Source organism: Littorina saxatilis, linkage group LG12 (genome assembly GCF_037325665.1).
Source record: "Littorina saxatilis isolate snail1 linkage group LG12, US_GU_Lsax_2.0, whole genome shotgun sequence".
Lineage (NCBI taxonomy): Eukaryota > Metazoa > Mollusca > Gastropoda > Littorinimorpha > Littorinidae > Littorina > Littorina saxatilis.
The window spans coordinates 20,289,095-20,568,016 of record NC_090256.1 but is presented as its reverse complement, the minus strand read 5'-3'; the positions used below and the strand labels follow the sequence as shown (position 1 = coordinate 20,568,016).

The 278,922-nt window shown below is 41.6% G+C and overlaps 12 protein-coding genes and 1 long non-coding RNA gene across 25 annotated transcripts in view; 6 read left to right on the top strand and 7 right to left on the bottom strand.

Annotated features, from left to right (window-relative positions):
• LOC138981481 (glucocorticoid-induced transcript 1 protein-like) overlaps nt 1-31,898 on the bottom strand; it is a 45,242-nt gene extending 13,344 nt beyond the window's left edge. Inside the window, exons 1-5 of the mRNA XM_070354414.1 lie at nt 31,556-31,898; nt 19,691-19,863; nt 18,391-18,483; nt 17,246-17,467; nt 2,373-2,453 (exon numbers count right to left, since the gene is read on the bottom strand). Of these exons, the coding sequence (XP_070210515.1) occupies nt 2,373-2,453; nt 17,246-17,467; nt 18,391-18,483; nt 19,691-19,863; nt 31,556-31,766 (780 nt within the window). The 5' untranslated portion in view covers nt 31,767-31,898. The remainder of the gene's footprint in view (nt 1-2,372; nt 2,454-17,245; nt 17,468-18,390; nt 18,484-19,690; nt 19,864-31,555) is intronic.
• A 3,707-nt stretch (nt 31,899-35,605) lies between these two features.
• On the bottom strand, nt 35,606-45,691 carry LOC138981477 (uncharacterized). Its single transcript, XM_070354407.1, has 3 exons — nt 45,553-45,691; nt 40,725-40,953; nt 35,606-39,552 (listed from the first exon to the last, which is right to left on the bottom strand). The coding sequence occupies exons 2-3, from the start codon at nt 40,935-40,937 to the stop codon at nt 39,193-39,195; spliced, it is 573 nt and encodes a 190-aa protein (XP_070210508.1). The 5' UTR covers nt 40,938-40,953; nt 45,553-45,691; the 3' UTR covers nt 35,606-39,192.
• A 6-nt stretch (nt 45,692-45,697) lies between these two features.
• On the top strand, nt 45,698-49,689 carry LOC138981478 (replication protein A 14 kDa subunit-like). The gene is made up of 4 exons (XM_070354408.1): nt 45,698-45,853; nt 48,388-48,462; nt 48,763-48,871; nt 49,532-49,689. The coding sequence occupies exons 1-4, from the start codon at nt 45,761-45,763 to the stop codon at nt 49,609-49,611; spliced, it is 357 nt and encodes a 118-aa protein (XP_070210509.1). The 5' UTR covers nt 45,698-45,760; the 3' UTR covers nt 49,612-49,689.
• A 174-nt stretch (nt 49,690-49,863) lies between these two features.
• LOC138981476 (GATOR2 complex protein MIOS-like) lies at nt 49,864-104,202 on the bottom strand. The gene is made up of 28 exons (XM_070354406.1): nt 104,084-104,202; nt 95,999-96,162; nt 95,322-95,386; nt 94,863-94,942; nt 92,306-92,349; nt 91,808-91,866; nt 91,371-91,518; nt 90,822-90,917; nt 90,365-90,459; nt 89,877-89,918; nt 87,301-87,356; nt 79,829-79,902; nt 78,872-78,916; nt 76,498-76,616; nt 74,884-75,018; nt 74,519-74,594; nt 73,048-73,243; nt 71,937-72,005; nt 71,554-71,660; nt 69,424-69,593; nt 68,899-68,964; nt 61,198-61,270; nt 60,803-60,941; nt 59,749-59,790; nt 59,141-59,321; nt 58,579-58,690; nt 55,257-55,353; nt 49,864-53,770 (listed from the first exon to the last, which is right to left on the bottom strand). Exons 2-28 carry the CDS (start codon nt 96,126-96,128, stop codon nt 53,686-53,688), a joined length of 2,601 nt encoding a protein of 866 aa, XP_070210507.1. The 5' UTR covers nt 96,129-96,162; nt 104,084-104,202; the 3' UTR covers nt 49,864-53,685.
• A 179-nt stretch (nt 104,203-104,381) lies between these two features.
• Nucleotides 104,382-110,610, top strand: LOC138981473 (coiled-coil domain-containing protein 89-like). The gene is made up of 7 exons (XM_070354394.1): nt 104,382-104,575; nt 105,357-105,829; nt 106,176-106,306; nt 107,223-107,359; nt 107,601-107,683; nt 108,430-108,523; nt 108,683-110,610. Exons 1-7 carry the CDS (start codon nt 104,519-104,521, stop codon nt 108,767-108,769), a joined length of 1,062 nt encoding a protein of 353 aa, XP_070210495.1. The 5' UTR covers nt 104,382-104,518; the 3' UTR covers nt 108,770-110,610.
• Nucleotides 110,611-112,442: 1,832 nt separating this feature from the next.
• Nucleotides 112,443-124,409, bottom strand: LOC138981474 (serine/arginine-rich splicing factor 12-like). 10 transcript variants are annotated; one of them, XM_070354395.1, is made up of 10 exons: nt 124,252-124,409; nt 122,347-122,451; nt 119,062-119,165; nt 118,513-118,579; nt 118,249-118,302; nt 115,420-115,452; nt 115,113-115,154; nt 114,802-114,834; nt 113,204-113,260; nt 112,443-112,700 (listed from the first exon to the last, which is right to left on the bottom strand). In XM_070354395.1, exons 1-10 carry the CDS (start codon nt 124,314-124,316, stop codon nt 112,640-112,642), a joined length of 621 nt encoding a protein of 206 aa, XP_070210496.1. In that variant the 5' UTR covers nt 124,317-124,409; the 3' UTR covers nt 112,443-112,639. The 10 variants fall into 10 exon arrangements, with proteins under 10 accessions (XP_070210496.1, XP_070210497.1, XP_070210499.1 ...); XM_070354396.1 differs by lacking the exon at nt 122,347-122,451 and adding an exon at nt 123,447-123,551 and having other exon boundaries at nt 124,252-124,408; XM_070354398.1 differs by lacking the exon at nt 114,802-114,834.
• Nucleotides 124,410-138,020: 13,611 nt separating this feature from the next.
• Nucleotides 138,021-152,448, top strand: LOC138981472 (DENN domain-containing protein 10-like). Its single transcript, XM_070354393.1, has 8 exons — nt 138,021-138,227; nt 141,595-141,800; nt 142,523-142,751; nt 144,124-144,241; nt 145,517-145,657; nt 145,980-146,047; nt 146,942-147,036; nt 147,979-152,448. Exons 1-8 carry the CDS (start codon nt 138,188-138,190, stop codon nt 148,150-148,152), a joined length of 1,071 nt encoding a protein of 356 aa, XP_070210494.1. The 5' UTR covers nt 138,021-138,187; the 3' UTR covers nt 148,153-152,448.
• LOC138981471 (bromodomain-containing protein 8-like) lies at nt 150,873-206,206 on the bottom strand. Of its 2 annotated transcripts, none has more exons than XM_070354391.1 (20): nt 206,173-206,206; nt 201,485-201,578; nt 201,022-201,091; nt 199,918-199,967; nt 197,413-197,532; nt 176,163-176,243; nt 174,845-174,921; nt 167,197-167,306; nt 164,146-164,328; nt 162,931-163,099; nt 162,369-162,449; nt 161,864-162,030; nt 161,174-161,318; nt 160,509-160,561; nt 160,000-160,157; nt 158,078-158,158; nt 156,858-156,926; nt 155,225-155,402; nt 153,108-153,191; nt 150,873-152,073 (listed from the first exon to the last, which is right to left on the bottom strand). In XM_070354391.1, exons 1-20 carry the CDS (start codon nt 206,192-206,194, stop codon nt 151,984-151,986), a joined length of 2,082 nt encoding a protein of 693 aa, XP_070210492.1. In that variant the 5' UTR covers nt 206,195-206,206; the 3' UTR covers nt 150,873-151,983. The 2 variants fall into 2 exon arrangements, with proteins under 2 accessions (XP_070210492.1, XP_070210493.1); XM_070354392.1 differs by having other exon boundaries at nt 161,864-162,018.
• Nucleotides 206,207-206,401: 195 nt separating this feature from the next.
• Nucleotides 206,402-232,615, top strand: LOC138981469 (clarin-3-like). Its single transcript, XM_070354390.1, has 4 exons — nt 206,402-206,796; nt 209,428-209,547; nt 223,224-223,406; nt 226,166-232,615. Exons 1-4 carry the CDS (start codon nt 206,565-206,567, stop codon nt 226,429-226,431), a joined length of 801 nt encoding a protein of 266 aa, XP_070210491.1. The 5' UTR covers nt 206,402-206,564; the 3' UTR covers nt 226,432-232,615.
• An 883-nt stretch (nt 232,616-233,498) lies between these two features.
• Nucleotides 233,499-244,721, bottom strand: LOC138981468 (M-phase inducer phosphatase 1-A-like). The gene is made up of 10 exons (XM_070354389.1): nt 244,422-244,721; nt 243,461-243,748; nt 242,598-242,729; nt 242,107-242,193; nt 241,432-241,794; nt 240,812-240,874; nt 240,315-240,413; nt 236,326-236,465; nt 235,059-235,176; nt 233,499-234,347 (listed from the first exon to the last, which is right to left on the bottom strand). The coding sequence occupies exons 2-10, from the start codon at nt 243,728-243,730 to the stop codon at nt 234,210-234,212; spliced, it is 1,410 nt and encodes a 469-aa protein (XP_070210490.1). The 5' UTR covers nt 243,731-243,748; nt 244,422-244,721; the 3' UTR covers nt 233,499-234,209.
• Nucleotides 244,722-244,796: 75 nt separating this feature from the next.
• On the top strand, nt 244,797-261,072 carry LOC138981467 (histone acetyltransferase KAT7-like). Its single transcript, XM_070354388.1, has 13 exons — nt 244,797-244,875; nt 246,898-247,024; nt 249,408-249,689; nt 252,869-252,951; nt 253,428-253,514; nt 254,058-254,267; nt 254,724-254,921; nt 256,180-256,269; nt 257,493-257,633; nt 258,028-258,121; nt 259,169-259,315; nt 259,842-259,948; nt 260,676-261,072. The coding sequence occupies exons 1-13, from the start codon at nt 244,861-244,863 to the stop codon at nt 260,796-260,798; spliced, it is 1,704 nt and encodes a 567-aa protein (XP_070210489.1). The 5' UTR covers nt 244,797-244,860; the 3' UTR covers nt 260,799-261,072.
• Nucleotides 261,073-263,948: 2,876 nt separating this feature from the next.
• On the bottom strand, nt 263,949-274,250 carry LOC138981466 (uncharacterized). 3 transcript variants are annotated; one of them, XR_011460645.1, is made up of 5 exons: nt 274,109-274,234; nt 265,580-265,669; nt 265,262-265,387; nt 264,811-264,945; nt 263,952-264,652 (listed from the first exon to the last, which is right to left on the bottom strand). It is a non-coding gene; the product is annotated as an uncharacterized lncRNA (long non-coding RNA). The 3 variants fall into 3 exon arrangements; XR_011460646.1 differs by having other exon boundaries at nt 263,949-264,945; nt 274,128-274,250; XR_011460643.1 differs by having other exon boundaries at nt 263,950-264,945; nt 274,109-274,246.
• Nucleotides 273,583-278,922, top strand: part of LOC138981465 (aldo-keto reductase family 1 member B7-like) — a 20,116-nt gene continuing 14,776 nt past the window's right edge. Inside the window, exon 1 of the mRNA XM_070354387.1 lies at nt 273,583-273,872. Coding sequence (XP_070210488.1) covers nt 273,795-273,872 — 78 coding nt within the window. The 5' untranslated portion in view covers nt 273,583-273,794. The remainder of the gene's footprint in view (nt 273,873-278,922) is intronic.

Sequence of the window (278,922 nt, the reverse complement as noted above, 5' to 3'; positions counted from 1 at the left end):
CCCCCCCCCCCCCCCCCCCCCCAAAGACGATTGAGCAACTAAATTATGCCATAGTCCGTATCGGCACGTTACTTCTTCTGACTTGCCTTCCGCCTTCGGAACGAAATCCAGCCATTCCCACTTCCAGGAAGTCGTTATAAGTCCACTTATGGACGTATGTCGTACCAGAGAGGGGGACGTAATATGGAGGTGAGAAATACTAAAACAAAGAAGGAGAAAAAATCCGTCAGAGAAAAGTCGGTCGTAATATTGAGGGACCCGTAAAAGAGAGGGGTGGTAAAGGGAGTGTGATGATTTACTTTGTGCGTCAGTCAGCAAAGGCTAACCGAGACAGAGATTCTTCAGATAGTTAAGCCGAGACTGTATTCGTCATGGTGACGTCACATGGTAAATGACGATGACGTAATTCTTGTAACCCAGACAAAAGACTGGGAAACGAAGGTGTTTTGCAAGAAAGAGAAAAGATATTAGAATAGAATAGAATTATCGCTAGGTCTAGCGATAATGGCACGAAGCGATGCCAATGTTTAGGATTGCTTCAAGATTGTTAACATTCTCGTCCGTACGAGAGCAAAGTAACCAAGGTATTGCTTGACGACAGACAACAATCGTCGTAACGTAAACCAACGATCAGTTCCAGTTTGTTCGTCAAGGCCAGAGGAGGTCCTATGCGAAAGATTCTAGGCAAACACTGAATTCTCTACCTGGAGAATTGGACCAGCTGTATCATACCTATATCTACATTGAACGGAATTCGCTAACTTGTTCGTCGTTGAAGAATCACTACTTGATGTAACCCACCGTACCTGTTGTCTACGTCGACCTGTCGTCACTGGATAACGTCGTCCCAACATTTGCTGTCCGTCATCCTGTTTTCACGAGTTCGTCGACATTAAGCTAAGCGTCTTATACTACATCCCATCATCATCATATGTTCTAGATACTGTGTTTTCGCCAAGAAGAATGACGTTCTCCCATTGTGGGCATCTATTTATCAATTAACTTGTGATAAATAGAGGATGTTGTGAATTTTGAACAATGTATAGTTAGCCACTTATAAACAAAATTGTTCAAACTAATTAACGCTGTTGCGTATTCTTTGGCAAGAGAGTACAGTGTCAGCACAGAAAGAGAATGTGTGCATCTCGACCAAACGCTAAATACCCTAGACCAAGTGGTAAAATCGTCACAGGGAGGTACCACTGTACATTGTACTAGTTTCTATTTATTGTGGTTTAAGCCCTGTACACGTGAAATTGACCGAAATTGAAGGAAAAATTATCACATTTATACCCCAAAAGAGCCCCACGCTTTACTTCAAAGTCTAATATATTCTTTTGAACTCTCGTGTTTGTATTTTTTTTTAAATTTAACTGCCACACTCATAGGAATGCCATATTACAGAATTGGTGTGAAAAACGTGCTCACGCGGCACACCTAGCTGGCTTGTGAGGTCAGTGTTATGCGTCACTGAGGCTCATCCGGTATTTACCCATTTTTGGTCACATCGCTGAAAATGTTACCTGGGTACAACAAAAACTATTGACTGTAGTGCTTAACCCTTTCAAAACAAGATAGTAGTAATCGTCCTCAACAACTTTTATTCTTAGACACTATGCAAAAGTTGATTGGATTTTTTTTAAATAATTTAAAACGTCCTCTGCTGGACTATACCAGGACTCAAAAAAAAAAAGAAAATTGTTGCATGCTTGTGATTATTTGTTTCAGTGTAGAAATCTTTAGCTTGGATCAGCAATTGCTCTCAAAACGTAGCACAGCGTAGCAGTTGGCAGCTCTGACAGTCTGCATCAGCTACATATGTTTCACTGTGCAAGTCACCTCTTCTAAGTTTAATGCGCCAGACACCATGCATGCATGATGTGCCTTATATGTCTTCTCTACACCAATGACAAAATTACTGCCTCCCCCTCTTTTCCCCCTCCATGCCCCTTCCCTCACAGACATTCAGCACCTGGGATTTGACATCTCATAGTTTGCCCTGCCCTGGGATGTTATGAGTCACACTCAATACACCTCCTTACCTTTGCAAACCTAGCAAAGCTGAGAAGGCATTTTAAAGATGTTGTCCTTCAAAATTGAAGAATTTGATAATGTTCCATATTTTGACCCAAACATGGCTTCACTGTAACTTTGATATTTGATGAAGGTCACCCAGATTTGAATCATGTCTAGAAATCATCAAATCCAACAAGCATATAATTATAGTTTCAGATCTCTAGCTTCAAGTACATCCAAAAAAAACTCAACATTATTTCATCTACAAATAGCCAACCGACCTAACACTGCTCATTACAAAGACTCTGGTGAGTGAAGAACCCAGATGAACACCATACAGCAAATAAACAAGTTACCCTGAGAACTTCTGGTTCCTCTGGTTCCTGTCCAGCACTTGAGGTAGTTCCTGGTTTGGACAAAACCAACTTCTCTATTTCCTGAAATGACACAAATCACATTTCTCGTTACACGTTTGTTTGCTTGGTCAGTAAGTCAGTGTATTCATGAAGTAAATGATCCCTTCACACAGCCTTGACACTATGTTACACATTGTATAAATAGGTACATGAGGAAGCGCCTCTTACTTGTACAGCCCTAAAACTAAAAGTGGTGAGTATTTACATGTAACTGCAGGCGAGTAGAAATGGTCATCAACGCGCCAAATGCAAGTAAAGTTGCTGAAACAAATGGTTTGTTTGGCAAGTAAAATTTGCTCTCTAGCTAGTCAATTTTGAGAAGTACTAGCCAAAGGCTAGTGTACCATTTTGTAGACTTTCAGGCCTGTTGTATGTATCACAGTGGTACCTGCGACAGAAGGACACCCTTGGGACCATCAAAAGTGTTCATACATTGCCGGTGACATGTCATAACAGGTATGTTTTGGTAGAGATAAAGGCCAAAATGACATCTTCAGAGGGGCCTCACACTGCAGGTGACATGTCATAACAGGTATGTTTTGGTAGAGATAAAGGCCAAAATGACATCTTCAGAGGGGCCTCACACTGCAGGTATCGCTGTACTGAGCTATAGGAAACCAGCGTGGGTGGGCAGGCTTGTGAGTGGGTGGTTTGGAGTGAGGGGTGTGAATGGGTGAGAGCTTAAACCAGGGAGGAACCAGGGAAAAGTAGTGACATCAACAACAGCATGATCAAAAGATTACCTTAATTTGACACACTGAGAACATAAATGCAACAAATGAACGAAATAAAAGCCACACAATTTCCCATAAACCACACACAACCATTGCAAAATGTAGCTGGCACCTCACACAGAGGTCTCTACAAACAGAGGGGTGGAGCAAAGAATTTGACAAGCTGTGTGGGTTTGAGGAAAAAAACTCAAAGTCCCACATTTCCTGGTAATATAAACCCCAACGCTGCTTTGAAGCGAGACATTGTACACATCTGCACACCAGTCTATAACAAACACCCACGCATGCACGCACGCACATGCACACACACACTATTGCAAGTAGAAGCTTGCTTCTTAAAGTAAAAGGCATATGTGCAATGTTAATACAGCGGAACCCCTGTAAAGACCTTCAAAAATCTGAGAAAATCATGTCTGAAAAAGGAGAGTCTTAAAAATGACGGTAAATTTACAGAGGTTATGAACAGAAAATCTGATAAAACAGGGTCTTAAAAGGGAGGGAGTTTTTAAGGGTATGGGGGGAAGGGGGGGGGGGTTTAAAAGGGTGTTCAACTGTACACCAATATTATAAACCAGCTTTGATTCTTTGCACGCCAGTTTTCTTACTTCCGTTTAGCCATGTGTAGTCTGCAAGCAAGAGTTCAAATAAACACCACACTCTACAAGAACACAAAGGGCCTGTTTCACTTTCAAGGTGAAAGCAGGTGCATGCCTTATTGGTTTGTATCAGTGATTTCCCAAAGCTCAGGGGTAGACAGCAAGGCTAAGGGATTACTGCTGTGGTTTAAGACCCCCCAATTTAAGACTTCCGCCCTTTCAAGACCTAACTTTTTCAAGGCTCCCACCTTTATAAGACCCCATTTTGCTCAGTTCGTTGGTACAATGGTAGGTCCTAAAATGGGGGTTCCGCTGTACTGCATAGAAAAGCTTTTGCTGAGTTGCAGTTACACTGTTTTGAATTCAACCTCTCCTCACCCTTTCCTAGTATTACAGAAATGTTGCTACAGCTACTAATTAGACTTTGATACTTGCGAACACAGTGCAGTTACATCCACTCAGATTCTGAGCCAATTCTGCTTCATATGAAGGTCGAAACACCAACTATCCCTTTTTCTTCATTAATTAACTTTCAATGTGAATAATCAAGGATCAAAATGCAAACTGTGAATATGACCCTGAATGCTCTCTCTCTCTCTCTCACACTGCACACACACACACACAAACACACACACACAAACACACACTCTCTATATCCCCCCCTCTCTCTATATATCCCCCTCTCTCTATATATATATATCCCCCCCTCTCTCTCTCTCTCACACACACACACGCACACAAACACACTCTCTCTATATCCCACTCTCTATCTCTCTCTCCCCAGCAAAACACAGGGATATGTACATACACCCAGGGAAATACCCCACCCAGCCCTTCCAGGTGACAGCCAGCATGCAGTTAGCCTGGTACTTAACCTGCAACACTGACAGGCAAGAGGAAAGTCAGATTTTTGGGTGGGTCACACAGCTCCAACTAGAAAACCAACCAAGCATGGCCATTTCTCCCCTTGTTAAAGAACTTCAAAAATCTGAGAAAATCAGGTCTTAAAACAGGGAGTCTCAAAATAGAGGTACATTTACACAGGTTATGAACAGTTTGTTTATTTGGTGTTTAACGTCGTTTTTAACCACGAAGGTTATATCGCGACGGGAAAAGGGGGGAGATGGGATAGAGCCACTTGTCAATTGTTTCTTGTTCACAAAAGCACTAATCAAAAATTTGCTCCAGGGGCTTGCAACGTAGTACAATATATGACCCTACTGGGAGAATGCAAGTTTCCAGTACAAAGGACTTAACATTTCTTACATACTGCTTGACTAAAATCTGTACAAACATTGACTATATTCTTTCTATACAATAAACACTTAACAAGGGTAAAAGGAGAAACAGAATCGGTTAGTCGCCTCTTACGACATGCTGGGGAGCATCGGGTAAATTTTTCCCCCTAACCCGCGTTTTTTTTTTTTTAAGACCTTCAAAAATCTGAGAAAATCAATCAATCAATATGAGGCTTATATCGCGCGTATTCCGTGGGTACAGTTCTAAGCGCAGGGATTTATTTTTTAATTTTTTTAATTTTTATTTTATGCAATTTATATTGCGCACATATTCAAGGCGCAGGGATTTATTTATGCCGTGTGAGATGGAATTTTTTTTACACAATACATCACGCATTCACATCGGCCAGCAGATTGCAGCCATTTCGGCGCATACCCTACTTTTCACGGCCTATTATTCCTAGTCACACGGGTATTTTGGTGGACATTTTTATCTATGCCTGTACAATTTTGCCAGAAAAGACCCTTTTGTCAATCGTGGGATCTTTAACGTGCACACCCCAATGTAGTGTACACGAAAATCAGGTCTTAAAAAAGGGAGTCTGAAAAAAGAGGTACATTAACAGAGGTTATGAACAGAAAATGTGAGAAAACAAGAGGGTCTGTAAAATAAGGGGATCTTGAAATGGGTCTCAAAAGGGGGTTCCACTGTACAATTAACCAGAGGGCAGAATGGGGGAGGAGGGGGTAATGGAGACATGACAGCCATGCCACATCAAGTGTGGACACACATCAAGGGAATCCCTGGTTTGTTTCCTGACAAGAGAAGAGTGGGATGAACTGATTGAGAAGATTACTAACAGGATTTGAATACAGCAATTAGCAAGAGCCACAAATACACCAGGAAAGGTTTACTGTTATGAAACTGAGGGAGATAACTGGGAGAAAAAAAATAGTGGAAAAGAAGAGAGAGAGAGAGAGAGAGAGAGAGAGAGAGAGAGAGAGAGAGAGAGAGAGAGAGAGAGAGACAGAGACAGAGACAGAGGAAGAGAGAAGAGAGAGGAATGGTACCTAAAGATACCACTGTCATAAAGAAGAACAAACAATGCTAGAAAAAATACTTCTTACACAACTTTAATGATCAAGGGAATATTAGCAATACCAAGGCCACTGAAGTCTCAGTCTTATTTATCCAACAAGGCAAAGCAGATTTAACTTCATTCCAAAAGGTTCAAGCCAAAAACTTGTAACAGTGATTTTAGCCTGGAGCTGCACTCCCATGGGCACACAGCCACATAAAACTGCAGTTGAAGTGCCAAACTTGCAAACACAGGCAAAAGTGCACAGTAAGCATGTGCCTGGTGATGGTGGGGGAAGACTAGGGTGTAGAGGGGGGGGGGGGGGGAGGGGGGCAGTGACTGTGTGAGCAGTTCAGCCCTCCAGTTCTTTGTTCTCCCACTGCAGGAAGGAAACAAGAGATCTGGAAACTTCCCCTTTCTCTCACTGCCCGTGACTGTCATACCCCTAGCCTCATCCTTCTTCCTTTCAGCTTGGGATTTCAATGAAGCATTTGCTAGTGTCCCCTTCTAGTCCACATCTCTGCATCCATCTATTCCCCCCCCCCTCCCCCCCACCATCTGGAGGCGAACATTTCTGTACAGTTGGTGTGGGTGGGTTTTCTAATCATCAATGTGAAGTTTTGACACACAGCAAAGAGAATGAAATGTTACCCCTATCAGTACCAGTAGTAAGGGCCTTGAAAAATGGCATGGTGTGATGGAAAAGTGCAAGAGCGTGGGCTGCTGCTGCTACCGCTAAGCTTTCCAAGGCATGAACCTGTTTTTGCAAACTGCTCCGGTTAGGTACTGTTTTGATTGGCAAAGACCCCGAACAGCAAAACAACTTCACATGCAAGTGAATGCATAGTTGCATGAAACCAAAGGGCAGGGATAAACTTCTTCATCTGAACTGGTACAAAACTTTGCAAAAGATAACTACAGTAGAACCCGATTCAAAAGACCTTCACAAATGAGGTCTTTGGTAAAGTCTGAAATAGAAGTTAATGTACAGATGTAGAGACGTTGTTCACAGAAATTCTGGAAAACTAGGGTCTTAAAGGGGGCAGGTCTCAAAATCGGGAATCCTAAAGCTATGTTTCCATATAACGACGCAACGGCGGCACGATGGTTGCGGCAAGGTGGTGGCAGCGTCAAAACCGATCGCAACAGTAGTAACAAAGAACGAATGTTTCCATATGTGCGATGCGACGGTGGCGCGGCGGTGACGTGCTGTGCCGCGCAATGCATCAAGATTTTGTTTGCTCCTGCTGGCGCGCGATATTTGTGTCCAAAGTGGGCGTGGTCAAAGTCTTTCCAAATATTCGCGGACCCCCCACAACCAGGTTTATAGTCTATTTTGACTGGGTTTTTTATCCGTCAGATACATGTATCCCCTGAGCTGCACATAGTCCAGCAAGAATTTCTTCAAAGGTTGTCAAAGGCACTGTGTTTGTTCCGCTTTTTCAGCATTTTGTTGAAACAAAAGAGGGTTTTTTCTTACATTTCTCGTCTTTTCAATTTTCTAACCAAAATAATTTTAAGTAGCTTCAAATATATTTTCTCTTAATTACGGTATGGTTGTGTGAGTTTTTGACCGATTTATAAGAAGAAGTCAAGCCAGAAAGAACAAAAATCCGCCTGCCGCGCCGCTTTTTATGGAAACACTCACGGCAAAATTCGCTAGCGGCATAGCGTGTTTTTCGCCTTCGTGACGCTGCCGCATCGCTAAATGGAAATATAACGTAAAAGGCTGGTTCCAGTGTACACTGCAGGAGAGACTTGAGTTACTGATACAGTGGAACCCTCCTTTTAAGACCTAACAAAAAATCTGAAAAAATCAGGTCTTCAAAAGGAGGGAGTCTTAAAATGGGGGTAAATGTAAAGAGGTTATGAACACAGACCTGTTTACCCCCATAAATGTTTTGGAGTAATGCTCAGCCCCAAAAATAGTAATCCTGGCACAAAAATAGTAATCATCCAGCATTCGTCTCCAATTACAACTCACATGACAACTGTGTCTGCGAAACGCAATCATGCACATATATCCATCATTCACAAACAAAACACATCAGTCAGTTTTTGTAGTCATCACAATTTCAAAGAAGTTCACATCAAAAGCACATGCATCACCGATTCTTTTTCTTTTGCTCGTAGTAGGCCTTTTTCAGTGTGTCAAGCGCTTCTCTACTGTACTTGCGCTTGCCGAATGAGTGAGGGCGAGACTTCACCACTAGAAGGCTCTCCAGCGTATCATCAGACAGACATGATCTCTGGTCAGTCTTGTGCTTTTTCACCCCATTTTGCCATTGAAAAAAACAATGCCAATCATGTGAATTGATAAAAAATAAAAAAATAAATGTTTTATTATTTATGAAAATCGCAGTCTTGACACGGATAGCGGAACGGCATATTTTTTGCAGAAAATCGTAATAAATTACGCCAAAATCAGAAGGGTAAACAGGTCTGTGAACAAAAAATGATAAAACAGGGTCTTAAAGGGAAGCCAGTCTTAAATTGGGAGGGTCTTGAAGTTGAACAAGGAGGTTCCAGTGAACATGGTAACTGCTAGCTGTATGCACTCCCCACCCAGGCCGGCTATCAATAATTCGCCCCATTCACATGAGGAAGGAAGAAAGTGATAAGGGGTGATAGGGGCAGCAGAGCATAAAAACAACGATGAAAATAGCTACAAACTTTAGAAAGAGGAGGAAATTGCAGCTGGTATTCAGGAGAAAAAAACACACAAAAACGCGGAGGCATGATTAATCAATCAATCGAATGCACTGAAATACATCCTGTGCTCTTAAAAGTCTTTCATAAATAAATTATCTAGTCAGACTATGTGTAATATCCCCTCCCCAAAATAAGGGCTGCGCTGTTAAAAAAATATTTTTTTAAATAAAAAGTCGCGTAAGGCGAAAATACAACATTTAGTCAAGCTGTCGTACTCACAGAATGAAACTTAACGCACTGCATTTTTTTCACCAAGACCGTGTACTCATAGCATCGTCAGTCCACCGCTCGTGGCAAAGGCAGTGAAATTGACTAGCCAGAATAGCGCGGTAGTGGTTGCGCTGAGCTGAATGCATGCTTTTTTGTATCTCTGTTCTTTTTAACTTTCTGAGATTGTTTTTAATTCAAATATATCTATATGTTTTTTGAATCAGGATCCCACAAGGAATAAGATGAAATTGTTTTTAAATCGATTCTGTAAATTTATTTGTAATCATAATTTTCATATATTTAATTTTCAGAGCTGGTTTTTAATCCAAATATGACATATTTGAATGGTTTTGGAATCAGACAATGATGAAGAATAAGACGAAATTCCTTTTGGATCGTTTTTATAAAAAATATAATTTAATTACAATTATCAGATTTTTAATGACCAAACTCATCAATTAATTTTTAAAGCCTTCAAGCTGAAATGCATTACCAAAGTCCGGCCTTTGTCGAAGATTGCTTTACCAAAATTTCAATCACTTTCATTAACAAATGTGACAGTGCGGCCTCAACTTTCACAAAAAGCCGGATATGACGTCATCAAAGACATTTATTGAACAAATGAAAAACAAGTCGCGTAAGGCGAAAATACAATATTTAGTCAAGTAGCTGTCGAACTCACAGAATGAAACTGAACGCAATGCCATTTTTCAGCAAGACCGTATACTCGTAGCATCGTCAGTCCACCGCTCATGGCAAAGGCAGTGAAATTGACAAGAAGAGCGGGGTAGTAGTTGCGCTAAGAAGGATAGCACGCTTTTCTGTCCCTCTCTTTGTTTTAACTTTCTGAGCGTGTTTTTAATCCAAACATATCATATCTATATGTTTTTGGAATCAGGAACCGACAAGGAATAAGATGAAAGTGTTTTTAAATTGATTTGGACAATTTAATTTTGATAATAATTTTTATATATTTAATTTTCAGAGCTTGTTTTTAATCCGAATATAACATATTTATATGTTTTCGGAATCAGCAAATGATGGAGAATAAGATAAACGTAAATTTGGATCGTTTTATAAATTTTTATTTTTTTTTTACAATTTTCAGATTTTTAATGACCAAAGTCATTAAATTAATTTTTAAGCCACCAAGCTGAAATGCAATACCGAAGTCCGGGCTTCGTCGAAGATTACTTGACCAAAATTTCAACCAATTTGGTTGAAAAATGAGGGCGTGACAGTGCCGCCTCAACTTTCACGAAAAGCCGGATATGACGTCATCAAAGACATTTATCAAAAAAATAAAAAAAACGTTCGGGGATTTCATACCCAGGAACTCTCATGTCAAATTTCATAAAGATCGGTCCAGTAGTTTAGTCTGAATCGCTCTACACACACACACAGACACACACACACACGCACATACACCACGACCCTCGTTTCGATTCCCCCTCGATGTTAAAATATTTAGTCAAAACTTGACTAAATATAAAAACGTCCAGGGATATCATACCCAGGAACTCGCATGTGAAATTTCATGAAGATCGGTCCAGTAGTTTTCTCTGAATCGCTCTACACACACGCACATACATACATGCACACACACATACACACACACACACACAAACCACGACCCTCGTCTCGATTCCTCGTCTATGTTAAAACATTAAGTCAAAACTTGACTAAATGTAAAAAGTGACCAAAACAGTCATAGAATGACCAAGCTGAAAAGGGTGCAACCCACTTTCATTACACCCCCTGCTCCCCCATCCAAACCCTTCCATCCCCCAATACCCTCTACTTCCTTCAGAGGGAAGAACAACTGCCAAAACAAGAGATAAATTACCCTGGTCCTCCCTACCTGGCGTTCTTCCAATCAGCTAGCTGATCGGTGGGCCAGCATCCAGGCCTGCTGAGCCAATCAATAATCCTCTGAAAATGATATACAGATGCCTGCACTGCCACACTAGCCCTACACTAAAGGGGGGCCTGAAGAATCTAAGCCTTTCTCTCTTTTGAAAATAAACGAGTTTTGTGCATCTGATAGCTTAGCCTAAGGAGGAAAGGCAGGAGATGGAGAGGAGGGAGAGAGGAATGAGGGAATAGGTGGTTGGGAGGGACGAGAAAGGGGGACAGTGTGTGTGTGTGACAGTGTGTGTGTGTGGTGTGCGTGTGTGGTGTGTGTGCGTGCGCAGGCATGTGAGCATGCACACACACGCAAATGCATCAATGATCTGTGACAGTTTGTATACATGCAAGCATACCCCACATGCATGCATATATCTAATTTCATTTTTTTCCTTTACTGCTACCCCCCCCCCCCCCCCTTTGCAAACACCTGTTCAGTCAAAGGGTTAGAGACTGTGGTCTGTGTCATCTTGGCTCAACTACCTGAATGCAATGGAGAGGGGCAAGCAAGCCACTGCCCTTGAATTATAAGGGGGCTGTAAAAAGCACTATGACTACTTGGTGTGGCTCACTATGGTGTGAGCAGTCTGCACTCAAGAGGCTAACCTTTGCTTGGACAATGTGTGTGTGGGTGTGTGTGTGTGAATGTGTATATGTGCAAGTATGTACGTGTGTGTGTGTGCATGTGTGTTTGTGGGGGTGGCGGTTGGTGGGGGGTTAAGAGAAAGAGAAACACATGATTGATTCGCACAATTGCCTGCTTGTATCTTCTTGTGTTCAAGCCTGCATTATAACTCAGGATGAGGATCTAATGTGAGTTCAGCATGAAAGTGTATGTAGGTATATTTTTCAATATCAACAGCTGCGAGAAAAAAAGAAAAAAATTGGCAGCACCAATGACCATTTAACTGCTTTAACTGACACTCAAGCACACACATTTAAAATATCATCAAAGGAATGCAGTTCAAAAAGAAATAAAAATTCAAGCAGTTTATAGCAGGCAATAAAATGCAAGGAAATGAGTGGGTTCCCTGAGGGGTTAGTTTGCTCATGCTCCTAACATGCGCAAAATGTAAACAACTTTATCACCGGAGGAGTTTTTAAACTATCAATCTCAGTGTCATTACCCTGCTTGACATTTTTGTTTTAACTAAGGTGCTCTTAGTATGCCTGACCACGATGCTTGATCACACAAGACAAGAACACTTGATTCAAATCAAACCAGCTGAAGTTTTGTCAACTTTTTATTTTTCAATTGACAAGAGTGAGTTAGACAGGCATAAACACAACACTACCTTACAGCTCTCTGTCTCAAAATACTGCACAACTGAGCATTAGTGAATTCTCTGCTGTTTCTCAATTGATAAAAGTCAGACAGGCATTTATAAACACCATACTACTCTATAGCGGTCTCACACTACCAGGCATGAAAAGCAGTAAAGCCATTTATAAAGTAAATCTTGTTCGTTTTCTTATTGTCCATGTTTCTGGTGAGTACATTTTCATTGTTATCTTGTTCTCGTCACCGGCAGTCTCTTGTTCCTATTCATCAATTATGCGAAAGACTGATCTTGGTGCCTGTGTAGCAACTGTTGGTTTATCTCATCCACACAGAAGGGTACCATAGCTGAAGGCCAAAGCAAGCCACTGAACAAGACAGTGCAATTAGCACAATTAGCACCATGACCTATGACCCCCACCATGACCTATGCAGGGTTTCATTTACTAGTGCGTCTTGCACCAATGGCGCATTAGTTCTAAAAATGTCCCATCACAATTCCCTTTAGTGCTAAATGATGATGGGACCCCTGGGCCCTCCACCCTACCCACCCCCTGGGGCCAGCAACAGGTGTAAGGGGGGGGGGGGGGCAAATATAGAAGGAGATGTGTGCACTGAGCCTTGCCACCTCAAAGCAACAGGTGTAAGGTTGGGGGAATGCCAGGAGGGGGGGGAGATACGGTGCCAGACCTATGATAGATGTGTGCACTGAGCCTTGCCGCCTCAAAGCAACAGTGGAACCTCCTTGTTAAAACCTGATTTTCTTAGATTTGCAGTGGTCTTAATGAAATGGGAAGTAGTCGTACAATGGCGGTAAATTTGCAGATGTTATGAAGAGGAGTATATTGTTTGACCATTCCTCACATCCAAGGCCTTTTCCCTTTTAAGTCTGGTAGCAGTAGTTTCTTTTAGGGGTAAAAGTATTCTCTCTTTTATAAAACATATTGATGCTCTACATAAACACCCACACAAAATGTACATGTTGACTGGGAAAAAGATATCAAACACAGACCTGTTTACTTTAAACCCAAAGCAAGAGTACTTTCCCAAACAGTTGAGTGTATTTTTCAAAAGGTTGGTGTAGGCCTACTTTGCAAGCAAAGCCATATGGGCTAGGGAAAATGTGCGCGTGGGTGCAAATGTGTTTGTGTAAGAATAGCATGTCTTGTGAACACCTTCAGAATTTAACTCCTTCCAATACAACAGGGATAAAACAATTTTATTACCTGTCAGTTTGTAGCATTATAACCAGTGTCTTCCAGATTAATAATGAAAAGATGAACTTCGTGAAATAACATCTGCGGTTGACAGTGGCAAGTTCATTTTTACAATCATCTCAGAAAACATTGCTTCAGCACGGACTACAGCCTTTTCTTCTGGCGGGATTAGCTTTGCGGGAATGAACTTTATAATTTCTTGGCAGCTTTCAGCGGATTTCTTTGCAGCAACCTTGTCCAGGTGAGTTTTGGAACTGCAGTGTCGTTCGATGTCATATTTCCCGGTGTAACAAGAGAAAATTACTCCGGAGTAAAAATGTCGTACGAAAATTGTACTCCCTTCACGAAAAACTTTCTCCCCCATAACACGAGAAAATTACTCCCCACGACAGGTGTGTTCCAAGTCACATTTCGGTCGAAAATGTTACTCCCCTGACGAATAAATAACGAATAAATTATTCCACCCTAACACGAGCAATTTACTGCCCACGCCAGGTGTACGCAACTTTTACTCCCCTGTCCCCTGTTAGTCTTGGTGGTGAAGGTGTGGAAGGAGGGTAGCGCGACATTTGTTTGCGCGAGATCACGTATTGGCATTATCCCTTCGCCCGCATCTCATTTTCGCGTACGAGATTTTTACTGGAAGTAAAAAAAATTGGGGAGTCAAAATTTCGTGGAGGGAGTAATTTTTTCGTGCCTTGTGGAGTTCTTTTCTCGTACAAAAGGTGTACTCGGAGGAAGAATTTCGTACGAAATTTTTACTCCGGAGTACATATTTCGTGGAGTAAGAATTTCGTGTTACACCGGCATAGGCAACGGAGAAATCTGATTTACAATACTTGCAGTGTGCATGACTGTTTCCCACAGTAGACTCCACAATTCCTGGCTCTTTCTTATATTTCTCCAAGAAAATCTGCTGCTTCTGCTGTTTAGACCTGGTACAGTCATCCGAAACTGGCAAAATTTTCTGCTTCATTTTGCCACGATTGTCCAGACGATCGCACGTGCCAACAACTGAACGAGGTTTCCACAGCTGAAAACTCGCTGTCAGGGTTATCTCCCTTAGACCGAAACCGGTATCAGTTGTACCATCCCGTAATCAGCACACCAACACTGGAAAACGTATTCTAGACTTTTTCTTAGTCGTATTTTGTGCGTGTGTCGCGTACTGTCGTACCGATAATAATTTGGCGTACAAAATACGCCCAAATCGTACTGGTAAACAGGTCTGCAAACACGTAGATGTGACAAACATAACATCAAGACCCTGCAGGAAACCCTGGTCTGAAATAATGCACTGGGAAAGACTGTTGCATCAGTTGAACAAAATCGAAAAATGAGGAAGAAAATGAAGGAAGAGGACAAGAAAAATGTGTTCCTGAATATGTGAAAGTGATCGACACCTCCACATACAGAAAGCTCTGCAAATGTAAACCTGAACACATGCACTGTACAACAATAACTTAAGAATGCAGCTAACAATTGCAAAACAACTGTACAGATATGTACATAGGATGTGACACACTTTCTATTGATAAAAGCTCTCACTGTTCCCCAGTCTGCCTGCTGCTGTTTGCAGCTGTTGGTGTTCACACACACACACACACACACATCCACATCCTCTCTCTCAGTTTGGAATTCACTTCCATCATCCTTTAAGCACTTTCTTTCTTTATTTGGTGTTTAACGTTGTTTTCAACCACGAAGGTTATATCGCGACGGGGAAAGGGGGGAGATGGGATAGAGCCACTTGTCAATTGTTTCTTGTTCACAAAAGCACTAATGAAAAATTTGCTCCAGGGGCTTGCAACGTAGTACAATGTATTGCCTTACTGGGAGAATGCAAGTTTCCAGTACAAAGGACTTAACATTTCTTACATACTGCTTGACTAAAATCTTTACAAACATTGACTATATTCTATACAAGAAACACTTAACAAGGGTAAAAAGAGAAACAGAATCCGTTAGTCCCCTCTTACGACATGCTGGGGAGCATCGGGTAAATTCTTCCCCCTGACCCGCGGGGGGTCTTTTAAGCACTTAAAGTCATTAAAAAGCTTTAAAAAATTTGTTAAAAACCACTTAATGTCTGAGTAGTTTAATGATTTTGATTTACCACACTTAGTATTACGTCAAAGATATGCTGTGCATTGTATATTCTGAACATATTTTTGTTGTACTACAGCAGTCCCTGCAATATATGGCCCCCGCTCGGACACCTGACATGTACAGACACACAGTTTGCTTGGCACGGAGTGTTTTCCTTCTATATTTGACCCCCCTTAAACGGACACCTGCAAAACGTGGACGCGGACACTCATTTTCGGTCCCAACCTCCAATGTACGGACAGACCATCGTCAAATTTTCACCACAACAAAATCGATAACAGAGCAGTCCGGCTCTTGGTACAAAGATCACAGCCAAAATGGCGTGATGACAGTCACTGATAACTTGAGTGCACGTGTACCCATCAGGAGGGGGGGTAGTTTTGGTCAGGAGTGGAGAACATGCGAAGATGCCAACATGAAACTGCACTGTGCTCTTTAGTCGAAGGTCCTGAGCGAAAGAGGGTGAAAAACCGGCCACAGTTCTCAACATCGTGTGTCTGTGTGTAACCTCTTTCATTGACAAGATACTCTTGTTTCCCCTCAGCCTTGACCAGTGAGTCGGTTGCCTAATCTGTGAACCCTTCAGCGTCTTGCTTTGTCAAAAGTTATTTTGCTCTGAGTGAACAGTGCAGCTGGCCTCTCTGGCCACAGCCCAAAACAGTACATGGCTGGAGGGAGTGAGAGAGAGGGAAGGGGGGGGGGGGGTGGAGGGGTAGCTGGCTAAACTCTGTGGGGTGTCCGTTGTCACTGCATGTCAGCAGGAAGAGAATTGGAGAGAAATAGAGAGGTGTACTCTTCCACACAATTTCCAAGCATCAGTTGTCAAGGCTTGGGGTAGGCATTTGTGAGGGAGAGTGGGAGCTGTGTTATGTACAGTGTATTTCCGACTGAAGAGTGAAAAGTTACTGCCATGCCACATGATAGGCATGCAGTTAACATGGGTGCAACCTGGAAAATTCCAAAAACCTGCAAAAGTTGGGGTCCAGTGGCCGGCAGGCCCCTGGCGGGGTACAGGGGCAGTGCCCCGTTGGGGGGGTCTGGGGCCCCCCAGAAGCTGAAGCTTTTTTAATATTTAAAATGCCCAAAAAAACCTCTCCTGGAACAAAAACATACAAAGTAAACCATACTATTCATCCTTATTATGCTCGTCAACTTTTCAAAAACCGGCACCGGCCCAAGGGTGTCCGTTCATGAGAGGGACTGCTGTGTTGCTACATGTTCGATTGCTACCAGCTTGTATTCATAATTACCTGCATAGTATGCATTTGATTTTATGAATAACCACATATGTATGCTCTTCAGGCCTCATCTTCATCATCATCATCATCATCATCATCATCATCATCATCATCATCATCACAATGTCATGCTGAAGTTTTTCGACCTCCTTTTGTTGGTTAACTTTTTAACTGTTTAATTTTTTAAATTATATAATTGTGTGTCTATGCGTATTAAGGACAGATTGTAAGAAAAGGCGTAGCCTTAAATCTTAATCCTTGTTAAATAAAGTTCAATTCAATTCAATTCAATTCTCTCTCATACACACACACACAGCAATGAACAAGAAAAACAAATGCTGAAGGGACTCACCTTCCCCACCTCACATTTACTCACCATAACAAATGACACGGTACATGCAATACATCTGCAAAGAAACATCTACACACAAACAAATACATGCATGAACACACATGCAAACACACAAGCAAACAGAAAGGATGTGCAACTGACCACATTGAGTCCCTCCACACTGTTTCTCTGGAATCGATTCATGTTTTGACGAGTAGGAATGTGGGATGTGGTGGGAATGATGATGGTTTTCAGGAGAGCAGCGAAGACAGTCGGGGGCGCTGTATGCGATAGAGTGTGGACGCCTGCCACAGGACTTAATCGCTGCTTCCCTGAATCGTACCTGCTGCCTTCCTTTGTCTTTTGGAGTCGCTGTTTGATTACCTGTCATGAAAATATACAAATCTTGCTTTACTGAAAACAATGAAACTTTCCTTTACTGTGGAACCCCCACTTTAAGACCTTACAAACAATCTGAGAAAATCAGGTCTAGAAAACAAGGGAGTCTTGAAGTGGAGGTTAATTTGCAGAGGCTATGATAAACAAAAAATCTAAATAAGCAAGGTCTAAAAGGGGCAATTCTTAATGTGGGGGGTTTTACAAGGGGGTTCCACTGTATTGGCCAAGTAGCAGATCAGGGTGCTTTACAAATTGCACAAAAACAAAATTAGATAAAAAATGTTAACATTCTGCACATGAAAATACATGTACTGTAGATGACAAATGTACCAATCTTGGGGTCCTGATTTGGCCTATTATGGTCCGCTGGACCCAAAAAGCAACAGCTAACTAACTAACTAATCTTGTTTAACTGTTTTCTTCCTATTAGGTAAGTGCTGGTTTACAGAGTTGTCAGTTATCCTTCTTTTACAGGAAGGCACTGTGCCCGTTCACTTCCAATGACCTTATTAGGCTTATAAATCAAATCAGCGGTAAGTTTCAAACAAAATATTTCACACAAGCTTGAACCTGATCTTCATCGATACACTGCTCCCCACAAAATGACAAGAGAGTCAAGCTAAGATGATTTGTGTAGCACAGTACCTAGCAGGTCACTATAAGTATGAAGGAAATGGTTAAAAAGGAAATGATTAAAAAGCTAATCTCTTAAACTTTAAGTTGCAGGGAAAGTCCTAAAACCTGTGCTATAATCAATTTTGAAAAATCTTGATAATAGAAGTGTAGCCCCTCAAATAATATGAAGAAGTGTTCTCAAGCTTTAGCCCTTTTAGGTTTACTCATTCGAGTCATTGCTATGTAGAATCTGAATTGCAATCACTTAAGGTCAAATTCAGGCTGCGCCTCACCTCCTTAGACAGATCACCCTGGCCAAAAGATGCAGATCTCCTGTGTCCCTTGGACTTTTTCTTTTCTGGAATATGTTCCAAGTCATCTATTGTCTGCAAGAGATCAATAAGCAACACATAAGACAATGCTATCCCTCACTGATTTATACCCAACTATCACTTACCAACATGCCAACAAAATCACTGGTCGGTCATCTTGCAAAGAGACACCAAGTCCACACAAAAATTTAGATCAGAATAACATTTGGGGAAGTCCTGCGGTAAATGTGATAAAAAAAATCTACTCCCAAATAAGATGTAGTTACAATTCGATTACAGTATGTACTTCATTAAAGCACTACATATATATCAAAACAAGTTTATTGCCATGCTCATATGTATACATAATAAGATTTGTTGAAAATCACATTAGACAAAATGGTCAATCATGTTAAATTTTAGCCAAAGTACAATCCCTCCTTGAGTGGAAGTCCTTCCTTGCTGCCATACATGCCAACCGTCATAACGGGCAGTTGGCAGTAAGTCCAACAGTCATAACGGGCAGTAAGTAACTACAATCCCTCCTGAGATGGCATCTGGTGAGCTTACCTGTGTGGACTTATCGCACATAACGGGCAGTTGGCAGTAAGTCCAACAGTCATAACGGGCAGTGGGGGCGGGGATGTAGCTCAGTCGGTAGCGCGCTGGATTTGTATCCAGTTGGCCGCTGTCAGCGTGAGTTCGTCCCCACGTTCGGCGAGAGATTTATTTCTCAGAGTCAACTTTGTGTGCAGACTCTCCTCGGTGTCCGAACACCCCCGTGTGTACACGCAAGCACAAGACCAAGTGCGCACGAAAAAGATCCTGTAATCCATGTCAGAGTTCGGTGGGTTATAGAAACACGAAAATACCCAGCATGCTTCCTCCGAAAACGGCGTATGGCTGCCTAAATGGCGGGGTAAAAAACGGTCATACACGTAAAATTCCACTCGTGCAAAAAAAAAACACGAGTGTACGTGGGAGTTTCAGCCCACGACCGCAGAAGAAGAAGAAGATAACGGGCAGTAAGTAACTACAATCCCTCCTGGGATGGCATCTGGTGAGCTTACCTGTGTGGACTTATCGCACATAACGGGCAGTTGGCAGTAAGTCCAACAGTCATAACGGGCAGTAAGTAACTACAATCCCTCCTGGGATGGCATCTGGTGAGCTTACCTGTGTGGACTTATCGCACATAACGGGCAGTTGGCAGTAAGTCCAACAGTCATAACGGGCAGTAAGTAACTACAATCCCTCCTGAGATGGCATCTGGTGAGCTTACCTGTGTGGACTTATCGCACATAAAGACTCCACCACTGTGATAATGGTGGTAGGAGTTGATGTCCTTGGGCCACTGGCCGGTCAGGTAGGGAACCAGAGGGTCTGCAGAACTGGCGCGCCATGCTGAGGGGGACAGGTACTGGACGGGGCTGTGGCGGTGGGACTTACTCTTGTCTGAAACCATTGACAAATATATTCCATGTTCACTTGCACAAAGCCAGTCAATTCCATTTCTCGCAGTTTCCAGCAACTGCATGATATGCTTAAAACAGTAAAATGCAATTTTTCCATGGCCAGGTTTCTGAAGGCAAAGCTCAACTTCCTCTAAAACTGCCATTAAATCTGCAACTTGAATTTTTAACTGTTAAAAAAATAATACTGACACTACTGCAAGCCAGATTACTTCTGCTCTTCTCCAAACCTGTAAACAATACAACAACAAAAAATATCCCAATGCTATGCTATTGCAATTATGATTAAATGGATGTTTCAAACAGAAGTAATGTACACATAATCCAGAGAGACTCCTACGATCTCCAGTTTCTGTAAGCAGAGACTCCCTCGGGACTACTTTCACAAGTAAGCAGTGTACAATATTTCTGACCCAAAAGTATATTCAATTCTATTTCACAGCATATCAAAACTTTAAGTGGCAACTGACACAGCCGTTTGGTGCGCTATTAAAGGTTAAGTGTCTCTCCAGTTTTGAAGTGTACCTTGAAAAAGTTGAATGGTTTACTGAAGAAATGGTGTGTTGTGAGATACATGTAGTCCCTTTACTTCCAATGCAAGAGTGAAGATAAGACACCACAGTCACATGACCCGATGATAACCGGTTCAGAACAGAACCAAATGTTTCTCAAAATCTGATGTCCTTCAACTTCATTAGACAGATGGAGACATCCCCATGACACATGTAATGATTTCATTTGTCTGATCAGTGTCAGTTTCTTTCACCATCCGCTGACTGTATCAATTATTCAATGTATTGTAACAAATGTCACCAGCAAAATCTGACTCCACTGAAGTCGGTTTTGTGATAGCTTCAGAGGCTGTCACTATCAGATTGAAAAACAGACGTGTTAGGTCATGTCAGCGGAAGCCTGGCCCGCTATCCGCTAAACCCTATGTACAAAAGGGGGGGACCACACAACGAATGGTATTCCACACTGGCAAGGGAGAAAAGGCTTGGGCTAGCTTGAGATGGGATGTGTCAGAGTGAATCCCGGGGAAGAGACGATGAATGTTGTCTGGTGCAGGAGACCGACATCACACAGAGCAAACACTGGCCACCACGCTGGCTTCCGCTACCGGGGCCAGGGATCAATCAGCAGAAAGCTCTGTCCCAACACCGCCATCCCAAGACAACAATCCATCCACACCACTGGCACTATACACTGTCTCCCACACCGCAGTCAACTTTCTCTTTGTGGGCCCTCTGCTCTTTATCGACCCACGGAATCAGTCACTCTCACTCTCGGCCAGCTCAGGGAGGTCAAATCGGTGACAGTAAGCCGTCACATTGTGTGTCAGTGTAATGGAATAATCCGTATGTATAGCTGTTGCTGGTATCGTTTCTGTGGAGAAAGCGCTCCACGAGTCAATTCAGTCACTGCTTCACTGACTGACACTACTTCATGTCGCGAAGCACGTGCACAGAGACTGTAGAGTATACTCTATAGTCTCTGACGTGCATAAGATTATCTGGGTCACCCTGCGTGTTTCTGGAAACTGATCTGCTTGATCATTCATGAGTCAACTTTCTGACCGTCACAAACATACTAGCTTTGATCGACGTGATTTTACACATACTGTATGGAAGCTTTCGAGTCAGTCGGCGTTCCCCTGCACTGCACAAAGCTCCACCAGTCTGTGATGGCCGAGATCCAAATCAGCGACAAGAAAACAACATCGCACTAGCATGCGAAAGAAACCCTTGCTTCAAACACAGTAACACAATCCTCCTTGCCTTATCATCGTTCAACTCTTGACTAACGTCTTCCACAATCACTAATAACAACACAACTCTTGGCCGGGGTCTATTTCAAACCCCGGTCGACCGGAGAAGCTTCGTGTGGTGGGGCAACGTTCATAAATCCCCCCTTGATCTCTCATCACGAACATATAAACATGGCAGGGACGTATGTAGTGGTCCAAACACAGCGCGAAGCATCGCGGGCAGAGGGAAACTATTGATCGAATCACTTGGCATCCCTGGCACAGACCCAACACCGACACGAGCGAGCGATGCGACGAGGAATAAAGGCGGTGGGAGGTGGGAAGAAAAACAACACGCAACGTTGTAACCCAGCCTGTGCTTGTTGTCTACTAGTAGTGTTGCGCTGTAGTACTACACTACAAGCAGAAAGACTCCACTGAACAGGCTCAAAACACAAAATAGCAGAACTACTACTTCCCGCCGAACAAAATAACACAGCGCAACACGACCACAACACCGACAGTTGGTGTCAGTGACTTGTTAGTCCCGCCGTAGTCAGTAGGCTGTCGATGAATGAAATACCTTACGCTTCTTCACTCGCCAGTCTCAGTGAGTGTTTATACAGAACCGCAAAGCAGCCACCGCGTCAAAGATAAACAAACAAACAAGAAATGTGGGGTTGACAACAACAGCCCTCCCCCTCTGAATTCGGCATCGAACAGCCAGCGACAGAGAAGGGCGAACAACTTCACTGTCAAGACGAGGAAGACAGAAGAGCCTCAACAGCCAATCTGTGAAGCAGGCTTGGAGAATAGTGTTATTCGAGATCGGATGGCATGGTTCCAGACACCGTCCTGCTACTACTGTCAGTGTCGCTCCGCTCTGCTCCCCCGCGTTAGCTCGCGCAAAGCGAAAGTCTGGGATGCCGCAAAACGCATTGATTTTCCCTGATTACCATTCCTACAGAGCCCGTAGATTGTGCGAGGCCTATCACCTCGGTGACACTTCGACAACGAGGTCAACGGATTAGGAAAGGGGGTGGTGTCGGTGGGGGTGGGCGATGGGTAGTGGGGGTGGGGCTCTGTGTGTGTGTGTGTATGTGTGTGTGTGCGCGCGTGTGTGTATGTATGTATGTATGAGAGATTCATCTAAGTGTGTGTGGCGGTCAGTGTGTGTGTGTGTGTGTGGCGGTCAGTGTGTGTGTGTGTGTGCGCGCGTATGTATGTATATGAGAAAGATTCATTCACGTGTGTGTGTGTGTGTCAGTGTGTTTGTCAGTGTATGTGTGTGTGTGTGTGTGTGAGAGAGAGAGAGAGAGAGAGAGAGAGAGAGAGAGAGAGAGAGAGAGAGAGAGAGAGAGAGAGAGAGATTCATCATAAAGGTATACAGTATCGCGTTGTTCTATGGTTTCCCAAACACTTGAAGTAACATCAACAGTTCCCATCGGACATAATGCACGCACGCACAACTGAGAGAATGACATTTACGTTGTCTGTGATGGTCGAAAATATCAGTTTACAACACGCACACATAGTTCCAAAAGGACATGTTAAAAACAACATTTTGCACTATCTTCGAGATCACAATCAATAAATATGTGGATCACAATCAATAAATATGTGGACCACATCCCATACCTAAACTTTGTCTAATCAAATGACCCATAAAGCTGACGATAAGTCAAAAACGGCATCACAACAACTACGCAATAAGCAGACAGATCTACGTATTCCCGGGCACCTCCTTGCACAGTAAACGCAGAATTAACCCAAGAAGCAATTACCTTGTGAACACCACCAGGCAATAAATCACAGGGACTCAGCAATTATTTTCTCGGCATGGTGTAGTCGCGTTCCTGATGCACAGGAAAATAGGTTTCGGGGAAAACAGTGAGGGGAGCAGGCCCGCAAAATTATCAATGGAACCGACGGCGACCTTTCACCCTCACAGTTGTCGTCTGCTCATCATACATTCATTTTCTCTTCTTGCTTTCCTTGTCATACTACTTTTCATTTCATTCCTCTCCTTCCCCCCCCCCCCCCCCCCCCCTTCCTCCAACTGGCCTTCTTTTTACATTTAGTCAAGTTTTGACTAAATGTTTTAACATAGAGGGGAATCGAGACGAGGGTCATGGTGTATGTGTGTGTGTGTCTGTCTGTCTGTCTGTGTGTGTGGAGCGATTCAGACTAAACTACTGGACTGATCTTTATGAAATTTGACATGAGAGTTCCTGGGAATGATATCCCCGGAATTTTTTTCTTTTTTTCGATAAATGTCTTTGATGACGTCATATCCGGCTTTTTGTAAAAGTTAAGGCGGCACTGTCACACCACGGACCTACATTCCTCATTTTTCAATCAAATTGATTGAAATTTTGGCCAAGCAATCTTCGACGAAGGCCGGACTTCGGTGTTGCATTTCGTTTGGTGGCTTAAAAATTAATTAATGACTTTGGTCATTAAAAATCTGAAAATTGTAAAAAAATAAATAAATTATAAAACGATCCAAATTTACGTTCATCTTATTCTTCATCATTTTCTGATTCCAAAAACATATAAATATGTTATATTTGGATTAAAAACAAGCTCTGAAAATTAAAAATATCAAAATTATGATCAAAATTAAATTTTCAAAATCGTTTTAAAAACTATTTCATCTTATTCCTTGTCGGTTCCTGATTCCAAAAACATATAGATATGATATGTTTGGATTAAAAACACGCTCAGAAAGTTAAAACGAAGAGAGGTACAGTAAAGCGTGCTATGGAGCACAGCGCAACCGCGCCAAACAGGCTCGTCACTGTCACTGCCTTTTGCACTAGCGGCGGACTACGTTCAGTTTCATTCTGTGAGTTCCACAGCTTGACTAAATGTAGTAATTTCGCCTTACGCGACTTGTTTAGCTTACCTTCACCTTGTGAAATGTGGTTTGATCCAAATTCAAGATAACCACGTCAGTCGATTACAAACATTGCAAATACAATTCATGAATGAATTTTACACTTCAGTCACGGTCTTTGGGTATCGCGCGGACATGGCGGCAAGGAGCGAGAGAGAGAGAGAGAGAGAGTGTGTGTGGTAAAGCAAGATCATGATTCTAAACAACAAACATTGACTGTCTGGTATAGTACTTTATACACGTTCAAGACAAGCACCGTGTGAGGTTGGGGCAATGAGGGGGGCGGGGGAGGGGCATTCTGTCACAGCCGGAAGCGGCAAGTGCTTTACGCTCATTTCGCAGGGGAACGAGATCAGGGTGGTGTTACTGATACCTGTTTAGCACTCAATCTTCAAAGAAAGGGCTCGACGGACTGTGTCAACCCCGTTTCCTATTTCCTTTCAAGTTCGAGTCCTTCCAAGACCCCAAACCCACCGAGTCCTCCACAGTGAACCCTCCGTTTTACAACACCCACTGTGCCTAATAACCTTGCTTCATGAAATGTTCTTTTTATAAGGTCTTTCAAATTTACCTCTATTATATGACTCCCTTCTTTCTGATGGCTGATTTTCTCGGATTTGTCACCAAGGTCGTAAAACTGAGGTTTCACTTTCAGTGTACTGTGCTGAGAATCGCTTGCCAGAAGGGCAAAAACATTCTACTAGTGGCACCAGAGCTGCCCTGGGCCCGAGTATGTAAACTTTACAGTTTGCCACAAGCCACATAAAACACCGCACAGACTTTGGTTAGGATGGCCTTGAAAGCCAAATGGGCTTGAAATGAAAGGCCACGGGGGCAATGAAAGTGCCTCCACAGACACTACCCGTGTCAGGGCGCTCAGTCCTTTCTGCCCCATTAGAATGCAAACCAGCTGCCACCTTTAAACCAGCCCCCCTGCAGGTGAAAGACGTCTGTCCAATCCCGTTAGGTCTGCCTCTGGTATAAAGTACAGCCTAGGTTGACTGTGAAAGAATGTGTGTGTGTGTGCGTGTGTGTGTGTGTGTGTGTGTGAGGGTGAGAGAGAGAGAGAGAGAGAGGGAGAGAGAGAGAGAGAGAGAGAGAGAGAGAGAGAGAGAGAGAGAGAGAGAGAGAGAGAGAGAGAGAGAGAGAGATTACCTATAGAGAAAAATACCTGAAAAAAACAAGGTATCTCTCGGTTCTGAATGTATTTGTATTGCATGACAAATCTGCAACAGGTCGAATTGCTTGCTATGGGGGTCCATACACTAGTGCATAACCATAAGCAAGTAATCATATGGGGTTCTAATGAATAAGGGCAGCTTACTGTTCTTGCACAACCTCAATGATAAGTAATTAAGTCACTCTTGAACTCCAGTCCAACTAGCATTAACAATAGCTCAGTCAAAATTGAAGTACATTTTTAAGATGATATAATTGTGGTTTTTTAAACGCATAAACCACACACACACATAAACCACACACACACATAAACCACACACACACACACAAACAAACAAACAAAAACATATACACACACAAAATAAACACAAACTCAAAAACTCATAAAAGAATCAAAGCTGCTACTACTACTAGAGGGTGTGTGTGTGAGACAATAACTCCAAGTCCTATCATTACTGAAGTGAAGATGAATGTCAGTGAATTGAAACTGAAAGGGCTGTTTGAACACTGTAATAAAGTACTTGAGCTGCCAGCTGAATTCTGCTTTTCTATTATTACTCCGAATAACTGTGTTAAGTGCAAACGCAGGGCCTGCACAATATTGACAAAACCAAATGATCAGCCTGAAGTTTCTCCACTCGGTTTCATTGATCCCAGTGATAACACTATACATGAATGCCTTTATGGTCTGGCAATTCACACAGGGCAGCAAACCCTGAGCCCTATCTTTAGCCTGCGTTGTGTGAAAGAGTGGCCAGGAAAGCTGTGAACACTGAGACACGAGACTTAAGAGGATTTTATACTACATTTACTACGCATCTACAACTTGGACCTGAGCCAACATGAAGTGGCAGCTTGGTCCCACACCAAACAATAATCACCCCCCTTCCACTCCAATGGAGTGTTTTTGCCTATATATTATTGTGTGATACCGGTCCTTTCTTGGCCGCCGTGCCTCCTCTGCCCCTTAGACAATGTGCCAGAGAATGGAATTATATATTTACATTGGGGTAAACAGGAATTTTACGGTCAGTGGACCCCCGTCATTAGTTATTTTGGGGTATTTGGGTAACCCGAAAAACAAACTGCACTTACATGTTGTTTTGTCAGTGGTGAGCTACCCAAACATAGCAACCACAATAACAATAGTTTCCAGAACTTGGTATCAAAACGTTTCAACACCAGACAAATTTAAAGCAGCAACCTTGTTTGTCTGTGTCTGCTTTTGTGAGCTATTGTACTTAAGTGAAAACTAGCCTAGAATATGATCTGATTGGCGTGCAGTTCGGTACTTCAGCGCTGCCATTCACATGCTCTACTTCCCTTACATGCCCCACAACACACCAAAGTCTTTGTCCTGGCAATGCTTAATATTTGAATGTAAAGAAACATTGAATCTTTTAGTTTTACTCAATTTTTCAAAGTACATGTATATGTGCATTTTAGGTTAAACAATATGTCCCCCCTTTGGTAAATCAGTCTCAGAAAGCCAGGATGTCAATCAATATCAGGCCTCTGTTCACACCAAAGGATTGTGTTAGTACTGTTACTCCTCAGCAGATCCGTCAGGCTATCAAACACAATAAACAGTCGTCATCACAAAACTGAAGAAAGGTACTGCCAAGATACTTGTTTGTTATCTTTATCTGCTAAAGGAACTCAGACTCAGAGGTGATGAAAGACTATGACATTCCAAATTCATCACTGCTAAAGAAACTTTATTGTTTTATTTCTAGCTACTTCTTTCTTCACTCAACTCCTGTCCATATATATCTTCTGACACAAACAATGCCATTGATCTGCATTCCATTCTCTGCAGCTAAAAATCCAGCTACCTTGGCATCCTCTTCATCTGTGAAACTGCTAGTACATCACTCTGAGTGTGATTCTCACGGTACCCATCTATTACATTAGCAGCACTAACAGCAGCCTGTCAAAGTCTAAAACAACTACATTCACACAGTAACAACTGTTAACTTGAACCGACATAAACTTTCAGGAGGAATAATGCTTTAGTCAGCTTTTGATGGTGAACAATGCATCATTCTGACAAGTGACACTGACAAGCTGAATATAATATAATACACTATAAGTACACTTTTGCAATGAAGTTTCATCTTTCATTCATATGCACTGTCTTGATGGTTACAGGTAATGAGTAACTGTGTGTACAAAAAAGCAACCCATAAATGCATCAACCTAAGATAAACCCAACAGATGCTGCTGCCACACTGTTCATTCACAGGCTGCACACACCGCTTTGAAACTGACGAAAGCAAGAAAGTCTCCTCAAGCTCTCCCTCCCTTTCCAACTCATACAAGTATACTATACACAATCATGCAGGGCTGGCAATGTGACATGTTTCATGGCTGAATCCACCTTCCTGTTGTGTTCTCTCCTTTCTGCACTGTACTCTGTGGTGTCTGTGTGAGTGCCATATTGCTACTGACACTAAAACTAAAAGCATAGAGATCTACAGATAGATTGCTCATGATCAGGATGGGACTGCAAGGCTTTAAAACTAAGACAGTAAGAGGAAAAACATACAATCATACTGATAGTGGGTGATAGTTATACATGTACCCTGATAGTGGAAAGAACCTGAAAGGCACCAGCTTGGCATATAAACGTTGACAGCCACAGATAATTAAAGTTGGTCTTATTATTATTTTTCGGTGTTCTTTTAAAAAAGAATTGTTTTAGGATTCCTGCCTTCATTTTTTTTCTTTTTCTATTTTCTACCCAAGCAAATGTGGCTTTAAATTGGCCTGAACTTGCGCGAGCTGAGTTCTCTAGATGCCACTGTCAGAGAAAGGCAGCTTTCTTTGTAACGTCAACAAATTGATTTTCAGTTTGTTTTCTCTCTTATTTTTTTTAAATGTCAATTAAAGGTTCCAGGGTTGGAAGAACAAAAATAGGGTTGACCCGGGAACTCAGAAATGTGTTTGGAAATAGCTATGTTGGGTATGCATTAATTTATTATGTATAGGTTGTGAAAGAGTGAATACCCTTGATTTAAGCGAGACAAAAAATACACGCGTTTCAGACACACCTCACCAGTGTTTGGTCGGTGGATTGTTTGTCATACATGTACTATTGTAAAACTAGTTTTTTTGTTTTTTGTTTGTTCGTTCATGGGCTGAAACTCCCACGGCTTTTACGTGTATGACCGTTTTTCCCCCGCCATTTAGGCAGCCATACGCCGCTTTCGGAGGAAGCATGCTGGGTATTTTCGTGTTTTTATAACCCACCGAACTCTGACATGGATTACAGGATCTTTTTCGTGCGCACTTGGTCTAGTGCTTGCGTGTACACACAGGGGGTGTTCGGACACCGAGGAGAGTCTGCACACAAAGTTGACTCTGAGAAATAAATCTTTCGCCGAACGTGGGGACGAACTCACGCTGACAGCGGCCAACTGGATACAAATCCAGCGCGCTACCGACTGAGCTACATCCCCGCCCGTAAAACTAGTAAAAGCAAGGCCAAGGGTATTCAATCTTTTGCAACCCATACAAACCAGACAGTTATTTTGGGAGTTCCTCTATTACCATGTACTCAGGGCTCCCCACGGACGCCTGTCCTCGAAGGTCCTGGGACGCCCACTTTTAATGTTTATAGGGTCCATGGACCCCTTAGAGGGTCCCAAGAGTCCATGGTCCCCAACCCCCCTGTGTTCATATACGGCATTGTTATAATGAATAGTGTGACATGAAGTTCATCATGATGAAGTGTCTTTTTTCATCAGTATATTCGAAGAGGACACTTCAACTATACCTTGTTAAAAGGAAAACACATATCTTTTCCATAAGGTTCCGCATTGAAATTGGCATGTCTGCTTGCACGATAATTGACTGACGACTACAGTCTGAAAAGAGAACCTACAGTACGGACGATAGCGGAAATGTAGTGCGCCCTGGGACACGCTCTTTATATATAAGATGTTTAGTGCGTCCCGGGACCCCCTCAATGAATTTCTAGTATGTGATTTCTGCTTCTTGTGCGTATAGGACGCAGGGACGCGCACTTTAAAGAGCCCTGGTACTGCTATAGTCCTGTGTGGTTACCTGGTACTGCTATAGTCCTGTGTGGTTACCTGGTACTGCTATAGTCCTGTGTGGTTACCTGGTACTGCTATAGTCCTGTGTGGTTACCTGCGTGGAAATTGAGGTTGCTTTCTCCCTGGGGAAAGCAAGCTGCCATACCACATGGCATTTACCCAATTTTTACATTTAGCCAAGTTTTGACTAAATGTTTTAACACAGATGGGGAATCGAGACGAGGGTCGTGATGTATGTATGTGTGTATGTATGTGTGTGTGTATACATCGATTCAGAGAAAACTACTGGACCGATCTTCTTGAAATTTGACATGAGAGTCCTGGGTATAATATCACCCGGATGTTTTTTTCATTCTTTGGTGACGTCATATCCGGCTTTTTGTAAAAGTTGAGGCCGCATTGTCACGCCCTCATTTTTCTATCAAATGGATTGAAATTTTGGTCAAGCAATCTTTGACGAAAGCCGGACTATGGTATTGCATTTCAGCTTTGAGGGGTAAAAATGAATAAATGAGTTTGGTCATTAAAAATATGAAAATTGTAATTGAAATGGTTTTTTTTTTAAACATTCCAAAACTAATTTCATCTTATTCTCCATCATTTTCTGACTCCATCAGTTTTAGACTCAGAGAGACTTGTATTTCAGCAACAGCGCGATCACAGATGAGCGACTGTCAAACTGACCGTAGCAAGACTGAGATGCGGTTCGCAGGTATCCGAGATTCTGTCGAACTCGAAGCAGAGACATCTATATTTGCCATAACTGAAACATGTTTGTTGTTTTCATGTTAATGTTTCATGATCTGCATTTTGTTAACTAATGCTGCTTCTAGCGTGGGGACCAGTGATTCGCGGAAGAATTCTGTGGTCAATGCCGAATCCGGCAGTGACTGACGCTTGAGCTTTGTTGTTGCAATCTGTTCGAATAAAGAAGAATATAAAGGAGAATTAAGAGGGGGAAAAAAAAGTTAAGAAAAAAAGCAAAGGCAGGGCTTCAACCCACGACCTCACAAACACCAGCAGAGTTTGCTACCACCTGAGCTATGGACGACTTATAATCTGTCAGCTATGGTAAAACTAGGAATGACTATTTTGTAAGATACTGGTGACTGCCTGTTCTTGAACCTGGCTGCTCCGTAACCAGCTCACCGGTTCCCGAGCCACTCCTAAAAAGGTTGGATGCAGATCGATCAAGGTTTGAGTTTACACAGGAGAGAAGCTAGGTTAGGTACCTGAAATACTTATTAGATTAGATTAACTTTAACCATTGTCAACAAACGGAACATCATTTAAAACAAAAACTATATTGTTTATTTTTTGTCACAGTTTTGTGTCACTTCAGGTTGCTCAACTGTCCTTATGCATTGTTCCAGGTGTAAGGCACACTTTGAATAATTATTTCTATTTCTCAACAAGGTGTTAACATGTATTGACGACTGAACAGCAGTCATAGATCTATGTATGTATCATTTTTTTCGTATGCATGGTTCTGCCTGCAAATCAATCCCACAAAACTGACATTCTTTAAATCAGTTAAAAATTAATACGCACTTATTTTGCTATTTCAAAGACATACCATACAAAACGAGGTTCAAACTTGCCTTTGACTATATTTTCATGCATTTGCACGTCAGATATTTAATTCAAAGCACGTATACATTCACATCAAGCGACTGTCGCTTTAAATCGCCACGATGGCAAAGTATTCACTGTACAGTGTACTGTACCATAGACTCACACTCAGTCACAGACTTACAAACACACGCATGTTAAAATTAAAAATACCAACCTTTTTGACTGGGGGAGCCGGGGCTCCTTCTTTCGGGAGATGATCGCTGGTCTGGGGATTTTCTAGCACTCCAAAGTCTGTCGTTCCCTCGAGGGGATGAATTGGAACTTCTTGAAGCAGAAGCATTGTTTTTCAAAGAAAATGCTATCACAGCTTTTATTGGACCTTGCTTTGTTGTTGACGGCGACACATTCCGGCGCACTCTTGACATTCTGCTCTGCCAAGTGTGTGTTTTAGATACAAAGCTGCACTTTCCTGTGGAACAGTATGACCCACAACCAATACTACAAACTTCTGTTCTGTCACTTTCCTCTCATTCACTTGGTCTGTCTTTCACACTCGCTGCCTGCCCAAAAAATTTCGCACGAGTGCACGTGATCATATTAGCGACATTTGATTGGACGATCAAGAGCTTCGAAAGGCTCCCTTCTCCCCAAAGCTTTAGGAAAGTTTTCATGATTTGCGATGGTGTTACTGGTTTAATGTGGAGATATTTGTACAACAAGTGATTGCAATTTAAGCAGAAAAGGAATATGCAAAAAATCAGGTTTGCACAGAAAATACCGATGCTTTTCTCACCCATAAGGCATTGCTTGGCGATAGTGCTTATCTCCCTTCTCAAGTACATGCCGACTTGAAACGTAAACAATCGTGTACAACTGTGGCTAACAGTAACCGTGATAAGGAAATGTACACATAAGCTGTCTTAAGGGCTACTTATGATAATATTAAAAAGGTTTCTAACATATCAGCTAATATTTGTAGCTTTTACATGTAAATTAAGGAAATTAAAAGTGTTACTCAAAACTTTTTTCTTTACTTGGTTGTGTATCTTCAAATATCGCAATAAAAAATTTAAACAAAACTAATTTCCTGATCATACTAGACGTGTGTGGATTTCTTCAGTTAAATACCTATGATGCACTGCGTCCAAATGATATTGTTCGATGAAGTGTCGTTTGTGTTTTGATTTTATAACGACTCATTTCGTTGTTAGTACTGAGCTACTCGCGTGGGAGAGCGTCCTTAACGACTATAGGGAGAACTCATTGTTTTGTTTCAGCACAAAATGGGAAAACGAGAGCTTTGGTTACACAGAAACAGATTTCTCCCTTGGCGCCAAAACGGTGTTTTCTTAGAACAAAGGAATGGGAGATTCAGGCTAATATAATGTTAAATGAATAATAAGAATGTTGCGAAAAACAAAACCGAGCACTATAAATAACACGAACAAATATTTTTTTAAATGTCTAAACTAGGTTATGCTTTCAGATTGTTAAATGTTTCACTTTAAAGTTTACTGCTAACAAATAAAAACACACACAAGAAACAAAACAACCAGCAACAACTAAAGTCATACCTATCGTGTGTGATGTGCAGTAGAACTGTGGCAGCAGTATGTGTGGGTGGAAGAGGGGGCAAAAAAAATCAAAACAAGTACAAAAATGACAGTCTATCTCAGTATCAAGGTAAATTATAACCATGCATAAACGGATTTAGTCTTCTATAGTTCCCAGAATCATGTCTTTTCAAACATTTTCAAAATTCTCACTTCTAACAGTAAGTTGAGTAACATGTCCACACTGTGTCCCAGAATGTCTAATTTTTCATGTGCTTGTTTGAATAAGTGCTTTAAATTTTGTGTGTGTTTTTATGTAAATGCATGGTGTGTTGTATTGTCTTTCATTTCCTTATCGTATAACACTTTAATTCTACCCCACCAATGGTTTTTTTAGCCGAGACCATGCAGCTGTGCTGCAGCAGGTCACTCTTGATAGTAACTAGTAACTGTGTAGTAACTGTGTATCAACACGCTGGAATGCAGGCGTTAAATCGACGTTACAGGAAGCGACTGAAGCTATAACAGTCTGAGCGGATTTATCCGTCGTACCTGGTCAGATAGTCATATGAGTGGGTACGGGTATATCCGTACCTGGGAGACAATTAGTTAACCGCAAACCAGACAAACATATACAACTAATGACACACATGTGCATTGCATGCATAATCTATGCACGTTACAAAAAAATTAAGTATACATCTTTAGAATAGTGGTTAGGGTTAGGCATAGAAATTTGGGGACAAGCTAATAGGAGTTGAAGGGACCAAATGAACATTTATATCCTTAGCGGATTATGACTTTATTCATTTATTCTGCAGAAAAACAGAAATGCTCCAGAAAAGACAGTTTTTCTGCAGCATTTCTGAATAATGCCGAAGCATCGGTTTTTTTCTGCAGAAAAACATTTTACTGCTGTAAAATTGAAATAAAGAATGCTGCAGTAAAACGGTGCTGTTGTTTTTCTCCAGAAAAACTTCTTACATTTTTTCTGCAGCATTTTGTACTTGCTTATTATAATATTGGAGACGTGAAATCCCCCTCTGTTGAGAGCTAGATCTGGACTCATCTAAAATTACTGATAAAAAACTGAGCGCTATGACAATAAACTAACATGAGAAGATAATACGCACATCAAGTAAAGGTAATGAAGGTGTCTGATGTGTTGTTGGGTAAATGAGGGCAGCACTGAGATGTGTCAAAATCAGCACCCGCCACCCAGCTCTGCTTGACCGACCCGACATTCCTTTGTTCGCTGACCGCTTTAGTCAGTGGGGCGCAGGGCCGTGCTGTTTATGGCCGTGTTTGACTCACCAGTCGTTTGTCGTAGCTGGTCGGTTTTTGGAATATCAAAAGAATTTATAGTGTGCACGCGCATATCCCCCACACTTCACACACACACACCACTGCGCACACATATTCTGACACACACACATGCCGCACACACATACACAATGTCTTACACAGTGACAAACACATTGAAACACACACACACACATGTACTGTCAGAGGCCAGGAGAAATAACTGTCTGTATTGAAACTTTCACTTTGTGTTGTGTCATTTGCACCGGTAGCATATCACACAGAAGACATTCCGAATGAATGAATGGGAGTGAATGACCACTGACACGCCTTCTGACTGGTTCACTGTGGAGCAAGCTATTATATCCCGGGGGGAGACGGGCTACTTTACAAGATCGTTGGTTTTTCTCCAGAAAAACTGTTACAGATTATTCTGAAGAAAAAGTTAATCGCAATAATGCTGCAGAAAAACATGTTAACACTATGCTGCAGAAAAACTGTTTTGCTGCAGAAAAACGATGCTTCGGCGGATGATGACATTATGCCAAAATGCTGCAAACAAATATTTTTTTCTGCAGCATTTCTGTTTTTTTCTGCAGAATAACTGAATAGGATACATTTAGGCATAGACACCGAAAGTTTAACCAACGTGAAGAAACCCTTACTAAAGTGGAACATTCTTGGCTCCTCAATGCCAATGGTGAGATGATTGACCTCCTATGGGCATGAAAAGTCAGAGATGATTGATAAACCATTTCTAATTAAGATGTCTCAGATTTTACAGGGACCATAAAAAAACTTCAGAGGATGAGATTACAATGCCAAAACCTTAGCCAGGGACCTATATTTAGATAGGTCTATGCCTTAGCTCATTTTTGTTTGATCTTCTAAAGTTCTGTTCTTTTGTCTTTTGTCATGTGGATAATGAATTTATCTGTAGCATATATATATATATATATTTGATCTTGAAATTCTGTCTCTTCAATCTTGAATTTGAGTCGATCCTAATTCTGTTTCTATATGTATGTGTGTGCAGGTTACTGTGTAGCAACAGAAATTTAAAAAAACTGAATGTATATATATATATATATATATATATATATATATATATATATATGTGAAGGGATACTTATTTCTCTCTCTATCTCTGCTAAGAGATTTTAACAAATCTCGGAAGAAAGTCTCTGCTGACTTTCAATTGTTTCTTTCACAATTTCTGATGTTATATATATATATATATATATATATATATATATATATATATTTATTTTGATGACATATTAATGGTCATTTTGACAATTTCTTGTTCCACATGAAAATGAATGAAGAGACAATGAGGCAGTATGTCTAAATTTCCAATACAAAAAATGCACACACACATAAACATCAACACACTGTATTAAACAAGGTTTGTTGTAAATTCTTATATATATGTTTATTTTTTAATGTGCTCTTAAGACGGCTAGAAGCAAATCAACATGTAAAAATACAACTTTTTGAGTACCACAGGTATAATGAGCATCACATACAGTATCAGGCTACCATTTATTAGAAGTTAATCTAACAAACACGCAAAATCAAATGAAGCAGTAATCAAGACAAAAGTTAATACAAAATTACAATCTTTATGGTGAAAGAGCAATACTAACAAATCTCAAAAACTTTGTAGTTTTGAAACTTGGATATGAGGCCACCCCTAAAGTGAAACTCGTGTACAAGCCTTTAAGTAGTAAGATGTACACGTACATGCCTTCAAGTAGTAAGTTTAACAACTAGCTTCATCATTTGCAAAATGTTTTGTTAGCCATATAAAAATATTATTTATTTGTGTACATCATCTTTTTTCACCAAACATACCCAGTGACGCTAAATGTTCATCTTGATCACCCATTTCTTTTTTTCTTTATTTGGTGTTTAACGTCGTTTTCAACCACGAAGGTTATATCGCGACGGAAAAAGGGGGGAGATCGGATAGAGCCACTTGTCAATTGTTTCTTGTTCACAAAAGTACTAATCAAACATTTGCTCCAGGGGCTTACTGGGAGAATGCAAGTTTCCAGTACAAAGGACTTAACATTTCTTACATACTGCTTGACTAAAATCTTTACAAACATTGACTATATTCTATACAAGAAACACTTAACAAGGGTAAAAGGAGAAACAGAATCCGTTAGTCGCCTCTTACGACATGCTGGGGAGCATCGGGTAAATTCTTCCCCCTAACCCGCAGGGGGAATCACCCATTTCAAAAATCGATAAGATCAAGGTTCTGGTAAATGCTTCTTTTTTTCAAACAGTCCATAACTAACCTTTCTTTTGTTTTTTTCATTATTTAATCATGCATGTAGATTTTGAACATTGGAATTCTTCTAGCTCTTAACAAGAAGAGCAAACGCTCGATCGAGTCACTTTCGCAGTTCTGAATATTATATGAGGCATCAGATGGACAGGAAGAAATTGCTATTCACAACACAATGAGTCACGTTCACATAAAATTTGAGCCCGGTCACTTTTATAGTTTCCGAGAAAAGCCCAACGTTAAGTTGTGTGTTGCCGAACAGAAAAGGCTAGTTATCTCCCTTGTTTTTCTGATAACGTTCGTAAAAAGCTACAGATGTAAATACTTTGATGTAAAGAATAATCCTACAAAGTTTCAATCACATCCGATGAACTTTGTCAAAGATATAAAATGTCTAATTTTTCCTTTGACGCTGACCTGTGACCTTGAAAAAGGTCAAAGGTCAACGAAACCATCGTTAAAGTGTAGAGGTCATTGGAGGTCACGACTAAACAAAATATGAGCCCGATCGCTTTGATAGTTTCCGAGAAAAGTCCAACGTTAAGGTGGTGTCTACGGACGGCCGGCCGGACGGCCGGACGGCCGGACAGACTAACACTGACCGATTACATAGAGTCACTTTTTCTCAAGTGACTCAATAACTCGGCACTCCTAATATTCAGATGCTGCTTCAGGTGAGGCAACCCATACAAATACTTGTCATTCATTTTGGCAATGGGTTTCCTTTGGTTCAAGTGCACAATAAAGAAGCAAGGTGTATAACATCATTCCAGTATTAGTGAAAATATCTATCACTCCCTTGTTCAAACTGAGAAGAAAAAAATTCCATGTCAATGAGCATCCCGTCTGTCATTTTAGCTCACTCTAAAATGTGTTCCACACCAAATAAGCTTCCAGTCAAAGGGTAAACAGTGAATTTCTTCTTAAAGACCTTCCACTAAAGACCCCTTTTCTTCAACACTTTCCCCCCCAAGATTTCTCCTTCACAAGATCTGTAAATTTACCTCCATTTTAAGATTTCTGGGGTCTTAAACTACAATGCTTTTGTCATCATGGAAGCACAAACAAGCTTTCATGAAAAGTATCCCATAAACACACACACGCCCTTCCCCCACCCCACCCTACTTGTGAGAAAATCCAGCACAGCAGTAGGTAAATATGACAGTGATGGCACACAGTTCAACTGATAAAGATACAAGTGCTCTTGCGTATTGCCTGAAGCCAGAATTACACTAATTTGTGAAGCATAGCGGCAGAAAGATGCTTGATGAAAATAAGGGTTGAAGCAAGGAAATTTAACCATCATCACACAATACTGGTGGCTCTAAAAAAAATTTCATTTAGTTTTCATGCATGCATTACTAGTTCTCAACACAGGTAGTTTGATACAAGCTCCTGCATTTAACACGTACAATCAAGCATAAGATAACAAGAGCTGCTCTGGATATCTTCTTCTTCTTCTGCGTTCGTGGGCTGAAACTCCCACGTACACTCGTGTTTATGCACGAATGGAATTTTACGTGTATGACCGTTTTTACCCCGCCATACGCCGCTTTTGGAGGAAGCATGCTGGATATTTTCATGTTTCTATAACCCACCGAACTCTGACATGGATTACACTCAGGATCTTTTCCGTGCGCACTTGGTCTTGTGCTTGTGTGTACACACGAAGGGGGATAAGCCACTAGCAGGTCTGCACATAAGTTGACCTGGGAGATCGGAAAAATCTCCACACTTAACCCACCAGGCGGCCGCGGCCAGGATTCGAAGCCTCGACATTCCGATTAAGAGGCCGACGTCTTACCACCCCGCCACATCGCCCGTCGCTCTGGATATAAAACCGTATATTTATTAACAAAGTAGGATGCAAAAGAACCTGACTTATCTTTCTCATAGCACTACAACAGAGTGGCAGTGGCAAGCAAGAATCGGGAAGACATATCAGTTGCTGTCTTGGCTGCACATGTCAACCCAAGTCTTAGTAATTCTACAATTCACTCTAACTAATTGCATTCTGGCTACTTCTGGAAATAAAACAATATTGCACACACCTTCGACAATGCAAAGGACAGGAAGATATACTGCTCGGCAATAATACCTAGCAGATAATAAAGAGAAAGCCCTTTCAACATTCACATGTTTATCTTGGTTGCAAGATAAAACAACCATTTTGTTGAGTGTTGTTCAGACATTGCAAAGAAATCAGGTGTCTTCTTTCAAGGGTGTCTTTAGGCGTCGGCAGTTGTCAAAATGCCTTATCTTATTTCAAATCACCTAAAGATTAGCCATCAATTCAACAGAGCTGCCAATTTTTCATGGTGTGGGAAAAGTGCCTCGTCTTTCCAACAGGAATGAGCAATGTTGTAATACTTTCCTTTTCAACCAAATCTGACTCCAAAAATATAACAACCATGAATGCTGAGCTGGCTTGTCTCAACATTGGCTGAATCAAATAGGTGTGCAGACATAGTTCTTTAACACATCTTTAAAGCCATATCATGCTACATCTGAATGACACAACCCTGATACAATCACAAAAATTGACAACAAAAGTAAAAATTACTAACATGAGTAAATTGTCAACAAAAATGTAAAATACATAAGTTTAAGTAGACATGGCAACATGCAAGTGCAAGATCAGACACACACACACACACATTCTCTCTCTCTCCGGCATACTCTCACACACACACAGTCTTATCTATGCCACGATTGCAGAGAAGGTGTTAAATGAGAACATCCAGTTGGACTGCTGCTTTCACTCACTGCACAAAGTTCTCTCAAGGAGGACCGGTCAGAATCAAAATCATAATCGTATTTCTGCCAGTCCATGCGTTTCACTTCTAAATCTAGGTGCCCAAGCATGTATTGAGAGAGAGTCCCTGCCTCCAGTCTGGGATGCAGCTGAAATGGGACGCCAAAGAGAGCTGGGTGTAAAGCGATGCTGTGTGCTTCATTCTGCATTTCTGCTGAGGCTTCAGGGGTCAGGGGCACTGGGTTACAGGTAGCAAACATTGTGAATGCTTGGTCTGGCCTGCAAACATCTTCACTGTTGCCCTGCAAACAGAAAGAGTGAAAAGTTAAACAAATCTCTGAAAAATCATTGTTTCTGTACAAGCAATCCAACAACAAAGTAAAGTAAAAAAAAAATATAAAAAAATATGCAAGCACAATACATACTAAAACATATATAATGCAGTAATACTAATACACACACAATCCAAATATTGTACACTTTATAAGCTGTGTTTGTACAACCAGAAAATGTTTCACAAGCTTTCCTGACAGGTAATAAATACTTCTTACTTCTTCTGTATGTTTTTTTGCACGAGTAAGATTTTACGTGTATGAACATTTTTACCCTGCCGTTTAGGCAGCCATAAGTTGTTAGGGGGAATGGATGCTTGGTATTTTTGTGTTGCTATAAGTTATAACCCACCAAAGTCTGATATGTATTACATGATCTTTTCCATGTGCATTTGGAAAGGTAATACACATAATACCCCCCTCATCCTGTTATATTTTTATTTCTATTGTTTTTCATGGAGGAACAAAATTTGTTTTTTCAACCTTCCAATGGAAACATGCAAACTAACAATTAAGTAGAAGTGCAATACCAAGGCACTGCATTAACACCCCCCCCCCCCCCCCTCCCCCTGCGAAGGACAAATTGCCTAGAGAGCTCTCTCTCTCTCTCTTGCTTTTGTTTCTCTCTAACACACGTAACCCACACAGCATCACACACACACACACACACTGGCACGCATGTGCACGTACACACACTTTCTCGGACACGCACACATACACAATAACACATGTGCACACAAATATAAATGCAAACACACACACGCCATGCGCGCGAGAGAAAAGCCCCAGAAAGGGGATGACGTCATAATGCATTGACGTCAAAATATTTTGACGTCGTCTACTTGCGCGATCATTATGCTGTAGTCTCGGAAATTCCACCCAAACACGTTGGCCCTGGGTGGCGTTGGATCAAATATTGTAGAATTGGTTGACACCCACCATATTTAAGTTAGTATGTTCCCAATTTTTGGTGAACTTCCATCACCAACTGTAGCCCCAGTTAGGTCACTAAGAATCCTTCTTTATCATGTGTTTTCAGGAAGAACATTTCTCAAGTTGAAGTCAGTATGGGGTTCGTGGGATACCTCAAGCTTCTCTGGGATAACACAAACAACAACAAAAAGGCAGACGAGACTACTGACCAAGGAGGGTGCTTGTCCCAACGGGAGGACCCTTTGGGTGACTGCGTCTCGGCTAGGTTCACCTATCAAGAGGAATCCATCTTCTTCAGGCAGATCTGGGATGGCTGAACTGTCATTCTCCATGTGCTGTTGTTTCACAGAGGGCTGAGAACTGTCCCCTCCAGTCCAAAGTCCTCGTTTCATGCGACTGAACATGGAATTCAGTTGGTCCATTGCAGTCTTTATAGTCCTGTTGACAGCAAAGGAAGTAAACGTCCATACACTCAATGTCAAATGACTGATAGTGATACACTAACTAGTTTACTACTTATAATACTAATAGCCAGAAGAGGCTGTCTTGAAAGTGTGGTCATGATTTGGATAATATACAGATTTCACATAAGGTAAACCACCCAGTCCCCTCTGTACATTTACAGAACACATTTAGTACTCACCAAGTTACAATTGCACACACACACTCAAATTCTTTCTTTGCAGCAACCAATCAGTCTCTGGAACCATCAACATTTTCATTTATTCTCTCTTTGTCTCTGGCTGAAGTGAGCTTCACTGTCTTATGCTGAAATCAGGATCTTCAGGTAGACTAACAGTAACACGCAGGACTCACATTTTCTCGCGAATTTAATCGCGGATCACCGAGAAATGTAAAACTGTAAAAATGATATACCTCTAACTCTAAGTCTAAGCACAGGCGGAAGGTATCGTTCACTGGACCACAACTATATGATAGTGGTGCTCCACTCCAGTCGGTACCGAGACATGGCTACACGACGGAATAAATTCAGAGGAACTATTTCCAGCAAAATTAGGCTACAATCAATCAATCAATCAATGAGGCTTATATCGCGCATATTCCGTGGGTACAGTTCTAGGCGCTCAGCAGTGATGCCGTGTGAAATGAAATTTTATACGGCCAGTAATTGCAGCCATTTCGGCGCATATTTACCTTTCACGGCCTATTATTCCAAGTCACACGGGTATAGGTAGACAATTATTAACTGTGCCAAAGCAATTTTGCCAGGAAAGACCCTTTTGTCAATCGTGGGATCTTTAACGTGCACACCCAATGTAGTGTACACGGGGGGGGGAGTTCGGACACCGAAGAGAGTCTGCACACAAAGTTGACTCTGAAATAAATTTCCGCCGAACCTGGGATCGAACTCACGCTGACAGCGGCCAACTGAATACAAATCCAGCGCGCTACCGACTGAGCTATATCCCCGCCCCGGCTACAAAGTAGACAGAAGAGACCGGCCAACACAAGCTTATGGAGGAGTCCTAATAGCATCCAAAGTTGAATTAGAACTACACAACATCTACAAAGCAAAAGACGTAGAACTCATTACTGGAACTTTCAAGACCTGCGGCCGACACAAAAAAGTAACAGTGGCAGCGTATTACCGACCACCAAATAGAACAGACACTGAGTACATGAAATCAAGTGAAGACGAATTCAAAAAATTAAAGAAAGCTAACAAAAACAATGTCCTCCTCGTCGCCGGCGATTTCAACGCTCCTGATATTAACTGGTCCTCCAACACCATCGAAGGACACCGATATCCATCAAGAGTAAACAAGAGCATTCTTGACATTGCCGCAGACAATGATCTTGAACAAATAGTAAATTTTCCCACAAGAGAAAACAACACCCTGGATATACTGATGACATCACATCCCACATTTTCTATACGCTGCAAACCCCTACCACCAATAGGCAAAAGTGACCACGACATCGTACTGTACGACACCCTACTTCGTCCAACAAGAAAGAGACCCCCACGACGCAAGATCTACCAGTGGAAGAAGGCGAACGTTGACGCAATTAGAAAGGATCTACGCGAATATGCAGAGGAAGTAAAGGCCAACCCCACCTTCATCGCAACGATAGAAAGCTTCTGGGCCCATTTCAAACAAAAAATAGCCCAAGTTATTGAAAAACACGTTCCAACCAAACTCACGCCGCGCAAGCACACTCATCCTTGGATTGACACCCAGATTCGCCGAGCAATTCAAAGGAAGCAGAGAGCGCATAAGAAGGCTAGAAAATCCGGGAAGAAGAAAGATAAGGACAGATACAAACGATTGCAAGCCCAAGCTAGATATGAAATAAGAAGAGCAAGTAAGAGTTACCTTGAGGACATTGTACGCGAAGACTTCACTAAGGCACCCAAGAAATTCTGGTCGCATACATGTACGAAGCAAAGGTCAAGACTCATCGGGTATAGCCCCTCTGAAGAGCAAGGATGGCTTCTTAAAGAGCGACAGTGTGAGCAAGGCTGAAATCTTAAACTCTCAATTCCAGTCTGTCTTCACAAATGAGGACATACAAAATATTCCCAACAAAGGCGTGAGCAAGTACCCAGCCATGAAGAATATCCTCGTTGCTGAAGCCGGGGTACTTAAGCTGCTGAGAAACCTCAAACCCCACAAGGCGACTGGACCAGATGAAATACCTGCTTTTCTACTGAAGACAGCAGCTGAAGAAATAGCACCCATCTTAACAAGGATGTTCCAAATGTCGATTGATGGAGGAAAAACACCCCAGGACTGGAAGGAGGCCCTAGTCGTCCCTATATTTAAACAAGAAGAGCAAACGCTCGATCGAGTCACTTTCGCAGTTCTGAATATTATATGAGGCATCAGATGGACAGGAAGAAATTGCTATTCACAACACAATGAGTCACGTTCACATAAAATTTGAGCCCGGTCACTTTTATAGTTTCCGAGAAAAGCCCAACGTTAAGTTGTGTGTTGCCGAACAGAAAAGGCTAGTTATCTCCCTTGTTTTTCTGATAACGTTCGTAAAAGGCTACAGATGTAAATACTTTGATGTAAAGAATAATCCTACAAAGTTTCAATCACATCCGATGAACTTTGTCAAAGATATAAAATGTCTAATTTTTCCTTTGACGCTGACCTGTGACCTTGAAAAAGGTCAAAGGTCAACGAAACCATCGTTAAAGTGTAGAGGTCATTGGAGGTCACGACTAAACAAAATATGAGCCCGATCGCTTTGATAGTTTCCGAGAAAAGTCCAACGTTAAGGTGGTGTCTACGGACGGCCAGCCGGACGGCCGGCCGGACGGCCGGCCGGACGGCCGGCCGGACAGACTAACACTGACCGATTACATAGAGTCACTTTTTCTCAAGTGACTCAAAAAGGAGACAAACACCAACCCGCGAATTACCGTCCTGTATCACTCACATCAATCACATGCAAGATCCTCGAACATATAGTCCATAGCACCATAATGCAACATCTTCAAAAGAACAACATCCTTACTGACGTCCAGCACGGTTTTCGGAAGCAACGATCCTGTGAATCCCAGCTCATAGTGACAGTGCACGACATCGCACAAAACCTTGCCAAGAAAAATCAAGTGGACACTGTCCTGCTGGATTTTTCGAAAGCTTTCGACAAGGTTCCTCACCCGCGCCTTCAGCACAAACTCCACTACTACGGAGTTCGGGGTTCCACTCTAAACTGGATTCAATCTTTCCTGTCCGACAGAACACAAAGGGTGGCAATCGAGGGCGTCCAATCAACACCAGCACCAGTAACATCAGGCGTGCCCCAAGGCACAGTGCTAGGACCCCTCCTATTCCTGCTATATATTAACAACATGTTGTTATGTATGCCAGACGTCGTCAAAAATTCCAAAGTAAAACTGTTTGCTGACGACAGCCTCCTGTTTAGAAACATCTCAAATCAACAAGACCAGATGCTGCTCCAACAAGACCTGGAAGCACTAGAGAAATGGGAGCAAGAATGGCAAATGGAGTTCAATCCAAGCAAATGTGTGGTAATGAACATCATGCCAAACAAGAATAAGATACTTCTTCCATCCAATTATGACCTCCATGGACAGACTCTTGAAACAACAACAGAGAGCAAATATCTAGGTGTTACTATATTACAAGTAACCTTTCTTGGGGCAGGCACGTAGAAACAGCTGCAGCGAAGGTAAACAGGACAGTCGGCTTCCTCCGAAGGAACTTCAAGGAGTGCACCCCAAAAGTGAAAGCGGCAACCTACATCACAATGGTCCGCCCCACCCTTGAGTATGCCTCGACTGTCTGGAATCCGCACGAACAACAGCACAACAACCTGATCGAGTCAGTCCAAAAAAGAGCGGCCAGATATGTCCACAATAACTACAGGAAAAAAGAGCCTGGCACCGTCATCAACATGCTGACAAACTTAGGATGGAAGAGCCTCGAAGAACGAAGACATAACAGTCGGCTAGCGATGATGTTTAAAATTAAAAAAGACATGGTCGGCATTGATAAGACCGCGTTCCTCAAACCATCAGACACGAGAACGAGAGGGAATAGGATCCATCAAGAACAGGACTACCACCCTTCACTGTCCCACTCCTTTTTTCCGCGGACCACATCAATGATCAGAGTGGAACAAGCTCCCGATCTCCACCACATCCGCCCCCTCCCTTGAGTCGTTCATGTCATGACTCGGTGGCAGCAGAGCCCTGCAGCCATCCACCTCCCTCCCATAGCCGTTGATGGATTGTACAAAGTTTTAATAACCCCAAAACCTAGCCAAGCTCCTCTCCACTGCCCTCCTGCATCCCCCCTACCCCCCCCCCCTCCCCCAGCTTTGGCTTTTTTAACTTCCTTACACGACTGGCACAGACCGCAATGGGGGCCAACAGTGTATGGACATCACCGCGGGACCTTCAACATTCAAGAAATTGGATCCGGTCCCCCACGGGAAGAAGAAGAAGTCTAAAATTAATGTGATCTGATTTCCGTCAGATTGTATTTCTGTAGTGTTCCATTATGAAGTAGTCTTACTAACTTACACTCTTACCTGGTTAAACTGGATCAGAAGTCAATCCCTGATATGAATGAAAACTCCAACTTTAGTGATGACGATGCCTTTCCATCGCAAATAAATATCAAAACTGACGAAATAAAGTCTACGTAATACAGCGCTGATTCAGTCGCACACAACCGGAAGTTGGGCGCCTGACTTGTTCAGTCGTCAGAGTTACTCTCCTCAATTTCATACCGCCAAAATGGAAGGCGACAACTCCCGTCACAGAATCAATGGAGCTTTGATGCCAAATTATCAGGGGAAGCATGTGTGCGTGCTAGGAAAAGCCAAGGATGTGAGTGTGCTTATTTCATTTCTTAACTTTGCAAATAATACTGCAATATTATCTGAAACTTCCAATCTCCGTGAGTGTCGTAAAAGCTCGTGTCGGTTTTTGTAGTGAAGTAAATCCAAAAGACTTTGCTGCATTTAATTTTTGTGCTTCAAAATATCGTACCCCCATTAAGAAAATCAAACACCTTCATTAATTCAACAAAGATTCTTAGTCAGTAGTATCATATTCATAAACCAACCTTTCCCATTGTCTGTCGACTCTGTCTCTGAGTCTGAGGCAGTTCAACTAAGTCAGAGCTGTGCAGGAAAGTGTTCCCAAAACTTCATTAATAAACACCTGCGAGTGACGGTACTAAAAGTCTGTATGACAGGTGGCAATAACCCGATTAAGCCCCGTTTGAGGTTCTCTGTCCCACTGCAATGTTGTTCTCAGCCTTATGTTTCATAGGAATCAAGGCGCTTTTTCTCAGTCAAGTCGTTTCTTTGGTCTATGCAGGGATGGCCAAATCTCAAACATTTTACTAGCCAGCCGGGCTAGTAACTTCATGAAAGTTACTAGACCGCCAGAAATGTCACTAGCCCACAACACACCATTACAAAAGTAACACAGCATAGTATAATTTTCTGATGACAACTTTATTCAGAAAATTGTAATATGGAGGATAGAGCTGTGTTCCGCTACCTTGATCAGGCCCTATGTACTACAGTAGTCATCACAGTAAGAAACGCGATGGTTCTTTCGAAATTTGTTTCAAATTTGACCAGAATTTTCACTCGCCAGATGGTTTCTACTCGCCCGGTAGAATTTTCACTCGCCCCTGGCGACCGAGCAGGCGATTTGGCCATCCCTGGTATGCATCACATCTTATCGAGACAGAGTGCTTCAAGATGCCGATGAAAAAAAGAGACAGTGATGCGAGATGTGAAAGACAGTTTTCATACTTAAGTCTTTAGCTAACAGACGATTCGGTCCATGAAATTGTAAGAATGTCGTCATGTTGGGATTGTTAGGCAAAAAAAAAAAAAGTCTGTTTACGGTAACATAGGCAAAAGAAATAGGGTCGGTAGGTCGGGGTTTTTTTTCTCTCCCAAAAACCATATATTTTTGCCAAAAAACAAAGACTTTTTTTTTCTTCCCCCAAATGCCAAAAAAAAAGTCTAGGGTCGCGCGAAAAAATAGGGTCAGTCGGGATACCATAAACAGACTTTTTTTTCCCCCCCTTAGCTGGGGTGGTCACTAAACCTTGAAAAGCTGTGGGTCCCTCTGGTCACGTCGAAAACCACGCCGAGAAGACCGCTACACACCATCGCAGTTCAGACACTGGCGTCATATTGGAAAACGGTGCTCGCGGCAGGAGAGCATATTCCAAAGCCGCTTGCGGAGTGCTTCGCGCATGCTTTTCTGCACTGCCCCGATAAACGGGGTTACCAAAAGCGCATTGCGATTGCTTTGGTTTCGCTTTGGCCCAGGCAACATGTCTCAGGTCTCCATCTTCAGTCCTGATCTGACGCATTAGTCTGACCCATGCCATAGTTTTGACATGAAGGAGGTCTTCTGACAGAGCAATGTTTCTTTAGTGCATTTTGACCTATGTATACATACATCATTTCAATCCAGGAGGTCCAACTGAACAACAATGCCACAGACTCAGTGACTGACTGAGTGAATCGCAGACAGTCACTCTTCTTTCAGTATGTGACGACACTTCCAGGGGGTGAATTCGGGACTATGACTGAGTATGACATGTACAAATGTATTCACAGAAAGTATCTTCACGAATGTTTGAAAAAAATACATGTTGTATATACCTTCAAAACGGTTTAAAAATGCTGTGACTCGGGACAGTTACGGAGTCCTCAGGCTTAAGAACTGGCACTCATGACTATAGTTCTCAAAATAGAGACTTGATATTAGTTTTAGAATAAGTTGGGTCTCCTCAGCAACATGATGTATCATGAGTCATTGAGTGACTGACCAAAGTGAGATTGAGAGGTGGGCTTTCGGCACTGGATTAGGCGTCAGCAGAATCAAAACTATTTGATGCAAAGCTTTTTTGAGTTTTGTTTTGTCACAACTGAAAAGACTATTTCTTTGTTCCCATATTGTTAAGATTTGTACTCTGCAGTTTTTTTTAAAGTATGCTGTTTTTAGACGAGTAGTGATTCCAGGCTGCTTGGTTCGCGGACACATTCGATGATTACTGATTTGGAATTTGGCTCGATCATGAGCTTTCATTATTGTTGTGGCAATCTTCGATCTTTTATAAACGGCTTGAATGCTTTGGAATGAAGAAAATGAGAAGGCATTAAAGAAGGAAGGGTTACGTAAGAGAAAAGTAGGGTTACAAGATTATTTAATAAATAATGAAGGTTACATGTGTACCAAATATTGATTAATTTGGTCACCAGATATTATAAGCATTTTTGGGGGGTCACCCTGTACCAAAATGCTTACATCATGTAATTCTTGCGATTATCTTTTACAGAGACTGTATATTTTTATTGACCACATCGTTGTACTTTAATTTGTTGCAGGTTGATCCAAATGGAAAGTTCTTCACTCTGAGTACTAGTGATGAAAAGGACATTCGCGTCAACATGAGTAATCCTGTATGTACTTTATATAGTTATTTTCATATTTTCTTTTGTTGTTGTTGTGCAAGGCATGTTGACAATTTATTTTGTTTGTTTTCTCAATAAAGCCATTGAAGGGGGATGCAACATGTGGATAATTAATTAATATAATTGTGAACATAATTATGAAAGATGGAGAATACATTCAACCAAGTTACTTTAAATTTGTGTGTGTTTGTCACTTTTTTGTGCGTTACTTTTCTCTAACTGCATGATGTTCTGCTCACAGTCACATGTATCGTGTACAACTTATGGTTATTTTTGGTTGGTTTGCAGCTAAGCGAGTATGTGTCTGGACTGACAGAGGTGCATGGTCGTGTGCAAGGAAACATCCTTCAGTGTGAGAACTACGTGCTTTTCTCAGAAGATGCCGCAGGCAAGTTTGGTAAGCATCAGCCTTTTGTCTCCATACTTTGACCAGTTCTTTTGTTCCTCTGTGTGTGTCTGTCTGTGTAACACATGTGAAGGAAGTAAGCACTGTCTCGAGTTCAAAATGTGCAATAACAATTTTATTTTACTCTTCATCTTAGTGTTTGAAAACTGACTTCCGTTGTTTGATATGAAGTTGAGTCCAACACTACCAGCCCATCATTTGGCCTGTAATATATCTCATTAATTTCAGCAGTTATATACCACAGAGATGATCGACAGACTGCAGGTTAATTATGGAAGACATCTGCTTTTGATCCAAATTGTTAACAATTTACAAGGGTGCCTTTCTGGCGATTTATCTAAATAAAGTATGTGTGTGTCACGAGATGTCAGACTTTGGCAGAAGAAGTAAAGTAGAACTCCCCCTTTACAAAGTAGTTATAAATAGGATGTAAGAAGAATGCCCTGTTCCCAGACATTGCTGTTTTTCAGTTTCTGCTCATGGCCTGTCCATTTATTTCCATTTTAAGAATGATTCCCTCCCTTGTTTTGACTCAATTTGAGACCGATTTTGTTTGGATTGTCTTACAAGCGGAGATGAAATTCAGAAATACAATTTGAATATGACATACCTTTGGCAGTTTGCTACAATGTTACAACTGAATACTTGCAGATATGGGACTGTACAACCAAGCTGTGCAGCTGATGGAGGGGTGTCCAGAGCAATACGTTCAGGGGGTCACGGAATCTTGACAGCTTTGACTTTTTTCTTTTCTTGTATCCATGAACTTTAGCAATGTTGGGAAAATGGGGGGGGGGGGGGGGGGGGGTGGTGGTATGATATCTGCTGAATAATTATGACAGAGATGATACAAATTGCTACTGAAAAAGAAGGAATGTGAAACAAGTTGCCTGTATTATGTTTTTCATGTGTGTATGTCATGCGTGTTGTTTGTTTGAGATGATCGACACAGAAAAAAAGCATTAGCAAAGACATACCACAAATCATGTGCAGCAAAACATTTATTTTGCAATTTTTATTATTTTGCACATTCTTGTAACAGTTCATCCACAAGAATACAGTTTTTGAAATACCTTATCTTGATCGCAACTAATTTCTGGACCAATCTTCATCACACTTGCACATTCTCACCCTATATAACTATAAGACGGCTATTGTTTTACATAAGTAACTTTCACAAAACCTGCAAGCTTACAACAACAAGCCTGTTCTTACATTTTGGTCTGGATAGTACAGGGTCAGTGGAGACTGAACAAACAATTGCACACTTGGAATGTCATTCATATACTGTACTCATGTTTGCGGAAGGATACCCTAACCTACAAGCTGGCATACTGAAATCTCCAGGTTCATGATTTGTGTACTACACTTCTATAAAGACTTCATGTGATTTGTAAATTCAACAACACAAGAAATGAATTTAATGAAATCGGATAATTTGATTTAGTTTATTTTTGAATTCTAATTTATTCAAACTCTTCGTGTACTTTATCACAGCTTTAAAATCAAAAGCCAATGACTGCCAATATGTTTTGTTCAAATGACATGCATGCTAAGTTCAGCTGCAGACCAATTAATTTCAGAGCTGCATCATTTGCACTGAAATACTGTATTTTTTCTACTTACATGATGTACATTCATATCAGTGACACATACCTGGAAACCCAATCTGTTCTTTGCCAGAACCTACCATCTCATCACACTGCATTCAAGGAAACAAACCATTGCTACAACAAACTATCTGGTAGATTCTTCCAAAGCACAACATTCGTGAGATCTCTTTTACATAATCATAACCACATACACTCAGTCTGCTAATTCCAAAGCACAATATCGATGTTGCCGTGGAATTTTGCCGTAATTTGTTTTAAACAGGACAAAACTGATCATTTTAATTAGGAAATAGTGTTGATATTCATTTCTGGTATGGTCAGAAAGATAACAGAATGTTAAATCATGCATTGTCAATCGTATTTAAGAGCATATTTTTCATGGATAATGATTTACCTATTCTTAAGATAAAAATCGCAAAGAATTGAGTTACGCAAAAGATCAAAATTGCAAAGAATCTAGTTACGCCAAAATTCCACGATGACATCGACATTCAAGAGATCTTGTGTCCATACCCGGCTAGCTCCTGACACTGCAAACAAAGGCAATGAATGGTGTCTAAGGGGCCTGCATAAGCAGCATTCACTCACACACACACACACACACAGTGTAGTCTTTTGAACATGAGTAGTGGGAGAAAATTAACAATCATGTCACCTTCCATTGGAACTATCCGTTCAGTATGAGTTAAAAGGTAGGTACACCAGGGTTCGTACAGAGTCCTTGAACCCTGGAAAACTCCTTGAAAATTGGAAAACCATTTCCAGGCCTTGAAAAGTGCTTGAAAATAGAATTTTGTTAAATAATCATTGAAAAGTACTTGATTTTTCCAAATTGTTGCCTATACATTTCGTCAGCAGCTTGCAAAAAAAAATGCAACCCCTTTTTTTTCGTCAAATACAGTACACACATTTTTGGAGAATAAAAGCAGATGAACTAACTATTACTAGTCACCCGTAGTTGCTTCCCTTCCCGGAAGTTGGCAAGGGAAACAACTACGGAATGACTAATAGTTTGAAGGTAAAGCTTGGTGCTTTGCATTAATTTGGGGAAAATCATGTCCTTGAAAAGCATTTATTTGGTCCTGGAAATGTCCTTGAAAACTCATTGAATTGTATCAGCTCTGCCCTGCAGGAACCCTGGTACACTGTACTGTTACTTTGAGGCACGTCCTCTGCACTGTTGGAACTCTGAGACAGGTACTCTGTGCTGTTGGAATTCAGAATGATGTCCTCTGTACTTTTAGAATTCAAGAGGCATGTACTCTGTACTGTTAGAACTCAAGAGGCATGTCCTCTGTACTGTTAGAACTCAAGAGGCATGTACTCTGTACTGTTAGAACTCAAGAGGCATGTCCTCTGTACTGTTAGAACTCAAGAGGCATGTACTCTGTACTGTTAGAACTCAAGAGGCATGTCCTCTGTACTGTTAGAACTCAAGAGGCATGTCCTCTGTACTGTTAGAACTCGGAGGCAAGTACTCTGTACTGTTAGAACTCAAGAGGCATGTCCTCTGTACTGTTAGAACTCAAGGGGCATGTACTCTGTACTGTTATAACTCAAGAGGCATGTACTCTATACTGTTTGAATTCAGAGTTATGTCCTCTGTACTGTTAGAACCCGGAGGCATGTACTGATGTACTCTGCAGAACTCTGAGGTACCGTATTTGACGGATTACAAGACGCACCGTTTTATAAGCCGCACCCCCGACTTTTAACAAAAAAATTCGGACGAGCCATGTATAGGCAGCGTCACTATAAATTAGCCGCAGTCAAAAAAGTATAATCAGATCGTGTCAATAAATCACACAACAACCAGGCAAACGAAAGTACGGTATTTGGCGAAATCGGCTCCGACAATAAACAAGTGAAACAAAGAAGAAAAGTGAAAAAGTTTGAAGAAAAATATCACACACACAATTTGTAACCAACACACACATGTAGTCCCGCCCGGAATAAGCTTTTTTGTGATGATTTACGACTTTAGCGCACATTTCGAGCAGACGAAAACACAACATGGCGGCTCTCGCTCCTCCAACTATCGCGAGACACAAAAAAACGAAATCTCGCACGCGCGAGATCCTGATACATCAGGTGTTTCTCTGGAGGCAGGTACTATGTGCTGTTAGAGTTACGTCCTCTGTACTGTTAGAACTCAGGGGGCATGTACTCTGTACTGTACTGTTAGATCCCGGAGGCAGGTACTATGTGCTGTTAGAGTTACGTCCTCTGTACTGTTAGAACTCAGGGGGCATGTACTAAGTACTGTACTGTTAGAACTCGGAGGCATGTACTCTGTACTGTACTGTTAGAACTCAGAGGCAGGGACTATGTGCTGTTAGAGTTACGTCCTCTGTACTGTTAGAACTCAGGGGGCATGTACTCTGTACTGTACTGTTAGAACTCGGAGGCATGTACTCTGTACTGTACTGTTAGAACTCGGAGGCAGGGACTATGTGCTGTTAGTTACGTCCTCTGTACTGTTAGAACTCAAGGGGTCTGTACTGTACTATTAGAACTCGGAGGCATGTACATTGTACTCTGTGCTGTTAGAATTCAGAGTTATGTACTCTGTACTGTTAGAACTCAATAGGGCCATGTACTCTGTACTGTTAGAACTCAATAGGGCCATGTACTCTGTACTGTTATAGCTCGACGCATGTACTCTGTATGGTTATGAAACTCCTTATTTCTTGAGGTAAAGTACTCCGCTGAACCCACCCTCACATCCTAAGAGGAGGAGCAGACACATTATTGTGATCACTGATACAACTAAGCAACTGCAGCAAAATAACATGTCAAAACTGCAGCTGCACTGAATGTCACATGATTTTTTATCATACATCTTTCTCTGTGAAACAAAACTCCAGCGATGCACCACATCAGGAGACTGGTTCCTCATAACTCTCACTCACTGTCGTCTTTATTTGGAGCGTTTACTTCCCTTTACTTCTTAGATCTGGTCATGACCGTTCTGCCTCACTCAGTTATAGATGTTATCTATCCACTGATGGTTGTGTTGTGAAGACTTCAGCTATTTTCCCAGTGCAAAGAACTCGGGGATGTATGCACAACTAACACTGGTCTTGGGACGCAACAAAGCTCAGCATCTGTCTCGGCCAATGAGAAATCCTACAGGAACGTTTCTGTGTGTAGTGATTTCCACAACTCCAGGAGGTGAGTGTCATGATCCCGTCAGGAGGAGGCAGGATGAACGTCTGTGGAGTCGATGGTCATGCACTTGCACATACAGCCTGTCACTGGGCAGTCACAGTGGTCTCTGCAACCAAACATGGAATCTTAACATTGAAGTCAATAGATGCATTCCAAAATGGGTTGTTGCACAGTAAGCCTCCCGTAAACCATCACAGATACTGTCAGGCTTTTACACACAGTACAAACACCCTTCCATTTGAACGCTCACCGAACGGGAACATCCTAGGTGCCCTATGTAAAGAGCTAGCAATTTTTAAAGAATTAATTTTGCGGATTGTCTGTCAGACAATCGGACGGTGCTTTTTTGCGCTTCTGACTTAACTTTTGAAATCTAAATAATAAATTGACAGCTTGTTACACAAACATTCTTAAATCATAAAAGACATCTTATTTCATCAAGACAAAATCAGAACAATACGAAGTTTTGAAAGTTTAAAAAAAGATAGCCCGGAAGCAGGGTCACGCAAGGTAGTGGTTCTCGTAGCAGAAGACGCTGCCTTACGCCAGTTCCTCTGAACCGTTAACCGCCACTGCTCTAGTTCGCAGCCGTTTCAATGCTGCATTTCAGATTCAAAGGTACACAATAACGTGCTATTGCAGATAAGCTTACAGAGATTTGCATTGAAATGACAAACTGGCGGCTAAATTGTGAAAAAAAGGGAAACTGGATTACACGGGTTCACGATGGCTCAGAGGTAAGATAAACCACGCAAAAATAAATTCTTTGAAACTTGCTCGCTCTTTACGGAGGGCACCTAGAATGTTCTCAAACGGTGAGTGTTCAAATGAAATGGTGTTTGTACTGTGTGAAAAAGCCTGACAGTATCTGTGATGGTTTACGGGGCTTACTGTGCCTTTAAAGAGTGAATACCCTTGATGTTTACTCCGACAAACATTGGAGGGGCCAATCACTAGCGAGGGGTGCACCGGAAACACATGGACAGGAGCATGTGGGACTATCTGTCAGAGGAAAAGCAGAGGGTGTTCACTCTTTCAAAACCGATAGATACAAACCCGACGGAATTATGTCAAAAAAGCGTCTATTTACAGACGTTATGAAAACAGCTGTGAAAGCAAGATATAAGAAACAAACCTCTCTAAATGCAAGAGTAAATATGAGAGTAAGTGAGAGTTATGTGGAACCAATCGCCTGGGAGAATAACAAGCATTGAAATGAACAAGCAACTTTCACCCTCATCATTAAGATTCTGAAAAAGCAAGGTTTGATAAATTAGGAAGTATTAAATCAGGGCGTTATGAAACGAGTGTTCCACTGTAATAGCATGAGTTGCACCACTTACTAGTGACAGAGTATGTTCATATCTGAAGTGGATTAAAAAATGAACCAAGTACTTTTTTTAACGACAGTTTGCAAGATAACTGAAAGAATTTTGTTAATTCAATCTCGAACTTTTTCATTGATCATGTAATTACAATGATGGAAAAAACATTGTGTGTGACACAAATCTGAAAGACCTTTAGGCAAAGTCCAGACTTTTTAAAAATAAATTATGGGACATATACGGACATGTGCACAGCCCGAAGCTTACCTGAACCAGTCTGTAAGATGAGCTGCGTGACCGCCATGTCGACACGTTTGACACCAGGCAAACCAGTCTTGCAACAACGTTAACTTTTGCTGCCCACCTGCAATCATACCAAGATAAACATTTCAACAGCTGAGTCAAGAAGTTCATGTGATGTAAGTTCCCGGTACTTGAAGCATTGGGTACAAACTGCGTGCATGGGAAAACATTCAAATCATCATGATCCTCTGCTTGCGATTGAATCACAATGTGCATTGTCCTGAACATTCTACAGATGTACAAAAAAGTGCATACCTTAATCCTAATAATTCTAGTTACTTAGCACTGGGTACAAACTGCATGCATGAGAAAACATTCAAATCATCATCACATCTGCATACGATTAAATCACAATATAAGTTGTCCTGAGAATCCTACATGTGTAAATAAGTTGCATACCTTAAGTTAAAACTAATAATTAAGGTGTGAACAAAAATGTATGTTCAACTGCCTTTCACAGGAACTTCCTAAAGCCTTTTGAAGAGCTACTTCCCAAAAGGTTGATATGTCAGCGAAGGGTTAACAAAGCTAAAACTAATCAAGGTTTTCCTCTAAAAACAGAGTAAGGCTGCCTATGTGCCGGTAGATAAAAAATGGTTGCACTCGTAATATTTCCATTTGGATGACAGTGTCAACTTCTCTGTACCATTTCATTTCATTTACTCTATTATCCCAATGCTGGAAAATTGGGGTCGCTTCCTCCCAGTGGAAAGCTAGAAGCAACATAAGTCGCACTACCCAGGTGTGTGCGTGTTTAGGTGTAATCAGTCACCTGCATTTATGGCAGAATGATCAAGGTCTTTTATGTTTCACTTTGGTGACACAGGGGTAGGACATGGATACTGTCTCTGAGTCTGCACATAAAGTTGACCCATGTCCATCCATGCCTGGATTCGAACACGTGACCTTAGGATCACAAGTCCAGTGCTCTACCATCTGAGCTACCGGGCCCATTAAGTGGCCCGGTGAGTATTAACTCTTACCAGTTCGGGGGTTTTAGGGCATATTTTACAGTGCTGTTGGTGCCTACTTGACGAGTGGCTATCTGGGGGCATTTTCTAAATGAAACATAGAAAGTTATATATCAAATGAAAGGAAAATGAATAAGCTTTTCATATTTGCAAAGAGAATTGTGCTATCTTTAAAGGTAAAAAATGTTATGGGGGTGACAACATGATTTTTGTTGAAATTTGTACGCCCATTTTTTGGAACACGTGACAAACACAAAGAAGACATTTTTTTTGTGTTCAGTTTATTTTAGATATGCTGCTAACTAGTCTGTTTTGGCATTCATTTTACATAACATAGCAAAGTTTTAAGTTATTTTGCTGATAAACAAAAAAGTTATTGTCACCTGAATACCCCCACCCAAATTTCAAAGTTGGACGTTTCATGACATACGCATGCCTAAGGCACAAAAAAAAAAATACGGTTTACGGTATCCCGACCGACCTTATTTTTTCCCGCGTCCCTAGACTTTTTTTTGGCATTTGGGGGGGGAAAAAAAAAATTTGGCAAAATAACTTAAAAATATGTTTATTTGTTTGTTTGTTTATTTGTTGCTTAACGTCCAGCCGACTACGCAGAGCCATATCAGGACGAGGAAGGGGGGGATGAAGGGGGCCACTTGTCAAGCGATTCCTGTTTACAAATGCACTAACCCATTACTTGTGTCCCAGCAGGCTTTAGTAAAACTAAATTAATACCTACTGGAAGATTACCAGTTTCCAGTATGTTAAAATAGGCTTAACCTATCTACTGCTGGACTTACATCAGAACACTAACAGATTAAACTATACATGAATCACGAGACAAGCGGCAAGAGAAGAGATTTTTGGAAAAAATACAGGTGAATGAGCAAGAAGGCAGAAAAAAGAAAAGAATTCATGAAGAAAAAGAGAGCATGACAGGAAAGAGGAACCAAAAATCTACCTAACAGCAAACTAGAAAGCTCCTGCGGTTCCAAAAACAGGAGGGGCCTTTAATTTCATAACCGCAGTGCCCCACTGCGGGACTAAATAGGAATCATTTTTCATGTGCTGTCAAAGGTAAAACAAGAAGGGCAAAGCCCATACGACTCACATGCTTGACCTTGACCTTTACTAAACAACTAAATAAATACAAATAACTAAACCTAGCAATGACATCATACACTAAGAACTGCTTTACACATTTTTCCTACCAAAATACATGTGACCTTGACCCAAGGTCAAGGTCATCCAAAGCTGTTAATTCAAGACATAGGAAGTACAATGGTGCTTATTGGCCCTTTCTACCATGAGATATGGTCACTTTTAGTGGTTCACTACCTTATTTTGGTCACATTTCATAAGGGTCAAAGTGACCTTGACCTTGATCATATGTGACCAAATGTGTCTCATGATGAAAGCATAACATGTGCCCCACATAATTTTTAAGTTTGAAACAGTTATCTTCCATAGTTCAGGGTCAAGGTCACTTCAAAATATGTATACAATCCAACTTTGAAGAGCTCCTGTGACCTTGACCTTGAAGCAAGGTAAACCAAACTGGTATCAAAAGATGGGGCTTACTTTGCCCTATATATCATATATAGGTGAGGTATTGAATCTCAAAAACTTCAGAGAAAATGGGAAAAATGTAAAAAATAGCTGTTTTTTAGACAACATTTATGGCCCCTGCGACCTTGACCTTGAAGCAAGGTCAAGATGCTATGTATGTTTTTTGGGGCCTTGTCATCATACACCATCTTGCCAAATTTGGTACTGATAGACTGAATAGTGTCCAAGAAATATCCAACGTTAAAGTTTTCCGGCCGGCCGGACGGACGGACGGACGGACGGACGGACGACTCGGGTGAGTACATAGACTCACTTTTGCTTCGCATGTGAGTCAAAAAAGAAAAAAAAAAAGGTCTGTTTTTTGGCAAAATAACTTAAAAATATGTTTTTTTGGGGGAAAAAAAAAAGTCCCGATCTACCGACCCTATTTTATTGGCCTATGTTACCGTTAACAGACTTTTTTTTTTTTGTGTGCCTAATAATGCATTCCTATAACTAACTTATAACAAAAACCCAGCTTGTTTCTGTCATAAAGTGTGTCTAACACATCTCACTGTCCGACCCATCCAATGTAAAATAACAATTTTTTTTTCGATAATTAGATAATTGGTCAGTGGAAAACTACAGGGGGGGGGGGGGGGGCATCGTAAGCTTGCTTACGATGGGTAAGGGAGCGAACTGGTAAGAGTTAAGCACAGGTACACTCAACAACACTTTCATCCGGCTTATATAAGGTCCTAGCTTACTTTTGAGGGTTGGTTGTTCGACGTTGGCGCTAAATGCAGACGCTGTTCCCAAGGTTCCCAAACAAACAGCACAGCGTGGTAATGCCTTTCTGCAGCTGGGACAACATGTGATCTGCAACAACCATTTCATTTTCATGTCAGTTTAATCATGAAGTTTCATGTCAGTTTAATCATGACATTTGAGACCTACTTTTCTTATAACTGCACAGAAAAAGTAAGCCGTATTCAGGAGAAATGTACAAAGTTGTGTGTTAGATCACATCAGCAACAATGTTGTGCCTATCAAGTTATCAAACAAAGTTGAAAATCACTTGAAATGGCTGTCCTGTAGGGATGTAAGAGGAACCAGCCATATATGTCCTTTCATCACTGCAGTATTCAAAGCAAGAAACGTTCTGGCAACATCAAAGACAACAAAAAGAGGTGATTTTTAACTTGAGGTGCCGTCTTATCATGGATTCTCAACGCAAGTATTGCTCATCACTTTTGCCACAATTTTGATTCATGCACAAAAATTCAATTTATGCTGACGTTCTAACTTTTTTCCAAATTTTACGCCCACCTTCTGCCTTTGTTGCTGTGGCGACCGTGAGAAGGGGTTGAGCTGCATGAAGCGATCAGCGAGTCGGAAGCTGGTGCGGTTGGACGTGATGGATTTGCCGCAGAAGTTGCAGTTGATGTAGACCTGCGGGGGGTGGGGAACGCTAGGCTCACAGCTCTGGCTCACAATGTCAAACTTGCACCTGAATCAGTGAGGAATACATACAATGTACGGTTGACCCCCTCTTATATCTCCACCCTTATTAAGACCCTAGTTTATCAGACTTTCTGTTGACAACCTCTGTAAACTTACCTCGATTTTAAGTCTTCTTCCTTTAAAGTCTGATTTCATCGGATTTGGAGCCCCACTGTAATTATTCGACCAAAACATAAATGAACTCTTAACAAACAAGAATATTAAACAGCAAAGAATGCAATCCTTGATGTCATTCTGAACATCAAAGTTACAAAAAGAAAGAGAAAGAAGGAGTTGAATTGTTCACCCTTTAATAAAAGCTGATTTCGATTAACTTAACACTTCCTTGCCACACCAACAAGGACTTAAAGCTCTTCCAAACTATGTCTTTGAGCAAATAAGAAACTCAGTTGAAAAGAAAATGCCAAACAGACCTTTCATGCCATAGTGCCCACTGATCAAGAAGGGTTCTGTAACTGGAAAACAGAACGAGTGTCAGAGAAAAGGCTAGCAGCAATTGCGATGACACAAAGCAGATTTAATATGTGACAATTAGTGATTTACACCCTGAGCTTGAAATTCATCAGGTTATCTATGTGATCTTATGGCATAGCACAGCACATGCATTGGTATCCATCATATTTTCACAGAATTTGAATCAGCAAAACACCAAACTTCTTTTTAATCACCCCATATGGTTGCTGTCATTAGGGCAAATCTTCCAAACTTTTTTCTTGGTGGAGGAAAAGTGACGTCAAGGACCGCCATAACATTCAGAAAATTGCCAAAACTTCTGTAGCCATTTTGTGAAATTTGCCAAACAAAATAAACCATAGCAACATCCCTGACAATGCAAGTAGTTATGGAGGCATCAACCAGACTTTTGATCATTCTTTTTTAATTGGCTCAACATTTATCAAAAAGAAAAAAAAATCTTAAAAAATCACTGCTTCCTTCTACTCTCAAAAAAGTCTCATTTTTTTTAATCCAACCATCTGAAATGACCCAAGAACGTGAAATTTTGTATCTGAAAAAAAAAATAGTTGCCCCAAATGTCAAAACAATTAAAATTTAAAAAAAGAACAAGAAAAAAGTCTGCAAAGCTCTGTACAATACAATACAATACATGTACTTTATTATCTCAAAAGAGAAATGACATTGTGGGTGAACACATAATAACATTAAAACACATCAATATAAACAACAATTACACACAAACACACACACACACACAAGCATATAAAGTGCCATTTGAAGTTAGAACATGAAAAATGCCATTTAGATTAGAAGATTTAAAATGATGACAGGTTAATTGTTGCAGTAAATCACAGGGCTATACAACAGGATTATTTGTTTAAAAGTTGTACAGCGTTTGCCATAAACCTTGACCTCGCACGGAAAGTTTTACATTTTGGCATGCTAAATCTTTTTCCAGAAGGAAGCAGTCCAAACTGACGAGCTAAAATGCAGCAATCATTTCTGAGGTACCTGTTGATCCAGGTGGTGACCCGTTCATCACTCATGGTCTGAGCGGTGCCCGAGAACACCGCGGTCACTGCCGCCGTTTGAACGTCACTGGTTCTGTCCACGTAGCACTCCAACAGGTCTACACCTTCATTCGACATGCCTGGGCCATGAAATAGACACAAATATTAGTGTATAATGTGTCCTCAGTGGCTTGCCCAAACCTGAGTGAGAGTTCCTCCTGGGCAAGCAGAAAAATGCAAACACAAAGACACACGCGTATAACGTTATGCACACTTGTACCCAACACACACACACCCCAACACACACACACACACGCCCCAACACACACACACACACCCCAACACACACACACACTCACAGACACAGACACAGACACACACAGACACTCCGCTGACCTGTCAAGAGCATCCCATCCAGATCACCTTTGCAGACAAGGTCATCAGCCAGCCTATTGATACGGTCCCTCAACTGTAACAAGAAAATGTAAACATCTGAGATCATGCCGATGTTGTTGATTGTCAATGCTTACAAACACACACACTGATAAACAATCACAGACAACAGTTGTACACACTGTTTATGATCAAATCATCTTGTAGAAACAGCAACACACCAAATAAACAAACCGACAGAATAAAAATAAAATCAACCAAAAAATAAACTGAGACTTCCGGTATGACTACCGCGTGAAGCACACGCTTTCAAGCACTGCCTCAATAAAAAGCTGCGTTCAGCCAACCATGGGGCCTAAGAAGAGCAACCAGGTCAACCAAGCTAACATGGACAAGTTTATAGACAAGGAGGTAGGCGTGGGTGAGGTTGCCAATTTGCAGGAGCCCCCAGAGTGGGCGAAAACTCTGTTGTCAGAGGTTCGCGAGATTCGCACCGCCATTACAAATCTAAACACGCATGTGGAAGAGAAGATCACGATGGTTGAAGGGAAGCTTGAGTCTACCAAAAAGCAACTTGAAGACAAGATTGAGGAATTAGAGTTTAATTCTAGAAAGTACAACTTGCTTTTGTGGGGTCTGGGCAAAACTACTTCTGAAGATTGTCAAGACAGAGTCAATGCTTTCATGAAGTCTGAGCTAGGATTTGATCGCGATTTTGACATGGCGGCCTGTCACCCGGTCAGAGGCGACACGGTGATTATTCGTTTTGTTCGTATGTGTGACAGAGAGTCCGTGCTGAAAAGGGGCTCTAAGCTCAAGGGGAAAAAGTTCTCATTGAAAACGGACCTCCCCCCTCGCCTTCGCAGAATTCGTGCCGAACTGAGATCGGAAGCAAAGCAAAGGAGAGAAGACGGGAAAGTGGTGCGTGTTGTCGAAAGGGGGAAGGGGGTGTACTTGCAAGAAAAGCAAGGCAATATGTGGAAGACCTTATAATCTCACGAATATTCTTGTTTGTCACATTGAATTCAACCACAATGCGTAGCTTTCCTACGGATCTAAATCACGATAATCTAGTCTGATCGGTGAAATACAATCAGGGGAAAGAACTGTGATCGCTAAAACTTCATGCGCATACTCATGAGTTTCTCCCCCTTGACCTACTTTTGACGGTCCTCTTGTTTTGCTGATGAGTTGTTTGTTTGTTTCGGAATTATTATACAGTACTATGTGTTGAAATAGTGTGAGCATAAGAGGTCATGGCATTTTGTTTTATTTGTTTTTTTCTTCTTCGCTGCAACAGTACATGTTTTGTTTTATTGCTACATGTAAAGCCACAAGTAAAGCCTTTGTTTTTGTGACACAGAAAAATGTACATAATACAAGCAAACACACACACACACATGCAACACACACACACACACACACGCATGCACACACACACGCATGCACACACACACACACACACACATACAGAGAGAGAGAGAGAGAATGATAGGATATACAGTGAAATTGCAAATGTCTATTTTGAATCATATTTTCAGTCTACATTTTTATCATTGATTGGTGACTTTAAAGATACTTGGAATAAATAATATTTCTGGTAAATGAAGGTGAGATGGGTATGGGTTGAAATCTGCCCTTAGAAATTACATTACGTAGCACGTGTCTGCTGTATTACCATTCGTAAAAGAAAACGGTCTAAAATGTGAACCATTGTTCAGAAATTGGATATGTACCGCTTGTTTTTTTTGTGTGTTGTTATTCATTGACAGCTTGTCAAATGAGATGCGTGAGGGATTGATGATTGTGTTCCAAGTGCTGTTATATTCTGATAAAAGAAATTTGCTAAGAAAAATGCGAAGTATTACATGTAACTGACAACTGATGGTACTTCATTAGGGTGCACACACACACAGACACATACTCCCACACACATACATACACACATGTGAGTACATGTATTGAAACTACCCATGCCTACAGTGAGTATGTAATGCAAATGATAACCGACAACTGTACAAGAGAAATGAGTGTCGACTGTTGATGATGAATGTAAAAATGAAAACCTACAACTTTTATTGTGGACTCTGACTGTGCAAATGAAAAACTTTAACTGGACAATTGAAATCAGTGTTTATTGTGGACTGTGGCAGTGCAAATGAAAAACTTCAACTGGACAATTGAAATCAGTGTTTATTGTGGACTGTGGCTGTGCAAATGAAAAACTTCAACTGAAATCAGTGTTTATTGTGGACTGTGGCAGTGCAAATGAAAAACTTCAACTGAAATCAGTGTTTATTGTGGACTGTGGCAGTGCAAATGAAAAACTTCAACTGAAATCAGTGTTTTATTATGGACTGTGGCAGTGCAAATGAAAAACTTCAACTGGACAATTGAAAACAGTGTTTACATTTATTGTGGATTGTGGCAGTGCAAATGAAAAACTTTAACTGGACAATTGAAATCAGTGTGTATGGACTGGGACTGTGTAAATTTATGAAAATCTTCAACTGACAATTGAGTCTGAAATCAGTGCTTCTTGCGGACTGTAACGGTACAAATGAAAACCTTTTTATAACTGGAAAGTGAAATCAGTGATGGTTATGAATTATGATTGTGCAAATAAAAACCTATAACTGTTCAAGCGAAATCAGATTGACTATTGTCTAAGATCATACAAAAGGAAACCTATAATTGCATGTGAAATCGGTGTGGAATTTTGCAAATCTATATATATGTGACACCAGTGTATCCCCCTTGTTGCAAGTTGTGATTTGTGTACATGTAGTATATTGAGACTAAATAAAAATGAATGTGCCACACATACACACACTCTCTCTCTCACACACACACACACACACACACATATCACAGCCTATAAAGACACAGGCACCTACCTAAACCTCAAAGCCCAAGTCTGATTTAATGTTTCTGTGCTAAACAGTCACACATTTGTTAACCAGCGCTGTAAGATGCTGCCTGTCTTTTTGTTTTTCTGTTTGCCGACAGCTAGCGAAAGAAAATTGAAACTGATGTTTGGTTGATTGATTTGCCTCTGTACTTGGATAAATAATGTTAATTCAAAGAAACACTGAGGAGTGTTAATTGGTAACAAATGGCAATAAAACAAGGAATAAAGTTCTGTTTATAAATATTAACCTGTTTGCTAAACTGTAGTTTTAAGGTTTGAGTTAAAACTCTTCATAATTTATTCTATCTAAAAATGTTGTCTTTTTATTTGATTAGCAGTATTGTAATCTGAGTGTGCAGAGACACATTACAAACGATAACACGCTTTTCATTGTCTGATAACTGGTACATACATCATTACATGTAGTTTCTAATTCTAGTCTGTTTCAACATTGTCTTTGAAATCTATATTCTGTTTTTGAACCCTAGTTTTCTAGTTTTGTTATAGTTCTGATTAGCCCTTGTATAGATAAAGGCGGGTGCTTTTCATTTCATCGAGTTGTGCTGGAAGGAGTCTTGAGTGTTCTTATTGATTTGATATATTGTCTGTATGTATTTAGGATGTCAGGTAGACATTCCTTTTTGTTTTGTGCTATTTTGTGGTTTGTGTTGAAAAAAACAGGCATTATTGTTGAACATTTTGCGGCATTCAGGGTGCATCTGGAAAACAAGACTGAATTTACTCTATGTCTAACGTGAAAATTGCTTCATGTAATGTCCAGGGGTTGAATAATTTTCAAAAACGTAGAGATGTTTTCCAATTTTTGCGTCAGAAGAACTGTTGCATTTATCTTTTGCAGGATACGCATTTCGAAGAGAAATTTGAAAAACAGATTAGAGCTGAGTGGGGTTATGAGTGTTTTTTTGCATCATTTAGTTCACAATCTCGAGGTGTCGCAATTCTTTTTAATAATAATTTTGATTTTAAAGTTACAAAAGTAATAAAGGATATCCGAGGCAACTTTCTGATTTTGATGATCAAAACAATGAATATAGAATTCATTTTGGTAAATATTTATGGCCCCAATAATGATGATCCTGAATTCTATGATAATTTGAAAGAAAAAATTTTATCATTGCAAAACCCAAACATAATAATTTCTGGTGACTGGAATTTAGTTTTAAACCCAACATTAGATTACTGTAATTATAAACACATCAATAACCCGAAAGCACAAGAAAAAGTAATGGACATTGCTTCTGAATTAGATCTCATAGATGTGTGGAGAGAAATTAATTCAGAAATACTAAGGTATACTTGGAGAAGACCCAACCCTCCACAGCAAGCAAGATTAGATTATTTTCTTGTTGCAGAAAGCCTTGTGACACATGTTAAAGACAGTGACATTCTTTATGGCTACAGAACTGATCATTCTTTAATTACTTTAGAGTTGGAATTCAAAAAGGAAACTCGCTTTAAAAATTTCTGGAAGTTTAATTCATCGCTGCTGCGGGACAGAAAATTTGTAGATAAAATCAATGAAACTATTGCAAAAATACAAGAACAATATTCGGCGCTTGTTTACGACAGAGCAAATTTACAACATATTTCAGTAGAAGAGTTAGAATTTACTATATCAGACCAATTGTTTCTTGATACCTTACTCATGGAACTTCGCAAAGAAACAATGGAGTTCAGTGCAAAAAAGAAGAAGGAAAATAACAATAAAGAAGAAGAATTGGAAAAAGAAATATTAGATTTAGACAAAAAAAATACACAAAACGGATAATGAGCTACAGATGCTACAAGAAAAGAAAAATGAGTTATTAAATATTAGGAAGAGTAAGATTGAAGGTATTTTATTACGCTGTAAAGCAAATTGGGCCGCAGCAGGAGAAAAAACTTCTAAATATTATTGTAATTTAGAAAAAAGACACTTTGTCAGCAAACAAATGTTTAAATTAATAACAAAAAATGGTTCATGCATAGAAGATACTGAACAAATGTTAGAAGAAACAAAGCAGTTTTACCAAAATATTTATTCTGAAAAAGATGTAATTGATATTGACATAAATGACTATGCTCAATCCCTTCCAACATTATCAGAGGTTGCGTCAGACTCCCTGGAGGGTATGATTACGTTAGAGGAAGCCTCAAATGCATTAAAAAACATGAAAAACGGGAAGAGTCCTGGCACAGATGGCTTTACAGTGGAATTTTTTTAATTCTTCTGGAAACAGTTAGGTGGATTGGTGGTTAGATCTCTTAACGAGGGTTTCTTGAATGAGCAAATGTCAATAACTCAGAGGGAAGGTATTATTATCTGCATACCTAAAGGTGATAAACCCAGGGAATATATTAAAAATTGGCGACCGATATCACTGTTAAATGTTACGTACAAAATTGGTTCAACTTGTATCGCAAATAGGATCAAAAAGGTACTTCCTGAATTAATAAATTTAGATCAAACTGGTTTTGTGGCCGGAAGATATATTGGTGATAACCTAAGGTTAATCTACGACATGCTACACTATTTAAAAGAAGAGAATTTACCAGGTTTAATAGTCTCACTTGATTTTGAAAAGGCTTTTGATTCTGTTAACTGGAATTACATGCATAAGGTATTAAAGGCTTTCGGTTTTGGTGAAGATATTTGTAACTGGATTTTGGCTTTTTATTCAAATTTAAGTGCTTCTGTGATTGTCAATGGTAAATCATCAACTCGATTTCCTATAAAACGTGGTTGCAGGCAGGGTGACCCAATCTCACCTTATTTATTTATTTTGTGTGCTGAAGTGTTAGCCTGTAAAATTAGGGAAAATAATGATATAAAGGGCATTCAGGTTAATAACACAGAACATAAGATAAGTCAGTTTGCAGATGATACAACCACATTTCTTGAAGGCTCGAATCAATCTTTTGTGGAATTATTTAATACTCTTGATGAATTTGCTTGTATTTCAGGACTTAAACTTAATTATGATAAAACTTGTAATGTTTGGGCAGGCAGTGAACGAAATAACCCTACTCAGTTTCTTCCACATAGAAAAATGACTTGGAATCCAGAAAGGTTTAAGATCCTTGGACTGTGGTTTACAAATGATTTGACAAAAATGGCAGAAATGAACATGATGGATAAGTTCAATGAAGCCAAGAAATTATTCAATATTTGGATGAAACGTTCTAGTACACCGTTAGGCAGAGTTGCAATATTGAAATCATTAATACTGTCAAAACTGGTCTATTTGTGGATTCTGCTTCCAAATCCACCACACAATATGATTCAACAGTTGCAGAAGATGTGTTTTGATTTTGTTTGGGACAGAAAGAGATAAAGTGAAAAGAACTATTGCAGTACACTCCGTGCAAGAAGGAGGTATATCTATTCCAAATATAAAAACATACATTATGTCTTTAAAATTATTGTGGATGAGAAAAATTTTTCTTGGTCCCAAGTGGAGGGAAATTCTCTTGCGCAACTGTCCGGAGGTTGAATCAGTCCGAAATTTCGGACCCAAAATATTAGCAAGAACAAATGTCAATCCTTTTTGGAGAGATGTTTTTGAAGCATATTTGGAATATTATGGAACATTGGAAGTTACAACTAAAGATGAAGTTCTTGCAGAACCTCTGTTCTTCAACAACAAGTTTAAAATTGGTAATAATTCCTTTCATTATAAAAATTGGTCAGACAAAGGTGTTTTTTATGTGAAAGATTTGTTACAAGAAAATGGAGTGTTTTTGGATGTGGAAAGCTTTAACACAAAGTATTCACTTTCTGTCAATTTTTTGGAATACTATGGATGTATTAATAGTATAAAATCATACTTGCTCAAACATAACACTGTTGTGGAAGATAACCAATGTATGCCCTGCATAAAGGCTATTAACTGTATTACAAAGGATTCAAAAGGATCTAAGGTGTTCTATGACGTGTTGATAGGTAAAGCTTGTATTCCAAACGCATGTACAAACTGGGAAAAAATACTAACACAAACACCAGTTGAATGGCCAAAAATATTTAACGTTACTAGGAAAATTCAAGAAACAAAATTAAAGTGGTTTCAGATAAAAATAAATAACCGAATACTTGTAACAAACTCAGTCCTTAAGGAAATGAAAGTTGTTAATAGTAATTTATGTAATTTTTGCAAAGTTGAAAAAGATTCGATTTACCATTACTTATGCAAGTGCCAACATGTCAGAACCTTTTGGGCTGAGTTTGAACAATTTCTAAAAAGGAAATGTGACAACTGTATTAGACTAAACCTTACTGATAACTTGATACTTTTTGGTTTTGACAGTAACATAAAGACAGATCAAGGCTTTGATTTCATACTCTTGAACGCTAAATTTTTTGTTTATAAATGTAGAATCAATAACATCAGACCATGTTTACGTGTATTTTTGAAAGAATTATCTTATCTACATAAAATTGACCAATATGTTTACAGTATTCATATGAAACAATATCAGTTTACCCTTAAATGGGCTCCATATTATGCATTATTAGCTGCCATATAAATTATGTATTATGTTGTTTTGTCAAATATTTATGTACCTTGAATTGTTTGACAATTAATTCATGCATGCCTGAATAAAAAATGTTGAAGAGAAAAAAACCAAAAAATAAACTGAGCAAACGAATAATCAATAAATACAAAAATACAGTGTTGTTATTATAAACACAAAAGTTAACCATGCTTTGTTTTTGAATAAAAGTACTGGCAACAGAATCCAACTGCCCCACCCCCCCCTCCCCCCACTTTCTGTCGTGTTGGTTTGTGATTTACCTGGGTGTCTGGCAGGTAGGTCAATGCAAAGGCAACTCTATCTTCCACAGACAGTCCCTCTTCGTTCTGAAAGGACAAGAACAACTACATCATTTGTTTATCCAAGTGTTAGGATTACCTGATCAGTAAATCTGGATATCACTGGTATGATTCAGTATACAGTGAAACAAGTTGAGCAAATGCTCATACAACTCAACTTATTTATACGTAATATGAATCAGAAACAAATTATCCACTGCTCTAGCTAAACAATTTAAAAAAAAGGGTAACTTCCTTCCAATTGACCCTAACTCGATCACATTGTGACCTTAACATTTGACCTAAGCCAAGAGGTCATCCAACCCTGAAAGTTTCTTAATGAAATTTCAAAGATCTAGTAAAAGTAGGTATAAACTACAACTTTGCTCACTATTGTAGGTACCTATAGTATATACTATACAGTACCTCAACATTTTCTCAACAGCTTTACATGAAACTCGAGAATGTAAATTTGAGTAAAATTATTATGTCTGAGTAATCCCTCACCAAGACATCTTCATAATAATCGCTGTCAGAGGCCAAAAAGCCAAAGATAGCTCGCAGGTAGGGGTCTGCTAGCTGGCTGCGTTGGGAGGCGCATGTCTGGCGCCACAAGTGATTGGAGTTTTCGTTGTAGCCAGCCAAGGCCATGGCCACCGCATTCAGGTTCAATTTTCCTGGGAAAAAACAAAGCAAATAACAGAAAACAATGAAGCCATAGTAATAATCAATCAATTTTCCTGGGAAAAAGATTACAAATAACAGAATATAATGAAGCCATAGTACTAATTCATCTGATAAATAAGCATGATGTTTACAAAGTGATTGATTTGTGCTGTTTAGCTACTAATATTTTGTTTTGACAGAGATGTTTGTTTCTTCGTGTGTGTTTTTATTTTTACAGTGTTCAGTGTTATGTATCAAGTTTTTGACTACAGATTCAGACCCCCCAAATCTGAGAAAAGCAGATCTTAAAGGGAGGCAGTCTTAAAATGAAATTAAATTTACAGAGGTTACGAACAGAGCATCTGGGGGGGGGGGGGGGGGGGGGGTAAAGAGTAAAGCACCATCAATAGTATTTTAACTTTCACAACTTCACATTTTGACTGCTATGAGAGTCTTAGAAGGGGCATTCCACTGTACCTTTTTACATTTAGTCAAGTTTTGACTAAATGTTTTAACGTAGAGGGGGGAATCGAGACGAGGGTATGTGCGTGTGTGTCTGTGTGTGTAGAGCGATTCAGACTAAACTACTGGACCGATCTTTATGAAACTTGACATGAGAGTTTCTGGGTATGATATCCCCAGACTTTTTTTTCATTTTTTTGATAAATGTCTTTGATGACGTCATATCCGGCTTTTCGTGAAAGTTGAGGCGGCACTGTCACGCTCTCATTTTTCAATTAAATTGGTTGAACTTTTGGTCAAGTAATCTTCGGCGAAGCCCGGACTTCGGTATTGCATTTCAGCTTGGAGGCTTAAAAATTAATTAATGACTTTGGTCATTAAAAATCTGAAAATTGTAAAAAAAATAAAATAATTATAAAACGATCCAAATTTACGTTTATCCTATTCTCCATCATTTTCTGATTTGAAAAACATATAAATATGTTATATTTGGATTAAAAACAAGCTCTGAAAATTAAAAATATAAAAATTATTATCAAAATTAAATTTTTTAAATCAATTTTAAAAACACTTTCATCTTATTCCTTGTCGGTTCCTGATTCCAAAAACATATAGATATGATATTTTTGGATTAAAAACATGCTCACAAAGTTAAAACGAAGAGAGGTACAGAAAAGCGTGCTATCCTTCTCAGCGCAACTACTAAACCGCTCTTCTTGTCAATTTCACTGCCTTTGCCACGAGCATGAGCGGTGGACTGACGATGCTACGAGTATACGGTCTTGCTGAAAAATGGCATTGCGTTCAGTTTCATTCTGTGAGTTCGACAGCTACTTGACTAAATGTTGTATTTTCGCCTTACGCGACTTGTTTGTATATATAAAGGATGAAACCCTTAAAGGCTGCCATATTCGTAGCGTTCATTAATTAATTCATATTGTTTACATGTGCCAATAATGTTATAAAACTGTACCTAAGGGGATATAATAACGATTGGCTGTAGCTTTCGAACACAGAAAAAATTATTTCAGTATTGCAAAGTGGTGTTGATAGTGTCGAATGTAAACAGAACAGTCTCAAAGTGAAAGTGGATGTTTTCCAAGTTAACAAGAATACAGAAAAGCGCGCTTTCCTGCTTAGCACAATACGCTACCGCGCTAATCTGGCGTGCCAATATCACTACGTTTTGCACGTGGAAGGTGAGCGATTTCCTTCAGGCGGGGATTGACGAAGCTGTACTGTCTGTGTTGACGGTCTAAAAATAGCCCAAGTCCTGGAGAACTGTTGCTAAACATAGCAATAAAGAATTAATTATTTCTCGTAATTGGTAAGGACTTCAAACCTAAAACTTTGCAGGAAGCTTAATTTATACATCCCCGCAACGATGGGAAAAGCCCTGGAAGTAATTAAACTAATTAAATAGGACTATATGTCAGCCTTTAACAGTCACAAGGAAGGGGGGCAGTGGTGGAGAGCAGAAAAGAGTATGCAATTTACAATACCGCCTACCATTGTCAGTTGTAGCAGATGCTGACAGAATTTCCAATGCTTTCTTCATCTTGAGGAAGAATATTGCGATTGCAGCTGCCTTTTCCTCTTCACCATTGTCCACCAGGCTGTCAAAAACCACACAATTATAAACATGTTGTCAGCAGAAACATGGGCTAGGGTTAATTTATAAACATGTTGATAAAAGAAACATGAACTGAGGTTATGTCAAATGGCTATAAAAGAGTAAAGCACCATCAATAGTATTTTAACTTTCACAACTTCACATTTTGACTGCTATGAAAATCAAATAATTTTTCACCCCTCTAATCATAAGCAGGGGCAACAGGGGCAACAACAACAACAAAAACAAAAAAAGCCACAACACCAACAAGAGTACGTACGCATTGAGGTGGTTGTTGAAATCAGGATGTGTATCCTGCACCCATCCACACAGTGACAGAGCCAAGCTTCTGCAAGAATAAACACAGATGTTAGAGCAACTTCACTATCAATGTCTGCTTATGTTCTCTTCTCAGATAAAGATGCAAACTTATAAGAGTCTAACCTTAGCATAAAGGTGGTCGTCTACATTTTTGCTTTTTTTCAATAATCTTATGGTTAGATTTCGCTAAAAAGTTATGTCAGATGATGAATGAACCATGGGGAAAAAATATATGTAAAAAAAGATTTTATTTTTGGGTAGCGTGACTCACCAATATTTTGTTTTCTGTTTGCTGAGAACATGTGCTTTGCCTAAAAATACTGACCAATCAAATTCATGTCACTATGCTTATAGCCACGCCCAAACAAGTGCAGCAACAGTTTGACACTGGAGCGCTGTCCACGCTTTTTTTTAAACGCACGAAATGCACGGGATTTGAAAGGAGTTTTGCGCTTGGCATTTTCCAAATAAGGATATCCTACTATGAGTACTACGCTGGAATACTACAATGAATTTTCAAACGGCTACACTGGCTTTGTCTTTCCTGATCGAAAGGGGGTGTATTGTTGATATTTGTAGATAATAGACTACATTTTAATGGTCAAATGGCGATTTCGGTATAAAAATGTAGACAAGGACCTTTAATAATGCATTATCAATAACAGATCCACATATCTTAGCTAGTTAGTTGTTGCTTTTTGGGTCCAGCGGACCATATAGGCCAAATCAGGACTCCATCCACATATCTACAGATATTATCAACAAAACTAAACTCACCAAAACATGGGGAAAATGTCCTACAGCATACCAGAACAGGACAGAAGTAGCTAGGCAAATATGGAGGAAGGAGACTGGCAACGCTGATAAAAAAGCTGACCTTTTGCATTTTGATACTGTACTGATGTTCAATAGCACGATTTACTTCTGATTGCCTCTAATATAGCAGCAGCGGCTGCTTTATGGATTTTTCTCATGTTTGCATAAAAAGCGGGAGTTGCACCTTGTATAAGGATGCACCTTATAGTCCCAAAAAGACAGTAGCCACAACGAGAAGCCTAATGAAGCCTAACCTTTCTGCACTGCGGTACTGATGCTTGATGGCGAACGTGACGCCCTCAGTGGCCTGCCAGTTGACGTAGGCCAGCTCACTGACCATGGGGTTGCTCTGCTCGTTGTAGAACTTGAGGATCTGCTTGATGCCCATGTTGTACACTGCCCCGCGCTTCCCCTGCTGGTTGGGGCGCTGGAACTGCGGCTGTCGCACCACTAGGTCAGGGTCAAGGTCAACTGGATATTAAGTGGCTGGCGTATGGTGGTATTTCGACTGTTTGAAATGCATTTCTTGCTTGCTTACTATTCTTCGTCCTTAGCTTTTTATTTTTTAATTTAATTTTTTATTTTAGTGTGCACTGAAGAAGTAGTTATTGAAACCAGTCTGCGTTCTTCGATGTTTACATACAGTATGTGGTTAACAGTTCTATATCTTGGCAGATCATGTTCCATGCCTGCATTAGTTTGATGTATATCAAGGCTAAGTTAAAGTATTGTACTAAGTATTGTAATTAAGACCTAAGAAACAAAGGGACTTCCATTATTAGTTCTTAGATTTCTTATACCAAAAAAGTCAATCCCTTTGAAGGGCGGAAAGGGGGGGAGGGGTGGGGGCAGGTGTCAGAATACCTGAAGCTGCTTCAAGTGCACACAAATAGTTGTGATTGCTTTATTTCTCTTTCTTTTCAGATTCAAACAAAGCTATGTGGAATCTAATTAATTCAAGATTTTGATGAAATATGACATTGATTGAACAAACCAAGACGTCTCTTCTTGACCCTACCATCCACAGAAATCTCTGATATCAAAAGCAAAGTGAAGTTCAAGAAGACGTCGTAAATGTAAATAATCGTGTCGCGCAAAAGTTCTGTCACTTCTTAGGTAAGTCTCCCGAGGAAATGACAAAGAATGTTGAGAAAAAAAGTTTTTCTCAGTGACTTGGGTCATATCAGCAGTGGAAAAATACACACATCGCTTGTATTTCGCCTGCTGTAACTTGTTTCTTTCTTTACAAATTAGTCAACAATACATTGCTAACGGCATCCTAGAAGACTATACAGTTTTCATACGCAAGTTTAGCTGCCACTGGAAAGCGGTCTGCTCATGAGACCTATGTGTCTAAAATGATAACTACAGAGTTGTGTACAGAGAAGAGAGAGACGTTGGAAAGAAGAAACAATTAACGAATGCAAACAGAAAAATGTCACGCAGAACTTGATGCTTCAAAATATACAGACTGTGACAGACAAGCGATTAATTGAATCTGCCTAACAGCGTCAGACATATCTACGGATCTTGTGGGGAAGAAAATGCTGTCAAACGACAATTAAAAGACTGAATAGCTGGTACTCTACACCACTGACTTACCTCACAGACTGAATGGAAAAAAATAACACACTGTCACACCAGCAGACACCTCACTGCTCTTTAATTGCTAACTGCTGTTCATTAACAGAGAAGAGTATGAAACGTTTTGTGCATAAAGGATACAGGAAATCCATTTCCATAATGCTAATAAGTTGGGCTCATCTGCCACCACTATTGCGTTAGCTTGCATATCCTCACACTGAAAAAATGAAATGATTAAACAGTAACACATTCATAAGACACACATAATCACAAACACAATTGCACACTGTCATACTCAATTTTGTAATCTTCTTCACAGATTGGTTTTCTGTCTTAACACACACACACACACACACACACACACATAGGCAAGCATGGACAGACACACTTTAGGCTTGTGTGAACACACAACCAGACATGCCCTCACAACGACAACTGCTCGCAGACTTAAAAAGCAAACAGTGTCAGAACAGCCAAAACATGACTGTTCAATAAACTTGACAAACCTGCATGCCATATCCGCTGAGCGCACGGTGCCGCATGCGTGTTGAAATGTCCTGTGCGTTAAGCTGGCCTGAGTCCACACAGCTCATGGTTCGCTTCCCGTTGGCCCACGTCAAACTGGAGTTGGGGGACCAGGCCTGAAAAGAGAAACCTTTTTATCAACTGGAGTACGATCAATTTTGTGTCTAAGACTTGATGTTTAAGTATATGTTCATAAGTAAAATGCAGTATTGTATATTGTCGACACAGCTTACAAGGACCTCCACGTTAATGGGAGGGAGAGAGAGAGAGCGAGAAAGTGTGAGTGTTTGTGAGCGAGCATAAGTGTACATGTACAGTGGAGTCCGGGTACAACGAATCTCAAGGGAGATACATTTTAGTTCGTTATATCAGTAATTCGCTGTAGAGTTTTCAACCCTAAATGGCCTTAAGACAAGTTTTCCCACTCACCTTCAAATGATCGTCCCATCGATCTTTCCTTGGAGAGTACAATCTCGACATGTTTTCAACAGCTTCATAATATAATCCATAGAGGCATAGTTCACATGTTCACTTTACTGTCACCATTTTAGAAGTAAAATTTAAAAAGTCGTGTAAAAGCATGTACATGTACATTCTGATCAATCTCCGATTTCATGGTGTCCACCAGTTCTGGTGCATGTACTACCCTGGCCAAGTTTCCTCTCAAGACATCAATTTTTAGAGACCACCCCATAGGTTAAACTCCCCATAGGTTAAACTCGGTCACTGACCCGGGTGCAGGAAGTGTTTCCTCTCTCATATGAAAGGGGAACCACCTCTCATAGCTAAAACTGGGTCAATGACCCCTGGGAAGGAGGTCAGTGTCTCATAAACAAGGCCAGCTATCACAATGGACCTGCCTTTGATCTCGCCTCACACACAGATCATTGTAGCCTTGTGACTTTTTAGAGAACAGTCATAGCTTAGCAGCTGATTGGAATAGTGAAAACACAGCGGCGGTGGCTGTTCCGTGCACCTCCAGCTGTTTGTTCAGAGTTCGCTCATCACGCGATGTGCACTTGTGTTTGTGTATTTTTGTCTTTGGAGACAATTATTGACATCAGTTCGTTGTAGCCTTGTGACTTTTAGAGACAAAACGGCTCTGGGGCGATGAAAACGTGTTTGTTATAAGAGGGGTTCGTTATGCAAATGAGTTCAAAAGGTTCGCTGTAGGCGGAAAGTAACTAGTAAGAAATGGAAGGCTGTCTGCCGGGAAATCAATGGCAGTTCGTTAAAAGCGGGATTTCGTTATACCCAGGTTCGTTATAGCTGGACTCTACTGTATGTGAGTGTGTGCACGCTTTGATGTTGGCGTGCATGTGATTGTCGCCCATGTGCGTATGTGTATGTGTGTGTGTGTGTGTGTGTGCATGCGTGCGTGCGTGTGTGTGTGTGTGTGTGTGCATGTCGCCTAAGTTTCTGTGTGTGTGCATGCATGTGAGAGTGCAAGCATGTTTGCGTGCGTGCGTGTGTGTATGTGTATGTGTGTGAATGACCATCTATTTCTGCACCACTAGCCACAAGAACAGGCAAACGTTGAAAACACATCAAAATGATAATGACCATGTTGGCAGTACAACTAGTAGAGTACTCACCACTGGGATTCTCTCAAAGACAACGATATCTTTGATACAAGATGGCCCAGCTGCTGCCAGCAGTCGATTCTCGTCTTTGGGGTGCCACGCAAAGGATGACATAACATGCTCTCCGCACGCTGTAAAGGTACAATATCGTAAAACTATATTATTAACACAAATACTTGTCTTGCTGTTTGTCTTTCTCATGTCCATCTTGTCCTTTTTACATTTAGTCAAGTTATGACTAAATGTTTTAACATAGAGGGGGGAATCGAGACGAGGGTCGTGGTGTATGTGTGTGTGTGTGTGTATGTGTGTGTGTGTGTGTGCGTGCGTGCGTGTAGAGCGATTCAGACCAAACTACTGGACCGATCTTTATGAAATTTGACATGAGAGTTCCTGGGTATGATATCCCCAGATGTTTTTTTCATTTTTTTGATAAATGTCTTTGATGACGTCATATCCGGCTTTTCGTGAAAGTTGAGGCGGCACTGTCACGCCCTCATTTTTCAACCAAATTGGTTGAAATTTTGGTCAGGTAATGTTCGACGAAGCCCGGACTTCGGTATTGCATTTCAGCGTGGTGGCTTAAAAATTAATTAATGACTTTGGTCATTAAAAATCTGAAAATTGTAAAAAAAAATATGTTTTTTATAAAACGATCCAAATTTACGTTTATCTTATTCTCCATCATTTGCTGATTCCAAAAACATATAAATATGTTATATTCGGATTAAAAACAAGCTCTGAAAATTAAATATATAAAAATTATTATCAAAATTAAATTGTCGAAATCAATTTAAAAACACTTTCATCTTATTCCTTGTCGGTTCCTGATTCCAAAAACATATAGATATGATATGTTTGGATTAAAAACACGCTCAGAAAGTTAAAACGAAGAGAGGTACAGAAAAGCGTGCTATCCTTCCCAGCGCAACTACTACCCCGCTCTTCTTGTCAATTTCACTGCCTATGCCATGAGCGGTGGACTGACGATGCTACGAGTATACGGTCTTGCTGCGTTGCATTGCGTTCAGTTTCATTCTGTGAGTTCGACAGCTACTTGACTAAATGTTGTATTTTCGCCTTACGCGACTTGTTTTACATTTAGTCAAGTTATATATATAGACGGGGAATCGAGACGAGGGTTGTGGTGATGTGTGTGTGTGTGTGTGTGTGTGTGTGTGTGTGTGTGTGTGTGTGTGTGTGAGTGTGTGTGTGTTTGTGTCTGTGCATGTGTGTGTGTGTAGAGCGATTCAGATTAAACTACTGGACCGATCTTTATGAAATTTGACATGAGAGTTCCTGGGAATGATATCCCCGGACGTTTTTTTCTTTTTTTCAATAAATACCTTTGATGATGTCATATCCGGCTTTTTGTAAAAGTTGAGGCGGCACTGTCACACCCTCATTTTTCAATCAAATTGATTGAAATTTTGGCAAAGCAATCTTCGACGAAGGCCGGACTTTGGTATTGCATTTCAGCTTGGTAGCTTAAAAACTAATGAATGAGTTTGGTCATTAAAAATCGGAAACTTGTAATTAAAATTATTTTTTGATTAAACGATCCAAAAACAATTTTATCTTATTCTTTGTCATTTTCTGATTCCAAAAAAATATACATATGTTATATTTGGATTACAAACAAGCTCTAAAAATCAAAAATATAAAAATTATGATTAAAATTAATTTTCCGAAATCGATTTAAAAACAATTTCATCTTATTCCTTGTCGGTCCCTGATTCCAAAAACATATAGATATGATATGTTTGGATTAAAAACAAACTCAGTAAGCTAAAAAGAATAGACATACAGAAAAGTGTGTTATCCTGCTCAGCACGACCACTACCGCACTATTCTGCATGGCTTGTCGATTTCACTGTCTTTGCCACGAGCGGTGGACTGACGAAACTACAAGTATGTGGTCTTGGTGAAAAAAGCAGTGCGTTCAGTTTCATTCTGTGAGTTCGACAGCTTGACTAAATGTTGTTATTTCGCTTTACGCGACTTGTTCTTTTCTTTTTTTTAAGTTTTCAAACAGACTGAGTTATACTCCTCTACTATATGTACCACTTTATGCTTTTTAAACAAAATTCACCACAAGGAAATTAGTCAATTTTGCTTAGGCAGGATTGCATTGACATGACCATAGTATTACAAGAACATTGCTCTTGTAGTTGGTTAATTTATTCACAGACATACATCAGCACAACTGATTAACTTTGTTCACATGGTATTCCAAGCATGTTGATCATCAAGTTACAGAGAAACTTCTAGTGACAACAAAATTACAATCGAATATGTCATATATTGTATATCACAATACTTAAACTGAATAAAGGTTTGTTTCAACCAACAAAATCACAAAATGGATGGAACTTTTGGAACTCACGTTGGATGTTCCTGTCGATGATCACTGGTTCAATGTCATCACAGCCTGAAAGGAACAAAAAATATGCAAAATCTGAACATACATTAGACAACGTGATCATATGACCACATCCGACTCAACTGCATTTGCCAAGCTTCCTTACAAACCAAGCACCCAAAACAAAGAAAGAAGCAAAAGAAAAAAAGAAGAAAAAACCTCCTCAAACCTTCAACAGTAAATGTACAACAACAAATCACCATCCTGTATATCTGCTTTGAATGCAGCAGGACAGGTGAGTAGAGCCTCGCAGTGCTACAATAGGAGCAATGAAAAAATTCCCAGTAGAGTAACTTTTTAAATATCACAAAGATAATAAAAAGCGTTGTCAGCTAGATAAGAAGCGAGAGGTAGCAAGAGATCCCACAAGCATGACAATGACACAATTTGTTTGTTTGTTCGTTCATGGGCTGAAACTCCCACGGCTTTTACGTGTATGACCGTTTTTACCCCGCCATTTAGGCAGCAATACGCCGCTTTCGGAGGAAGCATGCTGGGTATTTTCGTGTTTCTATAACCCACCGAACTCTGACATGGATTACAGGATCTTTTTCGTGCGCACTTGGTCTTGTGCTTGCGTGTACACACAGGAGTGTTCGGACACTGAGGAGAGTCTGCACACAAAGTTGACTGAGAAATAAATCTCTCGCCGAACGTGGGGACGAACTCACGCTGACAGCGGCCAACTGGATACAAATCCAGCGCGCTACCGACTGAGCTACAGCCCCGCCCTATGTTAATAGACGATGTTCGAAAATAACTATCATGTTTGTATGGGTTGTGAAAGAGTTAGTAATTACACCTAAAAATTTACCACCACTTTTTTTGGTTTAATCAAGATCTGATTTTCTCAGATTTTGTTAAGTCTTTAAAGACGGGCCTTGTCCACTCTACTGAAAACATGTTAGCAAACAAACTAACCAATGACAGCATGCCTGATGTCATAGAGACGAAGGATGGGGCTGTCCTTGCACATCACCGTCAGCACTCCAGACCTGGTCATAAAGCTTACATTGTCAAGTTAGTACATCTGAATAAAGGTGAACAATAAACATGAAGATACAAACAAAGAATATTCAGTTGAGAGAAATAGCCTTGTTACTCACCACTTTTTATAAAGCTAATAACATGTCCAGACATGGGATTCAGAAAAAGTCATAATTAAGGAAAAAAAAAGTTGGGGGTCTGGGGGCCGCAGAAGGCCCCCAGTAGGGTCCAGGGGCTTCGCCCCCAGAAGCTGAAGGTTTTTAGTGTTTTAGACACACAAAAATGGCCCTGAAATGCATATTTCAGCTTAATCATAGCCCCCCCCCCCCCCCCCCCCTTTCTCTTCCTTCCCATGTTTCTCAAATTAATTTTACGCTAAGACTCAAAATAAGGAGGAGAAAAAGAGAGAGAGAGAGAGAGAGAGAGAGAGAGAGAGAGAGAGAGAGAGAGAGAGAGAGAGAGAGAACGCAGGAACGCAGGAAATTTAATGCGAGGCCACCGGCATATACGCATGGGGGTTTACAAAAGACACAGGAAAAAATAGGAATAAAAATCAACAACAAAATTTCATGGTTGTACAGAAACAACAACAAAAATATATATCGTGGCACGAAAATTTACAAATTTTGTCTCAAAGTATCAGTCATAGCAACAATTGCCTGTTTGAAATTTCTTCATCACGTGTTTTCATGGCATAATAACAATACATGGCTACAGCTCTATTAATGTATATACTCTCATTTTGTAGCAGAAAAATCAAGGGTGGTACATGTACATTGTCAGTGAAATATTTCAAAATATATTTTACACGTAGATCCTGGTATTTTGGGCAATGTAGCAGAAAATGTATTTCGTTTTCCACAGCAGGACAAAACGGGCACGTGTTTGGTACAGCACTATAGCGTTTGTTTCCATTCAGGTCAATAATACCTAGGCGTAGTTTGACAAAAATGTTTCTAAATTTAGTAAGTGTGATATCTGTTAGGTATTTTTCCGGCTGCAATAAAGACTTGAACGAACTATACGTTGAAAATCTATCACTTTCCATTATCTTACCAAACCATTCCTGCTTATAGCAGTCAATCAAACGCTGTCTAAACGCACGCAAAAAAGCTTTTTCATGAACAACACCACCATTCAACCATACAAAGGAAAACCCACACATATCCAAACAACGCTTTACCGAGCAAGCCCAATTTTGCAAATCGACCTCATTTCCGGGTAACCTTGAAAATCTTTTTTTATCCATCTCGTACGCTTGTCTAGGTAATCTAACCAAAAACATGTTCTGCAGCTTTAGCCAGTACCTGATAACACTGACAGTACTGTCAATGAATAAAGGGAAACGACCGAGTTCTCCATATGCCATCGCGTTTGGAGTTCTTGGTAAAACATTCAAAAATCTTTTACAAGCAAACAAATGCGGAGATTCAACAGAACGAAAGCGTGTGATACCCCATATTTCAGAGGCGTACAAAAGCATAGGTTTTACTAGCGCATCAAACAATTTAAAAAATACACTAACATCCATGCTACCTAAGCTCCACATTGTTTTCATGATTTCTACCACTTTTCCCTTGGCTCTGCCTGCAAATTCTTCTAAAGCAATGTCAAATGATAATTTTGTTGTCAATGTGACACCCAAATATTTATAACTGTTTACAACATCCATAGGTTTACCTTGATAAAACCATTTTTCTGACTTAGATAGATGACCGCCTTTCCGAAAAACCATTACTTTTGTTTTCTTTAAATTTACACTGAGGCCAAGGGCAGAGGAGGCTTGTTCAAGATTGTTCAATTGGTTTTGTAGTCCAGCAGGTGTTGTAGAAATCAAACAAATATCGTCAGCAAAAAGAAGCAAAAAAATTTCTTGTAATCCAGACAAAAACTGAACACCATGCCTTCCATTTGAGGTTACTATATCGGCTACTTCAGTAATTAACAGGGAAAAAATCAGGGGAGACAACATGCAGCCTTGTTTCACCCCGGCAGGGCAATCAAAAAAGTCAGACACTTCAGGGCCCCATCTTACACATGACTGGACAGAATCATAAATCCCTTGTAGCATACGGAGCATTTTCGTCGAAGTTTTTATTTTTTGAAGAACGACCCACAAACTATCCCTGTCTACAGAATCGAAAGCTTTCAAATAATCAATAAAAGCAACGTACAGTTTACTTCTCCTTTGTCCATACAGACATTTCTTAATCATAGTCACAAGTGTAAAAAGATGATCAATAGTTGAATAGTTTTTTCGAAAACCAGCTTGTTCTTCACATATCTTGTGTTCACTCTCTGCCCATTTATACAGACGCCTATTTAGGATGGAAGTAAAAACTTTACTAATAGTACTCAGGAGGGAAATGCCCCTATAATTTCCAGGATTATTTACATCACCCTTTTTCAGTAAAGGAACTATCACGGACTGACTCCATTGTTTAGGAAACACACCAGTGTCATAAACACGGTTAAAGAACTTAGTGAGAAAAGGGGCAACAATATCCTCAGCTGCTTTTAGAAATTCTGCTGGTATTTCATCAATACCAGAAGCTTTCCCTGCTTTTAATTTTCGAATGGCTTGTTTTACCTCAGCTAACGAAATTTGTTCATCCAATTCATAAATATGTACATCTTCCTCACTTTCTTCATTTATTACATTTTCGTTTTGTTCAGGCGTTGAAGCTGTGTGCTGTCCCAAAATGTTTTCAAAGTGATCTTTCCAGACATCGATATTTATAGTAGCACGGTTTCTCTCCCTTGGGCGAGACCGCTTTACCGTTGACCAGAACATGGAAGGATTTTTTCTGTTTTCTAGTAAAGAATCTTGTACTGATTTTCTATATGCTTTCTTTTTCTCTTTTATCATATTTTGATATTCAGATCTTTTTTGCAAATACTGTAGTTTATCCTCAACCTTTCTAGTGCGAGAGTACCGACTAAGTAATCTATTAACTTCACGTTTTCCCTCCCTACACTCTGTGTCAAACCATCGGCTCGTACGACGCTGACGGCCTCCAAAAAACACCGTGCGTCGCATGCACCGACCCGCTTCTAAAAGCGTGTTTACAAACATTGTCAAGGCAGCGTCAGAGTTATCATCAATACATGCAGCAGCGTCATCGATGGCAGTTTGACCTTCACGTGAAGAAAGAAAATCTAAAAATACACTAGCTTTGGAGGAATCCCAAGTCAGTTTCTCTGAACTAGTCTTATTCTCACTGTCTACATCAGCGTCAATTTTTAGGGCAGCACACACATCTAGCCGAACAGGCATATGATGAGACTCAATGCGGTTGACAACAGAAAACATATTTACATATTCAACAAAATCAACTGAAGACAAAAAGTGATCAATAGTACTATTTCCTCTTTCAGACACAAAAGTGAATTTATCATCGAAACCTGGTTGTACTAATCCATGCAGAGGTACAAGGTGAAACATGCAGCAAAACTGAATCAGTATTTTGACGGGCGCTGTGGCGTGGTGGTAGGACGTCGGCCTCTTAATCGGAAGGTCGAGGGTTCGAATCCCGGCTGCGGCCACCTGGTGGGTTAAGTGTGGAGATTTTTCCAATCTCCCAGGTCAACTTATGTGCAGACCTGCTAGTGGCTTATCCCCCTTCGTGTGTACACGCAAGCACAAGACCAAGTGCGCACGGAAAAGATCCTGTAATCCATGTCAGAGTTCGGTGGGTTATAGAAACACGAAAATACCCAGCATGCTTCCTCCGAAAGCGGCGTATGGCTGCCTAAATGGCGGGGTAAAAACGGTCATACACGTAAAATTCCACTCGTGCAAAAAACACGAGTGTACGTGGGAGTTTCAGCCCACGAACGTAGAAGAAGTAGAAGAAGAATCAGTATTTTACCAAAGTTATTTGTCAAAACATCTTGTGATTTTCTTTCAAAAACATTACCATCCTCATCATCATCTTCTTCATCAACACATTCAAGACACCAATCCCCTATTCGGGCGTTCAAATCACCTCCAAGTAAATAGTACACATCCCTGCCAGCTTCCATTAAAGACAAAATAAACTGTTCTAGCATTTCTAGAGTACAATCATAATCTTTTTTATCATAGTACACACTGCCCACTGGATGATTATACAGACCAATAAACATCATGTCTTTCTCACAACCAAACAATTCTTTTGAAAGTTTTACGCACAAAACATTTTCACTCTTGGTATCAATAGTCTCAACAAAATCCGACAGACATTTACGAATCAACATAACAGTTCCACCAGAAACATGGCCCATCTTGGTCAGTTTCACACCTGGTGAATGAAGAACAATGAAATCACTAAAATAGGTACTGAAGTCAAAGCTTGGCAAAGTAAAGGTTTCAGACAAAAAGCAAACATCAAAAGAAGTTATGTAATCAACAAAATCAGGGTCAGTTAGCTTGGCAATCAACCCATTTATATTCCAACAAAGAAATGAAAAAGAAGTATTCAATTTGTCCTTATTTGCTGTTGCAACATTATTTACATCAGGTGTGTTTTTGTCATGTGCTTGTGTGTCTTGTTTGTTTGCATTGTCATAGCCTTGGCCACGCCCCTATTCGCTGTTTCCTGCACGGGTGGGAGTTCCACGCACGTTGCGAATGTAGGCCGAGTACCCACCACCTCCACTATTGCCACCCAAAGTCATGTCTTTGTGGCCCTGCCGATTGGCTGAGCGGGTTACACGCTTATCTCTGGCGTCACTCTGCCCGGAATTCCGACCGGAATTTCCTTCAGTGTCACGGCTGTGACCCTGAGTGTCACTGACGTCACGCTCTATTTCTACTTCGCTGATTGGTTGACGCTGCTCGTGATCAGGGGGCGTCTCCGAGTCGGTGTTTGTCAACAAACCGGGGCCACCCGGCCGGCGGTTGTCAGCACGGCGATCATCGTTGTTTCTGGGGTTGTCATGGAAGCGTAGCTTGCCGTTTGTGTAGTAGGCCGTCTTCCCCTCCTCCCTCAGCTGTTTCAGCTTCTGGGTCTGCCGTCTGGTGAGATCTTGGGCCGCTCTCAGGTTGTCGTGCTCCATGTCGCTTCGTGCCTCACGGTCTTTCATGAGACGCATCGCATCGCCCCAACGTTGGAACTTGGCAATGATAGGGCGGGGGTTGGGATTCTTGGGGTTGGGTTTGCCGAGGCGATGCGCTCGCTCGATGACGTCAGGCTCCCACTGCTTCTGAGGAATGTAGGTGTCAAGAACGTTTTTCACTGCAACAACACAGTCAGCATCGGTGTCACCAACTTCTTCTGGTATTCCGAAAAACTTGACGTTGTTGCGACGGGAAAACCCCTCCAGCCTGTCAACCTCTGCCTCGAGGCTAGTCACCACACGATACAGATCGTCTTGTTGTGAGGAGAGGTTGGAGATCGACTGTTCGTTCTTCTTGAGGGACTTTTTCATTGTCTCTTGCTCATCCCCAAATTTCTTCATCAATGTCTCTTGTTTTCTAAGCATGTCTTCTTGTCGTTTGAGAATGTCCGCCTGTGTTTGCATGGTTGCCAGAATGACATCCAGCTTCTGCTGCAACGACTGCTCTAAGTGTTTGATGCTATCTGCCACTGCAGTTGACTCCGCACCACCACCACTACTTTCGCTACTGCCACTGACAGCAGGCCCAGGGTTTTCCTCTACGTCATTGCTCAATCTCAAGCGTCGTATCGCGAAGGCAATCACTGCCAGGCACAAAGATGGCGCGTGCTGTGCGTGCGGAAAGGTCACCGCCATCGGTGACAGGTGTACAAGGTCATCACTTGGCACTGACAAATGGCCAGTCACTGTTGACGAGTTATAAGTCACAGTTCCCAGGGGTGGGAATGGCGCACTAAAAGCACTTTCCGCAACATCTTTGAAGCAGCACACGATGTTCGCAAGAAAAACAAGGCATCCCCAAGTAATGCACACGTCGCTGACACTGATTTCAGAACTGTCACCATACACGGGCTGAGCACAAAGCCGGTTCAAGAGATGTTTTGCCACACAAGCCAGATGAAAACGACCAATACTGGCCCTCCAAAGTCCTACCTCGATCATTTTCAGTAGATTTCTGCACACAATCACTTTAGACTTTCACTTGTATAGTTCTGGAGACTCAAACTTTGATATAGCCACTTTGAACTTGAAAAATATCCATCTTGTCTGCACTGTGAAAATTTTTCCCTCCTGCGCCATTCGTGGTCGACCTTGACCCCCCGAGAGAGAGAGAGAGAGAGAGAGAGAGAGAGAGGGGGGGTGGGGGGGGGGTGGTGGCGTGTGACGGTGTGGTTTCAATGTTCTTACCTTGTCGGTGCCAAACGACCACAGTGACTGATTACACGACTGGGTTTTCAGGATAGTCAGGTGCTTGTTGCTTTTCAAGTGGCTTTTGAGGGCAGTCTTTCCATTGGAACCGTAGTTGATAACATTAACATCGTTGCACAAAGTGCACTGAGCTTTTCCCGGCAAGTTGATTTTAGCAAACGGCATCGCCAACTTTCAGTTTCACGTCTTGTGTCTTCTGGCCTTTCTCGTATCTCCAGCTCAATGATACAACTTCATCGAGCCAGTCGAATCTCCAGAGATTTTTCTTGTATTTCTGCTGGTCAATTTCCGGGATAGAACGGTTTCGTCTCGCTTTAGCTTCCTCATCATTTTGGCAGGTGGCTCGAAACGATGTAAAAATGGCGCCGAATCATTCTCATACGGTATGCTTATACTGAATCCCCGATAGCTACGTTGAAACGGTGACTGTAGGACTAGGAGACAAAGAGCGCGTTCCCATACGGATCGACCAGCAACAGTCTGACCGTTTTAGGAACCAACCGTTCAAGAATAGTATGGAATGGAGCGTCGCGATCAGCGGACCGGCCGAAAAACTTGGGTCTATACCTACATATACCCCAACATTTTCTCAGCGGATTTGCACGAATCTCAAGAATGATCCCTGGAGCCTAAAAATTTACGGAATTCCGTAAATTTACGGAAGAATCCCATGTCTGCATGTCACTCAGCACACCTGACAAGGTGAAAAATAAATATGACGTTATAAACAGTATAAGCTTTGTTACTCACCAGTTTTCATTACACTTATGACGCTTCAAATATTTCCTTTTTTGTCCATATAAATCTCATACCATCCCTTGCTAGTAGATAAATTCCACATATTTTGACTAACCAGTTTTTATTACACTTACAAAACTTTTTTTTAACATAAAATAAATCTAATACATCCCCCTCCCCCCCATGTAAGACAGTTGTTTTCCATACAGCTTATTCCTTTCTTTCTTGTCCTGCTTTCTGAGCACTTTCTTCCTTTATTCCCCTGTCTATTTCAACTAAGTTCGCTGACGTTGAATTATTCCTTGCCTGACTTGCATAAAAAATTGCAAATTAAATTTGAAACAGTCTATGTTCATTACCTTGTCAAGCACCAGCTGATTTTGGAGACAGGTTTTGCTTCTTGTAATGTAAAAACCTAAATTAGGGTCAAGGAATAATAAACACTGACACACAGTAACACGCCCGCAAAGTGTTAGTAACAGAGATGTGCAAACACACACGTTCTGTAAGTAGATTATTAGGTTTGCATACATGATGCTAATTTTGTGTGATATTCTGTTGTGTAAGTTTGTTCCATGTTAGTGAAAAAAGTCTATAAATAATGTGATTGCGAAGAAAAACAAGAAGGGCAAAGCCCATACGACTCACATGCTTGACCTTGACCTTTACATGACCTTGACCTTCAGCTAAACCTTGCAATGACATCATACACTAAGAACTGCTTTACACATTTTTCCTACCAAAATACATGTGACCTTGACCCAAGGTCAAGGTCATGCAACACAAAGCTGTTAATTCAAGACATAGGAAGTACAATGGTGCTTATTGGCTCTTTCTACCACGAGATATGGTCACTTTTAGTGGTTCACTACCTTATTTTGGTCACATTTCATAAGGGTCAAAGTGACCTTGACCATATGCAGGTCTGCCTACCCTCCAAGTGAAGCTTCAGGGACAAATATCTGTTGAAGATTAAAATAAGTCGATTTTGCGCGAAGCGCAACAGTTGAGGTTGCGCGAAGCGCAAGCGAGCTGGCTAGGGGGGTCCGGGGGCATGCCCCCCCGGAAAAAATGTTTGGCCAAAAGGACACAATTGGTGCAATCTGGTGTCATTTCACCCTAACATTGCCTTCAAATCATCTTGCCAAACTTGAACATTGTCACTGTAAATGTCACTGAAAAAATGAAATTCAAACTTAAAATATTTACATTTTGTACAAGGTTTGGTGGTGTCACTGCATTCATTTGGAGCTGGCCTGAAGGGACCTGTAATAGGCACTCTTCATGTCTTTGAGCTCCTTGTTGGTGTAAACTCTATCCAGAGCTTCACCGGGTCTCGACTTGGCGACAACAAGTGCTTCGAGAGTGTCTTTTGCCATGCTGCCTCTAAAATCTGTCATGTTCTTGCGGACCACCGAGAAAATCCTCTCGCAGTGATTTTACTAGTATTGGTGTTTGCCTTTTCGCGTGTTTCTTTATTCTTGATGTGATTCGGGCCTTCCACATGTCGTCGAATGTCATCAATGCCGCCAGATTTACAGCCGAATTCACTAACACAAATCGTGCACAAAACCTTCGTTTCGACACTTCCTGGCTTGATACACGGGTATGTCTCCGTATATTTCTCGATGTATTTCTGCGGACGCTTCATTTTTTTCGCAGGGTCATTATCGGTTTCACACACAGCGAGATTTTCTTTCCTTTTTGACGCCATCTTTTCTTCGACCTTTTCTTCTTGCAAGAAGTTGACGCGCATGCGTATTAGCTACAAAAAGCTGCTCGGCAATAGTCGGAACCCGCCTACGTCATTTCTTAGCTGTGACTTCGGCAATTTCCGGAAGTCATTCACCAGGCAATCTCTCTAGCTCACACTGTTGTGAGCGTGTTTGGAATTTTTTTGAGTTTCCGGGACGCATTTCGAACATCCGTATTTTCCGGAACACTTGATAAAATTTATTGATTTCCGGGACAAATACGGAAATTCCGTAACGGTAGGCAGACCTGCATATGTGACCAAATGTGTCTCATGATGAAAGCATAACATGTGCCCCACATAATTTTTAAGTTTGAAACAGTTATCTTCCATAGTTCAGGGTCAAGGTCACTTCAAAATATGTATACAATCCAACTTTGAAGAGCTCCTGTGACCTTGACCTTGAAGCAAGGTAAACCAAACTGGTATCAAAAGATGGGGCTTACTTTGCCCTATATATCATATATAGGTGAGGTATTAAATCTCAAAAACTTCAGAGAAAATGGGAAAAATGTGAAAAATAGCTGTTTTTTAGACAACATTTATGGCCCCTGCGACCTTGACCTTGAAGCAAGGTCAAGATGCTATGTATGTTTTTTGGGGCCTTGTCATCATACACCATCTTGCCAAATTTAGTACTGATAGACTGAATAGTGTCCAAGAAATATCCAACGTTAAAGTTTTCCGGACGGACGGACGACTCGGGTGAGTACATAGACTCACTTTTGCTTCGCATGTGAGTCAAAAATCGGGGGCCCGGGTAGCTCAGGTGGTAGAGCACTGGACTTGTGAGTGATCGAAAGGTCGCTGATTCGAATCCGGGCCGGGACGGACACAGGTCAACCTTATGTGCAGACCCAGAGACAGTATCCATCTCCCACCCCCGTCACCACAGTGACACGTAAAAAACCTCGGTCATTCTGCCAAAAGTGCAGATGGCTGATACCACCTAAACACGCATACACTTGTCTATCTCATCTAAAGTCGGGTTAAAACCCAGGAACATGCCCCTAATGGCTTTGCCGTGAGGGCGTAAAACTTGAATTTCTTGAGAAAAAAATCTGAAATTATGAGAGAAAAAAACAAGAATATGTTCAGTATAAGAAATAACGATTAACAAGGAAACATGTTGAACACCAGTTGACAAACGTTTGTGAGCAATACAATGGACCAAAAGGATACTGGTCTGTCAAAACTCCTTGTGTCCCAGACTGCAACTTGAGACTGAAAACAACAAACCATACAATTACCGCCTGTGGTGTGACTCTTTGACAACTGTCTTACATTGTGTCTTAAAAAACATATATATAAACATGTTCTATATATTGAAATCTATTGAACATCAGATCACCAAAACTGAAATCACAGAAAAACAAACTGCTACAGCGCAAATCAGCAGAATGTCAAAAATATATTAACTCGTACTTTCAACTAAAAAAACAAGTTCATCCTTATTCAGCTTGCTCTGAATACATAGTCCACAGCTAAATTGAAAACATACAATTATCAAATACTGAAAGGTGGTAAGGAAAGAGGTCAGAGTTGACCTAAAGAAAATTCCAGAATGTCCTAATTTTTCTGAAAGTAAAATAAGATATAAAAAGTGCAATAACCCCCCCCCCCCCCAAAAAAAAAAAAAACACACACACACACAAAAACACAATCCACACCTCTCCAAAGGATGCTAGCCTGTGTGAGTTCTGATTGTCCACACAGACGCCATACACTGTTCTGTGCTGTGTAGACAAGCGGGGCTTGGCAGGATCTGGACATAGACATTGCCATCCAGGTAACCAGTTGAGAACTATTAGCAGAACACGTTCATTTACTTTGTTGGTCTGGCTAAAAGACTCTTTCAATCCAGATTACTTTTCCAACACGCACACAAGCATGCATGCACACTTTTTCTCTCTCTCATATATGCATGCACATACACACACTCTCTCTCTTTCACACACACACACACACACACACACACACACACACACACACACACACACACACACAAACACACAAACACACACACACACACACACACACACACATACTACCTGAGCACTTGAACATACAAATATAAAAAAAAATGTAAAATAAATGCAAACAGTATTTACTTGTTGCTGCTCATACCTCGCAAGTCATAGAGACGCAGATAGCGATTGTTCATCCCACAGACAAAGTTGCGGCCATCAAACCAGGCAAATGAAGAACTTGTGTCTTGTGCACCTACACAAAGAAGTACATTCCAAACAAAAACTTTGAATGCAATTTCATGTGCAAAAAACATTGTATCTGGCAACAAAACCACCCTGCACATCAATAAAATTGAAGTCCACTAAAAAAAATGTTTCCACATACAGGTGATAATTATTTTATCTGAAGCTGACACAACTGTTCTCTGTCAAGGTCAAGTTTACAGGGATGAATTCTTCTTTAAAACTGAGTAATTGTATTCACAGAGTAATATAAAACATGGTCCCTCTCTACTACCAGGTTACAATTTTCTGTTTAATCGTATCCCAAGTAACTTGAGCAGACATTGCCTCACTTGCATTTTTTCACTGTACGTCCTTCACAAGACAACAACATCACTGACAATTTTCAATCAATGATGGTGGATAATAATTTAAGCAATGCAACTCTATTCACACACCAAATTACAGAAGTTTAGGCATTTACCTATCTCAGCATATGGGCGGGTGATGGAACCGTGTTCACTGGAGCTGTAGCGAGAGCGTTCAGATGTCTCACTGATGGAGTGCGACATGTTCACATCCCAAATGACAACACAGGAGTCGTTGCGGAACTTTTCCAAGCCCTCTGCCAGCTGTGAATATTTACATGAGCAGCATTTTGAATAGATATGGCTCTAACTTATATGTATGCATAAACAGAGAAGAAGAAAAATCATCTGACCTAGTCTGTCCTTCTATGCTTTTATGTGTGCATGCATGTGTGCACGCGAGCATGCGTGTGCATACAGGCATGCATGATTGTGTGTGTGTTTGTTTGTTTGTGTCTGTCTGTTGGCGGGTGAAAATAAACTCACAAAGGCATCAATATGTATTAAAATTCAGACAGGGTTGAAAAAAGAAAACTGCAAAAGTAATACTTACAAAATTTGACTCCACTGGATTCCATGCCAAATAGTTGCACTGTCTAGAATGTCTTGGCACTTTAGTAAAAGCAGAGATGACACAAAATCAAAACACTGATGAGGAAAATTGCATACAAATTTAAAGTTTTAAGTGTGTACATACAATTTGAAAGAACTAAAAACTTAAGTTCATTCTAAAAGCACCAGATTTAAAACGAAAGTGTGTATCTGTATGCTTGTGATTTGGTGTGTGTGTGCGTGTGTTGGCATACATGTGTGTAAATATGCATATGCAGTTGTACATTACTAAAAAAGCTAATGGCTAACACTTTCTTGCAAAATCATTTTGGATAGGTACTATGCAGAGAACAGTCACTGGAAATGTGCTCATTTCAACATTTTTTTCCTACGTTCTAAAAGATAACAATATATATTCCGAAGAACACACAGAAAATACCACTCTCAGCTGCCTGCATGCCGTTCAACAATGAGCAACAGTCTTTAACCTCCCACTCACCAAACTCTTTGCCAATCAGTTCATCATCTCCTGGGTCACCAAAACTGCAGCAAAACAGAAATTAACAAGAAACATTGAACATATTATCACAAGCAGATTTACTACGCTTATAGCACATATCACAAGAAGCACAATATTTTTGCGTTTAAAAAAAAGCCCAACAGATTCCCATGTGACAGCCAATTTTTTTTCATCTTGAGTTTTACCAATGACAAAGATGTGCCATTTCCTGGCAGTAAAATACAGTAATTATGACAAGAGACAAACCTAAAAACTGCTGACAAAAGATAGAGTTTAGAACTGATGACAAAAGACAAGCTAAACTGCTGCCAACAAACACAATCAACAAGAAGGGCAAAGCCCATACGACTCACATGCTTACATAGCAATGACATCATACACTAAGAACTGCTTTACACATTTTTCCTACCAAAATACATGTGACCTTGACCCAAGGTCAAGGTCATCCAAGGTCATGCAACACAAAGCTGTTAATTCAAGACATAGGAAGTACAATGGTGCTTATTGGCTCTTTCTACCATGAGATATGGTCACTTTTAGTGGTTCACTACCTTATTTTGGTCACATTTCATAAGGGTCAAAGTGACCTTGACCTTGATCATATGTGACCAAATGTGTCTCATGATGAAAGCATAACATGTGCCCCACATAATTTTTAAGTTTGAAACAGTTATCTTCCATAGTTCAGGGTCAAGGTCACTTCAAAATATGTATACAATCCAACTTTGAAGAGCTCCTGTGACCTTGACCTTGAAGCAAGGTAAACCAAACTGGTGTCCAAAGATGGGGCTTACTTTGCCCTATATATCATATATAGGTGAGGTATTGAATCTCAAAAACTTCAGAGAAAATGGGAAAAATGGGAAAAATAGCTGTTTTTTAGGCAACATTTATGGCCCCTGCGACCTTGACCTTGAAGCAAGGTCAAGATGCTATGTATGTTTTTGGGGGCCTTGTCATCATACACCATCTTGCCAAATTTGGTACTGATAGACTGAATAGCGTCCAAGAAATATCCAACGTTAAAGTTTTCCGGACGGACGTCCGGACGGACGGACGACTCGGGTGAGTACATAGACTCACTTTTGCTTCGCATGTGAGTCAAAAACTGACGATAAGAGAAGAAGTTGCTGATCCACAATCATGCACTGCAATGAAACCAGATTTTTTAGCCTGAAAATGAAATGAAACTGGAAACTGGAGGTGTACTTTGCAATACATGTAGGCTCTTTTGCTGGCTACAGTGGAGTCCGAGTACAACGAATCTCAAGGGAGATGCATTTTAGTTCGTTATATCAGTAATTCGCTGTAGAGTTTTCAACCTCACGAGAGGGGTGACCACACCACCCCCTCCCCCATACACTTACACAGAGACACACAAACAACAGGATTGAGTCTATGCTAACCACTTCTTGTGGCTACTAAACAATAACAACAAACTCCTAATATTTCTTTAAACGTTCTGTAAAAAATGATTTGTATGAATGGTGTTGAAAAGAAGAGATAAAATAAATCCTCAAGGCAGTGACCGCACTCACCATGCACTGACATACGAAAGCAGCCACACAAACACAGCACAGAGGCACATGTGCAGATGCTTTGCGAGAATAACCTTGAAAACCAGTTTGAATAAAAAGCAGCATAGAGCTGCATGTCATAATCAAGTTATTTATTTTCTTTTTGTCTGGCTATATTGACTGCATGCCGATCTTGTGGCAGTGACTTTTCACTCTTCAGTCGGAAATACACTAAACACAACACCGCTCTCACTCTCCCTCGCTGCCTACCCTAAAGCTGTGACAACTTATGCTTGGAAACTGTGTGGAAGAGTGCACCTCTCTATTTCTCTCCAATGATCTTCCTGCTGACAGTGACACCAGACACCCCACTGAGTTTAGCCAGCTACCCCCCTCTCTCTCTCTCCCCCCACCTCTCATAGCTAAAACTAGGTCAATGACCCCTGGGAAGAAGGTCGCTGAGTGTCTATAAACAAGGCCACCCAGCTGCCCTGTGATCTCGCCGCACACGCAGATCGTTGTAGCCTTGTGACTTTTATAGACAAAGCGGCTCTGGGGCGATGAAAACGTGTTTGTGCGCGATGTGTACTGGTGTGTACTGAGCACAGTCATAGCTTAGCAGCTGATTGGAATAGTGAAAACACAGTGGCTGTGGCTGTTCCGTGCACCTCCCGCGGTTTGTTAAGAGTTCGCTCATCACGCGATGTGCACTTGTGTTTGTGTATTTTTGTCTTTGGAGACAATTATTGACATCAGTTCGTTGTAGCCTTGTGACTTTTAGAGACAAAACGGCTCTGGGGCGATGAAAACGTGTTTGTTATAAGAGGGGTTCGTTATGCAAATGAGTTCAAAAGGTTCGTTGTAGTCGGAAGTAACAAGTAAGAAATAGAAGGCTGTCTGCCAGGTTCGTTATAGCTGGACTCCACTGTATATTACACAACAGTCCTGTAGCAAGCCTCGTCTCAAGAGTGAAACAAAAGATGAAGCTTGATTAAGCCCAATCAACCAGTATGCTTTACCTTGTTAGGACCACACGCCCATTCGCCTGTCCTACTGCCAAAAGGTTCTTGGGTTCTGGTTTAGGATACCAAGCAGCACACTGCAACAAAGCATCACAGCTACAATTCCATTACACTCTTCAGGGGTAAAGCCATCCTGATTGGACACAGAGAGAAATATATCAAAAACTTGTAAATGTTCAAGTAAGACAACTTTTTCTTGGAGAAATAAAACAAATATGCCCAAAATGGAATGCACCAACGTCTTCCTGCTTCTGTTAAATTCATGTAACTTACAAAGGATAATCCCTGAACAAAATTCCATAAAATCAATGTCCAGTGAAGTAACTGCAGAATGCACAAAATGTTATTTTTTCAATGTGGAGGAAAACTGCAGACATACAGCATACAGTGGCATTGCACTGTAAAAATATCAAATCATCCAGAGAAATCAACCATGGAATTAATTAATTTACTCACTTTTATGAAGTGAATTTCTGAGTTGGTTGCACAATGCACAGCATACTTCTGATCTGCTACTTTCACTGAAAAAAAGAAGAGAGAGAAATAATTTAGTTTCAAAGTTTCAAGCTGTATATTCTCACATGCAGACTGCAAATCTGCAAAATTACACTTGACCTGTATGGTTAAAAAGCTGCAGGCAACAGAAAACATTAAAAATCAAGGCACTAATCCCGAATATTGCTTGTTTTGAAAACAGCTTTGGTCAAACAACAAACTCTCACAAGAACCTAGCCTCTTTAAAAATGTAACAATATTTCAGTGCTGTTATTATTGTATTCACTGTGAAATAAATGTAATACATGATACATGTTTCACTACCAAGGAAGGGTGATTGTACTTAGTGAAACATGGATCTGGTGTTCGCAATCAAATTAACAATCTACTCACTCATCAAAGCAAACACAGAGAAATATGAGACCCATGATCCAAATAAACAACTGGGCAAAATAACAAAAATAAAGAGTTATAATTTAATACTGCTTTCTTGTCCTCTTACAGGCCTACCTTAACATAAGAAAAACATGACACTGACAGCACTCAGTGAACCAGCCAATCCATCACTTTGAAACTGAATTAAGAAAAGGATTAACCATTCAAATACAAAAATAAATGTTAAAAAAAGTAACACTAACAAGAGCTTTCAGGGTGTTTGGAGAAGTGTGAATTCTCAGGGCCATCGACCTGGTACAGGTTAATGGCTGATCCATAGGTGATGAAGGTGTTGTCCTCTGTAGGGGACCACAACACCTCCACCCTACTCATCCTCTCACGTCAGATGACACCTTACTCGTCTTTGCTGAAAAAAGATAGGTTTTAATTTATTTAATACACAATGACTTTTTATCACTTCACATTCTACCCCCAGAACTAACCAAAGATACACACTAAAAATATGGGTTATACAGTGCCATTGAAAATGTACGACCTTAGAAGATTACGACCTTATAAAATTAAAATCTGTTATACAATGTTTTGAAGATCCTTAAAAACTCACCAGCGTGAATCAACTGGCGTTTGTTAATTTGTTACCATTGGTGCCTTAAAACATGATGAATCGAGAGTGCTGACTTTATCGCTACGTAAATTCTCAAGAGGATGGGACATTCAAGTGAACTGTCTTCAGTTTGCCACTCCATTTAAGGTCTTAACCCCTCAGAATAGTGATGTCTGTTACTAACAGTGACAGTCGATATGATCAACAAGATACTAAATGTGATCCTACTGTGAACATTTTGAACAGTACATCATGAAATGACGAGTTACCAGCTCAAAATTCAAATACCGTTCTTTGTCTATATTGAGCTGACACAGGTCGGATCATACGTATGAGAGAAAATACGCCACTATACCATAGACATTACCTTAGCCTTCAGCCACATGTGTCATTGAGCAATACAATGCTAGCAGTTAAGTCAGTGCCGCAAGGACCTTCAGAGGCATCCTGAACTCAGGTCAAAATGAGTTACTTCCCTTTGGGTCTCATTTATGCCTGACAGGATGCCTTTGTTTTCCTTCTCTGGAGAGGAAATCGATTTTTTTTTTTTTTACATATTTAGAGATTTTTGTAATGTGTTATTAATGTAAGCAGATTCGCAATCGTCGATAATGATTTTTCATGGTGTTGTGTAATTTTTAAATTTAGAAAGGAATTGTTATGCAAGACACTTTCAAGCGAGCTATCTTTCGCGGATGTATTCACTGTGCAAACAACTCTAAATATGGCAAAAGTGTTACATGATAATCAACTTTGTCACGTGATCATAACAAAATGGCTATGGAGCGGACGACTTTTTCCGTAACCAGTTGGGAGTGATGCAACAATATCACGGTCTCCTTCCCACAGCAAAATTTCGACTCGTTTTGACCTTAGATAGATGTCTATCATAACTGTGAAGAACAGAACGGAGATCACTGTCGAAGTCAGCCATTCTACAATCACATTCGTCTTTCGTCCGTTATCAGAAACATTAGGGAAAAACATATGGGAGATAACTCTGTATTCTTGTTTCGATAGATTTCCCTTTAATGCGCGTAGTAATTATTTATCCTGTCAGAGAGACCTGAGCGATAGCGTGGACCGATGATTATCAGAATGCTTCAGAGGAGTACCAATAATAAGGTAAGTGCGCGGAGCAACATGTCTCTTTTTTGTGAAAAGTACTTGAATGAGAGCCGACTCCGCGAGGACGATAGTAGCCGTACCGGTGGTCTAGGGTTGCGCAACCAGGTCAGAGGTTACAGCCTTCTAGTTTCAATAGCGTTGCCACAGGCCATAAAACTGGGCAAGTTAATGGTCTGCAGGTAGTAAGCGTGTCCGAGTCGGCTGTCCAGTTAAGTACTTTTCACAAGTACATGACATGTAAATAAAAAGAAAACACACCAGTAACCAGGTCAGGTACATTTATATCTATAATCAATATTTCGGCACGTTCATGCCTTCTTCGGGATGGTAAGCTTATGGAAAGAATGGAATGACGGCACGTGACATACAGTGTGATGAATGTTACTGTACGTGTCATGTTTCAGGTCCGCGCACTTATCACATCGCTGTTACTCCTCCAGGGATGTTGTTACAAATTCACACCTATAGGACAAATGACCTGAGCTCTTCAGAATCAATAGGACATTTGACCGCTTTCAGAAATTCCAATAGGACATCATAATTTTGTGCAAAACATTGTCCTTGGAATGGCTCCAAAATCATGTGCACATACACATGCTTTAACACTCACACATATATATAGTATATATACACCAAACATTGTTGCATACATTGTTTTATTAATTTAGTTCCAAATAGGACACAGACAAAAAGAAACGAACATCTAAAAAGCAACCAATACCTTCGGCACTCTTTTTTTGATTGTCTCACAAACTGCATGATTTGACTAGAAAATGAAATACTAAGAAAAACAAGAAGGGCAAAGCCCATACGACTCACATGCTTTACACATTTTTCCTACCAAAATACATGTGACCTTGACCCAAGGTCAAGGTCATCCAAGGTCATGCAACACAAAGCTGTTAATTCAAGACATAGGAAGTACAATGGTGCTTATTGGCTCTTTCTACCATGAGATATGGTCACTTTTAGTGGTTCACTACCTTATTTTGGTCACATTTCATAAGGGTCAAAGTGACCTTGACCTTGATCATATGTGACCAAATTTGTCTCATGATGAAAGCATAACATGTGCCCCACATAATTTTTAAGTTTGAAACAGTTATCTTCCATAGTTCAGGGTCAAGGTCACTTCAAAATATGTATACAATCCAACTTTGAAGAGCTCCTGTGACCTTGACCTTGAAGCAAGGTAAACCAAACTGGTATCAAAAGATGGGGCTTACTTTGCCCTATATATCATATATAGGTGAGGTATTGAATCTGAAAAACTTCAGAGAAAATGTGAAAAATGTGAAAAATAGCTGTTTTTTAGGCAACATTTATGGCCCCTGCGACCTTGACCTTGAAGCAAGGTCAAGATGCTATGTATGTTTTTTGGGGCCTTGTCATCATACACCATCTTGCCAAATTTGGTACTGATAGACTGAATAGTGTCCAAGAAATATCCAACGTTAAAGTTTTCCGGACGGACGGACGGACGTCCGGACGGACGTCCGGACGGACGGACGGACGGACGACTCGGGTGAGTACATAGACTCACTTTTGCTTCGCATGTGAGTCAAAAAGAGTCTGTTTCTACACAGATTCGACAAAGCAGTGTGGTCTCTTCAGTCATGAATAGTTAAAAGACCATTTTTGCGAATTTCCTGCTGTGCCGACACCATGTCCTGTACTAAAGAAAAAATTTCTCTTTTCGTGGTTGTGTCAGTTTCAACTGCGACACTGTCATTGGCACTGTCATCTTCAAGAATGACGCTCGCCGCGTTTTCAGCTGTTTTTGACCCAAACGTAGCACAAGATGCCGTTGAAAAGCCAAAGATCTTCAGCGTTTTGTTGATCTTTGGCAGGCCTACATTTTATTTCGGTGACATAATTCAATGCGCTTCGTCAAAATGTCTCAAACTGAAACCAAAAGCAGACGCAAGACTTATAGTCAGTTGGAGTTGTCTCCCGTACTCCTAACTTCAGTGTGCTAGACGGGTGTATCCAAACGGCTCATATCGCAAACGGTTCGGAATTCTTCGAATTCTCCGGGAGTGCTCGGTCGCTTTTTGAAAATGTGTATCTTGAACAGAAAATATCGAATATCACGCTGTCCGAAGGAATGGAGTTCTTATCGGACAATGACAGCGATCAGTTCAAAACGATAGGACATCTGACCGCCATGCGGCTATATGATTATGAATCGGACATTTGAGCCTTTTAATCGGTCTTTGTCCGATGCCTAACGACATCCCTGCTCCTCTGAAGTCCCTTGATATTGCCAACTTTTTCCTTGTATTGCGCAATGCTACATGTGGCTTAAGGCTACGTTAACGTCTACGTAGTGGCTTATTTTTTCTATTAGTATTAGTCCAACGCACACTTTAGAGAACCTTAGAGAAAAGGACATTCAAAGGACGTCAAATAACAGGACGTAATTTGGAACGCACCAAATTACTATTAGCCATTACACCGAATCTTCCCAACCGCGAGAAATGGGTTCACGGCCTCAGGCAACCGGGAAAGCCAGTACAAGAAGAACGTCCGCGAACGCTGCGGCTAAAGCGAAAGGAAAAGTAACCACACTGGCCGCCTTCCAGTGCATCGTGTGCGATGTTCCATGCGACGACGAGGATGATGGAAATGCTATCGAGTGTTATGTGTGCAAAAATTGGGCACACCAGACTTGCACCGGCCTGAAAGATGACGTTTTCGGGAGTTTGTCGGATCCGCGTTTGCCGAATCTCCAGTGGGTTTGCATGCCGTGTCTTGACAAGAAGAGTCCCCCACAGTCACACTACGATAACAGGATGGACAAGCTCCTGGATTTGATCCCAATGATGCAGAACCTTGGCACCCGACTGGAACACTTGGAATCTGGACTGATGGGTAAGAAACTAGAGGAGAAGATAGAGGAGGTTGTGGATAGAAAGCTAGCAGCGATGATGGAGGAACAGAAAGAAGTAGAGAAGAGGAAAAACAACTTGATCCTAGTGAACGTGAAGGAAAGTACCAGAATAGAGATTGAAGAGAAGAAGAAGGATGATATAGAAGCTGCCAAATACATTTTTGGTATGCTGGTGGATATTGAAGAGGGAGATGTTGTTGAACCTGTCAGACTGGGGAAGGTGGGGGGCAACGCCCCCAGAATGCTCAGAGTCACAATCAGAAATGAGGAGAAAAAGAAGGAAATAATGAGAAAAGCTCCCACCCTGAATCGAGGAACAAATGACAGAAACAAAAAAGTGTACATTAACCATGACCAAACTCCCCTGCAGAGGCAGAAGTACAAGGACCTAAGGGTGGAGCTGGACCAAAGAGTGGCTGCAGGAGAGAAGAACCTGGTGATCAGACAGGGGAAGATTGTGGAGCGCAAGACATGGACCAAGACTGTTGACAACAACGAACAGACTGCCGTGAAGGACGACGCCACTGCTGCCAGCAAAGGCACGTCCAATGGCCGTCCCGAATGACTGAACAAAAGAAATGTAAATAGTGTACATAAAACTAAGGAAACAAAAAGAAAAAATCAGAAGGTAAATAGTGGTACAGATGCATGTAAAGTTGTTTACTCAAATGTTGATGGTTTCTTGAACAAGAAGGATGAGTTTATGACTCGCATTGACCAAATTAAGCCTAAGATTATTGCACTCACAGAAATTAAGGCAAAAAATTCACAAACTTTTAATGAGGGAGAGTTTATAATTCCCAACTATGATATGTTTATGAACAAGAATCACAAAAGAGGTGTAGCCTTGTATGTGGATAGTAAGTTGAACGCACGAGAGTGCGATGATGTTAACGTAAGTAACTTTGAGGAAAGCGTTTTTTGCACCTTTAACAGTGCAAACAAGGAAAGTGTTCTGTTGGGCTGTATTTATCGTAGTCCTAACACCAGCTCTGAGGAGAACGATAACAAACTATTCCAAATGATGAGGTCAAATGAAGTGGCACAGTACGACAAAGTATGTATTATGGGTGATTTTAATTTCCCAGGTGTTCGTTGGGATGGGGTGTGGACAGGTGAAAAGAACAACAACATAATAGAGCATATTCTTGACTCTTTTTTGATTCAGAAGGTTCAGGAACCTACCAGACGGAGAGTGGGCCAGAGGCCGACCCTGGACGATTGGGTTCTAGTTAATGAACAAAATTTAATTTCTGATGTTGATCACCTTGACCCTGTGGCCAAGAGTGACCATGATGTTTTAAGTTTTCAGTTGTACATTGCGCAACAAAAAGAAAATCAGGAGGCGAAATATAACTATAACCTTAAGAAAGGTGACTACAGTAAGTTTAGAAGAATAGATAAGGAGCAAGACTGGTCAAATCTGGCCGAACTCGGCGTGGAGGAGGCCTGGAGCTGCATAAAGACCGTGCTACATGATGGTATGGAAAAGTGTATTCCCAAGGTAAAGAAAACACATAAAAAAAATATGAAACCTAAGTGGTTGGATAATAAAGCCATGAGGCAGATAAAGAAAAAGCATAGCGCTTATAAGAGATATTTATGCACAAAGTCCGGACATGACTACCTAAGATACATTAAGATAAGAAATACTTGTACAAAAGACCTGAAAAAATCCCGTAAGGAATACGAAAAACAGATTGCAAAAGAAGGGAAGATAAACCCTAAGATGTTTTGGAAGTACGTCCAGGAGAGAATGAAGACTTCTACAGGTATAAGCACTTTGAAAAAGGTGGATGGATCTTTTGTGGTTGACGATATGGGTAAGGCAGAAACCTTAAATGAGTATTTTTCTAGCGTTTTTACACGCGAGGACGTGTCAGACATCCCGACTATGACGGAAGGCTGCTATTCAGATGGGGCATCCTTATCTGAAATAAGAGTGACACCCTTAGCAGTTAAAAAGAAACTGAAAGAGTTGGATGAAAATAAAGCCCAAGGGCCTGATCTAATCCCATCAAAGGTACTTAAGGAGTTGTGTGATGAACTATCTATCCCATTATGCTTGCTGTTCAACAAATCTTTGGAATCTGGAAATATACCAGGTGATTGGAAAACAGCGGAGGTAACCGCTATTTTCAAAAAGGGTACCAAGTCAGAACCAGGTAACTACAGACCAGTAAGCTTAACCTGTGTAACATGCAAGGTATTGGAGTCTCTTGTTCGGGATTCTATAGTGTCTTATCTCACAGACAATAATTTATATGCTGACTGTCAGCATGGTTTTAGAAAAAGACGTTCTTGTGTCACTCAACTCATAGAGGTCATGGAAGACCTCACAAAATTCGTTGATGAAGGTGAAGCCATAGATATAATTTACTGTGACTTTAAGAAGGCCTTCGATACTGTGCCGCATGAGAGATTACTCCTAAAGCTTGCATCGTATGGGCTTAGTTCCAGCGTCCTTCCCTGGATTCGGTCATTCCTGAGTGGCCGGTCCCAGAGGGTACGAGTTGGACAGGCAACGTCGAACCAAGCAGCAGTTCTCAGCGGAATTCCACAGGGCAGCGTTTTGGGGCCGGTTCTATTTACAGTGTTTATAAATGACCTACCAGATGTGGTTAGTGGTATAGTGAAGATTTTTGCGGATGATACAAAACTGTACAATAAAGCAACAAACAGTTCAGTCATGCAAAAAGACATACACTTACTTCAGGATTGGACAAATAAATGGAAATTATTTTTTAATGTTTCAAAGTGCAATGTTCTGCATTCTGGTAAAAAGAATCCCAAATATGACTATGTGATGACTGTCAATGATGCTATTGAAAAAATAAATGTATGTGATGAGGAAAAGGACATCGGTGTTGTTTTCGACAGCAATTTGTCATTCGACCCGCATATTCGAGGAGTTGTGTCAAAAGCTAATCAGAGGATTGGAATTATCAAACGAACGTTCTCATTTCTTGACAAGGACACCTTCTTAAAGCTATACAAAGCCTTTGTGAGACCACTGGTGGAATATGCAAATGTGGTGTGGAGCCCATTCCTCAAGAGACAGTCTCAGACAATTGAGAGGGTGCAGCGTCGAGCAACTAAAATTCTAAAGGAGTGCCGGGATAAGTCTTACGCGGACAGACTCAAATACCTAGACCTCCACTCTCTGAAGGGAAGGAGGACAAGGGGTGACCTAATACAAACATATAGAATTATAAATGGGGTGGATGACATTGACATGCACAAAATATTCACATTCAAGCAGACAGACAACACCAGAAACAGCCACGGAAAAATCTTTGTTCAACACTGTAAGACTAACAAGCGCAAGTTTTCGTTTTCTCAAAGAGTTGCTAACAATTGGAATGCACTACCCGCTAACATAAAATTCGCACCCACAGTAGACGCCTTCAAAAACTTCTTGGACAATTCTCCAAAATTTCTTAACCTTTTTTACGACTTTGATTGAAAGCATTGAAAGAATAGGGATTTAGGCATGCAAAGTATCTGACAAAGAAGGGGCACCAATAAGGCCTCGCGGCCTTCGGCTAACAAATATAGCCGCCCCTATACTACTACTACTACTACTAAATGCACTCCGTGTGCGCCAAACTTGAAGCGCTGCACCTCCAGTTCAGACTTACTAGTGCTTTGGGAACGTATAATAAATGTACTGAAAGTGTACCTTATGTTCTAGATACATACACAGATCTCTTTATGCACACGTAATACAGCTGTTGTTACATGTTTACTTTGGACTGCACCTCCTTTACAAGAGTTACGGACGTCGCCCCTTTTCCTAAAAAGCGGAAGTAGCATCAATGCGGATATCGTTGTGTGGCTTGTCGCAAAATCTTGTCAACAAAAATAGTTTTTCGATTCTGTAACAAGTAAAATTGTTGTCTTTTTGGTTTGTATGAGATTTTTAGGTGTGACAAAAAGTTCATTCACATTAGATTGCAAAATCAAGGCCATTGGTAGTCGCAAAAAGTCCTCTTCCGGAAGCGGATTGTTTTCATTCACGACCGCGAGAATACTGGAAAGAAGACTGGTGAACTCCACTTCAGCGACAAAAATGACGTTTGGTTTTCCGAAATAGGTCTAGTAGTGAACGGTTGCATTTAACGCCCAGACAAAAGAATGGCGTCGCATAGGACACCCCGAGATCTCCGCCAAATGGTAACGGAGAGCAAACAGGTGAGACGATAGAACGAAACTGTTAGCCTAAGCCAGCATCTTGCATGAACAAGACACAACGATGAGATAATATGCTTTGCAATGTCACACACACATCCATATTTGCATGCACACTAATCTTATTATAAAGTCATGCCCATACAGAAAGAGAGATCGAGAGATATGGAGGGAGAGTGAGGGGGGGGGGGGAGAGCGAGAGAGACTAGAGAGAGAGAGAGAGAGAGAGAGAGAGAGAGAGAGAGAGAGAGAGAGAGAACTCGAACTCGAACTCGAAATCTTTATTACCGAGGGATGCTAGCATTAGGTCCATATGGTCCTTACTTACAGCTAGTCCATACTATAATACACACATGAAACAAAGAACAAATATGAAGAATTTATATTAAAAAAAAATTAAAAAAATTAAAAAACAATGGGGAAAGGTATAACAAAATAAAAATTAAAAATTCAAAAGTGTGCTTGTTAATGGAAGCATACTATACTATATATATATATATATATATATATATATATAGAGAGAGAGAGAGAGAGAGAGAGAGAGAGAGAGAGAGAGAGAGAGAGAGAGAGAGAGAGGGGCTTTTCCTACAGACAAGTAAAATACAGGGAGAATAGCTTTTTTCTTTCTTTGCTGTAACGTAGAAGATGGACTCTACTGATTATGTATGGTTCAGCTGTCTGCCAGAAAACTGGTTTGTTTTCATTGTACAGATTCACAGAAAACTAGAAGTAGGTGTTAAAATTGGGTATACCTCTCACTCATCAGCAACTCTAAACTTTTCAGGACATGGACGAAATGCAGGAAAGTCTGGCCAAGCTGAAATCACTCAAGGCAGATGATAAAACGGAGAACGCATTGCTGAGATCCCGTATTGATGAACAGTCTAGACTGATCATGATCCTGAAGCAGAGGGCTGATGAAGAGATTGTGCGGGCACAGACATTGGACAGAATCAATAACGAACTGACAGACTTTAGAGAGCATGCTGATGATATGCTGAAAAATGAAGTTAGGAAGTTCACATTGTTAGAGAACAGGTTTTACAGCCTTGCTTCTAACCACGAAGAAATGATCAAGATTAAAGATGAATACAAGAGGGTCAACAAGGAGCTGAGAGAGGAAAATGCCAGGTTAAAAAGTGACAACGCTCGTCTGTTTTCCAAAGCAATACAAGAGAAAGATGCACAGATCCTTGAGCTGGAAAAGAAGTTCGTAATTGTAAAACAAGAAAACACCAACATGGAAGCAAAGTTCAGGTTTGTCAAGTTATGGTTCTTTGAAACAGGTTAAAAGAGATATTGAGAGAGAGTGTGTGTGTGTGTGTGTGTGTGTGTGTATGTGTACGTGTTGTTATTTGACTGTGTATTAAACATACATTAATGTAAATATGCAAAATTATCTGACAGTTTTTTCTGCTATCAATGGTTTGTTTGGGTCTTAAACTCAAACACTTGAATCCATGGTCACATAACAAACTCTGGACTAAGGTTATAATGACATGAATTTTATAACAACATTAATTTTTATCTTACCTCAGTCAGTAGTGGCTTAATTACTTTGTTAACTAATTGCTGTTTGTTTTGCATCTTCCTGTACCCGCAGAAAAATGCAGCAGGACTGGCGTGGGCGGGAAGAGGACCTGAAACAGCAGTTGCAGCAAATAACGGAAGGCAGCGCAGTACAGATCCGTGACCTGCAGCATCGGGCACATCAAGCAGAGGAGAGGCTGAAAGGTAAATACAGTGGAACCTGCCTATAATGACCAATCAAGGGACCGCCAAAAATGGGTCATTAAAGGCTGGTGGTTGCTATGGAAAGGTCAATCATAGAGAAACAAACTCGTCAGGATCCCTTGGTTTGGCCGTAATGGGCAGGTGGTCGTTATCGAGAGTAGGTCACCAGGGCAGGCTCGACTGTACTTCTATCATGTGGCCTAACATTATGGTGGTTTGCTGCTGTTGTTTACATTCCACAGCTGAACACCCTGAGGGACTAAGGTCCATGCATCAGAAATGTTGTTGCATTTGTGGGGAGGGGGGGGGGGGGGGGGGCGGTTGTGTGTCAGGTTTGGATTGTTTTGTCTTGTAGGCTGTCAGGCTCTGAATGATTTTTCCTGTTTCTAGGCCAGGAAGTTATGCCAGGAGCTGATCATTGCCAAAGATAATTCCTACATGACACCTAACATAAGAGAAAGTTGAGAAGTCTTAGTATTGTAGCTTCCATCAGCAAATATCACAAATGACAAGCGCCGAGGTAACAGGATAGTGACTATGCAGCACTTGAAATTATAATGGAAAATTACAGAAATTGCTAAAAATTTGGTTTATTGATGCTGAAACAGTCATGTATGTGGTCATCAGCCCCTTTGCAGTTTCTGTGTACATAAGTACATGTTTTCTGTGTTCTTTATCCTCAGTCTCTTATGTGTGTCTAAAGGCTGTCCTTAATTAAGCCTGAAGTTGACTACGTGTAAAAAAAAAAAAAAATCTTTCTACTGAAAATTCAGTGTCAAAGCTTCGTGCGATAAGCTTCGTGAAATAGACTCTGCGAAGTCGACTTCACCTAATTAATGACATGCTTTATGAAATTTGAGATATGAGCTTAATCTCCCTGACCATCAAGCACCCTAATTCATTTACTATGTCGCAGGCGCCGTCAACAAACTGCAGAACCAGGCTGACAGCCGACAAAACACAGAGCAAGAACTCGGCACCAAGCTCACCTCTCTCACCAAGGAGAGGGATGAGTTACTGGAACTGGCCATGCAAAGGGGAAAACTTGTACATGTATGTACTCAACCTGCTTTATCTGTTTCTTTGGTTTTTTTAAGTTGTTTTAAAATAGGGCAAGAACCGATGATGCTTTCAAGCATGTGTATAGGATCTGCTTCAGGTTAAACTGCGTGACAGTGTAATTGTATACTGCAAACAAGTGACTATCCCAGAGTGCTGCAGAGTTGTTAGAATAGCAGAGTTCCTCCATGTATATATTTTCACCATCATAACCTTGCATATTTTTTTTCCACAGAAAGAACAGAATGAAAACAAGAGGTTACTCAAGAAGGCGGAAGATACAGAAAAATCAATGAAAGCAATGCAGGACAAATTTGAGTAAGTTCAGTGGTGCATGGTTGATAAAATTTTCTTAAAGATAAACGACACCGATTAGAACAAACCGAGACGTCTCTTCTTGACCCCCTCTTTCAAAACTTCTGACGGCAAAAGCTGAACAAAGTTCAAGAAGATGTCATAATGTCATAATGATAGCATCATGTAAACATTCTGTTGTTTCTCAGTCCCGCATGTCTCCCAGAAACTGACATAGAATTTTGAGAATAAAGTAATGTCTCGGTGAATTTGTCATATCAGCAGGAGAAAATTACGCGTAAGGTCATTGCTTGGCTGTGCATGTATCGGTACCAGATATCATCAATGTGTTTATGACTATAACATTTATTGATAACAGAATCTATTTTTAACTGTTGCAAGTGAGCTCCGTAGTATCTGCTTCAAAGTCATTCATGTGTGTATACCTTCTTATAGGGAAAGGTAGCTGGAGAGGAAATAGTCATTCCTTACCAATTGTGAGATTTACCTCTTAATCTTTTTCGCTTTGAATAATTTACTTGTTCTATATCAAATGTTTGAACAACCAACCATACAGACACATATAATGCATACACACAGAAGTGGTCACAGAGTATTTGACAAAAATGTGCATGACTATTTTTTTCTCAATACAAATAAGTACTGTACAATGTTTAAACGCACAAGCACACACACACACACAAACACATGGATGTGCTCACAGGTCGTTTGGCAAAACTGTGCATGACAATTTGGCCATATCTTTGCAGTCGTGATGCGGCCATGGTAAATGCCAACCTTCAGGTGAAGAAACTGAGAGAGGAGCTGGCTGAGTCAGCCACTAACTGTGCCGAGATGGAGAAGGCAAGACATGATTTAATTGATTTCACACACATGCCCTCATGCACGCACACACACACACCACCATCACATCTTATACAACCACAAATGATCTTTGTTTTCCCCGCTCACTGTGGTGTGTTGATTTACCTGTATTTTCACTGTAGTTTTTTGTTTGTGCAGGAGTTCACTGCCTACAAGAAGCATTCCGGCAACCTCCTGAAGCAAGAGAAAGAGCTGAACGAGAGACTGAGACATTTGGTTGGTTAAGTTTGACAGTGATGATTAATGCCCAAGTGTAGTGCGTGATCTCTCATCTCAGCTAAAAAAAATAGACATGCTAGGTACAAATAAGATGGAACAGGTCACCAACTTCTTTAGCTCGAGACCATGCAAAAGCAAGCCAAGCAAGTTATTTGTACCCCCAACTGAAGTGTGTGGATCGATTTGTGATAAGAGCGAGGCTGCGCCATAAATGACTAGTGTGGCAGGGACTACCGTCACCTTTCACAGCAAGCCCTGCAGAGTTGTCTGCCGTTGAGGAGCTGTTTATGGCTCGACGCTTCTTCTCCGTCGCTGACACCTGTGAATTGTAGAGTTCTGTTTGTGATGGGGTCTGGCGGCTGCTGCCTCCTTGTATGATCTTGGGAACTTTTGCGTTACTCATTGCAGTTTTTGTAGGGCTAAAAAATTAGCTCTAAAATCTCAATCCTGTTTGAATGGCTTTGCCTCCAAAGGTGATTGTTGTGTTTCGGCACTTGGTTACACTAGTGTTTGTGATTACAGTCTATGGTATGCATGAACTGCTATGTATGCAAGACAATTCTATGCCACTGTTTTGTGTGCTTTTGCACCAGAAACAGCCGTCAGTGTCAATGAAGAGCATTCCTGGAATAGCAGTACAGCTAAGCCTTGATGTACATTGTAGTACAATGTTATTTCAAGATCGGTGCTGTGCATCTGTGCCTGCTGGTTTGACATTATACGGGATTTTCACCACAAAGAGGTGCATTCCAAGACCCCAAGCCACAATGTGACTCATCAGTTTTGAGACCTTCATTTTTGCAAATGTCTTTTTGTTTTAAATGATTTATATTTTGTTCAAAGTGTTTCTATGTTATAAGTGACATTATTTATTTATCAGCATACTGTACTGAGCATCACATGACTAGTTCAGATTATTATTCGTTTATATTCTGTACCTTTCAGCATTAGCTACAATTATGAGTTACAACTTTGACTGTATATTTCAGTAGTAACCATTTATAATATGTATTTTTTTGCCGTTTTGGTAATACTACAGTATATGTTCAGTGTTGGTTTACTGTTACTGGCAGAATTCAAAGATACTGCTGTTGCACATACTGCTGTTGCACATTTTTTGTCTTAAAGGATGTAACTTTTCTGCTGGTTACTGCTGATACAATTCTCTCCGTTGCACTAGTTATTTCACTTGAAACTGCTGACAAAACTTGATGCCTTACTCTGAACAGCATATCACGTTTATAACACAGAAAATGAATAACAAATTATTTCTACTTGATACTGCTGACAGCATTATAATACCTGGTGTATTGCCTTCGTGATTCAAGGACTAAAATTTGTATTCTCTCTTTTCCCCCAAAAAACCCAGTGTGGAGGTAAACACAGGTGCATGTTGAAGCTGCATGTGATGTTACATTGCATGATTTACACAGTAATGGTCAGCCTATTTTTTAAAGCAGCATTTGGGCTTGAGCCACCATTAAACTATCAAAGAACTTTTAATCATGCAATCTACAATGCTAAATTTGTGAATTAGTGTCATGTCTTTTATGATAATACTGTAGATGCAAACATATGCTTCCTGCTCCAGATTGGGTTTGCTCTGTTGCATTTCTGTGATATATTACATAAGCATTATACATTTTGAGTCAATACTTATACTTTTTGACTATTGAATGTAATATGTTATTTGAAGCTTTATAATACTTGTTTTACGGGAACACAGCTCTGACCCCATGAAGAATTTGTTTCATGTGTCTGTTGATAAGGGAACACCAATGAGTTCCGGTTGTGCATCTGTTTAGAAACATACTTGATGTATTTCAATAAAAACTATGTGAATGATGTCTCTGTGTACATGTATGTAAACAGATCCGAGACGCCAGAGTTTTTAAAGACAGGTAGAGAGGGTGCCATATCCCAGCAACCACAGCGTCTACTTGGCTAATGCTTGAGACATCTTCATAAAACAAAAATTTATTTAACAAGTACAAATCCTTGCCCCCATAAAACAAGAAGAGCAAACGCTCGATCGAGTCACTTTCGCAGTTCTGAATATTATATGAGGCATCAGATGGACAGGAAGAAATTGCTATTCACAACACAATACAGATGTAAATAATTTGATGTAAAGAATAATCCTATAAAGTTTGAATCAAATCCGATGAATAGTTTCAGAGATATGATATTTCAATTTTTTTCCTTCAAGACATACCTGTGACCTTGAAAAAGGTCAAAGGTCACCAAAGCAGACGTCAAAGTGTAGAGGTCACTGGGAGTCACGTTCACATAAAATTTGAGCCCGGTCACTTTTATAGTTTCCGAGAAAAGCCCAACGTTAAGTTGTGTGTTGCCGAACAGAAAAGGCTAGTTATCTCCCTTGTTTTTCTGATAACGTTCGTAAAAGGCTACAGATGTAAATACTTTGATGTAAAGAATAATCCTACAAAGTTTCAATCACATCCGATGAACTTTGTCAAAGATATAAAATGTCTAATTTTTCCTTTGACGCTGACCTGTGACCTTGAAAAAGGTCAAAGGTCAACGAAACCATCGTTAAAGTGTAGAGGTCATGACTAAACAAAATATGAGCCGGATCGCTTTGATAGTTTCCGAGAAAAGTCCAACGTTAAGGTGGTGTCTACGGACGGACGGCCGGCCGGACAGACTAACACTGACCGATTACATAGAGTCACTTTTTCTCAAGTGACTCAAAAATGGCTGACCTGTTAATATTAAAGGTGGTCGTCTACATTTTTGCTTTTTTTTTAATAATCTTATGGTTTGATTTCGCTAAAAAGTTATGTCAGATGATGAATGAACCATGGGGAAAAAAGTTCTAGAAAAAAAATATATGTAAAAAAAGATTTTATTTTTGGGTAGCGTTCCAATATTTTGTTTTCTGTTTGCTGAGAACATGTGCTTTGCCTAAAAATACTGACAGCAACAGTTTGACACTGGAGCGCTGTCCACGCTTTTTTTAAAACGCACGAAATGCACGGGATTTGAGAGGAGTTTTGCGCTTGGCATTTTCCAAATAAGGATATCCTACTACGAGTACTACGCTGGAATACTAAAATGAATTTTCAAACGGCTACACTGGCTTCGTCTTTCCTGATCGAAAGGGGGTGTATTGTTGATAATTGTAGATAATTGACTCTGCATTTTAATGGTCAAATGGCGATTTTGGTATAAAAATGTAGACAAGGACCTTTAAAGCACGCACTTGCCGTTTCATTCACAGAAAAAAACCTGTCAAATATCAAAGTATGTCAGACCAGTCAACTAAGATTTTCAGTGGTAAACTACCAGAAAATCACCAATTAACAGAAAGAGTGCACCAGGATAAACCTAACCTCCATAACATTTAATTCAGTCCGAAAAAAGAACAATTTTGTCAGCGTAATGGAAAAAATATGGAGGCCCGATTAGAGCAAATAAACTTAAAACCAATTTGATTTTAAAACAAAATTAAGTGAAACTTTGGGTAACTCATTTTAAATGTGTTCCCCAAAGTTACACAGAATGATTTCATTTTCTTGCACTTGTCAAAGGGTGAGCAGATAACAATATTTTTTTCAATTTACACAAAGTCTCAAGCATCAGCCAAACTACAAAAGTAGCTAAAGCACACAGCGTTCAGAAACAAGCCGGACCCAAATAATACACAAGACAGCTCTTTAAGAAAAACTTCAGTTTATTCAATAAAAGTCACCGAGTCTTTGGAAATAAAACAAGGTCGATGGCTGATGGGTAAAAGTATGTACAGTGCAATGATGTGAGATTAATCCTCGACGCTTGTCAGCACGATCGAAGCCCTCCCTGGACAAACCCTTTGTTCCGTAATCTTCATTCTTTGCATGTCGGCACCACGTCCTATTCAGGGGAGCGACTTCTCTTGTCCGACTTCCTGCGATCAGGAGATCCTGAACCAGACCTGAAACAAAAGGAAGTGTGTCAACTCTAAAATGCCGCAAATAAAATGGTCTGTCCCTCAGCAGTTCTGGTTTAAGAATCTGTTGATTTTTTCCCTGCAGCCAGGTGATCTGCTTTGTTTGACTTACCACCTAGACTGAGTGACCAGCTTCTAATGAAGCCTTGCTCCAGTTCCCACCGGCTTGGAAAATCGCCAGTGTGATCACTCATGGTTGAGAGTCTGTAATTAGCATGTCCCAATATAAGTCATATGGACACACAAAGAGGTTAGCTGGCCAGAAGGTGCACCCCCCCCCCCCCCCCCCCCCTATAATCCAGAACTTCGCTGCATAGAATCAGGCTTCCGATCTCATCCAGCATTAAAATCAAACTATCTTCTATCCTTAGAACTTCTGGATGAGATCAGAATTCCAAATGAGATCAGAATTATGATTCTATCCAGCTAGATTCAAAATCTAGCCAGATTCTGAACTCGGCCATTACATCACCATTGCACACACGTACCTGCGTCTGCTCCTCCTTTCATGGGATCGACTCCTTGATTTGGAGTGAGAGCGGCGGCTGTAACACACACATAAGCAAAAACACTTAAAGACAAATCGGATATGTAACATTCTTCTTTTTCATTGTATGAAACCAAATAAATATGGATATAGCTATTTGGTTTTAATACTGTCAGTCAAAAAAACAAAATAACCCAAACAGGTTTAAATAACCACCACCTTGCTTTACCATTTCAGATATGTTATCACTACAGTAGAACCCCCTATTTACGACTTTGAAAAAACCTTGAAAATTAGGTCGTAAAAAGGAGGGGTCTTAAAATGGGGGTTTGAATTTGGTTGCAATGTACGTACTGTTATATGTACTGTCATGTTTACACACAAAAAAACACAGTTGCAGTTTACTGTCATATCAACACACACACACACCCAAACACATTACAGCAGAACAACTGTAACTCAAATTTCAAAGAAAATTTACTCATGGCGTAATGCTCGCTCCCCCTGAGTGAAGCACATTTGACATTGTGGCACAACCAGTAAAATCCGAATGTCCTAACTCGATAGACAGCATAACAACTTTTCTCCCGAATTATCTTTCCGCTCACATGAATGTTTCTTCGCCTTGCATCGCTAAACTTGTCCCATACACGATCGTTGAGGTTTTCGTACAGGCACCTCTCTTTGGCTTTGCGTACTTTCGCTTCACTGTCCTTCTCGCCATCTCGATAACACCGAGTCCTTATCATTGACGATACACAGGATTTGCGTCTTCCCGACTCCTAAGGAAGTCGCCGCGAATTGCCATTTCGCTCGATTAGTGATTACTTTATTAGCTCTCTACTCAAGAGTCGGCGCTTTTCTCTTTCTTTTGCGAATCTTCATTTGTCAACAAGTCGTCGTGACAAGATAGCGTACAGAGGAAAACCTGATGTATTAGGATCTCGCGCACGCGAGATTTCGATTTTGTTTTTTTCTCGCGGTAGTTGCACGAGAGCCGCCATGTTGTGTTTTCGTCTGCTCGACAGAAAATGCGCGAAAGTCGTAATTCATCCCCAAAAGCTCGGTCGTAAGTCGCGTTTTGGGGCGAGTCGTTCACTGGGGGTTCATTATATAGTAGAACGCATCCGTGGTAGAAAAATCAGTCGTAAAAAGGGGGTGGTCGTAAACAGGGGGGTCGTTAAGGGGGAGTACTACTGTATTTCAGTGTCATGAAAAATAATCTACAAAACGTATGGTAGATGACTGAGGATGAAAGTCACTTTTCATTTAAATGCTTGTTCTTCTCTCAGGTACCAGGAGATGGGATCGGCATAACTCTCACTTAGTCTTACTGCATATGCTATAATGCATTTCAAGCACTTCCGTAATTTTGTTTCTCAGAGTATGACTTGTTTTTTGTATAGCAAAGTTTGACAGACATGACATATTCCTAACGAGCAATATGTGATTCTGAGACAAACATTAACAAAATATCCCTTTTTCTGCATGGTCTGGAACATGTCCTCTAAATGATTAAACTAGCAGTCCCTCGGCAACAGGTGGAAGAAATGAAAACTGTTGATAGAACACGTGGTAGAAGTTAAAAAGATGACTTACTGGCTATCTGGTGAACGGGAACGAGATTTACGCCTGCAACAACAGAAGTTATGAGTATATTATGCCAAGAAAGCATGTGGACATGACAAAACAACAAAGTCTTTGTCTTCTGTAACCTCTGAGATCCCATGTTTTACCTTTCTAGTTTCATAGCTGTCTTTGGGGAGAAAATGTTTTCCTTTGCTGACCTACCAATTCTGTTGGGTATGTAACAAACACATTAACTGTGAATTAATAAGATTAATTATCCTGTATATGTCAGCAAATTACATGCTAGTGATTGTGATGTGCAAACAATAAAAGCAGCTTACCTTTTGTCCCTTGGGCTGTGGGAACGAGACCTACCGCCACGTCTGCAACAAACAAAAACAACAAATCATGACACACTTGCTTCTTATGGAAAGGAAAGAAATCACATAACCACACCCTCTTCTCTTTGTCATCTCCAGCTCTTGATCTGCACTAGTTTAATAAAACTAATGGAAACACACACAGAGGAACACAAAAAGCCACAATGCACACCTCATTTTAAAACGAGCCACATGAAACAGGTATAATTATATGTATTTGGGCATCTTGAAATAGAAGGCAGCAATGCAAAACAAACCACTGACTCACCGTCGGTAAGAACTGCGAGATCGAGACCTGTCCCTGCAAAACAAACACGTATGGCGTTCTTATCAAGCATGTTTAGATACTTCCAGATCAGATGCGTCTGGAGCTTCAGAAAGAGTCTGCAGACTACCCGGTCTCAGTTCTTCACAGGATAAATAGAACAAAAAGAGTGACCAGACCTGGGAACCCCTGTTTTGCACTGAGTATTCTCTAACAAACCCATGATTCAAACATGCTTCACACGCGTCCGCCACATCGTTAATTAAGTTTACCTGTACAGTCGAGATCGCTTTACACGAAATGAAAGGGACCAATATTTTTTTCCGAGTTAACGTTTTTTCGCGATAACGAAAATGATCAAACTGATCACTTTTTTTTTAAAAAGCAAGATAAAGAAGATAAAACAGTGCCATGCCTTAAAAAAAAAAAGCCTCTAGTGCGCGGCGGACGAAGTATACGGTTCAGTCAGAGTCGGCAGTTTTGTCGTCTGCTACAGATCATTATTTTGTTGTACACTTTAATTCCCCACAAAAAAAGATTAAAATCCATTGCAGTGTTTAAAATCCATTGCAGTGTTTATGAATTCACACAGGACGATAGAAATCCGTCAACTTCAACTGTTTGACAGGCTCACGGCACTTTCCGACGAACCGTTCAATTCTTGTGTACATTTAAAACAAATCCTTTTTTCAATTTTTACTGACAAAAACTGTAATCATGTGTCAAAATACTGGATCGGCTTCAACATCGGCTTGTGAATAAAAGTAGTCTTGGAATTTTTCTCGTCCTATTTTTTTCCCACTGACAGTACTGATCGTATTCTCGACAATCATGCGTACAGAATACGGCGAAATCGTATGGGTTCCCAGGCCTGAGTGACGTATAGCAATAGCACAGCATGAACAGTGAGCAAGACCTATGAATTTAGACACATCTGCTGTTCTCTGTCAACATTTTATGTGCATACCATATAACATACAATGATAAATGTACATGTTTTTGCTTGGAAAGATATGCAGACAGAGGACCAAAAGCAAGAAGCCACATCTCGATTTGAATAAAACGAAAGAACATCACAGCAAATGAGCGATCAGATTTCCTGGCATGAGGAAAGAAGAAACAGAAATGAAGATCTAGTCATAATGCAGAAATGCACAAAAAAAGACAAAACATTTTTTTTTTATATACAAGAGGTATTCTTATCAAGTACATACAATAGACACTTTCTGGACTGGTTCACAGGATAATTGTAAAAGTACCATGGAGACAGGATAATGCAGTTTAGTTGTACAAGCATACCATGAAGTCCTGAAAATAATAAAAGCACATCAATTCCACATTTCTTCATAAGCTGCAGTCTGTTCACTGGGGGAAAAAAAAAGGAACAAGTACGAGAAGCCACAGCTCAATTTGGAATTACAGTAAACAGATGGCTTGGCAGATATAAGACATTTGCCAGCTGTTTGATCAGTGAAAGGAAATTGGAATTTTGAGTACCCATAAAACCCCAGCATCTATATCGACTATCAGATTGTTCAGGTTCTACCTCACCTTGTTTACAAAGAGAAACTGTCCTTTAAGTTTATTTTACAAAATATAATGGCCCCCCTACACAAAATTCTGAAAAATTCATGCCTGTTCTTTCAGAAGCTGTTGAGAGTGCCACCTGCAAAAATCATGAACATCGATTACAAAGAAAACCAAACTCACAAAGGAAAAGATAGTGAATGAGACAAAGAGAAGGACTGAATGCTACAGCTAGAGGAAACTGCAAACAGCAGGAACAGTGTGACAAACACATGATCACTGAAGGCTTTCTTTATTTGGTGTTTAACGTCGTTTTCAACCGTTCAAGGTTATATCGCGACGGAGGGAAGGGGGGTGATGGGATAGAGCCACTTGTCAATTGTTTCTTGTTCACAAAAGCACTAATCAAAAATTTGCTCCAGGGGCTTGCAACGTAGTACAATATATTACCTTACTGGGAGAATGCAAGTTTCCAGTACAAAGTACTTAACATTTCTTACATACTGCTTGACTAAAATCTTTACAAACATTGACTATATTCTATACAAGAAACACTTAACAAGAGTAAAAGGAGAAACAGAATTCGTTAAGTCGCCTCTTACGACATGCTGGGGAGCATCGGGTAAATTCTTTCTCGTCCCAACCAATATGGGACTCCCCCTAACCCGCGGGGGGCATCACTGAAGGCCGACTTTTTATCAAAAGCTCCCAAAGAGAAAAGAAAATGCTGACAACACTGAACACCCAATGAGACTCACCGGTAAGAGTGAGGACTGCAACTACGAGAGCAAGAAAAAATAGACCTGAACCTGAAAAATGAAAAGACCAAAAAAGTATGCCCATCTCAATTGCCGTATTGGAGTGTTCCTCTATCCCTGCTGAAGCAGTTCTCCATGCTTCTGGGTAGTTGTACTTCAAGTCTTGTGCTCCTAAGCTTATAAGTTATTCTCAGTTCAGGCTTTGATTGGTAAAAGTAAATCATATGTTCTGAAACATACCACTAACAGTATCTATTGTTCATTCATGGAAGTCTGTTTTAAGTGTTCTCAGCCCATCCGCAACTATAATTATTCAGAAGACTATTAAAACAAATCTAGGCCTAAAACCAATTTCTAAGTGCAAGAACGGTTCAGCTTCAGGAACAGCTTCAAACTGTCAAACCCAGGCAGGAGAAATTACACAGCTTCAAAAGAAAACTTGGCCTTCCTCAGGATATGAATGGTTGGACGCAGGCACAACAGCAAGGGAAAAAGAAGACACACAAAAGCCGACAAGACCATGCCAACAACGTCAGCCACAGCTTACCTGTAGCGGGGACTGCGCGATCTAGAGCGTGATCGAGAAAAAATAGACCTGTACCTGAAAAAGCAAACAGCCCATGCTAACATCTCAGTGCCTGGCAATGTTGCAGACAAATGTAGCAAGAAACTGAAAGATAATAAATAAAAAATATACCAAGAGCTGTCAACAGTGTCTGGCGGCGGTGATGGTGAGAGGGGGTAGAGGTGGGGTTTAAGAAAGGATGGGAAAGTATGTTATCCTCTACAATCAAACAGTAAAACATCTTACCGTGGACTGCGGCTGCGAGAGCGACGAGAGCTGTGTCCCCTTTCCTTTGTTCTCATCTGAGATGGGGCTGAAACACATTGACACCAAAACACCCATTACCAGTACCCCCAAACACTTCTCAATATCCTTTTCCCCCTGTTGTTCATGAGTGAAAATCCTACACTCTGAAGTACAGAAAAAATGGGGGTTTACCGTTCAGGCTTCACTCAGATTGTTATTCATGTAAATTGTAATTGCACTGAATGGTAACTGCTACGTGACAAGAAAATACTTAAAATCTATCTTTTCAACACAAGTTTACACAGAACTTGCAGCACATACATGTGTGACAAGATTTGGATTGTCATCAATTAACATAAGTCAGAAAACAACAAAGAGGGAGAGAGAGGGAGGGAGGATGATAATGATGGAACTTTATTTTTCAAGGATAGAGGTTACTTTTAAGGCTACGCCTTTTCTTACAACCAGCCCTTACTTCTAATATAAACAACAAAGAGATAGAGAGAGAGACAGTGAAAAACAGAATGAGAGGAAGACTTCAAAACTCACTCTTCCTGTCTCCTCTAGCAAATTCCACCTCCAGCTCCCGTCCATAGAAGCGTGATCTGTCCAGGTGGTAAAGAGCATCATCCGCATCTCTGGGGTCTTCAAATGTGGCATGGAGTTAAGGTTTCTTTGTTTCTTTCTTTTTCTTGCTTTGTATTCTAATTTCAAACAAGAACTTACCATTTTGCTAAGAGTAGAATAACAAACTTTTATAGTTTCAATTACTGTAGTACAAGAGCAATCTTTCAATGAAGCCATTATCATTCAAGCACAAGTGAAGTTTCTAGTAAATTTTGGTTATGCAGTATGCCTCCTACATAACAAACTACAAATGAAAACTATGGAAAGCAATATTTTAATGTTAATTAGCTATACTCCAAAGGCCTACCAATACTAACAGTGACAGCTGTTCAAAATTGCTAAACCAAGAGGCCACATCTTACTAACAACTCTTTAATAAAATTAACGATAAAAATCAAGATAGATATTGTGAATGTGTTGCTTTTCATGTTTTGATTTACAACTGTAATTTTAAAAATCAAAGGAATATTTTACATATGGTCAATGTACGTTTACACAAAATATCATATCATTATCAGGAAAATTATTGAAAATGCTTTTCTAGCAATTATTAAGAACAATCCAGCTGAGATTTCCAAAGGAACAACCTTACACAAATATAAAACCTGCTAAAAAAAGTCAAAGGTCCCCGAAATTAGATTTTTGTTGTTGAAATTACATACTAAAATGGATTAGGATACTATCATGAACCGAGTAATCTCAGTCCAGCTTAAATTTTAGAGGTGCATGGAAAATGTGAAGTAAATGGGAAAGTTCAACCAACCATCAATCAAAAACAATAGCAGATACTTATGAGACCAAGACTCAGATGACTCTCTCTGGGAGAAAGACCACAGAGAAAAAGAAAAAGCATACCATGGATATTGTTAAGAAATCTTGGCCTTTTGGTAGCTTAGGACCGAACCTGTGCAACTGCGGAACTTGAGACGGGGAATAGGTCGCCCTTGAGACGATAAACTTGGCATCTTGTACTTGTACGCCTTGCTTGTGACTGAGCCTTGTGCTTGTCGAAAGAAGTTCCTAGGGGACGTGCCAAGGCTGGCCCAGACAACCAGGAGGCATCAGGATCGTTGTCATTCCTTTTAGGACCAGGCTGTTTTAGTTGGCATGTTTGCTAGGGCTTCTCCCTGTTTTTCTTTACTGGCCTGAGTGTAAGAGTAGATCGTGATGCCTCATGGCTGCCCAGTTTCCCAGCCTGCAAGAAACTTGAGCATATCGAGCTTGACCTTGGAGTTCTGGCCTTGACTTGTTATGGCTTGAACCTTGACTTGCTACGGCTTGAACCTTGACTTGTTATGGCTTGAACCTTGACTTGTTATGGCTTGAACCTCGAGCTTGCTTGCCTTGCTCTTTACAACTGATGTGAAAAGAGAAATATAACAGGTTAATCTTATGCCCCTGTAATAGTTTGGATAACAAATTACAACAAATTTCATTTTCACAGAGGAATGACGCACATCCCTGGAAAGCAAAACTGCAGGACTCAGAAAAACAAACAAGTGAACCAACAAACAGTTTAGAAATAGATGAAGCAAAACACAAGCATTTCATTTTCAACATGCAAAAAAACATAAACACAAAAACAGACAGCAAATTATGTCTGAAAAACTACTAGACAAGAGACTATATTATAGAGCGCAACTTTTTAAATTTTTTTGATCTCCGTTACAAAAAGCGCAAGAAAAGGTTAACTTGTTCTGTTTGAAGACTCATTGTTGGCTACCAAATTCTATGAAGTGTCTACAAGTACAAATGTATTCAACTTCAACTCTATCTCATAATAATTGTTTGTTTGTTTGTTTTACGCCCAGCCGACCACGAAGGGCCATATCAGGGCGATGCTGCTTTGACATTTAACGTGCGCCACACACAAGACAGAAGTCGCAGCACAGGCTTCATGTCTCACCCAGTCACATTATTCTGACACCGGACCAACCAGTCTTAGCACTAACCCCATAATGCCAGACGCCAGGCGGAGCAGCCACTAGATTGCCAATTTAAAAGTCTTAGGTATGACCCGGCCGGGGTTTGAACCCACAACCACCCGATCACGGGGCGGACGCCTTACCACTAGGCCAACCGTGCCGGTTCTCATAATAATATAGGTATCAAATATCGCTTATAATCTGTTCATGCCCCAACCTAAACAACACACATTTCTTCTATAACTCGCACAGTTGCAACCATGCCATTCAGCATGCTAGACACCGGTCACGCATCCATGCCAAATTTTGAAAAGTACTGGAAAATTGTGTTATTCATAACTGATTGCACATAATAATGATCACAATTGATTGTGGTTGGTCCTGCCAACTTTTAAATTCATTTTTGGAGACTTTATACAACTAGGTCACAGTACTAACACTGTCACCAGATGTAGTGATGTACATCAAACAGCCTTTTCCATCCTTCCGCAATCATGAGAATGTCAATCTAGCTGGTAATTAAAGAACAAGACAAATCTTGCAACAGATTGACCCCGGGAATGACATGCGCTCGCACGTTGATTATCTGCCTCCGTATTCATGTTCCACTTACAGATTCACAAAAAGTGAAACACTAGGAAAAACACACACACACAAATGACAGTGACACACACAAAACAACAAACCAACAAAAACACTCTTCTTAGGTACTGCTAACAGTTTACAGTGCAGTAAACACCACAAATGACAAACTGAATTGTTAATTAATTTAAGCATAAAAAGCCATAATCATTGCTGACACCAATCCAGAAAGTACAAACTAGTACTTGAAGAGTCAAAACAGCATTAAACTTTACACACGAAAGTCAAGTTAGTTGTAGATGCATAAAATGTCATGTCCTAGGGCAATAGCCTACAGTAACTGAAGCAGATCTGCAGTCTTGTCCCAAATACATCTCTTCGTTTCTTTCTTTGTTTCAGTTGATAGTAATAAACTATTGAAATATATACGGTAAGGTAAATCCATACCTTAGCATCCTTTTTCAATGACTTCAACACAGCCTTAGATCTATTAAACATTTGGTACACTTTAAACACTGGACTGCATTTGCAACAGTATCACTTGACATCCAAGCACAGACTGGGAATTTTGGGATGTCGGAAGGACAGAAAGTGCTGAAGTGCAAATTTCACTCATCAATTGACCAAGACAAGACTGAATCGTCTGCTCAGCGTTTCTGTAATGTAAAGTTGGCATGTTGAACACGGCAAGAAAGGATATTGAATATAGGCAAATCCTCTGGGTCGCCTAGTAAAATAGTCCATGGGAACATAAACATCAGAAATGGGTCCGTACTTTCCAAACAAGCTTCTCATCTCTTCTTGCCTGGGAAGGGTAACACAAAGAAGTTCAACAATTGATCAGTATCATTTTATCTGCTAAACACAACACATTCTTAAAAAATTATATAATTATTATAAACAGGAAATACCTGTACTACAGTCGAACCTACCCTGGCGACCACCCCTTGATAACGACCACCTGCCTTTTAGTATTAGGACCACCCCAGACAATCACCGACGAAATATTTACCAATGAAATTCACCTTTCCATAGCAACCACCTGTCAGTATAATTATAAAGACCACATCTGGTTGGTCCCTTGAGCGGCCGTTAAAGACAGGATCACCCCTACATTGTCTCTCAAACGATACAAAAACTGTTAAAACTAACAAGCCAACACAGACTCGGGAAAATCTCACTCTTAACTGCACAAAATCAACATTAAACCAACAAAAACACTTTTCTTACGTACTGCTAACAGTTTACAGTGTAGTAAACACCGCAAATGACAAACTGAATTGTTAATTAATTTAAGCATAAAGCCATAATCATTGCTGACACTAATCCAGAAAGTGCAAACAAGTACTTGAGTCAAAACAGCATAAAACTTCACACACGAAAATAAAAGTTAGTTCTAGATGCATAAAATGCCATGTCCTACAGTAACTGAAGCAGATCCGCAGTCTTGTCCTAAATACATCTCTTCGTTTCTTTCATTGTTTTAGTTGATAGCAATAAACTATTGAAATATATATATATATAATATACGGAAAGGTAAATCAATACCTTTGCATCCTTTTTCAATGACTTCAACACAGCTTTAGATCTATTACACATTTGGTCACTTTAAACACTGGACTGCATTTGCAACAGTATTACTAGACATCCAGACACAGACTGGGAATTTTAGGATGTCGGAAGAACAGAAAAGGCAGAAGTGCAAATTTCACTCATCAACTGATCAAGACAAGACTGAATCGTCTGCTTAGTGTTTCTGTAATGTAGGGTTGGCATGTTGAACACAGCAAGAAAGGATATTGAATGTAGGCAAATCCCCTGGGTCGCCTAGTGAAATAGTCCATGGGAACATAAACATCCGAAATGGGTCCGTACTTTCCAAACAAGCTTCTCAGCTCTTCTTGCCTGGGAGGGTAACACAAAGAAGTTAAACCAATTGATCAGTATCACTGTATCTGCTAAGCACAACACATTCTTGAAAAATTATATAATTATAATCAACATGAAATACTACAGTGGAACCTGCCTTGGTGACCACCCCTTGATAACGATCAACTGCCCAATAGGTCACGAAGAATTTTTGACCATTACCAACGCAATTCACCTTTCCATTGCGACCACATGTCCATAAGTATAACGACTATCAAGTTATATCAACTGAGCTAAGACGAACATCTGCCAGTGAAGGGAAAACTAAGAAAGTCTATTTTGAAGATACCGGTGACTGCCGGTTCCCGAGCATGGGAGCTCCGTAACCGGCTCGCCGGTTTCCGAGCCACTCCATATTATTACAATGAATGGCATCTGCATGGGTAACGCCAGCAGAATCCAAAACTTTGGATTAGTTACCGGCGCTATTGTGAATGAGCCCACTGGACAACAGGAGAGGGAGGAGGGGGCTGGCAGGCAAACGTATTGAATTTTTAAGAGTAGACTAGTAATAGTACTGGTAGACTCTAAGATCTCCCCCGTCTTCCACTTGATAAAAAGTTGATAGGCCATGCCCATGGCTCCTGCGACCCGTTCTGCACTTCAGCAACTGCGTACCATAGGATACGGGGGATCATGTCTCGCAAAACTAGCAATCAGACCATTTGTTACTCACCGACAGCCATCCGGCACATTTCTCACGTAGAGAGAAGAATTTGGAGGACGAGAATATCGGCTCATTTTCTCAATCGAGTAAAACTCTCAACCAGACTCAACAATGGCGTCGGTAACTGACCTACTGCGCATGTGTGTAGCACTTAACAAACATCTTGTTCCTGTTCTATAATTAGAAACATTGTCTGATTAATACAAATGTATACATATAATCCCTTTATGCACAACGGGATCGTGCTGAATAGTCTCTCTGGTCGAATCACCACGCCTATCAGTTGACAGTTTGACTATGAAGGAAGGAAGTGAGGGAAGAAGATATATAAAAGAACATTTTAAGCGTTGAAAGTAACATTGTTTAAGGTTGACTCAAGGCACCGTGAGCACATGTACAGCACCCCGAATGAAGTTACTGGGTGATCAGTAGGAAATGAGAGGTCAGGGCCGATTCTAGTGTGGCCGCAAATAGCACGCAAGTGCACCCGCGCACACACACACACACACACACACTCACACTCACACACACACACACAAAACACAGAGGAAAAAGCTTTATGTATCGTTGTGTCTGTTTGGGAAAGTATTGGGTGTTTAGATGCAACGGAAAAATAACGCGTTAAAGGGAGAATTGAAAGAAGAAGAAAAACCTTACCCTGAGTGTAGGTAAAAACTTGAAGGCTGAAAATTGTAAAACAAATAAAAAATTGTGAATAGTGAAAACAGCAACTGTAATGTATTTTAAGGAAATTAAGGGAATCCAGTGGGTTTTAGTAGTGGATAGGGAACCGACAAGTCGGATACGGAACCTCCTGGCTAGGGAACCGGCATTGAGTCACCAGTTTATCCTTAGCGCTGCAAGTCAAGCTTCTTCTTCTTGTCGATCGCGTCTTTACACTTGGAGTCCGGTGTCACGATTTCATCTTTCGCCTGTGTACATATTTCCCCCTCGATATATACTCAAGACTAAAATGTTGTTTCCCGGTAAAAATTAAGAAGTGAAATTATTTATGGACGAAAAGCATATCAGTTTCTTGCATGTGAAGAAATTTGGTGGTGAAATTTAATAGATTTCACCTCCAAAATCGATTTTTTTCGAAAACGTGTACCGAGTGGTTACGTCCCTTGAGTAAGAAGGGAAACATTTGAGGATGAATCAAATTTCAAGTTAAATAAAAAAAACAAGAGGCGAAGCCTTCAAGGCTCACGTAAGAAATAGACAAACAGTAACACAAACTCAATCACTCCGTCACACATACACACCCACACACACAGTAAGCTTAGGTGACACTGTGCAAGAAAGAGAGACACTAGATCTCACACCGGTGACACTGTGACGGTTCCCCTACGCTTTGTGTCCGGTGCCCTGACCCTTTGTGTTCGGTTCCCACTCGGTTCCCACACGCCAAAATTCGCGGACAAAACATCCATTTATGGTAGTATTACGCAATGTTGCTCTCTGAGAATGGTCTTGTTAGATCTGTGAGTGTTTACACTACATGCCTAGGTGCTGTTGGATTGAAGGTTTTTGATATTTTAGCCGTTATTAGGTAGAATGCCTTCCACTTTACTGCAAAACTGCATAATTCGTAGCATCGGCAAGAAATATCCTACCAAAAAATGCCTGCTTGGAACTGTCGTTGGTCCAGCAAAAAGTTCAACATGTCTGTAGCAGACAGCCCAAGTTTCAAGATTGTAGGGCCATCCAAACAGCCGTAATAATAAAAACAACAAAAGTAGTCAGTGAAATTGGCTGTGTTCGGTCCCCACACACTTTTGTGACGTAGGCGTGACGGTTCCCATAATTCATTGTGTCGGTCCCCACTTTCTGTGTCGGACCCCACTTTCGACCTAATTTCTCTGTGACGGACCCCACAACCAGCCTATTTTGTGTCGGTCCCCACACCTTCTTGGATTTATGACTTGCCGGTTACTTGTATCATTGTATTCATTGAATCTAATTGTCTCGGAGTTATTTTTCAGCAAAAACCGGCAAGGCAGCACCTTTTGTGATACCAAGTAAGTCAGATGACATCAGTATGTGTGTGTATGTGTGTGTGAGAGAGAGAGAGAGAGAGAGAGAGAGAGAGAGAGAGAGAGAGAGAGAGAGAGAGAAAGAGAGAGAGAGAGAGAGAGAGAGAGAGAGAGAGACTAACTTTATTAGTTTATGCCACAAATAATATATAACATTATTTATCTCTGGGACGGTTCCCAGTATACCAGCAAATTATGTGTTGATCCACCCACACCTTCTTGAACTGGCCTTCCCAATATCTACTCTTAGTCTTAAGGCCTTGGAGATATGCAATTTGGCACATTTTTAAAATAAAAGATCCACCTGTCGTATGTGAGATTCAGTTTTCAGAGCAAAATGCTGCCCAGGGACTTCTAGTGGTGATTGAAAAAAAAAAAGAGTACTTGCCTGTGTCAAGTATGTGTCTTTATTCACGCTTGTTGTAAGAGGCAACTTTTCCCAGCTCCTTGTGTTCATGACTGCTTTCTCTTAAAATTAATTACTTTATGACAGTCAGAATACAATGGAACAAGGCTACATAAACCCTGACAGCCTACGACAACGGCCCGACTAAGGCTCAACACCGCGCCAATAAATTCAGCATTGGGCCAATGTTGGGCCATGATTGCTCCGTTTTCGTAGGCTATCAGGGTCAAAGATACATATTGGTAAACTAGTAAAATACATGTTCAGCATCATCAGCAATACCACAAAAGGATTAAAACAAGAAATTCCTCCGATAGGAACTACACCCCCGTCAAAGGGAAATAACCTTCTCAGTTGGTGGCAGTGAGAATGGTTATTTCCCTTTGACCAACGGGGGTGTCCGTCTATACCAGGCCTTGTATAATTTTAATCCACCAATAACTCCCTAACCGTGTGTTTGACTGGTCCCAATTTTTGTAAGGACCGTCTCAGGAATGTATAGAACCTGTTCACCAAGTTTGGTGACGATCGGTCCGTTCATTCTTGAGATCTACTTGCGAACACAAACACATCGAGTGAAACCTATACACACCCCTATACCGGGGGTGTAAAAATCCTATTAGCTGTATGTCAGCGGCACAATGCAACCAGAACCAGCGTTTATGTGGAGTGATCGGGTGCTGGTCACTACCGCGAGCGTCACTACCGCGAGTACCACTACCGCGTCTCACACTAAAGTTGTGTTTCCGTACCCGCGATAGCGTTTTTCCAGCGGTGCGACGAAAATCAAGCACATAGAAAACAAGGAACTTAGTCGATAAATATCGACAGGGGGCGGACAAATGGTTTACATGTGAAATGTGTGTATATGGGTGTGGTTCTGAAACAAACAAACCATGTGAACCCCCCCATCCCACCGCTCGCGGGCTGAACGACTGACGTCACATGTCGCTTCGGTCTTTTCCTGAGAAGAACACGGCGTGTACATAATACACAATTCGATCGCGTAGCACTGCCAATGCACATTTTCGCAACGAAAACCGTGCTACTGTTTCTTGTGTGTTAAATCTGAAAGCAATATAAGTGAACGAACAATTGAAAACTGATATCACGTTACTAAACTCCAAAAAGTAATAAATTACTTCTGACTGCGGTACACAATACGGCAGTCACCTCTGCGAATGCTGTCGAAGAATCTAACCGAAAGTAAACATTCTGGGAATCTACGCGCATCGGCCTTGACGCAAGTTCAATACTTAGCCAATGAGCGCGCCGCGGCGAAGTTGGCCGCTGTAAGTCTCGCAGCGCTGGCTGGCTGAGCGAGTTGCGTGTCCATCCTTTTTTGGTCCAAGCCGCACCGTAGACCAGATTAGTAGGCGCTTGATTTTGGTATTTTGATTTTACATAACATTAAACCTTTCTTGGGGTTCATGGTCATGGCAACAGCCATAATAATATTATATCATGTATAATATTACATTTCAGCATATTTGAATTACATGTCATCATACCAAACTGTCATACATTTTTATTCCTACATCATTCTGATTGATCACAACCAAACCTACTATCAGTGGACACATCCAAATGTAAGCGCCTGTTCTTGACAACTTTTAATCGATCTAAAAATAGCAACTTGCTGGGCCCTCTGCCGCCAACAGACACTGTTTGGCCTGTAGGTAAAATGTACAATGTATTTTCTGATTTGTGCACAAAAGCTTTATTTCTTTTTTCTTTTTTTTAACATAACAATGTTTAATGTCACTGTATGTTTAAAAGACCATGGTCATATTTGTAAAAAAAATGTTAAATTAGAAAATAAATAACATTTTGGTTCATGATTTTTCCTACACCTGTGCTAAAAATAAGAAATAAAAATGTCGGGTATATAAGTCACTCAAATACAGCTAAGTATGAATGGCTCGGTTTGAGTTTGTTGCAGTTGACCCTGCACAATGCGACATATCATGTTTTTGTTGAACAATTTTGACGTCACCCCTCCCATAGGGTGACGTATTTCACAACTTCCTGTGTTACACAAACTCTGTGATGACCAATTTTGACGTCACCCCTCCCATAGGGTGACGGATTTCACAACTTTCTACAGATGAACAATGTTGCCTTCACCCCTCCCATAGGGTGACGGATGTCACAACTTCCTGTGTACACAAACTGATGACGTATTTCACAACAAAATGGCGCTGCCCATGGTCAACCTCTAAACTATCCGTATAGAATGGGGGCGTCCTCGCCCCCATAATGACCAGGAGTGTTTCCACACGCGCGACGCGTTAGCGGCGCGACAAGCGGCAAGCGACGCGATTTTTTTGAAAGGGTCCTGGAGCGATTTTTTCGCGTTGTCGCGCGGCAACGCGGGAGTTTACAGATTTTACCGCATGTTTAAAACGCAAGTACGGAAACACGTCACGCGTTTGCGCGCGTTTTCTTTTGTCGGTGCCGCTGTCGCGGGTACGGAAACAGAACTTACCGCGAGTACGACACTACCGGGAGTACGACACTACCGCGAGTATAACACTACCGCGTGTCACACTACCGCGAGTATAACATTACCGCGTGTCATTTTATGACTTCCATGGCTGAAGGCAAAGGTTGAAATGTTTCCTTGAAATATAAAACAAAAAGGCCTGGTCTGTTCTCTGAACACTAATTCAATGTTTGTCATGCTAACCAAGAACTCAAAACGATCAGAACACACTATCAGAATACATATAGAATGGGTTGCTTCCAATCAAAGCCGTTAGAACACAAACTCACAAGAAGTAAGTTTGCATGCGTTCTCTCTACGGTTATGGTACTCGCGGTTGTGGTACGCGCGGTAGTGTGACACGCGGCAGTGTTATACTCGCGGTAGTGTCGTACTCGCGGTAGTGTGACACGCGGTAGTGTTACACGCGGTAGTGTCGTACTCGCCGTAGTGTGACACGCGGTAGTGACGCTCGCGGTAGTGTCGCATAACCGGAGTGATCTGGAAAGGTGTCAATCTCTCTCTCTCTCTCTCTCACTCTCTCTCTCTCTCTCTCTCTCTCTCTCTCTCTCTCTCTCTCTCTCTCTCTCTCTCTCTCTCTCTCTCTCTCTCTCTCTCTCTCTCTCTCTCTCACACACACATACACACACATACTGATGTCATCTGACTTACTTGGTATCACAAAAGGTGCTGCCTTGCCGGTTTTTGCTGAAAAATAACTCCGAGACAATTAGATTCAATGAATACAATGATACAAGTAACCGGCAAGTCATAAATCCAAGAAGGTGTGGGGACCGACACAAAATAGGCTGGTTGTGGGGTCCGTCACAGAGAAATTAGGTCGAAAGTGGGGTCCGACACAGAAAGTGGGGACCGACACAATGAATTATGGGAACCGTCACGCCTACGTCACAAAAGTGTGTGGGGACCGAACACAGCCAATTTCACTGACTACTTTTGTTGTTTTTATTATTACGGCTGTTTGGATGGCCCTACAATCTTGAAACTTGGGCTGTCTGCTACAGACATGTTGAACTTTTTGCTGGACCAACGACAGTTCCAAGCAGGCATTTTTTGGTAGGATATTTCTTGCCGATGCTACGAATTATGCAGTTTTGCAGTAAAGTGGAAGGCATTCTACCTAATAACGGCTAAAATATCAAAAACCTTCAATCCAACAGCACCTAGGCATGTAGTGTAAACACTCACAGATCTAACAAGACCATTCTCAGAGAGCAACATTGCGTAATACTACCATAAATGGATGTTTTGTCCGCGAATTTTGGCGTGTGGGAACCGAGTGGGAACCGAACACAAAGGGTCAGGGCACCGGACACAAAGCGTAGGGGAACCGTCACAGTGTCACCGGTGTGGATCTGTCTGTCTGCATGTGAAGCCTACTTACAGGACACGACTGCCAACTAGTCTCGGCCCGCTCAAAATAATAATGACCGAGACTTTCAGTACTTCCTTCGCGTCAGTGACGTCTAACCCTCTTACGTCATAATGTGACGTCAATGTAATGTGACGTCTTCAAATGTTAGAGTTTCTACCACAGACATACACACATACATACATACATACATACGCACGCACGCACAGACAGACAAAGTTTATCATCGCATAGGCTACACTTACGTGGAGCCAAAAATTGGTTGGACAAATTTGGCCCCATGAATGTAAGGTCGCCTATCAGTACTATCGAAGGGTGTTTTTTTGTTCAGTGTAGAGTTTATACTAGATCAACGAGGCCGAGAATCGAAATATCACCACGGCGAAAGATGAAAACGTCACACCGGCTCTGAATATGAAGCTGGTGGTACTTTGCAGAGCTCCACTGGACCATGCAGCTTATGTTGGAGGGTCGTCGGCCTGGGCTAATTAAGTCAGTCCAGTCCGAGTCTCTGTCTTCAAGCGGGCTGGAGTTTCCTGCAATCCCGGTGTAGCCGGGATGTGGGCTGCGTCTTGTTGCGGCCGCTGCAAGTGAAACTATGATGATTCCGACACTTTTACCCCAAAAATCGGTTCATTCAAAACGTGCACCGAATGGTTGTGAGAACTTGAACTCGAGGAAGGAGTTTTGCCGCGTTTACTATGCAATTTTTCAGTCACCTGAGCGGCACTGCCGGCGGGCTTCGCCGGAAGGGCCGCCGGGGGGGGGGGGGGGTGTAGTCAGTCAGTGCATATATATACTATAGATAGATAGTGTCAGTGGAGTTTATGTAAGATAAACAACAAACTAGACCGGCTTGCGTTCTACCTCAACTTTCAGTGTTAGTTTTAAAAGGTTTTCCATCGTTTACAGTGAGCGGTGGGACAATGTACATTCGAACTTGTCTATCATATATAACGACCACCCCGCAATTAGGGACCGACCCGCAGACTCGGTGGTCGTTTGAGCTGGACAGGTAGTCGTTATGGACAGTTGAATTTCATTGGTAAAAACCAGTCGTCGGTGATCGTCTAGGTTTATCTCATAATTTTTCAAGAATGCGTTGTGTTTGTGTTGTGTTTAGCAGATACAGTGGTACTGATCAATTGGTTTAACTTCTTTATGTTACTCTTCCCAGGCAAGAAGTGCTGAGACTTGAAGCCTGTTTGCAAAACGTTTCGAAAAGAAAAGCAACACAAAAACCCAAAAGTACAAAACTATGCAGTTCTTCTCATCTAAAAACAAGGTACAGGGCCGGACTAGAGGGGGGGGGGGGGGGTTACAGGGGTTGCGCACCCCCCCCCCCCTGGCTTAAGCATGTACCTCCCAAACGCATTTTTTTTTTGTGGAGGGAGGGGGGGGGGGGGGGTTGCATTTGGATCATCATGAAATCCGAGGAGAAATCGCACCTCTCACCCCCTCCAAAAAAAATCATGAAAAAGGGAACATTCCTTGCATTGCATTCCGTTGCCTGTGCGTCATTGCCTATAGGCCCATTGCAGAAACTCAAGTTATCAACAGCATTTCTACTCGGCGCGCGCGGTATGAGAATCACGGGTCGTAACTCTCTGGAATTGGTCATCCGCCGCCATGTTGGATGCCTTGCACGATCTCTGACAGTGCTTGAGCGTTGGGTGGCGACTCGACAAAAGTGAAAATGACACGTTGTGTGGCCAAAAACTGCACTCAGCAGGCACACTTTAGGATCCCTAAAGTTGTTTACCATCAGGGTGACAACTGGAAGGAAGTTACTGAGCGGAGAAGACGATTATAACTGGTTATTTTTTGCTGTGTGCAGTGCGCTAATCAACAATTGTCCATCGGTTGTGCCTTTAGAGTGAACACTGTGATAGGATGCTTTGAAAATTATACTTTGCAGTAGTTACCTGAGCTGCATTGTACCTCATTTGCCTGTCTTGAGAGCTTTATCTTGTGAATTTAATTTGGTGCACTGTCTGCATGGTAATTTGAGATAAAGAATAAATAAATGAATATAATAATGTATTCTTGCTTTACTTTTTATGTTGTGCTGTTGTGTTAAAAAGGCAGATCCCCTTTGGACTCATGCATGCACAGTTTTCTTCATTTTGTCTGCATACACAGTGAAATACGCAAAAAGAACAAGAGTGCAATGAAGAAAACTAACAAAGACGGCATCCAATATGGCGGCGCGAAGAGAGTATGAGCGGAGTTGTGCCCCTTAGGGCTAAAGCTAGCCGATCCATTTGATAACGTCACGCCGAGTAAGAAGAATGAATTGGACCTTATAAGGCCCATTGCAGAAACTCAAGTTAACAACAGCATTTCTACTCGGCGCGCGCGGTATGAGAATCAGGGGTCGTAACTCTCTGGAATTGGTCATCCGCCGCCATGTTGGATGCCTTGCACGATCTCTGACAGTGCTTGAGCGTTGGGTGGCGACTCGACAAAAGTGAAAATGACACGTTGTGTGGCCAAAAACTGCAGTCAGCAGGCACACTTTAGGATCCCTAAAGTTGTTTACCATCAGGGTGACAACTGGAAGGAAGTTACTGAGCGGAGAAGACGATTATAACTGGTTATTTTTTGCTGTGTGCAGTGCGCTAATCAACAATTGTCCATCGGTTGTGCCTTTAGAGTGAACACTGTGATAGGATGCTTTGAAAATTATACTTTGCAGTAGTTACCTGAGCTGCATTGTACCTCATTTGCCTGTCTTGAGAGCTTTATCTTGTGAATTTTGGCGCACTGTCTGCATGGTAATTTGAGATAAAGAATAAATAAATGAATATAATAATGTATTCTTGCTTTACTTTTTATGTTGTGCTGTTGTGTTAAAAAGGCAGATCCCCTTTGGACTCATGCATGCACAGTTTTCTTCATTTTGTCTGCATACACAGTGAAATACGCAAAAAGAACAAGAGTGCAATGAAGAAAACTAACAAAGACGGCATCCAATATGGCGGCGCGAAGAGAGTATGAGCGGAGTTGTGCCCCTTAGGGCTAAAGCTAGCCGATCCATTTGATAACGTCACGCCGAGTAAGAAGAATGAATTGGACCTATACAGCTTGCTGTCGAATTTACCTTTTTCGTTCAAGGAGAGGCTTCCTTTCCCTCCAGAAACATCAAAAAACGTTCAGCTTCAAGGGGGCGAAGCTCCCTTGCAACACCCACCAAGGAGGCTTCGCCCCCTGGACCCCCATCAAGGGGCTTCGCCCCCTGGACCCCCATCAGTAACCACCCCCCCCCCCCCCCTAGTACCTACCTAGTCCGGCCCTGAGGTATGTTCACCAATTTATAATGGAGATAATGGCAAGGCTCAATTAAAAACCATTTTTCACCAATTTGTAATGGAGATAATGGCAAGAATCTATTCAAGCTGTGACGTAACCCTGTGTTCGCACAAAGCAGTTGGCCTCCAAAATCTGTAAAAAACACACACACACATTTTTAGAGAATATGAAAATAACAAGAAATTCCTCCGAGGTAGGAAAAACACCCCCGTCAAAGGGAAATAACCTTCTCAGTTGGTGGCAGTGACTGAGTGAGAATGGTTATTTCCCTTTGACCATTAATATCTCCCTCTATAAGTCCTTGTATAATTTTAATCCACCAATAACTCCCTAACCGTGTGTTTGACTGGTCCCAATTTTTGTAAGGACCGTCTCAGGAATGTATAGAACCTGTTCACCAAGTTTGGTGACGATCGGTCCGTTCATTCTTGAGATCTATATGCGAACACAAACAAACAAACAAACACATCGACCGAATCCTATACACACCAATAACTCCCTAACCGTGTGTTTGACTGGTCCCAATTTTTGTAAGGACCGTCTTAGGAATGTATAGAACCTGTTCACCAAGTTTGGTGACGATCGGTCCGTTCATTCTTGAGATCTATATGCGAACACAAACAAACAAACAAACACATCGACCGAATCCTATACACACCCCTATACCGGGCGTGTAAAAATATCCAACATTACCTGCTTATGAGTATCTACCAAACACAAAAATGAAAGAGACAAACAAGTTCTCAATGCCCGGTTAAACTGATTACTGAGTTATGTCCCTCAATCATCTCTTTACATGGAATGCATGCACGTTTGTTTTACTGGTTGAGTTTTTGTCTCAATGTCACATTTTCAATAACTATAGTGTTTTACTAAGGAGGTTGCATAGTCTGAAGTCACACGCTTTGAAAACAGATATATTTCAGCCACACAGCATATTTTAAAAACGTTTACAAACCCACGTCAATGTATACAAACTTTTACATACCCAAAAGAAAAGTGAAAGAGGGGGGGGGGGGGGGGGGGTGAGGGGGGAACACATTTTACAAGCCGTTTCAAAAAAAAAATTTAAGACTGCCTGTGCGAACTCTGTTGTCTGGCTGTGCTACTGAGCTTCTGTCCTATTTTCTTTAACAACTTGACTGAGGAGACCTGTCTGCGCTAACCTGCCGATCAAACTGTCAGCAAACTTTCAACCGCAGAGACATAACAGCAACTTTAGCACAAAGTCGTGGTTAGTGATGACGTGAACATCTGTTGTTGTATCTACACTAGACTGCGCTCCAGAGCAGATCCTATCGGCCAGTTTGTTTTAGCCTGCCAGCAGAGACGGTTTACCGGGGTGTGGCCGCTGTTCAACAGCTTTCCGGAGCCAGAAGTGAGAGTTGGGTGCTGGCGGAGGACCAGTGTTCCTGTCCATCCCAAAAGGGAGCTGCTATCATGTTCACAAAGGTGTCACCTTTCCCCAGACACCCCATACGCCCCCCCCCCCCCCCCAAAAAAAAACCACCCCAACAACTGGCCTCAACACAGTCACAGATCAATAAGGCGACGTATCTTTCTTTCTTTATTTGGTGTTTAACGTCGTTTTCAACCACGAAGGTTATATCGCGACGGGGGAAGGGGGGAGATGGGATAGAGCCACTTGTCAATTGTTTCTTGTTCACAAAAGCACTAATCAAATTTGCGCCAGGGGCTTGCAACGTAGTACAATATATTACCTTACTGGGAGAATGCAAGTTTCCAGTACTTAGGCAAAGGACTTAACATTTCTTACATACTGCTTGACTAAAATCTTTACAAAAATTGACTATATTCTATACAAGAAACACTTAACAAGGGTAAAAGGAGAAACAGAATCCGTTAGTCGCCTCTTACGACATGCTGGGGAGTATCGGGTAAATTCTTTCTCGTCCGTCCCAACCAGTATGGGACTCCCCCTAACCCGCGGGGGGTAGGCGACGTATGCATGTTTCGGTTTTGTATATGAAAAAAACAACCAAGCAAGGTAAGTTATAGGAACGTTGAATTGTGACAAAACAAAACGTTACGGTCACAGTTGTGACAAAACAAAACGTTACGGTCACAGTTGTGACAAAACAAAACGTTACGGCCGGGTCACAGTTGTGACAAAACAAAACGTTACGGTCACAGTTGTGACAAAACAAAACGTTACGGTCACAGTTGTGACAAAACAAAACGTTACGGTCACAGTTGTGACAAAACAAAACGTTACGGTCACAGTTGTGACAAAACAAAACGTTACGGTCACAGTTGTGACAAAACAAAACGTTACGGTCACAGTTGTGACAAAACAAAACGTTACGGTCACAGTTGTGACAAAACAAAACGTTACGGTGGTTAGTCAGTGACTGATCTGAAGACTGATCAGAAGGACTTCTTCTTCTTCTTGCATTCGCCGGGTGTCATGGTTGGCGTTGATGCGTGGCCGGTACCATGGTTTGTTAGAGTGCGCCGTGCAGCCCAGTACCTCCGTCTTCAGCTCTCGAGGTTTCTGTCGGGGTTACCTTACCCTTAGCTCATGGCCCGTACGTCCTACCCTGAGAGCACAGGGGGGAGGATTTGCCGGGATCCCACCCGGAGCTAGGGTTTCAATGCGCCCATACTCATTAGATGAGTCCCGTCGAAGGGCGACAGCATTTCGAAGAGAGTAGCGGCAGTGCCGGCTTAGTCAGTGACTGACCTGAAGACTGATCAGAAGGACTTCTTCTTCTTCTTGCACTGATTCCGACCCATTCGCCGGGTGTCATGGTTGGCGTTGATGCGTGGTGCCATGGTTTGAAGTTAGAGTGCGCCGTGCAGCCCGTCTCAGTTCAGCACTCGAGGTTTCTGTCGTGGTTACCTCACCCTTAGCTCATGGCCCGTACGTCCTACCCTGAGAGCACAGGGGGGAGGATTTGCCGGGATCAGTCCCACCCGGAGCTAGGGTTTTTGCGCCCATAATCGCATTAGATGAGTCCCGTCGAAGGGCGATGGAGCATTTCGATGAGAGTAGCAGTGCCGCCTGCTACCCCACTCCACCCTGGTAGGAAACACGCGGCCAGTTTGGTCCGCGGCCGCAAGCGGCTGGTCTTCATATTTGCAGAAATTAATATGTAAATCGCCGTGAGCTCTTGTGAGAAGGGGCGATTAATAAATGTCCATTATTATTATTATTATTATTATTATATCTGAAGTCCGTTCCTCTATCCGCCACCCGGGGACTGACGCGCTGGGTTGGGGGTGGTCGCCCCACTGAAAATCCCACACTGGGTTAAAGAAGTTCAGCCTGTCCCAGGATCAGAAGGACTGACTGTGACATCATTCACTTCTCTTTCAGTTTTATCGACTGACTAAGTTGGACTTTCAGCCGGTCAAGCAGCGTTAAGATAAAAGAAAATTCATTATACTGTGCCGCAGAAAAAGACTGAGAATTTGAAAAATACACTTGTAGGTAACGGTGAGGAAGAGGGTGGAGTTATAAATTGGGCTTTGACCGTGTGACGAAGCCGGAGCGGCCGCCGGTGTGACGTTTTCATCTTTCGCCGTGTTGATATTTCGCTTCTCGGCCTCGTTGATCTAGTATAAACTCTACACTGAACAGAAAAACACCCTTCGATAGTACTGATGAGCGACCTTGTGTACCTTACATTCATGGGATTGGGGCCAAATTTTTCCAACCAATTTGTTTTATTTAACTTAGAAATTTGATTCATCCTAAAATGTTTTTCTTCTTCAAGGGACGTAACCACTCAGTACACGTTTTCGAAGAATTCGATTTTGGGGGTGAAACTTCTATTAAATTTTACCACCAATTTTCTTCACATGCAAGAAACTGACATGCTTTGCGTCCATAAATAATTTCACTTCTTAAATTTACCAGGAAACAACATTTCAGTCTTGAGTAGTATATGTCGAGGGGGAAATATGTACACAGGCGAAAGATGAAATCGTGACACCAGGGAGTCAATGATTTCAAGTTCTGAAATCAGTGCCACTGATTCAGCTGCCGTCAGTCAGTCTGGCAGTATAGTTCTTCGGGTACTTGCATCACGGCCTGTTTACTTTTATTTTCGAAGAGCCTCAGTTCAGTTTCTGGGTAAAAACATGAAAAAGGGAACCTTTATTTTGAGAGCCTGTAGGGTTACTCGACACGGCGCTGGCAAGTTGTCGAGAGCGAACCGTAACCGACACGCCGGTTCTCGAGCCTGGTGGCTCCGTAACCGACTCGTCGGTTCTCGAGCCTGGAGCTGTGGGTTCCGTAACCGACTCGTCGGTTCTCCAGCCACGACTTTTGCAAAATTTGTGTCAAAATGGCTGCTTTTGTGGAACTGAAAGGAGCCGGACTAATCGGTATCAGCTTTTGTGTTAAATATTTGAACAAACGGGTTTATGTTGACATAGAATAATAAGACATGATACATGAATTAGAATATTGCAGATCAGTTTCTGTAGTAAATGTTTCGGTCTGTCATATACATGTGCAAATAATCAATTTTGATCACGAAGTGTAGGCCTAAATCTGGAAGGGGGCGTGACGCTGTACGCTGTTTTGTAAAAGCTACGCTGCGCAAAGTTAAAATGCTCAGCTGCAGACAAGATCAGTATCGTAGTGAATTCATACTACCATGATTCTGTTGGCTATACATATGTGCTTACCCAAAACTCAGTCATAGACATGTTGCCCATTCTCAGTCTTACTTTCAAATGCACATGTGCGCAGAAATAGACATTGCTTTATCATAATTCATATATAATAAAGTTGGCCAAAAAATTATTGCAACAAATTTCAAACTCAAATTAAAGCATTAATTCCTGTGTCATTTAATTAAAACTGTATATTATATATGCCAGTTAAGACCAGACAAAAACGGAAGAGCCGAATGAAAAATTGACAAGAAATCACAATAGGCAAATCTTTGCAACTTTGACATACGAGAAGAAAGTCAAACCAATTATCTACCCTGAACAGATTGTTTTGTTTTGCTACCTTGCGTATTTCGCGTGCTATGCTATTCCTACTGATGCAGGTGTCGATCGGAAGAGCGGTCAAAAACGGAACGTTTTACGTCAATTTTTATGGGTATTATGTCAAAAAGCGCTACATTTTAGCAATGACTTGGTGGATTGCTTTGAAACTTTCAGAATATTTTACCAACATACTAGAGATACTTCGTGCGAACGTTTGGATCGTTACGGTTGTTTATCCAGATGTGACGCAATGTTTCGGAAAAATGTTGTTAAACTTGTCATAGATTGTTCACTTGTCTTAAAAAAATTCATGACTTTGTATATCCACAGATAAATGATTGATACAGATTCTGTCTAAGTTTCATTTGCGTGTAGCCGCTGGCGTTAATTTGCTAGTCATGCAAACACATGAGAAAACAAGAGGCGAAGCCTTCAAGGCTCACGTAAGAAATCAACAAACAGTAACACAAACCCAATCACTCCATCACACATACACACACACAGTAAACATAGGTGACACGGTGCAAGAGTGCAAGACACTAGATCTAGATCTGTCTGTCTGTAGCCTACTTACAGGGACACGACTGCCAGATGACCAGATCAACACTGCGCTTTCGACAGCGCTTCCTCGCGCAGACACTGGAAACACGCTGTGCAGATTAACCTGTAGGAAATCTCCTTTGGTATCTTCTTTATCTATTTTTCTGGAGCTACGAAACCGAACAATGTGAAATCGTCTTCTCCGAATCGGCGAACTGCAGCTCGGTGATAACTGTATCTATACCACAATCCTTCACGCGATCTGACCTAACCTTGACCCCTGACCTGGTCTACATACCATACACGACACAAACCAGTCACCTGTTTTTACCCCCCTAAAACCCCCCACCACCCGTTTTCTTTGGATACACACTTTAACTACATACGTGCCGACGAAATGTTGATCATTGCTTCGATACTTTGAAGCTAGCTGTTGCTTGAATAATAACCAGGTAAAATTAGTATTTCGGTGTTCAGTCAAATGTTAAAGTTTCTACCACAGACATACATACATACATACATACACACATACATACATACATACATACATACATACATACATACATACATACATACGCACGCACGCATGCACGCACGCACAGACAGACAAAAGTTAGCATCGCATAGGCTACACTTACGTGAGCCAAAAATGGAACGTTCACGCTGTTTCGCGCTTATAGCTGTTATCGCTGGGTGCATCTTAAAACATGCTACGGTCACGCTTGGCTGGGCATCGCTGTGGCACCAGAATCATCGCTTAAATATGTACCGTGTTTACAGGCCCAGCAATTTTGCGTCAGTGCTTACACGCACATAAAACTTTAGCAGTGTGTGTATCAATCATTTTTCTAAAGATATGCAAAGTCATGAATTTTTTGGACCCAAGGGAACAATCCTATGACGAGATTAAAAACTTCTTTCGAAAAATTGCATAACATTTTAACAAACACCTGTAACAATCCATAATTTCGCTCGAAGTATCTCTAGTATGTTGGCAGGGCCGGACTACCGGGGGGGTTATGGGGGTTGCGCAACCCCCCCCCCCCCCCCTAGCCTAAACATGTACCTTACTTATTTAATTTTTTTGTTATTATTGCTTATTTTATGCCGTTTCATGCAAGGAGCGACCATTTTCCTATCTCATAATATGACCTACCCGTCAGCTTCAGGGTGCTTCGCCCCACAACGAGGGGGGGGGGGGGGGTGGGTTCTAGGGTTTCCGGACCCCCCCCCCCCCAGCCAAAAAATAAAAATATTGAATGAGGTATGCATTTCTTTATTTTACATTGAGTTTCAATTTTTGGGGTATTAATCAGTGACAAAATCTGCTGCCTGAAACTGGTAATGATCATCCTCAGAATGCACCAGATTGCACCATTTTGCATCCTTTTTTTCAAAATTTTCCGGGGGGGCATGCCCCCGGACCCCCCTAGCAAGCTAGGCGCTTCGCGCCGTCGACTCGGCGCTTCGCGCCTTCACACCCATATCTTCACAATATACTTTTGAAAAAAACCAGTCATAAAATGAACTGATCCGCCCCTGCCGCCAGGGGGGACATCCCCCTGGGCCACCACTGGCAACCCCCCCCCTCCTCTTCGCCTAGTCCGGCCCTGGTTGGTAAAATATTCTGAAAGTTTCAAAGCAATCCACCAAATCATTGCTAAAGTGCAGACTTTTTTGTCATGATACCCCTAAAAAATGACGCAAAAAGTCCCGTTTTTGACCGCTCTTGAGATCGACACCTGCATCAGTAGGAATAGCATAGCACGCGAAACACGCAAGGTAGCAAAACAAAACAATCTATTCAGGGTAGATAATTGGTTTGACTTTCTTCTCGTATGTCAAAGTTGCAAAGTTTTTGCCTATTGTGATTTCTTGTCCATTTTTCATTCAGCTCTTCCGTTTTTGTCTGGTCGATTTTGAGGGTACCCTTACTTGCGCGGCGGTCACGTGATCCCTGTAAAAGAAATATTTAATCCAAAAGGTGATCCTGGAGGTTAAGTGAACGGTCATAACTGGCATAGACAGTTGTAATGAAATGACACGGGGATTAATGCTTTAATTTGGGTTTGAAATTTGCTGCAATAATTTTTTGGCCAAGTTTATATCAGTAAAAACTTTGCAAAGAAAAACTATAAAGGTAAGGTGCTCCACGTACACCTGTTAAAGATTTTAAAGATGTATCCGACACATTTTTTTCTATCTCCAGAAAAAGACAAAAATGGTGATGTGCTGTGGTCATGGTCGTACCCCTCTGTTACGAGCGAGCAGCGAGAGTATCTCAAGCTGAAATCAGGCCTGAGCAGCGAACAATCAAGCTGTGTCAACTTTGTCTATTGCCAGTGGCGACAAACATGGTACTACATCCTGAGGTCTGAATTCTCTGTGGATTCTGAAGGCAGCCCTTTGTCAAAAGTGAGACGAGATAACATTTCTACTCAAGAATGAGTGTTACAAAATGGGGAGTTTTTAGTTCATAAATATCCGGTTCATGTAGAGTGGTCTGCATCTTTTAAGTTCTCTGAAAACTTGGCAAAACGCAGGTGTTCAACAATAGCTAGGGAGTCAAACTGAAGATACATTTGTTAAGAAAGAATGTTGAAATTTAGACAAGTTTTAACCAAGAAATTAGGTTAAAATAGAGAAATTTAAAAAAGCCTAAAGGGAGGTAATGCTCTGTACCAGCCTGTAGATCCAGAAGAGGATACACGAACGAGGAGATCTAATTTGTAAGATTAGTGAAACAGGAAAAGTGGTCAACTTTTCGCTGCTGTTCCAACACAGGGCTTTGGTAGAGAAGAAGTCTTCTGCAAAACTTTTTCAATTGGATCGCTTTAAAGGCGATATATATATATACATGTATATCCATAAACTCAAACAGCTAGAAATGTTGGATTACATTTATGTGGAATTCCGAATACATCTGATAGCTCTTTCACTTTCACTGTCATATACTTGACCTTAATATGCACACAATTTGTTCATGCTTTTACAGCACACAAGCGCGCTCAACACACACACACACACACACACACACAAAAATATGCACAAAAACACCCATCTTTTTCTCTAGAGTTCAACCTTAATCATGTACAATATTTGTCACTGCCTTGTTAGTGTAAGAACATTGTTTGCAGGTCACAGATGTTGCCCTGGTGTTGATCTCCAGGGACTTCAATCCTGAAAAATACGAGACTCTGTGCCAGATATTTCTGCGACAGTACAAAGAGACAGGAAACCCCACATCTGTGCTGGAGGGATATCTCTCTGTTGTCACAAGAGGGACTTGTGCAAATGATGAAAATGGAAAATTTTCTTCCGGGGACTTCGAAAAAAAGCAGGCATATGCTAAAGTTTGCTTGAAAGGTAACAGAAACAGACAGAAATGTCAAAGTTTTAGTTTCATTCACAGCCACTTGTGGGTATTTCAGGTGTTTTTTTTAGGTATTTTAGTTTGTGTGTTTTGTTTTGTTTTGTAGTAGTTTGCCCCTTTTTGTGTGAGCAAATGGAAACCAAGATTCAGAGGTAATGCATATATCTGGAAGCCAGTATGTTCTTTTATAGGCTCCTGTCTAAGTGAATCTATCTTTTTAAACAGTCTGCTGACTCCTCAGAAAGTAAGGAGCCGGGTGCATGCATGGATCTCTCTCTCTCTCTCTCTCTCTCTCTCTCTCTCTCTCTCTCTCTCTCTCTCTCTCTCTCTCTGTCTCTCTCTCTCTCTGTCTGAAAAGGTGTAAAGGAGGGAAAAGGGGATACATATTAAACAAATAAAGCAGGAAGAAAAAGGTTAATATTAGAGAGATTAAGTGTACAGTGTTAGTGGTTAACTTAAGGAAAATCTCTGTATCATTACGCGTTCCGCTTACCATAACAAAACCGACAACGGCGTCTTGGCCCGTGCGTTTAGTTTCACTTTCGTTAACGTAATGGGAGGGAAGACAACTGTTGCAATAATTCGAAAGAGTAGCGTCCCATGTCTGGACTCTTCAGTTGGAAAAAGAAGAAAAGTCATACACGGAGCAGACGATACAGCCGACAACAAGAATGAAAGAAACGATCATTGCAATTTTGTTTGTATTGATAAATCGTAATGTTTCTTTGATACATTTTAACCACTCAAGTGTTGAATAGGCGCATGCAGAACGTTCAACGTGTACAGAATCTTCAGAAAGTGAATGCGCTGGAAGAGAAGTGTTTGCGTGCATCTTTCTCTGTCTGCAGATTCACTCATTCCGATTAATTTCTTTGGCTAAGAATTTAGTGCATCAAACCTGGAATAAATCACACATGAAACTGACATTTGTAACATAAAGTTGTTCAGGAACATACTAGTTATAAAGAAATGTATGAATAAACAAACGTTCGCCGAGTTTTCACATACAATTTAGGGCTCGTTATTTCTGTCGATTTAACCACCGCTCGTTAGCAGATCTAAGGAAGCAAACGTAAACTTTGACCCCTAACCTTTGAACTGCGCACAAAACGCTGACGTCACCACATAAAAAAGTACCGATAACCACAAACACTAACACTAATACTGTACACTTAACGAGTCTAATAACTGAGAAAATGCAATAATAGGGTAGAAATTAAATTGGCCATTCACTTCTATTGTCTGCAGGCATAAGGTAACATTTGAAAATGATGAATTATAATCAAGGGTTACTGGCTGGTTATACTTTGACCAAGAGACTGGCATGTTGATAAAAGGGACATACACAATTTCTTTGAATTTCAGATATTATACAGACATTTGGAGTGGAGGTGATACTCATGTACACGGCCATGTTGCTGAAGAAACGGATCGTAGTCTATTCCCCACCACATTCTTTAGGCCAACTTCTGGATTACACAAGGTAATGAGCGCTTCTGGGGTGATAACGCGAGACAACTCCTGTGATCTTGCCGCGAGGTGGCGCCAGTACCAGCCGAAAGAAAGAAGGGGCATAACCTTACCAGAACCGACCATTGACTGTTTACTGTATAAAATGCACGACTTACACACGAACTGTTACCGAACCAATATGCTATTTGGGACCAATGCAAGTTTTTTTTCCTTTCTCGTGTGGTCTTGCCGCAAGGTGGCTCCAGTTACCAGCCGAAAGAAAGAGGGGGCATAACCTCAACAGAACCGCCCATCTAAGGAAGATTATTACTGTTGTATGTTCAAACACTGCTTTTAGTTTTGGTTCGTTCCATTTGCTTTGATGCTAATTAAAAGAATACTTGGAAGTGATCCGTCTTAACAAAAAAAGCAGAAATACATAACATTGGGGTTCCCCCCGCGGGTTAGGGGGAAGAATTTACCCGATGCTCCCCAGCATGTCGTAAGAGGCGACTAACGGATTCTGTTTCTCTTTTTACCCTTGTTCAGTGTTTCTTGTATAGAATATAGTCAATGTTTGTAAAGATTTTAGTCAAGCAGTATGTAAGAAATGTTAAGTCCTTTGTACTGGAAACTTGCATTCTCCCAGTAAGGTAATACATTGTACTACATTGCAAGCCCCTGGAGCAAATTTTTGATTAGTGCTTTTGTGAACAAGAAACAATTGACAAGTGGCTCTATCCCATCTCCCCCCTTTCCCCGTCGCGATATAACCTTCGTGGTTGAAAACGACGTTAAACACCAAATAAAGAAAGAAATAACATTGGGTGTTTTTTTTTCCCCTGAGGAAATAGGGGAAGTTCTGAGTCTGATTTAATATGTTTAGACTGAAACCCATCAAGAAATGAGTCTACACATGTACTTGTAGCATTGGTGTTATCCAAATTGCTGTTTGTGCTGGTGATTCTTAATTTTTATAAAATATTATGTTGTGTATGTACTTTTAATATTGTTAATTCTTTATTTCGAGCCTCGATAATGCAGTCGAATCTGCCCTTACGACCACATCTCGAAAGCAACAACCTGCCCACAACCAACCTTAAAGATCCCAGACAATTTTTTTCCCTTTTTATTCACCTTCCCCGAGCAACCATTTGTCTATAACGACCACTTTTGATGGGTCCCTCCGATGGTCTTTATGGACAGGTTCAACTGTACATTGCTCTGAGCATGATTTCCATGCATGAAGCACTTTATAAAAACCATGTATTGTTATTATTTTTGTTGTTAAAATGTCATGTCACAGGTCTCTGCCTGCCTTTGCGTGGCATCGGCAGAACTGGAACGTAATCTATCCATACGTACACCTGTCGGAGCCAGAGGCAGAGGATCTAGCCAGTCTATCCCACTTTGTCGCTGGAGTCACTGAAGCAGCTGTGGAAGGCAGGTAATGCACAGAAAGACGGCAGGATGTGTTGGAGGAAGGGGGAGGGGGGTATGGATGGGGGGGGGGGGGGGGTTGGGCAATGAAAAGTTGGTTTTTCTCTTGCTTGGCTAGTTAGATCCTTTTCTCTCCTTTTTTTTTAATAGAATTTAATGGGAGTCAATACCACTATGCTGATTTATGTAGTTTTAAATGCCAGGAAATACTGTAACTGATGAAGAAAAGTACTATTCAGCTGAAAAGTAAAATGCAAATTTTGTTCATGACATAATGACTTTTACAATGAAGGCATTCATGAAAAAAAAACCACTGTTGCTTGTTTCAGGCTGGACTTGTATGATCTGTTTGTGAACATCCCAAACAGTCAGATATCCATAGCACCACATGCTAAAGGTGAGAAAAGGACCTCATTGGGTATCCTTTAGGGTGGTTGTTATCAAGAAGTGCATTATCAGGTCATCAGGGAAAGTTCGCCTGCATCCTTAGCATCACTAACACTGAACTTTAGGAACGTTACATGTAACATCAGCTTCATAACACACAGAAGTTAGATGTCCCGTCAATCTGAAAAAGTATTCTTACAAAAAAGTTATATGATAACATAATGTCAAATTACCAGGCTTTATCCAATCTTCAGGTTGAAACTGTTGTAAAGACTGATATTAATTTGGCAAAATCAACGTCACGAGGTCTACTTCACGAAGCTTGCTGCAAGAAGCTTTGGCGAGGCCACAAAAAAAAATTAGTCTGTTTACGGTAACATAGGCCCAAAAAATAAGGTCGGTAGGTCGGGATTTATTTATTTTTATTTTTATTTTTTTCTCAAACAACCCATATTTTTAGGTTATTTTGCCATCCCAAATGCCAAAAAAAAGTCGAGGGTCGCACGAAAAAATAGGGTCGGTCGGGATACCGTAAACAGACTATTTTTGTTGTTGTTGTTGGCCCTATGACATTTTGGTGAAAGTACTTCACAAAGTCTTCGCGAAGTCATCTTCAGGCTCAAATAAGGGCAGCATTATGTAGTATGAGCTACCAAACTTGTTATCTAATGCTAGCACCCACTTGAGCATGCTAAATGTCTTGCAATAATTATCCTCATTGCAGCAAGTAAAGGTGTTGCTGAAGTGAAAGTCAAAATTTTTGTCGCCAACAGATTGTCGTTTTAGGACCAGACATGACGTCCACGTATATGTGAAGAGCTGAATTGACTGCTGTTGTTGGTTCAAACCTATGTCAAACAGGTCTTCTTGTTTTTGAATGACCTGCTCTTTTTGCTGAGAACAGAGAGCTTTGCCATGGGGAAACTTCACAAGGACATTGCCATGGCGATGGTGCAGTTTGCAGAAGAAGAGGGAACCACAGACCAAGATATGATAAAAGTGAGTCATTGCAAATTTGAAAAAGAACTCCGTGTTGCTACGAACAGTTGGTTATTTTGAGTGGCCTAATTGGTTTCTAAGTCCCTGATCACTTCATATTCCTGTATCTGTAAATGTCAAAAGTCTTTATGTTTAAACTTGGGAGACCAATAGATGTAACTGTCCAATTGGATGTGATATACATTGGTACCTGCAATGTGAGGCCAAATCAAATGAGGACACATCCCAGTAAAGGGACCTTTTGTAGTCCCTTTTTCTATTACCCTGCCAAAATATGCCTGTCATTTACTTGGATGCTCATAAAAGACGATGTTAGGAAATAACTCTTGCTTTTAGTGAGTCAGACAGGGCGGGGATGTAGCTCAGTCGGTAGCGCGCTGGATTTGTTGGTCGCTGTCAGCGTGAGTTCGTCCCCACGTTCGGCGAGAGATTTACTTCTCAGAGTCAACTTTGTGTGCAGACTCTCATCGGTGTCCCAACACCCCCGTGTGTACACGCAAGCACAAGACCAAGTGCGCACGAAAAAGATCCTGTAATCCATGTCAGAGTTCGGTGGGTTATAGAAACACGAAAATACCCAGCATGCTTCCTCCGAAAACGGCGTATGGCTGCCTAAATGGCGGGGTAAAAAACGGTCATACACGTAAAATTCCACTCGTGAAAAAAACACGAGTGTACGTGGGAGTTTCAGCCCACGAACGCAGAAGAAGAAGAAGAAATGAGTCAGACTTTTACACTGTATGACATAATAGGCCAGTGACTAGCAAGGGGTGTGTCTGAAACACGAGAACAAAGAGTATGTGTAGAAAGCTTGCCTCACAAAAAGCAAGAGTAATCATTCTTTCACAACCCATACAAACCCAACAGAGTTATTTCAGGAATTCATCTATTCTGATTTTTTTGTACAGTATAGTTTTACACTTTGTTCTGTGTTTTGTGCAGGAGATCGCAAGCAAAACCAAGGAACTCCTGAACAACCTGAAATCCCTAGCGACTACTGGAGAAGACGGAAAACTTTCACTGTCACTGGAAGCCCTGAAGGCTCGCAAAATGCCCCCTGCTACCGAGAACTTCCTTTTCTCTTTGGCTGCTTGTGAAGGATTCGTGCAGTTGTAGTTCAAGGGAACTTGCTTTACAGTGCTGGTGAACTGATTTTTGGTGCAAGCGAACTGCCTTTGGCTGCCACTTGGATAAACTTAGGTGTGTGCAGGTTAAAAAGTATAAATACATGTAGTCATGTGCTTCCGGAGTTGAATGAAACAGTGAAAGTTGTAAACAAGTTGGTTTTAACTGGTGCTACGAACACTGCTTACCATTATGTTAGCTTGCAAATGTGACTGCTATATGCTAGGAAGTTATTGTAGATAACATTGACAGTGTATAGCTCTGTGTAATGGTGTACCTCATGATCAACTTGGCCCACATACTTTTTTGCTTAAACATGGTGGTACAGTGTACATCATGTGACATGACTTTCAAATACTTAAAGTAACCTACACCTTGCAGTATAGAAAACCACAAACAAGTCGCGTAAGGCGAAAATACAACATTTAGTCAAGTAGCTGTCGAACTCACAGAATGAAACTCAACGCAATACAACGCAGCAAGACCGTATACTCGTAGCATCGTCAGTCCACCGCTCATGGCAAAGGCAGTGAAATTGACAAGAAGAGCGGGGTAGTAGTTGCGCTGAGAAGGATATATCACGCCACACACAAGACAGAAGTCGCAGCACAGGCTTCATGTCTCACCCAGTCACATTATTCTGACACCGGACCAACCAGTCCTAGCACTAACCCCATAATGCCAGACGCCAGGCGGAGCAGTCACTAGATTGCCAATTTTAAAGTCTTAGGTATGACCCGGCCGGGGTTCGAACCCACGACCTCCCGATCACGGGGCGGACGCCTTACCACTAGGCCAACCGACAGGCGCAGTGGCGTGGTGGTAAGATGTCGGCCTCTTAATCGATATTTTGAGAAAAACACTATACTAAATCCCTACATCAAGAAGATATAGATTGCTTGAAGAAATGCAGAAGAACACTACTCTTAACAGCTGTTTTCTCGTTGGAAAAAGTAAACCCCGACCCCCCCAAAAAAACAAATAAATGAAAAAATCAAAGCAAACCAAGCAAACAGGAAGAAGCAACTGATAGATCCGAAAGACCGTACGGTACATGGACAAAACACATGTATGCAGTGTGCTCAAAATCGCTATGCTTATCAGGCCACCGATAACACGTGAATGTGTTGACATCTCAAAGTACCGACACATTTTTTGAATATGCTTGATTGTGGACCTTGGACAGTTCTTGCATTTAGTCAAATTCGTTTCCCACGCAAAAGCTTTTCCTAGTTGTTCCTGTCAATTGAAACTTCTTCTTCTTCTGCGTTCGTGGGCTGAAACTCCCACGTACACTCGTGTTTTTTGCATGAGTGGAATATTACGTGTATGACCGTTTTTTACCCCGCCATTTAGGCAGCCATACGCCGTTTTCGGAGGAGTCAATTGAAACAACTCTCCTGACAGACATTTTAATGTTTTGCTTCTTCCAAAGCGTTACAGAACAAAAGCCTCAACCTTGTGCTGACATACAAACAATCGTGTACAAAAAGAATGTCTGCGACGTATTGGCGCTCGATTAAAAACACGAGGTTTTGCGTCATTTTGTCAGCACTTTGTCATGTTGATGTCAATGAAATAGCGTAATAGTGACGCAAATGACAAAACCCCTGTCGGATCCTTCCTGAATATGGGCCCAGGTCATGTTTGATATGAAGATACTTCAACACAGTCAGTAATTTGGTACATGTACATGTATTTGCAAATGATTTGTGTAAGACCAGGATTTCTCATGAAGGCACTCTCGTGATAACAGTTCACCTCACCGTCTCAGATCTCAGGCTTTTACATGGAATAATCAATCAATCAATCAATAGGAGGCTTATATCGCGCATATTCCGTGGGTACAGTTCTAGGCGCTCTGCAATGATGCCGTATGAGATGAAATTTTATACGGCCAGTAGATTGCAGCCATTTCGGCGCATATTTACCTTTCACGGCCTATTATTCTCAGTCACACGGGTATAGGTAGACAATTATTAACTGTGCCTAAGCAATTTTGCCAGAAAAGACCCTTTTGTCAATCGTGGGATCTTTAACGTGCACACCCCAATGTAGTGTACACGGGGGGTGTTCGGACCCCGAAGAGAGTCTGCACACAAAGTTGACTCTGAGAAATAAATTTCCGCTGAACGTGGGTTTGAACTCACGGTGACAGCGGCCAACTGAATACAAATCCAGCGCGCTACCAACTGAGTTATATCCCCGCCAATAAGACCATCTCTCCACTTGGTCCCATACCAAAAATGATCAGCCTGGGTGCTCTCTGTCCACAGTGGAAATGTTTTGATGATTTCATTTTGTAAATGTAACCAGTGGCTTTTTAAGGAAATAATTCAGAAAAATTCAGACAGCACCCAGGCTGTTCATTTTTGGTATGTGACCAAGTTGAGGGGTGGTCTTATTCCTAGTCAAAGCCTGGCCAGATCTGAGATGGTGAGCCAAACGGTTTTCATGAGAAGGAGTGTGCCTTAATGGAGGAAATGACCACTAAAATACTGGAAGCATGTTGTTGAACTGTAAATCCCACCAACACCATTTTTCTATGAGTTAATGGGGAAATTGACATTAAAGATAATATATAAAAACAATAAGAGATGCCTGCACCGTTGATACACAGAGGTGATTTGAATTAATGAATGAATAAATGAGAGAGAGAGAGAGAGAGAAGAGAACCTGGGAACAGAAATGAGAAAACAACAAAACAAAAATCTTGTCACAAAATATTTTTATTTCATATTACTTCAAACATCTCTAAGTGAACTTCATGATTTCATTATTAAGTTAGCACGTGTTTCTGATGCTGAAAAAAATCGAAGAAACATGATCAAAGACAATGACAACACCAACAGAATGACCAACAAACAAACCATGACAACTACTGAACTTGGCCTCGCACAACATATGATGAACACAATCCGGTATGACCACACATGGTCTCAAGAACAAGGGGAGGTAGACCCACAGTAATCAGTATCATAGTAAACATGTCTCAAAGTGCCATGCGACTTCACACAGACATCTTGGCCCTTCCGCAACCTCCAGCTCCTTCCACAAGGTAAACTTATTCACCCACTCATTCATTATCAATTTCATCAATCTTTTAACACATGTAATTTTACCACTCTCCTACCCCTTTCAATCTCCACCCGCACATTCTCTACAACAATCACTGGCCAAACTCGGCTTCCGAAAAGGATCTTTCTGCACTCATCCTCTCTTCCTATAATCATACCGGATTCTTTTCACTTGAAAACTATTAATTCACTCAAATCCTGGTCAATTTTTGATTGGTCCTTTGTTAATATGAATTCTTTCACCCACAACATTCATTTATTCACTTATTTTCATCCACACGTTTACAAAGCCATGCTATCTTCACAATTCATGCTTATCGTTCTTCATTTTTTTTTCTTTTCATTCTTCCTTTCTTCATGGACATCCCTCTCTTGTTTCAACTTTTGAGAAAAAAAGCACAGTTCTTGTGCATAATCTGCCTATTTTCCACACAAGTTCATGCATCAACAGTACACACCAATGTCATTCATCCTGTGCATGGCTCTTTCATTCAAATTGGTCTGCGCAAATCATACAGTGGAACCCCTCATTTAAGACTCCCTTCCTTTCAAGACCATGATTTTCAGACTTTCTGTTCATAACATCTGTAAATTTACCTCCATTTTTACTGAAGACTCCTTCCTTTTCAAGATCTGATTAATTTGTTTTTAGGTCTTAAAAGGGGGTGTGGGGGACATATTCACTGTACGTCTCGTTTTTTCTCTTTCAGAATTCTGTTAGCCTCTTCTTTTGCCCAACAGATGCTTATTCATCGCCTCGCGATTTCCTTTTCTTGGTCTTCCCACCTTCCTGTGGTTGCTCAATTGAGCTTCGTCTTTTCTTGGGGTCTTCTTCCTGAAAGTGGACTAGGTGTGTCAAAATTACAGAAAAGAAGAGTCCTGCCAAACCAATAACAAAGATAAGAAACAGAAAACAAGCAAAAAACAAAGCTAGAAAACATGGGTGTGCTAACAAGACACAAAACAGAAAACAAAACAAAGCACTAGAAAACCTGGGTGTGCTTAAAAGTAAAAAAAACCAAAAAACAAAAAAAATAACAAAGCTAGAAAACCTGGGTGTGCTTACAAGACATCAAAAAAGGAAACAACAAAACAAAGCTAGAAAACCTAAGTGTGCTTACAAAACAAAAATAAATCAACAAAACAAAGCACTAGAAAACCTGGGTGTGCTTACAAGTTAAAAAAAAAGAAAAGAAAAGAACAAAATAAACCTAGGTGTGCTACTGCTAACAAGAAACAGAAAACCAAACAAAGCACTAGAAAACCTGGGAGTGTTTACAAGTTAACACAAAAAATAAAACAACAAAATAAAGCAGAAAACCAAAATGTGCTACTGTACTGTTAACAAGAAACAAGACAAAGCTAGAAGTAGAAAACATGGGTGTGCTAACAAGACAACAAGAATCAGAAAACAAGACAAAGCTAGAAAACCTATGTGTGCTTACAAGACAAGATACACAAAACAAAACAAAGCAGAAAACACGGGTGTGCTAACAAGAAACAGAAAACAACAAAACAAAGCTAGAAAACCTAGGTGTGCTAACAAGGCAACAAGATACAGAAAACAAAACAAAGCTAGAAAACACGGGTGTGCTAACAAGACCAAAACGAGCAAGAAAAAAAAGCTAGAAAACATAGGTGTGCTAACAAGAAACAAAACAGCGAAACAAACCTAGATAACCTATGTGTGTTAACGAGACAAACAGAAAAAAACCAATCCAGATACATATTTCTCTCTTTAATAAAAGGATAAACAAAAAGGCAAAATGAATGAATAATTAAATCACTCAATAAATATATCAATGAATAAACAATTAAATAAATAACCCCCAAACGAACAAAGAAATAAAACGGACAAAGACTAAGTACCTTCTCAGACGTATCTCCTCTGCGACTTGTCCTGAGCACTTTGGCTTCCGCTGACTGCATCATCATCTGAGTGCTGACATATTGCTGTGGAAACCCACAGAGAAGCACGTGAAACAAAGTTTTGTTTCAATCGTAACAAAAGCAGACAACTACATAGATTTTGTATACAAGTACTCTTATGACATATTTCAAAGCGCTTGCTTCCCCCAAAAGTTGATTTTTTTTCTTCCATTTTTAACCCAAACTTGACCCCACAATGAACTTGAACATTTGATTAGGGTCACCCAGACTTTGTTCCTGTCTGGAGGTAATCCTTTCCTAGAAATGCATGACATTTCAATGCTGTAGCTTGAAAAATGGTCAAGAAAATGATAATGTTTCATTCTTCGACCCAAACTTGGAATTTGACTGAGGTCTTCTTCTTCTTCTTCTTCTTCGTCGTTCACTAGATGGAGATGCCAATCGCCCGCACGAAAGCAGCTGTCCTCTGTAGGTCCTCCAGGCCGCCGAAGAGCTTGACCCTCAGTGGTACTGGTTCCGGCACTGAGGTCTTTAGACGAGCGCAGTGGCGTGGTGGTAAGACGTCGGCCTCCTAATCAGGAGGTCGTGAGTTCGAATCCCGGTCGCTGCCGCCTGGTGGGTTAAGACTAAGAGTGGAGATTTTTCCGATCTCACAGGTAAACTTATGTGCAGACATGCAAGTGACTTTTAACCCCCGTCGTGTGTACACGCAAGCAAAAGACCAAGTGTGCATGGAAAAGATCCTGTAATCCATGTCAGAGTTCGGTGGGTTATAGAAACACGAAAATACCCAGCATGCCTCTCCCGAAATCAGCGTATGCTGCCTGAATGGCAGGGTAAAAACGATCATACACGTAAAAATCCACTCGTGCTAAAAACATGAGTGAACGTGGGAGCCTAAGCCAATGAACGAAGAAGAAGAAGACCGAGGTCAACCAGACTAGCATCATGTCTAGAGGTTCTGTCTTTCTTTATTTGGTGTTTAACGTCGTTTTCAACCCCGAAGGTTATATCGCGACGGGGAAAGGGTGGAGATGGGATAGAGCCACTTGTCAATTGTTTCTTTTTCACAAAAGCACTAATCAAAAATTTGCTCCAGGGGCTTGCAACGTAGTACAATATATTACCTTACTGGGAGAATGCAAGTTTCCAGTACAAAGGACTTAACATTTCTTACATACTGCTTGACTAAAATCTTTACAAAAATTGACTATACATGTATTCTATACAAGAAACACTTAAGGGTAAAAGGAGAAACAGAATCCGTTAGTCGCCTCTTACAACAATGCTGGGGAGCATCGGGTAAATTCTTCCCCCTAACCCGCGGGGGGTATGTCTAGAGGTTATCAAACCCCAGCAATATGTGTAAAGTTTCAGATTCTAGTTTAAAAAAAGTTCAAGAAATTGATAATTTTTCATTTTATAGCCCCAAAACAATCCTGCTGTGACCCTCAAAGTTGACGAGTGTCCAACAGACTTGGATCAAGTCATGAGGTCATGAAACCCTAGAAATATATCCAAAGTTTCAAAGCTTTAGCTTAACAAATATCTGACAAAAACCTCAATGATAAGTTTTATGTTTATGAACAGCCGGCTAACCGGCCATCCATAAGAAGGAAAGAGAGAATGCTTACTGTCCTACAGGCTTAATATTTCACCTCTAAAGGACATGATATGGGTTATATGGCAGAATGACTGAGGTCTTTTACGTGCCATTGTGGTGACACGGGGGTGGGATATGGCTTCCGTCTCCGGGTCTTCACATAAAGTTGACCCGTGTCCGTCCTGGCCTGAAGTCGAACCTGCGACCTTCCGATCACAAATCAAGTGCTCTACCAACTGAGCTACCGGGCCATCCATACAGACAGACACTGCTCATATACATGGACTCACCGATTACAGTGGAACCCCCCTTTAAAAAACCCAAATTTAAGATCTTTCCCCTTTTAAGATCTTGCTTTTTCACATTTTCTGTTCATAACCTCTGTAAATCTACCTCCATTGTAAGACTCCCTCCTTTTTAAGATCTGAATTTCTCAGGTTTTTGGAGGTCTTAAAAGGGGGGTTCCACTGATTACTCAAAGTACAACCCCTACCTCTATGTGCTGCATGACGTCATCATACATCTCCTTTGCCATCTTATAGACGTTGTGGTTGGAACTGTTGTACATCATGGCGTTGGTGAACATGAGCATCATGTCCCGCTGAAACTCGGCAGTGGTGCGAGTCGTCCCACTCTCAATGTTCTTCTTGATTGACAGCATGTCCATTGGCCTGCAGAAGAAAGAGAATCATTGTATGCTGTAGACTTGTTTGTTTGTTTGCTTAACGCCCAGCCGACCACGAAGGGCCATATCAGGGCGGTGCTGCTCTGACATATAACGTGCGCCACAGAAGTCGCAGCACAGGCTTCATGTCTCACCCAGTCACATTATTCTGACACCGGACCAACCAGTCCTAGCACTAACCCCATAATGCCAGACGCCAGGCGGAGCAGCCACTAGATTGCCAATTTTAAAGTCTTAGGTATGACCCGGCCGGGGTTCGAACCCACGACCTCCCGATCACAGGGCGGACGCCTTTCAGACATTTAACTCAACTCAACTCAACTCAAATTTATTAATCCATATGGAAATTATGTTGTAACAATACTCATTTCCAATCAAAAGAATAAGAATGCATAATAAAAAAAATAAAAACATCATAAGAAAATAAGTGAGTATGATTATTATGAGTATGATCACAGTCTCACTAACGCAAACAGTCATCCGTCAAGTCTGCCAACACACAACTCACTCACACAACAACAACAGCAACAGCAATACAATTTAACAAAAACCATAATTCCAATAACAAAAAGACGTCCAAGAGTCCACCTCCACATCCACGCACACCCAAGGTATACAAAGCACCACATGTCGACTAGAACACCGCACATTTGAACTACGGTAATACAGTTACTAAAAATACATACATTACAGATAACCCAGCAACAGAGTACAGTAATAATTATGACAGAGAAACATGATAGAGGCCTCTAACATGTGATTGGTTGACTAGGCCAACCGTGCCGGTTCTATGCTGTAGATGTGGGAGTATCAATCATGGGCTGTGGGAGTATCAATCATGGGCCGAGTTATGAGGTAGGATGGGCACACAATTAGCCTTATTCATCAGTAAGAAAGAAAATCTGTTCTTGTTTCTGTGAATATTAAGCATCAAATTAATGGGCAAAGTCGACTTTGCAAAGTCGACTTCACGAAGCTGGCTGCACCGAGCTTTGGCACTGAAATTTTGTTAACAAGACTTTGCGAAGTCTTCTTCGGGCTCAAGGAAGGTTCTCCTTCACCAGATGAAATTAAAATTTTGCTTTGTCTTGTGCTGACTTTTTCACTGCGCAAGTGCGAGTGTGTGGTGTGTGTGTGTGTGTGTGTGTGTGTGTGTGTGTGTGTGTGAGTGTGTGGTGTGTGTGTGTGTGTGTGTGTGTGTGTGAGAGAGAGATTGCGCATGTGTGTCAGTGATCTTCTGTATCCTAGTGTTTCTGTTTTCACATGTTTAACATTCAAAAACTTCATTCGTTATGGTACGTTATTCGTTATGGTACATCTATGGATAAAAAAAACCACCATGAAATGTAACCAAGTCCTTTTTACTTTAGTAAAGACAATTTGTTCACATTTTTGTGTGAGAAAATAACACTAAAATCAGTTAAAAGATGTCTCACATTACCTGAGCACAACAACATCGTAACCTGGAGCAATGTCGTTGGTCACTGGATGTAAGAACACATTAGCATACCTGCAAAATACATCAACGCAGTCGTTAGTGTCATCAACTTGATTTACTATCAGGGATGTCACTGATATATGAATTATTTTATAAATGTACATCCCAGCCACTTACAAAAATTAAAGATTTTGAGGATGAGCAAATATGAAAGATGTTTAACCCTTGCAGCGCCGATGTTGGAATTAAGCAACAGCACCCTGACACCACTTGATTTACTTGCAAAATTTAAAAAAAAAGGCTTTTTAGCTTTCATTTTATCAAAATCTACAAGTTTATTAGCCCCATGGTTCAAAAGATATCAGAAGATATCAGTGGCTCAAGACTAAAATTGAGATTTTGTGGAGCTGAGTCTGCCCCCATTCAACACTTTCTACCCTACCTATGTTGACCAAGGTTTTTTTTGGCCGAGACCAGCTGTGTAGTAACTGTGTAGAAACAGTGTATCAACACGATGGAATGCAGGCGTTAGATCGACGTAACAGGAAGCGACTGAAGTGACTGTGTGTACGGATATATCCGTACTAGGTCAGATACAGCCATATGAGTGGGTACGGATATATCCGTACCTGGAAGACAATGAGTTAAGAGTACCTCCCTGCTTTCTCAGATTTTCTGTTCATAACCTGTGTAAATTTACCCTCTCCATTTTAAGACCTGGTTTGGGGGTGGGGATGTAGCTCAGTCGGTAGCGCGCTGGATTTGTATCCAGTTGGCCACTGTCAGCGTGAGTTCGTCCCCACGTTCGGCGAGAGATTTATTTCTCAGAGTCAACTTTGTGTGCAGACTCTCCTCGGTGTCCGAACACCCCCGTGTGTGCACGCAAGCACAAGACCAAGTGCGCACGAAAAAGATCCTGTAATCCATGTCAGACTTCGGTGGGTTATAGAAACACGAAAATACCCAGCATGCTTCCTCCGAAAGCGGCGTATGGCTGCCTAAATGGCGGGGTAAAAACGGTCATACACGTAAAAGCCGTGGGAGTTTCAGCCCATGAACGAACAAACAAACAAACAGACCTGGTTTTCTCAGATTTGTGGAGGTCTTAAAAAGGGGGTTCCACTGTAAGACACAAGTCTGCCAGCAATCTACAAATAATGGATGGGGCTGAACGGGTTTAGCACTCCCTCTTCCCTCCACCACACTGCATAGTATTCACTCACTTGTGATTTGCAGCAGCTCTCCAAACTAACATGATAGACTTCTTCCAGATCTTGTAAGCCTTTTCATCCTCTGTGTCACTTCTGAAAAGTAAAAAAAAACCAACATACTTTAAAGCATGCGAATATCCTGAAGTAAACAATACACACTTCATGCCTTTGACTACACAATTTGTCCATTATTCTCAACCTGAATAACACAGAGTTGCTGAACAGTCTCCACAGCCATGTGAGACAGGAGACATGTTCATCTTTTCTGTTTTTCCTCCTCTACTTTAAAAAAAAATTTAACGACTCTCAAAATGTCACATTCTGAAGTATGATTCTGCAATGATAAAATAATTAATGTAAAACAGAAGGTAAACAGCTACAGCAGTCCCTCTCATGAACGGACACCCTTGGGCCATAGCAAAACTGTCCGTACATTGCAGGTGGCCGGTCACGGGAGGGGTGACCACACACACCCCCCCCCCCATACACTCACACAGAGACACACAATGCTTTGTATGCTTGTTGATTTGTGCTAGTTTATTCTATAATGAATTTGTAAAGCGCCTGGAGCCAATTGATGGGACTCGCGCTATAGAAAAGTTATTTATTATTATTATTATTATTAAACAACAGGATTGAGTCTATGCTAACCACTTCTTGTGGCTACTAAACAATAACAACAAACTCCTAATATTTCTTTAAACGTTCTGTAAAAAATGATTTGTATGAATGGTGTTGAAAAGAAGAGATAAAATAAATCCTCAAGGCAGTGACATACGACATACGAATATTTCTCTCCAATGCTCTTCCTGCTGACAGTGACACCAGACTGAGTTTAGCCAGCTACCCCCCCCCCCCTCTCTCTCTCTCCCTTCCCCCAGCCATGTACTGTTTGGGACTGTGGCCAGAGAGGTGTCAGCTAATTGAGGCCAGCTGCACTGTTCACTCAGAGCAAATCCAGGGGGACTGTGTCTAACTTTTGACAAAGCAAGACAACTGAAGGGTTCACAGATTAGGCAACCGACTCACTGGTCAAGGCTGAGGGGAAACAAGAGTATCTTGTCAATGAAAGAGGTTACACACAGACACGCGATGCTGAGAACTGTGGCCGATTTTTCACTCTCTTTCGCTCAGGACCTTCATCGACTGTGGCTTCTGTTGTTTACGTCCAACAGACAAGAATAAAGAGCATAGTGCATTTTCATGTTGGCATCTTTGCATGTACTCCATTCCTGACCAAAACTACCCCCTCCTGATGGGTACACGTGCAATCAAGTTGTCAGTGACTGTCATCACGCCTTTGCGGCTGTGACCTTTGTACCAAGAGCCGGACTGCTCTGTTATCGATTTTGTTGTGGTGAAAATGTGACGATGGTTTGTCCGTACATTGCAGGTATGACCTTCTGTTGGGACCAAAAATTAGTGTCCGCGTCCACGTTTTGCAGGTGGCCGTTTAAGGGGGGGCAAATATAAGGAAAACACTCCGTGCCGAGCAAATGTGTCCGTACATGTCAGGTGGCCGCTCACGCCGGGGGCCGTACATTGCAGGGACTGCTGTATAAACAAAAAAACACACACACACAAAAACAGACTGGCTGGGCAACCCTTGGGCTCTTTACCATAAAGCTAGTACTTACCAGAAATTCACATTGTGAACACGGCTACATAAACTTAGTTGTCAACAGAGGCGGAACTTGTGAACTGGGATTTGGTAAACTAAAAGCAGGCACTGCCCTGGATACTGACTGGTTACTAAGAGGAAATACAATTACATCACTAAAGTATAATTAATCTATACAAATAATTACATAATAATAATGAAAATGAAAACGACAAATTAAAAAAAGAAGAAAATGACACTGAAATGAAATCAGCCGAGAGCAAAACACAGAATTAGCACAGAACAAACTAATCACAGGATCAAACAAACTTACACGCCAACAGAGGCGGGACTGCTGGGTACAGATTCAGTAAAGGTAGACGCCGCTGTCGACTGCTGAGCCAGATGAGACAGAATATCATCACTTTCTCGGGCTATGTCTTCATCTGTGAACTCGGCCTCACTGTGCTTGGAGCTGGCATCATCTTTCTCCTGTCAAACATGAAAAACATTGTAACTTGCATGACACTGAAGCCAAGAGAACTGTTCCATTCAACCTGAATGAAGTCTGTCGTCATTTTTTTCAACTCTTCCTGAGGTACGACATTTTACAAGTAAATCCAGATGAAAATTAAGTACACATGCATCTAATTCTGATTCTGATTCCGCATCACACATTATCTCTATCTAACAAAATCTAACATATAAACAACGATCCATGTGAAATACTTAACAGCCTAACATGATTTGCAAATGTCAGAACACTCTGAAAAGGAAAACCCATGCATTGCACCACAAGAATAAGTACAAATAAACAAACAATAAACAATGAAGACAACATACAGCAAAACTCTTTCTTGTGACTCTCTGGCTGGTCCGTCCACGGGAAACACGCCCTGAAAAGAGACGCACAGTTTACCGGATATGAGGCACAACCTAAATCGACAAAATAATAACTTTCAACAGTATTGAACTCAACTCAATATTTATGCCTTCTACTATTCTCAAATATAAACTGATCTTTTCCAGCTCAGAACTTTAACATTAATGCAATTCATCTTGTTTCTTGTAAAGACAGCAACCATAATAAATGCAAAGCCAACAGGTTTCTCACTGTGATCATCTCAAAAGCAAACTCTTGAGTGAGTCTGTCAGACTGTTTAAAGATGTCATGCAGCTTACAAGTATTGTGCAGTGTGACCTTGCCTTATCCTGAAGAACTTTTTCTTTTCTCTTACACACACACACACACACACACACACACACACACACACACACACACACACACACACACACAGAGACATGCAGCAACACACACACACATAAACACACACACACAAACACAGAGTGATACACACACAGTGACCAACAACACACACACAGTGACACATAAACACACAGACACAGACACAGAGCAACACACACACACACACCATCATCATTATCTGACATGCACAACATATCCTGCCAGTTTGAAGATGTATCACTAACAAACAAGAACAGCCCACCTTTACCACGCCTTCCAGATGGTGTTTGACTGATATTGGAGATGACACTGCTGGCAGGGGAGGCGGGCTCTTCCTTGACAGACACCTCCTCATCAACACTCATGTAGTTTCCTCCTTCTACGTCACTCTTATCATCATCCTGAGACTGCAAATATCGCCAGGCAAAAACATGACAAAACAACACAATTATGCTGAAGCATCAAAATTGCTTTGAAAGATCTTCGATTCCAATAAAAAGAAAGCATTTTGTTGCGGGTATACTTCATTTTCTCTTTTCACTGTGAAAATGTATCTCTTCCTGAATGTATTTTTCTTCTTCTTTTTATATTCTGTTGTTATTAGAAGGAATAATACCACAGTTTTGTTCTCAGGTCTTGATGAATACTTTTTTGATCTTATGCATTGGTCTAACCCCTGGCCGATCGGCCGTCTGATAGTTTTGACATGTAGGAATTTTTCTGACAGAAACTTTGCTGTAGCCAGGCCATTTGGGCCAATACATACTTTAAATCAATATCCAACTGACCTATTTTTCTCCAGTCTGGGAACAACACTGATACCATAACAAGCATAGTTTTTACCTTGATAAACGCTACATCCGTCTTGTTCTGTGTTCTTCAGTGGAGATGCAGCTAGATCAAGCAATAACAATGTGAGTGTTCTGATTTTTTTTCTGGTCAGACAGCTTACCTCTATCTCAGCGTCAGTGGTCTGCTCTGGCCTCTGGTCAGTGCTGTCCCTCGTCCCCTCCTCTTGTTTGATGTCGGCGATGGATGACAACTTCTGGTCCGAGGAGTTTTCACTGGACGTCATGCTCTCTTGGCTGTTCACATCCTCTGTTATTTCTGTAACCACATCTGATGATGTCACACATTTAAGTCATAAAATATAAGTGATGACAAAAAGCCTAGACAGAGCACAAATGAAAAAAGATAAGAGATTTCGAGAGAAAACCGACAGAGAGAGAGAAAAATCTTGTTCACTCTCTTCAGTCTGAAGTTTAAAATTGATGGTACTTAGGCAGAAGTAATTAGAGACAAAATGATAGTTCAAGCACACACTAAAAAAAAAGAAAGGCAAACTGTGGATCAATAACCACCACATACACAATCATGAATCAACAAATACAAACATGAAACAGTATAGACGCTCAACACCCGACTCTGGTTACCACACACAAACACTTGCTACAAACCTTGCTTTATGTTCACCACCTCCAGAGCGTCTGCCTCCCTTGAGGCTGTGTCGGGAACCTCACTGTCTGCTTCCTCCTTCACTGTGCACAGAAACAGACATGAAGCCATCAAACATACAGTTTGGACCGGAAGTAGGAAACCGGCACAAGTGAAATCAATAGACAGACAAACAAAAAATGAATGAACGGACAAACACACTCTAAATAAGCAATAGTTCTGAGAAAACAAATCTAACAGACGAACAAACAAAGACACTATCAAAAAGCTCCAATTCTGTTGGACTACTAAGTGTTTCAGTTAGACACATTCAGTGCTGCTCTCAGGCCTCGGTCTTCAGTCTTTGACGCACACTTTTCTGATCTGAAGCATTGTTCTGACCCCTAGCTGGTTGACCATCCACTAGTTTTGACATGTAGAAGGTCTTCTGACCATCACTTTTCCTAAGTGGACAAAGCCAAAACACTGACTTATAAATATCTTCAATCCAGACCAAACTGACCTATTGTCCTCTGAGCCTGGGAACAACACTGTATATTATCAAATTGCCCATTGGAAATATACCTGGAATAACCACAGTAGCTCCATCAGTGTCAGATTGTTGGCTGGTTAGCAAAGCAGAAGGAGTGACCTCAGTAGAAGGAATGTCCCCAGACTGTGCTGTTCCGGTAGTGGCTGGGCCTCCCCCCTCCACTTGAGACTGTTGTTCTTGCTTCATGACCAGTTCTTGTTCCTGAGAAATGCAAACAATCTGCACTGTAGCCGAGGGTAGATCATCATATTCACATGAAAGGAAGGGAGCAACAACTAAAAACTCATGGAAGGGAGAACAAACAAACAAACACATGAATATATAAACACTGAGAACGCAACAACTGTGTATGCACAGTCATTGCTCCCCCCACTTGCTCTCTATCTCTCTCTTTGCCAATTCACTTTGAAGCATACATACTCTGAAATCAGACAAAGCTTGTCAATATGGTACACTGACAGGCGCAGTGGCGTGGTGGTAAGATGTCGGCCTCTTAATCATAAGGTCATGAGTACGAATCCCGGCCTCGGCCGCCTGGTGGGTTAAGGGTGGAGATTTTTTCGATCTCCCAGGTCAACTTATGTGCAGACCTGCTAGTGCCTTATCCCCCTTCGTGTGTACACGGAAAAGATCCTGTAATCCATGTCAGAGTTCGGTGGGTTATGGAAACACAAAAATATCCAGCATGCATCCCCCAAAATCGGCGTATGCTGCCTGAATGGCGGGGTAAAAACGGTCATACACGTAAAAACCCACTCATGCAAAAAACATGAGTGAACGTGGGAGTTTCAGCCCATGAACGAAGAAGAAAAAGAAGATATGGTACACTGCATGGCTTGCTGTATCATAGCAGGTCAACACAAGTTGCTTTTTTTGGTTTAAATATTGCGAGCGGAAGCATTGGCAATTTACTTCTGAGCTTCAGCCAGACGGTAGTTTGACCTGACCTCATTTACATGATATACACAAAGATGGTTTATATATCATATGGGGGATCTCTTTCATGGATGTAGGATAAATACCTGTTTCTTCTTCTTCATTCATGGGCTGAAACTCCCACGTTCACTCACGTTTTGGCACGAGTGGGATTTTATGTGTATGGCGGTTTTCACCCCGCCATACGCCACTTTCGGGGGAAGCATGCTGGGTATTTTCGTGTTTCTATAACCCACCGAACTCTGACTTTGATTATAGGATCTTTTCTGTGCACACTTGGTTTTGTGTTCGCGTGTACACACAAAAAGTACCTGTTTGATTCGCTGCAGGCTGTATGGAGACTTGTGACTGCTTTTCAAAAGGTGTGAGAGCAGGGGTGAAGGCGGAGGGTTGGCTTTAGCACTGGCGTCACCAGTCACGGGTGTGGTCGGCAGAGTCAGGGTGGGGAGGCCAGAGCCGGGCAGCAATGTGTCCATACTATCCTCATCTGCAAGCTGGAACAAGAAAACAGGAGTACATTTCCAGTCTTCTTCTTCTTCTTCATTCATGGGTTGAAACTCCCACGTTCACTCATGCTTTTGCACTTTTTTTGAACATTTTTACTCCACCATTTAGGCAGCCTGAATTTGGAGGATGCATGCTTGGTATTTTCATGTTTATATAACCCACTGATTTCTGACATGGATTACATGATCTTTTCAGTACATACTTGGTCTTGTGCTTGCGTCATATTTACAGTTAATTTACATTGGTTTAAACAAAGTTTTATTCAGGATTTCTTCGCATGAACAGTTCAAAACACACAACTAGGACACGCACTCAAGCAAATGCTTATATCACGTGACCAGAACAGTACTAAATTACACACATTTTCGTAATGGTGGACATAACAACAATAAACCAGAAGAACAAATTGAAAGGATGGGGATGGGGAGCTAAATAGGAACAAAGGAATCTACAGAAGATAAAAAAGAAAAGGGAGGGAAAGGGGGAAGAAGGTACTAACAACCACAAGGAGAGACTAGGACGAAAGCGCATAGGAAGAGAGCATCAAGTCTAAGACATGCAACATGTAAATTCAAGTAAATGTAACAATTTTTTATGGAAGGCAGTAATTCGTTAACATGTAAAATACGAGACAAACGATAATAATCATTACTTATACGCTGCTTATGTAATCAAATACGATAACACAGGGAGAGGCAGTGTGGAGGTACACATACGCCTGCCCACACACATATACACTATCAATGCGTGAACACATCCATCAAATCAATCGACCAGATTTAACAATAAACGATTGGACAGACTCAAATATCAATATGTTATTACGAACAGAATAATGCTCGCTACCTTTTAATAATATTTCCACGCGTCTGAAATGAACAGGCAACGAATTGATTGTTGTCAGACGAGCATCTGCATACAAAGTGCAGTTTAATAAATAATGTTCGGATGTTTCATTTGGATCACCGCAAGCACACTGTGCGTTATCTTTTAGATGGCGTTTACACAAGTCTGAATTAAGGTTACTAATATTTAAACGCATTCTGCAGTGTTGAACTTCTGTCTGTCGTTTTCCAAAATAATAATAAGCTGGTACACTATGATCAATTTACATTTAAAGTTATGAGTAAAGATCTGAGAAACAAAGGGAATTAAGTGAGAGTAATGAAGAACCAGTCTCCTGGTAGCTGGGAGAATAACAAGCATTGCAATGAACAAGCGACTTTCATCCTCAACATCCTTAGTTTCACCTTTAACATGAGTTAAGAGTTTACATCAAGTAAAATGTGTGTTCAAGCTTTCCTTGACCAGACATTCACAGCACCACAATGACCACAGGTCATCAGCACAAAGAATCTATATATATTGTGTGTGTGTGTGTGTGTGTGTGTGTGTGTGTGTGTGTGTGTGTGTGTGTGTGTGTGTGTGTGTGTGTGTGTGTGTGTGTGTGTGTGTGTGTGTGTGTGTGTGTGTGTGTGTGTGTGTGTGTGTGTGTGTGTGTGTGTGTGTGTGTGTGTGTGTGTGTGTGTGTGTGTGTGTGTGTGTGTGTGTGTGTGTGTGTGTGTGTGTGTGTGTGTGTGTGTGTGTGTGTGTGTGTGTGTGTGTGTGTGTGTGTGTGTGTGTGTGTGTGTGTGTGTGTGTGTGTGTGTGTGTGTGTGTGTGTGTGTGTGTGTGTGTGTGTGTGTGTGTGTGTGTGTGTGTGTGTGTGTGTGTGTGTGTGTGTGTGTGTGTGTGTGTGTGTGTGTGTGTGTGTGTGTGTGTGTGTGTGTGTGTGTGTGTGTGTGTGTGTGTGTGTGTGTGTGTGTGTGTGTGTGTGTGTGTGTGTGTGTGTGTGTGTGTGTGTGTGTGTGTGTGTGTGTGTGTGTGTGTGTGTGTGTGTGTGTGTGTGTGTGTGTGTGTGTGTGTGTGTGTGTGTGTGTGTGTGTGTGTGTGTGTGTGTGTGTGTGTGTGTGTGTGTGTGTGTGTGTGTGTGTGTGTGTGTGTGTGTGTGTGTGTGTGTGTGTCTGTGTGTGTGTGTGTGTGTGTGTGTGTATGTGTGTGTATGTGTGTGTGTGTGTGTGTGTGTGTGTGTGTGTGTGTGTGTCCGCGATGCACGGCCAAAGTTCTCGATGGATCTCTTTCAAATTTGGTGGCCATATTCAGGTACACCCCAGACACAACCTGGTCGATGAGATATTTCAACACGTGCTCTCAGCGCGCAGCGCTGAACCGATTTTGGTTTTTCTCTGGATCCATTCCCAGTAACTCTTCCTTATCTTCTCTAGTGTTTTCAGCGTTTATCTCCCTTCCTTCGTGTAGCGTCAATCCATATTCCCGTTTCTATTTTTAGAAGGTCACTGTCGACAACGCTCAATCCATATTCCCGTTATACTATTTTTACTCTTCTCCAGTGTTTTGCGCGTTTATCTCCCTTCCTTCGTGCGGTGCGCCGGCAAAGAGAGAGCGAGAGAAGCCGGGTATTCGGCCTAACTTCTTCCCGGCGAAGCCGTACCCGGCGAAGCGGGTATTCATCTAATGGAAGATATTTTAACGGCAGTTTGCCAACTGCGGTAAAAGTGTAATGTCACTAAAACTGTATACACCCATATAGGGCGACATGGAGCAATACGCACCAAGCTTCTTGCTACAAAAAAAATCAGTGAAAGCTAGGTTGTACAAGAGGTGAAGTCTTAAAACAGGGATTCCACTGTATTGTGGAAATAGTTTTCTTTCCTTGTTTCTCTTCAAAACATCATTTTTGTGGGCAGTGATGTCACCACTTGCATCATCACATCCAACGTTAACTCCCAACCACCCTGCTACCACACCCCCCCCCCCCTCACCTGATGGGAATGATACTTTGACAGATCACTTACCGACACATCAACAGGATCTGCCATTGAATCCGGAGTGGTGTCGTCTGCTTCAGATACATTACTCTGGGAACTGGCTGAAGCTCGTCGAACACCCTTCATCTGACTCAGGACTGGAATTACAGAATAAAAAATCATAATTAGAATAATAAGTCCATATATCATGGCGCAAATACTACTACAGTTCAAAGCACCTACCATTTACTAACATACAATATTGAACATCTGTGCATTTCAGTTGTTTTGCAATTCTTTTATTACTCTGCCTGTCTTTGAGATTTCTGAATCAAAAAACAAGAATGGTAGGTTATCGGGGATGTAGCTCAGTCGGTAGCGCGCTGGATTTGTATCCAGTTGGCCGCTGTCAGCGTGAGTTCGTCCCCACGTTCGGCGAGAGATTTATTTCTGAGAGTCAACTTTGTGTGCAGACTCTCCTCGGTGTCCGAGCACCCCCGTGTGTACACGCAAGCACAAGACCAAGTGCGCACGAAAAAGATCCTGTAATCCATGTCAGAGTTCGGTGGGTTATAGAAACACGAAAATACCCAGCATGCTTCCTCCGAAAACGGCGTATGGCTGCCTAAATGGCGGGGTAAAAAACGGTCATACACGTAAAATTTCACTCGTGCAAAAAACACGAGTGTACGTGGGAGTTTCAGCCCACGAACGCAGAAGAAGAAGAAACGTTTAATTTATGACAAAAAAAACCCGTTAGTCACATAACGTAATGTAGTGTTGTGACTGTAACGCTTTGTTTTGTCATACATTGGAAAATTTCCTAAATAAATTATCATTTAATTAATATACTTACCCGAATCACATTAGCATTGAGTCACCTGAGATGCTTATCACTGAAAAACGCTTACCCGGCTAAAGAATTTAAAGGGAAGCAACCCCATCACCAAAACGAAAGTGAAAGTAGCTTTGGTAATGGGCCAGTACACCGGGAGTTACCTCCCATACGGGTGTATGCCACGTCACTTCCTCTAGGAACACGTGCCTATTATCATACGGCTTTAAAAAATCTTAAAACCATAAGCGGGGCAGGTGGGAGGGAATACAGTATGTGATTCGGGTAAGTATATTAATTAAATGATAATTTATTTAGGAAATTTTCCATTTAATATCATATTCTTACTCCGAATCACATTAGCAGATAACATCAACAAGGCGGTGGGCTAGAAATGAATCAAAACTCACCATCAAGTTCTGGACAGGAACTGGCCTGCTGCTATGAGCGCTGGAAGGCCTCTGGAGCCATCCTGTCGAAGAGCTGTGACGTCCCGAAGATAAAAGTTTATGAAAACATCTTCGGAACGCCAATACGCAGTTGTCAGCACCTCCTCTAGACGTCTGGAGCGCAGAACTGCCAGAGAGGATGCCCACGCCCTCGTTTCATGGGCTCGGGCCGAGTCAAGTGGCAAGGAGGGCATAACCCCCCCCCTCTTTGTGCGACTCCACTCATAAGCCTGCTTGATGAGCGAGGACACCCACCGGGCCAACGTTACCTTCGACAAATCTTTCTCGCGCCTAGTAAGGAGAGAGATAAACAACAACTTCTGAGAACTAGACCGAATCGGCTGAGTCCGGGCTAAGTACAGACGAAGTGCCCTCACAGGGCAATTGACCGAATCGGGGTCATCCGGGGCCAACGCGCTGGTCAGAGCCTTAACTCTAACCAGCGGAGAGGCCTGCCCCGGAGACTGATTCTTGGCCAGGAAATCAGGCCGGAAACGCAAAGATGCGGAACCGTCCGGCTCAAAGGAGATATCTCCAGGCTGACCCGACAGGGCGTGGACCTCGCTACCCCGTCGGGCCGTAGCCAACAAAAGGAGAAACAGCGCTTTGCGAGTGACATTGAACAGACTGGCCTCGCTTAAAGGCTCAAAATCCGCAGAACGAAGGAATTCCAGGATTAAAAACAAGTCCCACTTGGGAGCGGGCAAACGAGCTTTAGCTTCCTTAAGAGCAGCCCCTTTAATGACTGCAGCTATAACGCCCCCGACTCGAACAGAACGACCAATCTGCTTAAGAGTCGCCGAGATAGCGGAGCGCCGGACCCTCAACGAGGAGACTGAGGCGCCCTGCGAAGACATGAAAGAGAGGTGGTTAGCGACCTGAATAGAGCGCGGAGCCACCGAACTCACCCCTCTAGCTGAACACCAGGCAGTCCATGCCTTCCAGTGGGAAGCATAAACTGAAGAGGTGGACGCTCTATGCGAGCGAGCCACCAAGTCCAGAGTCAAAGACGACGCCCCAGAGCGCTTCAGCGAGTCCCGAACAACTTCCACACGTGAAGCTTCAGAAGACTGGGCTCCTCGTGTGGAATGCCTGTTCGGGGCTGCACTAGTTCCCCTCGCACGAGTGCGAGAGGAATGGGGGGCCCTTGGGCGAGCCGAAGAAGATCTGGAAACCAGACCTGCGACGGCCACAGAGGAGCGACCAGAAGAAGAAGGGCCGGCTCCTCCATCTCCGCTTTCCGGATTACTCGGCTGAGTAACGGAAAGGGAGGAAAGGCGTACGCCTCCAGACCCGTCCAGGGAAAGTCCAGAGCGTTCACTCGCCATGCCTGAGGGTCCGGGAATGGCGAGACGAACACCGGAAGCCTCTTTGAGTACCTTGTGGCAAAAAAGGTCCACCAGAGGCTTTTGGACCTGGGCCCAAAGGCGAAGCAGTGCCCCGTGAGTGATCGTCCACTCCGACTGAAGCACTGTACCGGAACGACTGAGCGCATCCGCCAAAGTGTTCAGCCTCCCTGGAAGGTACCTGGCCGAGATCGTGATATGATGCTGAAAGCACCACACCAGGATCTCGCAAGCCCTCTCCGAGAGAGACGGGGACCGCGAGCCTCCCTGCTTGTTGATGTACGCCGCCACTGTCATGTTGTCTGTAAACAGACGAACATGTTTGGCGTACAGGGAGGGCAGAAACTTGGCCAGAGCTAGAGCAACTGCCTCTAGCTCCAGCAAGTTGATGTGCCACAAGGACTGCTCCGTCGTCCACAGACCGGAAGTAGTCTGAAGATCTGTATGTGCCCCCCAACCCTCCCTGGACGCATCTGTAAAGAGGTCCAGGTCGGGGAGGGGCACGACGATCGGAACACCTCTGCAGACCCACTCCGTGTCCAACCACGGAAGGGTCGCAGACTGGAACCATCCCTGCAAAGGGATGAGGGCGTCCCAGTCCACCAGAGGAGAGTCCACAAACGGCTTCAGCGCGAACTGAAGCGGACGTTTGTGGACCCGGCCCAGTGAAACCAGAAGAGCCATAGACTCCATCTGCCCCAAGATGGAGGCGAGCGAGCGGATGGAAGCCATCAGGAGAGGTAAAGTGGAGCGAATCTGGGCTTGGAGCTTGTCCACCCTTCTCTGAGAAGGCTGGACAGTCCAAGCGACCGTGTCGAAAGACATCCCCAGATAAGTGAATGTCTGTGACGGGGTCAGCTCCGACTTTACCCGGTTGATCGAGAACCCCAACGAGTTGGATTCTCGAAGAACCGTCAGGGTATCCTGCGAACAGCCGCTCTGGGACTGGTTCATGATGAGCCAGTCGTCCAGATAAGCCCGCAGACGGATACCCTGGGACCTCACCAGTGCACAGACCTGTCTCACCACCATGGTGACAATCCATGGTGCGAGAGACAGCCCGAAAGGGAGTGCGCGAAACTGGTAGATCTGATCTCCCCACCGGAAACGAAGCCATTTCCGGTCGGCCGGATGCATAAGAATGTGAAAGTATGCGTCCGTGAGATCGATCGAGGTCACCCAGTCTCCTGGGCGGAGAGAGTCTCGGACAGAGGGTGGCGTCTCCATCTTGAATTTTATCTCCCTCAAGAAAGTATTGAGGAGAGATAAATCCAACACGGGACGCCATCCTCCTGATGCTTTGGGAACAGCGAACAGACGCCCGTAAAATCCCAGGGAGCTGTGGACCCGAACTCTCTCCACCGCGCCCTTCTGCTCCAGGGAGGCAATTTCCGACTGCAAGACGGAACGTGCTTCCTGCGAGAAGGGGGGCTTGAACCGCGGAGGCACTCGGGTAAGAGGCGCCTTTTCCTCCCGCCAGAGTAGACGGAAGCCCGATCTCACCACTCCCACAATCCATTGGCTGTCTACTACCGACATCCAACGAGAAAGTGCCCGGGAGGGGCCTCCCGCCATCACCAAGGTGGAGGGCGGGAGGGAGGTGAGATCGGGAGCGCTTCATTGGGGGTGTGGCTTACTTCCAGAGCCGCCACGCCCCCTCCCCGATGCCGTCCTCTTCTTCCCACCACGAGCGGCCGGCGGAGCCTGCCGCTTCTGAGCTGGCTTGGGGTTAGACGATGTCTGAGCCTGCTTCTGTTTAGAAGGCTGAGACTGTTTCACCCCCTTCAGAGTGTAGTCAAGGAACTGACTGTCCTTGTTTGACTGAATCTCCTTCTGTCTGGCATCCAGTGCCAGCGGACAGAAGAGAGACTCCTCTGAGACCGGGGAGACTCTCAAGGTCTCCCTAGTAGCCAGTTCCGTGAATTGGGACTGCGAGAGGAAGAGATCCCTCCTGCAGAGTACCGCTTGGGTGTACTGCAGGGAGGAAAGACGCAATTGTTCCTCATTGACCTTGGCCAATGCGGCCAAAAGCGCAGAGACATCGTCCGCATTCTGTTCTTCACTGAGAGTGAAAGGAACTAGCGAATCGGTCAATGCCCGAGACAGAGCCCGAACGAGAGTCTCCGCAATGGAGGACAGTTCGATCTGCCGACGTCCAACCTCCTCAGCAGAGAGGAGGGAAGCCTCGGAAACCGGCAAAACCGAATCACGCTTGATCGGTTTAGTCAGAAGAGGCAGCAATTCCCGGGAAACCGGAAGGGTAGCCCTAGGGAGTGCAAAAGACGCCAGCCAATTCTGGCTCTGATTGGGCATGCCAAGCTTCCTATTGGCCGTAGGCACGAAGGAAGAGGCTTGGGCAGCTGAAGCCACCCACTGCTGAGCTGATTCCGGAACTGGACCAAAAGGAAGCAGTAACGGAACAGGCACTGGCCGAATACCACTCCCCGCATGTGCTGGACGAACCAGTGAATGCGAAAGTTGGTAAGCCACTGACGGAGACTCGGCGAACCGGAAGGAAGAAACATCCTCCTGTGCCGGCCGGAAGTCCGCCATGGCAGAAGGAACGAATGATGCGGAAGAGTCCGCAGCCACCACCCCTTCAGGAAAATAACGAGACGTTACTTCCGCCGCGACGTCAAGAACAGACTTGAGCTTCGACGGAAACACGCCCCGCGACTCCTCGCTGACCACTGATGGAGCATCAGAATAGTCACACGTGGAACCATGACCGAAGTCACCAGTTCCGGAAGCAGAAGCATGCCCTGGCAAACCGGAAACCGGAAAAGCCTGAGCACTAACGTCATCCTGCCGCCCAAAATCCTGTGAAGGTAAAGGGTAAGCAGGACGACCATCCGCAAAAACCGGAGCTGGATGAGCTGACGTCACTCCCCCGACTGAGTGGAGTGATGCCTGCTCAAGCCTAGGCGCTTGAAAGCCGGAAGGCGCACGCTGTAATCCACTATCTGGTATCCGGAAGGAACCACCAGAAGAGGAAGAAGCGTTTCCGGCCGAAACCGGAAGTGTAGTCAACGGAACCGCAAAATGCGGAAGTGAAGACTGCACTGGTTGACTTCGCGATCCGGAAGGACCGGAAGTCAGTGAATACTCCATCCTGCCGCGACCGCCGTAGCGTGCCGGAGCGGACGGATCATCACTTCCGGCAAGTGCCGGAAATGCGGCAGTCGAAACCGACTGCCGCCGCTGTTCGAACAAGTCCGGGGCCTCGTAGGTTATCGCCGGAAATGAAAGATCAGCAAGGTATCGGTCGTGACCCGATGCGAAAGAGCTGTCCCCCGAAGGAGAACGTCCAGGCGCCTCACGAGGGCTATCGGACCAGCTCTGCTTACCAACCGACGCTGAAGAGGGAGGACGCTGCTCCAAGCCGGAAGTGGAGGACAAAGACACGGAAGCCAATGCCCGGACGTCACTGCCAGATGCCGGAAACGCCGAACTGCTGGCGACGGAACGCTGAAATTCTGCCTGCACCAAGCTGCGGATTTCTGGAACCAGTGACTTTAACAGAGAGGAAACCAACGCACCTTGTCCAGGTGCTAACAAAGAAGACGAAGTCTCCGAAGTAGAGACAGGTGCAGAAGTAACAGTAGCGCTAGGCGCCGCAAAAGAAGCAGAAGTAGTAACAGCGCTAGGCGCCGAAATTGGTACAGCCAACAAAGTGTTACGCTCTTGGTCTGTAACAAGTAACGTTGCTTTGGAAGAGGAAGACTTAGCCTTAATTTTCCCCTTGGGGTCCGACTTGCCACGGCGCTTGTCTGAATCAGACATGTTGACGACAACACGTGGCAACGCGAAAAAATTTACTGAAACATAAGTCTAAACGACTGGAAAATTCAGTAAACACACGCACTAATGCGTTAACAAAATACTATAGCTAAACTTGCCCCACAAGCAGAGGCACGGAGAGCTACAAACAAAGTCACACGAGCTAGAAAACTAACTCACACAACAAAATGGCGACACGCAAGACACTGACACAAACGTCAACAACACGTGGCAAAGCCAAAAAGATTTACTGAAACGTAAGTCAAAACGACTGAAAACACAGTAAACACACACGCTTACGCGTCAACAAAATACTAAAGCTACACTTGCCCAAACAGAAAGAGGGCACGCAGAGCTACTAGCAAAGTCACACGAGTTAGCTAACTAACTCACACAACAAAATGGCGAAACACGCAAGTCACTGACACACAAGTCCGTAAAAAACGGACAACGTACAGTAACGAAACAGCGCAAACAACCAACAACAAACGGGAACGAGCTCACCAAACTGTAGGCAAGGCGAGCAGACAAGCTGGGTAACGTGGCCGGCGGGTGTCACTCAAACACACAAGGTCAGCCACAGAGCGTCAAAAAGTGAACCGTCCTCTCCGAGGTGAAAAAGACGTATGATAATAGGCACGTGTTCCTAGAGGAAGTGACGTGGCATACACCCGTATGGGAGGTAACTCCCGGTGTACTGGCCCATTACCAAAGCTACTTTCACTTTCGTTTTGGTGATGGGGTTGCTTCCCTTTAAATTCTTTAGCCGGGTAAGCGTTTTTCAGTGATAAGCATCTCAGGTGACTCAATGCTAATGTGATTCGGAGTAAGAATATGATATTAAATAAACATTCCAATTACCTACCATACTTGTATTTTGATTCTGAATTTTGGAACAATAGCAGTCAATCTCAGTACCTGTTTTTGGATTTGAGATTTCTGGTTACACTTTATGTTTGATCAAAACCACAACTTTGCTAATCATAGACACGTTCAAGTACCTTGACCCCAAACACCCCTTCTTCTCAAGTCACTTTTGCTGTGCAAGCATCAAGATATTATTCACCAAAGTAGAGGCAGCAAGTTAACACATGGCCATTGCACTGAAGAAACAAGAAAAACAAATAAAAAAAAGAAACTTTGAAATCTAATCATTTGTCCATCAAATCATTAATAAGTCTAACACAAAGCAAACAAAATTGCTCTTCAATCACAAGAGGACAACGTAAGTTGAGGAAGGAACAGCAATCATAAAAAAGAAAGAAAAAACAACAAGTTGTATTTACTTGCAGCTCTAGTGGAATACATCTCCTTCAGCTTTGTCTCCTCCTCTTTCTTGGTCTCTTCTTCAGCTTGCATAGCCCTGCAAAAAATACACATGCTATCATCCACAACATATAAGCAGCAACAACATTTCAAAACACACACATGGTAGGCCTGAAGTTATCCAGAACTTACTTTTCTCTGCTACAAACGGGCATGGTGATAAGAACGCTGCCATAAAGAACGTCCTGGTGTGCTGGATGGGTGGCCGAGTGGTAACGCACTTGCGCTCGGAAGCGAGAGGTTGTGAGTTCGACCCTGGGTCAGGGCGTTAGCAATTTTCTCCCCCTTTTCCTAACCTTGGTGGTGGGTTAAGTGCTAGTCTTTCGGATGAGATGAAAAATCGAGGTCCCTTTGTGTACACTACATTGGGGTGTGCACGTTAAAGATCCCACGATTGACAAAAGGGTCTTTCATGGCAAAATTGTATGGGCATAGATAAAAATGTCCACCAAAATACCCGTGTGACTTGGAATAATAGGCCGTGAAAAGTAGGATATGCGCCGAAATGGCTGCGATCTGCTGGCCGATGTGAATGCGTGATGTATTGTGTAAAAAAATTCCATCTTACACGGCATAAATAAATCCCTGCGCCTTGAATATGTGCGCGATATAAATTGCATAAAATTAAAATAAAAAAATAAATCCCTGCGCTTAGAACTGTACCCACGGAATACGCGTGATATAAGCCTCATATTGATTGATTGATTGATTGAATGATTTACTCTGGCAGGGAACTTTGGATGCCAAATTCTCAGACCACTGATTAGTATTGTGTAAATTGTCAAGTCAACTGTATGATCTTATCTCCTTTTCATAACAGCATTGACTCCATCCATCCATCTGTGACATCATGAGCGGCACAAAGAGCACTTAAAACTAAACAAGAATGTTTGAAATCTAGGCTTATTTGTTTCTTCTTTCTGCGTACAAAAAAAATAACTTTTTGTATAATAACATAATAAAGAATCTTCTGCAGAAACTTCCGCAGCTTTATAAGAGATTATGGGTGCAGGGAATAAACAGTACTCAGGCATTTGGAAGTACTCAACAGGTTCAGCGGAACCCCCTTTCAAGATCTAACAAAAATCTGGCAAGATATAATTTATGCAACTCGTGAGATCCTTCTGATGAAAGGACACCTTGTGGAGTCCCTTTTGTCTATTATCTTGACTAAAATATACCTGTCATGACAGGCCACCTGCAATGTAGGGACACTTTTGGCTGGTCCCATGGGCGTCCTTTCATCACAGGCACCACTGCATGTATGTGTACACTTACGCTTGAGCCTCTTCCCATTTCTCCTTGATCTGGTCATCCCACTGGCCTGTGTAGATGCACTCCAGATCACGCTTTAGCTTTCTGAAACACATCACATGTTTTACTTTTTTCCCTGTCTTTACACTTGGCAGGTTTCACGGTATTGATTTCAGCCATTTCCCATTTTCTCACACTTCCAGTCAAACATAAAACTGTGAAATACTGTGAACATGGATGTTATTGTAATTAATTAGGATCAGTACCACACAAAACAAAGAAAACATTTATACGCAGAGTCTTATTTTCCATAGAAAATCAAGCGAAACGAAAGTTGCCCCCAAAACGTGAAAATCTATCAAACAAACTTGATGCAAGCCTGACTCCAGAAAGAAGACAGAAAACCACTAATACTAAATGATTTACATAAAGTTTAAACATATAACAGATTTTCACAACAAAGTTCCTTGCCTGAGGCTGTCTATATGTTTGCATGATGCTGTCCTTGATCAGAACGCCATTTTCACCTAAACCGGCCGGCGAAATGTTTTTTTTCACATTTCAAGGTCTCCATACACTAACAAAAGTCACATGTTGTGAAAGTGTATTGATGTGTGTACAAGATAAAAACAGATAAGTACTTCTTTATCATTTTTTTAATGGCAGAAATAAACTTATACTATCGATACCCCCTAATTTAGAAAACGGCAAGAAGAGCCAAGATACCTGTTTCATTAACAAGGAACACTTTTTTGTTCATAAAAAGACACTCACTCATTTTGATATAAAATAATAATCAATTACATACATATATGAATACAGAATGTTAAACAAATCTACTTTTATTTTAAGTGGAAAAAACACACACCAAAAAACACGCACATAAGTGACGCACACAAACTGAAGGCTTGCCACCAAAGACTGTGGGTACCCTAACTACTCTCCTCACATAGGGAGGGGGGAGATAGAAGGATCCCTAAACAAAGCCTGCCTCAACACGACTTTAGTAGGTAGCCGTGCCTGCTTGGTCATCCAATTATGCCGTCGAAAAACAGAAACAAAGAAGAACAAGTCGCGTAAGGCGAAAATAAAAAATTTAGTCAAGCTGTCGAACTCACAGAATGAAACTGAACGCAATGCAATTTTTCAGCAAGACCGTATACTCGTAGCATCGTCAGTCCACCGCTCGTGGCAAAGGCAGTGAAATTGACAAGAAGAGCGGGGTAGTAGTTGCGCTGAGAAGGATAGCACGCTTTTCTGATACAAGAACAAGCTTAACCATTCCATCAACCCTCCCTATCCAACCAAGCAGCACGCTTTTCTGTACCTCTCTTCCTTTTAACTTTCTGAGCGTGTTTTTAATCCAAACATATCATATCTATATGTTTTTGGAATCAGGAACCGACAAGGAATAAGATGAAAGTGTTTTTAAATTGATTTCGAAAATTTAATTTTGATCATAATGTTTATATTTTTAATTTTCAGAGCTTGTTTTTAATCCAAATATAACATATTTATATGTTTTTGGAATCAGAAAATGATGAAGAATAAGATGAACGTAAATTTGGATCGTTTTATAAATTTTTTTTTCTCTCACAATTTTCAGATTTTTAATGACCAAAGTCATGAATTAATTTTTAAGCCACCAAGCTGAAATGCAATACCGAAGTCCGGCCTTCGTCGAAGATTGCTTGGCCAAAATTTCAATCAATTTGATTGAAAAATGAGGGTGTGACAGTGCCGCCTCAACTTTTACAAAAAGCCGGATATGACGTCATCAAAGGTATGTATCGAAAAAAAGAAAAAAACGTCCGGGGATATCATTCCCAGAAACACTCATGTAAAATTTCATAAAGATCGGTCTAGTAGTTTGGTCTGAATCGCTCTACACACACACGCACACTCACACATACACCACACCCTCGTCTCGATTCCCCCCTCTACGTTAAAACTTTAGAAGACACTTGTAAGGCATATTTTCGCGCCGCGGTGCCGATGACGCAAATAACTCTCGCGACAAAACGATTGGTCCGTAAAGTCACGTCATCCACCGGTTCATGAATGGCCCGTGTATGAATGGCATTCCTTCTGTTGTGATGACGTGCGCACCTCGTCATTAATGTGACTGGGAAAATCGGTCGGATTTAGGTACCCCCAAGATCTTATGTCGGAATTAGATACCTTTACCCTACCGATCCAGAACTGCAAAGGAAACGTTAATCAAACTTCTATAATCATTGAAAAAGCTAAAAATCTGATCGAGCATGAAGAGGTAGCGATCGTGTGGTAGCGATCGTGTGGTAGCGATCGTTGGCTGACAGACAGCATATTACTCGACAAAAAGGCAACAAAAACAATAAAATCTCACCTGAAAAAAATAATCACAAATCCCGCCTTCGGCCTCAACTGTGAAAAGTGTGTAATATGTCACATACGGCATAGGATTGCCCGGAAATGACAACGAAAGTGAAAGTAGCGATCGTTGGAAACCCCGGACAGACGACGGTCGGACATTCCAAGAAATGGACACAGCGCGGAATTTCGCGAAATTTCGGTCATTGTAAATGCTTTCCTATGAAGTACAGACTATAAAGGTGTGTTTTCAATGTCAAAATAAAATCATGTTATCATTTCTTGTGGTAAAATAAGCTTACTTGATTTATCTGTGAAGACTTAGTTTTTCGGACAGACAGCTTCCAGTTCTCGATTCGATTTTTTGTGTGCAAAATATGTAATGCAAAATTCATATTTGTGCTTTTGTTTTTGTTTGTATGGTTAGATATTGCAGCTCTGCTATCTTCTTCTTCTTCTTGGCGTTCGCAGAGGTTACACAATCAGTCCAGCACTGGTGATAAATGTTGTCGTTTTCTCCAACTCTTGTCGACTGCCGTATAGTTTGGTCTGCAAGGGAGTTGGTGACGGCCACACTTCTTTTCGTTCCTCATCTAGTAAGGGACATCGCTGTAAGATGTGTTCCGCTGTTTGGTCCTCTTGACCGCAGGCACAGGTTGGTGATGGCGCCAGCTTGAACTTTCGGTTCATGTGAGCATTGAGCCTGTTGTGGCCAGTACGCAGCCTGATGAGGTTGACTTGCTGCTCTCTGGACATTGTGTGGTAGTCATCTCTGTTTGTCCTTGGTCTCATCAATGCCTTGATGATTGTCTTCTGCTCACTAAAGCTGACACTGTTTTCAGGTTGGTCTTCCACGGCTCCTTCTTTTGCCAGCTCATCTGCCCTTTCATTTCCTGGTATCCCACAGTGTGCTGGTATCCACTGGAGGACAACTCTTCTGGTTTGTCTGACCATCTGTAATGCTTTGGCCAGCTGTGGGAGTTTGTCGTTCTCTAGGGCCTGAAGGACTGAAAGGGCGTCCGAGAGGAAGACAACTTGGTAGCAAGGGTCTGCGGAGTCCTGAACGAAGGAGGCGGCCTGCATGAGAGCTTCTGCTTCTGCTTTATAGTTTGTGCAGTGTTTGCCAGTGGCAACGCTGGATGTAGCTGTATGTCCCCCAGGGAACTGGATGAGAATGCCTGCACCTCCATTGAGCACGGCGTTAGTTGCTGATCCATCGGTGTATAAATGGATCCACGCCTCTTTTGGGTACTGTTCGTCGATCAGGGCTAAGGTGAGTGCCTGTCGAGCTGTGTCATTCTGATCTTCTCCTGAGGTAACATGTGGAACACTGGTGCAGATCTGGATGCCTGGTTTCTCTGTTGCCTTGGGGGTTTCCTCTTCTTCTTGAGTCAGAGGTAGAGTGTTCTGTGGAAGGACTTCCCTGTACTGTCGAGAAAGTCTCTTGCTCTCGTGTACAAAACTGCTCCGTTTAAGCCGGTTCTTGGTGAGGTTGCTCAGTCTGTGCTTCATGGGGTGGTCGGGTAGGCACTTGAGCTTCTCGGCCTGTACCATAGTCTTGGCTTCTCTTCTCTGACAGAGGGGTTGGATGGTGGTAAGCTTCTCCATTTCCTTGATGGGCGTGGATTTCATTGCACCGGTGATGAGTCGGAGGGCCTGGTTTTGCACACGGTCAAGGGTCTGCAGGTTTGTCTTGGCTGAGGTTGACCACGCTGTGGAGCCGTACTCGAGGTGGGGTCTGATTGTTCCCTGGTATACTGTCTTCAGTATCTTCTCGTTCGCTCCCCAGGTGGTACCTGCCAGCTTCCTGAGTATGGCTAGCTTGCGCCGGGCCTTCGTCTCTGCCTGTGCAATGTGTGGTTTCCAGGTCTGCCGTCTGTCAAAGGTGACACCAAGGTACGTTGCTTCTTCATCCTCTCTCAGAGGAGTTCCACCAAGCCTAATGGTTCCGGCTTTCTGCTTTGGCGACAGTGTGAATAGGGTGGTGGAGGATTTCTCCTTGTTGATGGAGACGCACCAATCTTCTGCCCATGCGTTCAGCCTATCTGCCGCTTGCTGCATTCTGTAGGTGGCAGTACTTGCGTGCTCCTCCTTGCACCAGATCACAAGGTCGTCTGCGTAGAGAGCAGCTTTGATCCCCTTGGGCATCTCAGACACCAGATCGTCGATGAAGAGAAGGAAGAGTGTGGGGGAGAGGACTCCGCCCTGAGGGACGCCATGACGAAGGAGGAACTTCTTGCTTTTGGTCTGGTCGACGTTAACTCTTGCCCTGCGGTTATAGAGGTAAGAGCGAATCCACTGGTACATGTTGCTGGACACGCCTTTCCTCAGCAGTTTTACAAGGAGTCCATCTTTCCAGACCTTGTCAAAGGCCTTCTGAAGATCTATCCAGGTGACGAAGACCAGCTTCTGTTCCTGAAAGGCATCTTCAACTTCTTGCGCCAGGTAAGTGACCTGATCTTCAGTGCTGCGGAACTGTCGGAATCCAGCTTGCTCAGGGGCGAGGAGGTTCCTGGATTCCAGGTACCACCTGAGGCGCTCGTTCACAATTCTCTCCAGGGTCTTCACAACACAGCTGGTGAGGCTGATTGGGCGATAGCTGGTGGCCTTCTTTGGATCCTTCCCTTTTTTTAAGATGGGGATCATGATCGCTTCTCGCCAGAGTTGTGGTAGCGATCCTTCTTGCCAGCTGCTGTTGAAGACCTCGAGTAGCTTGTTCTCTGCTGCACTACCAAGGTGGGTTAGCATCTCGTTGGTGATGCCGTCTGGGCCAGGGGACTTCTTCGCCTTTGACTTTTTCAGAGCTGAGTGCAGCTCGTGGAGTGTGAGTGGTTGACTCATGGCGTCCACTGTCGACTGTCTGGCAGGTCTCTCTCTTTTCTCTCTTCTTGCTTCTCTCTGTTTCTCGGGGCTAACATGGAGGTTGCTCTCAGCTGCATAGCTTTCAGCAAATTGGTTGGCAGCATGCTTTCCAGTTAGCACCTTCCCGTTCTCTTCTAATGTGATCTTTCCTCTGCTGGTGTTCTCATCATTCAACTGCTTGGTAAGCCTCCAGAGCTTTCTGCCATCCTTCTCAAGGTTCAGAGAGCTTGTTTTCTCTTGCCAGCTTCTCCGTCTTGCCTGTAGCTTCTTCTTGAGAAATTTGGCTTTGGCTTCCTGGAGGCGGATGTTGTTGTTTTGTGACGGGTTGACTTCTGCTTCCCTTCTGGCGTCTGCCAGATCATCATCCAGTTCCTGCAATTCATTGCTCCAGTAGGGCTTATAGTCTCTCCTGGCACCCCTGGGAATGGACTCACGCGCTGCTCTGAGGATGCTCATGTTGAAGTCCTTCGCCACCATGTTGATGTCTCGACCCTCGACTCTGATGTCTTTGGTGAGTTCGCTGGTGCGGTGTCTAAAGAGGAACCAGTTCGCTCTTTTGTAGTTCCACCGTGGGAAGGAAGCTTCAGTGCAGGACTCCATGCCCAGGGTCAAAAAGACTGGCCGATGGTCACTTCCACCTAGCTGTTCTCCGACCTCTCTGGTGGTTAGCTGGTGCATGTCTTCCGTGCAGAAGGCTAGGTCAGGAGTTGATGTAGTGTGCCATCTTCTGGAGTAGAATGTAGGGCAGTCAAAGGGACTGTTCAAAAGGATGAGACCTTTGTCGTCCTGCCAGTTCTCCACCTCTTCTCCTCTCCGATCCAGGTGGTCATATCCCCAACTCTGTGAATGACTGTTGAAGTCACCCACCACGATGAAGTTGGAGGCCTTTGCAGGGATCGTGTCAAGGGCGAGGTGTCTATCATTGGGGCAGTAGAAGTTGACAAGATGGAATTCTGATGTCTTCGTCTGGATTCGAATCACCTGATATTCGGAGTCCTCCATGTGCGTTTCTATCAAACAGGCATTGATGTTGTTCCTGATGAGGGTCAGGATTCCTCCTTTGCTTCGGTCTGTTCTGTCGGACCTAAGGCATTGGTAGCCTCTCACTTTGAAGGACTTTTGGGGTGTCAGGTGCGTCTCCTGAATACAGCAGATGTTGATGTTCTTCTCATGCAGGATATGCTCCAACTCTGTCTTCTTGTTCAGGATACTTTCTGCGTTCCAGTGCATGACCTGAAAAGGTCGCTGCTGACTGGGTTTCTTCCTGGTTGTGGTGGTGCCAGTCACTTTCCTCCCGCGTCCCCTGGCGTGACAAGACGGACGGGAGGGACCTCCAGTAGTTGGGGCTGGGTCCCTTTGAGGCATGGGACCCGACGCTGCTCCACCCTGGGGGGTCCTCAATGGGCGAGCGCCATTTCCATCTGTGCTGGTTGATTGTGTCATCATTTGCGTAAGTGCGTGTACCCGTGGTTTGTTAGAATGCGCCGTGCGGCCCGGGTCCTCCGTCTTCAGCATTCGGGGTTTTCTGTCGGGGTTACCTCACCCTTAGCTCATGGCCCGTACGTCCTACCCTGAGAGCACAGGGGGGAGGATTTTCCGGGATCCCACCCGGAGCCAGTTTGGTCCGCGGCCGCAAGCGGCTGATCTCCATATCTGAAGACCGTTCCCCTATCCGCCACCCGGGGACGCGCTGGGTTGGGGGTGGTCGCCCCACTGAAAATCCCACACTGGGTTAAGAAAGATCAGCCTGTCCCAGCAGCTCTGCTATCAAATATGACCATTCAGTGTGAATTGAGTGCCTTTTCGTTTCAATTTTCACATCAATGGTTGGCTTCTGTCATGCAGAAGGAAATGGCGTCTTTCAGGATTCACACGAGCACTACCAAACACATGTGCATAAAATGCCAACAAAACAACTCAAACGATTTTTTTTTTCAGAATTGTATTCAAAATGACACATTTGTGAATTGCATATAAAAAAAAACACTGAGAAAATTGGTTCAGCAAGTTAGAAATCAGAGCACATTGTGCAGTCAATAGAATGTCTCAATACCGTGAAACCTGCCACTTGTTCCTTGTTCCGTTGTGCTCTCACACCGCCCCGTCCCTGCACTCACTGCTCCATCCGCATCTGAATTTCGTTCCGCTCGGCCAGACTTGTCGAATTTTACAGACGCTCCAGGGGGGGGGAAGTCAGGTCGCTGCGATAAGCTACCCTCGGAAGATGGCACTGCACTTCTGCTGAGTCACTTCGACGGTGTTCAGTAGTGGGTCTGTCCCGAGCTAACGGACACAGCCCACTACCTACTATGCCCCCTACCAACGACATTGACTGTTAAGTCGCGGAGCCAGGCTGAGTGAGCGTCCCCTCCAGAGAGCAGACTGCCACAACGTCCCTCCGTCGACCCCCCAGAACGTCACACGTTGAAAACTGAGAGCAGAACTACTATTCAGGGAAGGATCGAACAGGAACACTGAGACCAAGGTCACCATGAGAGCTCTGGGCATGAAGGGCCACAAGAGCAAGGACAATTTATAATTTTGGATGATTAACAGGCATGGGAATTGAAAAAGTAAAAAAGGCTGAACATTTGGAAGTAATAGCAAAGTCGACGGCGCAAAGCGCCTAGCCCTGCTAGGGGGGTTTGGGAGCATTTTGGGCGGAATTTTGTTCTCTCCTAAGAACCCAACTGGTGTAATTTGGTGTCATCTTAGCTCTAAGTTTGCCATTATATTCGAAAATTTCTTATCAAATTTTCATTTAATTAATATACTTACCAACTCACATAAATAGCATTAACTTCAGTTTGATGCGTTAGACATTGAAGCACTGACCCTGGTAACAGGGGGAGATAACTCCCAAAACAAAACAAACCCTTGACAACGGGTCCCGGGAGTTACCTCCCCCCACCGGCTGCCCGCGCATGCGCTGGACATACTGCCGGTATAGTCATTCCCACTGAAACACCACCTTAAACCACACAAAGCGGGGTAGGTAGGGAGGGCATTAAGTATGTGAGTTGGTAAGTATATTAATTAAATGAAAATTTGATAAGAAATTTTCGATTAAATAACATATTCTTACTACAACTCACATAAATAGCAGATTGCTACACAAGGAGGCGGGAAACTCACCTAAACCTTCGGTAGAACCTGGCCAGCTGCCACCATGGCAGGCAAACAGCTCGAGCCATCTTGCCTAGTGCTGGCAATATCACGTAGATAAAAGTTTATGAAAACGTCTTCAGACTTCCAGTATGCTGCTCTGAGCACTTCAGTCATCCTGCCTGAGCGCAAGACCGCTAGAGAGGCGGCCCAGGCTCTCGCCTCATGCGTACGAGGCGACCGTAATGGGAGAACGGAGCGTCCCCCCCCATGTGTCTGCCACCACTCATATGCTTGCCTTATAAGCCCGGCAGACCATCTCGCCAAAGTCGTCTTAACGATATCCTTATCCCTGGCTACGTTTAACGAGATGAAAAGCAATTTCTGAGATGAAGCTCTTAACGGAGCCGTGCGAGACAGGTAAGCCCGCAGAGCCCGGACCGGGCAGTTCAAGAGGTCAGGGTCACCGCGCGGTAAAATAGAACGCAGCGACTGTATGTTCACAACAGGAGACGGCTGGTTAGGTTTTTGATTCTTTGCTAAAAACACAGGCGAAAAACGCAAGATAACCGAGCCATCTTTTTCGAAGGAAATATTCTGATTAAGTCCAGAAAGAGCGTGAACCTCGCTTCCCCGACGCGCTGACGCAAGCAAAATAAGTAGGAGAGTCTTCTTAGTAAGGTTAGACAGACTAGCCTCTTTCAAAGGTTCGAAAACCGAGGAGCGCAAAAATTCCAGTACCAGTAAGAGATCCCAGGCTGGGACAGACGTTCTGCGTGAAGCAGAGCTAAGAGCGGAACCTTTAATGACACTTGCGATCACCCCGTCCAGGGCAATAGAGCGTCCCAACTGCTTGAGGGTAGTGGAAATGGCAGAACGACGTACCCTGAGGGTAGACGCCGTCCGACCTTGGGAGGACAGCCAAGCCAAATGATTTGCAACCTGCATAGTACGTGGAGACAGAGGATTGACGCTGTTAAGACGACACCACTGAGCCCAAGCAGCCCAATGGGACGAATAAACAGAAGAAGTAGATTTTCTATGCGACTTCTGAACCAAAGTCAGAGTGAGGTCTGACGCCCCAGCGCGCTTCAACGCTTTCCTGACAGAACCCAAGCGTGTAGAGCCAGGAGATGAGGGTCCCTGTGAGGGATCCCCGACCTCGGTTGCAGAAGCTCCCCCTCTCGAAGATCGAGAGGAATGGGTGGACCGTCGGCTAGACGAAGAAGGTCCGGAAACCACGCCTGGCTCGGCCACAACGGCGCTATGAGAACTAGCCTTGGCTTCTCCAAGTCCGCCTTTCTCAGTACCTTGCCCAGCAACGGAATGGGAGGGAAGGCGTAAGCTATTAAATCCTTCCAGTCTATTCCCATGGCGTTGACCTCCCAAGCCTCCGGGTCCGGCACCGGAGACACGAAGACTGGGAGACGCCGAGAGAACCGGGTGGCGAACAGATCCACGAGGGGTTTGTCCACCTGCGTCCACAGACGCCGCAGTGCTTGGTGTGCGATAGTCCACTCCGAGTGCAGAATCTGCGAAGTGCGACTGAGTGAATCTGCCAAGATGTTCAGGCACCCCGGAAGGTACTTCGCTGAAATCACAATTCCCTGAAGGAACGCCCAAGAGAGAATCTCGCAAGCTCTGTTGGACAGAACCAGCGAGCGCGTACCCCCCTGCTTGTTCAGGTACGCGGCCACAGTAGTGTTGTCCGTGTGGATCAACACCTGCTTGCCCCGCAACAAGGCGACAAACTCCAGAAGCCCGAGGCGCACTGCTTCCAACTCCAGAATGTTGATGTGCAACGACTTCTGAGTCTGGTCCCAAAGACCGGAAGCTGTGTTCCCCTCCAGATGAGCTCCCCAACCCTGAAGGGACGCATCGGTAAAAAGATGCAACTCCGGAGGGGGCAGGGAAATCGGAACGCCCTGAGTCAGCCAGGCCGAATCCAACCACTGCCTCGTTGACTCCAGGAACCATCCCTGAAGGGGAAGAGACAGATTCCAACCTTGCGAGGCTGGATCCCAGGCAGAGTTCAGAAACGCCTGAAACGGGCGTTTGTGAACTCTGCCCAGAGGAATCAGGGTAGACATCGACTCCATCTGGCCCTGGAGTGACGCCAACACCCTGACAGGCGCGTGGCGGAGGCTTGACAGAGACCTGACCAGATCCTGCAGCTTGTCTATCCTCCGCTGGGCGGGACGCACAGTCCAAGCTAGGGTGTCGAACACCATGCCCAGATAAGTGAACTCCTGAGAGGGAACCAAGTCGGACTTCCCTTGGTTCACGAAGAAACCTAAGTCTCTCGCAGTCTGCAAGACTATCTGGGTGTGCTGCCCGCACAGGGACTCTTGTTGACTCAGAATCAACCAGTCGTCCAGATAAACTCTGAGACGAATCCCCTTCTGGCGCACTAACGCGCAAAGCTGGCGCACTATCATGGTGAAAATCCAGGGTGCTAAAGAAAGCCCGAACGGCAGCGCCCTGAACTGGAACACCCTGTCGCCCCACAGGAACCGCAGCCACTTTCGATCTGACCTGTGCATCAGAATGTGGAAGTACGCGTCTGTCAGATCGATGGAAGTGACCCAGTCCGACGGACGAAGGGCCTCCCTGACAGACGCTGGAGTCTCCATCTTGAACGGAACTTTCCGGAGGAAGCCGTTCAAGGGAGACAGATCCAACACCGGTCGCCAACCCCCTGACGCTTTCGGGATGACAAACAGTCTCCCGTAAAAGCCAGGGGACCGACGATCGATGACCTCTTCTACCGCTTGCTTCCGCAAGAGCAGTAGAACTTCCGCCTGAATAACGGCACAAGCCTCTGGATCGGCGGGGAACTTGAAACTGGGTGTTGTTCTGGTTAGAGGGGCCTTGTCCTCCAACCAGAGCAACCGGAACCCCGATCGAACCACTCCCATAACCCAAGGGTTGCTCGTAAGAGCCAACCAAGCTGGAACGGCCCTTGAGAGGCCGCCCGCTACCAAAGGGGTAGGGGCTAGAGGAGTGGCTGGATCGGGGAGCCTTCATTGGGGTTTAGGCTTGCCACCTGACCCCTTCTTCCCGAAGGAAGGTCTCTTATTGTAGGGGCGAGAACGGCTGCCACCCCTATGCGACCTCGTCTTCTGTCCAGAGCCGCGAAAAGATGAAGGCGGAGCCGAACCACCTTTCTTCTGACCCTGCTTTAGGGCAAGCTCAGACAGCTTAACGAAATGCAAGTCCTTCGCATCTTGAGACTCTCGCCTGAGAGCCTCAAGAGACTCAGGACCCAGTAGGCTCTGACTCGCGAAAGGAGAAACTTTCAAAGCCTCAACAGTGGCTTTATCCGACAGTCTCGAGTCCTTCAACAGAGCTTCGCGACGCCACATCACGGCCTGCGTGTACAACTTGGCCGAAGTTGCGGTCTGCTCAGCTACGATCTTAGCAAGAGCTGCTAACAAAGTTACAACATCTTCTTCCACCGCGTCGTCCCGGAACTTAAAGGGCTCCAGCGACACAGAGATGGATCTGGACAACGCTCTAATAAGAGTGTCAGACACGGAAGACAATTCGAGAGAAACTCTCCCAGCTTCCTCAATCGCGATCACACCGGCTTCGGTACAGACTGAAGGCCTCTCCTTCTTGTACCCATCCTTCCGTAAGTTCGCCAGCTCCGGAGTGACCTGAAGCGGGGAACTCGGAAGCGCGAAAGAATCGATCAAATGAACAGGCTTCCCGTACAGCCTAGGTTTACGGTTCAAATCCGCCGGCATGCGAGAACAATCACTCGGCGATGCCAACCAATTTTGAACAGACTCCGGCGCATCCCCATGTGCAGTCAAAAGAGGAACGATGCTATCGGAATTGGCACCCAGGACCCTAGCCATCTGATAGGCTATAGAGGGAGACTCCCGAAACCGGAAGCGGACACCAGCCTCACTGTCCCCCCGGAAATCGCCAAACGCGGAAGGAGGTGCTGCTAGCCGTGAAGACGAAGTTGACACCCCTTCCGCAAAATATCTAGAGGTAACCTCAGCGGCGGCACTCAGCGCGCGTGAGAAACTCCTCTCAACCCGAAAGTTGTGTTCCGCCTCAGAAGAGTCGCCACAATCTTCGTCAACATCCCCATCATCAACAAAGATGTCCGATGAAGACCGATCATGACCGGAACCATCATTGTCCCTAAACGGAACTGATGAACTCGTCGTACCGGAACCCTGTGTAACCACACCAAGGGGAACCGGTATAGCCGAGCTGCTACCACTGGTAGCTGGCAATCCGGAAGGAAAGGCGACCGGAAACACACCTGTGCTTTGACCGGAAGCCGACCCAACCTGTCCCCCGCCGACCACAGCCGCCTGAGCGGAAGTGAAGGCAGGAAACGGATTGCCGTTACCACCAACGACCGGAACCCCCGTAGGCTGTGAACCGGAAGTCGATGGTAACGAAATGAAAGTGCCACGATCTCTCGGAAGAGATCCTGTGGCCGGAAATCCCTTTGCCGAAGCAGTTGAACCCAAGTACGAGGGACCGGACGTACCGGCCCCAGCGTCAAGGGTGGAATAACCGTCGAGATGAGCAGCACGCATTTGCGCCGAACACCCCGAACTTCCAGAAACACGTACCTGATCGGCCGAAGCCGAAAGCTGAAGATCAGCAACGTCCGCCGACGTAAACGTAGCAGAAGGAAGAATCCTCGACAAAGAGGCAGCGATGCCAACCCCTGGATGCAAAGCTGGAATGCAGGTGGAGTAAGACACACCCCTGTCAGTTGCCAGCATCTCCCTCATTTGATCCTTGAAAGTAGAAAAAAGAGCAAACAATTCATCGCGCGAGACCGCCTGAGTCTCTTTCTCCTGCGGCGACAACACAGGCATGCTAGCAGGAGGATCAATCGAAACACGCAACGACTCCTTGCTCACCGGATCAAAAACACTGACCAGAGGTCGTTTCGCCGGCGAAACTTTATCTTTATCTTTCGAACGCGACTTCTTAGATTTACTTTTAGACGAAGATGCAGACCCAGAACTGCCCAGCGGCGACCCCACCGGTACCTGCTTGGCAGAGCTCTTCCCCTTGTCCGCCATCGAAATGACAAGTCACAACGAGAAAATTTCGCAAAAATAATACAAAATTCTAAAATGCAAATGGCGGCATGCACCCGTAACACCGGGCACTGCCTACACTAGGTTGAAGTAACAAAAAACTCCAGAAATCGGAGTCAAAAGTTCCGCAACCGGCAGACAAAACAAAAATGCAAATGGCGGCATGCGCTTGTAACACAGCGCTCTGCCTACAGTAGGTTGAGACAACAAAAGACCCCAGAAATCGGAGCAAAAAGTTTCACAACCCAAAAATAATCAAGCAAAAGAAGGCAGGCACCTAAACAACGGTGCTCCTACCTGAAAGCGCCAAGTTGACGAACAGAAAAACTTCGTAAGACGAAGTGCAAAATTTCAACAACAATTACAAAATGCAAATGGCGGCCGGCACCAGCTAACAGTGCCCTGACCGTTATAAGCCAAGTTGAGAAGAACAAGAAACTCCGACAAGTTAGAGTCAAGTTCCCCAACAAAATACACTTTGCAAATGGCGGCAAGGCAAAACAAGATAAACAAGAAAGATCTCACCGTAGTAGAGGCAAGAAGCGTTCAGACTTCAAAGGGTCAACGGCCTACCGTGGCAGGCCAGCGGCTGAAGAAAACAGCCAGAGTGCAAACACGTCTATTCGCTAGCGTGTTGAAGAAGGGAATGACTATACCGGCAGTATGTCCAGCGCATGCGCGGGCAGCCGGTGGGGGGAGGTAACTCCCGGGACCCGTTGTCAAGGGTTTGTTTTGTTTTGGGAGTTATCTCCCCCTGTTACCAGGGTCAGTGCTTCAATGTCTAACGCATCAAACTGAAGTTAATGCTATTTATGTGAGTTGTAGTAAGAATATGTTATTTAATCAGTTTTTAGAACCATTTTTGCCTCCCCCACTTATTTTTTCGGCGGAACAAAAAACAAATCGGCGGAAATTTGCCTTTCAGCGGACAATTCCCATGCCTGGATTAATGAGATGAGGATGATTATAATGAAGATGCTTTGGATTTCCAATTTGGTTTGAGACTACGTGACAGGGCAGCACTCAACGCTTACTGTCATAATATATCCTGGCGTCAACCAGGCACGAGAACTGCCGCACCTGCGGTGTTGGTCAGGTAAACAGAACCTGAGCACCCTCTAAGTCGCATTCGTTAAGTGAATAACACTCGGCTGTGTGATCCCAGCCTTCCCATAGGAACCATAGCACTTCCACTCTGGGTAGGAGCCGACCGTAACCCGAAAAACCCACATGACCCTGATGGGATTCGAACCCACGACCTCCCGGCCCGCAGCCCGATGCGCTAACCACTGCGCTACGGGGGCTGGTCACGTTTTACTTTTCTAAGCATGCAGAGTGCCCGACAGAAACCTCTCAAAGATCATACCCCAGCATATCACTAATCAGTAATTGGCGGGACATGTTCTATACATAAATACTTACTAAGCAGTGTGGAGATTCTTGCTCATTTTTTAAAGAACAGAAATCAATAAAGCCTCGTTTCAAACACCAAATCTCTTTCCAAAATGTTCACAGAAGAAAATTCCCAGACTCACTATACTGTCAACATTAACAAAAAAAGTGACCTCTTAAAAGAAAACAAAAGACCACTTCTGCTGTTGTTTTACATTCCCATTCTCTTGAACTTGCACAAACGGCCAGCTTGGTTTGTAAACTCCCACAATTTCTCTCTTTCTCACTCCCTAAAACCTTTATCTTTTGGAAATAAAGTTTTGAGCTCCCTTGTTCAAGACAGTCACATCACTGACACAGCCAGAACACAGTTCACATACTGAAACAACAGTGAACCGACCAAGTCAGAATTTAAGAATTGCTTCTTTGAAAATCGATGTTGTTCCCAGGCTCAGAAGACAATAAAGCTGCTGGAGCCTAGTTTAAAAATATGCACAGGTCCCAATGCCCTGGGTACAAAAGCAAATATCGAAAATTTTATTGTAAATTTTCATTTAATAAATATACCTACCCGAATCACATGTAGCATTGACACAATCGGAGATGCTAGGTTCTGTACAGGCTAACCGTCTAAGGGAAGCAACCCCAACCACAAAAGTGTAAACGTAGCCATGGTAATGCCCATACACCCGGGGAGTTACCTCCCCTCGTGCATGCCACGTCACCACTGCTACTGAACACGTGGTTCCTATCATTCGACCTAAAGAATAAATTCTCCAAATCAAAAAGCGGGGTTGGCGGGAGGGAATATACTATGTGATTCGGGTAGGTATATTTATTAAATGAAAATTTACAATAAAATTTTCGATTAAATTACATATTCCTACTCCGAATCACATGTAGCAGATTGAAACAACAAGGCGGTGGGAAAGAAAAATCCAACTCACTCAAAAAACCTTGCCGAAAACCTGGACCGCTGCCAAAGAATCAGGGCGGTCCCAGTGGGAAAGAAAATCTAACCCACTCAAAAAGCCCTTGGCAGGGCTGGCCCACTGCCAACAGGCAGTGAGGGAACCGAGGAAAGTCCTGATTGACAGCCGAGAAGTATCTCAGGCAAAAGCGTAAGAGACAACCTCAGAGATCCAGAAAGCTGTGCTCAGCACTTCTTCCAATCTCCTAGCCGTAAAAAACAGCACAGGAATAGACCCAAGCCTTGGATTAATAACCCTGGCGAGCCAAGGGAAAGACAAGCTTCCCCCCCCCCCCCTTTTATTGGAAGGAGATGCTAATGTCCTGAGAAGATCCGTGCGTAAGGTTGTCCCCTCAACTGAGAAGGACGAACCCCCGCGGTGACCTTAAGACAACCATGCCAAAGTCTGCAAACCTTGGGGTGTAGTAAAGCCCAAAAGGCTTGTGAGAAAGAAGTCAGCTCAAAATAAGAGTGACCAATCCCCACGAAAGAGCGAGAGAGAGACATCCAAGCACTACGTACCAGAGTCCACCTCGAAGAGAAAACTCACAATAGAAGGTCGCCAGTCATCCCCTACCAGTCCCTGCGAACGCAGGGAGAGAGGTAGCACCCGACAGCAGCCACTTACGACTGTGCGTAAGCTACCGGAAGTGAGGACCCACGGTGGTCAAAACCGATGTGACTGGCAACCATAAACAAAATGGCTAAAAGCCAGAATGTTCCCAAAACAGTCTGCTTGAAGGTAATCGAGAGTGAATCAAAAACCTAAAGCAGAAAACCAAGACTGGTAAACGTAAACCGTGAAGCCAGCCAGCCATAAGACTCCCGAAACCAGAGTTCTCAGGGAAAAAACAGGCAGTTAACTTCCTAGCCAAATCAAGAGCCTACCTGAGTTTGGCCAGAAACCCAGAGCGCGTCCGTCCCTGTCTGAAGACAGAGTCCAACGCGGAGAAAAACGGACAACCGCCCTAGACAAAGTTGCCTTTTGTAGCCGGGCGACTGTAAGGAAACCCGACCCAACGGACGTCATCCGGACTCGCCTCATACTAAGATGAGGAAGAAGAGAGGAAAGGCCCAAGACTGAAGTCACAGGAACCAAACCTTAGCTAAACCTCTGCCCGAAGGAGAAGAGTAGCCAAAACCTGAGAGAGAGGAGGAAAGCCACAAAGAACTACTCCTCAAACATCCATTGTCCAAGACAATGCCCCCTCAGGAAAATCTGAATGTTACCTCCGAGGCCAACTCAAGCGTACCTTAAGTTTGGACGAAACACCAGAACGCGTCTGATCACTAGAGAAAGACAGAGTCCGACTCGATGAAAGACAACAAGGACCAAAGTCCAAACGTTTGTGGCCAAACAGGGGTAACCTGAATCCAGAGAACCCCACCCAAACGAAAATCATCCTATCCAATCTCTTAAAAAGAGAGAACAAAGGAAAGAAAAGACGAAGTCCGAAGCCACAAGAAACGGGAAGGCAACAACCACCATCGCCGCAACGTGGAATGGCTGTTGCCCAGCCAAGGCTGCCTATAGGCTGCCAGCTTAGCTTAACCAGAGGAATGAGCATGCTTCTGCTAAGCATGTTTCTGAGTATGCTAGCCTTACCTTCCTTCAACCCTTGTAAAGCAGTCAGAGACCTGCTGATCTCTACTCGACTGAAACTCTACTGCAGGCAAAGTTTAAGCGACTCTCTTTGACTGTTCAGGGAACTGAGAATGCGAAAGAAACGAGTCCCTCCGACACCCGCCGTACGAGCGTAGTGAAGGAAGGGCAGCCTCATCTGCTCCATGCTCACCCTAGCAAGGGCTGGCCAACAGAGTAGAGAAAGGAGGCAAGTTCCAAAGGCTGAATAAGCAAGAAGGAACAGAAGGTGAAGCCCGTGTAGCCGAGGCCAGTCAAGGCTGAGCATGTTCCGGAACTGAACCATAGTAGAAACAGCGGCAGAACCAAAACACTAGAGATACCACTTTCGGGAGGAGATGGCCTAGCCAAAACCTGCAAACCGTGGTACCTACAAAAGGTGACTAAGGAACCGGAAGTAGGAAAACATCCTATCTTCACGGAACGGAAGTCCGACATCGACAACAAAGTCAACCAACAAGGAAGCCACCAATGTCGATGCACCCAACGGGAAATCCTGAGCCGAAGCTCCGAGCTTCGACGGAAATCCAGAACGTGTTCGATTGCTGACCAAAGACTGAAAACCAGAATAGCTCAGCTACGAACGCAACCGAAGTCACAGTTGCTGGTGGTAAACTGATGAATGAGATGACCGGAAACCGGAAAACCATCCAACCGGAAAAAGACCTGACTCATCCCCCTAATGACGGTCGTGAAAAGGGGAAACGTCCAGGGCCACCCGAACTGAATAGGCAGTAAACTCAACACCCAACAGGTAAAGTGAAGACTGCCCCGGCTGAGGCTGAAAGCCTAAATGCCCGTAGGCCAGCCGCTGTTCCTCACCCCCCGACCTCCGAAGGAGTGTCAGGAAGAGGAGAAGTGTATCCGAACAGAGCCGGAAATGCAGCAGACAAAACCGCAAAAAACGGAAGCGAAAGTTGCATAGAGTAGACTGAGGCCGGAAGCCCAAACGCCCGTAGGCCAGTCCTCTGTCAACTCCAGTCAAAACCGCAAAGTGTACTTGAAATGGAGGACTTATGCTTCCAGTAAAACCGGAAACGCCACGCCGACAACGGCTGCCGCCCTGTGAAACACAAATGCCCACGACGGAACAAGAGTGAGACAGAACAGAAGAGGACTGGGGCCGGAACCCGAACGCCCGTAGGCCAGTCCTCGATCAACCCCAGACAAGCCACAACGTGCGCTTGTGATGGAGAACCTATGCTTCCAGACAGGAAGTGTAGGAGGCCGAAGCCCCGTCCGGGAAAAAACTTCGACGTGACCTCTGCCGCAGCTAAGAGGACAGCGTTAAGCCTTTTTCCCGATAACCAGCACGTGTGGAATCGCTGACGACAGACTGAATGTCCGACACAACCAGCGAAAAAACCGAAGTCCACGTACTGGTGGAAGGCCGGTGAAACAGCATAACCGGAAAACCGGAAATCCGTCCCCCCCCCGACGTCGTCCTAACTCATGCCTTGACCAGGCTAAGAGAGAGAAGACGGCAAGTCTGCAGCCGCCGGCACCGGAACGGCAGTCGACGCGACAACCGAAGGTTGAAACGCTGACTACATCGGCCAGGGCTAAGACAACACCTGCCCGAAGGGCTGGCGTTGCTCCTCAGCTACCGACATCCTGAAGGAAGTGGAAGCGAAAGGAGCAGTAAATCCGGGCGGAGCCGGAAAGCACCAGACGAGACCGCGAAAAGCGGAAGCGCCGAATGCGAGGACGGAGGCCGGAAGCCCGAATGCCCTAAAGGCAACGTCCGGTCAACCCCGGAAACGACCACAGCGGGTGCGTACGTCAGAGGACCTATGCTTCCAGCGAGTGCCGGAAGCGCAGCGCCAGAAACGGCTACCGCCATTGCTCCGCCACACAATGGTCTTCGAGGAAGCCAGGGTGTGACTGAACAGAGGACGAATGCCCGGGGGGCAACGTCCGGTCAACCCCGGAAACGACCACAGCGGGTGCGTACGTCAGAGGACCTATGCTTCCAGCGAGTGCCGGAAGCGCAGCGCCGGAAACGGCTACCGCCACTGCTCCGCCACACAATGGTCTTCGAGGAAGCCAGGGTGCGACTGAACAGAGGACGAATGCCCGGGGGGCAACGTCCGGTCAACCCCGGAAACGACCACAGCGGGTGCGCACATCGGGGGACCTGGTCAACCCCGGAAACGACCACAGCGGGTGCGTACATCGGGGGACCTATGCTTCCGGCGAGTGCCGGAAGCGCAGCAGTCGGAAACGGCTAGACAACTCCGGAAACGACCCCAGCGGGTGCGTACGTCGGAGAAGTAGCCGGAACCAACTGCCGCCATTGCTCAGCCACACAATGGTCTTCAGTGAAGCCAGGGTGCGACTGAACAGGGGTTTGCGGGTCGTGAACCCGCCGAAAAGAGCTGTGTCCCAGCAGGGACTGTCCGACGGCCTCACGAGGGCCTGTGGACCAGCTCGACTTACTTGAATCGCCAACCACAGCGGTAGAAGACGAAGAAGCAAAACATCCGCCCTAGACAACGTCTCGGCCGGAAGCGTCAAAGAAGCCAACAAGGTGACGTCGCCCACAGACAGCGGGACCAACGGAAGACGCAGGCTTGGCACGCGACAATTTCTTCACAAAGATAACGCAGACACCTGCAACACCTGATCTGCTAACGGCAGAGAAGGCGAGGAGAAGAAACAGGACGTACAACAGTATATGACTGCCCCACAAAGTGTTTGTTCGAGGCAGAAAGAGTAACGAACAAAACATAAAAAACATGTTAAATCCGAAACCACGACAAGTCCTACGGACTGGTAGATACCTGCTAAAGCCTAGCCAAGTAAACCACTGTCAGCGACGCTGATACACAAAATGGCGGCCAAGCGATAAGTTACTGGACAAAATTTAGAAGTCCAAAACGGACGAAAATTAAGCAATAACAAAAATTCCTGTCAAAGAAATGACGAAATATGAAATGGCTTACCAACTAACAAAGCAGAAGGCAAAAACGCAGGTAAAGTAAGGAGAACCTCACCATAACATAGGCCTAGCCACATAAATAAGCTGTCAGGAAAGCTGAGCAACCGAACGTGGCGGCCACAAGATAAGTTACTGAAACGCATTTAGGAGTCCAAACGGACAAAAAAGTCAGCAACTATAGGTAAATTCCTGTCAAACTAAAGACAAGAAGGAACAAGCTTACCAGCTAAACAAAGCAGAAAGCAAGTAAGAAGGTAAAATTACGTTTACCTCCAAAATACATGGCCTAGCCACAAAAATCTGTCAACTCATGCTGACAACAAAAATGGCGGCCAACAGTAGTCACTGAAATATCACAGGTCCAAACACGGACGAAAATCAGCAACTACCACAAATTTCCTGTCAAAATAATGACCAAAATGGAAAGAGCTCACCAACTACGAAGCAGGAGGCAAGATAGACGGTAACGTGGCCGGTGGGTGTCAAAACAACACCAACAGCGCAGCCACAGGGGAGCCCAAAAAATACAACAACCTGCTCCCTCGAAAGCTGTAAGGTCGAATGATAGGAACCACGTGTTCAGTAGCAGTGGTGACGTGGCATGCACGAGGGGAGGTAACTCCCCGGGTGTATGGGCATTACCATGGCTACGTTTACACTTTTGTGGTTGGGGTTGCTTCCCTTAGACGGTTAGCCTGTACAGAACCTAGCATCTCCGATTGTGTCAATGCTACATGTGATTCGGAGTAGGAATATGTAATTTAATTAACTCAGAAGACTTCGTATATATACATGTCAAAACTTTCAAATGGTCGCATAGCCAGGGGTCAGACCAACGCGTCAGATAAACAAAAATATGCGTCAGTGAAAGAAGACCTGGGCCTGAGAACAACACTAGGAATATCTATTTCTCAACACTTGAAACTTACTTGTACTGCTGTTGACTTTCCACGACTTGTTTCTTCAGTTCCTCTATTCTTTCAATAGTAAGTTTCACCACAATCTGTTTGGTAGGGACTTCAGTCTCTCCTCTGTCGGCGCGCTTTCTCCTAAAATCCAGGGAACAAATGATTTGAGCAAAAAAACATTGACAGTATAACTAGGGAAAAAGTAGACATTTAAGATACTTTCCACTTTCAGAAAAGAAACAGACACAATCCCTCCCCTTCCGCCATCCTTAGCAAGAGAAAAAATAGAGGCCCGGAAACACTAAACGTTGACCCAGATGGCAGAAAACATACAGCATTTCAGAATGATTCATAAATACTTGGGCCAGCTAAAAATAGTAAAATACAATTAACAGTATGTATAAGCAATTTAAGGCCAGATACATTATGCTTCACTCATCAAGATGAAAATAAACTATCACAGGTTATGTTAGGAAATCCTCATGAAATAAACAAGAGCACATAATTGTAGGTCACCAGGGATGTTGCCACAAATTCATACCTATAGGACAAATGTCCTGAGCTCTTCGGCACCAATAGGACATTTGACTGCTTTCAGACATTTCAAAAGGACATTATATAGCTATTCTAATGAACACGTGGGGGAATTCGGGGGCTGTGATTGGATGGTCTCTTCCTATCATCAAAGCATAATGCTACGGAAGTCGGCCATTTTTCTCAATATCCAAAAGCATATTGAGAAAAATGGCCGACGCATGGTTCCTGTTTACACATCTGTACCACAGCGATGTTTCTATCGACAACAGCATACACTGACAACTTAAAAAGCTGTTTCAACAACTGTGTTGTGAAGTCGAATGCACTTGGAGTCAGTTTTTCTTCCAAAGTCAGAAAGCGTGTAGCGGTGTGCATGTCTGCGCGAACATGATGCGCGTAAGAAGTTTGTTTGCTATCAAAACCTGAGATCAACGCATCGACGCAAAAACTGTCATTTTGTAAGTTTGGAACAACAAATCAAGGTCATAACAGCTATATAATCGCTATTGTGTTTTCAGCGTAGCAATAGGGTCCGATATTTAGACTCGAACAAGTATAATGCGACGGCATTATACTTGTCTCGTCTAAATATCGGACCCTATTGCTACGCTGAAAACACAATAGCTGTTAATAATTTTGTGCAAAACACAAAATCATGTGCACACACACATATCAGTATAATCATGCACCAACATTGTGAGCGTATATTGTTTTATTACTTTTGTTTCAAACAGGACACACACAAAAACGAAACAAACAAACTAAAAAGCAACCAAAAACTTCAGCACTCTTATACCCCCATTCCACACAACCGTTTTAGGTCCCGTTCCCGTAACGACCAAGGACGGCTGCCACAACAATGGAACGCTGCGCAAACGGCCGTTTTTGACCATAGTGGCAGCCGTAAGCTAGAACGGATGTGTGGAATGTGGGTATGACAACTCAGTGTGTGAGAGCGCTACCGTTCGTTGCGTTACCGTTGTTTTAAGTTCCTTTAACGATCCAAGCATTCCGTTACCGATGGGTCAAGGTTCCATTACCGTTCATTCTGATCGGGAGTGGAACGGCTAAAATTTTGAACATGCAGCCCAAACTCAACCGTCCCTACCATTCAAAGCAGTTCCGTTAATTATCATTTACGTTCCATTGCGGTTTCCTCCTGATCCCTCCTGTGCCCGCACCGTTCCTTGGTCGGTACAGGAACAGGACCTAGAATGGTTGTGTGGAATGGGGGTGTTAGATTGGCACACAAACTGCATGATTTCCTGACAGAGCTATTTCTTGACAGATTCGACAAATTCTAACCAACTAGTACTAAACAGGGTAAGCCATGAATAGTTAACCTTATTAAAAGACTGTTTGTGTGAACAGCGGCGACACTGTCATTGGCACTGTCATTTTCCAGAATGATGTGAGCGGTGTTTTCCATGTTCTTGGCCCTAATGTAGCACACGATGCCGTTGAAACGTGTTCAGCTTTTACTGTTCTTTGACAGGCTTTATTTTTTTTCGGTTGCATAATTCAGTGCCGTGCGCTTCATCTCTAACCGAAAGCAAATTAAAGCAGACACGAGCCTTGGTCAGTTGGAGTTGTCTCCCTTACTCCTAACTTTAGTGTGCTGTAGACGGGTGTATGCAAACGGCTCATACCAAAAACGATTCGGAAAACGCAAGATCTGCACTGCACAACTTCAGTGCACCTGTACGCGAGAGCGCTCGATCGCTTTTTCAAAATTTCTATCATGAAAGAAAAATTATCAAATAACGCGCTGTCCGAAGAAATGGAGTTCTTATCGGACAATGACCGCGCTCAGTTGAAAACAATAAGACATCTGACCGCCATGCGGCTGTGTGAATCGGACATTTGGGCCTTTTAATCGGTCTATGTCCGATGTCTGACGCCTAACGACATCCCTGGGTCACCAAATTTACAAATTTCTAGTTGAAAATCATCCCTTTTTTCCCCAGTAGAAAATAGCTTTTCACATACTTTGGTGTCTCCACTTTTTCAAGAAGGCTTGAATATTGTGTAGCACAGTTCTGAAATGAAGAATGCACAGCAAAATGAAAACTTAGTCAAAACAAATAAAAGTGAAAACTGTGATCACACTGATGTGAACTAAGTAATATATCAACACACAGTACATACACATCTCATCGGATGCAAAATATGCAGCGTTAAAATTTGAATGTACATGTACCGTATTTTCCGGGTTACAAGGCGCTACAGCGCATAAGGCGCACCTCCTTCTTTTAAATTTTTTTTAAATCCAGTCACCCATTGGGCGCAGGGGGCCGATAGGGCGCACCAAAATTGAAAAAGTATACTGGTAACAAACGGTCGAAGAATGAAAATAAGCCGCACATCAAAGGAAGAATACAGAGTGGAAATATGTGTGCTCTGTGTGTGCATCAAGATCAAAGGCAGGTCCATTGTGATAGCTGGGTTGCCTTGTTTATAGACACTGACCTTCTTCCCAGGGGTCAATGACCCAGTTTTAGCTATGAGAGGTGGTTGAGAGAGGAAACACTTCCTGCACTGGGTCAAGACCCAGTTTAACCTATGGGGCGGTCTCTTTGATGTCTTGAGAGGAAACTTGGCCAGTGTAGTACCTAGTAGCTGAAACATGCATTATCACAAGTTGTTTGACTGGTACTCAGGCGGTCTCTTTGATTTTTTTCTACACTGATTAGGCGCTTCGTTATTCAAGGCGCAGGGGTCAAACTCGAGGAAAAAAGTCGCGCCTTATGACCCGGAAAATACGGTACTGTTTGACCAAAAACTATTTCTTGTGATTTTGATGTTTGTTTGCTTGTTTACGTTGTTCAATCATTTTAATAAATGGTATCGCTTAGGAAGAGACTGTTTCAAAAACAAAGACATGTTTCTCACTAATGACCCCACCCAAAATTTTTCTAATTTTTGCAGCAAACCAAACAGCTACCACACACATAATGACATATACTGTATACCATTTATATGTGTCTTCATTAATAGAAACAAAAAATAGCAGCCACTACCAAACACAAAAGGCTGTAATTGTAAACAATGCAAAAATAACAATAACCCAATGCATTCAATAAAAAAACTTACACGTGGCTGAAACCAGTCTGAAGGACGATGCAGCTCTCCATAAGGTTTGATAGCGCGGCTAACAGAAACCCTGTTAACCAAAATAAAATAAACAGTATAATTACAGTAAAATTCTAACCTGGCAAAACAAAACAAAGCCTGTTAGTTTGACTAGTTTTAGTACTTAAAGTTCAACATTTGAAAATGCATTATTTATTACAGGATCAGGTTAATTTGAATGAAAAAGCTACACTTTCACATGTTTCTTGTTCTGTTTACTTTAGGCTGGGAAATGATCCTGTTGAATAAAAGTGTTTTATACCCCTCCTGGGTTAGATGTTACTTTTTTTTAAATGAAAGAAAGTGATCACACTGAATCTGTTTAAAGTGTTTTCAAACTCATAACAATCTAACATCAACCAAATCAAAATCAAGCAAGAGTAAGTATTGTTGCTAAGTAGGATGAGTGAAGTTCAGTACTGACCAGTTCTGGTCTCCACTTCTCTGCACTGAACATCCAAGGGCCAGTTTCTCTTTCAATGACCAGGTGTCCAGCATTCCACCCTTCACTTTCATCTCTGAAAAACAAAGAGGAACTCATTCACCTTTACAATTTACATTCATCTCTGTAAAACAAACTAATTCACTGTGACACATAGAATGACCTCCATTAGAATGACAGTAACCGTAGTGGTAGTCAACTGGGTTGACATTGACAAGAGTTGGTTAATTCAGTGCCGCAAGGGACATCAGAGTAACGATGATGGGATATAAGTGCGATGGGTCACAGCCTGACACAGGTCACTTATTTGTGAAAAGTACAGTCGAACACGCTTAAGACGAATCACTGGGGATCGGAAAAAAAGTTCGTCTTAACCAAAATTCGTATTAAGAAAATTGATCGATTTTGTTTTTATTTTTTTTAATTTTTTTTTAAAGTCTTGTACATTTTATGGTGTTTCAATTTGTTTCTTTCGCAACTTTCATGCTGCTTCACGTTTAGACAATAAAGTGACATATTCAGGTACATGTTCATGTGTGTCTCATGTTGAGTGATGATTGTTGAGTTTGAGTGAGAGTGAGCACACAGATGTTTCATCCAGTTGTTACGTTTTTGGTCACACACACGCGCACACACTGACACTGTCCACATTCGCGGTGTTCCTATCATTTGTCCGGAATCACTTACCTTGGCGACGGGTAGCAAACCTTGGCCAATTTAGTTTTTTGTTTTTTTGTTGCAACATGATGTTCAAATCCAAATCGAAAGCACTGACTGACTGATAAACTATCGCGAACCGGCGAACGCAAACGTTGAGAGTGTGGTTTCCCTTGTCCAAGGGAAACCACTCTGGCATCTATATTTTCTGGCAATGGCTTCCGTTCGATGTTTCGTTTTTGGTATTCGCGAAGGAAATAAACGTCAGTCAGTCATTCATGTTCAGTGTCTGAGCTATCAATCACTTTGATTCTAAATTTGAAATTGTTTTGTGAGTACAGTGTAATCAGTTTAACTTTATTCAGTGATCGGTTGAGCAATGGTTCAAGCAGTCGACGCAAGGGAAGACTTTGACACATGTATTCAAACTTCTCAAATTCCCATGATATGTCGATCTCGGGACGAGTTTAAAGATTTCGTCATAAGCGTGAGTAAATTACAGACATTATGCATGCTTGGGAATCCAAAAAGTGCTCGTTATAAGCGTAAATTCGTTATAAAGAATTCGTTTTAAGCATTTTTTTTAAGCATGAAGAAAGAGGTATTCAGTTGGGAACTTAAAACTAATTCGTTATAAGTCAAAATTCGTAACTAGCGTGTTCGTTTTAAGTGGGTTCGACTGTACATGAATGGAAGCCGACTCCGTAAGGGAGATACAGTCAAAACTGCCCTGTCTAAGGAGACCCCCTGTCTAAGGGACCACCCCAAAGTATCCCCAAGGGTTTTTACTACATATAAATGACCTGTGTAAAGAGACCACCTGCCTGTCGAGACCAAAGACCACCCAATTTCGGTCCCAAAACACGGTTTCAACCTGTCGTGGGAGACCACCCGACGTCTTTTCCAAAACAAACCCACTTGGCATTACAGGGCAGAACATGAGGTCAAGTATGGTCCATGACAGTTTTATGGTCTGACCTGATCTCATTGAGACTTGAGTCACCCACCCTCTTCGGCTCACCTCAATTTCCCAAAGAAAACATCCCAGCCACACGTAAGGTCCCGGGCGTCTAGACCCTAATTTCAATCGCTGGCCTGTGACAGAGACTGGCCATTTTCTTTGACAGAGGCAGTGAAGCAAATTTGACCCATTGTTTGCAACCAACCACGTGAAACCAACTGTGCCACGTTTGACAGGAGTGTGTCAGTGTTCTGACGATGCATTTTCTTTAGGACTCAAGTTGTGATAGCTTTTAAAACTTATGTGACTGTTATTCTGTTGTTTTTATTCTGTTGTTGATTTTGTTGAGTGTTTTGTTACATGTACATTTTTAACATTATTGACTGTTGTGATTTTAGAAGACTGAAAACGAACACTAAGTAAATCTACCACATGTAAAAAGAGACGAGTTGGTGTGTGTTTGTGCATGTGTGTGCGTGCATGTGTGTTTGTGTGTGTCTGTCTGTGTGTGTGGCTGTATGAGTGGCTTTGTGAGTGACTTCCAGTCCACACATGAAAAGAGTGTTTCTATGCAGCGGGAGGTTTGTGTGTGTGTGACGTGTGACACTACGTTCTGAAAGTGTTTCTGGAAAGATGGGAGTTTGTCAAATGGCGAACCTGTCTGAAAAGATCACCTGTCTAAAGAGACCACATTTTCTCAGTCCCTTGTGTGGTCTCTTTAGACAGGTTCGACTGTAGTAGTAGGAATAACCAAGGTAAAGGGGAACAACTCTTGCTCTGACCACCTATTATCTCCCTGCTGACCCCAAAATGAACCGAAAAGGAGGGTTCAAAGAACGCTTGAGAACTCTTCTCCTATTGGTCGGAGGGCGAAAAAGTTAACCAATTATTGTAGACGAGATATTCATCTCTGTTAACAGTGACCTCAAAACATCTGGCAATAACTCGTACTGGGTAAATTTTATTTGTGAAAACTTTCGACATTTTTTTCCCTCAAAAGCAGGAAGTGTTAAGTCTCAAGTTGGGTTTGTTGGTCATCTCCAATGTATTTTCTAATAGAGAAAAATCAGAAAATGGCAGAAATGTGACGTTAGGATATGGGAAAAGTGGTGTTTTCACACAAGGTATCACCAACTTCCGAGTACTGACGGAAACAGCCGAACTCGAATGCAAGTGATTGGTTAAAGTAGGTCACGTGACCCTGGCGTCCTTGACACCCCACACATTGCTACGACTGTGTAGTGTGTAGACGATATTTTTGCAGCCTCAACACTGAACTGAATTGTGAATCCTGAAGTATGTAAACTACCTCTCCTACATATTTATGACAAAGTTGATGTGGTAACTCGGTCACAGTCATAGAACTGATATTATATTTGTTTGTTTTTTGTTTGGTTGGCCTTTGCAGTTTGCGGCGAGTTTGCCGCGTTTTGGCTTTGCCTGGAAAAATGCAAGTAATGCCTAGGCTAATAGTGACGTTTGCATAAATCGTAAAGTTTGAAGAGCAAAAACTTAGGCTAAAGTCATTACAATGTATGCATGGTAAGACAAAGGCCAGGAAGAAGATTGCTGAGAAGTGGGACACCACATGGTAGCAGTGTTGACGTTTGTGAGCATGTTTTTTTAAACTTATTTAGTAATCATATTTTATGTAATTTTAGTGTGAAATACAAAATTTAGGTGTGTGTACTATGTAAATACATTTTATTTATGAATTAATAGTAATTCTTAATTATTATCAAAATCATAAAGCAATTTCACTGAAAACGTTAAAGCATGTGAATAAATAACTTTTATTTAAAGTAATGAAACGTTTATAAAAAAATTCTTTTAACTATGTAACATGCTTTATTTTGTTACATAATTTAAAACAAATATTAATTGCTGCTGCAGATAAAATATTGCTAAATTCATAAATTATGTTATGTAAACATTTGACCAAATGTGTTTTTTTAAGAAACGTCTCTGCACCGAATATTACAAAACAGTATGTTTTTTTCTTTTATATTATTTGTTTGCATGCAAAATATTTTTTTCGGTTTACTGTGTCACATGCTTTATATTGTTACATAATTTCCACAAATATTAAGGGCTGCAGCAGACCAGAATTTGTATTATTACTGTGATTTAGAAATTCGACAACTGTCATTTTAAAAAACTCTGGTGTGTGCACGACTATTAGTAAGTAGTCTTTTTTTTTGCTTTTATGCTATTTGTTTGTATGCAAAATCATTGTTCTTGCAGAAATTACCATTTGAAATATTGTTGTCTATGTTTAAGTAATTTTGTCAACTTGGGAAATGATGTGGATTATGGGGTCAGTGTTTTTCTCAAATTTTCGTTTTTCACAATTTTGGTAAAATTTGAAAAATTCATTAAAAATTAAATACATGTCACCTGGTCAATTCAGTGATTGTTTTGCAATATTGAAAGACTGTAGTTTATGGCTGGATACTTACTTTTTATTGAAAATAATATACAAAATTTGGTCGGTTATCCCTAGTAGTAGCCTTACTGGTACTCAAGGGTTGCATAAGTTACAAAACCGGGTCTTTAACCAAAATTACCTGACAAAAACTGACATGTTTCATGCCCTCGCACTAATCACTTCATGATCATGTTAATTTACTCCTCTGAAAACTGAAGTCCCTAGCAGTACTGAATAACATTGAATTGAATGACTCTCGGCAACCCTCGACTTGACTACCACCACTACGGTGACTATCATTCTAACGGAGGACGTCTTTAATTTGTCTAATGCGACTGACAACGTACAAAAGCGCTTAGCACACTTTGCACAGTAGCACTAGTAGTACTTCAACAAGTAGTACTAGTAGTAGTAGCTGTAGCACTATCTTCATCTAGAGTAAAAAAAAACGAAGAGGCTTCCGAGCAATTTCACAAACACACATCAGTGCACATTCTCTCTCTGGCCACATGTCTAACAATCTATATTTTTAAAGCATTTCTATACAGGTACATAACTGATTACCCTGCAAAGTAATAATGAAAGTAAGCAAATGATAAAAGAAATGTTCTTTCTTTTCCTTACTCGCTTGTGTGGGCGCCGCCATTTTGAATAAGAAAGTAACCAATTTAGTTTGGTATATTTCGGTATTAGTTTCTTTTTGAGATTATAATCGACACAGATTGTAGATTTCAGACGTAAAAGCCAACAAAGAATGTGTTTTTAAGCTGTATGTTGAGGGAATAGTAAATCAATACAAATCGTGAATACGCAGCTGTGGCTGAGTTATAAGGGAAGTATGTTGTGACCCACCCTGTGATAATCGAGGTTGGTCTGCTGTCACTGTGGAAAGACAAAAGAAATGTTCCTGACTAATCCGTGATGAAACTGGTGCCAGATTTGTCCCAGAAAAGAGTCTCTGTGTATTTGCTTTTGTGATTTCGTGTTATGTAGACAATCTGAGGAATTATAACGAGATGGAATCGATCCGAAAACACTTGATAGCACTGACAGTGGTGTTCGCTGCCATGGGTGTGGTATTGTTGGTGACGGCGTTTGCTACCGACTACTGGGTGACAGCGAGCCCTCAGAGTGTGACGAACAATTCTACCTCGGATACACCAGATACAAGCAACAGTTCTTTTGGTTTATTCAACGGGAAACAGTATTTAAAATACACTACTGGGGACAGGTCTTTTCCACTGCAAGGTTTGTTCTCCTTTAATAGTTTTCTTGTCATTTTCATGATTTTCACCTGTAAAGAAACAGGAAACCGAGTTCTCTGAATACTTGTCTTTAAAAAAGAAAAAAAAGTATAATTTCTTGGCACACATACTGACAGGTTCAGGGACACAAAAAAACTCTAGTCCCTTACCTATTATTCAGTAATTGAGACAGCTATGTATACTGTCCCCCATTTCTTTGAGGCAAGATTTGGCGAGTGGGGACAGGAAGTAGCTAGGACTTGACGAGAATAGGAGAGCATGCCTTTGAGGTGCTTGCTACCTAACTGAAATGAAGAATGCTGCGATAAAACGGGACTTGTTTTACTGCCGAATAAGGGCGGGGATGTAGGTCAGTCGGTAGCGCGCTGAATTTGTATCCAGTTGGCCGCTGTCAGCGTGAGTTCGTCCCCACGTTCGGCGAGAGATTTATTTCTCAGAGTCAACTTTGTGTGCAGACTCTCCTCGGTGTCCGAACACCCCCGTGTGTACACGCAAGCACAAGACCAAATGCGCACGAAAAAGATCCTGTAATCCATGTCAGAGTTCGGTGGGTTATAGAAACACAAAAATACCCAGCATGCTTCCTCCAAAAACGGCGTATGGCTGCCTAAATGGCGGGGTAAAAAACGGTCATACACGTAAAATTCCACTCATGCAAAAAACACGAGTGTACGTGGGAGTTTCGGCCCACGAACTCAGAAGAACAAGACTGCCGAATAATTATTTGAAATATTATTTCTGCAGAATCTTTGAAATTAAAGGCCCACTCCGCCTCACAGGAGGTTTTCGAAACGCTGACATCTTTTCACTAAAACAGCATTACTTGCCTGATGGAACACAAATACCAAACAACAACATTCAACAACATTAAATGCCACTTACAAATCACTTGAATTAATGGCTCTTTGGCACACATGAACCACACAGCAGTTTTCATGGGTTATTCAACCCCCGAGCCATCGGGGCCCCGTGTGGCCCACTTTATTTATACATGACCTGTTGAGTCGTTAACGGTTTCAAAGCGACTCCATATTTGAAATAGCACGTAATTATTTTGTGTACAGTCTCTGAATCTAAAATACAACAAACGACTGCGAGTGACACAAACCGAGTGGCGGCAGTTGACTTCAAAGAAACTAGCGAAACTTTGTCTGCTTGGGAAATGGTAAGATGCAGCTCATGTGATGTGATGCTAACCCTGTCGCAGCAATGGGTTTTTAAGCGCAATACTCATTCTACACAGGCATAGCAACAAACATAAAATGTTCAGAAATCTGAGTCGCCCGGTATTCCAAGGAAGGAAAGGAAAAAGTTGCATGGTTTTTGGTAGCCTACTTTCCCTCCATCAAGTGGAAAGAACTGCATCTTACATGCACCATTCAACTCACACGCCCGCCTCGCATGACGAACATCCGGGCTCCCCTTTTTGAAACTTTCCAAACTTCGAATTGTATTGATCTTGCCTTGATGATAAAAGAATTCTTTCATAATTTACGAAAGTTTGTCTCACATGAGCTGTCAATTTTTTCTTTAGCTTTTAAAAGTTAGGTCTATTGTCATATCGAGACTTCGAATCCGCACCTAATGACCTATTATTATATGTTCACAGAAAAAAAATTCTTTGAAAAATGCTGGGTGTTCCCTAGCGGTAAGCGTTCAAACAAAAAGGTATTTGTACTGTATAAAAGCCTGGCAATGCCTGTGATTGGAAACTGATGGTTAACGGGAGGCGGATTGGGCCTTTAACTTTGTTTTAGTTGCTCATTGTAAGATTGAAGCATGTGTGTTCCCCCTCTTTCGAGGTATGCACTCGTCTTAAATTACCCAGAGAACAACGACAAATGATTTAACTTCGTTGCTTGAATTTCAGAGTTTAAATTTTGAAGGGGCACAACTCTGTAGCCGTCCTGTGGCTCGTTTTCTAGTTCTACACGAGCCAAAAGAAAAATTTCTGTTTGTTGCATTCAGTTAATAAAGTTTTATTGAATTGAATAGAATAAACTCAGGATCCAATCGTGTCACGGACGAAGAAAAAATATACTTTATTACATCTTCCTAGACATAAACAATAGTCAGCTTCGTGTTGGATTTGTGTCAAAGACAGTTCACACTCATCCCCCATATTTTAATATTTAACTCGTTGAATGCACTTTCTGATTGGTCCACACCCTGAACTTGATCTTGAATGCAATTTCACTCAGGAGGTGGAAGGAAGAAACAAACTCTTCTTTACTGGAGCATTGTTTTTCCTGCAGAAAAACTGTTAAAAATTATTCCTTGGCAAAAGTGAATGCAAAAAATGCCGCTGAAAAAGCTTACAACATTATTCTGCTGCCCCCCAAAAACGATGCTGCGGCGGATGATGACAAAATTATGTTTGAAAAAGCAGTTTTTCCATGGCATTTCAGTTACACCGAATATTGTCTGCATTTGCTAAAGATTCTACATTGTTCAATGCTAATTAGTGTATTGACCACTGTAAAATAAAATTTGCTCTTTATAATATCCAAAGAGCAATAGAGACTCTTGTTTCTTGGTGATCATTGTATTCATATTTCATAATGCAATGTGTTTCAAAATTGAAAACATGTGTTTTTTCTTTTCATTCATTCAGCTTTGTGTAATGCAACAGAAGGAGTTTGTGCATACATCTTTTTGAGGCAAGGAACGGAACCTAGAGCAAAATTGACTGAATTGATTCAGGAATATAAAAAGAATGGCACAGCATCGTCAGGTGAGTACCTACTTTACACAACCAGTTTTTGGCTCACGTAAGTGTAGCCTATGCGATCGTAACTTTGTCTGTCTGTGCGTGCGTGCGTGCGTGCGTGTGTATGTCTGTGGTAGAAACTCTAACATTTGAAGACGTCACATTACATTGATGTCACATTATGACGTAAGAGGGTTAGACGTCACGCGAAGGAAGTACTGAAAGTCTCGGTCATTATTATTTTGAGCGGGCCGAGACTAGTTGGCAGTCGTGTCCCTGTAAGTAGGCTACATGCAGACAGACAGATCTAGATCTAGTGTCTCGCTTTCTTGCACAGTTTCACCCATGCTCTTTCTGTGTGTGTGTGTGTGTGTGTGTGTGTGTGTGTGTATGTGTGTATGTGTGACGGAGTGATTGAGTGATTGAGTTTGTGTTACTGTTTGTTGATTTCTTACGTGAGCCTTGATGGCTTCGCCTCTTGTTCTGTCTTGTGTATGATCTCAGAGAACATTGACATCAGGTCTGCAAGCTTGTACAAAGTTTGTTTGTGCAGTGCTGTGTTTTGGCTCATTGTTAAAGTGAAATGAATAACAGAATATCTCATACTTGTGCGTGTATTGACAAAAATCTCTTTTGTTTATGCACATAATTAATATAGATGGGAACATGTGCAAACACACACCATGACATTGACAGACCTATACACATGCATGATTCCTACACATTAGCACACAAGCATGTACACACAACCAGCCACACTACCACCCGTTCCAGTGAACTCGGTTTGTTTTGAGAACTAATCAAACAGTGATGCTGCTGGGGTGAATTTTTAGTTTTGCAATTGCATAAAAGTTTAGGCAATTTGGGAACATTTTATATCAGTCCTCCACAGTGAAAAAGTTCAGCAGCTATTTTGAAATTACAGCAAAGTTTTTGGTGATTAGAAATACATGTTTCAGTCCTTTCACTGAGTGCCAAAACCAAATGAAATATCCCTGTTTGTTATAAATATAAGGCATTCTGTGTGTTAACTGAATGTTTGTATGCAGTGTTTGTTTTTGATTTTAATGATTTTCTGTGGTATGTGATGTTTTTCCACATGTGCAGATTACTTTCCGATCAACACTGTTAGACAAACAGCCTTGGTAAATTCATACAAGTTCCAAAATTAACTTTATTTACTGTTTGCTTTCGTTTCTTATTTCTTACTCTGCTGTTTCTGAAGACTAAACAACATAACTGATCATGAGGTTTTCTTTATCTGCAGTAGATTAAATTGTGCTATTATCTTGTAGTTCTACTTTCAGTATTAATCAAATAACAAGAATGGATATGGTTAATAGCTTGTTACCAAATTGTGTTGTAATTATTTTAACAATCTTAATCTTCAAAGCACTGCATTGCCTTGTAGTTCTGGTGAATATTAATGTTATGCGTTAGCATTTGATATTTTGTGTTGGCCTCATGATGTCAAATTATTGCCTGTTTTTTTTGGTTTGTTTGTTATTGTGTGAACTTTGTGAAGGGCATAAAGTTTGTTTTAGAGGTTTATATCCGTGTTCCATTGGTCTTATATATATAATACTTCTGCATTGGTAGTTTCAGCCTTAGAGCACACGTATCTTTTGCATGTGCCATTTTGCATCCTTTTAGTTTAACATTGAAACCACATGCTGCCTTTAAGGAATCAGGTCCTGATTGATTTGATGCATATGAGAGCTTTACTTCTGACCACCAAGCCTACTCTTGCGTACCAGTAACTTGCTCTTTAATCTTGATGAATGCTGTGTCCACATTATTCTTAGTGAGCTTGAGTCATTTGGCAAGTTTTGCTTTCATGTACCAGAGTAAAGTAGAGATGCACTATTGAGAATAAGAATAAGAGACATCGACAATGTACCACAGCGTCGCCCGATGCAGAGCGCCACCAATTTGATTGAACTGTCATACAACAGATCTGCAGGACTTGATATGTGTATTAAAGCCCTGTCATTTGAATGACAGGTGTAGCCCAAGGACAACATATTTCTTGCTGACCTGCTTGGCACACCAACAGTTACACTTCACTCACAAGCACTCACCTCTTGATAGTGTTGGTCTGACCTGGTTACAAATCTGTCAAACATTTGAGTATAGTGTATTAAGCTCAAATTAAAAGAGACCACAGTGTGGTTTATGGTTTTTGTCATTCTTCCTCTGAGTCCCGTTTTCTTTTTTTCTTATTTTTATTTGGGGGAGCAAGGGGTCAAGCTATTCCAATGTGAGCTTGACACAGCTCAGTCACTAAAGCCTTAAAGCCATAAAGTATCTCTCAAAAAGCATTGACCTGCACCTCGAAAAGTGAAACTGTGTCCACAGGCATGAGTTTGCTGATGCAGCTTACTATTGTGCTTGGGGAGAGAAAGCAACATGAGTAAAGTTTGGAAGCTCCCTAACCTCATGTCCTTGTGGATTCTTTGCGGGGGGCAAACAGGCTTTATGGTGGACTCTCGGGGTCCTTAGCTGGGCAAATGGGGGCCGAGCCAACACAACTTGTTTGAGGACGCGCGCTTTGCCAGGGCCTTCCGTTGTCTTTGCGCCATGTCATAATTCTTTGCATTTTCCTGCCAGAGTTGGTTACATACTCTCCGTCTTGTGAGGGCTGTTAGGAAGAGGATTTGACATTTTTTGCAGTGGTGCAGAGTTTTAGTGCTGTTTACTGAGGATACGCTTAAGTCACTGTAGGTGGACTGTTAAGTCTCCATTTGGGATTTAGAGATTTGTTTAGAGCTCTCTTCTCACAAATGTGTGATGCTTGATTAAGCTTTGATTAGTGTAGAGATTAATACAGGATTAACTTGCTGTCTATGTGTATGTTATAGAGATGTTAGGGGGGGGGGGGGGGGTAATGGTGTGAGTGTCTTAAATTTTATGTTTAATTTTAATTACTAATCCAAAAACGTTAAATTCGGTCATTGGTATTGTTGACAGGAAAGAAGATATTCATGTGTGCAAACAGTGTTTCATAAATTAATGTTGTGTTTGTGCTGCCAATGATGTTTTCTGCGTAACTGCATGGTTACTAGATTCTTTCACCCAAGAACATAAGCTAGCAAAACAATTTTGCCTTGCAAAAATCACTCAGCGTATTTTTAAAATATTAAAATTGCAGTTAAAACTTTATGTACATATAGTTGCAGTGTTATTGACAGTGATTACTGTAATGGATACATGGATCTTACTACAAGTACAATGTACATGTTTTTTTCATTTGTTTACCAATGTATGCAGAATCTTCATAATTTTCTACCTCAGCACTGTTAAAAATAAAAATACTTTCACTGCAATCAAGTCTGAAGGCTCTTCTTTAAATATTTAGACTCAAATCTCCCTACACTTACAGCATCTGCATTAATTCAAATTTTTGTATACTTTTAAAATTTACGCTACAGAGTTGTTGAAAGACTAGCTCAGTCTCAGCTCTAAGTTGATGAATGAATACACAAGGAATTCAATTTCCTGTACCATTAGATTCAATATACCTGATACTCTTGGTGTTGATCATGCTAATGTTTCTAATGCTTTCTAATACTACCTCACAATGTGTCTATTGCATCATGATTATAATCTGACACCTTAACACTCCTCTTCCATCCCTGGACGAAAAACAACATTGAAGTTTTCTCAGAACTTATTGAAACTAAGAGCTTTGAAACTCATGTGCACGCTTCTAGGATTTGAAGACCTGAGTCCTGACATGACCCAAGTTTGGTTGAACTTTGTCAAGTAAGTCATGGCAGGGTCATGTTTGAGTAGAAAAGTGAAAGATTGTTGCTTTCTCTGACGTTTTTGAAGCTATTATTAGAGCTTTGAAACTATTTTATACTCACTTCCACAGTTTGATGGTCTCCAGAATTTGAATGAGGTCTGGTCTGGTGTGTTTGGGTGTGTCAGTGCGTGTGGGTGTGAGTGAGTGTGTGTACGCAGTTCAGTGAGCACTCTGTTTGTTTGTTTGTTGTGTTGGAATGTAGTATGTATTGAACTGATGTATTCAAGTCAAGCAACATTCCTGTGTACTGCACGTGGTTGTAATCAAATCTTATGTCTTATGTCTTGTTCTTTGTCAAATTTCAAGTTATAGTGGGGTCAGGTGTAGCTTGTTACAAACTTTGAATTTTTACATTTTATTTAAAAGTGTTTGGGTTTGATGACCTCTAGACATGAGCTAAGTCTGGATGATCCTGGTCAAATTTCAAGGTCACAGTGGGTTTGATAAGTCTTACATTATCATTATCTTGAACATCTATGGAGCTACCCGAGGAATTCATGTTTCTGATACCGATATTTGCTGTTGGCATTTTATTATTTTCTTCCATGAATGAAGTCTAGTTCTCCATTTGATCTTTGCAAAAAATGAGGACTTGGGGTGAAGATGAATTTAAGTGATGCTACAATGTATTTGAGTACTATGACCATTAATCACTTTTGAAATTACCCCCCCTCCCCTCCCCCATCAACAACAAGTTTGATTGTCACTATTAAAATGTACAGCCCAGAGCCTGTTTCCAAAGTTGCACGCTCATAAAATGAGGGCAAGCAGAAGCTGTTCTCTTGATGGATCTATGAGGCTATTATACCACATTCAATAACACTGCTTTCTTTGCTGTCATGTTCTGCTGTTCAATAACCTCTGCAGAGTAATACCTTGGTTGCTGAATGCTGCATTCACAGATGACGTCTTTTAGTACCTTGCTTCAGGTCCTATGTGATTGATTTCCGTGTCTCTCTGTCTTTTCAGTTTTGTCATGAATAGTGCCTTTTTTCCTGACCTTCCTGAGACTTGTTTTGCTTTTAAATATAATTGATTTAATTGTCTTGAACTCTCTCAGAGTCGTGACTCTACCCCCACCACCCTCTTGTTTAAATGGAAATGTCACCAGTTCTAAAGCAGTGTTTCTGAACATGTTATTGTGTGAAGGAGTCGTTATGGTTAGAAGTATTCCTATTAGCTTGGGTATTGGGTTTTTTTCATGTGTTTTTTATCACGTTATCATTACCGTACATTATTGCCTGATCGCTGAGTATGAGCTCATTCAGAGGATTTTTTTTTCTTCTTAATTTTAAAACTTTACTTTCAGTGAAAGTAAAATTACTTGTTAATGTGATCTGTACAAGTTATGTCTTCATATTAGCTTTGTTGATAATGTTGTTGACAAGATTAATTCTCAGATTCCAGGCAAAAGGATAAGTTGCTGAGCAATACATGTGTATATACATACTAGAATGAATACCCGCTTCGCCGGGTAGCCGGCTTCGCCGGGAAGAAGTACTTAGAGCCGTACGCCGGCTTTGCCGGGTCCGAACAATGGACCCGCCAAGCTTAGGTCCCTCCCAGATTCGTGGAATGGGAACAGCACGAAAATGATTCAGTGGCCATAATGCCATTCCTGACCATATCGAGTCCCATCCTTGTCGACGAATGTAACCGTGTTAATCACCTTTGGAGGCGAACTCCACTCAAACAGGATTGAGCAATTTAGAGCTTATCTGTAAGGCCAGTACATACAAATACACAAAAGCCGCCAGACCACATCACAAACAGAACTGAACAATCCCCAGGTGTTGCTCACATAGAGAGACACACACACACACACACACACAAACACAGAGAAGCCGTATCTATAGAGAGATAGATGACAGTGTATTTTTCGCGTGGCTATAAATTGATTCGACCTTTGCACTTTTACAGTGAGGATAATTTACGGGTCCAATTTACGTTCTGGACACTGCGGTGACCTTCTAAAAATAGTAACAGAACGCCGGGAATATCCGAAGATGCCCCACTCATACTATAGTGCACCATACGAAGGAAGGGAGGTAAACGCTGAAAACCTGGAGAAGATGAGAAGATAAGGAAGAGTTACTTATAATGGTGAAATGAACACAAAAACCAAAATCGGTTCAGCGCTGCGCGCTGAGAGCACGTGTTGAAATATCTCATCGATGATATTGTGTCCGGGGTGTAGCTGAATACGGTGTCCAAATTTGAAAAAGATCCACCGAGAACTTTGGCTTTGGTGTGTCGGTATGGGGGCCCGGGTAGCTGAGGTGGAACCAAAATCGGTTCAGCGCGCACAAAATCGGTTCAGCGCTGCGCGCTGAGAGCACGTGTTGAAATATCGACCAGGTTGTGTCCTGTCCCGGGTCTACCTGAATATGCCCACCAAATTTGAAGCAGATCCATCGAGAACTTTGGCCGTGCATCGCGAACTCACACACAGACACACACACAGACACACAGACACAAGTCGTATTTGAGCCAATGTCAAAAGGTGCTGTGGGTACGCTAGGTATTTTATAAGTTCTGTAACTATTTACTGAATGTACACTCAGATGGAACTTTTGGTTTTTCTGAGAGATTAATGAATAAAGATGATCGCAGAGAAAAACCAAAGACTAACTATAAACAGTTAAAATTCTGCTCCTCATTCATTACGCAAATTAGTGCTTTTTAGGGACGTATTTTGACAAGGTGTTTGAGTACTCTCGATAGTTTTAGAAAAAATGCTAATAAGCTTTTTTCTGGGCAGTTGGATTTAAACCAAATGATTGCATGAACCCCAATACATAGTTCTGTGTGTTTTTCGTCCCATTTGTCCGCTTTTTAAAGAAATTATTAAAGTTTGAAAATTGCGTGTCTAGCGTGACTCTTTGCGTCACAAAAACTCAAACTTTAAAAAAGCTTCCAAAAAATGTTGTTGTTCAACTAGATACACAAAAGAACTAGTTTTGAACAAAAACTGTCGGTGAAAAGGAAAAACAATGAAAATAACCACTATATTTTGAAGTTTGGTACCATTTCTGGCTAATTTAAGCTTTGTCGTCACAATGTCACACTAGACACTTTTTTTTATCAAATTTCATTTTTTTTCCACAAAATTTTTAATTTCTTTCTTTTATGCGCTTTTACCTTGATTATATTTAATCTACACCCCAATACTCATATGCGAGCTCAGTAGAAATGAAAGTTCTAGAAAAAAAATGGAAAAAATCAGGTTTATGTCCTTACATGCCACAAGAGACACTCGTCAAGCCTCAACTTAACGGCCAAATAACACAGCCGTTGTGAAAAATTTTCCCTTTTCTCCTTTAGAAACTATATACTGAATGTGTTAAGCAACTCAAAACACCAGTCATTTTACTTTGGATGTACTTTGATTTTCGAAGCTGTCAGACAGCACCTTTTGACATTGGCTCATATATATATATATACATATTGGTCCATCCGAGGAGGGTCTGATTTCCCCAATAGGGCTGTCTGTGAAGGGACACATTTTTTTGTTTCCTCTCTCTTTTGCTCTGCTAAGAGATTTTAACAAATCTCGGAAGAAAGTCTCTGCTGACTTTCAATTGTTTCTTGTTTCTTTCACAATTTCTGATGTTTTATATATAATGATATATATATAAACAGAAATTGTGAAAGAAACAATTGAAAGTCAGCAGAGACTCTCTTCCGAGATTTGTTAAAATCTCTTAGCAGAGAAAGAGAGAGAAATAAGTATCCCTTCACAGACAGCCTATTGGGAGCATCAGACCCTCCTCAAGGGGGACCTAGATTTACAGAGCAAAGTCCCTTTGTGGGGGACGTATCGCAAGGTAATCTAGTCCTGAGGAGGACCATTGTATTTGTACCTAGACCAGACACGTGTTTCGACACTATTGTGTCTCATCAGTGGTCAGGTGGTACTGATGGCGAGAGATGTCAACCCATGGTATCCAACTAAGAAGCAAACCATTCTCTGAATGGTAGCTTCTGTTGGCATGGGAGACTACCCTCATCTGACAACCCCAAGAGGATATCTGTGAAGGGAAACACTTTGATTTAAGGCCAAAGTGTAGAATTGATATTTATTAAGTAAGAATTTAGAAATTTAGACGAGTTTTAACCAAGAAATTAGGTTAAAACAAGGGAAACTTGAAAAAGCCTAAAGGGAGGTAACTCTGTACCAGCCTATATATATATATACGACTTGTTTGTGTGTGTCCGCGATGCATGGCCAAAATTCTGGATGGATCTCTTTCAAATTTGGTGGCCATATTCAGGTACACCCCGGACACAACCTGGTCGATGAGATATTTCAACATGTGTTCTCAGCGCGCAGCGCTGAACCAATTTTGGTTTTTCTCTGGATCCATTCCCAGTAACTCTTCCTTATCTTCTCCAGTGTTTTGCGTTTATCTCCCTTCCTTCGTGTGGCGTCAATCCATATTCCCGTTTCTATTTTTAGAAGGTCACTGTCGACAACGCTCAATCCATATTCCCGTTATACTATTTTTAGAAGGTCACTGTCCCGGCAAAGCCGGGTATTACTCTTCCTTATCTTCTCCAGTGTTTTGCGCGGTTATCTCCCTTTCTTCGTGCGGTGCGCCGGCAAAGCCGGCGTACACCCGGCACAGCCGGGTATTTGGCTCGACTTCTTCCCGGCGAAGCCGTACCCGGCGAAGCGGGTATTCATCTAGTATATATATATATGAATATATAAATATGCACCCAAGTAAATACAGTGGAACCCCCATTTAAAACCTAAACATTTTTTGAGAAAATCAGGTCGTTAAAGAGGGAGGGAATCTTAAATTGGGGGGGGGGGGGGGGGGATCTGAAAAAAAGGGGGGGGGGTCCCACTGTACAGCGCTATTAAGAGCCTATTGGTAAAGTGCAGGTGAGAGTGATTTAGCTGACATCTTTGATCTTATTTGGCCACACCCTTAACCTCGATGTGTCATCTCCACTAGCTGGGAGCATGTGAAGCTAAAGTGTATCTTGTGTGTTCATTAATCCCCCATCTCTGCGTTCTGCATTTTTAGATACATCTACTCGCAAGGTTACCAAGGATCTAAGGAAATAATATCTTTGGGGTGTCAGAGTTCTTTATTCACTTATTTATTCATTTAAAAGTGGTTTTTGTGCGCAGGATTGTTTTGGAAATAATTGTTGTTTGTTCTTTGTCACTGCCATTTAATTTGTCAAGCATCTTTTATAGGAAAAAGTGTTCTTTAGCTGTCATCATGACAGAAACGAATGTTACTTGTTAGTAGATGTTGGATAATACCGGGAATAATACTTCCTGTGTTGGAGACAGAAGCCTGTTGTGTATTCTTTTGCCTCTCAAAGTGGTGTATTTTTTTTCTTTTTTTTTCCAGTATGCTCAGTTGTCGATTTTGTTTGGATTAGACATGTTGTAGTACAAAGTAAGAGATCCGTTGTCTCAAGTTACACATTATTTACTCTGTTCGTATATCACCACACCCTTGGCTAACAGATATCAAAGGTAGAGATTGATCTTTCATGTTCCTCAACAGGAGCAGATGTTTCAAAAACCTAATGCAAAATGATTAAGAACTTTAGGAGGTTTTGAGAAAAAAATTACAGCCTTTGCACTTAGTTGACTAAGAGCAAGTAATTTTGTTGGTCAAGAGCAAGTCATTTTGCATGCACATTCTTGTGCAGTATGTTTGAAGAACAAGCCCTAATTCATGTATGCATAGCTTTTTCTTTAATGTGAAGAATGCTTGAAATGCCACAGGCGTAAAATGATAGAAGCGTTGCATTTTTCTGGGTCCCTGTATAAAAGTATAAGAGTCTTCCCTGAAGTCTTTACTTAGTGTCTGGTCCAATTAATGCAACGGCTAACTTCTTATTCTTTGCTCTTTTAGATGACAGTTTATTCCATGTAAGAGAACAAATGTTATCTGTGTTCATGTGTGTAGATGCATGCATCTGAGTCGTTTGCCTAAAGAGTATTGAAATCTAATCTGCACCCGAGCTGCATACAATGTTTGTTCAATGGTGGAGTGAATCTTGCAAGTATTAGCATGCATGTTCTTGAAAGCATATTGAAGCTATAGGTGACAGCAGGGCCAATTCGTAGTTAACATTTGCATTTGAGATTACCCATTCTTGTGAATTAAGTTACCATTTGCCTTGGTAGTTTGCATGTGTCCAATGCATGTACTGAATGCTACTGGTGGGGTTTCCCCCCTTCTTCATGACTTTGAAAAGCTCTTTGCTGTGAGAAAAAAAAGGAAAATGTTCTACTTTTTTCTCAAAATGTCAAACTTTTTTATTTTTATTGTTCTAGTGAGAACATTTTGCTGAACAAAACAGGTTTTTTTTAAATGATATCTTGGCTCCATTCTGGATTTAATTCGATTTTTCCTAATCAAGCACAAAGAATGGAGGGAAAATGTACTGTTACCTCATTTAAATTACCCTTCATCTGCATGGCTTTAACAGGCTTTCAGCAGTTGTGAGTCAGAAATATGATATACAAATCATGGCTTAATTTTGTCCTGGAGACAAAACCAATAAAACAGTCGGTAGGCTGAACAGTCAGCTAGTTCCTTTCATCTGCATGGTCAGCATGGAAAATTACTTACAGACTCACTTAATGATTTATGCATTGCAGCGCTGCCAGCAGGTGGAATGACAGATTAGACCCAGAGTGGTATTTTTGTCTGTCTGTTACATGTTGTCATGTATTTTGCAACAGAGCTCTGTTGATGTCACTGGGCTGTAAAAACAGCAGAGTTAAGTAGGATGAAAAGAGAAAGATCATTGCGCATTGGCTTGTTGCAAGTGATTGATCAATCAGTGTGTCATGTCACTTTAAGAACAGTCCCCCCCCCCCCCCCCCACCCCACCCCTATTCCACTTTTCAGACCTTGGTCCTGACTTTAAAGACTGAATTTGTTTTAGAGTTTCTGTTCATCACGTCTGTCAATGTACCTTCATCTAATGTAAAAAGAGGAAATAGAACAGTATATTGTGAAAGCAGTTTAAGGGCTGACAAGAAAAACAAAACAAGGAAAAAAACTATTGCGGGGCTAATTGTTGCATATTACTCAATTTTATTGTCTCATGCTGAATATCCTTTCTTGTGACAGTAAATAATTTGGCCCTGAGGGCAAATCCGATTTTATCACAAGCACTAATTTGCCTGACAACTCAGCTAATCGTTTCTGAGCTTACAGGAGGATATTTGTCACTTTGAGGCAGTTGAGCGCTCCTTATTCATGGTCTTATCACACAGGTTTTCTACAGGTGTCAGGGCCCTAACGACAGGTGTCATTCATGGCACCACAGGTGTCATTCATGGCACCGTGGTATTGATCAGGAGTCATGAGATAGGGACTACCAAGAGAATAATAGATTATGAAACTGAGGATTGCTGTTCATTGATACCGATTGTGTGTGCATTCATGCTTTCCAGTTTATTGAGCTCACAACCTAGCTCATGTCTTACGTTGAAATTGACTGATATCTGATACTTATATATCACTGAACTGATTTAAACTTTACTCCCATACTTCAATCTGATTGAAAGTGGGGGGGGGGGGGGAGGCTTTAAGATGCTAGAGTACCTACATATCTCTCTGAAAGTTATACAAAAAGAAAAAATAGTACAAACATATAAAATCGTTTTTATAATCAAATATGATACAGTAGTGTAAAGCGACCTATAATAAAATAGCTGTGTATTTTTTTTTGTCTTAAAGCTTGTTAGCTTTTAATTGATTGACTGGTTTTAACAAAAGAAAAGAAAGTAGATTTTGTCCTTTTGGCTGAAGCGATTTATTCATACCAAACACGTCCATATGACAAGTGTTATGAGGCTCTTTAAGTCCAAAAATAAATGTTTGAAACACAATCTTCAGGCAGATTTTTTCCAGTCATGACTGCTGAAGTAGAGCACAGACATTTATGGTGAGGTGCAGCAGTATATGGCTTCATTTAAATCGAGTAAAAAGTCAACAAAAGAATCACTTGCACACAAATTCCTGTTTCAGTAATGTACAAACATTCTTTATTTCTACACCCATTTTTACACCCCCGGTATAGGGGTGTGTATAGGATTCGGTCGATGTGTTTGTGTGTTTGTGTTCGCATATAGATCTCAAGAATGAACGGACCGATCGTCACCAAACTTGGTGAACAGGTTCTATACATTCCTGAGACGGTCCTTACAAAAATTGGGACCAGTCAAACACACGGTTAGGGAGTTATTGGTGGATTAAAATTATACAAGGACTTATAGAGGGACATATTAATGGTCAAAGGGAAATAACCATTCTCACTGCCACCAACTGAGAAGGTTATTTCCCTTTGATGGGGGTGTTTTTCCTACCTCAGAGGAATTTCTTGTTAGGTCCCGTTTTCAGATTTGTTGCTAAAAAACCCAACTGTTTCTAAAATGTTGCGAAAGAGCAATGGTTGATCTGGGTTTCTGGCTTCACAACTTGATAATCATGGGATAACTGCAGATATTTTTGCACCAATTCCTCTGTATATTCCCTTGGACCAAAAGAGAAATAAATGGATTGGTATTTGACGTTTAATATAATAGTACCACGCCTCTCCTTAACTGTTACGAATTTACGTCATGAGCCTCTATACTAATTGTGTACGCCCTGGCAGTTACTTTCATTATATGGGCAAAATCACATGCTTCTTCGGAATCAAGATGTGCGTTATATCTCAGGTCCATAGGAAAAAGGACATAGATGAGATTGTGGTGCCATAGAATTACAGATCTTGATAACAAAAAATCCTGTCGCAAAAGGATTACTAAGAGGGGAAAAAAAAGTTTGTAATAAAGTACATACAAACATTCTCTTTGTCATCTGTGATACAAGGCTTCTTAATGCACATGCATGTTTCCCAATAATGATGCATTCTGGAACACAGGATATCTGAATGCTGCTGCTAATTAGCATATGCATGAGGAATTGAAAGACACGATTCAAGAAAATAATATAGGACAGTCACTAGAGAGGGTGTTTCTGAATACGCGGATAAGAAGCATGTGTCGAAATTAGCATGCCTCCCTAAAAGCAAGCGATAGTTCTGGAATTTGTCCATTGACAATACAAAACGCTCACAAAAACCTTGTCCTGTTGACCTGTTAAAGTGGACAAAGAGACAAATAATAATGTGGAAATGAAGATTTATCAAGGGCGTTGATTACTTGGGAAGAAGGCAGCAAATACATCATTTTTCAGACTGCTACCATCTTTCAGGGCAAACAATGCGCACAATAAGTCTTTTCCTCATTATTATTTTCTGCCACTTTGCCCATCATTTTCTTCTGCTGTCTTTCAGAGCTAATAAAGCTCACAATGAATCTTCTTTTTCTCATCATTTGTCTCTTGGTTTATGTTAAAGACCAATAGTCTGCAATAGCCTTGAATGTTTTGTATCAACAATTATTTAATGATCCATAAATTAACCATTCTTAAGAGTTAAATGTTTATTCTTGATTTTGGAATGTGAACTGATGTCCATCTGTTTAGTTTTGGATTTTACCTGTATGCTGTTCAGGTATTGCAAGCTATGCTGCTGAAGGCTGATTTTGCCAGTGGTCAACTTTCTTCCAAAGGTTTTGAATTCTGTCCACGATGACCTAGTGTGCAGTGAAAAGAACAAATTCTTCCCAAAGAGATTTTAATGATAGCTTTTAGATTTTAAAAGATGTGTACTTTTTTAAAATTTGTTGTCCCCTACACAACCTTAGCTTGCCTGAGTATTCACTGAGTCTTATATTTTGAGTGCCAGCATGCTACATGTGTTTATGTCAATATGTGTGTTGTATGCTTCAATAAAAAGCATTTAAATTTCTTCTTCAACGCTTCTCTGATGGATATTTTTGTGTGCGTCTACCCAGGTCTGGGCCAGATTGAGCACGGGCTGTTCAGCTTTGCCCTGTGGGTGTGCACCATCATCTTTCTGTCGCTGTCCATCGTGATGGGATTGGTCACCATTGGATTCTCAGTCTTCAACGTCTTTGGACGACCCATCGAGACCATCACTGGCCCCATGGGACTCTACCTTTGGAACGGACTTTCATGTGAGTACCTGGCAGTTGTTAGACAATTGCGTGTAGGGTTGATCGGTTCAGGCGAAAGTATTTCATTTTGATATGAGCGTGGCCAGTCTCTGGCATACCTGTACATATGACCTGGTGCCGGATCTCTGGGCAACCTCTCCCATACCTTTTACACAACGTGATCTGTTTCCTAGTCCTTTTGACCATTATTTCAGAATTGTTTGAGTTGGAAATAAAGACTCGCAAGTTCAAAAACAGGAAAAAAGGGTATTTGCCTTCTTTGTTGTTTTTTTACAGTGTTTTTTTTATTGGCGAAAAAAGACGTACTCTTTTTGGGGTTTACAATTTGTGTTGTAAGACTAAGAGCTTCATATGTACACTTTTGTTCTACTTCTGTTATCTCTTCTCTTTTTGTTTTGTTTGTTTGTTTGTGTGGGTGAGGGGCTTGTTTTGACTTGTCATGCAGTTATGCTTTGTTTTACTTTCCCTGTTTACGCTTGTTTGGTTACTGTTCCTGCAGTGTGTACAAATGTACAGTTAGTCTTCAAACAGATCAAGAGTTTGTGCGCTGATACAGAAGTACAGTCTACTTGGAAATATATATGAAACTGCAAAGGGAAATCCATGTAAACTGATAACAATTTTAGTTTAACATCCACCTGAAAGCTTCAGGTACTGTACATTTATGTGGAATGAGTTAATGGAAAGGGCGTTACACTGTCCAATGTATCGAGAGATGATAGTCTACACACCCTGTGTACGTTACAATCAACACTCTAGAGACAGGTGATACACAGAGGGCTTTGTCATCCGTATGCTACCTCACATGACAAAATGCAGATTAAAAAGATTCCAAGAAAGGGGGTGTGTGTGCATTGTAAAGAGATAGCTGTTTGTACATTATTATAATGTTGCCATGCAGGCCTTTTAGGGTTTATCAAAGTGTGTTTTATCACCACCCCGCACAGTGTCAAGTATTCTCTATCAGCATATGTGTGGGAACAAGGTTAACATGTCAGAAGTACTCCCACATACAGTAGTACCTGTAATAAAAGGACTCCCTTAGGACCAACCCAAAGTGTCCATACATTGTAGGTGGTCTGTCATGACAGGTACATTTAGGTAAAAATAGACAAAGGGACAACAGTGTCCTTTCTTGGGAGGTGTCCTCTTATCGTATTGGAATGGTAGACAATGAGTAAAAGGTCAAGGTTTAAAGAAAAATTGCATAAAAACATTTGAAAAGTGCTTGATAAGGTTTTTAAACTTGCCTTTATTCAGATGGAAGTAACAGGGCTTGTTGGTTAGAGATTTTGACTCTTTTGGTCGTTTGATTTTGTGCTTGTACAGTCCGAATATGGGTAATTGTTTCCCTTTGTAAAGACATCAGTTTTATTTTTGGGGGCAAGATTAAATGGTGACTGTCTGCTTCTTACCATTTTTGTCTGTGCAATTGTTTGTACCACTTCAGAATTTTTTCTCAGCAATAGAATTTCCAACAAACGTGTAAATTAAGAGTCATTGCTAATATCTGTTGGAAACATTTAATCAGGAATTAGCAAGTATTTTAGGATCTGTGATGTCATTCATTTGTCACGGTTGCCTTGGATTGTACAGTCTAGGAACAAGGAAAAGTCACATCACTTGTTGCATTGCTACAATGACTGATAGGCAGCTATCAGAAAAATGTCTTCAGGTCACATTACTATGCAAAGTGGAGCTGCCAATTGACCCAAAATATGCATACATGTAAACAGAGAACTGAAAAATGCAATGGCCACTCACTGGATATATACACAGGCATGAGACCAAGGGTAGGGCGGATGGTGGCGAGAGAGGTGAAGGGACGGGGAACAGTGTTTACAGTACCGTGAGCCGGGCTGTGAGCAGTGCCCGCCAGTGTTTAGCTCAGGCACCGTCGCGGCAGAGGCGCCTTAGTTCTATGCAGGAAAATGCAGCGCGCTAATCTAGCCATCTGGCCAACTGTCGTCCTCATCTCTAAGGCAGACTGATACCAAGAGGTGTAAGTTACTCCCGCCTTCAGGCTCAGGCATTTTTAAACGCTCGACTCAAGACTATACATGTACTTTGTGGTCTGAAGTACACATCTGCATGGTTGTGTTGAACATTTCATTGAGGCAAAGTAGTGCTGGATGAAACAGTCATTCAAATTTGTACTTGCGCAGTTTTATGGCTGTCAGGGATAATAACAGACTTAAAATGAAATCCTTGAAGACTTCTTGCCTAAAACACTTAGTTTCAAAACAGTCTCACCATATGCTGCATTATTGGTACAGTACAAACTGCCCTGGTGACCTACTCTCAATAACGACCACCCCAAAGGATCCCTGATATGTTTTTTCCCCTTATGTAATTCACCTTTCCATATGTGACCACCTGTCTAACGACCCCCTTTGGCTACTCCCATGGTTTGGCATAATAGACAGTTAGGTAGTACATGTACCTTAATTTCATACAGGTCAAAGTAAACGCCAAATAATGTTGAATTTCTTACAAATTCCAAGGATACAGTCGATGCAACATAATAGTATGCTGTACATATTAACAAGTCGATGCAATTTAATGGTATGCTGTACAATTAACAAGTCGATGTGACATAATGGAATGCTGTACAATTAACAAGTCGATGTGACATAATGGAATGCTGTACAATTAACAAGTCGATGCAACATAATGGTATGCTGTACAATTAATTAACATGTCGATGCAACATAACGGTATGCTGTACAATTAACAAGTAACAATTTGTTTTCTCTCAGTGTTGTTGACCATACTGACGCTGTCGCTGTTCGGAGCTCTCTACGGAGGTGAGCTGTCCCAAAACTTCCTGATGTTTGAGGATTACAAAATCGGCTGGCGCTCGGAGGGACACACCAGCCTGGGATACTCTTACTTCCTGGTCATTGGTGGGGCCGGGGCTTTCATCGTCAACCTTATCCTGCTCTATCTGTCGGGCCACACCCTCAGCTGCAGTTACGCTGGTTCCGGGGAGAAGGAGGTGGACAATGGGATGATTCTCTACTGAGGAAGCCAGCGTGATGAGCTGGCCATCTGTCTGCTGCAGATGGAAGGGATGGTGCTGGACATGGTGTTGACTTGCTTGGTCGCATTCTGCCAGGAGAAAGACTGGGTGTCAACTTGCTTGGTCGCGTTCTGCCAAGAGAAAGACTGGGTGTCAACTTGCTTGGTCGCGCTCTGCCAAGAGAAAGACTGGGTGTCAACTTGCTTGGTCGCGTTCTGCCAGGAGAAAGACTGGGTGTCAACTTGCTTGGTCGCGTTCTGCCAGGAGAAAGACTGGGTGCTTGTTATTCTCAGCTGTTTTTGTTTGTGTGTGTGTGTGTGTGTGTGTGTGTGTACATTGAGACGTGTAAGATGATGATTATGAAGGTATGATTGGTAAGAGAATTTTGTTTGTAAGTGAAATAGTAGAAAGTGTTGGTGTTTAGTGAACAGGATTGGTTCACTGATGTCCATGTTTTGTTCATTATGTTAGACACTGATTGTCATTTATATTTCCTTTTCCACGGACCCTTTGCTCTCCTCTTCCAAATGAACTTTGAAGGGTGAGTGCAGATTTATGTAACCAGTACTTTAATTAAAACTCTGGAGCTTTTACTGTAGAAAGGCTTGTAACAAATACTGCATTCTGCAGTCAAATGCATTACAGTCAACAATCCCAACCCCACCCAACATTCATGTAGTGTACATTCTAATCATGAAGTCAAAGTTACATATGAATATAATAAGACATTGTTCCAGTCGGAGGCTGAGTTCAGTGTCCCAGCTGTTACGGCCACTAAGTTGCATGCATTTGTGCACATTTGCCTTGAAGCGCTCAGCTGTTTTCTCATCCCATCATACTCGAGTGATATGTTGTTCTGCATGCAGTCACTTGCTTATTCAACATGTATGTGGACATAAACAGTGTTCTTGTGTAACAGACATTCCTTTTTTTAATTTTTTATTTAACACATTCTTATGAAATAGAAAGCAAATTGCCAACGTGTCAGTCCTACCAGCTTTTGATTGCATCTGACAGTTTTCTTGCATCAGAATAGAATTTATTGCTAAGTTATTGCACCTTAGCTGAAGACAACATGACATTACTCTGTCCAGCATTGAAATAGTTGACAAAAATGTTAACTTATATATTTCTGATTTTAGAGTTTACAGACAGAAAACGCTTTTCAGCTTAGTAGCAAGTAAAGTTTACTCTGCAGAAACGTTTGTGATTTAAGCATGTCATAGGCTTTCGATATTCATTGATAAAGCCTATGTCTATCCATTGTTGATAGAATATCTGGAATTTGGTGACCAGAGCATGACTTAGGCTTTCAATATTCATTGGTGCCTGTCCATTATTAATGGAGATTTTGCACCCTCTGCCGTGGCAGTATTGATCAAGCTCATGCAGCTTTAGAAATAAGTCAAGTGCAAACACCAGAAATATGGGTCATCGTTTAAGTTGTTTTCTAGGGTAAACGTTGGCTTGAGTTGTTGAAGGTGACAAAAACAAAATAAAAAAGCTGTGAAGTCTTTTTTTGAGGCAGAAGCACAAAGGCAAGCAGTAAAAAGACTGTGACTAGTTGAGTGTCGTGTTTGCGTGCAATTGCATGTAGTAAAGTGCTGTTACATGCAACCTATATATCATGAATCATGTCTTTCAGGCTTTTTGTTACAAACTGATAGAATACAGCTTATATTTTTGGAATTTCACAGGTTGTTAATATAAATACATGTACGGCCTTGTTCAATTGATAAAGAAAATAATTTTTGATTTAGTTTCGCATAGAAAAAGAAAATGTGTTTGTGTTCAGGAGAGATAAAAGGATTATCCTGTTCATCATGTGGAAATCAACCTGTGCATTATCTGGTTGAATATATTTGTCACCATTGGTTGTGCTTGTGTGTTATGAAAAAGTGAAGACAGTATTGTTGTAAAAGTGTGGAAGTGAAAACTTCTTTCTTAGGGCAGTGAATGCAGTGGAACCCCCATTTCAAGACCCCCTATTTTAAGACCTACACCCTTTTGTTTGTTTGTTTGTTCGTTCATGGGCTGAAACTCCCACGGCTTTTACGTGTATGACCGTTTTTACCCCGCCATTTAGGCAGCCATACGCCGCTTTCGGAGGAAGCATGCTGGGTATTTTCGTGTTTCTATAACCCACCGAACTCTGACATGGATTACAGGATCTTTTTCGTGCGCACTTGGTCTTGTGCTTGCGTGTACACACGGGGTGGTGTTCGGCCACCGAGGAGAGTCTGCACACAAAGTTGACTCTGAGAAATAAATCTCTCGCCGAACGTGGGGACGAACTCACGCTGACAGCGGCCAACTGGATACAAATCCAGCGCGCTACCGACTGAGCTACATCCCCGCCCCATCTACACCCTTTTAAGACTCATATTAAGACTTCCCTTCTTTTAATTTGATATGATACCGATACATGCACAGCCTGGCGGTTACCTCGTGAGTACATTTTCTGCTGCTGTTATGTAACAAAATTTGTTCTTGAAATTCTTTGTCTTTGGGAGAAACGCAGCAGAAGTGACAGAATTTGTACCGGAAACCATAATTCGTATTATGACGTCTTGAAGTTTGCTTCTTTTTTAACGTCAAATAATTCATTTTGGAAGAGAGGGCCAAGAACAGACGTCTTGGTTTGTTTACTCAGTGTCGTTTCTCATTAATCCCTGACTTTCTCAGAGTTTCTTTGGGTTTTAACAGGGAGGTTCCAAAGTAGTGTAACAACTGAATGGCTAGTCACATGGTAGATCAGTTCATAATCAAAGACTGTGAAATGTTTCACAAATGTGTCTTCAGACCTTGCCATTTCTGCTTGTACAAGTGGAACGCCCCGTTTAAGACCCCCCCAATTTAAGACTCCTCCCTTTTTAAGACCTGATTTTCTAAGACTCTCTGTTCATAGCCTTTATAAATTTACCCCCATTTTAAGACTCCCTCCTTTTTAAGACCTGATTTTCTAGGACTCTCTGTTCATAGCCTTTATAAATTTACCCCCATTTTAAGACTCCCTCCTTTTTAAGACCTGATTTTCTCAGACTTTTAGAGGTCTTGAAAGGGGGGTTCCACTGTACAGTAATGTATATTGTGGTTTGTAAAAATTATCATGACTCAGCACATACATTTTTTTCATCTCCTATCGGCCTGGGGATATGTAAAGGGGATGGTGGTGATATCAACATTTTAATCAAGTATTTAAATTGGTCTCTTATTTCTAATATGGATTGAAGTATGTCTCATGAAGTCATCACCCCCCGCGGGTTAGGGGGAAGAATTTACCCGATGCTCCCCAGCATGTCGTAAGAGGCGACTAACGGATTTTGTTTCTCCTTTTACCCTTGTTAAGTGTTTCTTGTATAGAATATAGTCCATTTTTTTAAAGATTTTATAGTCAAGCAGTATGTAAGAAATGTTAAGTCCTTTGTACTGGAAACTTTCATTCTCCCAGTAAGGTCATATATTGTACTACGTTGCAAGCCCCTGGAGCAAATTTTTGATTAGTGCTTTTGTGAACAAGAAACAATTGACAAGTGGCTCTATTCCATCTTCCCCTTTTCCCCGTCGCGATATAACCCTTCGTGGTTGAAAACGACGTTAAACACCAAATAAAGAAAGAAAGAATGAAGTCATCACTTGTCCATGCTTTTTACTGGATGTGAATGTTATATTTGATTTTTATCCCTGTTGTAATTTATTTTGACCCCTCCCTCGATATAATGGCTTCTGGATTTTTTTCACATACCTGCCGTTTTCTCTTTCTTTAAACACATGTGAAAAAGCACCTGAATAAATATTAGTTAAGGGAAAAAGTTAGTTGTTTATATTCAAGATCTCATCATTTGCGCCAGGAAATCATCCATTGATGTACATGTATCATTTTTCATTGCTATATGTCACCCTACCAATTGTTAATTTGTTCTCAGAAATTTGTATGAATGATCTATCAGATGCTCATCATTCCTTAGTACATGTAAATGACTACTTATTGTTTTAACTTCTTAAGTCTATTACTATATCTTATGCTTGTAATTTTCCTTGTCAGCAGACGTTTTATGGTTGTAAGATTGTTGTTCTATTTATTGACAGTAATTATAACATGAACTTAATGAGAAATCACAGGTGAAATGGACTGCTTGTTATGCGAACATATCAGAGTTATGTGGTATTTTCTTGAGGGTTTATGTGTGATATTTTGTTGTTGAATGCATATGAATTCTCTGACATTCCAGTGTATCTTAACATGTTTTTGATCCCTCATATCTTAAACATATCTCCTGAGTCCAAGTCCTGTGACATCCATGTCACTTCTACCAATTCCCTTGGGTCTGAATACCTTTTATCAGAAACATATCACTTCAAGTATTTTCTGTGAAATCCATATCAGTTCTATACATTCCAGAGTATCTAACACTGTGTTTAGATACACTTATTTGAAACATATCATTTTTGCAAAGATCAGCACCCATGTCCAACCAAATGTGTGTCTGAATCTCTCAATGTTTTCAAAATGTACAGGTAAACAAAAGCTGAAAACAAAAGTTTGAAGTGCAGTTTAAGGGTTAGATTTCTAAGCTTGTTGAGTTTGAGGTTGAAAGGGTACGGTTCATGTGTGTTCTGTAATGTCTATTCAGAGAATAGATAAATAAACAAAAATGTTAAACATTGAGCCGTTTGATGTCTAAGCCTGCTGAGTTTAAGCCTGAAACAGGAAGAAGACATCTCTATGAAAAAGAAATAAAAGACTAGGCTTATTATATTCATTTGCTTCTTTTTAATTTAATTTTATATTAGTTAAGGTTTTTAATCCAACTAAATCTTTCAGTTACATATGTTAATAACAATGAAGAGAATACACAGCTTTTACCATTCAAATGCTGATAATGTCAGGAAAGATTGTAATATTCCATTTTTTGTGTCGTTACCTTGGGTAAGGTTTTGTTGTTGCTGCAATTCTTTCAGTTACTATATGTAAATAATGGTGAAGTGTATACACCGCTTACTCATAATGTCACAGGAAAACTTGTAATGTTCCACATTATAAAAAAAAAGTTTAGGAGCATCAGTATTCAACAGATCGACTCTGTATTAATTGTGATTTTCATTTTCACATTTCTTAACCTCGTTGGCAGGAGTAAATACAAGTAAAATATATATTCTAATCCAGCATTCACATCGGCACACTAATCAGATGATGCAAGTCTAGTCCTGATTTCTTTTCAAGAGATCATCAGTCCTTATTTTGTGTGTGCCCATTTGAGTTGGCATTCAAAATTATTTTGATTTGTTGTAAATCATGCCTTACTCATATACTGATTGAAATTGATTTTGTTGTTGTTTTCACTTTGTTGCAGTATTCTATCCTTATATTAATATTTTGTTTGTTTATTCTCATGCTCACGTTAATCAGATTATATTTTTAGGTGTATAGTTCCTTGTTGGTGGTGTGTATTATGTATTCATTTTGCCACTTACAGGTCTTCATTATAGCGCAGCTCTGTTCTTTGTTGACTCTCTGTTTCTTCAACTTTTTTTTCCTTTGTTCTTTTTGTGTGCAGGCATTTGTGCATTTTTCATCTGTCTGCATTAGCATTGACATCTTATTATAATGCTCTTGGAATGAAATACATTTGGCAGAGTAGTTGTAAACTTTCTATTCATGACAAGTGCAAGCTGAAGGTTTGGTTTCTTTTTATTTTGGTTTAATTATTATTGAATTATGAAAAAGGGGCAGTTATTGCTGAAATTACAAAGTTCTTAGAAATCGGGAGGTACCATGGTCCACAAGGAAGATTATGATAAAAAAAATTACAACTTTAATGCAGAAGTATTGTATAGATCGGGATAAATAGCTGTGGAAGTTTTGGCAGAATTGGCATTCAAATATTTGTTATTGATACAAATGGAATAGCTTTTCTGTTGAAGGTTTTCAGATGAATTCAAGACTAATTTTCTACCGACTGTATACACTGGTGTTTTTTCAATAAGGTTTGTATTTAACTTGTTTCCACAAAATTTGTTTTCATATTGGTACGTTACACCTGTGTTCAAATTAGTAAGTCAACTGTTTGTTGTGGATTAACTCACAGTAGTAGCTCAAATTTTGTTCAGTGATATATGTATAACCAGTGCTGCCTGATATTTATTGATGGTGGAATTGTTTCATGTGAAATAAAATCAGATCATACGACTGTCTGATGTTGTTCTGTTCATGCAATGTTTAGCTTCCTATCTTCCCGTTCTCTGGACATACGCTGGTGTATTAAAAGCTTGCTGTAGCCACTATCTCATTGTCAAGAAAGTATAAAGAAGAACTCATGTTCAAATCTTAACATTAAAAGTTAATCACAAACCAAATGATGTGTCACGTCTTTGAACATTGATCGTAGATTATACGCTGACAAGAACAAATTCTACATCTGCTCAAGATACCTCTGCGAGGAACAGATTTGCGGACACCTTTTTTAAATACCATAAGAGATTGAGCTTAACAGCTGTTGAGCCCAGTTCTACTGAGGTAATTCTGTTCTCTGTTATTGTGTGTGTGACAATATTTGCACTTCCAGAAGAAGACATTCTGTAGCCACTAGTACAAAACAAGCATCAAGACAATACAATTCATACGGTAGCTTTACTGTTAAAACCAACACAAATATTTCTGAGGTAGTGGAAGTTTGTAAAGTTCCCTTTAAAGAATTCTAAAAAGAGAGGACTTGAGACCAAGATTTCTGCAAATGTATTTTCTTTTCAAGTAGGGGAAGGGAGGCAAGTGAGAATATGCTGCAAAACACTAAAGTTCCAAAACATGTACTAAATGTCAGTACATGAACCAATTCAAATTTGCCACAAAATTTGACAGCTGGTAAGATTTTTGTTGTTGCTTCAGCAACCACCCCCCCCCCCCCCCCCCCCCCCTTCCCTCTCTCACCCTGAACTTACTTTCAATGAATAAAGAAGAGCTGCTGATATCCCTGTATGTGTAAATGTGTGCAACTACAGCAAGGATTCACAAAGAAAGGTCTATAGAAAACAGCAATTTCACACAATTTCCATTTGATCTTTTTGTCTAACAAGATCAATGTTCCCTCAATTCACCACACACGATGCCTTCTGCAGAAACAGTCCTATACACAAGCACGAAACCTTGAACCACTTTAATAGATACTAAAACCAGGATAACCAGATGCGTCTGTCAACCCATGCAACTCCAGTCTTAATACAATCTGGCTGGCGTGTTCCACAAGTATACAGAACACTTCTTTTTTTTTTTAAAGTGCTTCAATAAAATTCAACAAATGCCCCTTGCCTTCACAGACCTTGTCAGAAACAACATACCACACCTGGCATATCTTCTGCACATTATCAGTTTTCTACTACCCAAACATGTCGATCACATCTCATCTTATCATTCTGTCCCATCCACATATATTTTCACTCTACAATTTCCATTCACATCACACATGCCTGCATTTTGAACTAACCTTATCCCGTTTGTCCTATTTAAATGTATTTTCACTGTACAGTATCATTCACATCAGACATACTTACATTTTGCACTTATAATATACCTCCACTGTACTTGTACTTTTACTGTACTGTACAATTTCATTCGCATCAAGAAATTGTCTGCATTTTGCACAATTTAACTTCTATACAATGGACTCAATCATGCAAACACAGGCAACAGTCATTAAATTCATGCACTAAACAACAACAAAACTCGGGACATACACATCTGTACACATGCTGAGCTAAAACAGTGACAATAAGAACAGTGGTCATCAAAAAATGATACTGTGGGAATGCTTTGTCCTGACGTCTTTTCCGTGCCAAGTGGTGGCTTTGGAGCGAAACAACCGCAGTTCATTTTGATAGTCATGATGGCTCATGGGAATGTAGGCCTGCGGGTCACACAAGTCCTGCACAAAAATACATAGCATGTTTTAGCGAAGGTATTCTGCAAACATATCCCATCAGAGCCACTAAAACTGACGGTTAATCATTGGCTTGCACTCACAGTGAGGGCTTCTAGCAATTCAAAGCTTTTCAGACTTGTACTTCTTTCCTCAGATGCTAAAGAAACATTTTAGGCGTGTACTATTGTAGAAAACTATGAGATACATCCACCTGTCTGATAACAAGCATGATAAGATCTGATGGCGAACGATATTTGAGAAACGGTGAGTGATGTTTGACCGTTGCCAGATCAGTTTGAAAATATGCTTCAGTGAAAGCATATAATGCAGGCACCTTAAAATAATATCCCGGCCGAGCCTAGCGCAGTAGTAAAACAGTAAACATAGTAAATTTCAAAATATGTCCTGTTAGCAGCACTGTTCTACGCAAAATTTACTCAAAATGTCAGACCTGCAATCCAGGTTTCACTCGTTATTTCAGAAAAGGAACAAGAGACTGCAGGTGAGAAGAACAAGAACAAGATAACAATAAAAATGTACTCACCAGAAACACGAACAGTTTTTATTCATGTTTCTGGTGAGTATATTTTCATTGTTATCTTTTTAATTATTTCAGGTTATTTGCATCTCATACTTGGAAAGGCTTAACTACACATAAATAAGGATAGCATGCACATGAACACACACACAGGTGTTAAGAGAAAAGTCACTTGCAGGGTATTTTTCATAAAAAGCCTTGTATCCTCCACTCAGAAGGTAGATCTCAGGATGACACAGGTGTGGATAGCAGTGGAAGTTGTGACTTCTGTCTGTGTTCCGAAGGAGTCGCATCCTGTACAGATATAATCATATTAGTTTAACAGAAAATTAAAAACAGTAGAACCCCCCTTTTAGGACACCCCCCCCCCCCCCCCCTTAAAATCCCTCCCTTTTCAGGCCCTGTTTATTCAGATCTTCTGTTCATATCCTCTGTACATTTACGCCCATTTTAAGACTCCCTACTTTTAATGACCTGATTTTTCAGATTTTTTAAGGTGTTAAAAAGGAGGTTCCACTGTTTGCAATTTGTTCCCTTTGAACATACAGCAACTCCCCCAGCCTAAAACCCGCAAATACACTTCCGATCCTACCATCCCCATACCCCTTCTCCTACATTGTAAAAAAAAAAAAATCTGAATTCTGAGAACAAAACTTCTGCCACACCTGTGCTCTTCTAACAATGTAAGAACAAGAAGAGCAAACGCTCGATCGAGTCACTTTCGCAGTTCTGAATATTATATGAGGCATCAGATGGACAGGAAGAAATTGCTATTCACAACACAATGCATACCTAAAGAATTCAAGACATACCTGTGACCTTGAAAAAGGTCAAAGGTCACCAAAGCAGACGTCAAAGTGTAGAGGTCACTGGGAGTCACGTTCACATAAAATTTGAGCCCGGTCACTTTTATAGTTTCCGAGAAAAGCCCAACGTTAAGTTGTGTGTTGCCGAACAGAAAAGGCTAGTTATCTCCCTTGTTTTTCTGATAACGTTCGTAAAAGGCTACAGATGTAAATACTTTGATGTAAAGAATAATCCTACAAAGTTTCAATCACATCCGATGAACTTTGTCAAAGATATAAAATGTCTAATTTTTCCTTTGACGCTGACCTGTGACCTTGAAAAAGGTCAAAGGTCAACGAAACCATCGTTAAAGTGTAGAGGTCATTGGAGGTCACGACTAAACAAAATATGAGCCCGATCGCTTTGATAGTTTCCGAGAAAAGTCCAACGTTAAGGTGGTGTCTACGGACGGCCGGCCGGACGGCCGGCCGGACGGCCGGCCGGACAGACTAACACTGACCGATTACATAGAGTCACTTTTTCTCAAGTGACTCAAAAAGTGACCTTATATGTTACATAGGGCTTGGACATCTCACAGCAGAGGAGTGATGACACAGAAGTGAAAAGATTTCCTACACCCATGAGAATTAAACTTACATAGTAGGTCCTCGTTGGGATGAAAACTCGCAGTGAAAGACCAGCACCATTCTCTTGCTGTTTGTGCCATTTTCTTGTTCCCTTGTCTTCCAGCTCATGATCTCGCCAATGCTGTCAGCCTTGTACATATTCACTGCTCGCTGCACCAAATTGTACAGGTTTATGTAGGATGGCATAACCAAAAACATATGAAACAGGAGGGTTTAGCATGGAAGAAATCTTTGAGTTTTGCTTGCATTATTATAATGGAAACAAAAATGTCCTCCAATACAATTCTTTATAATAGCTGGAATGCTGAACATGCAGTCAGTATGGAACAAACTACAAAGTTTTGCCAACTTGATTAAAATATTAAGCACAAAGCTAAGTAGTTATCTGAAATGCCGAAAAGTTTTGGGGATAAAACATTCTGCTGTATACGTTCCTACGCTGTATTACTTCATTAAAAAACAAGAAGGGCAAAGCCCATACGACTCACATGCTTGACCTTGACCTTTACATGACCTTGACCGTCAAGGTCAAATAACTTTCTTTATTTGGTGTTTAACGTCGTTTTCAACCACGAAGGTTATATCACGATGAGGGAAAGGGGGGAGATGGGATAGGGGAAAGGGGGGATATGGAATAGAGCCACTTGTTAAGTGTTTCTTGTTCACAAAAGCACTAATCAAAAAATTGTTCCAGGGGCTTGCAACGTAGTACAATATATGACCTTACTGGGAGAATGCAAGTTTCCAGTACAAAGGACTAAACATTTCTTACATACTGCTTGACTAAAATCTTTACAAACATTGACTATATTCTATACAAGAACCACTTAACAAGGGTAATAAGTGAAGAATTTTATGGGTGAGAAAAGGAAAGAACAAGTCGCGTAAGGCGAAAATACAACATTTAGTCAAGTAGCTGTCGAACTCACAGAATGAAACTGAACGCAATGCAACGCAGCAAGACCGTATACTCGTAGCATTGTCAGTCCACCGCTCACGGCAAAGGCAGTGAAATTGACAAGAAGAGCGGGGTAGTACTTGCGCTGAGAAGGATAGCACGCTTTTCTGTACCTCTCTTCGTTTTAACTTTCTGAGCGTGTTTTTAATCCAAACATATCATATCTATATGTTTTTGGAATCAGGAACCGACAAGGAATAAGATGAAAGTGTTTTTAAATTGATTTCGAAAATTTAATTTTCATATTAATTTTTATATATTTAATTTTCAGAGCTTGTTTTTAATCCAAATATAACATATTTATATGTTTTTGGAATCAGCAAATGATGGAGCATAAGATGAATGTAAATTTGGATCGTTTTATAAAAAAATTTTTTTTTTTACAATTTTCAGTTTTTTAATGACCAAAGTCATTAATTAATTTTTAAGCCACCCAGCTGAAATGCAATACCGAAGTCCGGGCTTCGTCGAAGATTACTTGACCAAAATTTCAACCAATTTGGTTGAAAAATGAGGGCGTGACAGTGCCGCCTCAACTTTCACGAAAAGCCGGATATGACGTCATCAAAGACATTTATCAAAAAAATGAAAAAAACGTATGGGGATTTCATACCCAGGAACTCTCATGTCAAATTTCATAAAGATCGGTCCAGTAGTTTAGTCTGAACCGCTCTACACACACACACAGACACACACACACACACACACGCACGCACATACACCACGACCCTCGTCTCGATTCCCCCCTCTACGTTAAAACATTTAGTCAAAACTTGACTAAATGTAAAAAGGACTTTGGGGAGGCAGAAATAGAGAAGAAACAAGAAAAAGATCCTAATTAGGTTCACGGCATCGAGAGTGATGCGACCTTCTCTCAGAAGTTAGTAGAGAAGGCTCCCCCATCCACCACCCGGGGGACGCGCCTCTACGCCAATTAGGGGGCGCGAGGGGTCAAATAACTAAACCTAGCAATGACATCATACACTAACAACTGCTTTACACATTTTTCCTACCAAAATACATGTAAGGTCATCCAAGGTCATGCAACACAAAGCTGTTAATTCAAGACATAGGAAGTACAATGGTGCTTATTGGCTCTTTCTACCATGAGATATGGTCACATTTAGTGGTTCACTACCTTATTTTGGTCACATTTCATAAGGGTCAAAGTGACCTTGACCTTGATCATATGTGACCAAATGTGTCTCATGATGAAAGCATAACATGTGCCCCACATAATTTTTAAGTTTGAAACAGTTATCTTCCATAGTTCAGGGTCAAGGTCACTTCAAAATATGTATACAATCCAACTTTGAAGAGCTCCTGTGACCTTGACCTTGAAGCAAGGTAAACCAAACTGGTATCAAAAGATGGGGCTTACTTTGCCCTATATATCATACTAGAATGAATACCCGCTTCGCCGGGTAGCCGGCTTCGCCGGGAAGAAGTACTTAGAGCCGTACGCCGGCTTCGCCGGGTCCGAACAATGGACCCGCCAAGCTTAGGTCCCTCCCAGATTCGTGGAATGGGAACTGCACGAAAATGATTCAGTGGCCATAATGCCATTCCTGACCATACCGAGTCCCATCCTTGTCGACGAATGTAACCGTGTTAATCACCTTTGGAGGCGAACTCCACTCAAACAGGAGCAATTTAGAGGTTATCTCTAAGCCCTTTTGAACTGTTATGGCTTCTCAAAGGAAGGCCAGTACATACAAATACACAAAAGCCGCCAGACCACATCACAAACAGAACTGAACAATCCCCAGGTGTTGCCCACATAGAGAGACACATACACATACACATACACAAACACAGAGAAGCTGTATATATAGAGAGATAGATGACAGTGTATTTTTCGCGTGGCTATAAATTGATTCGACCTTTGCACTTTTACAGTGAGGATAATTTACGGGTCCAATTTACGTTCTGGACACTGCGGTGACCTTCTAAAATAAGTAACAGAACGCCGGGAATATCCGAAGATGCCCCACTCATACTATAGTGCACCATACGAAGGAAGGGAGGTAAACGCTGAAAACATGGAGAAGATAAGGAAGAGTTACTTGTAATGGTGAAATGAACACAAAAACCAAAATCGGTTCAGCGCGCAGCGCTGAGAGCACGTGTTGAAATATCTCATCGATGATATTGTGTCCGGGGTGTAGCTGAATACGGTGTCCAAATTTGAAAAAGATCCACCGAGAACTTTGGCGTTGTGATGTGGTGTAGCGGCTTTGGTGTGTCGGTATGGGGGCCCGGGTAGCTGAGGTGGAACCAAAATCGGTTCAGCGCTGCGCGCTGAGAGCACGTGTTGAAATATCGACCAGGTTGTGTCCTGTCCCGGGTCTACCTGAATATGCCCACCAAATTTGAAGCAGATCCATCGAGAACTTTGGCCGTGCATCGCGCACAACCACACACACACACACAGACAGACAGACAGACAGACAGACACAAGTCGTATATATATATATAGATAGGTGAGGTATTGAATCTCAAAAACTTCAGAGAAAATGGGAAAAATGTGAAAAATAGCTGTTTTTAGGCAACATTTATGGCCCCTGCGACCTTGACCTTGAAGCAAGGTCAAGATGCTATGTATGTTTTTTGGGGCCTTGTCATCATACACCATCTTGCCAAATTTGGTACTGATAGACTGAATAGTGTCCAAGAAATATCCAACGTTAAAGTTTTCCGGACGGGGGACGGACGGATGGACGGACGACTCGGGTGAGTACATAGACTCACTTTTGCTTCGCATGTGAGTCAAAAAAACCTCGAATTAATTAAACTTTTTTTTTTAAAAGACAAGGAGTGATTCACTGTGATCAAGTGGTTTCAACAAATTAGAAAGTGCATGAGCATAAAATAGTTAACAATTTAAGTGACTAATGGATACAAAACTTAAACAAATAAAAAAAGTCTATGATTAGGATGATGTTTGCAAGTTTATCGATGTGCAGAAAATTAATAAAAGGTATTCACTTGGTAGAAATTCAAAGAAACATGCATACATGCAGTTACTTTGCATGGCTTACCATGATATGGCCTCCTTCATATTCATATGGATATCTGCAGTCAATCACTTCAAAGTGGTCTACAGCATCCTGGAATCCACCATCCATCAGTTGTGCTAACTGAGAATACAACCAGAAGCAAAATAACCATGAAGGTTTCCCAAAATAAAAAGGCAAAGAATTAACAATCTCAAATAAAAATTTATTCATCTTAGTGCAGAATATTTTAAGCAGTTTTCTATGTACTTACTTCTGCAGCACCCTTACAACATGCCTTGTGTTTAAAAAAAATGTATGTTTGAACATTAATTAGCCAAATTAATGCAGTTTTGATAATCTTACTATTTGGGGTTTGTTTATAAGCCTCTGTTTTTTTTAACAGTTTATAGAATTAATTGTCACATTACCAACTGAGCTCACAACACTGTTTGCATTCCCTGCCCCCCCCCCCCCCCCCCCCCACCCCAACCCTTCCCCCAGTACAGTACAAAATGAATAACTTTTACAGAAATGCTTACCGTGTCAACTGATATAAACATTAGCTCTTCTTTTTTCCCTTGGAAGCATGGCAGGGCATAAGGCTGAAACACATACAGAACAAGAAAAGCTTGCATGCATGTTTACAAAAACAACTACACAGGTACCATTCAGTTAGTTGCGCATAATTAGATTTCTCAAAACTGATGTGTCAATAAAACTGTTATGCCTAACTAATCTCTCATTCCTCAAACAGTTTATACAAAAAGAGTTTATTTCACAGTTTCAAATAACCATGTTTTTTCCCACATCATATATATGTATCAGAATGTTAGCCATTTCATAGATAATTTTTGAACAAGCTGGTTTTCCGTTTAGAAGCTTGGTGGTGAACATAAACTAAATAGGCAAAGACGGTAGGTAAATCTGTCAATTTCTTGCAATTGCTGAGATATCCTCATTGAATTGTTGATGGACATAACAGAAAGTGGGTATTACTATCTGTAGGCCTTTACTATCAAAGCTAACAATGCTGCATTGTATGCAAACTCAAGAAAATTTTGAAATGCCATCAACAATACATCAACACACATGCTTGCACGCACATACACACGCACACTGGGATAAAAAAAACACCAGAAAAATACTGTAAAAATCCTACCACTGTACCGTCAGCGATGACACCACCCCTTTCACCAGTCAGAACCTCTACAGCGCTCTTGATGCGCTGTTCTTCAGGGTTCTGGGAAGACTCTCCATGTAGCAATCTCTCTTTGCATACTTTGGCAGCTTTCCGCAGACGGCACTCTTCATTCTCTTTCTGTCTTCTTCCACTCCAACGCCGATTGATTTTGAACTCTTTCTGTAGTTCCGTAACCTTTCCCGGAGCTCTGTCTGTATCGTCGAACAGTTGAGAGTCTTGACGCACAAGCATGTTCTCAAACGGTATGCGCACCACAGCAGACACTGAGTCGTCCAGTGTTCTACCAGACAGTTTGCTTGGATAGGGTCTTCCAGCCTTTACCTTCACAATGAGACAAAATTCAACACATTCTGAACAGAGCAATTAGAGCAACTCAAACAGAAACGCTGGTAACAACTAACTGGTACCTGTGTATATTAATGTTTGACGTCATCTTTGTGGAAGCCTCACAATCCTGCAATGAACTGCTTAAGCATGGCAGTACTAAAATAATTATTCATCTGGCCTGCACAATGGCTTCTCTGGCCTGTTCAGCAATATAAGAACTGTGAAACGGCAGAGCGATCACAGGCAGAAAACATCAAGGCAGGTATAATTATACGTGTGTAACATACACGTTTCTTGGCAACTTACTGTTGCTGACTCTTCTTCACTTTGAAGGCAGCAACCAGCCTCATCGTCTGCCTCAGTGGATTCAGACTCCCGCCCTGAACGTGATTCCTGTGAACAGATAGTTTTGTAAAGCATTACCTTTTTTTTTTTTTAAAAGTACTGTACTTACAAAACGTTGAAAAAGTTTCTGGTGGAAAACTTGCACTTGCTTTTTCTCGCCGTTGTTACTTTCTGAATCTTCTAATTAGATCTTAATACCACCAGCACTAAAAACAACAAATTTGTCAAGCTGTGATGTGGATCCATCCACTGATTATTTTAAACTTTGTGTGCAGTTTAGTTTCGCAAAGAAAGAAAAACGCATATTTCATGAAAGAAAATAACAGTTTCCTCAGTACATGACTCAACATTTAATTTTGAAACATCATTTCAAACATTTTTTTTTCTTTCAAACGCAAAAAAGTGAGCAACTGACTTCTTCAGAAAAAAACCAAAAAAACAATCATGCTTACTGCACAACGTTGACGTTTAGGAATTGGAGAAAAGTCTTGGAAGTGTGGAGATGAACTGCACAGATCACTGGTCACTCGTCTCAGAGCTAGAGACTTGCTGCGACGTATCACTGGTGTGTTCATCCTGAATTCCTGTTATATTATCACAGGCAAAGCAAATATAGCTGCTGTCAGCATTGTCTCATGTACCTGATCAGCCTGCTTACAATAATATGAACTTGAAGTGTGTCTGGACAAAAATACTGTCATTTCTTTTTGTTAATACCCCCAGGGCTGGATCTAAGGGGGGGGGGGGGGGCTCCTGAGTTTGGGACCCCCCCCCCCCTTACATGTACCTTTTTTCTGAAGGAAAAACCCAAATATACCCTTTTAATATGCTAAATGTCAACAACATCTGTTGTACAAACCCCCGAACACCCCCCCCTGCTTCATTTTGGAAGCCGGCCCTTCCTCTTATACCCTAGGTCCATCCTGACCCCATCAATACACATCATATGACCAATTAACATGTATGGAGCTGTCCCTAAATCAGCATGTCACTGAATTACAACCTGAAGCTGGCGAAAGTAATCTGTCTCTTTCTTCCTTTAGAGCTGCAATTGTGCTATTAAACGAAGGCCAACAACAATACATTCTGATGTGATTTTTGTATTTATTTATATTTTCTCTTCTATGCTTGAGCATAATATCAGTAACATCCCTTCCATGAATCATGCAACGGTAGTGAACCTCGTCATCTGATTAAAAGGATCTAAAAAAGAGAAAATATAACTGGAATCTTTTCTATATTTTGTATCAAAATTAGCAAACCACAGTAAACATTAAGTGCCAGTCAGTGCAAGGTGTAGTATCATGTCACATACCTCCATCTTCCCATCTTCAGACTCTTTTCTGACCATTCTGGGAGAAGACTGCGCCAGAGGTTGTGATAACCCAGGTACCATGAGCCTTGGCATGATGACCACAGGTGACTCTGTGTGGGGTACCAGCAACCCATCCTTCTGAATAAGTTTTTCATCCACTCCGTCTGCTGGCAAAACTTTGCGGGGAGAGCTTGCAGTACCCCCAAAGAACAGGTCCGCTGACCCCATGTCAAATTCATCTTCAGACTTGGAATCATTGTTGTCTCCCATTTTCCTCCAAAACAAAACCTTCATTAGAAAACATAAAAAAACTAAAACGGTACATGTATTAACTTGAACTAACTCTGACCAATAATCAGATATATATATATTGTATACCCGATACAATTTAGAAAATGTATCATTATCAGGGAAATGCAGTGCACCAAACTTACCAATGGGGAGGAGAAGGAAGGAAAGAAAGGGAAACCGAGAGAGAGGGAGACAGGGTCTCTTTCTTAGGATGCTGAAATAGACTAAGCTACAGATTGTTTATCTTATTTCATTGAATAATCAATTTGTGTAAAAAGCCCCTAGTTCATGAAAAGAGAGAGAGAGAGAGAGAGAGAGAGAGAGAGAGATTACACACATTTTTATTTTAAATGTTAGGAGGGTATTGGAAGGACATTCAGTGGTTTTAATTGCTTCTTAAGATCTACTAGCCTTTACCCTAAAAATAAAACAACACAAACAAACAAGTATAGTAAAAAGAAAGAGGGGGGGTGAGAGATTGTATGTTTCCCTTCACCTTGAAACGATCCATGACAAGAGGCAGACAAGGCCAGCACGTGTATCTCTGAACAACAAATGAACAATGGCAGCCCTTGCAGCTTTGAACCACTCACCATGCATTGCCTTTCCATGGTTTTTCACTAGGCTGATTAGAGAATATTATGAATTTTGCAATAAAAACCCTACTTACCAAAGAAGTGGAAGAACACGAGTTCCAATTGGTAAATTAAATGATAAACATCCACGGTGCAACTTTTTTCAACCTCGAAGTCGTAGATGTGCACCACCGTTGCGTAGCAGACGACAACTCACGTGGAAACCAGTAAGCTTATCATAAGATATCGCTTTTCATGTCAATAAGATAGTTGTTAAACACCTTTAAATTATTTGATCATACAAATTGCAGGATTATTTTTCATGCACATTATTTTGTCCACTGAGGTTATTGTTGGAATAAATAAAAACTTAAATTCTCTGCTTTTTTTTCTGTACGTCAAAGAAAGTGTGTCGGATAGGGGAGGCTACTCTAAGAGCACAGAGGTCGCCTCAACCGGAAGCGCAAAAATATTACCGCCGCTAAACCCGACAGAGTTCCTACTGACAACAAAAACGAGATCAACGTCCTCAATATGCCCAGGAGAAAGGTAATTGAACAGTTTTTTGAGTACTTAGTTGTTTATAGAATGAAATACTCGAGGCCTGTTGGTGTAACAAGTCTCTAAAGCACATTAGAAAGGTCAGCAACGTGTTGATCATTTTCCTGCACGGCTTTATCATGTTGACAAAGAACGTTTTCTACCATCTCATTACTTACAATGATACACAGATATTGTTTCTTTGTATTTATTGTTAGTTTAATATTCCTGCTGTTGGGCGTTTGTTCGCTGTTTACGTTATATTTGTTTACTTTAGGATAATTGCATTATTCGTGGGAAGCTGATTGGTGAAGAAGACAATTCACAATCTTGGATTAAAGTTCTAGTTCTACTACCCCAATGAGTACTACTAATACTACTATTACTAAGATTAGATCTAGTTTTCTTCAACGCTATTTCTTTCTCAGTATTTCTGTATTCATCTGTTCCAATTGTCTGCTTGAATGAGTGTCTTGAGGAGGCTTGTATTGCAAAGGTGTGTTCATAGAGGTCCAGGTGTGCTTAGAGTTAGAGATAATAGAACAGTATAGTTGAACTAGAAGTTAGAAGGGAGCATAATATTACTATTAGTATTACTTGTGTATGTATTACTATTAGTACTACAGTAAAACCTCCCACTAACGACCTTGAAAATGTCCAGAAAAATCGGTCGTAAAAAGGAGGGGTCTTTATTGGGAGTTTGGGAGGTATCATTTTTTTCACAGGGGAGGCAACTGTTGGGCAGTTCAGTCTTGAAAGTTGTGTTCCTTATCCCATTTTTGTGCCCATTTGATGTGCATATGGATTAGCATGATGTATGTGCATACACCGGCGCAGAGACAGGCAGACATAACACACACACACACAAAGCCTCATAGGTAAAACTCGGTGATTGACCCCGGGTAAGAAGGTCAGTGTCTGTAAACTGGGAAAGGAGTTTCCTCTCAGACATCAAAGGAGACCGTCCCATAGGTAAAACTTGGTAATTGACCTCGGATAAGGTCAGTCATTATTGAGTAATGAGTTGTCTTCAAACTGCGTCTACCCGACCCCTCCCACCCCTCTTTCTCTCACACCCTTCTCTCCCCCCAACCGCCTATTTCGAGGGTAGTCCTTCCATTGTGACAGCAATAGGTGAGAAGAGGACAGCCATAGGCCACTGGACTACAGACTGCCACACCTGACTCTTGATGCGCGACTAATGGCGTGCATGTTCCACGTGTGCTGGGTAAAATTTTACGAACTTTAACTCACTGGAGAAAAGGTCAAAGTCGTTATTGACCCTATGTTGGTAGGTCGGTCGTCTGAAAAAGGAGGGCGTCATTCTTGGGAGGTTGGTTACAGTGTGAAAGGCATTTGTGCCGAGAAATTCGGTCGGCAAAAGGAGGGGGTCGTTCTTGGGAGAGGTCGTTATGGGAGGTTCCACTGTGGTAGTGAGATACTTTTCAAAATGTGAACTTCAATAGCGCAACTGATTCTCAGCTCCTCTGCCTTTGTTTTGCCCTCCATGCACGGATAGTGAAGACTGAAGTCTATAGACCCTTTCAGTGTTCCATTTGCTCTCATAATCTCTCTCAAACTTCAGAGCCTAGCAAAGCATGTGGTACAGCGATCTCGCGTGAGCTGCTCAGATACCGAACAGGTCTATTATAATGTGAGAGGTTAATAAAACGAAGAGGGGACAGAACTCGATTTAGCCCCTTGTGGGGTTAACCGTCCCTCAATTTTGAATCTCAGAGTTAAACGGTCACTCTTCTTTCAGTATGAGGTGTCATTTCCACAGAGCTAGTTCAGGACTATGCAATAAAACTAAAGAGCTTATTACTGTTGAATTGAGCACCAGAAAAAACAAGAAGAAACAGCAGTCTAACATAGAAACAGTACTTGTTTATTAAAAATAATATTAAACAAAGTGCAGCCATACCACTGTTACTACGAAACTAGTAAGCACATATCAGTTGACAAGCTGGCCTTGATGTCATATTTCTGCATTTGTGGTTTTGTTTCATGTAGGTATCTTATTTTTGACAGAGACATGCAGCGGCGGAATCCATCTCTGAGGAAAGCGACCACTCCCAAGGAACCCATGACAGCGATGATGACGCTCACAGTCACACTGCTACACGAGTGACAAGAAGATCATCAGCTGGTTTAAAAGGTTCACCTATGTTTCTAAGCATAGAATTAAAATGCAAGATCTTCTGAAACTCCCACGTTCACTCATGTGTTTGCATGAGTGGGTTATTACGTGTATGACCGTTTTTACCCCGCCATTCCGGCAGCATACGCCGATTTCGGGGGAAGCATGGTGGGTATTTTCGTGTTTCTACAACCCACTAAACTCTGACATGGATTACAGGATCTTTTCCGGGCGCACTTGCTATTGTGCTTGCGTGTACACACGAAGGGGGATAAGGCACTAGCAGGTCTGCACATAAGTTGACCTGGGAGATCAAAAAAATCTCCCCCTTAACCCACCAGGCAGCCGCGGACGGGATTCGAACTCACGACCTTCCGATTAACAGTCCGACGTCTTACCACCCCGCCACTGCGCCCGTCCGGCAAGATGAATTTGTTTGTCAACACTTTTCAGGCTGTGTTTTAAATAATTTGCTCTAGTTTAGAGTCTAAACCTATGCGATACTGCTCATTTCATGTTTCAAAGTAGTGGTGATGAATTGGAGTCAAAACAGAATTTTTGTCAGGTTTTGCATGCAGCTCAGGTTGCACGGTACAGGTTGCAATGCTTGCAGTCAACACTTCATCCAGGGATCAGCTGCGTTGCAAAACCAACAAAAACCCAGGTCACTCTGGGGGGGCAAGCTAAAGGTGTGGCACAGATTCAGCTAGCTGTGCCATGTATAGAGCTGCCTACATTCCACTAGTGTTAATTAATGCTGCATTTTATTAGCAATGACATGAAATTTTGAAATTAATGGTTGAATGACAAGAAACACACCATGTTAAAGAGATCAAAATTCTGAGCACATAGCAATTTGTTTTATTTAAATCGGTGCAGTAGTTCTCGAGATATGGTCATTTTAGTTGAGAAATTTTAGGCGTCATTTGAGGACAAAGCTAGTAGCTAAATACATGGGACATAGAATGATTGCTGTGGCAATGACATGAAATTTTGAAATTAATGGTTGAATGACAAGAAACACACCATTTTAAAGAGATTAAAATTCTGAGCGCATAGCAATTTCTTTTATTTAAATCGGTGCAGTAGTTTGCAAGATATGGTCATTTTAGTTCGAAATCACTTTGCTTTGAGCAAGCCGAGATCGCAACCTCTTCAGGCTTTTGATCGGCCGAGTTTCGCATTTTTTGGGTCCAGTTTTGCGCAGCATAATCGTTGGGAATAAGTCATTTCTCGCTCGATTCTTTTGATTTTTGGCTTAAATGAAACAGAAGTTAATGTTTTATAAACTGCATTTGAACCGTGTATGCCGTTGGAAGTTTTCAGACCAAATTTTAGTGAAACTTGCACGAGTAATATTCACCGTCATGCTGACGGAGATGTGGGTCGCGTTTTTTTGTATGGGAAAGATGTAAGGCTTTCTCTGATTGGTTGCAAAATATCACAGCCCTCCAATGAAAATTACGGTATTCCGAGCAGTTTGAAATGAACTGGTCGTCTGCTAAGAGTGACGCGAAAATGGTCGCGAGAGGCAGTGAAGACGAACACACACTTTCACACTCAAAATATTCCAAAACACATCTTTTATTAATTTCATACAGTAAACTTTGTTTTTGAATCATTTCTTTATTCATTCCTTTTTCATTTGATACATAATTTGTGACTCACAAACATCAATTATGCCAATTATTTTTCACTCAAAGTGAAAAAAAGTGCCTTTACACTGTGTCCTCAGTTGACGCTGGGCGATGTGGCAATGCTAATTTTATGCACATATGATACATTCAGTCTATGTGCTGTTGACATTATAAATATAACGTGTTAATACATTATCACTTATAACTCTATAGTCTTATGCTTCAAGGAATGCATTATTAGAATTTAGATAGTGGTTTTTTTCCCCAGTGTAGTTTAGCTGTAGAAATAGACATTATGAAATCAGTGAGTTAAAGTTTTGAAACAAGAGATAAACTCAGAGTCAAAACAGAACATTTTGTCTTTTCTTGTGCGGTGGTTTTGCACGCAGCTCAGGTTGCAAGGTACAGGTTGCAATGCTTGCAGTCAACACTTCATCCAGGGATCAGCTGCGATGCAAAACCAACAAAAACCCAGGTCACTCTGGGGGGCAAGCCAAAGGTGTGGCACAGATTCAGCTAGCTGTGCCATGTATAGAGCTGCCTACATTCCACTAGTTCAATCCATGTGCTGTTGACATTTATAATACATTATCACTCTATAGTGTTATGCTTCAAGGGATACATTATTAGAACTTAGTGGGTTTTCTTCTCCCCGGTGTAGTTTAGCTGTAGAAATAGACATGAAATGAGTGAGTTAAAGTTTTGAACCAAGAGTCACACACACAGATCCTATGAACCTGCAATGACAGCTTGCTTTGCTGCAGTGCCAGTGAACCAGACTCCTCACTCAGTCAGCCCCAGAAAGCGCAAAGAGCCGCCAATCTCTGGCTCCGACTCAGATGGGGATCGCATCTCCAAGAGCCCTCCAGCCAAGAGGCGGAGGGGTAAACATCCGAGACACGTGTTGGTTCACATGCAGAACGGGGACAGCGATGTGGGGAGGACGGACTTCAAGGCCTGGTCTTTTGCAGAGAAGAGGTCTCTTCCTAAGACTGACTACAATGAAACCACAGCTCACTGCCCCCTTCCCGGCTGTGATTCAAAAGGTAAAAGTTTGACTTTGTTGTCAGAGTGCTGGGTTATGAGAGAACAGCGAATAGTAAAATTGTTCAGTTTTTCCTAAAGGCTGATAAATTGATAACGGTCCTTTGTTGATAAATTGATTTATTACCAATTCAGTGCCCCATATGGCTTTTTGACCAATCAGGACGGATTCTAGGTGACCCTCTAAATGTTATAACGTTCAGGCAGGGACCCTTTTTGTTTATCACGCTAAAAATTAACAAGACAAAGTAAAAATGTAATTCAACAATATCAGCGTGATTTATTCTAAAGTATGACACTTCAAATGCTGTCAGGTAATATTCTCTTTATCTAAAAAAAATACCGAAAAGCGAGTTTTGTCGGTGGGTGCGTAACGGAACAGCAAGGCACCGCCCATCGTCTGAGTGTGCAATGCCGACCGCTCACTTGAAATCTAAATGATCAAAGTTCAGACAAATCAAGTGAAATTGCGCCACTCGCTTTGCATCAAATGTATCTTTATGTCATTTCCCATTCGTCTGGAGTCGGTTCTAAATCTGTCGCTCTCTCTTCAATAAGAAAAAGCGAAGCAACCGAAACGCATGTTCAACATGGTTTATCTTGGGCGATTGTTGTGTGTCAAAGGCATTTGACCTGTGAATATTCATCACGTCAGGTGTGTTACTCTGATTGGCTGACTCAGGTCACGAGAATTCTTTGACTGACAGGCATAATCAGGTAGAAGCGCTCAAGTTCCCATTGCGGCTGTTCTGTCTAATTCGCGGGGTTGCTTCGAAATTTCTTTTGGTCGAATTAAACGGTAATAAAACCGTTATTTCTAATATGCTGACTGTTAGCAAATGATAACGGACATGTCTCACAAACGATATCAGCATTCGCCTAAAAGGCTCATGCTTGATATCTTTTTTCTCGACATGTCTTGTTATCATTTGCTAACAGTCAGCATATTAGAAATAACTCATAATAACTATTAAAAGCATGGGTGTTACTCTTCCGGCTTTTGCCGGATTTCCGGTTTTTGAAAAAATCTGAAGCCGGAAATTCCGGTTTTCCGGGTTTTCAAAAAAAAAAACAAAAAAAAGCTTCGTTTCGCTAAGTTGAAATAACGAGCAGCGGTTCCGATCCGACTTTTGACACCGGTTCGCGTGCTTTCTCGGTTCGCTCCCTTGGATTTGCCGCCATCTTGCTTATTATGATTTGGTTTCGTCGGTGTCCAGAAACTTTCTTTCAAACTTGAGCATTTTGGACCCCTGCCTTTCAGGTTTTTTTATTTTTCCCAGTAACGTGGACTTTTATCCTTTGCTGTTTTTCCTACCAGTATTGCTATTCGCATTAAAAGTAAGTGTTTTCTTAGTACCGAATGTGCTAAACAAAGGACAGCAGTAAAACTTTAGGCTCTTGGTAAACTACCGACTTTTTGTGTGGTGGTTTTGCATGCAGCTCAGGTTGCATGGTACAGGTTGCAATGCTAGCAGTCAACACTTCATCCAGAGAACAGCTGCCATGCAAAACCAACAAAAACCCAGGTCACTCTGGGGGGCAAGCCAAAGGTGTGGCACAGATTCAGCTTGCTGTGCCATGTATAGAGCTGCCTACATTCCTTTCCACTAGTGTTAATTAATGCTGCATTTTCTGCACCTATATTCAGTCTATGTGCTTTTGACATCATTTAGGCCACACAAAAAAGTCTGTTTACGGTAACATAGGCCAAAAAAATAGGGTCGGTAGGTCGAGATTTTTATTTTTTTATTTTTTTCCTCCCAAAAAACATATTTTTAAGTTATTTTGCCAAAAAACAAAGACTTTTTTTTTTCCAAATGCCAAAAAAAGTCTAGGGTCGCGCGAAAAAATAGGGTCGGTCGGGATACCGTAAACAGACTTTTTTTTGTGGCCTTATAATACATTATCACTCGATAGTCTATGCTTTGTTCAAGGGATACATTATCAGAATTAGGATAGTGGGTTTTTCCCCGAGTGTAGTTTAGCTGTAGATATAGACATCAAGAAACCAGTGAAAGTTTTGAAACAAGTTTAACTTTGTTGTGAGAGTGCTGAGTTAAAGTTAAAGTCACACACGCGATTCAATCGTTGAGATTCAATTGCGCGATTCAATCTTGAGCCGATCGCACATCACATCGTAGGCCATTGACCCATCACACGATGAACGATAACTCCACGCGAGCGGGGCGGAGGTGATGTGTCACCGTAAACACGACAAACGCGCTTTGCGAGAGCAGACGCTAATGTTCGAACATCGCTCTACCTTTCTGAAAAATACCTTTCAGCATTACGCCTTTGCGAGAAATAAAGTTCCCATTCAGTTGCAATTAATGTTTCCCGACCGCTGTACACGCCTAAAACGTCTCCTTTATATCTGAGTAAGAAACTGTTCGTCCAAAAAGTTATGAAGAGACGCTGTCCTCCATTGTTTTATGTCACGGTGTGAAGGCCGCAGCGACGCGTTCTGATTGGCTCTGCCCCTGCGATTGACTTACGACTGGGTCGCAGGAATAGAACAAGTTCTAAAGCTGAAAGCTACGAGGGAATCGCATGAGACTGAGTCGCAGACTTGTCGTAACAATAACAATAACAATAACAATAACAGCACTTTATTGTCCATTAAAATATTACATAAAAATGGAAATTTTTCTTCGGCACACCCTGCCTGCCTGTAAACGATTATAACAACAGTAGCTATTTTTCACGGCTCAGTCGCTCATGTGACAGGGTAAATCTCATGATTGAATCGCGTGTGTGACTGCCTCATAAGAGGGGACTGCAGGAAGAATAGCTCATAGGAAGATTTTTTTAAAGACTGATAAACTGATTAAAGTCCTTTGCTGATAAATTGGTAAAACTATAAAAAGTCCTTTACTGTTTTTCCTACCAGTATTGCTATTAAGAGTATGTGTTCTCTTAGTACCGATATGCTAAACAAAGGACAGCAGGTAACAACTTGAGTCTCTTGGTAAACTACAAACTTGTTTGTTGACTGGTTCATTTATGAAAGTGCTCTACCTGAATGAGTTACAATCAGAGGAAATTATTTTATGGTTGTGAATGATTTTAACCTGCCTGGTTGTAAATTATTTTAATATTGCAACTGTGTAACTGTAAGGTTGATTGGTTGTAGAATGAAAATAATTTATTTGTTAACGACCATACATGCTTTTTATCACAGGTCACTTGAGCGGTCGTCATGAGTCTCATCGGACCCTCACAGCCTGCCCTCTCTACCACAACACTACAGCTGATGCTTGCAAGGTAAAATATGCGTTGTGTGTATTTTTTTGACCCAAATATAACATTATGCGCAGATCAACACAGCCATTGTTTTATCAGGTCGAGTTGAACAATGACTGTCAAGATTCATGTCAAATGTCATATTGTGGTAAAACTACCAATAAAATGTGTGTCTCGATCCATTTTTAGTTAGGATTCTGCTTGTTTTTTTATGATGGAACTCACACAAACGTGTTGTCTATAGATTAGTCAGACTCTGCTCTGGCGCCACGTGGCTCTCAAAGAAGGGACATTTTCAATGGATACATTGTTAGTTGGACTGTTTCAGCTGTTGTGCTTGGTGTATTTCTGGCTGCATTGAAAGGGAAGATCTTCATTGACAAGATTATATTGGGCATTGGTAAAAAGTGATGCAAAGTCACTTCTCATTGCCATGTTACGCATGGTGACATTTCAGATTTTTGCATTTTAGCAACTAATGGGATTTTCTGTTTCAGGGAAGATATGATGCCCGATTAAAATCCACCCATGAGAAGAAGAAGATAGAAGCAGAATTAAACGACAGGAGAGGCTTGAGACATCAGGTACCTACTATGATTGCACTGTTTTTGTCTTTGCGGTTTGCTTATATTTATTTTAAGACTATTGCTTTTGTACTTATTTAGGTCAATTTTTTTTCTGATAATCACAAGAACTGGACAGATCTAAGATTTGCAGGTCAAAACCAAAAGAGATTTGAAAAAAGGCAGCGATCTTGATTTGTCTCTTTTTGGTATCTTTTTAACTTTTGTAGTAACAGTAACCACAGGCATTCAACATTCATTTGTTTATGTCTGTGCTGAGTAGATATTCAATTTTTGTTTTAGTTTTTTAAATTTTTTTTTATAGATGCAGATTAGCATCTTTGTAGGCTGGTAGTGGAGATAGTGTCTGTTAGTGTACCTCAACCACAACAGATCTTGAATCATGCAGTCTAAATTTAAAATCTGTCTGTGGGGATATGATCAGGTGTTCTTTTTGCGTGTGCAGTGACATCAATGTTTGTTGTTCATGGCAGTAGTTTGTGTTTTGTGTCATAAAAACAGATCTTGATTTACCCAGTCTAACTTGTGAGCGTAACTGTTCAGATACAGAGCGATGAGCAAAAGCAGAAAGTGGAGAAGGTGCGAGCAGCGCGCAGGAAGAAAGTGATTGAGCTGCCGCTTGAAATCAAAGAGAAACACAGCAAGCACAGGGAAACCTACCAGATGACAAGGCAGCCTCTTCTGGACGGTCTGGCATCAGACTACGACATGGAACTCTTTCAAGAAGCTCAGGCCCGCGCTTGTGAACTGCTGGTATGTAATTATCTGAAGCACTGTGATGTTTTCAAAACTGATGAGTTTTTATGATGCTTGGATGTTGCGCAGTGTTGATATGGCGCTAATTAATGTATATTTTGAAATCTAAATTCCTTGTATGGTCTTTTTCAATGAGTTATGTGTTGCAGGCAGATTTGTAGTTGTACTCTTTTTTGGTGCCTCTGTCTCTCCCTGTTCAACATATTTCTTTTGCTTTATTCGTGGTTTTTTTTTTTAAATTCTCTGAGATGGACTGTAACTGCTCAGCTGCGGAAAGCTCAAAGCTTTCTTTTAAGTGGGTGCCAAAATCATAGTTAAAGAAAATCCTGGTTTGATTTGGTTTGTTGCTGTATTTTGTTGTATCTTTTCCTCTCACCATGACAAATGATGGCACAAACGAAGCTCACCATGATGACAATGACGGCGTGAACAAGGGTCTTTTGGTTTCTTTAGGAACACCAAATGACTCAGCACTATCAGAAGGCGGACCTGCAAGAGTATCGCATCAAGAAGATGGAGATGGGACGCTTTGAGATCGCCACCTGGTATTCCTCGCCATACCCGGAAGAATATGCACGCTTACCCAAAATCTACCTCTGCGAATTCTGCCTCAAGTACATGAAAACAGCCACCATCCTGCGTCGACATTTAGTGAGTCTTTGTTTCTGTTTTGTTTTATGAGTGGATTTGATTTTGAGTGTAAATCAAGGATGTCTGTTGTTGTTCTTGTTGGTTGTTGTTTGTTGTTTGTTTACTTAGTACTTGCATTTTTGTCTAAACTATTATTTATATCTGTAGCTGGCTGTGTATCGTATCTTACCTGACTTGGAAAGTAACTGACAATCTTCAGTGTTTTTGTTTTAAGGCAGTTGCTCTGTGTGTAAGTGTATGTGTACCATATAGGAGCTTTGTTATAAAGGACGCAGCCCCCACTTTTAAGGGAAAATGGAGAAAAATCCACAAAATACTGAATAGGTGCTTCCGGTGTATTGGCCGCACATCAAAGGAAGAACACTGAGTGGAAATATCATTGCTCCCGATGTGTTTTAGAGAGGAAGTATATATAGGCCCATTGCAGAAACTCAAGTTAACAACAGCCTTTCTACTCGGCGCGCGCGGTATGAGAATCACGGGTCGTAACTCTCTGGAATTGGTGATCCGCCGCCATGTTGGATGCCTTGCACGATCTCTGACAGTGCTTGAGCGTTGGGTGGCGACTCGACAAAAGTGAAAATGACACGTTGTGTGGCCAAAAACTGCAGTCAGCAGGCACACTTTAGGATCCCTAAAGTTGTTTACCATCAGGGTGACAACTGGAAGGAAGTTACTGAGCGGAGAAGACGATTATAACTGGTTATTTTTTGCTGTGTGCAGTGCGCTAATCAACAATTGTCCATCGGTTGTGCCTTTAGAGTGAACACTGTGATAGGATGCTTTGAAAATTATACTTTGCAGTAGTTACCTGAGCTGCATTGTACCTCATTTGCCTGTCTTGAGAGATTTATCTTGTGAATTTTGGTGCACTGTCTGCATGGTAATTTGAGATAAAGAATAAATAAATGAATATAGTAATGTATTCTTGCTTTACTTTTTATGTTGTGCTGTTGTGTTAAAAAGGCAGATCCCCTTTGGACTCATGCATGCACAGTTTTCTTCATTTTGTCTGCATACACAGTGAAATACGCAAAAAGAACAAGAGTGCAATGAAGAAAACTAACAAAGACGGCATCCAATATGGCGGCGCGAAGAGAGTATGAGCGGAGTTGTGCCCCTTAGGGCTAAAGCTAGCCGATCCATTTGATAACGTCACGCCGAGTAAGAAGAATGAATTGGACCTATATATATATCATTATATGACTACTTCCTGGTTGTCAACTTGACATGTATGCTTTGTTTAATTCATTTACAGGCAAAATGTGTGTGGAGACATCCACCTGGTGACGAGATATACAGGAAAAACAGTATATCCGTCTTCGAAGTAGACGGCAAAAAGAATAAGGTATGGCTTTCTCAGTAATTCTTACTTCTGCAAATGTCGGGTGCCTTCTGAATGATCTTGCACAGCTTATTGTGTCAACAGACAATATACCCCCCGCGGGTCAGGGGGAAGAATTTACCCGATGCTCCCCAGCATGTCGTAAGAGGCGACTAACGGATTCTGTTTCTCCTTTTACCCTTGTTAAGTGTTTTTTGTATAGAATATAGTCAATGTTTGTAAAGATTTTAGTCAAGCAGTATGTAAGAAATGTTATTTAGTCAAGCAGTATGTAAGAAATGTTAAGTCCTTTGTACTGGAAACTTGCATTCTCCCAGTTGAGTAAGGTAATATATTGTACTACGTTGCAAGCCCCTGGAGCCATTTTTTGATTAGTGCTTTTGTGAACAAGAAACAATTAACAAGTGGCTCTATCCCATCCCCTTTCCCCGTCGCGCTATAACCTTGAACGGTTGAAAATGACGTTAAACACCAAATAAAGAAAGAACAGACTATGTACATGCATGCAAATTGAAAGGCAGCAGAGATTTGGTCCAGTTCTACTTTTTAAATTTATTTTAGCTGTTACATCTGATGTTGGTTTTGGTGACTGTTCTAGTGAGTAAACACTACGGTAAACTGTTTCGTTCTGAACCGCTAAGTAAACACTACGGTAAACTGTTTCGTTCTGAACCGCTAAGTAAACACTACGGTAAACTGTTTCGTTCTGAACCGCTAAGTAAACACTACGGTAAACTGTTTCGTTCTGAACCGCAAAGTAAACACTACGGTAAACTGTTTCGTTCTGAACTGCAAAGTAAACACTACGGTAAACTGTTTCGTTCTGAACCGCTAAGTAAACACTACGGTAAACTGTTTCGTTCTGAACCGCTAAGTAAACACTACGGTAAACTGTTTCGTTCTGAACCGCTAAGTAAACACTACGGTAAACTGTTTCGTTCTGAACCGCTAAGTAAACACTACGGTAAACTGTTTCGTTCTGAACCGCTAAGTAAACAACGGCTTGTGAGGTAGATTTATGCAGCATTTCCATAGATCATTTTAAATAAATATTCTTTTGATCTTCACACACAGCTGTTGCAAATTTTATGTTTAGGTTTTGACTTGCTTCCAGCCTTTTACGGTAGTTTGGCTTGTGTGAGTAAAATGACCAGCAAAGGAAAGAAAGAGAAATTGTCGGATTGTTTTAAGTTTTTATTAAATATCTGAAGATGTTTGCTTGGTAGGTCTACTGTCAGAATCTGTGTCTGCTGGCCAAACTGTTCCTGGACCACAAGACGCTCTACTTTGATGTGGAACCCTTTCTTTTCTACGTCATGACAGAAAACGACCACTCAGGCTGTCACATTGTGGGCTATTTCTCCAAGGTTAGTGCAACATTGTGGGCTATTTTTCTATGGTAAGTGGGTTTTTTACTTTTGATATATGTTTCTGATGTCACCTTACCTGCAGCTAGTTCTTTTATATCCATTTCCTGATGTTAATTTTATTTTTGCCTGATTTTGGAAAGTTAGCTGTCTATCTGAAAATCTGTTTAGGATTTCGTTTTTAATCTCCTGATAGTTAAATATGTTTTAACTGCTCCATGCCTGGGTGTTTCTTGATCGTTTGAGCTAATATGGTTTGATGTTACATATATGTGAATTTAGTTTTAAAATGAGCAGTTCTGTTTTTAACCCTAATAAGGTTAATCAGAACCAATCACTGATATAGGAGGTTTTTTAATCAGGATTTGTCGTAATATGGGGTAAATATTTGCAGGAAAAGAATTCCTTCCTGAACTATAACGTGTCATGTTTGCTGACGCTACCTCAGTACATGCGGCAAGGCTACGGCAAGATGCTCATCGACTTCAGTGAGTCTGTTTCTGCTCTCTCCAGCTTGAAATTAACTATTGACTGATCATTGATCCATGTGTACTGTTGGTTGCAACGATACATTGTTTCGCTCAACCCTTGGTCCACAAAATGCTGCAGAATTATCTGCAAGCGCACTCTGTGTCATGGTTCCCTCTTGGCACTGAGTACAGTAATAAGAGCATCTCCTGGAGTGCGACCTTTAACTCATATTGCAAGGTGGTGTGAGTGACAATGGCCACAGGCAGTACTGTCCCTTGTCTTTGACATACACGGCACAGAGTGGCAAGCGTTGTAAACTCAGCTACTTTTACCAGGACTGGTGCCTGAGTGTCCTCTTTTGCGAAAAGCTACCCACTTTAGCTCATATTACAAGGTGATGTGAGTGACAATGGCCACAGGCGCATTTCAGTACGGTCCCTTGTCTGAGACATGCACACACAACACGGAGCGGCAAGCGTTTGTCTGAGTGTCCTCTCTGGCTTGTCCCCTCTGACAAAAAGCTACCCCCTTAGCTCAACAGAAGCACAAATTACACATGTATTGATTTAAAGCAACTGTGTGCCCAATGCTGCTTTTTTCACATTTTGTATTTCTACTCTTGTGATTCTTGTATTTGTAGCTGTAGCAGCGTAGCATAGCTTGTCTCGACAAATACATGCTCATAATTTTTTCCACAATGTGTACACACACAGATGTGAACACAAGTGCATACTGAGAATAACTTATTTAATTGTGCATACTGTACCACACCTTACCTGACCCCTGTGGTTAGCCAGATCGTACCCAAGATGTTCATGTGATTCCACTTTTTTCAAATATCTGAGTTCGGTGGTTCATAGAAACACAAAAATAAGTAGTATGCATCCCTTGGAATCAGCGTACGGCTGCCCAAATGGCGGGGTAAAAACGATCATACATGTATGTAATAATCCACTCGCGCCAAAAAACACAAGTGTACATGGGAGTTTCAGCCTATGAACGCAGATGAAATGGCAGCAGTGCGGAAGAGGAAAATAATCAGTTTGATTTTGTGTCCTTGACAGGTTACTTGCTGAGCAAGGTGGAAGCCAAAGTGGGGTCACCAGAGAGGCCTTTGTCAGACTTGGGCTTGCTGTCCTATAGAAGCTACTGGAAGGACGTCCTCTTGAGATACCTGCATAAGTATAAAGATGCTGAGATATGCATTAAAGGTAATGAGAATAATTGTAATCATCACAATCATCATAATAATAATTAATGACTGTCATAATTTTTAGGAAAAATACCTATTTTCTTTTGCCAGAGGTAAATTTTCCTTCTGTCCTCAATCATAAATTCCTACAATTTTTCGGCTATTTTACTTGCTTGACAGGGAAAAGTCCTGCCTTGGATTTAAAAAAAAAATCCTACAATCTTTGGGCTGTACAGTTTTTCAGACATGGAGTTTTCCTTGACTTTGATAAACTATTGGCCTTAACCTAGTTTTGTCTTTTGCATTTGACTTTTGTGTTTTAAAAGATAAAATCAGTATAGATACTTGCATATTAGTTTTGCAATTACATGGGCAGGCGTCATGCTCATTGCATTATTTTGGGTAAACATTGCATTTTTTGGGTGCTATTATCATTTTAGCGATTTCGCTGTGCTAAATGGGTCCTGTTTTGTGTCAGCCTACGCTGATATCTCAATTTCAATGTAACCCATGTATGAATATATTTGCTTTGATGTGTTTGACAGATGTGAGCCAAGAAACAGCCATTAATGCCAACGACATTGTCAGCACGCTACAATCTCTAGGCATGCTCAAGTACTGGAAGGGAAAACACCTGGTGCTCAAAAGACAGGTGGGACATTTTGATTGTGTTTGTTGGTTTGGAAGACGCTTGGATTTTCAGACACTGTCACACACACACGATCTCTCTCTCTGTCTCTCTCTCTGTCTCTCTCTCTCTCTCTCTCTCTCTCTCTCTCTCTCTCTCTCTCTCTCTCTCTCTCTCTCTCTCTCTCTCTCTCTCTCTCTCTCTCTCTGGTATTGTAGCAGTTCTGCTAAATGTTTCCCTGGTTGCCAGGAGCATGTTTCTGTTTGTCTGTGTGCATTCTGTGTGTTAAACTTGACTTGCTGTAATGTTACAGGGAGTTTCTCCATGGGATTTGATTGGGGCTCTTCAGCGTGTTAAGTCAGAATTACAAATTCTTCACTTGTTCCTATCCCTTTATTCACATCTGATACCTTGCCTGTCTGCAGCGCAAACCACACAGTGCAACAGAAATGGGCTATAAACTTTGCCTGGGGATGTGGCAAGAGTAGAGATTAAAAGATGCAAATCATTTTGCTACTTTGCCAGTTACTCTTTGTTTGGTTTAAAGGTTGTCCTTAATTGAGCACGAGGTTGACATCGCGATGACTTCGCAAAAGTCTTTTTACTACAAAAATAGTGCATAAGCTTTGTGAAGTAGACTTTGCAATAATATCAGGCTTAAACTGCCATTCAGTTTTGGTCGATGTTATGTTGCTACCACGATTTTGTAGAATTCAGATTGACGTTGCATTTCTGTTGCTGTTGGTTGCAGGACTTGATCGATGACTACCTGGACAAGCAGTCCAAGAAGATGTCAGACGGGTCCACCAACAAGGTCATTGACTCCACCTGCCTCAAGTGGACACCCCCCGCCCAGAGAAGTCCGACCAGTTGATCACAGGCTTGCCTCTTTACAGCTTTACCAGCTTGAACCTCATCCAGTCATAGGGCACAACTCACGCCAAAGGACAGAGTAACGAGAAAATCACTGAGCAAGTGTCGGCAACTCATATATATTTGGTGTACAGTGGAACCTCTTTTAAGGCCTCCAAAAATTTGATCCTTTTTTAAGGCCTCCCAAATCTTGATGAAATCAGGGAGGGTGTCTTAAAATGGAGGTTAATTGTAAAGATGTTTGCAGAAAATCAGAAAAACTAGGATCTTAAGAAGGGGAGTGGTCTTAAGGGGGGGGGGGGGGGGAGGGGGGGTCTACTGTGTGTGGCAGCTCAGTGTTTACCATAGAGGGATTGCGAAGGAAGCAAGTATGCGGAGACTGCATGTCTCGCCTTGTGAATTACATTTGAAATGAGTTATTACGCTGTTGGTTTCATCTGCCTTACCTCAGGAAACAGAACAGATAATCAGATGAAAATCTAAAACTGCAGAGATGTCGATTTCATTTTTCTCCCCATATTGTGCGTCTTGTTATCTCAGTTGTTGTGGCTATACGAACTGAATCGTGTAAACCTGAGCTTTTTATAGAGAACAAATGTGATGTACTTCTGTTCATGTTATTTCTAAGGTGAGCTGTTAGGATGATTTATGGGGAGTAAATTTTGTTTGTTACTCTATGTCTGTTAGTAGTTTTATTTATAACGCTGTGTCAAAAAGTTTATTAAAATGTTGGTCGTGTGAAAAAAACAGAAGTTTGGAAGGAAATGTTGAGATAATATTTATGATTATTACGAACAAAGAGTTGCTGTTAGTGGGTTAATTACCTGTGTATTCTCTGTAAGATAGGTGCAGTGTGTCTAATACTAAAGTTTAGCAATCAGTGATGGGCTGTGGATTACAATGGTCTAGAATTTTATTGCGTTGTTATTTTATGCACCTGTTTTATTTCTCCCTATTTTGTAATTTAATTTTATTTTGATGGTGTATATTTTACCGTCTCACGGTTCATGATTTAGGGTGAAAAGGAAGAAGCAGTTTGATTTTTGGTAGTGCACTTTCTTTTTGTCCTGTGTAAGTTAGCAAGAAAAAGATATTTTCAAAATGAAAGGAATTATTACATGTTTATTATCATTATAAGATATGTGAAGGTATGAAATCCTGCTGTACTGTCATTGTAATGCGATACTTCACAAAGCAAATCATCATTTATTCAACGGGAAAACAGTGTCAGCTTTAGTGAGCAGAAGACAATCATCAAGGCATTGATGAGGCCAAGGACAAATAGAGATGACTACAACACATTCTCCAGAGAGCAGCAAGTCAACCTCATCAGGCTGCGTACTGGCCACAACAGGCTCAATGCTCACATGAACCGAAAGTTCAAGCTGGCGCCATCACCAACCTGTGCCTGCGGTCAAGAAGACCAAACAGCGGAACACATCTTACAGCGATGTCCCTTACTAGATGAGGAACGAAAAGAAGTGTGGCCGTCACCAACTCTCTTGCAGACCAAACTATATGGCAGTCGACAGGAGTTGGAGAAAACGACAACATTTATCACCAGTGCTGGACTGATCGTGTAACCTCTGCGAACGCCAAGAAGAAGAAGATCATTTATTCATTGAAAAGTTTGTCAACCCACATTAAAGATTAATCTTATTGTTACTGTTGGACTGTGCTGGTTGACATTCTTGAAATTATTGGAAAAGGCAGCTGTTTTTGTTTTCGTCTGGTCGGATTAGACAAATGTGCAAATAATGAATGCCCCATTTTCAGCATTGTGCTTCACTAATTAGCTATAAAATCCAAAAAATACAATTCTGTTCACTGTGTTTGAAATCATTTTTAATAAAAACCAACTCCAGCAAAATAAGAGAGACGTAAAACAGGCAATTGACCACCATGTTTTTCTGACGCTTTTAAGGGAAATCTTTGGAATGTTTTTATTATTTTAATTTTGTTAATACTTTTACTTTATTGTTTTAAAAACCTATTTTGTTGTTATTGCCCGCCATCAGTAGTAATAATTAATGTAAACTATTTCTCCTTGTGTTTCCTTAACTCCCTCTCTTCTTGTTCTCTTACCCCCTTCTTCCCCTTTCTGCTCTTGATAAAAAAAAAAAACATTTCTGTGGACAATTCTTCCTTGTTTCACAGTGGTGGTCTGGGGCGGGGATGTAGCTCAGTCGGTAGCGCGCTGGATTTGTATCCAGTTGGCCGCTGTCAGCGTGAGTTCGTCCCCACGTTCGGCGAGAGATTTATTTCTCAGAGTCAACTTTGTGTGCAGACTCTCCTCGGTGTCCGAACACCCCCGTGTGTACACGCAAGCACAAGACCAAGTGCGCACGAAAAAGATCCTGCAATCCATGTCAGAGTTCAGTGGGTTATAGAATCACGAAAATACCCAGCATGCTTCCTCCGAAAGTGGCGTATGGGTGCCTAAATGGCGGGGTAAAAACGGTCATACACGTAAAAGCCGTGGGAGTTTCAGCCCATTAACGAACAAACAAACAGTGGTGGTCTGGGTTACATTATGTAATGATTCAATGCATTGTGGAATTGAATTTTGGCGAAACTCGATTCTTGGCGGTTTTGATGTTTTGACCTTTAGACTAAGTAAATCATTCTCCGTGAAAAACGTTCTCTTTGATACGATTGACAATGCAAAATTTAACATTCTTTTATCTTTCTATCCACACCAGGAACGAATATTAACACTATTTCATAATACAAATAATCAGTTTTGTCCTTCTCCTAATTAGCTGTTTAAAAAGAGTTATGCCAAAATTCCACCACGACGTCGATTATTTTTGTTTGCTCAAACTGCATTGACATTGTACATGTTGATATTCTGTTTTATTTATTACTACAGTTCTGATTGTGTTTTCATTGTTAAGAGTGTAGCATTACAGAGTGCTGGAGATTTATATATGTTACAGTGATGATGTATATTTAGGGAATATGTATATTCCCTGAAAAAGTCAGTGAATATATATATTCCATGTTTCAACAAGTGACAATGTATATTCCCTAAAATTCCTAGGGAATATACTTATTCCCGGAAATTTGAGGGCAAATTCCATACTTATTCACTGATTTGTATTTTGCACACACAGAGCCTTGATGTGAGGATGAAATGACATGACAATAGTGTAATAGGAACCATTTTAATGAGTGGTTAAAAATTACATAGATTACATAGATTGAAAGTAAAATAATAGTAAAACATAGTAAAACACTGAAAGAACTTTGTAAAATATTGTCACATTGGAATTGCTACTATCATTTGTTGTTGCAGGATACTTTGCTATGACACCTCGAGTTGCACTTTAGTTGTGCTTTACAGCAGGAACATTTCTTTGTTTGGCATCGTTTTGATCCGTTGCAGTTGCAGCGCACGAATCCTTGACCACCGCAGTTGGAAACTTCTTGGACCGCTTTTCTAAGTGGCAAGGTTTTTTGGAGGTTAATGTCCTCGGGGGTGTACATTGCATACGAGCAAATATCGAATTGATTTCGGCTGAATTTGCCTTCAAGTACCCCGCTTTTCAAGCCTATTTTATATAGTCCACTGTCATCCTTGTCAATAATGACTCCGATGAGATTTCTCGGGTCTGTTCGCCCTCTGTCAAATGACGGTATTGGTACTGTCACATTGTCTCCAATGCTACCCTCGACTAAAACCCGACGACTTCTCTTTAGCATCCTTTGAGCCTGCATTTCTTGAGCTTCATGTGCTCTCTTTCTCTGCTGAAGAACTGCAGCACGACGTAAAGAGAGAGGAGACATCTTTTTCCCAGTCACTCGCACATCTGGTTGTGAAGCGTGAGTGTGTGCATCAACGGCAGATACAACCTGAAGGGAAAATGGACAAACTATGAATAAGAGGGAATCTTAGTTTAATCTTAACTTCAATTCAATAAAACAAGTGTCGGATTGTCAATTTTATGTTCCTAATCCTTCAAATATTTTGACATTATACTTAACATCTTAAATGATATTTCTTCCCCTACCTCAACATTGACGGTTGTCTCTGAACCTGTGGCGTCATCATGGACGACAAGCATCATAGGCCCTGGCTCCAAGTCCAATCCGGTAGGGTCTGCAGAAGGCACAGTCTCAGTGAAGGTGGCTGCGTCATCGTCATTCTGAAACAAAAGTCAGTCTTGTAAACTAGAGAGAGAGAGAGAGAAGAGGGAGAGGGAAGGGGAGAGAGAGAGACAGACACAGAGAGAGAAAGGGAGAGACAGAAAGAGAGAGACAGACAGACAGTCTTATAAACTAGACGGAGAAGAGAGAGAGAATGGGGGGAGGGAGGGGGAGAGACAGACAGACAGATACAGAGAGAGACAGAGAAAGAGAGAGACGCAGACAGACAGTCTTATAAACTAGACGGAGAAGAGAGAGAGACAGATACAAACAGAGATAGACAGACAGAATGACAGAATGAATGACATTTCAAACCTGCAATGCAGCTAAAGGTGCCACTAGTGCAGTGTCCAAGGTAGGGTCTGCAGAAGGCACAGTCTCAGGCAAGGTAGGGTCTGCAGAAGGCACAGTCTCAGTCAAGGTGGCTGCGTCGTCGTCATTCTGAAACAAAAGTCAGTCTTATAAACTAGACAGGGGGAGACAGACAGACAGACAGACAGATACAAACAGAGAGAAAGAGAGAGACAGACACAGACAGACAGTCTTATAAACTAGACGGAGAAGAGAGAGAGAGATACAAACAGAGATAGACAGACAGACAGACAGAATGACAGAATGAATGAAATTTCAAACCTGCAATGCAGCTAAAGGTGCCACGTGTGCAGTGTCCAAGGTAGGGTCTGCAGAAGGCACAGTCTCAGTCAAGGTTGCTGCGTCGTCATTCTGAAACAAAAGTCAGTCTTATAAACTAGACGGGGGGAGAGAGAGAGAGAAATGGGACTTACTTCAGCAGTAACTAACTGCAGCAGATCGTCTTCAGTTTGAAGTCGGCGAATGACCTCATCAGGCAGTGACGACGTTGTTAGTCCGATTTTGGCGTCAGACCCCAAAAGTGCCGCAAATGGTGTTCTTTTAATGCCACTGTGATAACTTGAGTTCTTCTGAAATTGGACAAACTTCAGTCCAACTGTCCAATCTGTGGTGTCGTTCTCTGCTAGCCATGCAGTCAGCATGTCTTTAATATCAGAGTTCGCTCTTTCCACTGAGCCTTGGCTCTGTGGATGCCTTGGCTTACCATGGACCATAACCAACTCTGGCCACAATGATTTGAGCTCTTTCACAATCTGTGCCGTAAACTCCAAGCCGTTGTCACTCTGGAGAATTTGCGGGGCCCCCAACAGTAGAAAAATGTCTAAGAGTTGGAATGCTACCTCCACTGCTCATTTGCTTGTCAAGGGTCGAAGCACAATGAATTTGGTCAAGTGATCTTGGTATACCATAATCCAAGAGAAACGACCTTGCATGGACTGCATGTCGATCAAGTCTACCTGGGAACGAGATCCATATTCTTTCGTCAAGATGGGTTTGACAACTGTACCTTTTGTTGTTGCACATTTCCGTTTCTGTTGGCATTCCACACATCCAGATTTGAAGAGCACAATTGCCTCGTAAGGGATGTTTGCATATTTCTTTGAAATCTCTTTTACCATTTTGTCCCTACCACCATGGCCTGACTATTAGGGTTTAACGTCCTCTTAGACCAACTGGTCTATATTGGGACAGGTATTGGTAATACGCTGAAGATATGGTGTGATACTTTGATTCGAACAAGCCCGCTGTGGCTGTCTTCTTCGACACACCAGCATTGGGTTTGTCTCGTCAAAGTATCGAAATACGATCATGATAATCAGAGACGAGAGATGATGCATGCGTGTCTTCGTGTTTTCCAAGCCCTGAGACTTTCGCTGTGAACGTGGGATTTTTTCGTGCGCATGTGTGCACACGGGGGTGTTCGGACACCGAAGAGAGTCTGCACAAAGTTGACTCCGAGAAATAAATCTCTCGCTGAACGTGGGGATCGAACCCACGCTGATAGTGACCAACTGGCTACAAAGCCAGCGCGCTACCAACTGAGCTACGTCTCCGCCCCACCATGGCCTGTCCGAATGTGACAAGCTTTGATTATGTCAAAGGTTTCCTCGATTGGCACAAAATACACCGGATCAGAACTCTTTCCTCCTTCTGATTAATTTGGTGGTATTACCACATTGAATGACCTCATACTTTTTCAAGACATTGTGCTGTCTGGGCGTTTTGCTAGCCGCGCGGACACCTGTCCTATATTCATTTATGGTATCCTGATATTCCTCCCTGCTGACCAACACTCTTTTTGTTTTTTGCTGCCCAGTTTCGAAGTTCCTCTACAAAATGTTGCTCCCGCCTCAATTCTCTCTGTGCAATACTATCCATCTTTCTGCTGCGACAACTGAACTGCAAGTGTGGGGATTATTTTACAGTTCAGTTGTGTCAGGTGTCACTTGTAAACTGATAACAACTCAAACATTTTCCCTTTGTGTACTTTCTCAAAGCTCAACTCAGTTCTGTTCAACCGTGAGAACCATGTTTCTCACAACAAGTTCACTTCGTAATCTCATCAAGGCTCTGTGTGTGCAAAATACAAATCAGTGAATAAGTATAGAATTTGCCCTCAAATTTCAGGGAATAAGTATATTCCCTAGAAATTTTAGGGAATATACATAGTCACTTGTTGAAACAGGGAATATATATATTCACTGATTTTTTCAGGGAATATACATATTCCCTAAATATACATTATCACTGTAACATATATATGGTGGATAAAATTAAATGTACAGACAGTTAAGATATGTACAAACTGGTTAAAATCTCTGAGGAAAAAAGAATCCCTTTGGTCCATTTGTGTGAAAGTGGAAGGCATTGCTGAAAAGGTGAAAAGAATTTGAAAAGAGTTTTTGAAAATATATTAAAGGTACAGTACGCCTCCCGTAAACCATCACAGATACTGTCAGGCTTTTACACACAGTACAAACACCCTTTCGTTTAAACACTCACCGCTTGAGAACATCATAGGTGCCCTACGTAAAGAGCGAGCAATTTTCAAAAAATTAATTTTGCGGATTGTCTGATCAGACAATCGGACGGTGCGTTGTTGCACCACACCTTGAAGTAATCCCACACTTTGAAGTAAATTACTTCAAAGTGTGGGGATGTGCCCCACACTTTGAAGTAAACCCATTTTTTACTTCAAAGTGTGGGGGGATCTTCCCACACTTTGAAGTAAACTCAGTTTTTACTTCAAAGTGTGGGGGGATCTTCCCACACTTTGAAGTAACTTACTTCAAAGCGTGGGACTTTTGCATCGCCTGTTTGATCCTGATGATTTTGTCCAAAAAAATGGCAAAGTCTTTTGGATGAGTGAGCGAGCCAAGAAACATAGTGATGTTTGTTATCAGGCTTTAAGCAATGTCCCATTGTTGAGTGTGACGAAAACTCGTGGTGACGATTTTAAAACATGTTGGGTCATGCGGAGACTATCTGGGAACAATTGGGCTAATTCGGCACGATTTTACAAGCATGGGCTCACTGTAAAAAGCGCCCCCCCCCCCTCCCCCCCCCCCCCCTACGACATATCGTAGTGTGGACATTTGGCGGGGAATTACCGCAGTTGTGGACATTTGGCGACGAATTGTTGTAGTGGGGCCGTTGGGGGGGGAGGGGGGGGGGGAGGGAGGATTGTCGCAGTTGGGACATTTCCAGGGAGGATTGTCGCAGTGGGGACATTTGGCGGGGAATTGTCGCAGTAGGGGACACTTCGTGGGGAATTGTCGCAGTGGGGATTTTTGGCGAGTAATTGTCGAAGGGGGAGACATTTGGCGGGGAATTGTCGTAGTGGGGCCATTTGGCGACTAATTGTCGTAGTGGGGCCGTTTGGCGACGAACTGTCGTAGTGGGGACATTTGGCGGGTAATTGTCGCAGCGGAGGACACTTGGTGGGGAGTTGTTGCAGTGGGGATATTTTGCGGGGAATTGTCGTAGTGGGGACATTTGGCGGGGAATTGTCGTACTGGGAACATTTGAAGACGAATTGTCGTAGTGGGGACGTTGGGCGGGGAATTGTCGCAGTGGAGGCCATTTGGCGGGGAATTGTCGTAGTGGGAACATTTGGCGGGGAAATGTCGCAGTGGGAGACACTTGGTGTGAAATTGTCGTAGTGGGGACATTTTGGCGGGGAAATGTCGCAGTGGGAGACACTTGGTGAAGAATTGTCGCAGTGGGGGACATTTGGCGGGGAACTGTCGTGGTGGGGACATTTTCCAGGGTGAGTGGCAACATTATGTTTCGCGGGGAATTGTCGCAGTTAGGATATTCGGCGGGGAATTATCGCAGTTGGTATATTTGGAGAAGAATTATCGCAGATGCAGACATTTGGCGGGAAATTGCGACAGTGGGGACATTTGGTGGATGAGTTGTCGTAGTGGGGACATGTTCCAGGGAGCCCATGCTTGTAAAATCGTGCCGAATGAGCCCGAGTGTTCTCAGATAGTCTCGGCGTGACCCCACATGTTCTAAAATCGTCACCACGTGTTTTCGTCACACTCAACAATAGGTCATTGCTTTGGGTTGATAATAAACATCACTGTGTTTCTTGGCTCGCTCACTTTTTCTGTTCACTCATCCAAAAGACTTTGCCATTTTTTTGGACAAAATCATCAGGCTCAAACAGGCGATGCAAAAGTCCCACGCTTTGAAGTAAGTTACTTCAAAGTGTGGGAAGATCCCCCCACACTTTGAAGTAAAAAATGGGTTTACTTCAAAGTGTGGGGCACATCCCCACACTTTGAAGTAATTTACTTCAAAGTGTGGGATTACTTCAAAGTGTGGTGCAACATGCGTTTTGGCGCTAGACCTAACTTTTAAAATCTAAATAATAAATTGACAGCTTGTTACACAAACATTCTTAAAGGCTGACATAGTCCTATTTAATTAGTTTAATTAATTCCAGGGCTTTTCCCATCGTTGCGAGGATGTATAAATTAAGCTTCCTGCAAAGTTTTAGGTTTGAAGTCCTTACCAATTACGAGAAATAACTAATTCTTTATTGCATTGTTTAGCAACAGTTCTCCAGGACTTGGGCTATTTTTAGACCGTTGACGTCACTTCGTGACGTTTCGTAAACCAAAGATGGCGTTTGAGACTGTTCTGTTTACATTCGACACTATCAACACTGTGTTCGAAAGCTACAGCCAATCGTTATTATATCCCCTTAGGTACAGTTTTATAACATTTTTGGCACATGTAAACAATATGAATTAATTAATGAACGCTACGAATATAGCAGCCTTTAAATCATTAAAGAATTATTTTTTCATCAAGAAAAAATCAGTACAATTCGAAGTTTGAAAAAGGAAAAGCCCAGGAGCAGGGTCACGCAAGGTCGTGGTTCTCGTAGCAGACAATGGTTATGCCTATCGCCAGTTCCTCTGAACAGTCAAAAGCCATCGCTAGAGTTCGTATGAATCTGCTATGGCAGATAAGCTTACAGTGAGTCGCATTGAAATCACAAACTGATGACTACATTATGAAAAACAAGTCGCGTAAGGCGAAATTACTACATTTAGTCAAGCTGTGGAACTCACAGAATGAAACTGAATGCACTGCATTTTTTCACAATGACCGTAGTCCGCCACTCGTGCAAAACGCAGTGAAACTGACGAGACTGTTTAGCGTGGAAGTGGTTTCGCTGTGCTGTACCTCTCTTCGTTTTAACTTTCTGAGCGTGTTTTTAATCCAAACATATCATATCTATATGTTTTTGGAATCAGGAACTGACAAGGAATAATCAATCAATCAATCAATCAATGAGTCTTATATCGCGCATATTCCGTGGGTACAGTTCTAGGCGCTCTGCAGTGATGCCGTGTGAGATGAAATTTTATAATAAGATGAAAGTGTTTTTAAATTGATTTCGGAAATTTGATTTTGATCGTAATTTTTATATATTTAATTTTCAGAGCTTGTTTTTAATCCGAATATTTATATGTTTTTGGAATCAGAAAAAAAATTATTACAATTTTCTGATTTTTAAGCCACCAAGCTGAAATGCAATACCTAAGTCCGGCCTTAGTCGAAGATTCCTTGCCCAAAATGTCAATCAATTTGATTGAAAAACAAGAGGCGAAGCCATCAAGGCTCACGTAAGAAATCGACAAACAGTAACACACACACACACACACACACACACACACACACACACACACACACACACACACACACACACACACACACACACACACACACACACACACACACACACAGAAAGAGCATAGGTGAAACTGTGCAAGAAAGCGAGACACTAGATCTAGATCTGTCTGTCTGCATGTAGCCTACTTACAGGGACACGACTGCCAACTAGTCTCCGCCCGCTCAAAATAATAATGACCGAGACTTTCAGTACTTCCTTCGCGTGACGTCTAACCCTCTTACGTCATAATGTGACGTCAATGTAATGTGACGTCTTCAAATGTTAGAGTTTCTACCACAGACATACACACGCGCGCACTCCCGCAGTGGGGCACTGCGGTTATGAAATTAAAGGCCCCTCCTGTTTTTGGAACCGCAGGAGCTTTCTAGTTTGCTGTTAGGTAGATTTTTGGTTCCTCTTTCCTGTCATGCTCTCTTTTTCTTCATGAATTCTTTTCTTTTTTCTGCCTTCTTGCTCATTCACCTGTATTTTTTCCAAAAATCTCTTCTCTTGCCGCTTGTCTTGCGATTCATGTATAGTTTAATCTGTTAGTGTTCTGATGTAAGTCCAGCAGTAGATAGGTTAAGCCTATTTTAACATACTGGAAACTGGTAATCTTCCAGTAGGTATTAATTTAGTTTTACTAAAGCCTGCTGGGACACAAGTAATGGGTTAGTGCATTTGTAAACAGGAATCGCTTGACAAGTGGCCCCCTTCATCCCCCCCTTCCTCGTCCTGATATGGCTCTGCGTAGTCGGCTGGACGTTAAGCAACAAATAAACAAACAAACAAACACGCACACACACGTACGCACGCACGCACAGACAGACAAAGTTACGACCGCATAGGCTACACTTACGTGAGCCAATAATAATGACCGAGACTTTGAGTACTTCCTTCGCGTGACGTCTAACCCTCTTACGTCATAATGTGACGTCAATGTAATGTGACGTCTTCAAATGTTAGAGTTTCTACCACAGACATACACACGCACGCACGCACATACGCACGCACGCACAGACAGACAAAGTTACGATCGCATAGGCTACACTTACGTGAGCCAATGAGGGTGTGACAGTGCCGCCTCAACTTTTACAAAAAGCCGGATATGACGCTATCAAAGACATTTATCAAAAAAATGAAAAAAAACGTCCGGGGATATCATACCCAGGAACTCTCATGTCAAATTTCATAAAGATCGGTCCAGTAGTTTACTCTGAATCGCTCTACACACACACACGCACAGACACACATACACCACGACCCTCATCTCGATTCCCCCTCTATGTTAAAACATTTAGTCAAAACTTGACTAAAATGTAAAAAGGAAACTTGATCACACGGGTTCAGGATGGCTCAGGGGTAAGATAAACCGTAAACCACACAAAAATAATTTCTTTGAAAATTGCTCGCTCTTTACTAGGATGTTCTCAAGCGGTGAGTGTTTAAATGAAAGGGTGTTTGTACTGTGTGTAAAAGCCTGACAGTATCTGTGATGGTTTACGGGAGGCTTACTGTGCCTTTAACATGAGGAAAATCAGGAAACTTGAAATGTTTTATTGAATCGCTTGTTGGCTGTTTTGTATATTTTGAAAAGTTGAAAATGAGAGCTTTTTACCTGTTATGAAATAATGTACATGTATTTCTTAGACATACATGGATGATGTAATTTTCATTTACATGTGGGCATGTATATGTGTTGAGTGCAAGAGGTGAAGCTGATAGCATGGTTGTGGATAAAAGATTTACACATGTATAGATATTCATGTCATGTAATTCTCCATAGCTATGAATCATCTGCCTTTATTGTCATTTTGGTTGTTTCACAATGTTCCATCTTCATCTTTGTTGCCATCTTTTCATTAAATTTATATTGTAACTTTGAATCTTTGTGATTTTTGTGTGTGCGTACATGTTTCAGGAGTGACTGTTTATTCCGTATGCCCCAACCATGATTTACTTACTTGGTTTGGTAAAAAAATTTAAAAAAGATTGACTAAATTAATTTCGCAATTCATGACTTGTTCCTCTTCTTTTCCCCGAGGTTATCTCTTGTGACCCAGTGTTAATCCAACAAACTGTCAACCCAAAGCGGACCAGCTTGACCTTTCTTAGAGCTGTGTCCTAAACTGGAGCATTCATTTATCATGTTTGATAAGGGAAATAGCTCCAATTGGTTGTAAAACTCAGTGCCGATACACGAATGGCTGTCACACTCACACAGGCGCACACATACTGTCGCATGCAAATGCACTAACACACGCATGCGTGCACTCGCTCTCTCTCTCTCTCTCTCTCTCTCTCACGCTGCACTCACTGGCGCATGCACTCTCTCTCTCTCTCACACACGCGGTCTCTCGAGAGCGCTCCCTCTCTCTCTTTCTCTCTTCCTTTATGGGGATCCATCCATCTCTCTCTCTCTCTCTCTCTCTCTCTCTCTCTCTCTCTCTCTCTCTCTCTCTCCCACCCCCCTCTCTCTCTCTTTTATGTTTCCGCAATGTCATGAGTTTGTGTTGTTAGCCCTGTGCCCAATCTCCAACCTGGAGGACCAGTCACACTTGGTGCACTCGTAAATTAGTCACCTGATAAAAGATAACAGGCGAACACAAAGCTTGTCGAGTAGAGTATAAATATGAGCTCAGTTTTGAAGAGTGTGCATTTGCCATTTCCCCGTCACTTGGAAGTAAAACCACGCTGCACTGTGTGATTAGAAGCGGACAATTACTTTACAGGGAACTAGAAGTAAAAAGCTTTAAACACAGTGTCACAGTGTCAGCAACGATCATGGCTTGTTCTACAGTGAAACTTTCGTCTGGTTGTTCCATGCCCATTGTGGGACTGGGAACCTACGATGATTTGAAGGTAAGTCTGTGTATCAAAGTGCATGACATTGTAAAACTTCTGTTAGCGCGACAAGAATATTCGATGATTGTTTGTTGGCAGTCGACAGACATGAAAAGAAAATCTAAAGAAAAGGCATGATGAAGCAACAACAACAACAACAACCAACAACAACAACAACAACAACAACAACAACAACAACAACAAGAAGTCGCGAAAGGCGAAATAACAACATTTAGTCAAGTTGTCGAACTCACAGAATGAAACTGAACGCACTGCTTTTTTTCACCAAGACCGCATACTCGCAGTTTCGTCAGTCCACCGCTCGTGGCAAAGGCAGTAAAATCGACAAGCCAGAATAGTGCGGTAGTGGTCGCGCTGAACAGGATAACACGCTTTTCTGTATCTCTATTCTTTTTAGCTTACTGAGTTTGTTTTTAATCCAAACATATTATATCTATATGTTTTTGGAATCAGGGACCGACAAGGAATAAGATGAAATTGTTTTTAAATCGATTTCGGAAAATTAATTTTAAATTATGATTTTCATATTTGTAATTTTCAGAGCTTGTTAGTAATCCAAATATAACATATGTATATGTTTTTGGAATCAGAAAATGACGAAGAATAAGATGAAATTGTTTTTGGATTTAATAAAAAAATAATTTTAATTACAAGTTTCTGATTTTTAATGACCAAACTCATTCATTAGTTTTTTAAGCTACCAAGCTGAAATGCAATACCAAAGTCCGGCCTTCGTCGAAGATTGCTTTGCCAAAATTTCAATCAATTTTATTGAAAAATGAAGGTGTGACAGTGCCGCCTCAACTTTTACAAAAAGCCGGATATGACGTCATCAAAGGTATTTATCGAAAAAAAGAAAAAAAAGTCCGGGGATATCATTCCCAGGAACTCTCATGTCAAATTTCATAAAGATCGGTCCAGTAGTTTAGTCTGAATCGCTCTACACACACACACACACACACACACACACACACACACACACACACATACATACACCACGACCCTCGTCTCGATTCCCCCTCTATGTTAAAACATTTAGTCAAAACTTGACTAAATGTAACAACACACATGCATACGCAGAGAATGATGGCAATAATTATATGAAACAATAACACACAAAAACAAGTCGCGTAAAGCGATATCAAAACATTTAATCAATCTGTCTGCCTGAAACTAAAATATCAACAATGCAAACCAGTCATCACTGAGACAACACATCGAAAGGCTTGGCTAGCCGAAACCCGAAGACTGACACGGGCTCGTCTCAGTAATCGATTTTCGATCATTATGGAAACATTCTCAGAGTAAACATCATATATCTATCTATTTTTGCATTAGGTAAACGACAAGCACTTTTAGTTACAATCATTGTTGAATCTATTATTGAAATTTAAGTTTAATTCTTTTTTTAGAATGTTACTTTTAAGCTTCCAAGCTGAAATGCAATACCGTAGTCCGGACTGAGTCCATATATATGCTTGACCAACCATTTCAATCCATTCGGTAAAAAGAACAAACAAGTCGCGTAAGGCGAAAATACAACATTTAGTCAAGTAGCTGTCGAACTCACAGAATGAAACTGAACGCAATGCAACGCAGCAAGACCGTATACTCGTAGCATCGTCAGTCCACCGCTCACGGCATAGGCAGTGAAATTGACAAGAAGAGCGGGGTAGTAGTTGCGCTGGGAAGGATAGCACGATTTTCTGTACCTCTCTTCGTTTTAACTTTCTGAGCGTGTTTTTAATCCAAACATATCATATCTATATGTTTTTGGAATCAGTAACCGACAAGGAATAAGATGAAAGTGTTTTTTAATTGATTTGGAAAATTTAATTTTGATCATAATTTTTATATATTTAATTTTCAGAGCTTGTTGTTAATCCAAATATAACATATTTATATGTTATTGGAATCAGCAAATGATGGAGAATAAGATGAACGTAAATTTGGATCGTTTTATAAAAATGTTTTTTTTTTTTACAATTTTCAGATTTTTAATGACCAAAGTCATTAATTAATTTTTAAGCCACCACGCTGAAATGCAATACCGAAGTCCGGGCTTCGTCGAACATTACTTGACCAAAATTTCAACCAATTTGGTTGAAAAATGAGGGCGTGACAGTGCCGCCTCAACTTTCACGAAAAGCCGGATATGACGTCATCAAAGACATTTATCAAAAAAATGAAAAAAACGTCTGAGGATATCATACCCAGGAACTCTCATGTCAAATTTCATAAAGATCGGTCCAGTAGTTTGGTCTGAATCGCTCTACACGCACGCACACACACACACACATACACCACGACCCTCGTCTCGATTCCCCCCTCGATGTTAAAACATTTAGTCATAACTTGACTAAATGTAACAAGTCGCGTAAGGCGAAAATACAATATTTAGTCAAGTAGCTGTCGAACTCACAGAATGAAACTGAACGCAACGCAACGCAGCAAGACCGTAAACTCGTAGCATCGTCACTCCACCGCCCGTGGCAAAGGCAGTGCCCGTGGAATTGACAAGAAGAGCGGGATATTCGTTGCGCTGAGAAGGATAGCACGCTTTTCTGTACCTCTCTTCGTTTTAACTTTCTGAGCGTGTTTTTAATCCAAACATATCATATCTATATATTTTTGGAATCAGGAACCGACAAGGAATAAGATGAAAGTGTTTTTAAATTGATTTCGAAAAAAAAAATTTGATAATAATTTTTATATATTTAATTTTCAGAGCTTGTTTTTAATCCGAATATAACATATTTATATGGTTTTGGAATCAGCAAATGATGGAGAATAAGATAAACGTAAATTTGGATCGTTTTATAAATTTTTATTTTTTTTTACAATTTTGAGATTTTTAATGACCTAAGTCATTAACTAATTTTTAAGCCACCAAGCTGAAATGCAATACCGAACCCCGGGCTTCGTCGAAGATTACTTGACCAAAACTTCAACCAATTTGGTTGAAAAATGAGGGCGTGACAGTGCCGCCTCAACTTTCACGAAAAGCCGGATATGACGTCATCAAAGACATTTATCAAAAAAATGAAAAAAACGTTCGGGGATTTCATACCCAGGAACTCTCATGTCAAATTTCATAAAGATCGGTCCAGTAGTTTAGTCTGAATCGCTCTACACACACACACACACACACACACACACACGCACACACATACACCATACCCTCGTTTCGATTCCCCCTCGATGTTAAAATATTTAGTCAAAACTTGACTAAATATAAAAACAAGTCGCGTAAGGCGAAAATACAACATTTAGTCAAGTAGCTGTCGAACTCACAGAATGAAACTGAACGCAATGCAACGCAGCAAGACCGTATACTCGTAGCATCGTCAGTCCACCGCTCATGGCAAAGGCAGTGAAATTGACAAGAAGAGCGGGGTAGTAGTTGCGCTGAGAAGGATAGCACGCTTTTCTGTACCTCTCTTCGTTTTAACTTTCTGAGCGTGTTTTCAATCCAAACATATCATATCTATATGTTTTTGGAATCGGGAACCGACAAGGAATAAGATGAAAGTGTTTTTAAATTGATTTCGAAAATTTAATTTTGATAATAATTTTTATATATTTAATTTTCAGAGCTTGTTGTTTATCCACATATAACATATTTATATGTTATTGGAATCAGCAAATGATGGAGAATAAGATGAACGTAAATTTGGATAGTTTTATAAAAAAAAAACTTTCTACAATTTTCAGATTTTTAATGACCAAAGTCATTAATTAAATTTTAAGCCACCAAGCTGAAATGCAATACCGAAGTCCGGGCTTTGTCGAACATTACTTGACCAAAATTTCAACCAATTTGGTTAAAAAATGAGGGCGTGACAGTGCCGCCTCAACTTTCACGAAAAGCCGGATATGACGTCATCAAAGACATTTATCAAAAAAATGAAAAAAACCGTATGGGGATATACCCATGAACTCTCATGTCAAATTTCATAAAGATCGGTCCAGTAGTTTGCTCTGAATCGCTCTACACGCACGCACGCACACACACATACACACACACACATACACCACGACCCTCGTCTCGATTCCCCGCTCTATGTTAAAACATTTAGTCATAACTTGACTAAATGTAAACAAGTCGCGTAAGGCGAAATTACTACATTTAGCCAAGCTGTGGAACTCACAAAATGAAACTGAACGTAGTCCGCCGCCAGTGCAAACGGCAGTGAAAGTGACGAGCCTGTTTGGCGCGGTAGCGGTTGCGCTGTGCTTCATAGCACGCTTTACTGTACCTCTCTTCGTTTTATCTTTCTGAGCGTGTTTGTAATCCAAACATATCATATCTATATGTTTTTGGAATGAGGAACCGACAAGGAATAAGATGAAAGTGTTTTTAAGTTGATTTCGAAAATTTATTTTTGATCATAATTTTTATATTTTTTAATTTTCAGAGCTTGTTTTTAATCCAAATATAACATATTTATATGTTTTTGGAATCACAAAATGATGAAGAATAAGATGAACGTAAATTTGGATCGTTTTATAAAAATTTTTTTTTTTACAATTTTCAGATTTTTAATGACCAAAGTCATTAATTAATTTTTAAGCCACCAAGCTGAAATGCAATACCGAAGTCCGGCCTTCGTCGAAGATTGCTTGGCCAAACTTTCAATCAATTTGATTGAAAAATGAGGGTGTGACAGTGCCGCCTCAACTTTTACAAAAAACCGAATATGACGTCATCAAAGGTATTTATCGAAAAAAAGAAAACAACGTCCGGGGATATCATTCCCAGGAACTCTCATGTAAAATTTCATAAAGATCGGTCAAGTAGTTTGGCCTGAATCGCTCTACACACACTCACGCACAGACACACAGACACACACACACACACACATACACCACGACCCTCGTCTCGATTCCCCCTCTATGTTAAAACATTTAGTCAAAACTTGACTAAATGTAAAAACCAAGTCACGTAAGGCGAAAATACAACATTTAGTCAAGCTCAGTCGAACTCACAGAATGAAACTGAACGCATTGCATTTTTTTCCGCAAGACCGTACACTCGTAGCATCGT

What these genes read in the sequence shown, in the direction of transcription:
- LOC138981477 (XM_070354407.1), bottom strand. Translation starts at nt 40,937, where the DNA reads ATGGACCAACTGAATTCCATGTTCAGTCGCATGAAACGAGGACTTTGG. An exon ending in TGGGACAAGCACCCTCCTTG is followed by an intron (nt 39,553 to 40,724) that starts GTCAGTAGTCTC and finishes TTCTGTTTGCAG; the next exon opens with GGCAACAGTGAAGATGTTTG.
- LOC138981478 (XM_070354408.1), top strand. Translation starts at nt 45,761, where the DNA reads ATGGAAGGCGACAACTCCCGTCACAGAATCAATGGAGCTTTGATGCCA. An exon ending in GCGTCAACATGAGTAATCCT is followed by an intron (nt 48,463 to 48,762) that starts GTATGTACTTTA and finishes GTTGGTTTGCAG; the next exon opens with CTAAGCGAGTATGTGTCTGG. An exon ending in AGATGCCGCAGGCAAGTTTG is followed by an intron (nt 48,872 to 49,531) that starts GTAAGCATCAGC and finishes GAATACTTGCAG; the next exon opens with ATATGGGACTGTACAACCAA.
- LOC138981476 (XM_070354406.1), bottom strand. Translation starts at nt 96,128, where the DNA reads ATGAGTAGGGTGGAGGTGTTGTGGTCCCCTACAGAGGACAACACCTTC. An exon ending in CAAACACCCTGAAAGCTCTT is followed by an intron (nt 95,387 to 95,998) that starts GTTAGTGTTACT and finishes TCTTTTTTTCAG; the next exon opens with TGAAAGTAGCAGATCAGAAG. An exon ending in CCGCCCATATGCTGAGATAG is followed by an intron (nt 90,918 to 91,370) that starts GTAAATGCCTAA and finishes TTCTTTGTGTAG; the next exon opens with GTGCACAAGACACAAGTTCT.
- LOC138981473 (XM_070354394.1), top strand. Translation starts at nt 104,519, where the DNA reads ATGGCGTCGCATAGGACACCCCGAGATCTCCGCCAAATGGTAACGGAG. An exon ending in AGCAGAGGAGAGGCTGAAAG is followed by an intron (nt 106,307 to 107,222) that starts GTAAATACAGTG and finishes ACTATGTCGCAG; the next exon opens with GCGCCGTCAACAAACTGCAG. An exon ending in GCAATGCAGGACAAATTTGA is followed by an intron (nt 107,684 to 108,429) that starts GTAAGTTCAGTG and finishes ATATCTTTGCAG; the next exon opens with TCGTGATGCGGCCATGGTAA.
- LOC138981474 (XM_070354395.1), bottom strand. Translation starts at nt 124,316, where the DNA reads ATGAGCCGATATTCTCGTCCTCCAAATTCTTCTCTCTACGTGAGAAAT. An exon ending in AGAGGATTTGCCTATATTCA is followed by an intron (nt 119,166 to 122,346) that starts ATATCCTTTCTT and finishes ACTCCATGCCAC; the next exon opens with ATTTGAAGACCCCAGAGATG. An exon ending in TCGCGCAGTCCCCGCTACAG is followed by an intron (nt 115,453 to 118,248) that starts GTAAGCTGTGGC and finishes TTTGTTTTGCAG; the next exon opens with GGACAGGTCTCGATCTCGCA.
- LOC138981472 (XM_070354393.1), top strand. Translation starts at nt 138,188, where the DNA reads ATGGCTGCTTTTGTGGAACTGAAAGGAGCCGGACTAATCG. An exon ending in GAAAGGAGCCGGACTAATCG is followed by an intron (nt 138,228 to 141,594) that starts GTATCAGCTTTT and finishes TTCTATCTCCAG; the next exon opens with AAAAAGACAAAAATGGTGAT. An exon ending in GAAGCAGCTGTGGAAGGCAG is followed by an intron (nt 145,658 to 145,979) that starts GTAATGCACAGA and finishes TGCTTGTTTCAG; the next exon opens with GCTGGACTTGTATGATCTGT.
- LOC138981471 (XM_070354391.1), bottom strand. Translation starts at nt 206,194, where the DNA reads ATGGCGGCGCCCACACAAGCGA. An exon ending in CAGACTGGTTTCAGCCACGT is followed by an intron (nt 199,968 to 201,021) that starts GTAAGTTTTTTT and finishes TCTTCATTTCAG; the next exon opens with AACTGTGCTACACAATATTC. An exon ending in GAGGAGATACGTCTGAGAAG is followed by an intron (nt 152,074 to 153,107) that starts GTACTTAGTCTT and finishes GTCCACTTTCAG; the next exon opens with GAAGAAGACCCCAAGAAAAG.
- LOC138981469 (XM_070354390.1), top strand. Translation starts at nt 206,565, where the DNA reads ATGGAATCGATCCGAAAACACTTGATAGCACTGACAGTGGTGTTCGCT. An exon ending in CAGGTCTTTTCCACTGCAAG is followed by an intron (nt 206,797 to 209,427) that starts GTTTGTTCTCCT and finishes TCATTCATTCAG; the next exon opens with CTTTGTGTAATGCAACAGAA. An exon ending in CCTTTGGAACGGACTTTCAT is followed by an intron (nt 223,407 to 226,165) that starts GTGAGTACCTGG and finishes GTTTTCTCTCAG; the next exon opens with TGTTGTTGACCATACTGACG.
- LOC138981468 (XM_070354389.1), bottom strand. Translation starts at nt 243,730, where the DNA reads ATGGGAGACAACAATGATTCCAAGTCTGAAGATGAATTTGACATGGGG. An exon ending in CTGAAGATGGGAAGATGGAG is followed by an intron (nt 242,730 to 243,460) that starts GTATGTGACATG and finishes ATAATATAACAG; the next exon opens with GAATTCAGGATGAACACACC. An exon ending in CTTTTTATGAAAAATACCCT is followed by an intron (nt 234,348 to 235,058) that starts GCAAGTGACTTT and finishes ATTTTTGTGCAG; the next exon opens with GACTTGTGTGACCCGCAGGC.
- LOC138981467 (XM_070354388.1), top strand. An exon ending in TAGACGGCAAAAAGAATAAG is followed by an intron (nt 256,270 to 257,492) that starts GTATGGCTTTCT and finishes TTTGCTTGGTAG; the next exon opens with GTCTACTGTCAGAATCTGTG. An exon ending in ACCTGGTGCTCAAAAGACAG is followed by an intron (nt 259,949 to 260,675) that starts GTGGGACATTTT and finishes TGTTGGTTGCAG; the next exon opens with GACTTGATCGATGACTACCT.